The sequence below is a fragment of the Neofelis nebulosa genome, chromosome 3 (genome assembly GCF_028018385.1).
Source record: "Neofelis nebulosa isolate mNeoNeb1 chromosome 3, mNeoNeb1.pri, whole genome shotgun sequence".
In the NCBI taxonomy this organism is placed as follows: domain Eukaryota; kingdom Metazoa; phylum Chordata; class Mammalia; order Carnivora; family Felidae; genus Neofelis; species Neofelis nebulosa.
This window is the reverse complement of record NC_080784.1, coordinates 18,455,017-18,743,374: the sequence shown is the minus strand read 5'-3', so window position 1 is coordinate 18,743,374 and position 288,358 is coordinate 18,455,017. Positions and strand designations below refer to the sequence as shown.

Sequence of the window (288,358 nt, the reverse complement as noted above, 5' to 3'; positions counted from 1 at the left end):
AGTGCCCTCCTTAATACCCATCACCCATCTAGCCTATCTCTCACCCACCTCCTCCCTCCATCAACACTCAGTTTGTTCTCTATTGTTAAGAGTCTCTTATGGTTTGCTTCCCTCTTATTTTTCTCTTTCCCCTATGTTCATCTGTTTTCTTTCTTAAATTCCACATATGGGTGAAATCATAGGGCGTTTGTCTTTCTCTGATTGACGTATTTCACTTAGCATGATCCACTCTAGCTCCATCCGTGTCATTGCAAATGGCAAGATTTCATTCTTTTTGATGGCTGAACAATATTCCATTCCACTATACATACATATATATAGCACATCTTTATGCATTCATCAGTGGATGGACATTTGGGCTCTGTCCATAATTTGGCTATTGTTGATAATGCTGCTATAAACATTGACGTGCGTGGGTCCCTTCGAGTCAGTATTTTTGTATCCTTTGGGTATGTACCAAGTAGTGCAATGGCTGAGTTGTAAGGTGGTTCTATTTTTAACTTTTTGAGGAACCCCCGTACTCTTTTCCAAAAGAATTATTCACAATCAAGCGGGATTTAGTCTTGGACTCCAAGTGTTGTTCAATAATTGCAAACCAACCAATGTGATACACCACACTAATGAAAGAAAGGATAAGAACCATATGATCCCCTCAACAGATGCAGAAAAGGCATTTTACAGAGCACAGCATCCATTCTTGATAAAAACCCTCAACAAAGTAGGGACAGAGGGAACATACCTCAACATATATGAAACATACCTCAACATATACAAAAGCCATATATGAAAGATCCACACTAAAAAAAAAAAAAAAGAAAAAGCAATTTTAGGATAGTGCTATAGAAAGATAATCCAGAGAGGGCAATACCTCAGAAGGTGAAAGAACCAAAGACACAAGTATACAAAGACCGGGGGGGAAAAAGGATCTCTTTTCTGAAAACAAGCAGAGCTGAGTGCCTGGAAGAGGAACAAAAAACAACTGCTGTAACTTGGGCAGCCTGAGGCCACAGTGTGGTTGGTGTAGATGAAGTTGGAGAAGTTTGCCCAAGTACCACAGCAAGTGACAAAGTCTGTCAGTTTTCCAGGTTGTGCGCAGCCTGAAAGTCACATCTTCCTGTCCCAAGACAACAGGCCTACATAGAAAGTCACTGCTGGTGGCACTGGAGAGTGAAAATGCTCAGAGCAGAGGACTGAGGGTGGCAGAATCTTCCCGGGTTAGAGAGAGAAATCCGTCACCACTAGGGCAACCAGAAGCGGGGCCCACACTTGCAGGCGCACTTAAAGAACAACTTCTTGATGGCACTTTAGAGACGGTATTAGCAACTGTTACTAGAAACAGCCCTAGAGATACTGAGGAAGCATCTGTGCTTAAGTGTGAGTCACTACAAACAGGGAGGCTGAAAATGCCACACAGGCATGAGAAAGGCCCTGAAGTAAGTGTAATGTGAGGCCATCTGTACGCATGGTCCCTTCCCTTTAATGTACTGCGACTAAAGGTCTACCCTACATGTTACAGAATGTTTGTTTCACTTCTCTTTGGTGGAGCCTCTTCCTCCAGGACTTGAAAATAGGATTGGTTTTCTATTATCCGCTTGAGAGTCCACCTTCACCTGTCTTCCCACTCTTACCTGGGCAGTGACCACTGCCCTGGGCTCACCCTTGGGCCTCTGCTGGCTTGGCTATTGATCAGTCCGACTCCGGAGTCCTGCCCGCTTCCTCCTTTCCCCAAAGTCCTGGAAACACAAGGCAAGTGTGTCTCCTTTTGTGTTTTACTGAGAATGTTTAGAACAAAATAAAAGACTACTTTTCTGGGGTGCCTGGGTGGCTCAGTTGGTTGAGCGTCTGGCTTCGGCTCAGGTCATGATCTCATGGTTTGTGAGTTCGAGCCCCTCATCGGGCTCTGTGCTGACAGCTCAGAGCCTGGAGCCTGTTTCGGATTCTGTGTCTCCCTCTCTCTCTGCTCCTTTCCTGCTCGTGCTCTGTCTCTCTCTGTCTCTCTCAAAAATAAATAAACATTAAAAAAAATTTTTTAATAAAAAAAAGACTACTTTTCCTATATATGTAGTAACCAGTCTCTACTAAAGGATGTTTTGTTACCAGTGGTCAGGGATCCTGCCATCCTGCCCAGCCTGTCTTTCCTTCCTTCCACCTGCTGTTCCACAGTTCTACCAACCACACATTCCCACCTTCATTAGCAAACTCCAAAATTCCTGGTAGTGTATTTGGCAACACAAGTTGATTCTTCATCTGAAATATTCCCACTCAGAGGGCACCTGGATGGCTCAGTCAGTTAAGTGTCTGACTTTGGCTCAAGTCATGATCTTGTAGCTCATGAGGTTGAGCCTGGTGTTGGGCTCTGTGCTGACAGCTCAGAGCCTGAAGCCTGACTCAGATGCTGTGTCTCCCTCTCTCTCTCTATCCCTCCCTGGCTCATGTGCTAGGTCTCTTGCTCTCCCTCTCTCTCTCAAACATAAATAAACATTAAAAATAAAATAAAATAAAATATTCCCACTTAGGTCATCCTACGAGCGATTACACAAAAACAAGTGATCGCACCAATATGTTGCCATGATCCATATTTAAGCCATTTAAAGATTAAAGTGTGTATCTGGATCCTTGGGAAGATGGCGGCGTAGGAGGACGCTGGGCTCACCGCGCGTCCTGCTAATCACTTAGATTCCACCTACACCTGCCTAAAGAACCCAGAAAACCGCCAGAGGATTAGCAGAACGGAGTCTCCGGAGCCAAGCGCAGACGAGAGGCCCACGGAAGAGGGTAGGAAGGGCGGCGAGGCGGTGCGCGCTCCACGGACTGGGGGGAGGGAGCCGGGGCGGAGGGGCGGCTCGCCGGCCAAGCAGAGCCTCCGAGTCCGGCTGGCAAAAGCGGAGGGGCCGGACGGACTGTGTTCCGACAGCAAGCGCGACTTAGCGTCTGGGAGGTCATAAGTTAACAGCTCTGCTCAGAAAGCGGAAAGGCTGGAGGACAAAGGGAGGGAGAGCTGCTGAGCCCCCGGACGGACGGCAGAGCTCAGCTTGGCGGGGAACAAAGGCGCTCGCCAGCGCCATCTCCCCCGCCCATCCCCCAGCCAAAATCCCAAAGAGAACCAGTTCCTGCCAGGGAACTTGCTCGCTCCGCGCAAACACCCAACTCTGTGCTTCTGTGGAGCCAAACCTCCGGCAGCGGATCTGACTCCCTCCCGCTGCCACAGGGCCCCTCCTGAAGTGGATCACCTAAGGAGAAGCGAGCTAAGCCTGCCCCTCCTGCCCCCGTGCACCTTGCCTACCCACCCCAGCTAATACGCCAGCTCCCCAGCACCACAAGCCTGGCAGTGTGCAAGTAGCCCAGACGGGCCACGCCACCCCACAGTGAATCCCGCCCCTAGGAGAGGGGAAGAGAAGGCACTCACCAGTCTGACTGTGGCCCCAGCGGTGGGCTGGGGGCAGACATCAGGTTGGACTGCGGCCCCGCCCACCAACTCCAGTTATACACCACAGCACGGGGGAAGTGCCCTGCAGGTCCTCACCGCTCCAGGGACTGTCCAAAATGACCAAACGGAAGAATTCCCCTCAGAAGAATCTCCAGGAAATAACAACAGCTAATGAACTGATCAAAAAGGATTTAAATAATATAACAGAAAGTGAATTTAGAATAATAGTCATAAAATTAATCGCTGGGCTTGAAAACAGTATACAGGACAGCAGAGAATCTCTTGCTACAGAGATCAAGGGACTAAGGAACAGTCACGAGGAGCTGAAAAACGCTTTAAACGAAATGCAAAACAAAATGGAAACCACGACGGCTCGGATTGAAGAGGCAGAGGAGAGAATAGGTGAACTAGAAGATAAAGTTATGGAGAAAGAGGAAGCTGAAAGAAAGAGAGATAAAAAAATCCAGGAGTATGAGGGGAAAATTAGAGAACTAAGTGATACACTAAAAAGAAATAATATACGCATAATTGGTATCCCAGAGGAGGAAGAGAGAGGGAAAGGTGCTGAAGGGGTACTTGAAGAAATTATAGCTGAGAACTTCCCTGAACTGGGGAAGGAAAAAGGCATTGAAATCCAAGAGGCACAGAGAACTCCCTTCAGACGTAACTTGAATCGATCTTCTGCACGACATATCATAGTGAAACTGGCAAAATACAAGGATAAAGAGAAAATTCTGAAAGCAGCAAGGGATAAACGTGCCCTCACATAAAAAGGGAGACCTATAAGACTCGTGACTGATCTCTCCTTTGAAACTTGGCAGGCCAGAAAGGCTTGGCACGATATCTTCAGTGTGCTAAACAGAAAAAATATGCAGCCGAGAATCCTTTATCCAGCAAGTCTGTCATTTAGAATAGAAGGAGAGATAAAGGTCTTCCCAAACAAACAAAAACTGAAGGAATTTGTCACCACGAAACCAGCCCTACAAGAGATCCTAAGGGGGATCCTGTGAGACAAAGTACCAGAGACATCACTACAAGCATAAAACATACAGACATCACAATGACTCTAAACCCGTATCTTTCTATAATAACACTGAATGTAAATGGATTAAATGCGCCAACCAAAAGACATAGGCTATCAGAATGGATAAAAAAACAAGACCCATCTATTTGCTGTCTACAAGAGACTCATTTTAGATCTGAGGACACCTTTAGATTGAGAGTGAGGGGATGGAGAACTATTTATCATGCTACTGGAAGCCAAAAGAAAGCTGGAGTAGCCATACTTATATCAGACAAACTAGACTTTAAATTAAAGGCTGTAACAAGAGATGAAGAAGGGCATTATATAATAATTACAGGGTCTATCCATCAGGAAGAGCTAACAATTATAAATGTCTATGCGCCAAATACCGGAGCCCCCAGATATATAAAACAGTTACTCATAAACATAAGCAACCTTATTGATAAGAATGTGGTCATTGCAGGGGACTTTAACACCCCACTTACAGAAATGGATAGATCATCTAGACACACAGTCAATAAAGAAACAAGGGCCCTGAATGATACATTGGATCAGATGGACTTGACAGATATATTTAGAACTCTGCATCCCAAAGCAACAGAATATACTTTCTTCTCGAGTGCACATGGAACATTCTCCAAGATAGATCATATACTGGGTCACAAAACAGCCCTTCATAAGTTTACAAGAATTGAAATTATACCATGCATACTTTCAGACCACAATGCTATGAAGCTTGAAATCAACCACAGGAAAAAGTCTGGAAAACCTCCAAAAGCATGGAGGTTAAAGAACACCCTACTAACGAATGAGTGGGTCAACCAGGCAATTAGAGAAGAAATTAAAAAATATATGGAAACAAACGAAAATGAAAATACAACAATCCAAACGCTTTGGGACGCAGCGAAGGCAGTCCTGAGAGGAAAATACATTGCAATCCAGGCCTATCTCAAGAAACAAGAAAAATCCCAAATACAAAATCTAACAGCACACCTAAAGGAAATAGAAGCAGAACAGCAAAGGCAGCCTAAACCCAGCAGAAGAAGAGAAATAATAAAGATCAGAGCAGAAATAAACAATATAGAATCTAAAAAAACGGTAGAGCAGATCAACGAAACCAAGAGTTGGTTTTTTGAAAAAATAAACAAAATTGACAAACCTCTAGCCAGGCTTCTCAAAAAGAAAAGGGAGATGACCCAAATAGATAAAATCATGAATGAAAATGGAATTATTACAACCAATCCCTCAGAGATACAAACAATTATCAGGGAATACTATGAAAAATTATATGCCAACAAATTGGACAACCTGGGAGAAATGGACAAGTTCCTAAACACCCACACTCTTCCAAAACTCAATCAGAAGGAAGTAGAAAGCTTGAACAGACCCATAACCAGTGAAGAAATTGAATCGGTTATCAAAAATCTCCCAACAAATAAGAGTCCAGGACCAGATGGCTTCCCAGGGGAGTTCTACCAGACGTTTAAAGCAGAGATAATACCTATCCTTCTCAAGCTATTCCAAGAAATAGAAAGGGAAGGAAAACTTCCAGACTCATTCTATGAAGCCAGTATTACTTTGATTCCTAAACCAGACAGAGACCCAGTAAAAAAAGAGAACTACAGGCCAATATCCCTGATGAATATGGATGCAAAAATTCTCAATAAGATACTAGCAAATCGAATTCAACAGCATATAAAAAGAATTATTCACCATGATCAAGTGGGATTCATTCCTGGGATGCAGGGCTGGTTCAACATTCGCAAATCGATCAACGTGATACATCACATTAACAAAAAAAAAGAAAAGAACCATATGATCCTGTCAATCGATGCAGAAAAGGCCTTTGACAAAATCCAGCACCCTTTCTTAATAAAAACCCTTGAGAAAGTCGGGATAGAAGGAACATACTTAAAGATCATAAAAGCCATTTATGAAAAGCCCACAGCTAACATCATCCTCAATGGGGAAAAACTGAGAGCTTTTTCCCTGAGATCAGGAACACGACAGGGATGCCCACTCTCACCGCTGTTGTTTAATATAGTGCTGGAAGTTCTAGCATCAGCAATCAGACAACAAAAGGAAATCAAAGGCATCAAAATTGGCAAAGATGAAGTCAAGCTTTCGCTTTTTGCAGATGACATGATATTATACATGGAAAATCCGATAGACTCCACCAAAAGTCTGCTAGAACTGATACATGAATTCAGCAAAGTTGCAGGATACAAAATCAATGTACAGAAATCAGTTGCATTCTTATACACTAACAATGAAGCAACAGAAAGACAAATAAACTGATCCCATTCACAATTGCACCAAGAAGCATAAAATACCTAGGAATAAATCTAACCAAAGATGTAAAAGATCTGTATGCTGAAAACTATAGAAAGCTTATGCAGGTAATTGAAGAAGATATAAAGAAATGGAAAGATATTCCCTGCTCATGGATTGGAAGAATAAATATTGTCAAAATGTCAATACTACCCAAAGCTATCTACACATTCAATGCAATCCCAATCAAAATTGCACCAGCATTCTTCTTGAAACTAGAACAAGCAATCCTAAAATTCATATGGAACCACAAAAGGCCCCGAATAGCCAAAGTAATTTTGAAGAAGAAGACCAAAGCAGGAGGCATCACAATCCCAGACTTTAGCCTCTACTACAAAGCTGTCATCATCAAGACAGCATGGTATTGGCATAAAAACAGACACATAGACCAATGGAATCGAATAGAAACCCCAGAACTAGACCCACAAACGTATGGCCAACTCATTTTTGACAAAGCAGGAAAGAACATCCAATGGAAAAAAGACAGTCTCTTTAACAAATGGTGCTGGGAGAACTGGACAGCAACATGCAGAAGGTTGAAACTAGACCACTTTCTCACACCATTCACAAAAATAAACTCAAAATGGATAAAGGACCTGAATGTGAGACAGGAAACCATCAAAACCTTAGAGGAGAAAGCAGGAAAAGACCTCTCTGACCTCAGCCGTAGCAATCTCTTACTCGGCACATCCCCAAAGGCAAGGGAATTAAAAGCAAAAGTGAATTACTGGGACCTTATGAAGATAAAAAGCTTCTGCACAGCAAAGGAAACAACCAACAAAACTAAAAGGCAACCAACGGAATGGGAAAAGATATTTGCAAATGTCACATCGGACAAAGGGCTAGTATCCAAAATCTATAAAGAGCTCATCAAACTCCACACCCGAAAAACAAATAACCCAGTGAAGAAATGGGCAGAAAACATGAATAGACACTTCTCTAAAGAAGACATCCGGATGGCCAACAGGCACATGAAAAGATGTTCAACGTCGCTCCTCATCAGGGAAATACAAATCAAAACCACACTCAGATACCACCTCACGCCAGTCAGAGTGGCCAAAATGAAGAAATCAGGAGACTATAGATGCTGGAGAGGATGTGGAGAGACGGGAACCCTCTTGCACTGTTGGTGGGAATGCAAATTGGTGCAGCCGCTCTGGAAAGCAGTGTGGAGGTTCCTCAGAAAATTAAAAATAGACCTACCCTATGACCCAGCAATAGCACTGCTAGGAATTTATCCAAGGGATACAGGAGTACTGATGCATAGGGGCACTTGTACCCCAATGTTTATAGCAGCACTCTCAACAATAGCCAAATTATGGAAAGAGCCTAAATGTCCATCAACTGATGAATGGATAAAGAAATTGTGGTTTATATACACAATGGAATACTACATGGCAATGAGAAAAAATGAAATATGGCCTTTTGTAGCAACGTGGATGGAACTGGAGAGTGTGATGCTAAGTGAAATAAGCCATACAGAGAAAGACAGATACCATATGGTTTCACTCTTATGTGGATCCTGAGAAACGTAACAGAAACCCATGGGGGAGGGGAAGGGAAAAAAAAAAAAAAAAAAGAGGTTAGAGTGGGAGAGAGCCAAAGCATAAGAGACTGTTAAAAACTGAGAACAAACTGAGGGTTGATGGGGGGTGGGAGGGAGGGCAGGGTGGGTGATGGGTATTGAGGAGGGCACCTTTTGGGATGAGCACTGGGTGTTGTATGGAAACCAATTTGACAGTAAATTTCATATATTAAAAAAAATAATAATAATAAATAAATAAATAAATAAATAAATAAATAAATAAAAATAAAGTGTGTATCTGTTAAATTTTCTCATTTTAAGAAATATTTTTCATGAGCCATATTTGATGGTCTATTGTAACTGCTTTATCCTTATACCCTCAATTTAATGGAATATCAAAGAAAACCAATGTTTGGATAGCATTTTGTTTTGTTTTCAAAAAGCCTTCAAACATGTCATTACATCAACTCTGGGAAACACACAGAGATGACTGCTCATGGCTTGAGGATACTAAAGATCCAAGAAGTTTGAAAAATAGCCTGAGTCCTCCTACCTCCCCATGGAGTTAAAGATGAAGAGAAATGAACAGACTAGTGCACGTACTTTTACCCCCAAGGTCAGTAAGCTCAGCAAGAGTCACCCCAGTCCCCAAAGATATCCTAGTCTAAAGCAAGTAGACCACTAGGACTATGTGCTGGAGAAAGGGGACTGTGTAGTCTTTACCCAGCTGCGTCTCATCCTCTCTTAGGGGAAAAATTTCCCTGCAATCAAAAATACAAGGCCTGGGGCTTTGTAATATTGTGATTCATAACAAAGATATATATTTGGTCTTTGATTCCTTTTCTGGCACAGAACTCCTAAAGTGTTTGGAATTTCTTAAGTGATAAGAGCAGTAAAGGGCATTTGTTACGTTAATGAAGTAACTTTTGGACACACCTAAGGTTGGGGGCTGGTGACCAGGAGGACCAACCTTGTGATTGGAGGGTTGGAACTTTCAGTCCCACCTCCTGAGTTCCAGGGATGGGAGAGGACAGCAGGTAGAATCAGTTGCCAATGGCCAGTGATTTAATCAACAGTGCCCATGTAATGAAGCCTCCATAAAAACTCAAAAAGGATAGAATTTGTAGAGATTCTGGGTTAGGGAACACATGGAGACTTGTGGAGAGTGGTACTTTAAGAGAGCATTTTACTCTATGACCTTGCTCCATTCCTTGCCCTGTGCGTCTTTTCTACTTGGCTGTTCCTGAGTTATATTCTTTTATGATGAACCAGTTGCCTAGTCAGTAAACTGCACTTCTGAGTTCTGTAAGCAACTCTGGCTAATTAACCAAACCCATGGAGGAGGTTGTGGGAAACTCCAACCTATAGCCTAGTCATCAGAATCACAGGTGACAATGTGGATTTGCAGTTGGCATTTGCAGGGGTGGGAGGCAGTCTTGTAGGACTGAGCCCTTAACCTGTGGGGTCTGACACTGTCTCCAGGTAATGAGTGTCAGAACTGAGTTGAATTGTAGGACACTAAGCGGGTGTCAGAGATTTGCTTGGTATGGCAAAAACACAAACAAAACAAAAAAACCCAAGCATGGGTACAAATTGGGTACAAAATCTTAGGCTTCTTTCTGGGCTATCATTATATAACTGTTGCTCTCAAAAAGATTCTCATCTTCAGCTTAAAATAAGCTCAAGGATAAGGCTTACTTTTGTCTTGGAGGCAAAATAGAATAGTGACGTAAGGCTTTAGCTTTGGAGTCAGAAGGTCCAGGTGTGAATTCTGGATCTGCCAAAATTCTATGACTTTAGGCAATTTAAACCCTCTAAACTTTAGTCTTCTCCTCATAAAATGGTGATGATAATTGTATTTATTTCCTATGATTTCCGTGATGATTAAATGAGATGATTCATGCAGAGAGTTTGGCACATTGCAGGATACGGAGTCAGAATCAATAAATATTTAGAATAATGTATAAGGATCTTGTAGCACTCTTTAATTTTCTTTGGGAAGTCTCTGGGTTGTTTATGTTTCACTTTGTTTAAAAAAAAAAGAATTGTGTTCTAACAAACTGAATTAATGACTGAGCGGGAAAATACAAATTGGCTTCAATTAAAAGTTAAAACAGTTGGAACACATTTCCTGTCTTCAGAGTATAGATTATATAAAGGTAACAGGAGGTGTTTTAACTATAAGCTTCCAAGTCAGTGTCCATTTTTCTTTCCAAACACACATTTGTCCTTTAAGATTTTTAAAAATTCCACAAAGTTATATCGTCTTGAAGAGATAAAGACCTCTTCTCTTAGTTTTTTTTTTTTTTGCATGAAATAAACGGTCCTAAAAGTTAACTCTCATGATCATTAAAGTAGAATTATTAATAAACTCTTGAAAATACACGTAAGGAAAAATAAGACCATGTTCATATTTCTCCTCTGGCCTCAAAGAGAGATCATTTGGTCACAGCTTGGAATCAGCCAGCAGCTCCACCATGGAAAGAAATGACCTATTTCACTTTGGTATTTCTCACTGGAGATTAAGATATATAAAAGTTTAACGGGTGATGTCTGCTGGAGAGATCTATTCAAGAAATCTGTATAAATATAGAGACATACAGTATATGCTTAACTTTATAAAACTATAAAAAATTACAATAAATGCATTTCAAATGAATGCATTTGACTTACAGTTTAATATATTAAAATTCTATAAACATTTTATTATAGCTTTTGGTCTGCCAATTCCAGGAAGAAAATACAATTAAAAAAAAAAAAAGTAATCTTAGATTTGTATTTCATGAATTTTTGCTTTTTTTTTTTTTTTCCTCCCAATCTGGGTTGAAAATAAGTGCCAGACTTAATTCCATTCAACTATATTTTAAAAATAACTCCTTGAGTGATGAGATTATAACAACGGAAAGTCCTGAGTTGATTATAGATTGCTGTTCCTCTCTTTACTTTCTCAGCCCTTATTTCCCAGCCAGGGTCACAGCAGCAGAAACTGCCTCTCAGTTGGGTTGACAGCTGCAGGATCTGTAGGAGCTATTGGTGAGGGAGGGGCTGCTCTTACTATCCTTGTTGGCAAGCAGCTGGTTCTAGAGTTACTCTCGCTCTTAAGCATCCCGCCCCACTTGGTGTCTGACCCAGAAAATGGCATTTGATTGCTTTTGCACTTCATTATTTAGTTGTTTTGTGCCTCCAGAACAGTTGAAAGAAGTAGAGTGAGGCATAGAAAATAATTAAATAGCATCATGCTACAAATGGATGTAGTGTATACCTAGGTACCAAATTCAGTGCTAAATTAGGGTGTTGAGTGTGCCAGGACCTAGATATTCAAGAGAGTAATCTTTGGATTGAGAGAGTTGCCTCAAGATTGGTTAAGGTTAGCATAGATGAAGAGAAGGAGGGCTTAACTGCAGTGTGTACATGGGAAACTCAAGAGTATATTTTCTGGTGGATTGGATGGTGCCCGATTGGGGAAGGCATTGACTGACCCCCAGATAGAGGAATCTGGGTTTGGTAATATAGAAAACGGGAAAAACTCAAGTGTTTTCGAGTAAGGGGAAAGCCTGGTGAAAAGCCACATGGCACCTTTAATTCTAAAACCTCAATTTTCCAACGTGTAAACATTGAAGTTCTTGTGCGCTCACATATTACAAATAGATCCTGTAAGGAAGAATTTGTTTGGGGGAAGGTAGAAATCAACAAATGTGTTATTGACATTCTGCCGTGAGAAGCTCATAATCTCTCAATTTGTGTTAACATTAACATTAACAGTATAGGTTCTTCTTTTCAGAGCTTGTTTATAATCCTTCCAGTCACTTGTTAATTCTAGCAATGGCTGTGACAGCTTCGTCTCCAGAATGACAATGACAAAGGTAAATAGCCTGACATCTATCGTGTCTGTGGGCGTTTAGGTAGTATAGCCACTGGTAGTACTTTATTTTGGGGTATGAAATTATATTCTTATTTCTGAGGTCCTGAAACACAGATTCTAAGGAAATCTAAAAGTGACTACAATGTAATGGAATCTGAGAGGAACCTTGGAAAAACTAGCCATTCGTGTCAGCTGGGACGGGTGTGGGTTTCCAAGACGGAAGCAACAGCAAATCACATGTGTGGATGCTGGACCAAACCCAGGACTGTGGCCAGCAGGGGACCAGGAGTACCAAGTGCTCTGTGAGCCAGGAACAAAGGCATCAGCATCACAGTGTGAGCCCCGGTTCACCCTTGTATTTGCTGAAAGAGGACTTTGGCCAAAAGTACAAAATTAAAGGTGGCTTTCTGAAAACCTGGCTTTAAATTCACGTTACTACATTTCTTAGGGTTTCCACAAGGCTCAGTAAGTTGTTTATAAATGAATACTTCAAAAAATTATAATTGGACGGCATATTATAAAACAACATGCGAATATGTATTTTTTCCTGATTTTTAGGACAGTTTTACACTATCAGTTCAAAATTTCCAGTTTAATTGCTTAATGTGCCGAAGACTAATATTTCTCCGAACAAGACAAACACTAACAGACGTCCTGTACTTAGAGTGCTTTCTGTTATTTCCATATTCCAGGGGATGACTGGAATTCATGTTCTCAAATCTAGGAAAAAGTATCTTTGAGACCATAATGGATTTTATGTAGGTTTTCCCTTTTGGCGCTCCTTTTAAAAGGCACTGCACTTCATCTTCAAAATTTAAAGGCCACTGACATGCAGAATGATAATAAAATAGATGTCTCGTGGTTAGTGTGGAAAGTTTTACAGCTGGGTTTTAATTAAGTTATTTTAAATGGATATTTCAAAACCTGAGTGGGTGTTTTAATAATGTGTTAATGTATGCAGCTGATAATGTCTTTTCTCCCATTGGATTATCAGTGAATTTAGACTTTTATAGGGATTTGTCACTGTCATTTCTTCCTCGACACCCTCTTTTTGTTCCCTGGATAGACATTCTGGTGGCAACCTTGAAAATATGAATAACCAGGAAACAAAACTGCGAAGCCATATTATATGGCCTCACCTCAAATCCACTGTACGTCTGTACCTCTTGTGTCCACGTGGCTGAAGATGCCAAACAACGTTTCTGGTTCATAAAGAAGTATGTCATCTGAAGATCAAGCACAAGGGAAATTGTTCTGAACCCAGATCCTGTTGTTTAAGATACACTGGGGCCTGCTTGACATATTGGAGGAGAAGAATGAGCGGGTAGACCCAGAGCAGTCTGTGGTCTAGCAACAAGTCCAGTCTCTCAATCATTTCATTTTTTATTACCAGGAACTCTGAGTTCTAACTGGTGCTGGAATCCACTTGAGATCTCTGAAGATGAGATTTAGACTGACAAGACTCCCTGGGCCCTGCTGCAAGCCCAGAGCTGATAACACCACTCTCTCCTGAGAGTATCCCACAGCTGGCCCACCGACCAGAACTTCTGACTCCAGACTACGTTTGCAGTTCGTGTAATAGGCACGACAGACTTCCATTCGAAGAGTTGCCTTCTTACAATCTCTGGTAGCTAAAGCAAGCTTCCACCCAGATGTCTACTATGACCCTGGGCTTCTCGTTCTTGGTGTACATCTCACATACACGTCTGCTTTCCCACACTTGCAGCCCTCTCCTAATGGTTGCCCAGTAGCGTCATTTTGCTTATATGCATTCTAGCCAATGTTGAGGATTAAAGAGCCTTCAAGAAAAGTTAAGACAATCTGTGAGTTGGACCTATGCCAACACTGACATCATCTTATACCATAAAGTACTGTGCTAGAGTGTCAAAAGAGAAAGGAGAGGGGCACCTGGGTGGCTCAGTCAATTAAGTGTCCGACTCTTGATTTCAGCTCAGGTCATGATCTCACCATGCGTGAGATCGAGCCCCATGTTGGGCTCTGCCCTGACAGTGTGAAACCTACTTGGGATTCTCTCTCTACTTCTCTCTCTGCTCCTCCCCACCCTCATTCTCTGTCAAATAAATAAATATTTTAAAAAAAGAAAAGAAAAGAAAAAGGCGAAATAGCTGTACTACTGTTCTACTCACTAGCCAAATTTGAGTGGTCCAAGGTAGTACATTCAGTTTTCATGCCTCGATGCTGCAATGACATTATTTATTGTAGGAATGCACTGATGTATAGAAATGATTAGATGGCTAAAAATTCAGAATATAAGAAAAAATAAATGTGGCATCCTGAATGGAAGTTGCAAATTCTAGGATACCCTGTACAGTTTCAATGGGCAATGCTAGTTGTTTTGATAAAGTAGCGAAGAGGAAGCAATCTGGACTTGGGCTATCCACATTCACATCCTGGTTCTACTACTCTTACTACTTGTGTCTGACGTTGGGCAAGTTCCTTAACTTCTCCAAGGTTCAGTGTCCCTGACTGTGAAATGGTAATGCAGACCTTCTGTGATTGTTGTAAGGATTTCAGGAATTAGTATACAATTAGAAAGGCACTCAAGCAATCCTATGTATTAACCGTTACTGGATCAAACAGTAAAAACCGAGTGGATCAGTTTGAATCAGTGCTAGAAAAATAACTCAGTTAAAGGCAAGTAAAAATGCATGCTTGAAGAAAAGCACGTTCACTCTACAGCAGGTAAGAATCTGGCAAATATTTTCAGTATACAAATCACAAACAGAAGATGCAGATTGAGTCATCCCAAATCAGTTTTTTCAGTAAGTTGTGTTCTACTCAGTTTGTAGTGACAGAATGTTTTAAACAATCCCTTTTAAGCTCTTTGATTGCTAACATCCCAAAGGTAGTTTTACAAATTTGTTCATTTGTCCCTTATTCTCAAACTTCTCACATGCCCCAAGTCTACAATGCCTACCAGCCCTTCTATCATTCACCTGGGCTGTCCCCATTTTCCTCCTATGTCTTTACTAAGAGGGAGCTTTAGAAATGAATACCTCCAGATTTTAATTCAAAACAAATATTTCACTCTTCTCCGAAAAGTGCCTATCTGTATTAACATGACGCTTGTTTGGCCCCAGCATAGAACCCCGGATGGAAAAAGGAATTGAAAGATGTATTATGTAAGGTGGCCCCAGAATTCAGCGGGAGGAAACTACCAATAAACAATTACCACAAAATTAGATTGAGTTTCTGATATATTTAGCCGAAGATGTAGACACAGTCCACAGCAGGTGGGGTGGAGTCTTGTAGACCGGAGCACGTCAGTTTCTCCCTGTTTGACAGTCTTGCATATTCATTCAGGAAAAAGGAGTATGCTAAAAATTGATACATGGATGGGCAGACACGGTGCCCCTCTTGATTCCTGATGGGAACCAGCGACCAGCAAGACTCCATGTGCATCTAGAAGGAGGAGGAAGAGCCGTCAGCCTGGTGCTCCTGTTTTCTATCTCTAATTTCACAGTGTTCCCATTTCCCAAGCTCCAGCCTCTACTCATCTCTTACTCTGCCATGGTACAGGCAGTTTGGCTCTGACCTTTGATCAAAAATCCAATTATCCACAAAATACTATACTCGTCCAAAAAGAAAATTATAGTAGGTGAGATCTTTACCGCAAATAGAAGCATTTGGTCAGGGTAATTTCATAGCCTAAAGAAAAATTAGGTAAACTTATATGTATGTGCAGTCATGATTATGGCTATATGTATCGGTCTTCTTGGGCTGCTATAACAAAATGCCATAGACTGGGTGGCTTAACCAACAGAAATTTACTTTCCCATAGTTGTAGAAGCTGAGAAGTTCCAGATCAAGGTCCTGCAGGGTTGGTGTCTGGTGGGGCCCGTCTTCCTGGCTTACAAATAGCTGTGTCCTTATATGGCCTTTCTTCTGTGCATGCACATGGAAATGTCTCTCTTCTTATAAAGCCACCAATCTGCTGAGCTTAGAGCTCCACCCTTATGACCTCATTTCATCTTCATTACTTCCTAAAAGCTCCATCTCCAAATATAGTCACATTGAAGGTTAGGGCTTCAGTGTAGGAATTTGGAGACAGGGGCACAATTCCATCCATATCCTATAACGGTCATATGGACATCACTCATAAAAATTTATTCAGGAAATTAATATATTGTAATCAATTGTGAAGTCATCCTATTTACTCTATAGCCCATACCAGTCGCTCCGTCTTTTGCTTCTAGGCCTCTCTCAATAATAGGATAGCTTTTCTTATCACCTTTTTTTTTTTTAATTTTTTTTTTTCAACATTTTTTATTTATTTTTGGGACAGAGAGAGACAGAGCATGAACGGGGGAGGGGCAGAGAGAGAGGGAGACACAGAATCGGAAACAGGCTCCAGGCTCCGAGCCATCGGCCCAGAGCCCGACGCGGGGCTCGAACTCACGGACCGCGAGATCGTGACCTGGCTGAAGTCGGACGCTTCACCGACTGCGCCACCCAGGCGCCCCTCTTATCACCTTTTATTCCTGATGAGTTCAGTCAACACATCCCGCATTATTTCAGCAGTTGGTACATAAAATCAACAACGCTGCTTTTCGCACACCAGCCAATTTCTTACGTCATACCGGCCAGTTCTATCTTCTGACATTTGAACCTGTGGCACTTTTCCTCTTCGGGCTTCTCTAGTAGCTCATTGCACACTACATACCTAATGTCTCTGAGATGTGGAAGCTGTACCGGAAGTAGTGGCCGCCTCACATCCATATGAGTTGGCGTGTCGTGTCTGAAGCTCAGCTCCCCACACTTCTGAGGCCTCACTCTTTGTCAAGAAAAGGAGACCTTAATTGTGGCCATTGTATTTTCACCCTGTCTCCCTGAGGTTTTTCAGAGTCCAACCCCAGTATATCACTCTTGATTTCCCTCTACTTACCATTAAAGTCTTCTGAGTATTCTTCCCGTCATGCCCGTGAACCATGCGCTATTCCCACCACCACTTTACCTCCAAGCACATAAACACTGTCCTTTCAGGGTCCGTTTGTCCATTATTGCCACGCAATGACCCTTTTCAGCAGAGAGCTTGTATCTCACAGGCCCTATAGATCACTTGCCCTGCGTATATTGAGAAAACGTCACAGAACTCAAGCCGTCAGACCAAAGCCTAGCCTGTTGTCCTAATTACAGGCAATACAGCTTGGAGTTTTCTTGAATATTTTCCAAGAAAGTAAGCATACACTCCCCTGACAGTCCCGGCAGGTGCTACTGTGATAAAAGAACACTAAAATTGACACTTTATGACATAGATCATACGTGTCTGGCAAATCTAAACCTAGAAGCTATTTTAGATGGCTCTGAGGTATTTGGGGAATCGTTTTAAAAACTTCAGTGGTTTCTCAATCAACAGTGGAAATAGTATAAAAACTTCTTATTTACTAATAATCTTCAGTTTATTATGACTTTATTCAATGCTTTTCCTGTCCAAGACCTCACTTACCTGATCTTTCTCCTGACTGTAGCTGAAGAGATTCGTGATAGAGGCTTGAACTAAACTGGATCATGAGGTTATTGTGGTTTTTGTTTTGTTTTTTATGGTAGGAATTTAGAATGGAGACTGAGAAGTTAATCACTCTCTATGGGCCCCTTGAGCTAAAGGCATATGAGTCCAAGACCTGCAGGATATTCTTCTGCCATAGAGAGAGCCAGGCTACAGAGAATGATGCTTGAAGCTCAGGTACAAGGAGAAGAAGAATTAGGATCCAGGCAGCCACAGAGGGAGAGGGACAATGACTGACAGAACGAGTTTCCCAGTTGCTGTTTCCACTGGCTTCTGAGGCCTGGCAGCTGCCCCTTCACTTGAGTTCCATGACCTCCCCTACGTGGTGGGGTGAATGGCATTATGGACTGAGTGTCTCTGTCCCTTCAAAAGCCCTAGGTTGAAAGCCCAATCTGCAATGTGATGCTATCAGGAGGTGGTAATTAAGTCATGAGGGTGGAGCCTCAGGAATGGGGCTGGTGCCTTTATAAGAGCCATTTCACAGCTTGCTTCCGGTCTCTGCTCTCTGCCACCTGAGGAGGGAACAATAAGATGGCCATCAGTAAGCCAGGAAGTGCGTTCTCACCAGACCCTGGATCTGTCGACAGCTTGATCCTGGACTTCCAGCCTCCAAAACTGTGAGAACTAAATGTTGGTTGTTGACGCCATTCAGTCTGTGGTAATTTGCTCTAAGAGCCCAAACTTACAAAGATACATGGTGCCCCCCAAAAGTTATGTCCATCTGAGATCTCAGAATGTGGCCTTATTTAAAATCAGGGCCTTTGCATATGAGTAAGGTAAAGATCTCAAGATGAGATCATTCTGGATTAGGGTGAACTGTAAATCCAATGATGGGTGTCCTGTTAAGAGACCAGAAAAGGGAAGACAGAGACAGAGATTGTAGTAATGCTTAGACAAGCCAAGAGAGGTGAGGACTGTACGACAAGTACTGGAAACTAGGAGAGAGTCAAGCAAGGAATCTCTCCAAACATCCTCAGAGGCAGGGCGGCTCTGCTGACAGTATCGAACTTCTGGCCTCCAGAACTGTGAGGAGATAAATTTCTCTCATTTTATATCAGCTGGTTTGTGGCAATTTGTTACAGCAGCCCTGAGAAACTAACATACCCTGTAAATCTGGTAATTCATCCTAACATGAGCACAGCTTAATTTTACTAAAAAACAGACGTTATGCATAAATAATTTTCCAAAGGCAATAGAATTATTGTAGAACAATTAAAATGTTATTTAAAATCTTAAAATATGCAACAGGGGCGCCTGGGTGGCTCAGTCGGTTAAGCGCCCAACCTCGGCATGGTTCGTGAGTTCGAGCCCAATGTTGGGCTCTGTGCTGACAGCTCAGAGCCGGAGCCTGCTTCAGATTCTGTTTTTCTCTCTCTGTTCCTCCCCTGTTTGCACTCTGTGTGTCTCTCTCTCAAAAATAAACAAACACTAAAAAAAAATTAAAATATTCAACAAACTCGAATCATAACAAGGAGATCATTTATAACAGGGATAGTAACCTGTTACTTTATTGTATAGTAATTGTATATAATTGTATATTCAGCCATTTGACATAAGCTCAACATCCAATATGAATATTTTCCTTCCCAAGATGTGAAGATTCTTGCATGAGTATCCTTTTTCATAATTTTGTTTCTTAATCATCCCTGGGAATGATAATTGCTTTTCTCTATGTGCACCAACGTGCAGTGCAAATATATAGAATATGAAACTGAAAACAGGAAAGGGAAAAGGGGCAGGGGTTCTAAGGACTCTTGACTGCATTCGCCATGCACGCTCGCCTCCACACACGGATGGGAACACTCTCTTTGCCTGTGACCCATTCTGTAGTATTTTGGGCTACAGTAAGATATTCCACCCCCTCACCAGGGGGTGGGGGAGGTGGTGGGCATCCAAACATCAAATCCACATAGACCCAGAAAATCGACTCAAACACTGTAACAGGAAAAGATTTAATCGAACTCCCTCAGTTTACAGAGAAAAAGCTAAGGCCCAGCCAGGTGATGTGAATTCCCTACAGCTGCATAGCTACTTAATGTATCTTTGCCGCTACTAAATGCAGGAATAAGGAGGTAGTGGGGGTGGGCTACGTAGAAATTCACAAGCCTGCAAAGGAAAAGGAAAAAACAAAAAAAACAAAAACAAAAAAACCCCCCAAAACAGCAAAAGCAAAACACTACAAGATTTTAGAATGCTATTTTGTGGTCACTGGAGGAAACTCTGAATTCTGCCTTATCCGATTTCTCTGTCCCCGAAGTGGATACGAAAGAGAAGTTCGTGTTTCTTTTGAAATCTATGTTGTCTGTTCAATAAACACTGAACGGTAAGAAAATTAGGTTCTGCCCTGCCCTTGTCTGTGTTTTTCAGCTAGGTGTGTATTCCCAAGTCGCGTCACACATCTGCAAGAAAATTAATCCAAAAGAGGAAAATAGGGTTTTTATTTAAAGTTTGAGGCATTTCTTAAAACATAAGTATTTGGTCCAATGGGTCACTGATTCCATTTTCAGCACACTGATAACAAAATCCATATATTTAAACATCAAAAAAAAAATCATGATAATGTAAACCTTTTACTTGTTTTTTGCTTCTTCTCCATGACATTTCTTGAGGGCTTAGGCATTTGGCCCCTAATTTTATTTTCACTTCACTGCTCTGACAGCTAAGCTGCATAGCTTGACATGGAGGAAAAAAAAATCAGTACCAGTGGTTGAAATATGTAATTTCCTTGGTTTGGGACAGCTTGCAGTGACTGGTCACTTACTTCCCAGCCATCTTGGTTGGTTTTACTGACAGGATGGGTCACACGGCTTTGCCATGAAAGATGAATGGGAAAGAAAAGGGGGAATATAATCATCTGGTCCCAGAGGCCAGTGCAGGGAAGATGCACTGGATAGCTTAGCACTAACTTGAATCCCTGCCCCCTTCCACCCACCAGGACAGGAATGTCAGCGTGGTCGATGCTCCTGATTTAATATTCTTGGCATTACTCAGGCAGGAAAGTAGTGGTGTTTTTTTGGGTTTCGTTTGTTTGTTTCAAGCAGAGTCCCTGTATTGTCCGTAATCCTTATAATCATTTGCTTCTGCTCTCAAATCCTGGCAAGTTAGTCTTCAGATTTACCAGTAAGAGCCTCATTCTTATCAGACAGGAATTCTCTCAGGCTGTCCCTCGTGACTGCTGCTATCTCGGTAGGTAGGTCGGTTGCTACCTCAGGCCTTTGGCAAATCAATTGTCACCTTGATTCCAGCCCCTTTGTAGGCAACTTTCAGGTGAGACTGTTAGATTCCAAGGAAACAGAAGCCTCCATCCAGCCTTCCTCTAGGTGTATCTATGATTTCCATTATTTCTCACTCGGAAACAGCAAATTGCACTGAAATCACTCACTTCTTGGGAATAGGCTATTGAATAGTCTCAAAATCTTCAGTTGTTGTATACTGTTTGGGGACAAAGATCCTGCTGCCTTTCAAGCCTAACCAGAAGCCACAGAGAGTCATTTTCTTAGCCAGATTTGAAAGAAGTGCCTGTATTTGCTGAGTTGATAAATTGTAAATGAACTCTGTATATTCTGCACTGTCATGGAAAAGGAAAACCTAACATTTAAATATCTACTCCTCAAAAATAAGCAAGAAAAAATAAAGAGTGAAAGTTGAAGGAATTTTTTCTTTAAGTTTATTTTGAGAGACAGAGAGAGAGAGCGAGAGCTCACAGGCGCGTGCAAGTGGGGCAGGGGTGGGGAGAGATTCCCAAGCAGGTTCCACGCCGTCAGCGAGGAGCCCAATGCTGGGCTCGAACTCACGAACCGTGAGATCATGACCTGACTGAGCCACCCAGGCGCCCCTGTCTTTTCTTTTTCTTTTTTTTTTCAACGTTTTTTTTTTAATTTTTTTTTTTATTTTGGGGACAGAGAGAGACAGAGCATGAACGGGGGAGGGGCAGAGAGAGAGGGAGACACAGAATCGGAAACAGGCTCCAGGCTCCGAGCCATCAGCCCAGAGCCTGACGCGGGGCTCGAACTCACGGACCGCGAGATCGTGACCTGGCTGAAGTCGGACGCTTAACTGACTGCGCCACCCAGGCGCCCCTGTCTTTTCTTTTTCTACAAGACCTAATGCAGGGCTGCACCATAACTAGGGGGCTGTGAGCACAGGGCTGCTGCTTCTCACCCAAGTCGGTCAATGCAGTGACCTTACCTTAGGGACAGGCTTGGGGAAGAGCTGCCAGAGGTATAGTCAGGCAGGGGACAGATACCTTGTCACCTTAAGTTTGCCCGCAGCACAATTAATTTAGGGCCCTGCCGGCACACTCTGAGAGAAGCCTCAGGTCTGGGAATACCTCTCCCGCCCTAGTGAATTGAAGGGTTTGAGGCTGACATGTGTTTTTTTCTGGTCACTCTGTGTGTTCTGCTTGGAATTGGGTTTACCTAACATTGAATGCCCCCTTGCCCTTTAATGTAACAGAACATATATACGTTATTTATCTCTTTTCTCTATTCTTGTATATTCCAGCCTTTCCAGCTTATCACCGTTATTTATGGCTCTACTAAAATGTAAAACTGGCTTCAGAAATGTCAAACAGAATAATGGGAATGGAGAAATCAGAGACAGAAGTCAGCTCTAACCGGTCCCATAGCTCCTGCTTCTACATGGCACATGTGAATTATTTTCTTATATAGAGTGCTTTTGTGGCAACGTGAAAATGCCATTCTTTAAAAACACACACACAGGCACAAACTTGTCTACAGAGGTAAAAAGACTATTTGCTGAGATGTCAGTTGACTGAATTAAGTATACATTTAGTCCTACCTCCATTTCATATTTTTTGGTAGGCTCTTTTTGGTAACAATGAGCTATGTAAGCTCATTTTAATGGGCTATATTTAAATCAAAAGAGAAAATTAGACAGGAAAAAGAAAGAAAGCTGAATTATTCAAAATGGAAAGAATGGAATAATTTCTTATGAAACAGCAAATACTGGTAGGTAGGGATGAAAGTCAAACGTAACTTGAGCAGGGGCACCTGGGTGGCTCAGTCGGTTAAGCCTCTGACTTCGGCTCAGGTCATGATCTCGCGGTCTGTGGGTTTGAGCCCACATCTGGCTCTATGCTGACAGCTCAGAGCCTGGAGCCTGCTTCAGATTCTGTGTCTCCCTCTCTCTCTGTTCCTCCCCTGCTCGCACTCTTTCTTTCTCGCGAAAATAAACATTTAAAAAATACAAAAAGTAACGAGCAAATTTCTATCATTCTCATAAATTAAAAATTACCCATTACGCACTAAGAAAATGGGGAGCCCTAGGTACTAGTTATGGATCTTTTTCTAGGCATGCAATAGATAAACTTCTCAGCCGTACGGTACCTCCATTTCCTCATGCGGGAAAAGGAGAATTAGAACAGACAGTGTCTAAAGTCTGAAGGTATGTACATTTAAGTCAATTTTGAAAATTCATATGAAAAAAATCAGGGGGTTAATGAGGGTATGATTTTGAAAACTTCACTGATTATTTTTAATAATGGTATTTTTCTTTTAAAAATAGGATTATGTTTATAAATGAGAACCTATTTCTAATTTACAAATTTGTTTGTATGCAGCTAATCTCATTTGGAACATCATCAGATATCTGGAGGGTAGATGCAATTAAACTGACTTTTAAGTGTAGACGCTGAGCCACAGAAAAACTCAAATACTGAAAAAAATACAAGGCCCAGACCCAAAATCCAAGTTTTCTGAGTCCTGGAGCCATACTTACTCATTTAAGCCTAGCCTAGCTACTTTTTTGAAGGTACAAGAAATATAAATAACTTCTTAAAGAAACATTGAATACATCCCTAAAATACTGAGATTAATTCCAGTAAATTTGAGGGATATCATAGAAAACAGAAACGACACGGAGTTCTGAAAGGCTTAGAACATCACACATACAAATCTCTCTCCATGCCAGAGCAAGAGTGAGGAGAGGCTATTATTAATGCCTGTTATGCATATAGGCTGTCTTAGCTTGGTTCCCTGGAAACACAGTGTAAATTGGAGATCTAAGTGCTCCCTATTTATTGGGGACTGGTCTTGGGGATTATACATGTGAGGCAGTAAACGAATCAGGGGCAAGCAGGGGACAAGTCTGAACCACGATGTACTTGCAATGCAGACCTCAAGTGATTCTTCAGGGACCCCTAGAGCTGAGCTCCCTTATGGAGCTGCCTCTTCCTGAGACCAGGGGACAGTCCTTTGTATCCCTACATTGATCCGCATTTAGATGCAGGCTTTCCCTTGGATGGAGACATAACATTGGACGGAGTGATTTCCTTCCACACAGGGAGATTTTCACATCAGGACTCCGCTGTCAGATGTTAGCACCCAGTGTCCCAGCAGCTAAGGTAATCAGGTCTCTCCATCCTAGAGGGGCATCTGGGTGGTCACCACAGCATCTGCCCCACAGTCCATCTCTTGGTTAGGTGGCTCCCTTAATACCTAGCCACTAGGAGCTCAGTCATAAACAAATGTATTCGGAAAATCTGAAGGGAGGAAGAAAGAGACATCTCCTGAAAGTCAACCATCCGTCTAAGATTGCCAAGTCACTAAATCCTCAAATGAGATTCTTTTTATGTATATCACACACATTAGGCAGTTCTGTTTGTAAAACACCAGGGACTGACAAAGAAATCTCTACTCGTATAAGTATTTGAGAAAAAAAAGAAAGGAATCTAGGAGGTGACTTCTGACAGCAGTGTTTTTCTTTGTGGAGGTTAGTATGGAACAGTATCAAAGACATGAGTTTCTAAGGCAGATTTAATTTAATTACATTAACCTTTCTGATCATGTTTATTTATCCTTCTCATCAAAAGCATTTTGCATATGAATCATCTCATTAACCAAGAAACAATTATTGATAAACTACAGTCTCTAAAATGTTGCTTGTCTAGGCAATGCAGGGGAGACAGAGAAACATAAAACCCAATCTTGCCTTCCACTTGTATAAAAGAAGGAAACATGACACCGAGTAGAAGACACAATAAGGTAATTACAATGTAGAGTTAGAAATATACAGAACATATTTTCAGGTAGGAGTTACATGAAATACATAAATAACCATGAGTAAATTAGTCATAACATAGGGATTACGTTCCTAATATAATGGGTAGTGGGAGAAATAGACCTAAGGTTAGATATGGCAAGATTGTAGAAGGCCTTGAATACTGAGCTAATAGATGAGGACTCTAGTAAATAGGTTTGGAGAAAAGGATATAAGCAAATTGGCCTTTTAAGGGGCATGTAAGAAACATGCAAATGGATTGGATTGATAGGACAACTTAAGGGTTTGAAAACAGTCTGTGGCATTTAAGGGCATGTTGGTTTTCCCATCCATTAACCTGACCGGCGTAGACAATCAGCTCATTACAGAAATAGCATAAGAGATAAAAATAATAAAAATCAAAATGTCTATACATTTTTCTCTCTATATGATATGACTATTGTATGGCTGATCAAAATATTTGATTAATTTTTTTTTCTAAAAAATAGAGCACCTAGCAATTATGTTTTGTCTAAGCCCACAATATTCATTAATTTTCCCAAAAGCTAACCTTTCTTTCTCTAGAGTTTTGATTAACAGTAAAACACCTTGACTCTATTTGCCTCGGCTATTTGAAGGCTTTCCTAATATTTTCCAAGATGTGTTACCTTTGTTTCTCTATATGTTTAACTTCTATCTTCTCTGACAATTTTATGTGTAGCTGGAAATCTAAACATGTCTTTCCTCTCAAGAAATGTATTGAACTGCAAAAACATGAAATCCAGGGTTTGAACAAGACAAAACAAACCAACCTCAAGATATTCATGAACTTCCAATCATTCAAAATTCACAAATCTGTATACGTTAAGCTGCAGGAATTTTAGCAATACGTGTAATGTGACATGCTGTCTGCTTTACAACTAGACTAAATAAAAATGGCAGTGGTTTTGTGGAAATCTCACGAACATTATAAGATACATTAGGTAGGAAGTCTGTTATGAACGTTAAAACAGCATTTCCTACGTGACTTTTGCATTAAAGAACCTGACCCAAAGATCTGGTGGGGACACATGGTTACATCTCTTTTATTTTCTCAAGCATCCACAGTTGAGACGATTTCTGGAGAGAGAAAAATTTCACCGATTTGAATCCATTTTTTCCAGTCACTGCCAGGTGGATATAGACTCTGCGTAAAGCCTTTTCCTCTACTTACCTTTTGCATACTGAGGTCTCCCCAGCTAGATTCTAAGCACTCTTTTCTTACTCATATGCACTCTTTCCTAGTTGATCTCAAGCATTCCCATGTGTAGGTGCCATCTAGAATATAAATGCTACTCCAACCCAAACTTCTCTCCTAGGTCCAGGCTTACATTGAATGACTTTTACACATCTCAAATGATAGCTTAATTTTTCCCAATATGTTATTTTACCCTCCCAGACACTTTCTTGGCATAGTCAACCACATTTCAGTAAATGGTGCCATCATACACTTAGTTACCAGCCAAGAACCTAAGATTCACCTTTGATCCCTCCCTTCTCTTACCCCTCACGTCCACCAACCAGCCTGCCTTGGGGCTTCTGTATAGATCCTTACCTGCTTTTTTCTGTCTCTGCTCTCTTTACCAGGATCCAAGCCACAGTGATGTCTTGTCTGGATTATTCATTACATTGGTCTCCCAGTTTCAACTTTTACCCTTTCAACCTACTCTCCCAAGAAACCACAAAAATGATCTGAAAATGAAACTCCTATCATAGGAGCAAGATACTGCAAGACGCTTCCCACTTAAAACCTTTGGCTTTCCATGACTGACAGGGTTCTGCATGGCTTGGCCCTTGCTTTCCTTTCCAATCCTTAATTTTTCCAGCCACTGGACCATTGCACTAGTCATACACTAAACTCTCCCATATCAGGGCCTTCAAATTTACTCTTTTCCTGTCCTTTGATGTGAGTGGATTTTCCTTTAAGTCTTCATTTAAACTTCAAATCCATAAAGAGTTCCCCACCCTAAACCATCTTAAAGTAGGTTTTCTAATCTTTTCTCTGTTTTAAAGATTCAATTATTAACACATAAAGACCCAGAAACCCCACTTTTGTTTTTTTATAACACTTTTCACAGTCAGGATTTTATTTATCTGATTACTTAGGTCTCCCCCACAAGAATGTGAGTCGCAAGTTAGGATCTGTTGAGGTTTGATTCCTCATACTAAACACAGTGCCTGTCATCTAGAAGATAAGCCAAAAATACTCTGGGGTGAATGAGTAAATGCATGGATGAATAAAATTTGGAAGTTGAATTTAAAATGTCAACAGTACTAACATTACAAATTCCTTTCTAGAAATTATTTTCTGAGAGCTTGGTGGTTAAGGGTATTGGTAGAACTGACAAACAGCCACCATCGTGGAACAAAATTCTTCTCAAAGTCATAGTATGGAAAAATATAGGAAGTAAAATATTTCCATGAGGAAAAAAAATAGACCATTTGTAATAAGATTGCCACAAATTTCTGGCTGTTTCAAAAGGAATTGGCAGTCTCCAGTTGAAATCAAGCCAAGGACAGTAAATAGGATGTGGTAATATATCTCAGGAATCATTGGCAAAGTTGGAGGAAGACAATTTTTCAACCGCTGCTTCTATATTTGGGCATGAGATAGTACCATTAGTCTTTTTCTTCTTTTTAACAGTGACACAATTTACAATTTCAGGAAAACTACTTCTTTATTCCTAAAAATGAGTCTAATTTCATAATCTTCACATTTAATAGGGTGTGAATTCATAGTGCCTTAACATGATGTCATAATTTGGGAATTTATGAAACACTCCAGTTTTATTTAAATTTGCTACAAAATCACTATTATAATTAAAGCACTTGGGTTTTGCTTACACTGGCATTGCAAAAGAGGCAAACCAGTAAGACATATTTCTAATGCTAAAATACATGAACAATCTTTGGTGGTTCATTTCATAATTTTGGAACCAAGACTGAGTTTCTTCTTAAAGGGAGGAATTTTTGCAGACCTCTTACATTATGTCTATTCCCCAGAGTTTCATTGTCACTCTCAAAACTCTAGTCCCCACTTGTGATTTCGATGATGATGTATTTTGCTTGCTGGGGCAGAGACAAAGCTATGTGTTCACCAGACCTGCTTTTATTTTCCTCCTGGGCTTAGGGAGACTGTTTCTCAGCCCTGCTTAAAGTTAGGGTGGGGCCATAGGACTGAATTCTGGTCAGTGTAATGTGTGTGGAAGTGATTTATATTGCTTCCATATCTGACCCCTAAAGATCTTACAAGGTCTTCTTTGATTCCTCTTTGCTTTACTATTGGGACAAAGGTAGAACCTTCTGGTGTGGAAGTTCCAAGATTTCACAATCACTGAACAGAAGGAACCGAGGTCACTGAGTAACTCTGTGGGATAGAGCCACGACTTCATCTTCGCCTACTGGTTAACATTGGACTACAACGTATGCCAGAATTAAACCTTTACTTTGTTAAATAACTGACATTTTTGATCATTTTTATACTAGTCAGTCTCTCCTAACTAATACATCAGTAAACCCAGATTTTCTAACTATTCAGCTAAACCTTGGGACCACATTTTGTTTTAATTAAATTATGTTAGCTATTGAGCACTTTATGAGAATTACCTTATTGAAATAAACGAGGATAATTATTTAAGTATCTTATTGGCCAGTTACATGTATCATTTTATTTTATTTTTTTTGTAGTCAAAAGATTTCAAGAAGACTTTGAAGTCAAAAAATAAAACTCGTGATACAATTTTCTGAATGCTGAAGTCAGGTCAGCAAGTATATAATCAGTAATTTAGCTGTGTAAGATTAAAGGTCCACTACTTTTTAAAAAATAAAATATATTTTAGTCTGAAAGTTTATTCTGTAATGTATCTATTTTCCTATAAATTCCCTACATATACACTGGAGATATAAAAAAATACCTGTTTTATTTGCAAGAATACAGTTTTTGAAGTCAGGCTAACATAGTTTTACTTTTGGTTCTGTTTTGTGGAGAGGCAAGTAGTCAAAATGCCTTTCTCGGATTTCATTTTTTCATCTGTAATATGGACCTATCAATACTTAATATTCTTGGTTCTTGTGAGAATCAATAAAATATTCTATGCAAAGAACATAATATAGCACCTGATGGATGGCAGGTACTGAATAGTGACTTAGAAATAGGTGGAGGTATATACGGTAAAATAATGCTTTTTCCTTTTTGTGATATTTATCAACCATGATGAGAAAATATATGAATAAGGACAAAATGTGCCAGGTGACTCTCTTAAACATGCTTTTGATCAGTTTATCACTATAAAACCAGAATCTATTCGACCCAAAGAGCCTTTCAGACCAATTAATATGGAGAGCCCCGATATGTAAACAAGTATTACAATGTTTAAATCCTGCTATTGTCTATGGTTGTGTCATGAATATACCAGACAACGAGGGATCTTCAAGAGTAGGACTTTTGATTTTACAGAGAATTTTCTCTTGTTGATGATTATGTGGCCTAAAAGAGGATCCCAATAATTAAGGACACATTAGGAGAAAACAAGCAAGGAGATTGACAAATTACATGAATGAAATAAAGTTAAATGTCAGTACACAGTAGGAAAAAATAGTTTCTCTTAAGAATCATAGATATGATTTTTGTGTTTCAGTTGATTTTCTAATGATTCAAGCAATCAAATTATACAAAATTCTAACATTTTAGAAGTACAAAAAATTCCTTAAATTTATAAAATCTATTGGTATAAAAATCAAACATTCTGGGGCACCTGGGTGGTTCAGTCAGTTAAGTGTGCAACTCTTGATTTTGGTTCAGGTCATGATTTCTCATTTGGTGAGTTCGAGCCCCATGTTGGGCTCCACTTGAAATTCTCTCTCCCCTTCTCTCTCTGTCCTTCCCCTACTTGTGCTCTGTCTCTTTCTCAAAATAAATAAATAAACTTAAAAAATCAAACATTCTTCCACAGTAAAGAAATTATTCACACTGTAAATGCATGCAGGGCACTGGATATTTGCTTCTAAGTATTGGAATATCTTTCAGAACTCTTGAGAAGTATGCTGTTGCATATATTTTATTTTACCCATTAGTCCAGAACATTTATCTTCCATATTTTCATTGAATTCTTCTTTGAGAAATTCATCTGAAAAGCACTAAAGTTTCCCTTTCATCTTATAAAAAAGCACATGTACATTTCAAAATTAAATTTTAATATTATCATTAGTTCTATAATAATCAGGGATCAGAAGTAACCTCTTTCTCCCTGTCTCTTCCCCTTCTTGTCTCCTTTTCTCTATACAATTAAGACCATCTTGGAAATGTCCTATGGATGTATCCTATTAGACATTACCTTATTAGATACTCTCAAGATGATCTCAAATGTACCTGTAATCAAGAATAATTCTGCTTTTCATCAAGTTCTCACTAGGTACTTTAGGAACTCTGAATCCAGCAGAGTCATTATCCCTGTCATTAATTGCATTCATAAACTGGACCTGAAATTTCTCATTTTATTATAGTGGTAGGTGAAGCCTGGCAAAAAGTCTTTCAACAACACAAACAGGAGAAGCTGTTCCGTAAAGTCAGCATTAGTACCTCCCCCGGAAGCCGGGGTGCCCTCCCTCAGCCATAATTACTGTGAACAGCCACTCTGTGAATCCCGGGAAGCAATCTCAGTGCAGGATTTAGGAGTTATGTGGTGGGTAGTACGAGTTCTTCCATGTTATGTCAGAGTCTCAAAGGACCTCTTATCAACTCCTGTCTCTTCAGGGCCTTAGGGAATATCCTTTCTACTGACTGAAAAATTTTCCCAAAAGAAAACTATACCTTTAAAAAGCAGACACCTTATACGGATACCTTGTGCCCTCAATTCCCCACCCAATGACATTTCCATTGAAAACTTTCCCAAGAAGCCCTACTGACTCATGTGTATCACGTAATCACTTCTTTTAAATTTGAATTTGTGAGGCACCTGAACCAAATGTAGCGACCACATGGTAAATCAATTTCAGATTATTTATTAAAAATATTCTGGGAGACAGATACCATATAAACAGTTAAACAGTTATCAAAACAGCATCAACACAAAGCTCTATATGTCAAAATTATTTTGCCTATGATGACTCTCAATTAGATATTGAGAGAATAAATTTCTAGTATAACTAAGAGATTTTTACAGTCTCTTAATAGAATTGAAGATATTTGATTTGTGTTTAGAAATGGAGTGTTTCTCAAAGACTTTTATTATCCATAACACAATATTTGCCAAAACATATCGTTTTAGAGAGGATTTTAAGGATGATTCTCAAGAGAATTTCCAGCTGCCTGCCATAAAGCCACTGAGCTTTAACATAATTACTTAAATATCTGATATATTTGATATATAATATTTAAAATTTTTTAGATGTTCATTTTTGAGAGAGAGAGGAAGAGAGAGAGAGAGCATGAGGGGTGAGGGGCAGAGAGAGAGAGAGAGAGAGAGACAAAGAACGTGTAGTAGGCTCCAGGCTCTGAGCTGTCAGCACATAGCCTGACACGGGGCTCGAACTCAGGAACTTTTTATATAATATTTAATATATATATTATACAAGTATCTTAGTTCGTTTGGGCCGCTGTAACAAAAATACCACAAGCTGGGTGGGTTCTAAATAATGAACACTTGCTTCTCACCATTCTGGAAGCTGGAAAGTCCGAAATAAAGGTACTGGCAGAGTTGATCTCTTCCAGTAACGGGGCCACTTACTGGTTCATAAAGAGCCATCTTCTCACTGTACCCTCACATGGCAGAAGGATAAAAGAATTCTCTCGCAAAAGTGAATTACTGGGACCTTATGAAGATAAAAAGCTTCTGCACAGCAAAGGAAACAACCAACAAAACTAAAAGGCAACCAACGGAATGGGAAAAGATATTTACAAATGACACATCGGACAAAGGGCTAGTATCCAAAATCTATAAAGAGCTCACCAAACTCCACACCCGAAAAACAAATAACCCAGTGAAGAAATGGGCAGAAAACATGAATAGACACTTCTCTGAAGAAGACATCCGAATGGCCAACAGGCACATGAAAAGATGTTCAACGTCGCTCCTCATCAGGGAAATACAAATCAAAACCAAACTCAGATACCAACTCACGCCAGTCAGAGTGGCCAAAATGAAGAAATCAGGAGACTATAGATGCTGGAGAGGATGTGGAGAAACAGGAACCCTCTTGCACTGTTGGTGGGAATGCAAGCTGGTGCAGCCGCTCTGGAAAACAGTGTGGAGGTTCCTCAAAAAATTAAAAATAGACCTACCCTAGGACCCAGCAATAGCACTGCTAGGAATTTATCCAAGGGATACAGGAGTACTGATGCATAGGGGCACTTGTACCCCAATGTTTATAGCAGCACTCTCAACAATAGCCAAATTATGGAAAGAGCCTAAATGTCCATCAACTGATGAATGGATAAAGAAATTGTGGTTTATATACACAATGGAATACTACGTGGCAATGAGAAAAAATGAAATATGGCCTTTTGTAGCAACGTGGATGGAACTGGAGAGTGTGATGCTAAGTGAAGTAAGCCATACAGAGAAAGACAGATACCATATGGTTTCACTCTTATGTGGATCCTGAGAAATGTAACAGAAACCCATGGGGGAGGGGAAGGAAAAAAAAAAAAAAAGAGGTTAGAGTGGGAGAGAGCCAAAGCATAAGAGACTGTTAAAAACTGAGAACAAACTGAGGGTTGATGGGGGGTGGGAGGGAGGGCAGGGTGGGTGATGGGTATTGAGGAGGGCACCTTTTGGGATGAGCACTGGGTGTTGTATGGAAACCAATTTGACAGTAAATTTCATATATTAAAAAATAAAATAAAATAAAAAAGAATTCTCTCTAGCTTTTTAATTATTTTTTTTAAGTTTTTAAAAACTTATTTTGAGAGAGCGAGAGAAAGAGGATCTCAAACAGGCTCAGCACCATCTGCACAGAGGTCCGACTTGGGGCTTGAACTCACAGACCATGAGATCATGATCTGAGCTGAAATCAAGAGGCGCTCAATCGACTGAGCCACGACGTGCCCCTCTCTCGCTTTTTAATAAGGATACTAATCCCATTTGTGAAAGCTCTACCCTCATGACCTATTCACCTCCCAAGGCCCCACCTCTTAATATCATCGCGTTGGGGGGTTAGGATTTCAATACGTGAATTTGGGGGGGAGGATATGAACAGTCCTTGCAACCAGGTTATAGATTGGGTCAGATGCAACATTTGAAATGTAACCTGAATGATACACAGTTGGGATCTAAATATATTAAAATGGGAATTGATATAAACCGCAAGAAGAGCGGACTCAGGAAGGGAAGTTTTTTCCGGACATTAGAAGCTTCCTTGGAGGGGTGCCTGGGTGGCTCAGTCGGTTAAGCGGCCGACTTGGGCTCAGGTTATGATCTCAAGGTCCGTGAGTTCGAGCCCCGCTTCGGCTCTGTGCTGCCAGCTCAGAGCCTGGAGCCTGTTTCAGATTCTGTGTCTCCCTGTTTCTGACCCTCCCCCGTTCATGCTCTGTCTCTCTCTGTCTCAAAAATAAATAAACGTTAAAAAAAAAAAATTAAAAAAAAAAAAAAGAAGCTTCCTTGGAGCCCTACAGGTGTCTCACCTTCCAAACCCATGGGTGTCGCCTGACGTCACTTCCGCCAAGCCAGCCCTTAGCTGCTTTGAACCGTCATCGCGGACACGATTGTGACCATCACCTGCCACTTCAAATCCCTTCTCCTGGGCAGTTGCCTGCAGGCCCAAAAGAAGACGGTGGTGCACACACACAGGGCATGAGCAAGGGTGGAAGGCATGTAAGCGCAGTGTGTTTAAGGAGATGGGAAGGGTTATCCATTCAACAAGGGCCTTTGAATGTCTTGCGTGTGCTGCGCTCTGTGCCGGGGGCCGGGTACGGTGGGAACCAATCAGACACAGGTTCTGTCCCCATTGAGTTTCCTCCCATTGAGTTTCCTCTCTGGCGGAGAAGACCCGTATAAACAAACTCAGTCGGTATGTGAAATTCCAAGTAGGAATAGTGGTATGACAAAAAGATACACGAGGGAGGAACCATCTAGTCAGGGTGGTCAGAGAAGGGTTCTTGGAGGAGAAGATATCTTAGCTGAGAGCAAACGAGTAAGCAGCAACAAACGAGGTGACAGAAGGAGAGTGGTGTCTTCCAAGCATATAAAACATTATGTGCAAAGAGCCTGTGGCAGATCTTTGTCAAAGAGAGCCCGGGTAGCTAAGTGAAGAGGGAGAGGCAGTGTGGTCTGGGATGAAGCTGCGATGGCAAATCCACAGACTACAGGGAGGGGATTTCTTTTCGTCCTGCTCTCAGTACAAATCCACGGAAGCGTGTCAACAGGGGAGTTGCACAGTCAAATGTTTTCATTTAGAAATTATCACACCGGATACTGACTAGAGAGTGCTTAGAAGCTTCGATTAAATAATACCTGGCAAACGTTGATAGATACGTAATTTGAAAAGCCACATGTAATGACTAACCAATGCATTTTCTGAGACTGTAACCTGAGTTCAACCGCTTTGGCCTAGAAGAATCGGATTTTACTTTTTAATGCTAGCTTTTGCATGCCAGAAACTCTGATGGTATATTCATGGTTTTTTTTTATAAATATGATACTTGGTAAGATTCATTCATAACACTTAAAAATAAAAGATTACAGAAAGTGTATACATATCATTATCAGAAATGACAGTCATTATTTTAACTTACAGAATTTACACTTTGAAGAAACCAGGCATAAAATCTATATGTACAAAATTAATAGTTTATGGCTAAATTCAAGAAAAACCTATCACATTGATTACCTTCTCTCCCATAAATATATTTGTAACTCCCTGAAGAAATGGAGTTAGGCTCCTATTGACAATTTCCTTAAGTGACCAACCCTGTACTTTTCAAGCTGTAGGAGCTCAATGAATACTTTCTGACTTAATGAGTTTTCTAAGTACTAACACATTCTACCTTAGAAGAACATTTTGATTTAGTGCTTAGGGTAATGGCCAGGCACTAGATGTTTTATGTTTTAGAGAATGGAAATGTCTAAACTATGATGTCCAAGTTTAGTAAGATAAAAAGAATTTCCTTCCTAGTGAAAAACATTTTTCCCTATAAAATAAGTGACACTCACTGAAATTCATATTCAATGAACTAAGAAGCAGAGGGCCCGTCATAAGACTGGTATGGATTAAAAAGAGGCTGTTGAAAGCACAATTGATTTATAGGGCTTGGACTCAAGGTGGAAGTTTATGGACAAGGCATTTTTTGTCATGTATTTTCCCTGTGACAGGGCATTTACAGACTAGCCAAGTGTTACTGAGCGGATGAATTTATTAAACTAACCTGCTGCCATCCTAGGGAATTCTGATGGGGGGGGGGGGCAGGAGGCACTAGACGGCTTGGCCATGAGACCTTTAGTTACCTTCGCCTGCTCTCCTGGAAGCAAAAGCGCACACCAAGACAGTCAGTGTTTTTACTTTGGCTTAGGAATATCTGGGCTGAGAGGTGAGATCTCAGACATGTGCTGACCTGGAGGACTTTTACAAGGACAGCCTGGCCCCAAAAAAGGCTTAGGGAAAGGGTCGTAGATTGATTTGGGGGCATCCCACTGCCCCCAGAGAATTTCTAGATTTAAGAATCCTCCAGGATATTCTAAATTCCTAACGATACACGTTGAAGCAATTCCAGACTGTCTGTTTCACAGGTAACCTTTCCAGAGTTTGCAACAGTGGAGTTCCCTTTAGAACTACTGATTTCCCCAAATTAATTTCTTATCTCTCTGAACTTCAATCATGGAAGCAAAGTATTTGAGTCTCTTATGCGAAAGCCCTGAGGGAATAGAGCTAGTACACCTTTTATTGTACTTTCTGGGCCTTTAAGATTACATATATTCATAAGAAAATGAATAAAGTAAAAATTTTAAAACATATAGAAAAATAGAAAGAACACTACAAAAAAGACATAAACTCACCATCCACATTAAACTATGGTTAATGGTTTGCATTTTAGGCCAGTCGAGATCTGTACTCTATGTAAATCTGTACTTATATCATTATTTATGTCTATCTGGCTAATCATTTAAAATATTTTTTATAAAGATTATGACACCTTCCTCTAAATTCTCCAGTATGAAAAGCAATGTTCTCCTGTTACCCACCTCCAGGTCCTTTGACTCTTCTGTCATGGGGGAGAACAGCCTTCGTAACGGGGTGCCGGGCTCCTCCCTGAACAGTGGCTAAGGAAAGGTTTTGAAGGGGCTGAGGCAGGAAAGGAGTGATGTCTAAGCAGGTAGGGGCAGAAAACACAAGAAGCTGGGCACACAGGCATTATTGACAGAACATGCTTCTTCAGACCTTGTGTGTTTTATTTGCATTCGTTAAGTCTTCACCCCTGGTGTGATTTTTGGCATTACAATGATGGGGAAAATCAGTGAAAAGTCGGGGCTGGGGTCCATGTTGGCTCTCACTGGTCTGGTCTTTGCAGGAACAAACCATTTGTAAGGTGGACCCTAGAGTTTGCTTCACGCTAGTGAATATCTTTGGGTTTCCTGATTGTATCTAGCACCTGCTACGTGAGCTAGAGAAATGGGTCTATGAGAGGTCCTGAGGTTTTCTGCAAGTTCTTATTTTGTAAAAGAAATGCCTCAGAAGAGAGGACTACAAATGGACAGGTATTTAAAGAGCTTTCATTTTGAAACAGGCTGGAATTGCAAGATTAGGGAGGGCATAAAGCAACTTTATCCCAAGATATGCTTTTCCAGGCAGGCACCTCAGAATCCCTCACCATCTCACTCCCATATGATCACACGAGCATTATCACACCTAAGGAAGTGAATAGCCATGTCTTCATAATATCAGATAGTCTATATTCAAATTTTCCCAAATGTTTAACTTTTTTTTTCTAAATCAGGATTCAATCAAAAAGTACTCAATACATTTATGTCTCTTAAGTCTTTTTAAATCAAGTATAGCTTCCTCCTTTTTTTTTCCTCCGCAAGCTATTAACTTTTTAAAGACATCACACCAGATGCCGTGTAGAATGTCTTACATTCTGCATTTGTCTGATGGTGTTTTCATGATGTAATCTGCGTGTTTCTCCATCCTCTGTATTTTTTGTAAACTAAAAGTTAAAACCAGCATCATGATTAGATACAAGTAAAACACTTTTGGCAAGAATAGTTCATGGAGAAAATTGGTATTTCTTGTTGCATTTCATTTACAGAATATCTGAGTGGTTCACTAGTAAGTGGTGCTAAAGGATTAGAATCCTTTCTGTTACAGTCAGAATTTTCCACCAGAAATGTACGTTTCCTCCTTTGCAATTAACAAGTGATCTGTGGAGAGATACTCAGCATTACGTGAATGCTCTGTTTCCTAACATTTCACCAGAAAGTGTCCACATCCATTGAAGTTTCTTCTCTTAGATGTGTTGTTAAAATTAACAAAATGATGATTTTTCTAATTCTATTGCTTTTACATTAATATGCTTCTGTAAATAAATAAAAGGTTTTCTTTATCAACTAGAGTGACTTTTTTACCTTAAAATTACAGTTCTTATTAGAAAAAAAAAAAAACAGGATAAATGGGGCACCTGAATGGCTCAGTCGGTTACGTGTCCAACTCTTGATCCTAGCTCAGGTCTTGATCTCAGGGTCATGAGTTCAAGCCCTGTGTTGGACTCCACACTAGGCATGAAACCTACTTTTAAAAAAATTAAATAAAAACCCTAAAAATAGGATCCTAAAAATGGGATAAATGTTTTGTTCTCATCTTTTTAAAAATTTTTAAAATGTTTGTTCATTTTTGAGAGAGAGAGAAAGAGAGAATGGCAGGGGAGGGAGACACAGAATCCAAAGCAGACTCCAGGCTCTGAGCTGTCAGCACAGAGCCTAATGCGGGGCTTGTACTCATGAACCATGAGATCATGACCAGGGCCAAAGTCCGACGCTTAATTGACTGAGCCACGTAGGTACCCCTAGTTCACATCTTTTAATTACCAGTTATCTAAGTAAGAATATTATTCATGTCTGATGATGACAAATGAGTTTATTTGATTTATTCTCTTTGCTGTATCTTATTGTCTACTCAGTAGTATATATTTATGGATTTCAATGCTTTATAGTTACTGTTATTAACGTTTAACTGTCCCAATTTGGAGTGGGAGGAGACACTTCAGACTGGTTACTGTGTCCTTTTGACATTGCCCCATTAGTCCTTCATACTTTGTTTCTTAGAATTTGTAAGACACATGTGCTGTAAAAGTCGCGGCTGCTCTCTCCCAACCTCCTTGCTTCCCCCTCTAGAATCAGCCACTTTGTAAGGGTCCCTGATTCCTTCGGTGTGAATGACAATTAGATTATGATATTTTGGTGTGAGAAGTGCTGATTTTGTGGGGTTTTTTTTTAAAGTAGACTTCACATCCAGTGCAGCCCAATGTAGGGCTTGAACTCTCAATGCTGAGATCAAGACCTGAGCTGAGATCAAAATTCTGATACTTAACTGACTGAGCCACCCAGGTACTCTTGAGGAGTGCTGGTTTCTACAAGGAGTATTACTGCTTTTGAAGTTTCCCAATGGAGAGAGCTAGAAATTTTACTTTTTAAAATTATAACTTCATGATTTTACTTTTTGAGAGAGAGAGAGAAGCAGAGTGTGAGCAGGGGAGGGACAGAGAGAGAGAGGGAGACACAGGATCTGAAGCAGGCTCCAGGCTCCGAGCTGTCAGCACAGAGCCCAATGCAGGGCTCAAACCCGTGAACCATGAGGTCATGACCTGAGCTCAAGTCGGACGCTTAACTGACTGAGCCACCCAGATGCCCCAATAATTATATCACTTGTCTATTTCATTGCAACTCTTGGTTCTTAAACAAAACAACAGTTACCATTAGAAGTAAACAACTGAGATAATTTTAAGATTATTCTACCATGGGACTTCTGGGTGGCTCAGTTGGTTAAGTGTATGACTTTTGATTTCAGATCTTGATTTTGGCTCAGGTCATTCTCTCCTGGTCATGAGATGGATCATGATATCGGTCATGAGACTGAGCCCCACCTGGGGCTCCACGTTGGCTGTGGAGCCTGGAGACTGCTTTGGATTCTCTCTCTGCCTCTCCCCACCCCTGCTCCCATGCACTCATCCTCTCTCTCTCTCTCTCTCTCTCTCTCAAAAAAAAAAATTCCTCTGCATTTCATAATCTTAGAATCTATCTCTAAGAACAGAGTAGTATGTTTTACAGTCACTCTGATATGAGTACTTATATTGTGATGGGGTTCTAAGTGCTACACATTTTTTGTCTTCTAAAAATCATTTCTTTATATCCCCCTTTCTATTGTTTTAGTATAGATCTTCTAGTAGTTTCCAGTTACCTTTAGTATGAAATCTAGTTGAATTTGGTTTTCCCAACCTTATGCTACATTTCTACAATCTCTCGTGTTACTTTTAAGCTAAAACTTCTTCCTCCAAATGTAGAAAAAGTTCATTCTCCGACACTCCAACCCCAGTGCTGAGTTCCTGGATTTCTTCCTCACTTTCACAACTAATCCAAAGTCTGTCTTCAATGTTAACAGGGCCTTCTTTAGTAATACCTGCAAGTACATATTTTTAAAGACACTTGATTATATTTTTTATGCTGTTTGTCATGGTTATTGGGAATAGAAAGGAAAAAAGTCATTTTAAACCAATCACAACATGGCACTGTGATACTCAGAAGTTACACTCTTGGAATGAATCCACCGTTGAACTGGAGAGAGAAAGCCTTGGGTTGAAACAATTATTCTGACAACTGAGATGGGAAAAGAACTTAACTGAAGAATAGTACTACTGTGGAAAAAATGAGAAATTTGGCTAAAATTATCGCAATTGAGTGTCTAGTTTGATCAAATCCTCAAAATAATGGCCAGGGGTTCTAGGTTGTTTTGTTTGTTTTTTTTTTTTCTTCCTACTTGATACCATGGGCTCTTTCCCAGTCCTTGGAGTTGTGGAAAATAATCGCAAAATACATTCTTGCCCATTATCAGAGTTGTGCTGTTTTTCACTGTGGCTTTCAGTGTTTTTTGTGAGTGATGACTTTGACTCTCTCCCCAGCATTTTGCATTTACTTAGTAAATGATATATTTCTCAGACAAATAATTTTGAGGGAAATTTTATGAAACAGAAAATTTGGTGCTCCATATGAAAGTCTGCCATTTCCATGAACTTCACTAATAGCCTGCCCCCATTCTTGTGGCAAATATGAGTTAGTTTTTACCTCATTCTAAGACTCCAGGACAACTAAAAGATGTTAAAAAGGATTTTAATTTATTTGAGAATGTCATCAAAGTATGCTAGCTGTCCATATAGATATCCATTCAAACAGAGTTGATTACACTTATTAGACAAGAATAGTTCATGAAATTTCTATTTGTATAGATCCATCTATATCTTGGGCAACATATTATAAAATATTAATATAGTATCTTTTATGTGATATTTTGACTGCATTCTGTTTTAATCTCAGAATGCATACTTTCGATGACAAGAACTCTCAGAATAAATAATATTAACTACAGGAAAAAACTGAACTAAAGTACTTTTAAAAGGAAATATAGGCACATAGAATCTAACTGCATCCAAAGCTTTTAATCCTATGAATTTTGAAATGCGTACCATTGTGTTTTGTTCTATGCAATATTTTACTCTCTGTGTGCTTTTTAAGGACATCTAATTTTGAAGAAAATGAGCAGAACAACATAGAGAAGAACTTGTAGAAATATTTACTGCTTCATATTTTGGGAGCCTGAGTAATGACCTTGAAGACATATTAGTAATATCAAAAAGGATCAGCATTATTGGTGGGTTCACACTAGAAATACCAAAATCTAAAGAGTAAATTGCAAAGCGTAGATTCATCCCTCACAATCTGAAATTTAATTTTTCTTTTGGATAAATACTAACAGTAGACACAGAAACAACATGGAAGAGACGGAAAGCATCTACTTTGGTATGTTTGGGAGATAATAAAACATTAGACATGAAGCAAAAGAGAAGAAATGAATTAAATCCACCAAATAATATGATAACGTTCTTCAGCCACTGAAGAACATAAACAATAATATTTCCAGCCATAGGACATCTTAAATAAGAGCATTTGGATGTGTGACAGCTGTGGCAGTCAGATAAGGGGAGCTTTGTGAAACAGTAGAGAAGCAATTTTCCTGCAAATCATTTATAGTCGCCAGGGCTATAAAGGTAGTCGGAGAGGGTGTGGGTGGCATAGAAAAATCAATCCCAGCATTCAAGAGAAAAAACTCAATACTTATTTGGTAAACGTTATACATTGGAGCAGTGATACTGTTATTCCACTTCATTTCCCACACTTTTTAGATACAAATCGGCCCAATGAAGAATACTCACCGGTGCCAAGATGCGTCTCTTGGTAGTTGTCAAATGTTGTAAGACAGCTGTAAAGCTGCTAAGAGTAATTCAATTTTAGCAGATCCTAATGACGTTTGTGTTGACAGAATAATGCTCATGGCATGTAGTGGGACGGAGCCTCATGGAGATCTAATAACCTTCTGGCCCAATGTGAATGCCCATCTCCCTAAAGAAGCCAACAAGAGTTATTTGAAACAACCTGCGGAGACACACTGTCCTCTGTTCCTGAAATTTCCACTGGGCATTGAGCCAAGATACCAGTTCAATTACACAATCTACCCCCCTTTAAATGGGGGAGGGAAGAGATCTAATTATTGATCAGCCAATTGTTAGAGTGTCTTTAAACTCTTTCCTTGGACTTCCTAGTACAGTTATAAGAACAAGAAGAAGGAGAGAAACAGAGAAACTTTTTTTTCTTCCCTTCCAAGGGGGAGAGGCTATGAAATCATAGGAAAAAAAATCTTCTGACAAAATACGGTGTGTAATCTCTTAAAAATACCCTGTATGCCTCTTTACCCTGAGTGCTTCTACTGTGAAAATAATATGCCTTAAAAATTGTAAAATGCATCTTTTAAGAATTAGACCTTTAAAGTAGATTACTTAGAACACTGTGGCTATTGTCTCCCTAGCATCTCCAAGAGGATTGACTTACTTTCTCCCAGAAAGAGAAATGCTGGGTATTACTCCTCGAAAGACCTGAACGGACTCTTGAAATAGCCATGCAGTATTCCAAAAATAAAAGTGTTAGGGATATGGGAATCCCGGGGTCAAAAATCCAGCCACTAGGCACCATAGTCCCACGTCAGCTTACACCCTCTCTGTTGGGGGAAATCACAGACTTTGATGCTATTTAAATGCCAGTCTTCTTCAGAGGTGACCCAGGGGCCTTGTGGGTCAGATATGACCAAGGGGCTGTTTGTACAGGGCAGCAGGAATGGAAAGAATAGAGAATAAAATCAAAGAGAAAGTTAAAAGAAAATCTCTTCATTCTGGAGCATGCAGGATGAAATCTAGAAAAACTGAGAAAACCTAGTTTCTCTATATAGCTATTGCTGTGAAATCAGAATAATTTTTTTTTACTAATTCTTTTAAAGGGTCTTTTAAATCAGCTGGCCTTAGAAATCTCTCTTTATCATTTACTTTTTCCCCATGACATACAAGTGTAGTGCTTGGGATGTAACAGAAGTGAAAATAAATTCAGTAAGACTCAGTCTCTGTTGCCTGAGGCATACATTTCATTTGCCCTGTTCACATGGCTGTTGCACTGCCTTACGTCCTGACTTTATAGATTTATCTGTGTCTGTCTTATTTCCCTTAATAAGGTGTAAAATTCTTGAGCACGGGGACCTTGTCTTATTCAACTTGTCTCCTTCAAAGTGTGAAAGATCCTTAAGGAGGGCCAAACTTGGCAAGATATACTGGATCCACGAAAGCACACCTAGCATAAAGCAAAACTTCGTCACACAGACGTGCCCTTTGTCTCCTTTTCCCTCAATTCTAATGACCGTAATGACAGAGCATGCATACTGTGACAGAAAATGTAACGCAAATGCCAATAATGCTGGATTCCATTTTTAGAAAAGGGCACATTGGTGTGCCTGGGTGACTCAGTCGGTTAAGTGTCTGGCTTTTAGTCAGGATCTCATGGTTCATGAGTTTGAGCCCCGCATCAGGCTCTGTGCTGGCGGGAGGGAACCTGTTTGGGATTCCTTCTCTCTCCCTCCCTCTGTCTGTCCCTCCCCGACTTGTGCTGTGTCTCTCTTTCTCAAAATAAATAAACTTAAAAAAATACTTAGGGAAAAAAAGAGCACATTTAAAAATTTCAATATAGTTTTACTCTTCTTTCCCAAATAAAATTATGTATTGAATCTAAGAGTAGCACACGAGTAGAGTGACAGCCACAATTATATGTGTTTGGAAATAAAATGTTGGGGTTTGAAACATTTTCTATAGTAGGTCTAATCTTTGTCTATACCATCCAGCTGAGAAGGAGAAAAACAAAAATACTTTCATTTGTCCATTGATAGTATAGGTCATTCTTCTCGTGTTTAAACAGTAATAGTCTATTAACTTCCGCTATTTCAGATGAAAGCTATCTGTTGGATTGCAGCTAATACCACCCTCTTGCATGCATTTCCATAGCACACATGCGTGCACACACGCGTGAACGATAAGTGTATGTGGACAACACACAACTCCTGTACAAGATGGCATCTAGGTGAATGAAGGGGAAAGCAGATACCCTGCTAGCAAGAGGGAAAGAGGGACTTAAATTAATGAGGTTTTATTTGCATCTTTGCTTGCCTTTACTCCAAAGTGTTGGGTGAAATTGTTGCCTGTTGTAATTACTGTTAAGGACTGTGGCCATTCCTTGCTCACGGTGCTGTCGATGCCCGTGGATCTCAGCTTCATCCACAGTGTGGCACCTTACAGGGCCATCCACCCAGCGCGGGATCTCTCAGCGTGGTGGTTCTAAGCAGGCTTGTTCACCCTTACCTCAAGGAACTTTTGCCTCTGGATTCTTTCCATGACACACAGAAGCTTGAAAAGAATAACCCAGGCCACTTTCTGCCTAATTGCACCATGCCACTTCTTAGAGCCCCATGGCGCAGCGGTCCTGCTATGGCTGTGCCACAGCTATTGAGCCCCGAGGTTCCATGCTTTCCCTGACGGTGCTGGCGGTTCCCCTGCAGTCTCCCTTGTTAATATGAGACTTCCCAGTGAGCAGCCTTCTCTCAAAGTTCCAGATGGAAAAAGGAGTATTAGCCCCCTCTGATCTTAGTGTTTTTTTTTCTCATGATCTAATCCGCACCCCGCACCCCCGCCCCACCTCCATTCTCCCTGAGTTTTTATCCACAAGAGTGAACTGAATGATCATTGTGGCTGTCTACTTTTCTTACTCTTTCTCTTCTCTCCATCATCTCAGATATGTGGGGTGATATCTCATTGCATAAACGTGCATGAAACTGGGGGTCATTACACTAAGTGAAGTGAGTCAAATAGAGAAAGACAAATACTGTAGGATCTCACTTATAGGTGGAATCTAAAAAAACCAAACTCATACAGTGAATAGATTCTTGGGGGTGGGGAGGATAATAATGTTGGAAGGTGGTCAAAGGATACAAACTTTTAATTATTAGGTAAATAAATTCTAGGGATGTAATGCACAGCATGGAGACTACAGTTAAACAATACTGTACCATACATAGTACTGAACTTTATATATACTGCATTTTTTCTTATATATACATACCTATGATAAAATTTAATTTATCAGTGTGGCATAGTAGAGCAGATCTTAAAATGCCTTACCGGGATAAAAAAACATTATAATTATGTGATCATGTGTTAAGTTACCCTACTGTGGTAATCATTTTGCAATTTATACATGTATAAAGTTATTAGGTTGTACACCTTAAACTTGCACAATGTTATATGTCAATCCTATAACAATAAATTTGGGAAATAGAAACTCATCGAATTGCATACATTAAATATGTGCGGTTTATTATGCTCCGATTATATCTCTATAAAGGTGTTTAAAATAAATAAAATATTAAATGGGTTGGGAAGACCGTGTTGGGAAAAAAGGAAAGAATGTACAAAGCCATGGAATCCATGGGGCGCCTGAGTGGCTCAGCTGAGTATTCAACTCTTGATTTCGACTCGGGTCATGATCTCATAGTTTCTGGGTTCAAGTCCTGCATCAGGCTCTGTGCTGATGCTGTGGAGCCTGCTGGGAACTCTGTGTCTCCCTCTCTCTCTGCCTTTCTCCTGCTTGTGCTCTCTCACTCTCTCTCTCTTTCTCTCTCTCTCTTTCAAAAGTAAATAAATAAACTTAAAAAAAAAAAAAGCCATGGAATCCTGAGAGAGGAGTTCTGAGTTTCTCAAGCAGCACAAATTTCAGTGTTACATCAGAGTAGGTTTGAACAGAGCAAGTAGATGAATCCCACATCTTTGGTTCACCTACTGGGTGAAATCCTTTATCTGTTTATTTCTATTCCACTTTGCTCTACAGAGGAATTCTGGCAAATGAATGGTTTGCAATAACATGATTCTGTGGACCTTTCAATAAGCCTGTTGGATGAGCTTCCCGGCAGTAACTACCATAATTTCTTTGGAGTGTGTGAACCTGGGAACCAAAAAGCAAACAAAGTTATTAGATGTAATTTTAACACAATCCAGTTGGGAAAAATACACGATAAGAAACAAAACAGAGATTAAAAATAGTCATCTCCAAACTAGGGAATTCTGGACAGACGTGAGTATTAGAAGAGGAAAGTTGATGTCACATACATTACTCTTAATGTTGTGGTAAAACGAGGCCAAACGATAAGAAAAGCTGTAGACGGTAGTTTGGCGTGAGTCCGAGGAAAGTCTCGATCATTCAGGAAGATTTTTCCAGCTCTAATTTATCTAATTCTGTGAATATTGACAGATTTGTTTAAAGAAACACAACAATACAGGAAAAGAAGCTACATGGAACTTGCCAATAAACAAAGTATGTCAATTTCTGTGCCAAGTCATCTTTAAAAATAAGGCCCAGAATTACTATTAAGTGATAATTAAAAGGCAAACATATGCTCAGCACTGGCTTGATGTATTGGGGGATGGCAAATTTTGAAAGCCTTGTAATTTAGAAATGTGTGAGTAATTTCTGATATATAGTGAATGTACACAGGGTAAGATATATGTTTTCAGTGATGAAAAATACCAGTATATATGTGACCAATGTACTATTTCTCTTGCCATCAATTTAATCGTTAATTCATCATGAGTTAATATAAAAAAATTTTAAACTTTATTTGATTAACTTAAATCCGTATTTTGACAGAAAACTAAATCCAGCCAAGTCCCAGCAGACAAAAGAGGGAAAGGAATAAATAGACTTTTAAAAATGATCTCTTCAGGGGCGCCTGGATGGTTCAGGCAGTTCAGCATCAGACTCTTGATTTTGGCTCAGGTCATGATCTCACAGTTCATGAGTTTGAGCCCAATGTCGAGTTCTGTGCTGACAGCACAGAGCCTGCTCCTGGAGTCAGTCAGTCTCTCTCTCTCTCTCTCTCTCTCTCTCTCTCTCTCTGCCTCTCCCCCACGTGCACATGCGCTCTCTTCTCTCTCTCTCTCTCTCAAAATAAATAAACATTAAAAAATATACATCCCTCTGAAAAGTTTAAACCAGATTAGAATAATTGTAGAGCATTTTCTTGATCTAAAATTAATGGCAATCTGCACAGCAAATAAATTACGTCATAAACCAGCGTGGCTTGTTCATTTATGGTAAATCTAGAGATAATGGGAAAGCCACCAAGTTAGGCCCATTCTCTCTGGAAACTTTTGACTCCTACAATACTTTGTCTGCTTATAGACACTTATTACTAACCTATCTGCCATTTTGTCATATGCCATTTTTATGGAAGTGTTCAATACTAGGATACCTTCGTTTCATGGGTTGTGTGAGCTCTCTTTCAACTGTACCATGAGGCCAGCCCACAAAAGCAGACACAAGAAAGAGCTCTAATTTCTTGCTTTTAATTCTCAGAGCCCATTAGAGTCACTCCAGGGCCTGGTGTTCCAGAGTAAAATAAAATGTTACTTTTTGTTTCAGATGGTGGTAGAACATAATTATGGAAAATCTCCACTATGGGGGAAAAAGTCAGAATGCTATGATCTGGATGTTGCCGCAAACAGCCCGGTTCTAAGATTTATGTTTTGTTTTACAGATAAAAGCTTATTTTGTGGAAAATAATGTAGCTCTACTTAGGCTGTCTAAAGAACAGCACATTTCACAGGGGCTAAAGAAAGGTTGATGCAGAAATCAGAGCCTAGGTTATTTACCTAAAAGGATCTGGAGAAATAACAAAGCTGCTTTCATAGACGTCTTTCTAGAGATCAGACCTCTGTGATTAGGATGTGAAAATCAAGGGGTTTGCTTTCTAATATATCCCTTTCCATGCTCCCTTCTGGGTCATGACAATTAATTGGCCTACTTGGGGCTAAGTGCAGCTAGGTCTGTGATATTTGCTAAAACACCCATCTTGGAGTCAAAATAACTCCTTGGGAATTTCACTTTGCAGTCAGTGAGAGACGCGGGGACAAATGCTCCCTAGTCACCTTTACGGAATGAATGAAGCCGGAACAGTTAGCTGTCGCTTTTGCAAAGCTTACCCACGAATGATCGTATGCAGTTTGAAAGTTATATTGTTAAATAGTAGGCTGGAGAAATCTTTTTAGAGCTACGGTATTGAGTGTTGCTGACTTTCATCTAGTTTGCTCATGACTAAAGTGATCCACATGGATTAAGGAAATAATTCAATCTGAAAGTTTGCTTTGTATTTTAAAAACAAATGAAATGTTAAACAGTTGTCAGGTGTTAGCTTGATCTTTATTGTAACTCTTTGCTAAGATTACAAGGATTACACTGAGCACTTGAAGCAAGATTTCAATAGTGACAAATACCAGGTTACTATTATCTTGTTTTAGCATCAATCAAGGAAGTATTAAATAATCAGATAATGTCTCCAAGCCCTCAAAAAATGAAATCCCTCTTTGCTAGTCCACGCATGCTACTAATCATAAGGCAACCACAGGAACTACACAAGAAACAGCATATATGATTCTATTCACAGATCCTGCCTCCAGTGTAAACTAAGAATTAAGGTATCCTGTTCTGACTCATCTACACGTCATAGACCTATAGACGAGGAAAAATATCTGTGGGTTTGCAGGATTTCTTCTAACCAGAGAAACGCATCGCGGGATCTCCATGCTTCCTTCTGGTGATTCCTTCCTATATTTCACTGAACTTTGGACCCACCTTCAAAAATGGAAATCTATAGGGGCGCCTGGATGGCTCAGTCTGTTGAACGTCCGACTTCGGCAAAGGTCCTGATCTCACGGGTCACGAGTTCGAGCCTCGCGGCAGGCTCTGTGCTGATAGCTCAGAGCCTGGAGCCTGCTTCAGGTTTTGTGTCTCCCTCTCTCTCTGCCCCTCCCCTGCTTGTACTCTGTCTCTCTCTCTCAAAAATAAATAAAAACATTAAAAAAAATTTTTAATGGAAATATATATTATATGTCTTATCTATAAAGTGGATGCATTAGACCTCCACTTCGAAGGTCTAACTCAGACCTTCATAGATAAGACTTTATAGATAAGACAACTGAAACCTACAGGGTTACAGTTCACTTGTAGTACAACTCAAAACTTCTGACCTACAGCTCAATTCTGTTATTATTACATCAAATTACTCTGTTTTTGGAATTTTATTGTCTGTCTACTCTCTAAGTCATCATTCTTTATGAACAGGAACACGTGTAGAGTTTTTTAACTTAACTCTAGAGCACTTTGTTTTTTAATTTTCATTTGATGATGTGGGTGCCTTTGTAAACATTTTCAATGAGAAGCAAGTATTCTAAGTATACCATAAAGTCATCATGTTTACTTTGGTAGGTTCTTGTTTGGTGATAATGATTGATTGACTGCTCCCCCTCCTTTCTACCATCTCATTTCTCTCCTACATATGGTGCCTCCATTTCTTTGAACAGATGATTTTCTCCCACTCACCATCCACTTTTCTCTGCAATTTGGTCTCCATGTTTCCTAAGTTCACTGAAACCTGTGATTTTTCCTAGATCAAAGTCAACAGCCTTTCTCCTGCCGTCTGCACACTGCACTGGACAACATTGCTGACCCTCTTTCCCATTAACCCAGTCTTACTCTGCATAATTCCTCCTTTAACTTCTATGTCTGTGGGTATTTTCTAAGACTGAATCTTTGATCTCAAATTTTTAAGTGAAAATTACGGAGCTGGACAACAATTTCTGAGGCACTGAGAAGTCTCAATATAATAGGTTTTAAAAAGACTTTATACTTGTAAGGAAAAAATTAGGTCAACTCACCTCGTAGCTTTTATTGCCTTCATACATTTTCAGATTGGTACAGTTACTCTTTCTGAGGCCCTCAAACTTAAATGGTAGACCTGTTTTTTCCCTTCTTGGTCACTGTCCTATTCAAGGAGTCATTTAACATTGGATGATTTATAGCTCTCCCACCTTAAAAATAAGAGAATCCTTCTCCAAATCCTACTTCGGTTACTGCCTCATTTCTCTGCTTCCACTCAGAACAAAATACAGTAAAACCTTAGATTATGAGGAACTTGTTCTGCAAATGCTCTGCAAGACGAGGAAACATTTCTCATAAATTTTAACTCTATAAACGAGTGATGTCTTTGCAATACGAGTAGTATGTGACACCAAAAGTCACATAATCACATCTGAGCCAATAGTTCTTGAAATTCACTTCGATATACAAGGGCTTTGGATTACAAGCATGTTTCCAGGACAACTTAGGCTCGCAAACCAAGGTTTTACTGTGTACCACAATTCTTGTCTATGCCTGCTTTCTGCTGTCTCTCTTCTCAGTCTCCACCTGGTTGGGGTCTGTCCTCTCCACTCCATGGAAATGGCTCATGTCAGGATCACTGATGATCTTCACGTTGCCTCTGGCAGTGGTCACTTCTCTGCCCCTATTTCACCTACTCACCAGCATTTGGTTCAAGGTGTTATTTCTTTCTTCTTAAAATCTTTTCTCCTCTCGGATTCTCAGACCTAACCCTCTTCCAGTGAGAGTTCAGTTCTGGACTCTCCTTTCTTTTTATCTTTTATTCTTAGCCATAGCTAAGCCTAACTATCTTTAAATGCCCAGGTAGGTCTAGGTTAATGATTCTCTAGTTATAACCTCTCCTTTGACTTCTGGATTTATAGATCCTTTATTGAATGTCATCTCTTTTTCAGTCTAAATTCAAATTTAACAAAGCCCCTTGTCTATCATCCTTAGTTTTCACCATCTCAGGAAATTGCATGCCATCGTCCCTGGATAGCCCAAACCCAAATCCTAGAAGCATCGATTACTCTCTTTCTCTCTCCACCTACTTCCAATCCATCAGTAAGTCTGTAGTATTTCCAGAATCTGAATTTGTCTCCTTCTTTACTGCTACATCTCTATTTCGAGCTACCACTCTCTCTCACTTGTGTTAATGCCTCGACCTCCTGTTGGTCTCCCACCTTCCATTATTGCCTTGGCATCCTCCAGTGCATTCCCCACACAGCTAAATACAAATCAGATTGTCACCAACAGTTTAATACCGCCTAATGCCTTTCCAGAATAGGTAATTAAAAATCCACATTCTGGGGTAACATGTCCTGTCTGATCTGGGTACTATCTCCTTCTTCAACCTCATCTTCATTCTCCAGCTCATTTAGTACTTTCCAGGCACACTGGGCTCTGTCTGTCCTTCAGATCTGAACAAAACATTACTATGTCAGGATCTATGCATTTCTCTATTTCTGATGTTGGCTTGCCTGGCTCCATCTGTCCTTTATATTGCAACCCTAATCTGGTATAAATGCTTATTTATTTTTCACATTTATTTTCAGAATCCTTCACAAAAATGTAAGCTTCATGAAAGCAGGTAACTTTGGGACACCTGGGTGTGGCTCAGTCAGTTGAGTGTCCAGCTTCGGCTCAGGTCATGATCTCACAGTTTGTGGGTTCGAGCCTGGTATCAGGCTCTGTGCTGACAGCTCAGAGCCTGGAGCCTGCTTTGGATTCTGTGTCTCCCTCTTTCTCTGCTCCTCCCCTGCTCATGCTCTGTCTCTCTCTCTCCTTCAAAAATAAATAAAAACATTCAAAAAATTTTAAAAAAAAGAAAGCAGGTAACTTATGGGTGAGTTTTTTTTAATTTTGCTTTATTTTTTCTATTGTTTCTCCACTGCCTAGCAGAACGTCTAGCTTGCACAATTGTTTTTCTGTGAAGTGCCTATCCAAATTCTTTGACATTTTTATACTTGGTTTACATGGATTTGTAAGGGGTTTTGTATTTTAAAAATGTGTTACTGTGCTGGGGTGCCTGGCTGGCTCAGTCAGTTTAGTGTCTGACTCTTGATTTAAGCTTAAGTCACGATCTTACATGGGTTCAAGCCCTGCAACAGACTCTGGGCTGACAGTGCAGAGCCTACTTGGGATTCTCTCTCTCCCTCTCTTTCTGCCCCTCCCCAGATTGTGCTCTCTCTCAAAATAAATAAACTTAAAAAAAAAGTATTCCTTGCCAATAAGTTCTTAGCCTTAAATGAAATTTGTAATTTCCTTAATAAGATAAAGAAAAATTATTTATAAACATATAGAAACCTTAAAAAGGCTGATAATCATGATATAATTATTTAATAGAATAATCAAAATCTAAATATTATTGAGTCCAGATTATTTTATAGAAAGATTTATGTTAATCTTCAAATAATGAACAGGTTTTACACTTTAAAAACTACAAAAGGGGCGCCTGGGTGGCTCAGTCGGTTAAGCGTCCGACTTCGGCTCAGGTCATGATCTCGCAGTCTGTGAGTTCGAGCCCCGTGTCGGGCTCTGTGCTGACCGCTCAGAGCCTGGAGCCTGTTTCCGATTCTGTGTCTCCCTCTCTCTCTGACCCTCCCCCGTTCATGCTCTGTCTCTCTCTGTCTCAAAAATAAATAAACATTAAAAAAATAAATAAATAAATAAATAATAAAAACTACAAAAAAAAACCACCCAAGAAACAAACAAAAAAAACACTGTTTAAGAAATGGGGGGGTGAAGTAGGTGAAGGGGATTATGAGTACACTTATCTTGATGAGCACTGAGTAAAACATAGAATTGTTGAATCACTATATTGTGCACCTAAAATTAATATTGCACTAGTATGTTAACTGTACTGGAATTAAAAATTTTTAAATAATAAAATTAAGTGAGATTCTTACGGATGGCATATAGTTAGTTGGGCCATGAGTTTTAATCCACTGTGCCACTCTGCTTTTATTTGATATATTTAGACTATTTATATTTCACATAATAATTGATAGGTTAGAGCTTCTGCCATTTTATCATTTGCTTTTGTTTATTTTTCTATATTTCTCATTCTTCTGTTTCTCACTGGGAGCCTTTCCGTAAGTTACTTGAACATTTTAAAGTTTTTATCTTGATATATTTAATTTATCATTACTCCAAAGAAAATGAAGTACTTCGCTATAAATCTAACAAAACATATACAGCATTCATATCCCGAAAAGTACAAAATGTTGATGAGAGAAACTGAAGAAGAACTAAAGAAAAGGAGTGACATATTGTGTTCATGGGTTGGAAGACTTGACATAGTAAAAACGGGCATTCTCCCTCAATTGATCTATAGATTAATACAATATTTATCAAAGTTCCAGCAGGGATTTTTACAGACATAGAGAAGCATATTCTAAGTTTATATAGAATGACACAGACCCTGGAATAACTAAATTAATCTTGGAAAGAATAAAAGTGCATAGAACTGCTCTACTCCATGCTAAGGCTTTATGATAGTCAAGACAGTGTAGTTTTGGCAGAGGAACAGATACGGGTCAATGGAACCAAACAGAGAAACCAGAGAGAGATCAATGCAAATATTCCCAACTTTATGTAATAAAGTATCTGAATAATATAATAACAAAACTATTTCTTGAAATAGAAAGGGAGAAAGTACACTTCAACTCTATTCAGGCAAGCCTAGCCTTATTATCAAAACAAGGGAATTTCCAAATTTCCACTTCTAGTTATGACTGGGTAACTCATACTATACTTGCCTTCTACTGTAAACATTGGAAAGCAGAAAAAAGAATACAAGGGAACTTTTTTTCCAACTTTGGACAAGAGGCAGTGTAGGATTCATCCTTGAATAAAGGCAAATGCGTAAGGTTCATCCAATATTAATCCAAGCTTTCTCCAAGTAGACACTTTCTAAACCACAGTGCATGGAGGATGAGCAGAGAGCCCAGTGGTTTGGCAGAGCTGAAGAGGCACAAATTGAAATTCAGAGATGCAGAAATGGCTGGAATTTGTTGTAAGGACTCTGGAGAGGGGCCAGCTGAATATAGAGGAGTCTTAGATGTCTGAATGAACGTTCTGCCTAGGTTCTTACTTGAGAACTATCATGTAAATCAGAGGCAAGTCTCTGGCAGGCCTACCAGGGAGCAATTGTTGTGAGACTGGGAGTTGAATGGAGATACGGTCTCTTGGAGATTGAAGTTCCAGTCTGCTCAGAATGGAGAGACCTTGCTGAGATTGTTGGCCATTCAGCGGAGACCTTGGAAAGGCCACACCTTAGGAGGGAGAGCTACAGTCCAGAATGATGGGCACATGCTATGAGTTAGGGCTAAGGAGATCAGCTCTAATAAGGAGAAAAGCTAAATCTAACAATATCAAAAGGATATAATGGTAATTAACTGTCCAAGAAAGAAAGTGTAGTGGCCTTTAAAGAACAGAATATTAGCCAGAGTCCTGATGACATATCATTCCAAGATGTTTAATACGCAAAACCCTATAATTATGAGTGAAACTCAAATGATTAGGAAGAAGTAATAGTTACTAGAAACACAATCCAATATAATCCAGATATTGATATTACCAGATGATATTTTTAAAACTATAGTAAATATGTTCAAGGATTTAAAGGAATAAGTGGCATAATAAGTGAGAGTAATCTCAGCGTGCAAATTGTCAGTGGTCACAAAAAATGTGACAGAGTAAATGGGGGTGGGGAAAATAACATAAGCCATTCCCAAAAGATTATATCACAATGCCACCTTTTTACCTTTCTGTATGGACTGTAGTCACAGGAAATACCTATACTTCCTAGCTTCTTACCTACATATTAATATTGGGAATAAATTAAGTCTGTTTTAAAATTCTGAAATATGGCCAGTACAAAAATATCTGTATAAAGACAGAAGGGGTTAGCTCTAAAATTAATCATTGGACATTTCATGATACTAATATTTATTGATTTTATTATGTACAAAACACTGTTTTAGGAGCTTTCATATATTGATATACACCATCATCGATATTTTATTATTTCCATATTACTTAGAAAAGTTTACTGGGCACCTGAGTGGCTCAGTCAGTGAAGTGTCTGACTCTTGGTTCTGACTCAGGTCTGGATCTCACAGTTCATGGGATTGAGCCCCGCGTCAGGCTCTGCACTGACAGCATGAGCCCGCTTGGGATTCTCTTCCCTCTCTCTGTCTCTGTCTTTCTTTCTGCCCCTCCCCTGCTTGCATGCTCTCTCTCTGTCTCTGTCTCTCTGTGTCAAACTTAAAAAAAAAAAGAAGTTAACTATATTTCTCAATGTAACAGAGCTGTAAGGGGTTGAGAACTTCTTCAAAGCCAGGGTTGTTCATTCCCCAGCCTATTCTTTAATCAATAACCTATAATGTTATTTTCAATCAATTAAAACATAGCCTGTGTTCAGTACATACATTTTTTGAGATATACACAGTGATTAAGAGTGAGATTCAAAATTCTAATGAAGCTAAGTTTAAGTTCTGAACCTAAATTGAAATGTTCATAAAATAGTTTCAATGTCTGAAATCATTTCGGTTTCAAATCTCTTTATCCTATCTTCATACAGTCTATCTCTTTGATGAATAAAGTCATTAGCAAGTAAACATTAGTACTATTACAGAACTGTGAAACATCATAATTTAAATGCCTAGTGAACGCCTAACAAAGTTTGCTTTACTATGTTAAGGATGAGTATATAAGTTATCAAATGTTAAGTACAGACTCAAGCACTTCGAGTAAGGCAACTACTGGGGTGCCTGGGTGGCTCAGTTGATTAAGTGTCTGACTTTGGCTCTGTCATGATCTCATGTCACGGTTAGTGGGTTCAAGTCCCATGTCGGGCTGTCTATTGTCAGCTTGAAGCCTGCTTCAGATCCTCTGTCTCCTTCTCTCTCTGCCCCTCCCCCCCCTCAAAAAAAAAAAAAAAAAGAATAAGAGAACTACGTTCTACAGGTTGGCTTCTATTCTGCCTTTCATTCTCAGGCAATCAAGTAATTAGGTGTGTATGCGTATTTGTGTGATGGTAATGTGTGTAGGTGGATGTGGATGTGCACGCACACGTGGGAGTTCCACAGGTAATGTGGGCTAATACGACAGTGCTCCAGTAGCCAAGACACTTCTAGGGCAAAGAAACTGGAACTTTAGTATCTAGGTGCCCCTGGGTAACCACCTTGGATTATAGGAATTGATCTAGTAGGCTTTTTGGCCAGAGTCCAAAAAGCCCATCCATCAGTGGGATGTCACATTTTTCAGAAGTGAGTTTGTAGTTTTGTATGTTTATTTATTTATTTTGTAACACCACTGAGGCTCTTCAGAATTGAAACTCTTACTACTTTTTAAATGTATTCTGGGAAGTGTATTTAGATGTTCTTTTTCATGTATAGCTTCAAATTGGGTTCAGAAACCTAAGGCAAGGATATTCTGTGTCCTGACCCTTAAAGTTAATGACTTCTAATTAGCCCAGCAAGAAGCTAATGACTTGTAATCACTTGCCAATTGATTCTGAGTATTTGCTTTGTGAAATTAGTCTAGGTGAAACTGGGAAGGCTCTGGCTGGTAGAGAAAAGGCAGAGGGGGATCAGGGTTTAAGAAGTCATTCACAAGGTGAGTTCTGGAAGATATTCAGGGTGATGGGAACCATACATGTGGTCTTTTGCCAATTATTGTAACATCTACGAATGGTGTTATAAAACAGGGTTGCACATATTGGAAACTGTATAATCGAAACCCTGAGAAAATTGTTACCTAATGCCAGTTCTGTGACATTAGTGTTTATCATTTGCATCCATTCAGCTACAAAAAGAAAAATAAGCACACAAAATTATGTATCAGATCATTGATCTGATGAGACACTTTAGTTATGGAGACAGACTTCCTTTGCTTTATTCAAGTTCTTCTATAAGAGGAGAGATGGAACACGTGCAGTGATGAATCGTATGAACCTGTATTAAGAATCTGCTCGTGGCTCAAGCTCTGACTATGCATTGGCCATTGAAAGATGAATGATCAGCAACCCCTTTCTCTAAGAGTTTTTGTTCATGGCTGAGTTTACCCGGTCCCAGATTAACAAATGATCTCTGAGAGTGAGAAACTCTATGACAAAGAAACACTCTACAAGGATATCGGATTCGAAAACGCACATCTAGTCTTTTCAGGTCCTTCATACAAAGCATACGTATATTTTTGTGCCTCTTAAAATTTGCCCGTTAGTAGGCACATTGACTTTCAGACGGGTGACAAAAGACAAAAGAATCTCCATATGAGGAAGATTTGAGGGAACAATGTTGGCTAGCCTCATTTGAATTGCAAGAAATGTTTCAGAGAATATTCAGGAACAGTCCCTACAGCTCCCGCTATGGAATAAGATATCAGGTTTAAGACGAACGCTCTTCAAAACCATTATGCATTAAAGAGAGTGTCTTATGATTAGGGATAATTGGTTGCAGTAGGGTGATAGGTAGCAACTGGAAAAAAATGTCATTATTGGTTACTATTCTTCAAGGTAAGAAAAACAGAAAAGCATGGCATTATAGAATAATTTTTACAACCATGATGTAAAGGGCTGTAACAATAAGGAGAATTTTAAAAATAAAAGAAAGCCAAAAATGCAGTGTTTCAAACGCTAGCCTTTTCTTTTCCCCTTAGTAAATGGTTAAAGAGCAATTGAGCTCTATAGTTTTTTTTTCCAGCAGAGAAAAAAGAAGGTCAGAGTTATCAGCAACACTGGGTATTCATTAAGCCATGGCCCTCTCTGCCTTTGGACGTGGCCAATACCTAATTTCTCCTCAGTCCCACAGCAGAATTGCCCACCGGCTCGTTTACATTTATCTGGCACTCCTCTTTCTAAATGCCTGCCAAAATATCCTACTTAACTACTGTGGCAAGAAAAAATAATCAAATTAGGAGAGTAAGAAAGAATAAGGCCATGTGCAGGTACCTTCTATGCTGGCCTGTCATATTCCCCGGGAGGAAACCCTGAACTGAATTGACAGCCCTGGTCTCAGATCAACCACTATGACTCTGTATGACCTCAGTCAAGCCTTTTGACCTCACCCCTCTCTTTAGGGGTTGAATATGAGTGCTTGTGCTTGAGTGTGTATGTGCAAGCATCTGGATATGGCTAATCAGATGCCTGACACCTCTTAACTTTGACTTTTTGGAGGGAGTATCACTAATTTTTTTCTGTTTTATTTGGTAGTTTTAGTTGATTTTGGTAATTCTGATATAAATATGTATATACATGTACATATCTATGTGTGTATATAAAATGTATACATATTATGTTATATATAATACATTATATATATACATATATATGAATGTGTGTATATATATGCATATATATACACACACACATATATATATATATATATATGTATATATGCACAGCCTTATAGTCACATTTTTTATTGTACTTTTACCAAGTACAAAAGCCAATTTGAGAACCCTTGGAACAATAATCAGAAATGTCTATTTTTTAAGGATTCATGCATCTGTGTGCTCTTAAGGACAGAAATGAAAATAGCAATTCAGCATGGTAACACAGATATATTGGAAAATAAACTCATTGCTTTTCCTTACAAAACAAAACCTGAAATACGACAGAGTTTTACTGTTGTTTTAGACCAGAGGCTGGCACTTCTGGTTTCTCTTCTCATCCCAAAAGCTATCCATCCCCCACCCTGACCCCCCCACCCCCGACCCGCTTTCTATGTGATACTCTATATGATACTATATATGATAGTGTACTCTCTATATGATACTCTATGATACTCTATATGATACTCTCAGCACTGGTAATTCCAAGAGAAGATCTAGTTTCTTTTTTCTTTCTTTAAATGTTTTTATTTAAAATGACAGAGCATGAGCGGGAGAGGAACAGAGAGAGAGGGAGACACAGAATCCAAAGCAGGCTCCAGGCTCTGAGCTGTCAGCACAGAGCCCGATGCAGGGCTCAAACCCACAAACTGTGAGATCATGACCTGAGCCAAAGTCAGACAACTAACCCACTGAGCCACCCAGGTGCCCTGAGAAGGTCTAGTTTCAAGAACACAGGAGAGTTCAACCCCAACAGCTACTTGCACCAGTAAAATACAGTATGTTATCCTGGCAGATAAATATAGAGAATGATCATCAATTGATCTTTCCTCCAAACTGTACAACCCTCCAAGTAAAATGAATAAGGACAAACACTCTTATGCCCCATTAGCATGGGTAAAATGTTTATGTAAAGAATAGCTAGGTAAATGTAAATGGCGGCAAATCACAGACGTAGAATCTTTGCCTTGCTGTTTCCTCTGTCTGGAAGGAAATTTTCTAAGATCTTGGCATGGTTTCTTCTCTCTTATTATTGAGGATTCAGCTCAAATGTCACCTACTAACAATGGCCATTCTTAACTATGCCATCTCACAAAGCACCCCAAGCTCCCTTTCCGCATTACCTTGTTTAGTTTTTTGGCATTTGGATCTTTATTTATTGTGTTTTTTTTGTTGTTGTTATTGTTGTTAGTTGGCTGGCTGTCTCTCCCATTAGCCTCCAAGCTCCATGAGAGCTGAGATCTTGCCTCTGTGATTCACTACAGTATTTCCAATGCCCAGGATAATGCTTGCCATATAGCATCTTCAGATGAATATCTGATCAGTGAATGAATTAAATAAATAAAATGTGTTTACTGTAAAAAATCAGTAAAGAAAAGGATTGCACAAAAATAAAAGGGTGACCAATTGCTAGTCAAGTTCAAGACTAGCATTACATGGAAATATTTGCGTAGTTTACCAGACAATGCTTACTGGCACACTTGAATTTTCAGACCTCAGTATATTAATCTTCCTGAAATTTCACATATAATAGCCATCACATATAAGTGTGGAGAACATGCAAAAAGAACACACAAATAGCAATGACAAATGGGAAGTAGTGAAGTAAAATCAACAAATCTGTGCTTCTCAATGTGACAATGGGCTTACAGTTGATTTCCTAAGTAATTGAACAAGAATCAAGTTGCCCTTTTTTTAACAAATTTGCATATTGAGGCACACTAACTCTATCTTCATTGTAAACTCATGCAAGATAGCAATTATAAATTAAAGTAGATTGCAGCAATAAAAATAAAAATTATAACTCCGTTCCCTCCTGGGCCACCTATGGACAACCAATCAACATAATACAAAACAACAGAAATCATTTCTTTCAGTATGTGTTCTTATTGTGTTACATGCTGTTGCACAATTTGATTTTGAATTCTCATGAAAAGCAAACCCTAAAAAAAGAATGCTTTTTCTTACCCATAAAATCAAAATATGGGTTGTATGTCTCGTAGAGTACTTTTTATGCCTTATCTTTTTGCTATAAAAATGTCATAAATTATATCATTCAAAAACATACTATAATTAAAGGAAATGACTGTTTGGAAAGATTTCAATCAAATCATGTTTCAAGAATATTTGTATGAAACACCTTTTCCCCCTATTTTTAAGTGTCAAATCTGCTGTAAGGCAGAGATTTCCAGAGTAGTTGTGAATGAGAAAAATTCATTTGCAGACTCACAGTGGCTATTCTCACTGTATATAGGATAGAACAAAATCATCTCAATTCATTCTGTATTGTATTAATAAAAACATAGCATATAAAATTATGTTTTTTAACTTGTATATCTTTCCTCGATCTTGCCATTTGGGAAAATTTTTGTTTTAGGTTAGACCCCAGTAGTGAAGATATATGTGATTCATTTTAATATCTGTACCCAAAATATGAAAATTAGATTAAAATATAATAAAATTTTAGGATCAGGATTTCCTTTACCCTGAAAGGTAGTCATATGTGGATAAATGTGGATTTACTAAACTAGATTTTTTTAATGATAACTGAGTCTCTTTTTATAATGTAATATCTTTCAAGTCAGACCATCAAGAAAAATTGATTCTGAAAATCTGACATACTTACGCTGGAAATACATATGATTGCATTGAAGATTTATCATGAAGAACATGTCCTTACATGGTTGAAGGTTGGGGAAAATATTAAACCTGTAGAAGTTAAGTGTCAATTTGTTAAAATCAGTGATACAAATTATGAACTCAATAGAAGAATTCATCGTGAAACAATGTGGAGACACGTTGGTGTACATCCAGGACAAGCCTCCTGGAGCCTCCTAATAAATATTCGGTAATCACGGTGTAACAGCATTTTGAAACATTTTTATAATCCAAAGTTGTTAGAACAATTCCTGAGCCTCTATTTCACTGCACAAAGGAAAATTTCAATTATTTACTCCAAGATGCTTGCAAGCACTAATACCCTGGGGGGTGATCTCTAACCGCTAGTGATTGATTGACTGGTGTCTCAGTTCTGGACAGAAGCGTTTCTAAGTCACGCATTTTACAGCGTTTTGATCTTTATTTATTGTTCTTTTGTTAATTGTCTGTCTGGCTGTCTCTCCCATTAGCCTCCAAGCCCCATGAGAGCTGAGATCTTGCCTCCCTGATTTGCTACAGTATTTCCAATGCCCAGGAAAATGCTTGGCATTCTTGCACAATGAAGATTTAGGTGCGGAATTGTACATATTATAAAATCACCCCTTTGAACTTGTGGGTAATTCACACCATCCGTGTAAATTCGGAAAATTTTATATAAAACAGATAGGACCATGGTGAAATTCAATGTCTGTTGTGTAACAAAATATTATTTGATTGTTTTTAGTTGAGAAATATCCCATTAGTTTTATAGTTTTATTTTTAGTTCAAGTTATTTTGGGGTAAAACTAGATTTTCTAAGTTCTCTTGTGTTTTTCTCAGAATCACTGCTGAGCATAATTTTGCCCCTCTTAATGGAATTGCTGCTAAGGACGTAGTTATTTGAATGATTTATACTTTAAAAAATCAAATCCAGGGGCGCCTGGGTGGCGCAGTCGGTAAAGCGTCCGACTTCAGCCAGGTCACGATCTCGCGGTCCGTGAGTTCGAGCCCCGCGTCGGGCTCTGGGCTGATGGCCCGGAGCCTGGAGCCTGTTTCCGATTCTGTGTCTCCCTCTCTCTCTGCCCCTCCCCCGTTCATGCTCTGTCTCTCTCTGTCCCAAAAATAAAAAAAATAAAATAAAATAAAATAAAAAATCAAATCCAGAAATATTACAATATCACTTTCTCAGGGAACCTTGGTCAAATCCTGAGGAAATATTGACAAAATTATTATTTTTAGATATTAAGGACCAGTAATATGTGTGGAAATCATGCTAAATAATATATGAAAACCCACCCTGTTAAGAATGCTGTGAAAAATTAGTTCGTGGAAAGCCTGGAATAATTTTTATTTATCAAGCTGTTTCCTAACCTCAATCTTTCTTCTCTCCTCTAGTGTTTTGCATATTTTAGGAAAATCCTGATGAGATAAAGCTTAATGAAAACCAGCTCATACTAGAACACAGTCTTCAGTCTATTGGAAAAGACATATGTAAATGATAATTAAGATACAAGCTGTGTAGAAACTATAACCCTCATAGGTTGTTGGCAAGAATAGAAAATGGTGCAGCCAGATCAGAAAAGATTTGGGCAGTTTCTCAAAATGCTAAACATAGAATTATCACATTATCCAGCAATTCCACTCCCAGGTATTTACCCAAGAGAAATGAAAATACACAGCCACACAAACACTTGTAGACAAACACTTATGGCAGCTTTATTCGTAATAATCAAAAGTGAAAACAACCCAAATGTCCATCCACCAATAAGTGAATAAATAAAATGTGATATCCATGCAGTGGAATATTATTCAACAAGCTCAAGAAAATGAATTACTGACGCATACTATAACATGGATCAACCTCTAAAATATTCCAAGGGAAAGAAGCAAGTCACAAAAGACCACATACATTTATCTATTTATACGAAACAATCCAAAATAGCCAAATCTAGAGAGAAAGAAAGTAGATGACTAGTCCCTAGAGCTGTAGGAGAGGAGTAGGTGGGGGTGGGGAAGGAAGATGGAGAATCACTGCTAACGAGTCCAAAGGTTGTGGAATAATTAATAAAAATGTTGTAAAACTAGGTGATATGGTTGCACAACTCTGTGAATATACTAAAAACAAGTGAACTACAGGTTTAAGTAAATGTTACAGCACATAGATTACACATCAATAAAACTATTAAAATACAAGGAGATGTGTCATAATAGAACAATAAAAAGTGGAGTGCTCCTGAAGGATGAAAAGTTGACTGAGTAAGTCCTTGTGAGGAAGGATGAGGGAGGAAATGAAATGTTCAAGTTTTCCTAGAAGAGTAAAGTTTTATGCTGGATCTTGAAGAATAGGTAGAAGTTCTCTGAGTTGAGAAGCTCATGTTAGAGGGACAGAAGCAGAAACCCAGGAAAGAACATAGCTTATCTGAAGGATGATTGAGTAATGAGAGGCTAGACTTATGGGATGGAAGGTAGTTGGATTGGTAGAGAATGCCAGGTAAGGAGACTAAAAAGACGGGTGGAAAACAAGACTGAGAACTCTTTAGGCCATGTTAGGGAATGATATATTTCCTTGTAGATGACAGAAAGCTACTAGAATTTTTGTTAAAGAAAATTAGCATACTTCTTTTTGTTGTATAGAGATAAAATACATCTCTTGAAGGTAAGATTTCCGTCCCTGATCAAAATTGCCTATGGAATCTAGGAATTGGCAAGACACTTCATGGTTTTTACTGCCCAGCAATGGAATCAATGGGAAGAGCAGAACTCTTCCCCTTTTTGCAAAATGACTTAAGTCTGTGGTTTAAGAGGAAACTGACATATTAGAAACATACCTCCCTGGCCACAGATATATCCAATGATAACCCTGAAGCCAAGTAAGGTCAGTAGTAGCCTATCATGATTCTGCCCAAAGTCTCTGACCCCTTGTCATCATTTATTTTTTTCTCTAATTGAGTCTAAGAAATCAGAGTCCCTTTCTGCTTGATGCTAAATCCAAAACAGTAAGTTAACTCAAAAGCTGCGGGTATCTTTACTACCAGCATCACACAAAATATGTGTCTATCAGAACTAAGCAGAGAAACAAAAACTGGTAGCAATGAGGGACCTGGCCATCCATCAGGGCATCCTGATGGCATTCAAATTCATGGCTTTAGCAAGCTCTGAGGCCACACCCCTGCCCTTTTTGTAATTTGGTAACATGAGCTATTAATTTTCCCCTTTGGCTTAAGCTGGTTAAAGTTGAGTTTCTTTCACTTGTAGAAAAATATTTTTAACAATAGCAGAGTTAGCCAGGTTGCCCAGTCACTAGTAGATCCTTGATGACTTATTTGGTGCCAGAATTTATTAGTCATCTGATATCTGTGACCTTCTGATTGAACCTGGGCACTCAACTCAGAAGCAAGAACCAGAAGCATCAGTTCCTGGCCATAGATGTTGTGATATTCTAAATGGACACAGTTACTTTTAGAAAGCCATTTGCAACTAATAATGTAGATCAGAGATACCAAATATCCAGCATGTGTGTATCGACTTTCCCTTGGTACTTTGGCAGCCATGGCTAACTGACCCCAGAGCTATTTCCCTATGCCCTAGAATTCTTCGTGAAAAGCCCACTAGGAAGCCGCTGACAATTAAGTAGAGTTTGCATGAGAAGTAAAATCTACCTGCCAGCCCCGGATTAGGTTAGTGATAGTTATCTTAAATAACAAAATCATTGTGATACCGTTTCCCTCTTCTGCATAAAGGTATGTCCTACTACCCATTTAAGACTGAAGACCTGCTTTCAGGAAATCTATTATTCATATATGCCACAGAGTCAGTTTAAGCGAGGAGTCACCTTTCTCAGTGTATATGCATTTTAATCCTTTACTACAAACATTGGATGAAAGGATTTCCTTTTGGTGATAAAGAATTCCAGGCATCTGAGAGCAAATGGAAGAGTTATTTCAGGAAGACTTTTTCCCAGAGCCCCTGAAAGCCCACCATGTGTTTGGAGCTAATCCTCCTTTGTCAGAAGTCACACTGTGTATATTCCGCTCACCAGGCCCACTCTAGGCAAAGAGAGAAAGTCTGACCTGGTTCATTAACATAAAATACATAAAGGCAAAGGCTGCACACACTTCATTTTATAGATTAGTTCAGAAGTCTGTCAAACCTTATTTGAATATATTTCAATACTCTGTAGACCCAAAGTTAAACAGTGGTATATAGTTTTCTATCTGCTATATTGTCTCATTCCTCTTAGCCAAGGTAGTGGTGGGGGAAAATCAGCCAGCTGTTTCTAAAATCTAAGCTCCTGAATCCTTGCAACAACTGTTTAGGGGGCTGTTCCCTTGTAAAAACAAACACACAACACACACGTATGCATGCATAAGCCCCCCTCCCCACATATCCACAAACAAAGGAGATTATGACAAACTAAAGAAACCGTACTAATATAATACACCTACACATGTAATGCCAAGGGCAGAAATTCAGAAAGCGTGCATGGAGGGAAAACCTTGTCTCCTTCCTCCCCTCTTGAAGTAGTCCCACTGTTCTTTGTTTCTTTTCAAGATGTTCAGAACAATGAGCGGTCTGAGGTTCAATCCAAACTAGAAGTGAACTAGAAGTTAGAAGTTTGCTTCTAGCAAACTAGAAGCACACCACAGTTTCACATATTCTGTCAAAAGCCGTGAGACCCATAGACGGAGACAAAGGACTTTATTACTCAAGAAATATCAGTAGCCAAAATATCAGCATTGCCTTCCTCCAGTTCTATGAACAAAACTCCCAAAGGGCAACTCTAAGTGGGTCAGGTGATATTTGTACCTGCAATGGGTTGTGTTAAAGAAGATCCCTGAGCCTAGGGAACTCAAATCTTTTATAATGGATAGCAAACCTGTCTGCTCATGTGTTCTAGAGGAATTACATTATATTATATCACATATCATGTGCTATCATTATTAGGAAACCCTGCCTCTGCTTTAGAGAGAGACACTGTATCTCCCAAGGTTGTTAGCTATAAAAAAAAATTCCTTGAAAAAAATAGCACAGAAAAACAGCAGTCACTGCCTCTGATCACAAGACATGTAAAAACAAGAGACACATGGAAATTGATCTCCCAGCAGATGGGTACAACAAATTATTTGTTGGTCAATAAGGTTTTGTTCCTATTAAAAGTAATATAAGTGAAATTAAACTAATAGTGATGAATAGATTTCATGATAAAACTTTTCACTGAGATTTTTTTGAGAGTAATATTAATAACTGTCATATAACTTGGAGAAACACTGTCAATATATACATTCAGAAAACACTCAAATTTCAAAAGGAAATAGTTGCCATTTTATCCTCATTTTATTTGAAAAGTGGTACGCACATTGAAAACAGGAAAATTTTATGTCTAGAAGAACAGCTTCATCTATCTAAAATCAATCATTTAAAGATGGTGTAGTTCACATTGGACATTGGTTTGCCTTTGTAACAAATGTGCAAAACATATGAAAATTAATTGCGTGTGACCCAGGACATCAGTTTTTACTTTAGATAAAATATAAAATTGACTAAAATAAACATCATCTATATGCCAAAAATGATCTCACTTCAGATTTTATAATCAAAATCTGTAATCAAGTAGTAGTTTAAAACTATGGTATTGCTAACTAGAAATAAGATTTGACACACACTCCCCTGTAATGTTTAATCAAGTGATTGAAGTAATTCCGATGTTTTGACTGTAAATTTGCTAGATTTGTAAAATGCCACTACCCACACACACGACTCACATAGACGCTTTGCTCACAGTTCTGGCGCAAGCCGTGATCCCATTTCCAGGCTAATTTCTGCTTATGAAGGACCTTTAGCTCTTACCCTGCGCACAAATTGAGCCTTGCCTACCCTGATGGTTGTAAGATTATATCCTTTTTAGTTTGCCACTTCATGTAGGGGACCCCAAACAAGACAGGCATTTTGAGGAGTTGCCACAGAATTAATACACATCATTTGAGTTGTATGCCAACCATTGATCCAGCATGAACTTGATCCAAGATCACACCTGATGGGCTTGAGACTGGATCGAACCTCTTGCACCACCTGAGTTCCATGCGATTATGACAGTATCCATGGTTCCAGGGCTCTAAATATACCACACACTAGTATTTTCCTATGGTTCCAGTGCTCTTGATTTGTCTATTATTTTCTAAACATAAGTTTGAAGGACCGTATATCAGGTTATTATAGTTCAGTTGAAGGCTTTTGCAGTAGCAAAGTTGCCTTCCTTGAGAGTGAGCCTATATAAGTAGATGTTCAAATATTTCCTCTCTGCCATTCTCCTTGCTTGTATATTGCATGGTACGCCTGAATGTTACGCATTAATGTTTCACTTGTCATCAGGCTGGCCTGTGCCTTGTACTAACATTTCCTTTATTCTTCCATCACTGCACATAAATCTTCACCCTGTCCGTTTCAAGTTATTCTCTGGGAGCGTGGCTCCCTGATCAGCATGCCCTCCACCCTTTAGTAAGGGTTGGTTCAATGGTATCTTTAACATGTTAAAAACACTGTTACAGCATGCAGCATAATGACCACTTGTGTTTTTTCTCTATTTCATGTCTGAGCGGCAGAGTGTACAATGAAGCCTGTAAATATGATACAAGTTTGTATTTTTCTTCAGTGTAAAGCCATAATTAGCTTGTTTCTTTTATAAAGTGTAAAATGAACAAGATGGATTAGAGTGCTTGCTTCAAGTAATTATGTAATTAAGATGTGTGTGCGCCGCTAAGTGAATTCATAAGATTTAGGAAATTCGTTTCAAGTATAACTAATGCACAGTAAGAAATGCTTTAATTTTTAAAATCGCAACAAACTTTTTTCCTTAACCTGCCAAATTAGACTTTATCACCATGTTGACCTACAAATTTTCCTGTTTATATTTAAAATTCAGGTGGCATAGAAATGAACCAGAAAGGTTCATGATCAAGTCTGAAAATCTGAATTACCTAAAGGGCACTTGTTAAAAATTACCTCAATGCACTTACTGGAACTAATAGTCAACAGCTTGGATTTTATGTACTTCTCACTTTTAAGAGCTTGCTATGAATTAAATCTGTATAACCTGACAATAACATTATCTGATCATTCAAAATTAATTACACTGCTGCACATATTCTGCAGAAAGCTAAATCAATATGAAATTCAAAAGTGCACAACAGGCTTATTTGCTTCATAATGCATCTATTTACTTTTTTAAATTATAGCATTGTGAGTTTTGAAATTAACCATCACTCCATCCTAATTTGTCTTACATTAACACCTAGACAGAATCAATCGGAAATGAACAGAGAATTTGTTCATTCAACATTTATAACCACCATTCAATAATTCATATCTAATGAACCAGACAATATTCTAACTTGTGTTATAATTATATTTGTACCTGCTTTATATTATCTCTGGACTCTATCTTATCATCATCAGCCAAACCACCTAGTACAGTACATTGAACATGGATATACACATATTTACTGAAGGAAGGGATGGGAAGGAGACATGAAAAGGTAAAAAAATGAGTGGAAAGGGGGAAGGGAAGACAGCCTTTGGATTTTTATTATTTTACATATATTCAGAAGTTAAATATAAGCATAATTACAATGGGCGAGGCTATTATGAAAGATCCCAATGAACACAGCATTTTGACTTTTGCAGTGAGATCATTAAAATTATTTTGACCCTTCCGGGTAAAATTTACTTTTAGAAGAAGTTGAGACTATGATGGTTAGTACTTTAATGTCGGGAATAAAATTAGTAGAATATTTTCTGGTTTTAACTCTGTAATATTTTGCAAAGGTATTTTATTTTCTGTAAAATAAATATCTTTAAATATGCTTATGGTTTATAAACACTATAACTAAATCATACTTTCCACAAATATGAAACCATTCTAACACCATTTTCAAATACTTTTACCCAGATTTGACTTTTAAAAAGTAATACAAAGACCAGTATTTTTACTGATATGATCAAGGTCTTTAGTAATTATGGATTTTCACAAGATATTTTTTTATTTTTGACTCCTAAGATTTCAGGTCATCAAAATAGGAACACGTTCTTCCTTTCTCTTAACTTCGAAGCTCTCCATCTTTCTCTTTCACTTTAACTCCAGTTTGGAAATGGTATCTTGTGGTTAGCCTCAAGGTGAGCAATGTCCTCGTAGCTTCACCTTGAATTTACCTTATGCTGACCTTATTTAATACACTGTCATCTCCTCCACACTTCAAATGGCCCCATCTGTCTCATTAACATTACAGTTCAAAAGTAGCATTAATTTCACCTAAAACTTAACTTAAACTCCCCAACACTAGTTCCCCTTTATCTGCTGATTCCCTTGACGCAGTTTCAATGACCCGAGATCAACCGCGGTCTGAAAGCGGAAGACCCTCCGTCTGACGAATCCTCAGAAGGTGAATAGTAACCTAACTTTACGCAGCAAAGGCCTACGTCACTCGCCTCACTTCCTCTCCTCAGTCGTGGGCGTTTTGTCGTTCGCATCCTCACAAGGGTGAGTCCATGCAATACACTGTAATATTTTGAGAGAGGGAGGGAATATGTTCACATAACTTTTATTACAATATATTTTCATAATTCTATTTTATTGTTAGTCGTTTTTTTTTTTTTTTTTTTTTTTTTTTTTTTACCGTGCCTCATTCATAAGTTAAACTTTATCATAGGTAAATATGGATGGGAAAAACCAGTATACCTAGGGTTTAGTACTGTCCACAGTTTCAGGCATCCCTGTGGCGTCCTGGAATGAAGGTGTCCCCCACGGGAAGGGGGGGCGTCTACTGTATACTTATCCCTCATCTTCCTCTTTGGGTCTATGGCATCTATACCCCTAGTAACAGATGCTTGAAAGAATCCTTGACCCTGCTTAATCCCTCTGAGCGGTGACAGCCAACTTGTTCTCTGAATTCTTGTGGCGTTAGCCTTTTCTTAGAAATGAATGGGAACCACACACTGGGAGTCTTGTGATGCTTTAAGGTAAGAACATATTCACTCACGAATTGCTTCCGGTTTTAAGATTGTTAGATGGATTTTTGGCAAGAAGGAGCGATGCCAAAAGGAGAGAGATGCCAGAAGGAGAGATTTAAAAGCAAAGCCCCGGAGGGGCGCACCCGGTGGCTCAGCCAGGTAAGTCTTCGACTTCGGCTCAGGTCATGATCTCACGGTTCGTGGGTTCAGGTCCAGCCTCAGGATCTGTGCTGACAGCTCAGACGGTGGAGCCTGTTTCAGATTCTGTGTCTCCTTCTCTCAGACCCTCCCCTGCTCGCGCTTTGTCGCTGTGTCTCTCTAAATAAATAAGCAAACAAACATGAAACAAAATGTTTAATAAGTAAATAAAAGCGAAGTCCAGGAATTGTGATATGACCTGGGACCTTGTATATCAAGTGACTTCACTGGTCAGGTAAATACAGTTTTGAGAAGTAGTATCATACTCCAGAGTCAGCAGCAGGAAGCCACAAAGCCCTCTTGCGTCTCCACCAGGATTTACACATGTTCCTGACGAGAGAGAAAACTTGATACCCTTTTGAGGTACACCATAAACTAGTGAAAATGTCAGCCATAACGTTACACGTTTTTCTCGGCCGTCTTTCAGGCCTCACTCGTGAGCTGTTGATTCTTGACCAATGTGTTACAGATGATAAATATTTATCCCTAAAAGGAGTCTCTTCCAAATAGTTCGGATTTTCTATCCTTTTCCAGCATCTTATGGGGAAACTAGATTTCTAGGATTCTGGTTGTGGCCAAATTTCATGAGGTCATCTGTAACTAGTACAGTGCACAAACCTGATGTGTGGGATGCTTATCACAAAGCAAACTTGTTTGAATTCTTATGTTCATTGAGTTTTCCAGGAATCTATTTTACCTTACTCTTGGGTTAAGCAAAAAATAAAAATAAAAAACAGTTCCTTTATTTTCTGAGCATTTTTAGAGTCCAATGGTGACCTAAGACACAAAATACACAGTAATTTTTTTTAATAGAATGTTTGGTTCTATGAAGTAATCAACACTTTGATCTTCATTCAAAGATAATCCTTCTCTGTCATGCAGCTGAGGAAAAAGAAATCAGTTTCTTTCCTTCTCCCCTCCTTTTATTTTTAAGTTTATTTATTTATTTTGACAGAGAAAGCATGAGCAGGGGAGGGGCAGAGAGAAGGGGAGACACAGAATCCGAAGCAGACTCCAGGCTCTGAGCTGTCAGCACAGAGCCCCGACGCAGGGTTTGAACTCACAAACCGCAAGATCATGACCTTAGCTGAGATCAAGAGTCAGACCTTAACTGACTGAGCCACCCATGTGCCCCTCCCCTCCTTTCCTTTTTTTTTAAACTTTTTATAACGCTTATTAATTTTTGAGAGACAGAAACAGAGAATGAGCGGGGGAGGGTCAGAGGGAGAGGAAGACTCAGGATCTGAAACAGGCTCCACGCTCTGAGAGCACAGAGCCCGAGGTGGGACTCAAAGTCAGATGCTTAACCGACTGAGCCACCCACGTGCCCCTTCCCTCCTTTCTTAATAGCTGCTGCTTCTATGCCTCCAGGTGTGGGGCAGCAGGGACTGAAGGTAGGAAGAAGGAGCAGGAAAATCCTTAATGAACAGGTCCAGTGCTAAATACGTTTCATTCTCTGAGTCTGGAAATTGTTCGAAGAGGTCTCTCTCCTCTTTGCATGTTACTAGGTTATTTGAAGACTCCCAGCTTTTTTTCTTTTTTTTTTAAATTAAAAAAAAAATTTTTTTTTAATGTAACGTTTTATTTATTTTTGAGACAGGGAGAGACAGAGAATGGGGGAGGGTCAGAGAGAGAGGGAGACACAGAATCGGAAACAGGCCCCTGGCTCTGAGCTGTCAGCACAGAGCCCGACGCGGGGCTCAAACTCACGGACCGCGAGATCATGACCTGAGCCGAAGTCGGCCACTTAACCGACTGAACCACCCAGGCGCCCCTCCCAGCTCTTTTTCAACGTTTTTTTTTTTTTTTTTTTTTTTTATTTATTTTTGGGACAGAGAGAGACAGAGCATGAACGGGGGAGGGGCAGAGAGAGAGGGAGACACAGAATCGGAAGCAGGCTCCAGGCTCTGAGCCATCAGCCCAGAGCCTGACGCGGGGCTCGAACTCACGGACCGCGAGATCGTGACCTGGCTGAAGTCGGACGCTTAACCGACTGCGCCACCCAGGCGCCCCTCCCAGCTCTTTTTCTATTTCTCCCTCCATCTATCAGTGAGGATCTCTGACTTACAGTTCTTCTCTATTCTGGCCACTTAGTTCTTTGGTAGCTTTTTGGAAGTTTGGGGTCTAGCTCCAGCATTTCTCTCCATGAGTAGCTCCATAGGGCTGTGGGGAGTGGGGACAGAGCAGGAGGAAAGTAATTAAACCATACACAATCTAATCACTTTTTTCCCATCTTGTTCTTGTTATCAGCCAACTCAGGCTTTGGGTAGGAAGGGGACTGTAAAAACACATGCTCAGATGAGACATTGAGAAAGCAAGAAGCATAAAGGAAGGTTAGATTGTCCCTGTAGAAGAATTATTTCCACTCAGCCTATGAAAAAGAAATAATGTGGTTTAAGTTTTAGATGCACGAATTAATTAAACATCCATTGTATTTCCTAAAGACTCTGAGAATCCGAGTCTATTAAAAAAAATTCTAGAATAATTTTCCCTCTAGCAGTAGAAAGTTAGTTTCCGCCTTTTTTTTTTTTTCTTTTTCAGTCTGTCTTATAAAGCAGTAGCAAAGCGAAAAGCCGAAATGTTTTGGTTCTATCCATATTCGTCCATGGCTGTGTAGAACTGACCTAACTTACTTACTGGTAGAATTCAGTCTCGCCTCCATTCTGTCTGTTACATGGCATTTTAAAGCTGAAATTGCCTAAGACCTTTAATTTGACTTCCAAGCAACAGTTGGGAAAATCCCACAATGGCAAAACATTTTGGCAGCAAGAATGGAAAAGTGAGCTTTGTCAGGACAAAAGGACAGACCTCACCCCTGAAAGTAATCAGACACTTTTCAAAGAAGGTTTCATAAAGTCAAAGCATGTACTAGCTGGATAGAAACTCCACACCAACCAATTCTCTTAGAAGGTTAAAATTACACCAATTCAATATGAGAGCTTTCAGTGCAGTTTTGATATTGAAGTGTGATACTTAATTCAGTGGGAAAGAATTCTCTAGTATAATTAAATCCAAAGCTCTGGTGAATGTGAAATGTAAAAAGGACATGTGGTTACCCAAGCATTGTGACACAGAGAATATGTTTGTTCATCAAAATTGTTCAAGATATTCAGGAGTAAATTGATGATAAGTGATTTGTCCACCAAAGTAAGGGGCAGGGAAGGAGGTAGAAAGAAGACCGGGAAAGGTGAAAGGAGTACAAGAAAACTAAAGCATTTAATCTCCTTCTATAATTTTTTCTTTGCTTTTAATATAAATATTCAAAAGCCTGACACTGCTTTTCCATGGTGTTCCCAGAAACAAATACTTAAAAAGAAAAACAAATCCAATTGATTTTAAATTGCTGAACACTAAATTGTCAATTCAGAACAACTTCTAGGGGAAAAATAAAATTAGACGCTAACGTGAGCATGCATGGCCTCTGTGTCTTGTGAAGCTGCAACCAGCCAAGGCCACTGAACCCTCGTTAACCAGGGATAAGATGTAGCCCATCAAGGCCATTAAGCAGCATGACACAGGTCCAGAAGACTGCAGGCCTGGATGGGAACTACTTATGCTCCATCTGATGGTAGATATTATTTGATTACTGCTGTGAAATTTGAATTTATATGTCCTCTCCTCTGTCTTCACGTCATCGATTTCTTTATACCCATGCCTATTTCTCTGTATCATACAGTATCTATACTGTCAGCTTACAACAGCCTATACTCATGCAAAGTCAACGATATTATTAGTTAATATAATAATTGCTAATTATTTTTATCAGGCTCACAACACAACCTAAAATCTTTATGTTTTAATAGGGAAAAATAGGAGCCCTAGCATGTTCCATTAACTCACCCAAGGCCATTGTTTATCCAGCTAGAAAGTGTCAAAGTCAGAAATTGAATATAGGTCTTACTTAATCAGAGCCCAGGCTCAAAACACCACTGCTTTTTACCTTTCCCCCTGTAGGGTCGGCCTTCATTTGCAATGCTCCTCCAGCCTACCTGTCGAAAGTGAAGTGTTCTCTCATTTTTTTTTAAAGCTTATTAGTTTATTTACTCTGAGATAGACAAGACAGCACAAGTGGGGGAGGGGCAGAGAGAGAAAGAGTGAGAGAGAATCCCAAGCAGGCTCCATGATGCCAGCACAGAGGGCCAGCACAACGCAGGGCTCAAACCCAGGAACCAGTGAGATCATGACCTGGCCCGATACCAAGAGTGGATGCTTAACCAGCTGAGCCACCCAGGAGCTCCCTAAAGTGCTCTCATAAATCAATACTTACTATAGTATTTATTCCTGAATCATTTGGCCAACTTTCATTGTCCACCTAATGAAAGGCATTTAAAAAAATTTTTTTTAATGTTTATTTTTGAGAGAGAGAGCGAAAGACAGAGCATGAGTGGGGAAGGGGCAGAGAGGGAGAGAGAGAGAGAGAGGGAGACAGAATCCAAAGCAGGCTCCAGGCTTCGAGCTGTCAGCACTGAACCTGATGTGGGGTCGAACTCACCCACTGCAAGATCACCACCTGAGCCAAAGTCAGACACTTAACCGACTGAGCCTCCCAGGCACACCAGAACAGCATTTTTAAAGATCTACCCAAATATCTAGAAAGGCAAGCCCTTGTCCCTCAACTTTCCATCTGGCTGCATTGGGGGCAGCTGGACAGGTGAAATACTGAAGACTAGATTTTCTCTCATGTTACACAGTGTGAACAACTTTTAACTCCACCCAAGTGAATAGAAAGACCAGCTTCTCTTGTAGTTTCTTTCCTGTTTTGGAACTGTGACGTGCACACAAATACATACCCTGGGAAGATGGCAATGACAATGCTAAGTAACAAGACAGAATAGAAAGCTCTTGTATACAATTGATGTACATTTATTTTTTAATTTAAATTCCCTATTTGTATGCCAGATCTAACTCAAATCCCTCTTTGATAATTATATGGAGAATAACATATATGTCTGCACCGGCAACATCTATTAACGAATTTAATTTCCAGCAATCAAATAAGCAATCTTCCTCAAAATATCATAAAAAAAAAATCTAGTTGTCTTGCCTTAGGCATTTCATTAACTGATATCCACAAATAAACTCACATTTTTTTAAATGTTTTATTTATTTTTGAGACAGAGAGAGACAGAGCATGAACAGGAGAGGGGCAGAGAGAGAGGGAGACACAGAATCCGAAACAGGCTCCAGGCTCTGAGCGGTCAGCCCAGAGCCCGATGCGGGGCTCGAACTCACAGACCACGAGATCATGACCTGAGCCGAAGTCGGACGCTCAACTGACTGAGCCACCCAGGCGCCCCTAAACTCACATCTTTAGAATTTTTATAAACTTTATTTGCAATATATGTTTGAGTCATTTTTCTTCGAGACCTAAAATAATCTTAAGTACTTGTTGTCTTTCTGCCTATAGTGCCGATTGCCCTCCTGTCAAAATCAGAAAGTCCTTTTACTCTGTGTTAGGCTGCCACCCAACTCTTGTAACCAAAATCCTGGGGTTCCTAAAACATCAGGGGAGTGGCGTGAAGTTGCCCTTTGAGGTAATGCGCACACACTTTGGAGTCATCTGTCTCTGATCTTCCCTCCCCTCTGCGCCCCCACCCTCTGCTTTCCTCCCGCTGTAGTTGCAGTTAAATATCACCTGGCATTTGTATGACGTTACCAAGGTTGCAATATTGTGAATGCCATCTAAGGAGTTTCCATATTTCGCAGCTCCCCTGTGGATTAGCTCCCATCCCTGGGAAGTGTGGCCACCTGGCTCTGTTCCCTGTGTCACTAATAGGTGACCCTCATCGCAGTGGAGGAAGTCAGGGCTGCCTGGAGAAAGTGACTCTGTCTAGGATGGGATAAAATAACAATCATGACCTGTGATACTGATAATTACATGCAGTACTCGTTGAGAACTTACTGCATGTCAAACAGTGTGCTAAATTCATTGCTTCCTCACAGGAACCCTGTAAGATTATTGCCCTTAGATTTTTGAGAAGCAAGAAGCCAAGGCACAGAGAAATGCAGGCATTTGCCCAACATCGCACATGAACACATAGCATAGGGGAGATTTTACGCCCAGCAGCCCAACTACAGAGCCTGCTTTCCCGGCAGTATTGCAAACTGCCCATGGTAGTTCGGGTGGACAATACTGAGAAGGCAGAGTGGTGGGCTATGAAGCAAACGAGGACGGATGAGCTTTCTAAATGAACACCGTTCAGTATGTCCCGGATTCCACCGTTGTTTGAAACGAATAAAAGTCAGCGTGAAGGGGACATCAGGGATGGATGCTTTCAAGACTGTACATTCATTTTACTCAATCTAGGTGCATAAGAATACAGATGGCTGCATAATTTAAGCCAGTCTATGTAAATGACTGGCAAAATAGCTAGAGCCCTTGGCCTTTGGGAAAATTGCCAGTGTGGTTCCAGATGCTTAGAAGATGTGCTCCCTGGACTAAGCCAGGCAGGGTCCCTTAGGTGAATTAGCACCATTCTGTGAATCATGCCCCAAACATGTAGGCTGTGTACTGTATTTTTATTTATTAAGCAACCATGAAAGACAAAGCTGCAGAGAATTCCCAAAGCCCCGATAAACAATGGAAGACAGCCCAACTGTTGTTTTGTTCACGCTTCAGTTTTCCCACATGCCCCTCTTCTTCTCAAACTGCAGAATTACTATTCATCCCCAAGTTGACTTTAACGAAATGTGGTAATCTGTAGGGATCGTTTTCTTTTAGGAGCAAATAGCAATGAAGCTTGCTATTTAAATCTCCTTTCCATTGATGCACTTGAGTATTTAAATTGCACAGTTAAAAGTAATGAGCACTTAGTATCGTTTTCTGCCTGCATCAAACTGCTCTCTTCCATTATGTAAGAGAAGGTATTTCATTCTGAGCTTCTCAAATGAAATGGAGAGAATAGGAGAAAATTTTTACCTGTTTTTCTTCTGTATTCTCTTGATTCCTTGGTTCTCCCAAGTCTTAGCCCAACCTCTTTTTGATACTCGCATGCTTTCTTTAAATAATAAATAGCTCTTTGAAGCTGTCTCAGCAATAATGTCTTCTGCCTGCTTTTAAAAGAGCTGTCAAAAATTAGTAAATCCACGACATAAGTGTTTTATCTATCATACCTTCTTATTAGCTTCTTCTGCTGTGAAATTCTTTATAAAACGGTAAAGATGTAATTAGCATATTTCACTTGTAGCGCAATGTGTGACTTGATGTTTTGCCAAGGCACTGATCCCCAGTCGAAGGTGTCACAATGAAAAATAAGGCTTTAAAAATAAACTTGCTGATGTTCAGTGACCCAGGTTTTGGGGTCTAACCGTCACCCAACAGTTACTTCTCAGTGCTATCAAAGATTTATCATCAGAAATCTCCATTGACATACAATGTCTATTTTTCAATTAGATTGTGCTTTTTCCTCCCTCCTTGGGCTGTCTTAATTGAAACACAAGGCAGTCAAACGGCTCATCCAGAGTCATGCCCTGAGCCAGTGGCTCAGTTTGTAATGAACGGTGTCCATCTGGCTGGCAGTCTGTTTTCCGTCCTGCTCCCCACCACCCGAGCCTCCCTCAGCTGGTCTTCCTCACTCTGTCAGTGACCAACGGGAGGCAACACACTTCATGTTACTTTGCCTATGAAAAATGATATCTACATTTAGAATACGAAAAATGATATCTACATTTAGAATACGCCAGATCTCTTCATACCCAAGGGAATCCAACCTTTCACCTACCACCCTCCTCGTACCTGTCTCTGGTGACTTGATGCTGCACTAGACTGTTTTTCTTATAAGAATGTACTTTTTTTCTTAAAAAAGAAAAACCAAATATAAATCCAACAGTAACTCACTGTTTTTTGAAATAAACTCGTTTATGGAAATTGAAATGACAGCACAAGTAAATATTTGTGAGTTATTTTTTAACAAGAAAGTATGAAATCTTGTTGAAAATGATGTTCAAGTAATTTACCAAAACTGGGTGTCTAATTTTAACATCTGAGAGGGTACTTTCAGATGCAGGGAGGAGAAAGTCTCTCAACTTTTCCTTTGTAACTTGTTAAAAAATAAATTCACGTTGTAACTTAATTATTTCATCACATTATTTTATATTATATCAAAATACATGCCAAACGTGTACAATATATAATATTTAAAGAATGATAAGACAGATACTCATTTAGCCACCATTGTATATTATCAATAACTTTGCTTTTCCATTATGTTGAATTTATTAATAATAACGTAAACATATTAGTATTCCTAAGTGATATGTTATTTAGTTTGGCCTGATTTCCCTCTTATAATACCACATATGTATGTAGATTTGTGTGCATGTGATATTCTTTTGTTGCTCAATATTATCCTTTTGACTTGAATGCATGTTTAAATATTTGACTCTCTTTTGTTCTTAATTTTTTTTTATGTTTAATTATCTTGAGAGAAAGCACAAGCAGGGGCAGGGCACAGAGAAGGAGAGAGAGAAACCCAAGCAGGCTCCACACCCCCAGAGCAGAGTCCCACACGGGGCTCGAATTCACAAACTGAGATCGTGACCTGGGCCTGGGCCGAGATTGAGTCTGGCACTTAACCGACTGAGCCACCCAGGCGCCCCCGACTCTCATTTGTTGTTACAAGACATTGATTTGCTTCCAGGTTATTGCTCTTGTGAAAACATAGCTATGAACATTTTATTGTGCATTTTCTTGCTGCATATAGGCAAGAGATTCTTTAGAGTACATTCTCAAGAGTGGAATTGCAGTGTTTTTAGGTAATGTGTGTGTTTACCTTTACTAAGTAGAGCCAAATTGTATCCCAGAGAACCACTGATTAATGAGAATCCCAATCTTTAGAACAATTCTAGTTTTAGACTTTAAAATTTCTCCTAGTAGGTTGAGTGTCAAATGGCAACTAATTGTGATAATACCTTTATACCTATGATTTTTTAATTTTTTTTAAAGTTTTTATTTTATTTCCATTTAGTTCACGTACAGTGCTACATCAGTTTCAGGTGTAAATACAGTGATTGAACAACTCCATACATCACCCGGTGCTCATCTCGGCAAGTGCACTCCTTAATCCCGTTACCTAATTAACCCATCTCCCACCCACCTCCCCTCTGCTAACCATCCATTTGTTCTCTATAGTTAAGAGTCTGTTTTTTGGTTTGTCTCTCTCTCTCTCTCTCTCTCTCTCTTTTTCTTTTGTCCCTTTACTTGTTTCTTTGTTTCTTAAATTCCACATATGGGTGAAATCATATGTATTTGTCGTTCTCTGACTGAGTTATTTTATTTAGCATTATACTCTCCAGCTCCATCCATGCTGTTGCAAATGGCAAAATCTCATTCTTTTTTATGGCTGAATAATATTCCATTATATATGTATATATACCACTTCTTTTTCCATTTCCTAATTGATGGACACTTGGGCTGCTTCCATATCTTGGCTATTGTAAATAATGCTGCTATAAGCATAGGGGTGCAGGTATCCCTTTGAATTAATGTTTTTGTATTATTTGGATATATACCCAGTAGTGTAATTGCTGGATCATAGGGTAGTTCTAATTTTAATTTCTGAGGAACCTCCATACTGTTTTCCACAGTGGCTGAACCATTTTACATTTCCACCAACAGTGGAAGAAGGTTCCTTTTTCTCTACACACTTGCCAATACTTGTTGTATCTTGGGTTGATTGTAACCATTCTGACAGGTGTGAGGTGATATCTCATTATAGTTTTTATTTGCATCTCCCTAATGGTAAGTGGTGATGAATCATGGTCTGTTGGCCATCTATGGGTCTTCTTTGGAGAGATGTCTATTCATGTCTTCTGTCCACTTTTTAATTGGATTATTTGTATTTTGGGTGTTGAGTTTTATAAGTTCTTTATATACTTTGGATACTAATCCTTTATTGGATATGTCATTTGTGAATATCTTCTCCCATTCCATTGGTTGCCTTTTAGTTTTCTTGATTATTTCCTTCACCATGTAGAAGCTTTTTATTTTGATGTATTCCCAATAGTTTATTTCTGCTTTTGTTTCCTTTGCTTCAAGGGACCTATGTAGAAAAATGTTACTATGGTCAATGTCAAAGAACTTACTGCCTGTGTTCTCTTCCAGCATTTGTATGGTTTCAGGTCTTACATTTAGGTCTTTAATCCCTTTTGAGTTTATTTTTTCTATGATGCAAGAAAATGGTCCCGTTTTATTCTTTTGCATGTAGCTGCCCAGTTTTCCCAACACCAGTGGTCAAAGAGACTTTTACCCATTGCATGTTCTTGCCTTCTTTGTCATTTAATTGACATATAATCATGTATTTATTTCTGCACTCTTTGTTCTGTTCCACTGATTTATGTGTCTATTTTTGTGTCATTGCCATACTATTTAGATTGCTACAGCTCTGTAGTATATCTTGAAATCTGGGATTGTGATACTTTCAGTTTTGTTTTTCTTTTTCAGGATTGCTTTGGCTCTTCAGGGTCTTTTGTGGTTCCGTATAAATTGTAGGATAGTTTGTTCTAGTTCTGTGAAAAATGCTGTTGGTATTTTGATAAGGATTAAATCTGTAGGTTGCTTTGGCTAGTATGGATATTTAGGCTCATCCATGAGCCTGAAATACCTTTCTATTTGTTTGTGTCATCTTCAATTTGTTTCATTGATGTTTCATAGTACAGGTTTTTCATGTCTTTGGTTTATTCCTTTATACTTTACTATTTTGGTGCAATTGTAAATGGGATTTTTCTTAATTTCTCTTTCTGCTGCTTCATTATTAGCACATAGAAATGCAGCAAATTTCTGTACATTGATTTTGTATCATGCAACCTTACTGAATCCATTTGTCAGTTCTGGTAGTTTTTAGGTGGAGTCTTCAGGGTTCTCTATATATTGTATCATGTCATCTGCAAATAGTGAAAGTTTTACTTCTTCTTTGCCAGTTTGGATGCCATTTATGTATGTATGTATGTATGTATGTATGTATGTATGTTGTCTGATTGCTGTGGCTAGGACTTCCAGTACTATGTTGAATAAAAATGGTGAGAATGGACATCCCTGTTTTGTTCCTCATCTTAGGGAGAAAGCTCTCAGTTTCTCACCATTGAGAATGATGTTTGCTGTGTTTATTTTTCATAGAAGACCTTTATTATGTTGTAGTATGTTTCCTCTAATCGCCCTTTGTGGATGATTTTTATCATGAATGGGTGTTTTACTTTGTTAAGTGGTTTTCCTGCATTGATTGAAATGATCATGTTTTTCATCCAATCCTTTGTTGATATGATGTAAACATTGATTGATTTGCAAATATTGAACCACATTTGCAACCCAGGAATAAATCCCACTTGATTGTGGTGAATAATTTGTTAATGTACTGTTGGAATTGGTTGCCTAATTTTGCTGAGGATTTTTGCATCTATGTTCATCAGCATTATTAGCCTCTGGTTTTTTGTTTTGTTTTGTTTTGTTTTGTTTTTGTAGTGTCTTTATCTGGTTTTGATATCAAGATAATGCTGGTCTCACAGAATTAATGTGGAAGCATTCCTTTCTTCCTCTTCTATTTTTTGGAATAGTTTGGGAAGAATGGATGTTATGTTTTCTTCAAATGTTTGGTAGAATTCACCTGTGAAGCTGTCTGGTCTTGGACTTTTGTTTGTTGGGAGTTTTTTTATTATTGATTCAATTTCATTGCTGTTAATCAGTCTGTTCAAATTTTCTTCCTGCTTTAGTTTTGGGAGGTTATATTATTCAAGGAATTTATCCATTCCTGTAATTTGTCCAATTTGTGGGCATATAATCTTTCATAATATTCTCTTATAATCCTTTGTATTTCTGTAGTGTTGGTTGTTATTTCTCCTCTTTCATTTCCGATTTTGAGTCTTCTCTTTATATTCTTTTATAATTTTGTTATGATTCTGGCTAATGATATATAAATTTTAATCATTTATAATCATTTCTCTTTATATTCTTTTATAATTTTGTTATGATTCTGGCTAATGATATATCAATTTTAATCATTTCAAAGAACCAGCTTCTGGCTTCTATTGTGAGTTTTTTGTTTTTTGGTTGTTTTTTTTTTAGTTTCTATTTCATTTATTTCTTCCTGAATCCTTATTTTATCCTTCCTTCTGCTGGTTTTCAGTTTTGTTTGTTCTTCTCTTTCTAGCTCCTTTAGGTGTAAATGTAGGTTGTTTATTTGACATTTTTGCTTGTTTCTTAAGGTAGCCCTGTATTGCTATAAACTTCCTTCTTAGAACAACTTTGCTGCATCCCAAAGATTTTGGACAGTTGTGTTTTCATTTTCATTTTTCTTCATGTAGTTTTTAATTTGTGTTCTTTCTAGATTTTTTTCTTGAGGTTGCTACCTAGTTTTATAGTGTTGAGGTCAGAAAAGATGCATGGTATGATTTCAATCTTTTTAAAATTGTCAAGACTTATTGTGTGACATAACATGTAATCTGTTCTGCAGGATGTGCCATGTGACCTTGAAAAGAATGTGTATTCTGGTGTTTTAGGACAGAATGTTCTGATATATCATTTGATCCATCTGGTCCATTGTGTCATACAATGCCACTGTTTTTTTTCTTGATTTTCTCTTTGGGTGATCTAGCCATTGATGTAAGTGGGATGTTAAAGTCCATTACTATTATTGTATCACTGCCAATACCTCTTTTATATTTATTTTTTATTTAAAAAAAAATTTTTTTTTAACGTTTATTTATTTTTGAGACAGAGAGAGACAGAGCATGAACGGGGGAGGGTCAGAGAGAGAGGGAGACACAGAATCTGAAACGGGCTCCAGGCTCTGAGCAGTCAGCACAGAGCCCGACGCGGGGCTCGAACTCACGGACCGCAAGATCATGACCTGAGCCGAAGTCGGACGCTCAACCGACTGAGGCACCCAGGCGCCCCCCTCTTTTATATATTTTTTTTTTTTAATTTTTTTTTCAACGTTTTTAATTTATTTTTGGGACAGAGAGAGACAGAGCATGAACGGGGGAGGGGCAGAGAGAGAGGGAGACACAGAATCGGAAACAGGCTCCAGACTCCGAGCCATCGGCCCAGAGCCCGACGCGGGGCTCGAACTCACGGAGCGCGAGATCGTGACCTGGCTGAAGTCGGACGCTTAACCGACTGCGCCACCCAGGCGCCCCTATATTTTTTAATAGATGCTTTGTATATTTGTGTGTGCTCATGTTAGGTGCACAAATATTTACAATTGTTATATTTTTTTTGTTGTATTTTTCCCTTCATGGTCATATTGTGTCCATTTTTGGCTCTTGTTACAGTCTTTGTTTTAAAGTCTATTTTGTCCAATGTAAGTATTGCTACCCCAGCTTTCTTTCACATCTATTTGAATGATAAATTCTCTCCAGCTCTCCACTTTCAATTTGTATGTCTTTAGGTCTGAAATGAGTCTTTTGTAGGAAGCACATAAATGGGTCTTGGGTTTTTTAATTTGTTTTTTAAAGATAATTTCAGATTTATTTATTGATTGATTGATTGATTGATTGCTTGCTTGCCTGCCTGCCTGCCTGCCTGACTGACTGCCTGAGTCGGGGAGAAGAACAGAGAGGGACTCTCTATGTTTATCTGTGGAGAGTCTGTTCTGCCAGTCCTCAGGTTAATTTCTGAGTTATTTACACTGATCTGGGTGTTATCTGGGTGTATCCATGGGACAACGTGGCCTAGGATCTTCCTATTCCACCATCTTCCCCAGAAGTCTAATAATTTCTTTATATATTCAACTTTATATGTTCTGGCTAACTTTTATCAGTTGGAAGTGTTAAATGTGGCTGATATTGTGTCCTAAGTTTGCTTATTTTCTCATTCTGTTGTCTTTTATTAAGAACAGAAGTTCTTAATTTTAATGTGGTACAATTTAGCCATTTTTACTTACTCAGCTATAATTGTTTTTATTAGACAACTGTGTTGCTACCACTAAGAAATAGATTTATTTTCCTATTTTATCTTCAACATTTTAAGACATTTATCACAGAATTTTTTGATCAATCTGGAAATTATCTTAAATTAACCCAAAACAAATCCACTGATCTATAATTTTATTTCTATCATATTTCCATCTACATATGATTCTGTTTCTGGATTCTTTATTCGTTGTATTGATTTATCTGTTTTTTTTCTGTAATATTGACTATCTTAACTACTATAGCTATTTACTAAGAATTCCATATATTAGAGCACCTTATCCTGACCTAATTTTTTTCTTCAGGAATAACTGGCCATTTATGGTGCTTTGTTCTGCATATATGATTTTAAATCTGCTTGTCTAGTTCCATGAAAAAAAAATTTTTTTTTTGGAAATCTGATTGAAAATACCAAGAAACTCTGGACCAGTTTGGGGGAAAACTGACACATTTATGATACTGACTTCCCCCAATCACTATACATGATCATGTGACTTCACTTTTCATTTATTTAGGTCATCTTGGATATTTTTCCATTATTATGTGAGTCTTCATAAGAGACTTGTGTATTGCTTCTGGACTAATTCCTATGCCACATTTTTGCTGTCATTGTCCATAGTATCCTTTATTTAATAATTTCTAAGCACTATTTGCTTAGAGGTACTAAAGTACTAAAAGTGACTTTAGTACCTTAAGTTTTTTATTCAGCAACCTTGTTAAACCACTTTATTAATCCCCACTTTGTAGATTTCCCTGGGTTTTCTGTTTACTTTAAGATAAAGATGGTGTAGTAGCACACCCTGGAAAGGGTTGGGAGAAATGTACAACCAGTTTAGATCTGAGATGTATGTGATAAGCAGTATAACAATAATATAGAAAAGTATGAGAACAGTGCACAGGCCACCCAGGCCTCCTCAAACTGGGGTGTCTCTGAAGGTGCTTGTGTAGAACACATCTCAGTGATTTCTTTCAAGTTGTCCATTTCATTGTTCAGTTTTGAATCAAATGATCCAAGAGCTTTTTCCATAGGTTTGTTACTCTCTGCTATTTTCTGGTTCAGATATTAATGTTGAATAATTAATTAAAAACATATTTTTACCTTATAAAGAGTAAATTAAATATAATAGAACATTAAACAAACATTATACAATAGATATATGATGGCATTTTACATGAATACAAAATGTTTTGGAACCATCCCTACATTAAATTCATTTTTCTGCCACAAATATTTATTGAGGGCCTTGTATATGCAAGACACTGACCCATTAAGAAAAGTATTTGTTTGGTCATCCCTGTCCTAGGAAAATTAAGAAGATAGTAAGTTCAACTAATTTAAGCCATCAATCTTAGAAACAGAAACAACCCCCACCCCTATCTTTATTCTGTAATAGGTTTTTCACCCTGATTTATTGGATAATTGCCTAATCCATCTTGAATATGTAGACAAGAATTCATCAACCTGAAGTACTTAAATGTATTCATCTTTGAAGGAAAATTCCAACTAGCTAACGATTATGTCCTAATTCATTAGTTATGGTCATCACTCAACACTTTCTAAGGCAAAGCCATACAAAGAAAATACTCATGAGAATTCTTTTTCTTACTCAGTGAGCATTCTCTATTTTTCAGTTCATATATAAAACATGAAAATACTATAGTAATGTGTAGTCAACCCAGAACCAGAGAGTTCTTGGGATATAATTTCTGACTCTACCTCTTACAGTATGTGAATTCTGTAAGCCTAAGAAACCCCTGTATGTAGTATGGATCTTCAATAATTGTTATCTTCTCACTTTCCCTCTCCTTTCTTCCTTTTAGTTGAGGGTGCAGGTGGGGAAATAGTTTTCAGAGGAGGTAATACTTTGAAGACTCAATTAGATGTTAGGTATTAAAAGATCTGAAACGTTAAATATCCTTCCATTTAGTTCCATATTTATTTGAGTTATTCAAGTCTTTTATACTTGTTACCTTTACTAGTAATACAGGAATATGCTTATATATAATAAATGCAAACAGGGGGCGCCTGGGTGGCTTGGTCGGTTAAGCGTCTGACTTCAGCTCAGGTCATGATCTCATGGTCCGTGAGTTCAAGCCCCACATCGGGCTCTGTGCTGACAGCTCAGAGCCTGGAGCCTGTTTCGGATTCTGTGTCTCCCTCTCTCTCTGCCCCTCCCCTGTTCATGCTCTGTCTGTCTCTGTCTCAATAAATAAACGTTAAAAAAAATTAAAAAAAATAAATGCAAACAGTATTATTTGTGGAAAGTTTGAATTATTTTGCCATGTTAGAATTTTGTAGATATCTTTCTCTAATATTTCAGTGCCAGTTATCAAGAAACTATTCTTATATTGCTTGTTACTTTCCCTATTTTTACCTACATTTTAAACTCATTCTTAGGCAATTATGCCCACTCTTTCATTTTTGATAGAGAAATATTAGAGTAACTCAAATGTCAAACTAAAGTGGTGAGAGAAAGAAAGAAAGAAAGAGAGGGAGGACAGGGAGGGAAGGAGGGAAAGAAAGGAAGACAGGAAGAAAATGAAGGAAGGAAGAAAGGAAGAGAGAGAGAGAGAGGGGAAAGAAAGAAAGAGGAAAGAAAAGAAAGAAAGAATTAAGCATACGACTCTTGATCTTGGCTCAGGTCATGAACTTGTGGTTTGTGAGACTGAGCCTAGAGTCAGGCTTTGTGCTTACAGCACAGGGCCTGCTTAGGATTCTCTCTCTCCCTCTCTCTCTTCCCCTCCCCTGTTAATTCACATGTGTACTCTCTCTCTCTGTCAAATAAATGAACTTTAAAAAAAGAAATAAAAAAGAAAGCAAGCCATGTTCCATTTTACCCTTGCACAAAAAGGAAATATACCCAGATAAGCAGAATAGGCATAATAGTTTTTGAATTGACATTTTTAAAGTAGAAAAATCCCATCCTTCAAAGTTTCAGTTCTTTTTTAAATTAATGATTATTTGCTTCTCTTTCTACTTTTCCATGTTGGAAGAGATATTTGTTTTATTTTAAACATAAAAAATATGATTAATAAAATAGGAGCAGGAAAAAAACTAGAATTATACCTTTCTAAACTTTCCATTAACTTTTTTATTATCTCAACTTATACTTTCTAAAGTGTAAAGTATGGTTAGTATATGTTATATAAATCTATGTATCTTACTTGTCAGCAGAAGTGAGATCACATCATTATTTTGTAACTTAAGATAATTTATTTAGGCACCTTATTAAATGTTAGGTATTTATTTTATTCCAACATCTTTTTTTCAACATTTTTTTTTTTTTTTTTTTTTTTTTTTAATTTTTGGGACAGAGAGAGACAGAGCATGAACGGGGGAGGGGCAGAGAGAGAGGGAGACACAGAATCGGAAACAGGCTCCAGGCTCCGAGCCATCAGCCCAGAGCCTGACGCGGGGCTCGAACTCACGGACCGCGAGATCGTGACCTGGCTGAAGTCGGACGCTTAACCGACTGCGCCACCCAGGCGCCCTATTCCAACATCTTTATGAGTGTGCAGGAATAATTTCTATATCAATTATAAATGTAAAAACAACAAGGTAAGAATAAAAGAAATAATTGGTGAAACATGAAAAGAACATGACTGAACATTCTATTAGGTATTAGGCAAAAGTAGAAAAATACCTCTATATTGGAAAAGAATATGTAATGATGTATGAAGGTCTTCAAAGTGCCCCATGGTCTACCAAAGATGACTAATACTAGAAAAACCAGTGTCTAGGAATTTTCATTTAAACCCCATCATCACTTCAGCCAAAATGACCTGTTGACCAACTTGCTTTCAACTAAATTGCTTTCAGCAAATTATGTTCTATGAAATTGCATTTGTTCAAATTGTTTTTCTAAGGTTATTTTTAAGTGGTTATCAAATCATATGCTGCTATCAAGGACAGAACTAGAAATCTAGAAGCAGTTTTTGTCTCATGCTTAGTTCCTTTTTCTAGCTCAGTCTCTGTTGGTATTCTCTCTCTCTCTCTCTCTCTCTCTCTCTCTCTCTCTCTCTCTCTCTCTTTCCCTTTCTCTGGTCATCTTTATCCTATATTTCATGATGAATCAATCCCTATCCAGGGCCATGTGGTTATTTTTGTGAATGTGGAGACCCTTTGGAAGATGACCTTCTTCACACCGTATCTTCAGAAATACTGTAGAGTATTTTGGCTTTTTGACCATTCTATGTCTAAGTCCAACCTTCACTTTATCTTCTGGTTTGGAGGCATTCCTTTCAGTAATATCAAACTAAATTTCATGTATCATATTTTTGCCTCTCCTTATCAGATAAAGACTAAAATTTCCAGTAAACTCTCGAATACAACTTCTGGTGCTATATAACCAGTGAACAAAATCAATGGACTATTCCATTGTGCATTGCAAAATTTTATGATAGCACGCTCTTTCCACATGTACCCAGATTTCTCCATTGTTATAGCTTCATCCTCTCGTTCCCAAAGCTATCTGTGCAATGTGATTCTCATGATAGCAATGTAATAGAAAAAAAACAAGTCATTCACAGCTTTTCTCCCCTGAATTCCAGGGATTCGTGTTTGAAAGGTCATTTATTGGCTTCTTCACTGTGATCCCAGATCCAAATAGCAGGCCCCAAATCTCAGTAGTGTCTGAGACTGCACTGTCCAGTGGTTGCACAGGGCAAGGCAGTGGTGTAGTACGATAGTCTGGAAGAGATGTATTGGACATTGTTCATGAGAATGTGTTGAGTGAGGGTTAAGAAAGAAGTAGGAACAGGGGCGCCTGGGTGGCTCAGTCGGTTGAGCATCTGACTTTGGCTCAGGTCATGATCTCACGGTCTGTGGGTTCGAGCCCCACGTCGGGCCCTGTGCTGACAGCTCAGAGCCTGGAGCCTGCTTCCGATCCAGTGTCTCCCTCTCTCTCTGCCCCTCCCCTGCTCTCACTTTGTCTCACTCTGTCTCCCAAAAATAAATAAATGTAAAAAAAAAAAAAGAAAGAAGTAGGAACAAGTGAAAAAGTATTGAATGGCATGAAGGAATAGGAAAATATTTTATTATATGTGTGCATGATGTTCTTGAATGTATGATACAAAAAGAGGACATTTTGTCTAGAAAGCAGGTAATGTGAAACTTCCTGTGTCATACACAGAGCAAAATGCCTGGGCTAGAATTCTTCAGAAGGTGGAAAGCAAAGATGATGCCTCACAGCTTCTGGAGTCAGACCTGTGTTTCCTTTTAATGTGACTCTGCAGAGACTGGGTGTCTGTGGGGACATAGCTTGTATATATGATCACCTGGTCAAGAGCTGAATAACATGTCCTGACCACTTTCACACAAGTGAAATTAGAATAAAAACCACCCTCAGGGCATCTGGGTATCTCAGTTGGTTAAGTGTCCAACTTCAGCTCAGGTCATGATCTTATGGTCGGTGAGTTTGAGCCCCGCATCAGGCTCTGTGCTGACAGCCCAGAGCCTGGAGCCTGCTTCAAATTCTGTGTCTCCTCTCTCTTTGCCCCTCCCCAACTCACACTTTGTCTCTCTCCAAAATCAAGTTAAATAATAAAATAAAATAAAATAAAATAAAATAAAATAAAATAAAATAAAATAAAATAAAATAAAATAAAATAAAATAAAATAAAATAAAATAAAATAAAATAAAATAAAATAAAATAAAATAAAATAAAATAAAATAAAATAAAATAAAATAAAATAAAATAAAATAAAATAAAATAAAATAAAATAAAATAAAATAAAATAAAATAAAATAAAATAAAATAAAATAAAATAAAATAAAATAAAATAAAAATCAACCACTCTGACCTGATGACAAGCTCCCAGGGAACACTCCAGTACTAAGGGGCAAGTCTGGCTCCCTTGCCATAAGTTTTGCTCCATCCATCTAACTAAAATTTGCATAGCAAACACCAACTATATTCTATCTCAAATTCCTCTTAACTCTAATGTAATCCCATATCATATTTTGCATTGATCCATTTTAGCCTGACCACAGCACCCTCAGCATCTCATTCGACTATGGTACATAAGTCTGTCATCTGAGCAATATTAAAGTCTTGTCACAACAATGCTGGTTACAGTATTTATGAAATTGCATGGTTCTTAAGAGAAAGCCTGAGAAAACATGATCCGTCTATAAACTCCTCTATATCTCATGGCATCCTTTTACCACCACCATGCCAAGAGCACCAGAACTCACCCTGGCAGGAGAATGAAGGGGGTAACCCTGGAAATATAGCAGATGTTTAATTCAAATGCTATGACAGTGGCAGCAAGATTTGCACATATTTTCAAAAGAAACCCAGGGGTAATGGGTTATATAGGTGATTGAGGGGATTGAGGAGGGCACTGGTGATGAGCACCAGGTGATGTGTGGAAATGTTGAATCACTAAAATGTACACCTGAAACATATTACACTGTATGTTAGCTAACTGGGATTTAACTAAAAACTTCGAGAAAGAAGGCTATTTTCAAGAATTCCCCTGGACTGCTATGTAATCTCCTTGTGTTTCTCACTTTCCTTGACAGCCTTGTCTGCTTTTATCCCTCAGAAGGATATCCTCATGTTGACACTTAATTTCATTTGCTGTTTCCTATCTTGTGAAGATTGGACTGGTCCCTAACTTTGTGCTTCCCCTAAGTGTGCCTGTTTTGTTCACTGTTGCATTCCTGGCACCTAGAACAATGTTTGGTATATAGCAGGTGTCCACATGTGGCCTTCTGTATCTTTCTGACTTCTGTCTCTGTCCCAATAGCTCAAACTGTGCATCTTAAGGAGGCATAAAGAATCTGCACTGACTTGAATCATCAGAGGAGAAAAATGTGTTCATAGTAGTCGAGTTAAAGATAGGAAAGATAACATCTTTGGAAAGAGCAGAGAATCGTTTTACGAAAAATGGCTAAGACCAAATGATGTTTTGTAATTGTTTGCAGTGTTCTAGGAGCCAGGGTTTAGGAAGAACCCAAAATTGTGTGTTTTTTGAAAATACAAGTATTTTATTTATTTGTTTGACAGTTCTGATTATGTACCTGGCCATGTTCCAAGCACTGGATACCGTGGTGAAATGAAGAGATTGAGTGTCTTTCATACAGCACATTATTTAAAAAGCAGAAGACAGAAAATAGATACGTAACAAATAAATAAGACCATTTCTCATGGTAGTAATTGCTATGAAGTGATGAAAAGAGTAACTTTCTAAGAAGGAGGTTGCCTGTGTGTGGTCAGGAAAGGCCTGTCTGAGGGTATTTTGGTTGAGAACCAGATAGTGAGAAGCAGAGAGCCATGTGCAAACCTGAGAGATCATTCCAGGCACAGGAAAGGGAGTGAGTTCAGAGGCCCTGAGGCAGGAAGGAGCCCAGCATGTTCTAGGGGTAGGCCCAGGAGATGAAGTGACAGTAGAAGGTAAGGGCACCAAGTAGGCAAAAGTCTGACAGATAATGTAGGGGAGTGTATGTTGTAGAAAGCAACGTTTTCATCCTAACTTCAAAAAGAAGTCGTTAGAAGGTTTTTAAGCGAAGAATGTTATGCTCTGATTTACACTTTTAAAGATCAGCAAAGTCACTTTTGAAAAGACTCAGTGGGCCCTGTCTGTCTGCAACCCAAAGTCTATGCCCAATAGTGTGGGATTCCCTAATAGATATCCAGCTGTACGGGAGAGTTACGATGAATGAGAGAGACTCTCATTTTAGATAGCTAATATTTTAAAAACTCATGCAGAAATGTAAGGAAAAGGCAGACAACTCAACAGAAAAATTTGATAGCACATTTCCAATAAATGGATGGCACTTCACAGAAATGGATATCCGCATGACCAATAAATTTATGGAAAAATGCTGTACATATCTGTTGTCGGATAAATCCAAATTATAACCGTAATAAGTATCACTATATACTCACCAGAATTGCTAAAACAAACAGAACAACAAAAACAACAGTAAAAGCCCTTGTCAAGTGTGGAAGTAATCAAAATTTTCATACAGTGCTGTGCACTTCTTTGAAAAATTTGGCGGTATCTGTAAGGTATGCTGAAGCAGACTTAACTGGCTTGTGAGACCCACCACTGATTGACTGAAACTGACAAAGGTGATAATATTTGCACCACAGAAGTTGACAAATGCCACAAATCAGAGTTTGCCTGTTTCCCTCACCCCAGAGACCTAGTTGTTTAATATTCAGCACATCATTGACTGAAGTTAAGCATACCTTTTACTGGCTGGGAAACTCATACTCATATTCTTGGTCCAGGAATTTCTATCTATGATAAAGTGTGGAATATTCATAAAATGGTATGCTATATAGCGATAAGAATAGCACGAGGCAATGACATGGATGGATCTTACAAAGATAAGACTGAAGAAACTAAGCCAGAAAAAGAAGAGCATATAATGTATGATCAATGTATATAAAATTCAAATTTAGCCTGAACTATTCTGTGGTATTCTGTCTATAGTATTCAGAAAGGGAGATGGCAGTGACTGATAGCGGGAGAAAGTGTTCCAACTACATTTTCTTTTTGATATGTGTGCTGATTACATGGATATGCTCACTTTTGAAAATGTATTGAGCTTACTCTTGGGCCTTGGGTACTGCTGTATATGTATGCTATCCTTCAGTATGTGTTTTAAAATATCAAATTAAAGAAACTCACATATCGAGTCATGCTCACTTATATATTATTATAGGTAAAGGAACTAAGTTTCTTTATTTCAAATCTCGGGGCAGAATATTTAACAACCTTCATTATTGGTGTAGAAAAATAATTTCTAATTCATCCTTAAATATTTCTTATTTTAAAAATATCCTCTAATTTGGGTAATACAACTCTTAGTATATTTGGTGTTATTGAGATTAGAGAAGGAAAATATCTAGAATCTTGGTTTTCACTTTTTATTGTATATGAGAGTCCCCAGGGGGACTTGTTATGAATTCAGATACCTGAGGCTCCACCACAGAAACTAATTCACGAGGTTTGTTGGACCCACATATCTGCATTTTAATAACCATCTCATGTGATCTGAAGCAGGTAGATGCATGGGGAGAAACTTCGAAAAAACTGATCTAGATGGTTAATGTTTACCCCAGGACTATCTAGAGAGGGAGAGATGGAGAGAAAAAGAGAGAGATGGAGAATACTCTATTTTGTTCTGGTGGGTAGTTGCCAGTGAAATGGAGTCCCAATATTAAGATAAATGATCAAAAAATTATAAGTTCTCACACTTGAAAAGTTGTACACTTAAGTGTTTATGCAGTTGAAATTACCCTGGTATAAAAATAATTTTTAAAATATATTTTCATGTAAATTTTGAAAGATACATTATAATGGAAGGAATAGTACAGGAATTGCCAAGTATAAATACAAACAGAAACATATAAATTAGTAGGGATATTTATTTATAAATTTCCGATTAAAAAAAAACTTGCTTTAACTCATTTTTATTGGACAAAATACACCCTAGAAAATGGCAAATTAAGCCTAGAGACGTCAGGATTATTTGTAACCATGGTGGGAAAATATGTTACTTCAGTTTATTTTTCTCTGTAGATGACTTTCTCATGTTACATGGAGTTGCCCACACTTCTGTTTTGATAAAGGCCTGTGTGAATGAGGAAATAAGTGCGGTATTATTAAGAAAAGTATCATCAAAGGAAATATAGCCAATGAATGTTTACATATATAAAAATGGAACTAATTCTGATAAATTATAATAGGGTAATGACACCTGTAAATGACAGGATATATGTGAAATAGAGCTGATAAAAGCTTGATCTCAAACACATACGCACACACACAAATATATAAAGTTACCAGGCACAATCTGTTGAATAAGTAGTCGTGATAGTTAAAAACAAAACAAAACAAAACAAAACTTACCCATAAGGAAATAGAAATCACAAGCACTACCAAATAAAATGGACAAAAACATAAAAACAATTTTGTTACCATTTCAAATTGCAGTAAGAGTTTAAAAATAAATTGCAGTGCTGCCTAACCCTATAGTGCTCTGTACTGGCTCATTCCTCCCTCAGAAAAACCTGTTTACATGTAATAATACTGTTGAGGATCAGACTACATGAATAATATAATATTTATATTAAAATGCTTTATAGAATTATGCTAGTATTTGGAAGCATAAATATTTTGTGAATTGCAGAAGTCACAATGAGATAAGAAATAACAAGGAAACAAAATAATTTTAACAAATTATAAGTGTGTAAAATGAATATTAGCAAGAATTGAAATAGAAATTAATATTTTTGCTTTTCATGTTCATAAGTGTTTTGTTTTTTTAAAGTTTCTTAAGCATCTTAGGCAATAGATATTTTAAATTCCCTGACACACTTTTATCAATAGTAAAAGGAGGCTTATCTTAGGTAAGGAAGGGTTATTTTTGTTTCTCTCTGTTGATGAGCCCAGAATCAGCTTCTTATGACAGTTTATTTCTCTGTGAATGATACAGTCTCTCAGAATAACTTTTACTTCTTGTCTTCCTGGCATCTCAACCTAAAATCTAAGGTGATAAGATCACATTACAGCATTTCTCTTACTAAGGATTGTATTTAAATATTTATTTACTTTGAGGGAGAGAGAGAAGAGAAGAGAGGAGGGGAGAGGAGGGCAGGGCAGGGCAGAGAGAGAGAGGGAGAGAAAGAATGCCAGGCAGGCTCCGTGCTGTCAGCACAGAGCCCAACACGGGCCTGACCCCACAAACTGTGAGATCGTGACCTGAGCCGAAATCAAGAGTCAGATGCTTAACCAACAGAGCCACCCAGGCGCACCAGGATTTTTTATTAGTCAAGGCGCTTGCTGTTTTCAGAACAACTAATGACACTCAGCATGGAATGCTGTCCACCATTTTCTGGATTTGGGAGTCCCATTCTGCTAGCTCCACCAGAAGCTGTGCTCTTGCCTTCACTGGACTTACAGACGTATCCCCTTACCTGTTGATTACTCTTAAGTTCCCAAAGGAGAGGATAAAAAATATGCCCCTACAAATACAACTATTTGTTCCTGGCTGGGCTCCTGCCACAATCCTGTTTGCCAAATGTTCGTTCAGCTGGCCAGCTGTGGAAGCCTTAAGAACTGCACCTGTTCTTTTCCTTAAAGCCTAAAGCAGAGCTAACAAATCTAGGCTTTTCCTTCACAGTACTTCTACTCCAACCTGACTTGTCTAAATTTTCCGTAAGGAAAGAGGCCTCAAAAGCAAAGGAAAAAAAATTTTAAATGTATGATCTCAGGGATGCCTGGTTGGCTCAGTTGGTTAATGGTCCAACTCTTGTTTTTTGCTCAGGTCATGATCCCATGGTTCTTGAGTTTGAGTCACGCGTCAGGCTCTGCATTGACAGCTTGCACCCTGCTTGTGATTCTGTCTCTGTTTCTGTCTCTCTCTCTCTCAACCCCTTGCTTCCTCTCTCTCTCTCTCTATCTCAAAAATAAGTAAAATCAACTTTTAAAAATTAAAAAAAAAACAAATAAAATGTATGATGTCAGATAATCTTTCAAATTCTTTCATTGTTGCCTGATGACCTGGGGCTCTCCAAGGGCAGGGTCGAAATAGGACATTGTTCAATGACCAGACTACCTAATATTAGCATTTTAAGTCACCCTGAAGATATACATGTGGGAGAAAGTATGGTCAACATTTGAAGTCTGAAAAATATTTTCTGAACATATGTGTGAAAATGCCTGTTAACTAACTGAGCCGCATCTCTAAGTTTTTGTCCAGTATTTTGCTTTCCCCCTTTTCTTGAAAAAACAATTAAAGATATTCAAATAGTTTCTTTTTTTAATGTTTATTTTTGAGAGAGAGAGAGAGAGAAAGAGAGCGAGCGAGCACACAAGCTGGGGAGAGAGAGGGGGCAACACAGAATCTGAAGCAGGCTCCAGGCTCTGAATGGTCAGCACAGAGGCCGATGTGGGGCTTGAACCCACGAACCATGAGATCATGACCTGAGCCAAAGTTGGACTCCCAACCGACTGAACCACCCTGGTGTCCCAACATTTAAATAGTTTCTTAGTGTGCTCTAGTTTATTAAGAAACATTTAGACTTGAGTAAGGGGAAAGGAGGTAAAACACAATATTGTAAAATACCTGATTGGGAAAGTCACCTAGAGAAAAAAATTTAAAGTACATGTGCAGATAACATTTATTTGAAAATTTAAAAAGACTTTCATCATTTTTCCAGACCATTTTATTGCTCAGATACATAATTTCTATTGGAACATAAGGAAGTGGACAAGCAGAGCAAAAACTTGAAACTTGAAAGGTAACTTATAACTTTGCACTGATAGTTTTCAAGAGGAAATTAATTATGTCTCTCTTAACAGAGGGATAATAAGGGGAAATAGAAGTCTACAGAAGATAGAGAAAAAGGCTATAAAATTTTTGATACTTGAATAAGGTATTTTAACTCCCACATGAGGAGCCAGTGATAAGTACCATAAAATCAGTATGACCGAGTAAAGACTAGGGATGAGCTAATTTTCCTCAAGAATGAGAGAAAACCTGCATGAATAATAATTGAAGATTAGGGAAAAATGTATTTAATCACACTTAACGTAAAAAAAAAATCTGACCTAAATTATATATTATTCATTTAAATGCACATTATTTAAATGCACTAGATAATAATTCTAGTAGACACTAAGTATAGCTCTTTAAGCACTCTTGGTGTTTTAAAAGACTAGAAAAGGAGCATTGCTTTAAATCTCTCAGTTAATCGTTCTTACAGGAAGTCTAGAGGTTAATATGAGGTCTTAGCCCAGCTATCTCCATACACCTGGTAGACAAATGTAGACATTTGAAATATACTTCCCATAAGATAGTTTTTTTTAAATTCTTGAGTTGCAGCCTACAAAATACATAAAGATATAGCTTTTTAAAAATATTAGTAAAGGGGCGCCTGGGTGGCTCAGTCAGTTAAGTGTCCAACTCTCAATTGCAGCTCAGGTCATGATCCACGAGCCCACATCAAGCTCTGTGCTGGGCAAGGAGCTTGCTTAAGATTCTCTCCCTCCCTCTGCCTCCCCCCCATTTGCACTCTCTCTCTCTCTCTCTCAAAATAAATAAAAAATATATAAAATAAAATATCAGTGTAAGTATATCCAAGCTGTTCTTTCAGTTTTTAGCTAGGTCAGTTTTGCCAACTGGTAACTTTGGAAAACTTAGAGAAGACTACCTAATATTTGCTATTATTATGTGTCTTCATCTTTGAAGGATATTTTTCAGTGAATAATATACTAAGCTTTATGTCAGATTGGGAGAAGAAAGATGATTGCATTCTTGAACCTTCCTGCATAGATTCAGATGTTACAATCTTTTTGTTTTTCTTCATTGTTGGGACAAGAGAAAATCAGAAATATGTTCTCTGTGAGCAATTTATATCTTTCCAATTTCTATTTTTAATAATGTTATTAATACTAAATAATAATTGGCCTTCCAGTATGCTCCCACATACGTATATGCAATTTTTCTCCACTTTGCAGCCATTTTTCATCTAGAGTGTACCCCATGCTTCGCTCTGCAAATGATGTTTCTATGCACTACAGCTGAAGTTCTAGTCATAGAGCAGAAGCCTTGTTTTCAGAGAAAGGACAACCAGCAGTGAGTTTATTTGCCTTGTGGTGTGATTTTTTTTTATAGAAGAATCTATCTTCCCTTAGAGAATATATCCTATGCATACAACACTAAACATTTGCTAATTTCAGAGGATAAAATCTTCTTAGATAATCCACATACTCTCCCCTACATCTTGTGTCCATTCTTCTACTCGAAAACCTGTGCTTTCATATTTACTGTTAACTGTTCGGTTATAAATTGTAATTTCTGCCATGAAAATACCAAAGACAGAATTTCTCCTGCACTTTGGACTCCATTTAGGGTGTTACTACTCTCCTTTTAGCTGAATTGTGAAAGTGTTATTAGCAGGTTTATATTGAACTTTGAGTACTCTGGGATCTTAGTAATCAAAATTATGTACCCCCGTGGCCTGACCAGAGAATTTAGTTTCGTTCTTTTATTTTTTTTTTAATTTTAAATCCACGTAATAAAAAATGTGCATTTGTTAGTTTCCGTTAATAACAGTGATTGAGTATATTTGGAATCTTTCTTTTAGATTTTTTTTTAAGCAAGATTTTCTTCCAACTGTAAAACCAGACAAAATTCTAATCCAATTCCATTTCTTGTATTTACTAACAGTTGACTCTTAAGCAGTATTTGAACTCTCTCACTTTATTTTCTTTTTTAAAGTTTTTATTTAAATTCCTCACTTCTGTCTTAAAAATAAATAAAACATTTAAAAAAATTTAAAAAAAGGGGGGGGCATCCAGGTAGCTCAGTCGGTTAACCATCAGACTTCAGCTCAGGTCATGATCTCACAGTTCGTGAGTTCGAGCCCCGCGTCGGGCTCTGTGCTGACAGCTCAGAGCCTGGAAGCTGCTTCAGATTCTGTGTCTCCCTCTCTCTCTGCCCCATCCCCACTCATGCTCTGTCTCTCTGTCTTACAAATAAATAAAACATTAAAAAAATGAAAATAAATAAATTCCTCACTTTATTTTCTTAATCTGTGTAATGAATACAATACCAATGTCATGGCTGTTACAAAGATTGAACGAGAGGCTATGCTCAGTAAATACTACTTCCCCTTAATCTAATTTTCTCATAATTAAAAATTTTGAGATAATTGTAGATTCCCATGGGGTTGTTAAAAAAAAAAGGATAAGAAATTTCCACATAACCTTTAACCAATTTCCCTCAGTGGAAACATTTTGCTAAACTATAGTACAATATTACAGCCGGTTTATAATGTTGATACAATTTATTGCTCTTCTTCAGATTTCCCCAATTTTATCCATACTTCTGTGGGTATATTTAAATTTTTATTTAAAAATAATTCAAAACTTACAAAAAGTTGACAGAAAAGTACCAAGAGCTTTTTTATTTTTCTTTTTCCTAAATCCTTTTATGTTAAGATTCTGACTTGATGCCCTGTCACCTCCTACATATGAATTTCTCACAACGACATCATTCTACCTAACTAAAATATAGCCATCAAAATTAGGAATTTAAAATAGATACATTTCTACCACTTAATCCATAGACTTCATTAAACTTTCACCGTTTTCCAATGATATCCCTTATAGAAAAGGATCCAGTTCTATTCAGTTGACGCGTAGTCTCTTTAGTCCGGTTCACCTTGGATCCATTCCTTCATCTTTACTTGGTTTGCATGACTTAACTTTTAAAAATTACAGGCCAGTTGTTTTGTAGTATGCTTCTCAATTTAGGTTTGTCTGATTTTTCTTCATGTCTAGATTTAATTTAAATATTGTCAGGAATATCAGAAAACAAAGATATAGCAATATTCTCATTGTACCTCAGCAAATTATAAGCAAGTTATAAGCAAATTCAGTTTGTGACATTCCTGGTGATATTAAACATAACTACTTGATTAAGGTAGTTTCCTCCAGGTTTCCCCATTGTAAAGATTCTCTCTTTTATCTTTCTAATTAAGTGTTTTGTGCAGACGTTCACCAAATCTATGTAAAATTCCTGTATATCATCTAACTTTCACCCGAATGTTTGACATGCATTGATATTTTTGCCAAGGTTACTATTACTGTGATGGTAGTTCTTTCTGTATTTATTAATTGGCATTTGACTATTAAAATCTTTCACTTCTCATTCATTCATTCATTCATATTTGCATGTACTTGTGGATTTCTTTTATTCAATTGGTTATAATCAGTTACTATTTATTTTGATGTTTAAATATCCCAGATTAGACTAGAAGGAGTCTCACGCTGGTTCATGTATCCTTTTGACATTTGGTTTCATCATTTATGGAACATTTCCTTATTTTATGGTACAACAAAATATTCCTTCTCTTTCTTCTCTTCCCCAGCCGAAGAATCAGAAATTTCTCCAAGGTACCCTGGTTTCTTTTAGTGGAGAATGGTATTTATAAAGCAAGAGCTGAGTGAAAGATATGCTTATTGCCAGTGGGGTATTTCTGCTTTCAGACTGTCTCAGGACAGAGCTAGGATATATATATAATTAAATTACATATAATTATATTATCTGTCTATATATCTATATCCATATCTATCTATGATCTATCAGTTGAAAACTATGAATTCACATTAATATTTCCATTTCCAGTCCAACATTGCAGAGTCTATTCTAGTTTTCCCTTTTTCCACATTTGTAACTTCCTTCTCCCCCAGCAAAAATCTGACCCAGTTATTCTCAGTGTATATAATTGACTATTTCCTTTCATAATGTACCCAACTCTTATTACAGCCATCATCATTCTCCTTTCCACCCTCCTCATCCTCCATGACTGCTGTAGACAAACTCCTCAATCTGCTAGGTTCCTCAGTACCTTGTAACAGCAAATGATTTTGTCATTCTCTCACATGGAAGACATCCTCACCCAACCCGGTCTCTAATATTCCACACCAGATTGCCACTACCCATTTCCCCTGTCAGATATCTTCCCCAGATTGGGCATGCTCCACTGCTCAGTGCCAGGCTGCCACCAGTGCACCAACTCTCCCAGACACACTCCTTACCCCACTCAAATTCTGGAAGCCCCTGCCGGGTTGCTGTTCCTATAATTGTGAGGATGATAGTTTTTCATATCTTTATCTAATGGTTTGTCTACTAAATTAGGAAGAAAGGAAAGAAGGAATGGAGGGAAGAAAGAAATGGAGGAAAGGTTGGAGGGAAGGATGGAAATGAAGGAAAGAAGCAAAGAAAGGAGGAAAGGAAGGATTTTGTTGTTTTAAATCAAGGAATTTATGGACCCTTCTTTTACACTACACACAAAAATCAACTCAAATGGATTAAAGACTTAAACATAGGACCTTAAGCCATAAAAATATAATGAAAAAAACGTAGGGAAAAGCCTCCCTGCGATTGAGCTTGGCAATGATTTTTTGGACATGACACCAAAAGCTCAGGCAAGCAAAGCATAAATAAACAAGTGGGATTATGTCAAATTAAAAATTATCTGCAAAGCAGAGGAAACTATCACAAAATGAAAAGGCTTTCTATGGCATGGCAACCTATGGGATGGAAGAAAATATTTGAAAACCATATATTTGATAAGGTGTTAATATCTAAAATAAATCAGGAACTCATACAACTCAATAGTAAAACAGACAACCCATTTAAAAATGGACAAAGAATCTGAATAGGTATTTTTCCAAAGAAGGTATACAAAGGGCCAACAGGTATATAAAAAAGTTGTCAACATCACTAATCATCAGAGAAATGCAAACCAAAACTTAATGAGATATCACCTCATACCTGTTAAAATGACTATTATCAAAAAGACAAAAGATAACAAATGTTGGTGAGGATGTAGAGAAAAGGGAACATTTATACACTATTGAGAAGTTTGTAAATTGGAAAACAGTATTCAGCTTCCTCAAAACATTAGAAATAGATCTGCCGGGGTGCTGTGGTGGCTCAGCCAGTTAAGTGTCCAACTCTTGGTTTCAACTCAAGTCATGATCTCACAGTTCATGAGGTCAAGCTCCTCATTGGGCTATACCCCGAGCCTGCTTGGGATTCTCTCTTTCCGCCCCTCCCCTACTCATGCACGCTCTCTCTGTCTCTCTCTCTCTGTATGTGTGTGTATGTCTCTCAAAATAAATAAATAAACATTAAAAAAAGAGAACTATCATATGATCTAGCAGTCTGTCTTCAGGTTATATACCTGAAGGAAATAAAATCAGTACTTTGAAAAGATACCTTTACTCCAATATTCATTATAGCAGCCTTCACAGAAACAGTCTGTCCATTGGCAGATGAATAAACGAATAAGAAATTTGGGTATATACATACAGTGGGATGTTACTCAGCTTTTAAAAAGAAGGCACTGCTGCCATTTGTGACAACATGGATGAAAATGGAGAACATTATGTTGAGTGAAATAAGCCAGGCACAGAAAGAAGAATACTGCATGATCTCGTTTTTTTTTTTAATGTGGAAATCTAAAAAAAAAAAAAATTGTTTGAATACCTAGAAGCAGAGAGCAGAATACTGTTTACCAAGGGCAATAAGGTGGAAGAATGGGGACACGTTGGTCAAACCTGACTGTAGTAACCATTTTACTGTATATGGGTATCAAAACATCATGTCACACACCTTATGTATATACAATCTTTGTGGAAAAAATGAAATAAAAATAAAACTGCCATGTGAAGTAGTAATCCTGCTTTTGAATATTTACGCAAAAGAATCAAAATCAAGCTCTCGAAGAGATATTAGTGCCCCTGTGTTCACTGCAGCACTAATCACAACGGCTGTGGGAACAACTTAAAAATCCATCAGCAGATGAAAGGACAAAGAAACTATGGGATATACATATAGTGGAATACTACTCAGCCTTACAAAGTCAGAAATTCTGCAATATGTGACAGTATTGATGAACTGAGGACGTTATGCTGAGTCGAATAAGCCAGTCACAGAAAGACAGATCCTGAGCGATGTCACTTGTATGAGATACCTAAAATTGCCAAATTCGTAGAATCAGACTGGAATGGTGGTTGCCAGAGGCTGGGCAATGAGGTGGAAACTGGGAGATAACTAAGCAATGGGTATAAAGTTTCAGTTAAGCAAGATGAATACGCTCTAGAGATCAGCTGTACAACATCATGTTTATAGTCAGCAATAATATATTGTACATTTAATAAAATTTTTAAGAGGTAGATCTCATGTTGTTTCCACAGTAAAATTTAAAAATTGAATTTTAAGAGTAAGTCAGTTCTAAGCTTAGTGTCTTGCACAGGCCTGCATGAATTGAAGACAAGTTTACAAATATTTGATGAATAAGAAAAAATTAAAAAATAAACCAAGGGATTTATTTATCACCCCTCCCAGTAGAGATATGACAGAGAAATTGCTCCCCATTTAACTGGCAGTGTGCCTGTATCAAGAAGAAAATGTGGTAAAGGAAAATGCCAATTTGGGATATTTAAAATAGGCCACAAGTCATTCCCTGAAAAGTTTACAGAATGGTTAAAATTTGGCCTTCATGCCCATGTCCTCCTCATTTTGTGTTTTTCTTCTTTTCTCACATATTGTGGGCACCCAGTACTGTCATAGACTCTCGTCACCTCACATCCAGCAAGGATCTGGAACTCCTTCACATACCGTAAACAAACAAAAGACAGTTTCTTCTTTGGTAATCAGTCCCCAGAGACTAGGTGCTAAGTATTCTTCATTTACTTCAGATCCTTTTCTAAACAAATGGCTTCCCTAGGCACTCAGTAATTCAGCCTTGTCGTGCTTGCTTCCTCATTGTGCTTAAAGCCCAGGTCATGACTCAGCTCTTGACCTATTTAATCCCATATCTAATTCCTCCTTGTCTTGACCAGACCATGGGCTTGCTCTAGATAGTTTCCATAACTAGTTCTTGCTTCTCTGTAAACAAGAAGATAGAAAGAAATGGCTTCTCACTTGCTGATTGGAAAACCTGATTGATTGTAGATGAGATGAGAGATGTATGGAAAACCGAATCAACCATAGGGCCATTTGTACTCCTTCTTTCTGACATTGAAGAGGTGGGCAGACTATAGAAGCCGAATGCAAGTAAGACGGTTTGTGTGACAAGGAATCAGAGTTGCAAAAGGCAGCCGAGTTTTTACACAGAGACTAAGGGGAGACCCTAGAGAAGTGTTTTTCAGAAACCTGAGTATATGCGCCTGCCTGCCTTCGCTGATCATTGTGGTGAGCAGACGCTCAGAACTTCTGTCAGACTTTCTTTAGATTTTCCTTCCCTCATGCTTCCTACGTGGTGAGGTGTTTTATTGAATGTCTGGAGTAGCAGCATAGGAAAGTGTCATAAAAACGGAGGAAATTAAACGAAACATGCCCAGTAGGAGCCGAGCACGAAAGCGCCAGCTCCTGTTCTTCATTGCTGTTCTTTCCAGATGTGCAGAATTTTCTTGAAATGGAAGAAAAGAAAAAAAAAAAAGAATGGTTAGTAGTGTCTAAAAATATATAATTGGATTCGATGACTATTGTGCTGGAAAGGTGTTTTTCACAAGAACTTCCTGGAGGGAAAAGTCAGAGGAGAAATTATATTTTGGCTTGCCCAGCGACATTATTTTCCATCTGAGGGTTGTGACTGTTTTATCTGGCCATCATCCGCTTTGCTTCACTGAGTATTAACCCTCGGAACACATATTAAGAACTCGGTTCCAAGGTAGCTGTTCAACATCTCCACCTCCACTTCTAGGTGGCTGGCAATGGGCTACATGTTAAAAAAAAAAAAAAAAAAAAAAAAGAAAGATATATTGCTGTGGAATAAGGGAGAATATTTCCCTTGTGGATAGAGCTTAAGTGGAAATGTGGAAAAGAGTCACTAATGTTTTCAAAAGCTTTTTCTTTGTGTTTGAGTTGCTTGAAATCTTCTTACCTTCCCCACACTTGGTGTGTTGACTGAGGTTTACCTCATGCTGTTGACAGGGTTTGCCGTTCTGAAGGAAAGTCATTTTCCCAGTACCTTTCTCAGTGGTCTTGTTTTATTGCCTTTTGTGGTGAGTGACTGAACTTCACTTGGCCTTTTCCCTCTTTCCAATGCCACTCACACACTGTGCTCCTTATCTGAAAGGGGAAAAAATTGTAAGTTGATCTTTGAAACTGATATTTCATGAAGTTACATATGCCCCTGACAAACTTCCCAGCTCTGTACCCCTCGTATTTTCTCAATTCTGTTGTTTTGCAGCACAAAGTCTGAAATAAAAGAGCATGTAGGGGAGATCTTAGGAATGGGATGGAGGTGTCTGCAGCAAGAAGTCAACTTTGCCATTTTCCCTCTATACAGAACATCCTGTTCATTAACCCATTCGTTTAATATCTTTTGAGATTTACTAGGTTTAAGGTAGGGAATTACACACATTAGGTGATATAAGGATCGATTAGACACAGTCTTTGTCCTCAAAAATTTAGATTCTAGTAGGTGAGGGAAGATACTTTTAGAATAGAAGTAATAAGTACCTGCTAAGCGCTAAAACCAAATAGAGGAAAAGACATATGGGAAGCCTGTAAGAGGAGATTATGGTGTTTATTTTATTTTATGAATCAGTAAATTACTCTATGGGGAAGTCCCATGTGACTTAGGACAGGAAAACATGAATTTTCATGGGTAGAGAGAGGGTGGGAGGAAAAGAATTCAAACGAGGAAGAACGATAAACACAATCCCTGACAAAGTCCTTATGGGGACCGTTGTTTGTTGTTTGTGCCACGTGTTTTTCTCATGCAGGGAAGACTGCAAGAGTTTCCCACACCAGTGATGCTCACTGAAACATTTATGCCTTTTATTTTTCCTCCTTGTTCCAACCCTGACTCCTTGAGAATGCTCTATGGAGTCAAAGAGCATACGAGAGCCTCCACTTGTCCCCCTCAACTTGTCTGCGTCAAGTGAAATGTAAAACCAGTTCATTGACCCTTGAGGCTGGAGAATCACATGCATGACAAGGATGTATACAACTTTAGTCCCCAAATGAATTTTCAGAAATATAGACTCTTAGTACTGGAAAGTCACTGAGGCCTTATGAATGCTTTTACAATGTTTGTTTGTTTACAACTACCCAACCCCTGCCTGAATACCTCTAGTGACATGGAACTCACTATTTCTGAAGAGTCCACACTTCCTTCTGAAAATCCTCACTACTAGAATTTTATTTTCACATGTTAAGTAGAAATGTTATCTTCTGCTGCCTTCTGACTTTTCTATCCAAGAGGACTGCTCCCCATAGCAGTGAGGCAAGGTGAAAATCCTCTTCTGCTACAGTGGCAAACTCTATTCTCCTTATATAAATTGGCTTCAGGTTTCTCTCTATAGGGTGACACACGTACAAAATGCTTCCTACTCTCCAGCTCATTATTTAGAATATTGGATGGATTATTTTCTGTATTTGCTACTAAATTCCAGTAATCTCAAAAATATTTTCTGGAAATAAAACTCTTACCATTTAGAATGAATCATGAGGAAAGAAAAGAATACATTCAATTATCTTGGCCAAAAAAAAATAATGCCTTTATAAACCTTTTCTTTTTTAATGACATGTTCCCTTATGGAAGCCAATAGCTTGGGTTTATAGAGTCTTCATTTCAGAATGTTTACAACATGAGCTGGGAAGATGGCAAAGCAGTAATTGAGGAGGCAAGAGTGGCAGTGGTTATTACGCTTTCAGGAATTGTTTACCACAGGCTGGCTGCAGGAGCCTGGTTTGCGAAGGGAGATAATGTTAGCTAGGACTTGGGGGAAAACCACTGATTGTCAAAAGTACTGTTGACTCTTTTATTAAACACAAAAGTAAACCTAAGCTCAGAGACCAAAATCCAGAATGGTTCCAAGTTTTGCTTTGGCTACAGGAACATGTCTGCATCTCCAAATAAAATTAAAATAAACAGCATTTTTGTTTTTCTCAATGGCTTGACGAGAAAAGCTTGTTTGTTGCCAAATGTTTGGTGAAGGTGAGTCCACACCTATAGTATGTCCAAAATGCTCTGGGTGCTTTTAAGAGTATGCCCCCAGCTGGCTAGTGAAATTCCTTTCTCTAAACTTACAAACAAATTACTGGATACCAAATCTAATGGCCTCTTCGAACCTATTCTCTTTACTTTTATAGGTTTGGACACTCTCTCTTTGAAGATCTAGCCTCTTCTTGAATGTAAACATGCTAAACAGAGCTAGAATAATACAATTCAGAGTTTGAGGATTTATGACACTATTGGATAATGATATTTTTAGAAATCTTTTTATAAAAATTGGTAGATATATGGGGCGCCTGGGTGGCTCAGTCGGTTAAGCGTCCGACTTCGGCTCAGGTCACGATCTCGTGGTCCATGAGTTCGAGCCCCGCGTCGGGCTCTGTGCTGACTGCTCAGAGCCTGGAGCCTGTTTCAGATTCTGTGTCTCCCTCTCTCTCTGACCCTCCCCCGTTCATGCTCTGTCTCTCTCTGTCTCAAAAATAAATAAACGTTAAAAATTGGTAGATATAAAGGCATTATCGCTCATTAGCATTGTAGATTTGTTTGTAATATATATCTCAACAGACCATCAGGACTTTATTTTGTAATATGATGTGAGGTAGGCTCATTATTCTCTACATAATGAAACCATTTCTTCTAATATGATTTAACAAATATTCTATTCTTTATGAATGATTTTTTTAATGCCAGCTCAATTCTATATCAAAGTCTCATATATAAAGCACTGGCTGCATACACTCCTTTTTTTTCTTCTTCTTCTTTTCAAAATTTTAAATTTTAAATTCTAGTTACTTAATATACAGTGCAATATTGGTTTCAGGAGTAGAATTCAAGGATTCATCACTCACTTAAAATACCCAGGGCTCATCATAACAAGTACCCTCCTTTTTTTTAATTATTTTTTTTGTTGAGAGAGAGAGAGAGAGAGACAGAGAGAGAGAGAGAGAGAGAGAGAGAGAGGAAAGGACAGAGGGAGAGGAAGACACAGAATCCAAAGCAGGCTCCAGGCTCTGAGCTGTCAGCACAGAACCCGATGTGGGGCTCAAACTCACAAACTGTGAGATCATGACCTGAGCCTAAGTCAGACACTTAACTGACTGAACCACCCAGGTTCCCCAAGTGCCATCCTTTTAAAAAAAATTATTTTTGAGATAGATAAAGTGTGTGTGGAGGAGGGACAGAGGGGGGGGGGGAGACAGAAGATCCAAAGCAGGCTCTGTACTGTCAGTACACAGCCCACCACAGGGCTTGAACTCATGAACCATGAGACTGTAACCTGAACCAAAGTCTGACGCTTCACTGACAGAGCCATCCCGGCTCCCCAACAAGTGCCCTCCTAATACCCATCACCATCTAGCCCATCCCCCGACCACCTCCCCTCCAACAACCTTGTTTGTTCTTTAAGAGTCTCTTATGGTTTGTTTCCCTGTCTCTTTTTTCTTTTTTTTCCCCCTCCCATAACTTTGACTGCTTTGTTTCTTAAATTCCACTTATGAGTGAAATCATATTGTATTTTCCTTTCTTTGACTGACTTATTTTGCTTAGCATAATGTACCCTAGCTCCCTCCACGTCTTTGCCAATAGCAAAATTTCATTCTTACTCTTGGCTGAGTAATATTCCAGTGTGTGTGTGTGTGTGTGTGTGTGTGTGTGTGTGTATTCCATTATACACACACACACACACACACACATATATATGTGTATATATGATTTATGTGTATATATGATATATATGTATATATCATATATATCACCTCTTCTTTATCCATTCAACAGTCGATGGACATTAGGACTCTTTCCATAGTTTGGCTGTTGTTAATAATGCTGCTCTAAACATTGGGGTCATGTGCCCCTTCAAATCTGTATTTTTGTATCCTTTGTGTAAATGCCAAGTGCAATTGCTAGATCGTAGGATCGTTCTATTTGCAACTTTTTGAGAAACCTCCTTACTGTTTTCCAGAGTGGCTGCACCAGTTTGCATTCCCACCAGCACTACAACATGGTTCCCCTTTCTCCACATTCTCACCAACACCTGTTGTTTCCTGTATTGTTCATTTTAGGCATTCTGACAGGTGTGAGGTGGTATCTTATGGTGGTTTTGATTTGTATTTCCCTATTGATGAGTGATGTTGAGCATCTTTTCGTGTGTCTGTTAGCCTCTGGATGTCTTCTTTGGAAAAAAGTGTCTGTTCATGTCTTCTGTCCATTTCTTAACTGGATTGTTTGTTTATTGGGTGTTGAGTTTGATTAGTTCTTTATAGATTTTGGATGCTAACCCTTTATAAGATATGCTGTTTGCAAATATCTTCTCCCAGTCCATAGGCTGATTTTCATTTTGTTGATTGTTTTCTTTGCTGTGCAAAAGTTTTTATCTTGATGAAATCCCAATAGTTCATATTTGCTTTTACTTCCCTTGCCTTCAGCGACATGTCTAGTAAGAAGCTGCTCTGGCCAAGGTCAAAGAGGTAGTTTCCTGTTTTCTCCTCTAGGATTTTGACGGTTTCCTGTCTCACAGTTAGGTCTTTCATTCATTTTGAATTTATTTTTGTGTATGGTGTAAGGAAGTGTTCTTCTGCATGTTGCTGTCCAGTTTTCCTAACATCACTTGTTGAAGAGACTGTCTTTTTTTTCCATTAGGTATTCTTTCCTGCTTTGTCAAAGATGAGTTGACCATAGAGTTGTGGGTCCATTTCTGGGTTTTCTATTCTGTTCTGTTGATCTATGTGTCCACTTTTTTGTGGCATACCATACTGTCTTGATAACCACAGAGTTGCAGTCTAGCTTGAAATCCAGAATTGTGATGCCTCCAGTTTTGTTGTTCTTTTTCAGAACTCCTTTGACTATTTGGGGTCTTTTGTGGTTCCATACAAACTTTAGGATTCTTTGATCTACCTCTGTGAAGGATGCTGGGTGTATTTTGATAGGAATGGTATTAAATGTGTAGGTTGCTTTGGGTAGTATAGACATTTTAACAATGCTTGTTTTTCTGATCCATGAGCATGGAATGCTTTTCCATTTCTTTGTGTCCTCTTTAATTCTTTTCATAAGTTTTCTATAGTTTTCAGAGTACAGTTCTTTTACATCTGTGGTTAGGTTTATTCCCAGGTGTCTTATGGGTTTTGGTGCAGTTGTAAATGGGGTTGATTCGCTTATTTATTCTTCTGCTGTTTCATTATTGGTGTATAGAAGTGCAACAGATTTATGTACATTGACTGTATATCCTGCAACTTTGCTGAATTAATGTGTTAGTTCTAGCAATTTTTTTTGGCAAAATCTTTTGGATTTCCTAATTGGAATAGCCTGTCATCCACAAATAGTGAAAGTTTGACTTCTTCCTTGCCAATTTGGATGTCTTTTATTTCTTTTTGTTGTCTGATTGTTGAGGCTAGGACTTCCAGTAGTATGTTAAATAGCAATGGTAAGAGTGGACATTCCTGTCTTGTTCCTGACCATAGGAAAAGCTCTCAATTTTCCCCATTGTGGATGATCTCAGCTGTGGGTCTTTCATATATGGCCTTTATGATGTTGAGTTAGGTTCCATCGATGCCCACTTTCTTGAGGGTTTTTATCAAGAAATGATGCGTTTTGTCAAATGTTTTTTCTGCATCTATTGAAAGGATCATGTGGTTCTTATCCTTTCTTTTATTAATGTGATGTAGCATGTTGATTGATTTGTGGATATTGAACCAGCCCTGCACCCAAGGATAAATCCCACTTGATCGTGGTGAATAATTCTTCTAATGTATTGTTGGATCTGGTTTGCTAGTATCTTGTTGAGAATTTTTGCATCCATGTTCATCAGGGAAATTGGCATGTAGTTCTCCTTTTTAGTGGAGTCTTTGGTTTTGGAATCAAGGTAATGCTGGCCTTGTAGAATGAGTTTGGAAGTTTTCCTTCCATTTCTATTTTTTGGAGCAGCTTCAAAAGAATAGGTATTCACTCTTCTTTAAATGTCTGGTAGAATTCCCCTGGGAAGCTGTCTGGCCCTGAACTTTTGTTTATTGGAAGATTTTTGATTACAGATTCAATTTCTTTACTGGTTATGGGCCTGTTCAAATTTTCTGTCTCTTCCTGTTTCAGTTTTGGAAGTTTATATGTTTCTAGAAATTTTTCCATTTCTTCCAGATTTCCCAGTTTGTTGGCATATAATTTTTCATAATATTCTCTTATGATTGTGTTTCTGTTGTGTTGGTTGTGACCTAACCTCTTTTGTTCAGGACTTTGAGTCCATTTTCTTTTCTTCTTGATCATTCTGGCTATGGGTATATCAATTTTATTAATTATTTCAAAGAAATATCTCTTGGTTTCATTGGTATGTTCTACTGTTTTGCTGTTGTTGTTTCTCTATCATTTATTTCTGCTCTAGTCCTTATTATTTTCCTTCTTCTTCTGGCTTTAGGCTTTATTTGCTGTTCCTTTTCTGTCTCATTTAGGTTTAATGTTAGGTTGTATATTTGAGACTTTTCTTGCTTCTTCAGTTAGGACTGTATTGCAATATATTTCCCTCTTAGGACTGCCTTTACTGAATCCCAAAAGGTTTAGACTGTCATGTTTTCATTTTCAATTGCTTCCATGTACTTTTTAATTTCTTTTTTAATTTCCTGGTTAACCCATTCATTCTTTTGTAGGATGTTATTCAACCTCCATGTATTTGTGGTCTTTCCAAATTTTTTCTTGTGGCTCAGTTCAAGTCTCATAAGCTTGTGGTCTGAACAAATATATGGAATTATCTCATTCTTTTTGTACTTGCTGAGAGCTGATTTGTTACCTCATATGTGATCTGTTTTGGAGAATGTTCCTTGTGCACTTGAAAAGAATGTGTATTCTGTTGCTCTAAGATGAAGCGTTTTGAATATATCTGTTATGTCCATCTTGTTCAGTGTGTCGTTCAAAGCTATTGTTTGCCTTGTTGATTTTCTGCTTAGATGATCTGCGCATTGCTGTAAATGGGGTGTGAAAGTACCCTATGATTATTTTATTATTATCAATGGGTGGGTTTCTTTATGTTTGTTATTAGTTGATATATATATTTGGGTTCTTTCAAGTTGGGGACATAAATATTTAAAATTGTTACATCTTGATGGGTAGACCCCTTAATTATGATATAATGTTCTTCATTTCTTACAGTCTTTGTTTTAAAAATCTAGTTTTTCTGATATAAGTATGGCTATTTTGGCTTTCTTTTGATGTCCATTAACATGATAAATGAATCTCTGTTCCCTCACTTTCAATCTGCAGGTGTCTTTAGGTCTTAAAATGAGTTTCTTGTAGGCAACATATAGATGGTTCTTAGTTTTTAAACATTCTATTACCCTATGTCTTTTGATTGGGGCATTTAGTCCATTTACATTCACAGTAATTATTGAAAGATATAAATTTACTGCCCCTGTATTACCTAAAAAAGCTGTTGTTTCTGATGATGTTCTCTGTTACTTTCTAGCCTTTGTTGCTTTTGGTCTTTTTTCACCACTCAAATAATCCCCTTTAATATTTCTTGTAGTGCTCATTTAGTGGTCATGAACTCCTTTAATTTTTGTTTTAGAAAATCTTTCTCTCTCCTTATATTCTGAATGATAGCTTTGCTGGAATGAGTGTTCTTGGCTACAGATTTTTTTCCTTTTAGCACTTTGAATATATGATGCCACTCCCCTCTGCCTTTCAGAATTTCTGCTGAAATATCAGTTGATAGCCTTATGGGGTTTCCCTATAACTGTTTTCTTTTTCTTGCTGCTTTTTTTCCTTAAGTTTATTTATCTTTGAGGAGAGAGAGAGAGGGAGGGAGGGAGAATGAATGAGAATGAGCTGGGGAGGGGCAGAGACAGAGGGAGAAAGGGAGAATCCCAACACGCTCCACATGGCCAGCACAGAGCCCAATGCAGGGCTCAAACCCACAAATGTGAGATCATGACCTGAGCTGAAATCAAGAGCTGGATGCAGAACTAACTGGGCCATTCAGGTGCCCTTTCTTGTTACTTTTAAAATTCTCTCCTTATCACTACTTTTATCCATTTTAATTACTGTGTGTCTTGGTGTGGACCTCCTTGGGTTGTTTGTGTTAGGGGCTCTCTGTGCCTCCTAGACCTGAATTTCTGTTTCCTTCCCCAGATTCAGGAAGTTCTCAGTTATTATTTCTTCAAATAAGTTTTCATTTCCCCCTTTTCTCTCAATCTTCTCCTTCTGGGATCTCTGTAATGTGACTATTATTATTCTTAATGGAGTCACTGAGTTCCCTGTGTCTATTCTCATTTTGTGTATTGTTTTTCTCCCACCTGCTCAGCTGTTTACTTTTCATTACTGTCTTCTCCAGGTCACTGATTTGTTCTTCTGCTTCCTCTAGTTTGCTATTTATTCTGTCTAGTCTATTTTTTATTTCAATCGTTTTTCATCTCGTTCGTGTTCTTCATTTCTGATTGGTTCTTTTTTTATCTCTTTGGTAAGGGTCTCACTGCAACCACTCTCTTCTCAAGTCAAATGAGTAGCTTTATGATCATTAGTTTTAAAAAAAAGGAGGTTAGAGTGAAAGAGAGCAAAAGCATAAGAGACTCTTAAAAACTGAGAACAAACTGAGGGTTGATGGGGGGTGGGAGGGAGGGGAGGGTGGGTAATGGGTATTAAGGAGAGCACCTTTTGGGATGAGCACTGGGTGTTGTATGGAAACCAATTTGACAATAAACTTCATATATTGAAAAAAAAATTCTCTATTGGATATATTACTTGTCTCTGTTTTGCTTAGGTCTCTTGCTGTAATTTTGTCCTGTTCTTTCATCTGGGACACATTCCTCTGTCTCCTCGCTGTGTCTAGCTAGCTCTCTGTTAGGAAAGTCAACCATGTCTCCTGTTTTTGAAATAATGGGGTACACACTTTTAACAAGGTGGTACTGTTCGTCTGCCCAAGAGGAGGCAGAGGCCACTCCACAAAGTGTGAGAGGGTAAGGCATGTGGTTTTGAAAAGGTATGCATGTCCTCCAGCAGGAGGTGACCAGCCACTATCATCACCAAGGAGACCAAGCACTGCAAGTGCACAGTTGGAGGATGCAGTGTTGGTAAGGTTCATGCCAGTCTTCTGGGGAAAGGGACCTGCATTGCTGGGGCTGAGACAGGTCAGACTGGAGGGTGCAGAGTGCAGCATAAGCAAGTGAAGTACTGAATGCCTGAACTACACTGGATCCCACAGATGGTCAGATGTTTATGTTGGAGACAGGGGAGGGTATTGGCACTTGCCATCTCCTTTGTTTTTGGAAGAGTTTCCCAGGGATCTGTGTCCTGGTGGGACATGCTCTGTGATTAGTATATAACTCTCCCTCCAGTATGCTCCAGGCATCTTTCAAACTGCTGCCTTTATGCTGTGGGCTGATTTTTGTGCTGTCTTTTTGGAGATGGGGATTCCATTTCCTATCACCCTCCCAGCTGTCCCAGGGCCAAGTCCACTGATTTTTAAAGTTCCAGGCTATAAGTTCCGTTGGTTATAAGAACTTACAAAATTCAGCCCCTCTGTTTTTCAAAGCCAAATGTTATGGGATTTGTCTTCTCTATGTAGGCTTCCTGGCATGATAGGCTGTTTCTCTCACCTCCCTTGGCCTCTGGGTCTCTCCTTCCAATAGACAGACTCGCAGGTCCATTTAGCTTCCCCCACCTCCACCCTTTCTACCCTCTGTGATATGATTTCTTTTCTATATTTAATTGTTGGAGTTGGTTCTGCCAGTCTTTGGGTTTTTTTTTTCCCCTTGGGTCATTTATACTGATATGAATGTTATCTAGTTGTATCCATGGGAGGATATGACCTTAGGGTCCTCCCATTCCACCATCTTTCTCCAGAAGTTCACAACATTCTACAATTTGAGATCACTAGTAAGCACATCCAGTCTTCAAGAAATTTAAATAGGCCAGCAATTTAAAAAGTTAGCTTATAAAATTGAAACAATGCAGAGAGGATTAATGTGGCCCCTGACAAGGATGACACGGAAATTGGTGAAGCATTAAGAAAAAAGTTTAATATAGTACTAAGAATTTAAAAAATCTAAGACATTTCTTATTTTTAGTAAACTTCATATAATTTTTCTGAATATGCAAAGATGACATGACTGGGAACTAACCCATTTTATGTAACCTTGGATTTCATTTTCCAGAGTCACATATTTTTGTTTTTGATGGAGGGGAATTGGAGCAATCAGCTCCTCACATAACCCCTAATGGTTTCTACCCACTGATATTCATACCTTCATGTAATCTCTTTCATTGAGTCTGGGTAGGATATGACTTGCTTCTAATGAATAAAATATGGCAAAGGTGATGGATATCACTTCCACAGTTATGTTGTATTATATGAGACTCTGTCTTTGCAGACTGGACTGAAGTCCATCTTTGTGGGCTTGATGAATTAATGACTATTTAGGAGAAGCCACATGGCAAGGAACTGTAAGCAACATCTAGGGCTTGAGGGTACCCTTCACCTGACAACCAGTGAAAAGCCAAGGAATGCCATCCAGTCATAGAGCCTCAAGAAAATTATGCCAATAATCTGAATGACCCTGGAAGCAAATCTTCCCCAGCCAAGCCTCCAGATGACAATAAAGCCCAGCCAAGTCCTTGGACCTCTGAGCAGGGGACTCATATAATCTCTGCCCAGACTTCTGACCCACAGAAACAGATAATGAATGTGTGCTCTTCTAAGTTGCTAATTTTGTGATGATTTCTTATGCAATGATAGAAATTGCATATATACAGATGTGGTAAATGAATGAGACAAAAGCTGAGGTATTTATTCAATTTTTTTAGCATAGAGAGTCCTAAACACAGAAGACAGTCTTATGATATGTTGAAATGAATATGATAATAGGGAATGTAGAGAATTATGCAATTTGCTGATCCAAAATGAAAGTGAATTGCTTGACTTCGATGGACTTCAAAATTGGAATGCATTGAAAGCTGTTCACACATAAAGATGACTCTTGATCACTGGTATTTGATAAAAGCCTTTTAAAGTACATCCATATAAAAGAGACACATAGTACAATAAATATTGGAGGGTGGGGTAGGCCAAGGCTTTACTGAAATTTCCTCCAAAAAGTCAGTGAATTGTAGGGGAGCTTGGGTCACTCAGTTAAGCGTCCGACTTGGGCTCAGGTCATTGTCTCATGGTTTGTGGATTCAAGCCCCATGTCGGGCTCTCTGCTCACAGCTCAGAACCTGGAGCCTGCTTCGGATTCTGTGTCTCCCTCTCTCTCTGAAAAATTATAAAATAAGTTTGTTTCATTTTTAATAAAAATTAAGTTAAATTGTGTTCTAAGAATAAAAATTAATCAAATAATAGTTAACAGATTGGACTTTTATTTTTCCTCATGATATTTATTATATTCTAGAGGTATCGGATTTCCTACTTCCCATTTGAGTTTTTTTGTTTTGTTTTGTGTTTTTTTTAAATATGAAATTTCTTGTCAAATTGGTTTCCATACAACACCCAGTGCTCATCCCAAAATGTGCCCTCCTCAGTACCCATCACCCACCCTCCCCTCCTTTCCACCCCCTATCAACCCTCAGTTTGTTCTCAGTTTTTAAGAGTCTCTTATGGTTTGCCTCCCTCCCTTTTTTTCCCCCTTCCCCTCCCCCATGGTCTTCTGTTAAGTTTCTCAGGATCCACATGAGAGCGAAAATATATGGTATCTGTCTTTCTCTGTGTGACTTATTTCACTTAGCATCACACTTTCCAGTTCCATCCACATTGCTTCAAAGGGCCATATTTCATTCTTTCTCATTGCCACGTAGTATTGCATTGTGTATATAAACCACAATTTCTTTATCCATTCATCAGTTGATGGACATTTAGGCTCTTTCCATAATTTGGCTCTTGTTGAAAGTGCTGCTATAAACATTGGGGTGCAAGTGCCCTTATGCATCAGCACTCCTGCATCCCTGAGGTAAATTCGTAGCAGTGCTATTGCTGGGTCATAGGGTAGATCTATTTTTAACTTTTTGAGGAACCTCCACCCTGTTTTCCAGAGCAGCTGCACCAATTTGCATTCCCACCAACAGTGCAAGAGGGTTCCCATTTCTCCCCATCCTCGCCAGCATTTATAGTCTCCTGATGTGTTCACTTTAGCCACTCTGACTGGCATGAGGTGATATCTGAGTGTGGTTTTGATGTGTATTTCCCTGATGAGGAGTGACGTTGAGCATCTTTTCATGTGGCTGTTGGCCATCCGGATGTCTTCTTTAGAGAAGTGTCTATTCATGTTTTCTGCCCATTTATTCACTGGAATCTTTGTTTTTCAGGTGTGGAGTTTGGTAAGCTCTTTATAGATTTTGGATACTAGCCCTTTGTCCGATATGTCATTTGCAAATATCTTTTCTCATTCCGTTGGTTGCCTTTTAGTTTTGTTGTTTCCTTTGCTGTGCAGAAGCTTTTTATCTTCATAAGGTCCCAGTAGTTCATTTTTGCTTTTAATTCCCTTGCCTTTGGGGATGTGTCAAGTAAGAAATTGCTGCGGCTGAGGTCAGAGAGGTTTTTTCCCTGCTTTCTCCTCTAGGGTTTTGATGGTTTCCTGTCTCACATTCAGGTCCTTTATCCATTTTGAGTTTGTTTTTGTGAATGGTGTGAGAAAGTGGTCTAGTTTCATCCTTCTGCATGTTGTTGTCCAGTTCTCCCAGCACCATTTGTTGAAGAGACTGTCTTTTTTCCATTGGATATTCTTTCCTGCTCTGTCAAAGATTAGTTGGCCATACTTTTGTGGGTCTAATTCTGGGGTTTCTATTCTATTCCATTGGTCTATGTGTCAGTTTTTGTGCCAATACCATACTGTCTTGATGATTACAGCTTAGTAATAGAGGCTAAAGTCTGGGATTGTGATGCCTCCTGCTTTGGTCTTCTTCTTCAAAATTACTTTGGCTATTTGGGGCCTTTTATGGTTCCATACAAATTTTAGGATTGCTTGTTCTAGCTTCGAGAAGAATGCTGGTGCAATTTTGATTGGGATTGCATTGAATGTGTAGATAGCTTTGGGTAGTATTGACATTTTAACAATATTTATTCTTCCAAACTATTGACATGGAATGTTTTTCCATTTCTTTATATTTTCTTCCATTTCTTTCATAAGCTTTCTATAGTTTTCATCATACAGATCTTTTACATCTTTGGTTAGGTTTATTCCTAGGTATTTTATGCTTCTTGGTGCAATGTGAATGGGATCAGTTTATTTGTCTTTCTGTTGTTTCATTATTAGTGTATAAGAATGCAACTGATTTCTGTACATTGATTTTGTATCCTGCGACTTTGCTGAATTCATGTATCAGTTCTAGCAGACTTTTGGTGGAGTCTATCGGATTTTCCATGTATAATATCATGTCATGTGCAAAAAGTGAAAGCTTGACTTCATCTTTGCCAATTTGGATGCCTTTGATTTCCTTTTGTTGTCTGAATGCTGATGCTAGAACTTCCAACACTATGTTAAACAACAACGGTGAGAGTGGGCATCCCTGTCGTGTTCCTGATCTCAGGTAGAAAGCTCTCAGTTTTTCCCCATTGAGGATGATATTAGCTGTGGGCTTTTCATAAATGGCTTTCATGACGTTTAAGTATGTTCCTTCTATCCCGACTTTCTCGAGGGTTTTTATTAAGAAAGGATGCTGGATTTTGTCAAATGCTTTTTCTGCATCAATAGACAGGATCATATGGTTATCTTTTCTTTTATTAATGTGCTGTATCACATTGATTGATTTGCAAATGTTGAACCAACCCTGCAGCCCAGGAATGAATCCCACTTGATCATGGTGAATAATTCTTTTTATATGCTGTTGAATTCGATTTGCTAGTATCTTATTGAGAATTTTTACATCCATATTCATCAAGGATATTGGCCTTTAGTTCTCTTTTTTTTTTTTACTGGGTCTCTGTCTGGTTTAGGAATCAAAGTAATACTTGCTTCATAGAATGAGTCTGGAAGTTTTCCTTCCCTTTCTATTTTTTGGACTAGCTTGAGAAAGATAGGTATGATCTCTGCTTCAAATGTCTGGTAGAATTCCCCAGGGAAGGCAACTGGTCCTGGACTCTTCATTTGTTGGGAGATTTTTGATAACTGACTCAATTTCTTTGCTGGTTATGGGTCTGTTCAAGTTTTCTATTTCTTCCTATTTGAGTTTTGGAAGTGTGTGGGTGCTTAGGAATTTGCCCATTTCTTCCAGGTTGTCCAGTTTTGGCATATAATTTTTCATAGTATTCCCTGATAATTGCTTGTATTTCTGAGGGATTGGTTGTAATAATTCCATTTTCATTTCTCATTTTATCTATTTGGGTCATTTCCCTTTTCTCCCAGGCTTCTTGAGAAGCCTGGCTAGAGGTTTATCAATATTGTTTATTCAAAAAACCAACTCTTGGTTTCACTGATTTGCTCTACAGTTTTTTTATATTCTATATTGTTTATTTCTGCTCTGATCTTTATTATTTGTCTTATGATGGGTTTGGGGTGTCTTTGCTGTTCTGCTTCTATTTCCTTTAGGTGTGCTGTTAGATTTTGTATTTGGAATTTTTCTTGTTTCTTGAGATAGGCCTGGATTGCAGTGTATTTTCCTCTCAGGACTGCCTTCGCTGCATCCCAAAGCATTTGGATTGTTGTATTTTTATTTTCATTTGTTTCCATGTATTTTTAAATTTCTTCTCTAATTGCCTGGTTGACCCATTCATTCTTTAGTAGGGTGTTCTTTAACCTGCATGCTTTTGGAGGTTTTCCAGACTTTTACCTGTGGTTAATTTCAAGCTTCATAGCATTGTGGTCTGAAAGTATGCATGGTATGATCTCAATTCTTGTATACTTATGAAGGGCTATTTTGTGACCCAGTATGTTATCTATCTTGGAGAATGTTCCATGTGCACTCGAGAAGAAAGTATATTCTGTTGTTTTGGGATGCAGAGTTCTAAATATATCTGTCAAGTCCATCTGATCCAATGTATCATTCAGGGCCTTTGTTTCGTATTGATTCTGTGTCTAGATGATCTATCCATTGTTGTAAGTGGAGTATTAAAGTCTCCTGCAATTACTACATTCTTATCAATAAGGTTGCTTATATTTGTGATTAATTGTTTTATATATTTGGGAGCTCCCATGTTCGGTGCATAGATATTTATTATTGTTAGATCTTCCTGATGGATAGACCCTGTAATTATTATATAATGCCCTTCTTCATCTCTTGTTACAGCCTTTAATTTAAAGTCTAGTTTGTCTGGTATAAGTATGGCTACTCCAGCTTTCTTTTGAGTTCCAGTAGCATGATAGATAGTTCTCCATCCCCTCACTTTCAATCTGAAGGTGTCCTCAGGTCTAAAATGCGTCTCTTGTAGACAGCAAATAGATGGGTCTTGTTTTTTTATCCATTCTGATACCCTGTGTCTTTTGGTTGGAGCATTTAGTCCATTTACATTCAGTGTTATTATAGAAAGATATGGGTTTAGAGTCATTGTGATGTCTGTAGTTTTCATGCTTGTAGTGATGTCTGTGGTACTTTGTGGTCCTTGCAACATTTCACTCACAGAATCCCCCTTAGGATCTCTTGTAGGGCTGGTTTAGTGGTGACGAATTCCTTCAGTTTTTGCTTGTTTGGGAAGACCTTTACCTCTCCTTCTGTTCTGAATGACAGACTTGCTGGATAAAGGATTCTCAGCTGCATATTTTTTTCTGTTCATCACATTGGAGATTTCCTACCATTCCTTTCTGGCCTGCCAAGTTTCAGTAGATAGATCCGTCACTAGTCTTATCAGTATCCCTTTATATGTTAGAGCGTGTTTATCCCTAGCTGCTTTCAGAATTTTCTCTTTATCCTTGTATTTTGCCAGTTTCACTGTGATATGTCGTGCAGAAGATCGATTCAAGTTCTGTCTGAAGGAAGTTCTCTGTGCCTCTTGGATTTCAGTGCCTTTTTCCTTCCCCGGATCAGGAAAGCTCTCAGCTATGATTTGTTCAAGTATACCTTCATCCCCTTTTACTCTCTCTTCCTCCTCTGGAATCCCTATTATACGGATATTGTTCCGTTTCATTGTGTCACTTAGTTCTCTAATTCCCCCCTCATACTCCTGGATTTTTTTATCTCTCTTTTTCTCAGCTTCCTCTTTTTCCATAATTTTATCTTCTAATTCACCTATTCTCTCCTCTGCCTCTTCAATCTGAGCTGTAGTCGCCTCCATTTTATTTTGCACCTCATTTATAGCCTTTTTTAGTTCCTCTTGACTGTTTCTTAGTCCCTTGATCTCTGTAGCAATAGATTCTCTGCTGTCGTCTATACTTTTTTCAAGTGCAGTGATTAATTTTATGACTATTATTTTAAATTCATGTTCCGTTATATTGCTTAAATCGTTTTTGATCAATTCGTTAGCTGTCGCTACTTCCTGGAATTTCTTTTGAGGAGAATTCTTCCGTTTCGTCATTTTGGATAGTCCGTGGAGTGGTGCGGAACTGCAGGGCTCTTCCCCTATTATGTCTGGAGTAACTTGTGTTGGTGGGCGGGGCTGCAGTCAGACCTGCCCCCAGCCCACTGCTGGGGCCAAAGTCAGACTGGTGTGTATCTTATCTTCCCCTCTCCCAGGGGCAGGACTCACTGTGGAGTGGTGTGGCCCCTGCCTGGGCTACTTGCACACTGCCAGGCTTGTGGTACTGCTTCTGTGGGATCTGGCGTATTAGCTGGGGTGGATCTGCAAGGTGCACAGGGCAAGAGGAGCAGGCTTAGCTCACTTTGCCTTTGGTGGTCCACTGCGGGAGGGGCCCTGCAGCACTAGGAGGGAGGCAGGCAGACCCGTCAGAGGGATGGATCCACAGGAGCACAGCGTTGGGTGTTTGCACGGTGCAAGCAAGTTCCATGATGGGAACTGGTTCCCTTTGGGATTTTGGCTGGGGGATGGGCAAGGGAGATGGTGCTTCCCAGCACCTTTGTTCCCCAGCCCAGCTGAGCTCTATCTTCCGGGGCTCAACAACTCTCCCTCCCATTGTCCTCTAGCTCTCCCGCTTTGGGAGCAGAGCTGTTGACTTATAACATTCCAGATGTTAATTCCCACTGGCTGTCAGAACTCATGGAGTCTGGAGCTTCCGCCTTTGCAAGTCAGACTCGTGGGCTCTGCCTTGCTGGATGGGCTGCCTGCCCCTCCACCACCCCGGCTCCCTCCTGCCAGTCCGTGAAGCGCCCACCACCTCTCCGCCCTTCCTACCCTCTTCCGTGGGCCTCTCATCTACGCTTGGCTCCGGAGAGTCTGTTCTGCTAGTCTTCTGGCGGTTTTCTGGGTTATTTAGGCAGATGTGGGTGGAATCTAAGTGATTAGCAGGATGTGGAGAGCCCAGCATCCTCCTACACAGCCCTCTTCTCTCTTTAGTCCCCATTTGAGTTTAAAGCAAAATTTAAATATTTATAATTTTTAAAATAATTTTTAGGTTTTATCTACTTTCCCCATAATCTTTCTTAATTTTTTAGTGGTTAAGTCATTCTATTTTATTTACTATTATTTGTTAACTTTGTTTCCTTTCCTTTTCTTTCATTGTTAGCTCATCTAGACTGCTAGTCTTTCATTTGTCATTGAGTTTGTCGTGACCTGAGCAATCCTTTCACTGTTATTGGCCACATGAAATATTGCATCTTTTATAATATTCACCTTCATTTTACAGAAGTTTTATATTATTTTTCCATTGTATTGTTGAATATCGAACAATTTTCAAAACGACTCCCTGTCTCATGGCAAAGACAGATTGTAATATTAAATCTTAAATGTGAAATCTGCAAGTGCAAAGATTTGTCTGCTTTGTCTATAATAGTCTCTTCCGAGGTCTTAATGCAAAAACTTTGATTTTTACTGCGAAATCTGATTTGCCTTCTATTTCTAGCCTCATTTGGCCCACAGTTTCCTCTTCTTTTTATCTCTAAGATAACTCTAGTCTAAATGCACAGATAAAAGTCCATGAACTAGACTTTCCTTTTTTTTTTTTTAATTTTTTTTTAAATTTATTTTTGAGACAGAGAGAGACAGAGCATGAATCGGGGAGGGTCAGAGATAGAGGGAGACACAGAATCGGAAGCAGGCTCCAAGCTCTGAGCCATGAGCCCAGAGCCCGACGCAGGGCTCGAACTCACAGACCGCGAGATCATGACCTGAGCTGAAGTCGGACATTCAACCGACTGAGCCACCCAGGCGCCCCGAACTAGACTTTCTTGTAGGAACTCATAATTGGGGGAGATTACTTGGTACCTTCTTGTACTTTCAACCCATCTTATGGAGTGGCTTCTGTGAACCAAGAGAGAAGGAAAAGCTTCAATACTTTATTTTCAAGTGCTAACTAATTAAAACCAACAAATGTGCATATGTATCTATTTGTTGTCTCTTGATGTTATAGTTCAGATGTATTATACCTATAAATCCATCAAGGTAAATTAATACATGGTGAATACAAGTTATTCATCTTTCCTTTGCAGTCTTTCCCTTTGTCTCATTTCCACATGTACTGTCTTATCTACTCTTATCTGCACAGTGTCTGGTACAGAATAGCTTCATAATAAATGGCCATTGAGTAGAAGAGTCACATCCCCAAGCAAGAAACCTAGTAATACTTTTTTAAGTTTTAAAATACAAAATAATGTGTAAATGTGGGTAGTACTAAACTTCATGCTATCTTGATCAAATGCAAATGTAAGTATAAGAAAGACAAGGACTTTAGGGAAAATTTTCACTTTACACTGTGTTGAAGCAGGTCAATGTGGCATAACTGTGGGATCCATTAGCATTTAGCAGGCAAATGACTGGCATACACATGGAATCAAAGACCCTTTGTTTTCCTGACATAGACATGATTTTCTGATGATCAAGTATGAGCAATGACAAGGCAAAGTTGGTTGCCATTTGAAATGTTTGGCTATAGCTCTGGGAGAAATCCAAGGCTTTCTAATAGATAAACTTACAATATATACAGTTGATTAGTTTCCCTGATTAGAACACTGATTAGTGAGGCTCAAATTAGAATCTGAATTCCTGTGGAGATCAAATTATCTTCACTCTATACCATGGCCAACTCTTAACTCCAAACAGCAGTTCGGAGTTGTTGGTCTCACAGTAATCTGAGTGAGAAGGAGCAGTTTTAAATTAAACCTGTCATTACGACTGGAGCAACAATTACAGTTGTAACAGTTGTCATTCTGGACTATGAAGACTTCTTTTCTGCAATTACAGCTAATCCAAAAGAACAAAGCAAAACATTAAATAATCTTTTAAGCAGGTAAGGTATTGAGATAGGATTTTTCTTTGTTGTAGTTGAACTGAAAATTCATCCACCAAGGCAGACTGACATCTTTGTTAGAATCTAATTCTAACCCATGAGATTTGCTGCTATGGTAAATAAAATAGATTCTGGTGTCATGTGCAAAATGAAAGTGGCTACTATCAGACAGAATAAATTGCAGAATTGGATCCTAAGCCCAATCTATATAGAAAATTTCAGTGTAAAAAGAGAGTTACAATATAATGACTCTTTCTTTTTTTGCTTCTATGTAACAATATAATTATGGTCAAATATGTTTCCTTTGTTTTTGTGTTGTTTCTTTGCTTTGTTTTTAGTTCAACTACAAATGAAGTTTTTTCTTCAAATAATCTGAAATCATTAAATTCTAGTTTTAAATTTTTTAATGTTTTATTCGTTTTTGAGAGAGAGCAAATGGGGGAGGGGCAGAGAGAGAGGGAGACACAGAATCCGAAGCAGGCTCCAGGCTCTGAGCTGTCAGCACAGAGCGTGACGTGGGGCTTGAACCCACAAACTATGAGATCATGACCTGAGCTGAAGGCAGATGCTTAACCTAGACTGAGCCACCCAGGCACCCCAAATTTTAGTTTTTTAGAACAAAGAATATCCCTTGATTTCTTAAGGGCTAATTTTTATTAAGAAAAAAGAATATCCCTTTTTGTCATTGTAAGTTTAATTATTAAAAATTTAGTTTCACTAAGCCAAGAAAAAAAGCAATATAATGACCAAGTACTTGTCCTTGTTAGACTACTGATATTTTGTCTTTTCCTGGAATATTGACAGGGATATCAAAGATAATTAAACTTTCTAAAAAATATAAGCAACATAGAAAAGCAACTTCAAGAAATTTTTATTATAAAATATTGGAAAGGCAAATGAAAAATATAAGACTTTTAAAGAAAATTCAAATTTTTATAATAAAAGTCAATAAAATACTCACTGAAATTTAAAGCTTTACTTTTTTATCACTGATATTTACATATTGTATTTAAATATTGAATTTTTTCTGTAAAATAAGTATGTGATTATTTATTGAATTATTTTCCTCATGAATGTTTTGTGGTAAGTGGTCGTAGGCTAAAATTGCAATCATTTTTATTAAGAATGAGTTTTCTTTGAAGTTAGCAAATGTATACCAGTCCTAATAGGATCTATTATAAATTTTTTTCTAGCCCAGGATCACACATTGCTTTTAGTTTTAAATGTCTCTTTAGTTTCTTTAATCCAGAATGGGGCATCATTTTGTGTGTGTGTGTGTGTGTGTGTGTGTCTTTCATGGGTTTGAAAGTTTTGAAGAGTAGAGGCCAGTTATTTTAGAGACTGGCCCTCATCTTGGCTTTGTCAGATGTTTCCTCATGATCAGATCTACTTCATGCGTTTTTCACAGGGGTATTTGTATAACTGATGCCGTATTCTCAGAGCATCATATCAGGAGACACACAAACAAAGAAATAATATAACCATTCTGCTATCTTAATGACTAGTTTCTTTTTTCAATAAATGTACATTTTCCTAAATTTTAATACTTATAAACAAAAGTATATGATTTTTATCTGCTTCCTTTTCCATTTCCAATATTATAGCATTTTTATATCTCTTTATAACTCATAATTTACTTAACCAGTCTCTCATTGGGGATTCAGGTTGTTTCAAATGCTTCACTACACTTCTTATTAAATAAATAAAAACATTATATGCTACATACTGTTGATGGAGTCATTAGGTTCAACTGGACAAAACGTTATGGTAATGTAAGTCAAGTTCTTTTCTATTCTCAGATATTTGGCAACCGCTCCCCTATTCTCAACCAATAGACTTACAGAGGGAAGCTTTGCAGCAAACGGGATCTGGCAGGGAATGAAGGTGGGACCAACATACATTCATTCCCAATCCTAGAAGATAATTTTAAATGTAAGCCTGTTGACAGTGACCCAGCCATGTCATTTTTGTTCATGGGCCATAGAATGCTTTTGTATATAAATCTGCTTGAGCGAAAATAGAATGTACGTTACCTTAACTATGCTTAAAATCATCACTTAAAAATCATTTATTATAGAAAGCTTAAGTATGTATATCCAGAAGTTTTACTCATGCCTTCTCCAACTTTTGCACTAGAAAACACCTAAAGGGAACTTTTTGCACACTTACACAAATGGAGAGAGAACAGTGTTTTATATAAGGAAGCTGTGGTGAATGTAACCAAAATACTGTCAAGTGACGAGAAATAGTGTTTTGATGTCCTGCAGTGAAGCCTGACAGGTGCTCCATACAATATGAGATTTTTCTATTTGCGCCAGCAGTGGATCATTTGGAATATCTCAGAAATTAGAACTTGAATCAGAATGCCAGGTATCTTAACATGATGCCAAACTCTCCAGACAAAAAGATAGAGGGAAAGAAGAAGAAGAAGAAAGAAAGAGGGGAGGATATCCGTGATCTCTACAGAGGCTAAGTTGTTGCCTAGGTTCACGGCCATTAATTGTGACTGCGTTTCTAAAACTTTCCAACCATCAGCCTGGTAAAGAGCCTATCTGAGAATCACCTGCTGTGTGGGATGGAAAGGATTAGCGTGGCTCTCACTGGTTACATCACCGCTTAATTTGGCTCTTCCCTATATCAAGTCAACTCATAATTATCTGCTCTAATGGGCCTCAGAGGGAGGGGTGGGAATGGGGAGCTGTGACACAGATAATACTGAATAGCAAAGCCAGCAAAATATTTTCGATTAGGCTTATGCATATATCATATGCTTAAGAAGGAAGTATGTTTATCTTTCTAATTATGTTTTGCTTAGAGTAATTTTTTTAATTCCCATGCCAGTGAAAAAGCTATTTCATATTACACAGATAGAAGAGAAAGCAGCCTAGGTTTTAAAATCTTCAAGATAAAATTCATGAAATTTGTAAACTACAAATCTGAAACCTATTTTTCTGAAAATGTGGCCTCTCTGGTGTCCCTGTGTTCTGGTTCAGGCCTCCATTACATCTTAACCAGACTCCCCATGGCTTTCCCCCTCTCCAGTCTTCCTCCTTTTCAACCCTGTAGCCCAAAAAGAACCCAGTGGCCGTGGAGGGAGTGGGTGCTGGGTTCCTTCCACTGTCCCGACTTCCCATAGTGAGTCAGGTGCTAGGGGAGCAAGAGTGTTCCCTTCCATATCACCAATAGTCCCTCAAAAATTCCACACTTTGTGTCAAAAGGCCTATGAATATTTCACCTCATTGGAAGAATAGTTTCAGGTAGTCAGTGAAAATGGCAATGGAAGGGTGGGTGAGCTTCAAAAAACAATGTTGCAGAAAAAGAAACATCTACTTGGTTTTTTTGTTGTTGTTGTTTTCTTTCCTTCCCCCTCTCCCCCACTCTGCCTTTCTGATGTAGTAATCTGAACTCTCCTGTGGCAGGCAATTGACTAGCTCTGTTCATCCAGGAGATAGGGAGTCACTGACAACAAACTTTAAAAAAGCATGGATATAAATACTACATCTGTTACTTTAGTGGAGGGATTGCTCTACAACACGGCTACGCACATGTTTAAACCTAGCATCCCTGGCATATAGACTGCATGTCTCATAGCCCCGAAATTACCACTGGCCTTTCCATTTTAGTCTGTGCCTCTCCCTAACTGCACCAAACACAACAAACTATTTTCCATTCACCAAAGATGGCATGCTTTCTAGTTAATATATTTTAAGTGTTAAAAGAATATGGACTTGTAAGCCTGAATATAGGCTCCAGGCCCATGTCAACCAATGCAATACCTTGGTCAAGGAATCAAAACTTTATTACCCTTGGAAATAGGCAGAACTGCTTGTCACCACTCACCCTGACCTTTCAGTCTGTTTCACTGTGAATTAAGGACAGTGCTGTCCCTGGAAATTGCGTAATAATGAAGTACTGCCCCTAAGTTTTTTTTGTATGCACAGTTTACTGGGTCTGTGGTCATAGCTAACATGGAGGAAAAAGATGACTACATTTCTCTCCCCGTGCCCCTTCCCTAGGACGAAGAAAAGAAATGTTTTATTACCAGACCAATTCATATTTTTTCTTTTGTTTTCATTCTAATTCAACAAAACCACTGAATCATCTACAATGTGCTGTGCTCTGAGAGGCATACTGGGTCAGGTGCTTTCAAATTTTTTGACCTAAATCCATAGTAAGAATTACTTTTAATCCTGATCTATTAAATGCAAACACTGCTTCCTTTATATAGATATAGATATAGATATAGATATAGATATAGATATATAGATATTTAAGTGCATACAAGTATATAAATATGCATATTTTCTTTATTATATGTGATGTTCTCTGATACCTTATATTCTGTTTCCATTCTATTCTTTTTGTTTTTGATGCTTGTTGCAAACCATTACATATCATGCCCCAGGCTCTCTGCCTCCACATGATCACTGGGTATAATTTCCTAAAAGGTGCCTGACTATAGCTACTCTGGCTGGTTCTACACGGCTAGTTTGCCTGGTACAGACGAAGAGATCCTGTTCCCAAAATTACCACGGTCCCAGTTAGGGCAAAACTAAGTTGGACTTCTTTTTACCTGTCACCCCTCACATATTAGAACATCCTATTGGCTTCTCTCCAAATTATTTTCCAGCTGACCACCCCTCACCATCTCCCTGACCATCGCCCCAGTCCAAGCCACAATTGGCTCAAAGCCCCGAAGTCCTCCCTTTTACTCCATTGCCCCCTTAGAGTCTTCCTCACAAAGAAGACAAAGTTCTCCAGCGAAAATGTCAGTTACATTCCATCACTTTCCAGCGGGCACCCTCCAGTAGCTCTCTCCCACGGCACTCTACATAAACCAAACCAGATCCTGGCCCATATCTCACCCTGCACTGTGTGGCTTGATCCATCCTGGCACCTCTTCAGTCCCATCTTGTATTTCATTTCCTGCTACTTGCACCTGCCCCCGCCCTTAGACCAGTCACTTTATTTTTCCTCAAAACACCAAGTCCTGCCATGGGGCATTTTCAGTTGTCTGGAGTCTCCCTCCAAACTTATACAGTGATTTACTTATTTGTCCTGCTTGTTGTTTATTGTTCATTTTCCATCTGTTAGAAGTGAGCTTCCCAAGGGCACAGATCTTTGTTTTACTCACTGTGGTATATCCAAAGTATCTAGAAGAGTGCTTGACACATTTTGGGTGCTTCTTTTTTTCTTTCTTTTCTTTGAGAGAGAGAGAAACTCTTAAGCAGTCTCCACTCTCAGTGCGGAACCCCACCCGACATGGGCTCCTTCTTGGGACTGCGGGATCAGGACCTGAGCCGAAATCAAGAATCATATGCTTAACCGACTGAGCCATCCAGGCACTCTAGATTTTGGGTGCTTCTTAAATATTGATGGTTGAATGCAAAAAGTGCTAGCTATCATATTAATACTGTCAATAACATAAGCTACTCTTGCCTGAACACATGTACAACAATCACACTGCTCCATTTTTTTTTTTTTTTTTTTTTTTTTTTTTAAATTTTTTTTTTTTTCAACGTTTTTTTATTTACTTTTGGGACAGAGAGAGACAGAGCATGAACGGGGGAGGGGCAGAGAGAGAGGGAGACACAGAATCGGAAGCAGGCTCCAGGCTCTGAGCCATCAGCCCAGAGCCTGACGCGGGGCTCGAACTCACGGACCGCGAGATCGTGACCTGGCTGAAGTCGGACGCTTAACCGACTGCGCCACCCAGGCGCCCCTGCTCCATTTTTTTTTTAGCAGCAAACAAACCACACCAGTCATAGATTTAACATTTTGAATACCAACCATATAAAGTAAGAGTGAGAGAAAAAAAATGACAATCAACTTTAGTATCTTTGTATTGGGTTAGTTACTAATCTTTTGTAATAAATGTTTCTCAAAAAAACGCTTAGTAAGTCATGAAGTCTACTATCTATGTTTCAGGCTGTTTCCAACATAATCCAACTGAATATTTATAAGAGGTATTCAGTGCATGTTTTCTAGAAAAGAAATTTTTAAAAATGCCTACTTCAACATTTCAGAAAGTCATTTCTATACCTCTGAAGGTACAGGATGGAATAAATTTGATTCATCTAACACTGGTGCCAGAGAACCGGTTTGCAATGTGGGGTCTTTTTGTGCCCTCCTGGATTGTCATTTTTCATTCAGAATATTCAGATGAGCCCCTTCAAAATCATGTAGGTTATGTATTTGATTATTAAACTTGCAGACCGGGTAAGCGCAAGAGTTGACAACCTTTAATGATAATTCTCTGCCCATATTAGCCATTGTTTTCCTATTCCTGCAACAGTCTTCAATTGTGGAATCAGTTAGGAGTTAATTCAGTTCAGGATTAACCTCTAAGCCCAGCCTGAGCATTTCTCTAGTGTGACACCACTGGGGATTAGCCAATGCTGGATTCTGAGTTCAGAGATCAGGAGCAACGAGGAAAGAAAGAGGGTAAAAGAAGATTGCCAAAATAAAGGTTGGGTCGCTTGGGTATGTCTGCTTCATCCCCTTCACATCTATAAAATCTGGAAGACTAGTTTATTTTGGAAATTAATCTTTCCTTTAGTATACATTTCATTTTGCACAAAAAAATGGTTTATATAAAAGTGTCTATACAAAAGTTGCCATGGTGTACGTTATAGGTACATATATGTTATATAAGGCATAAGGGGTAAAATACAGTCTGGTTCACATTTCTTCCCTTGGGCAGATGCCAGCATCCACCCTGCCAAGCAATAGGCCATCAATCTCTTCTTTGTTTAGCTCCTTTTGGAAGCAGTAAAATTTGTATGATTGACACTTAGAGAAGTCTTCAGGTGGTCATGTGTGAAAGCATTTCAAGTCCCATTATTATATGCTAGTTAGCTCTTCCTATGAGTGCTATTTAATTAAGTGGGAAGCCATCTTTACCGTAAACCAGAGAAGAATGTCACTGTAACCCGGTTAAGAGCATGACCCTGAGTTAGTTTGCCTGGGTTCAAACCCCAACTCTGCCACAACAGAATACTACAGACTCAGTGGTTGCAACAGCAGACTTTACCCCAGGAGTGTAAAATCGATGTGCCGGCAGTGTTGGTTCCTGGTGAGGGCTTTCTTCCTGGCTGGCAGACAAGCAGGCTTCTTGTGACCTCTGTTCTGGGCACACACACTCCTGGTGTGCATTTTTCTTAGAAGGACACAAGTCCTATTGAATTAGGGCTCCACCCTTATGACCTTATTTAACCTTAACTACTTTACGGGTCCTGTTTCCAAATACAGTCACACCAGGGATTAGGGCTTCAACACATGAATTTGGCAGGGGCCGGGGGGACGCACAATTCAGTCCGTAACAAGTCACATATATGTTGCCCGGAGCACATTTGCAATAAACGCCAGCTCTTATTTGTGATACAGTTTTACTTTTCTCCCCGATGTGTATAGGAGTCCTAGTTTTGCCATTTATTGTTTGGGTTGGTTAAAATTCCCATTTATAAGCAGAGGCATATTAACATGAGTAAACCCCAATTAGTGCATTTATTTAAAATGATAGTAAATGAAGTTTCGATTCTAGTGAGGTGACTTAAATGCAGACGTCAACACTTCACCCATTATTTTATGTAAGGGGTTTTAAAAGGCGCTTAACTTGAATCCTGTACAGGACATCACTGTCAGCAAAGTATGGCCTGTGGGCTAAATCCAATCTGTGGTTTGCTCCTGTACAGCATGTAAATTAAGAACTTTTTTTCTTTACATTTTTAAAGTGTGGCAAAACAAACATACACACGTGAAAGAAATATCTGTAACTGAGGCCTTCTGTGGCTCACAAAGCTGAAAATACTTACTATTTGGCCCTTTACTGAAAGACTGCTAACCTCTGCTCCATGGATAGAGTTAACCCAAGCTCTTCAGGTATATCCATTTCTTGTAAGGTGGCACCTCCCCTTTCCTCTACCCTGAGCAAAGTTTCCCAGCCCCAACATTTTCTACCTTATTTATTTTGGAGAGAAGTAGTCTACAGTCCCTGTCCTGTCTCACCAACTTCTGAGAAAGATACTGAATATAATTTCACCTTTTCTTGGTTACTGTGACCCAGTGATGGCCTTGGAAGTGAAGAAGGATCCTGGTGGTTTTGAGTTATTTTTCCACATAATATCCTTTCTGGTCAGGTTAGGCCTGTTATTTCTTGTTACTGTTATCTGTCCATCTTTGAAACCTCCTTGACTTCTGCTTCCAGTCTGCCTTGGTCTTGGAAAAGGAGAAAAAAGAAGTCACTATTAAATACATTTTTATCTATAAGATTTCATTAAATTCTTTTCATATGTTAGCTCCTTTAATTCTCATAGTATGACTTTGTGGTTAAATGTCATTATTTCTACCTTGCAGATTAAGAAAAGGGTTAAATTTATTTGAATCGAGCCCAAGTCCTTCTGGCTCCAAAATTCAAGGCCTTTCACCAAAGAAACCCAAAAACCTGGCTGACTTGAACTGTAAGTAACATATAAACAGACTAAAATGATGCCTTTGTTGATAGTGCCCAGTTGTAAAGTGTTCTAAGACATCTGTTTTGTTTTCTTCTCAGTTCTTAGCTATGTTCTATGGTTCCGTTGTGTGATAGACAACTTCCAAATTAGCGAGGTGCTGTGATGACACTTTGTTTGTTCAAATATATCCTTGGCCACCATTCATTCAATGAATATTGAGTGTTTTTCAATAGCAGCTCACATCTGAAAGTATGTGAAAGGATATTTATTGAGATGGAGATTTACTTAAGCTCGCTTTGTGTATTTCTTCCCCAGTGAGGAGCAAGTGGGCCTCATTGTTCCCTCTTGTCATACTTAGGGAAGGATGGGATTCCAGGAGGAAAGCAGAGCTCTTTTAGTGTCCTTTGCTAGGATAAACCAGTGGGATGGGAGCGGGGGTGGGGGGGGGGGTGGGGGGGGGGGACGGGACAGTCCCAGCAGCTAAGAGGAAAGAGAGAAGATTCCCTACTGTGTTTCGGGAAAGGGAATTAGTAGTTTTTGTTTGCACATGTTATTTAAAAGATCTGGACGGGGTGCCCGGGTGGCTCAGTCAGTTATGTGTCTGACTATTGATTTTAGCTCAGGTCATGATCTCCTGGTTCATGAGTTGAAGCACCGTGTCAGACTCTGCGCTGGGAGTGCAGAGACTGCTTCCACTTCTCTCTCTCCCTCTCTCTCTGCCCCTTCTCCACTTGTTTTCTCTCATGCTCTCTCAAAATGAATAAATATTAAAAAAAAAAAAAAAGACCAGGAAAAGCCAGACATTCATTCATGTGTGTGTGTGTGTGTCTGTGTGTGTGTGTGTGTGTGTGTGTGAATTTAGAGTGAAGGGCTGAAGGCCACACCAAAGGATCCTCTTGGTAGACACATTGAAGCTCTAACGGGAATTAGAAAGCTCACAGAGATGGTGGTGTTTTGTTTCGCTGGGCAGAAGAGATGGCTGCAGATTGGGGGCCACCCTGAGAAGTGAACCGCATCATTCAGGCAGTGGTGACCTTCTCTGGCATAAATCATGGCAGGTCCACAGCAGCACTGGCCCCATCAGAGGTTGGAAGTGTCGTTTGATTTGAGCATGGGCGGGCACTCTCCCCAGCAATGTGTTTGTGTGGAATTTTGGCCCAGAAACCCAGAGTGACAAGACAGAACATAGTCCTTTATTACTTTTAAATCAACATATTTTGTCTTTAAAACTCCATCTCACTTATTACTGGGAGCCTCTCTCCTTCCCTGGGTTCCACAAGATTATGAGAATTTTTTGTGGTATCTAGCAATTGGGAAAAGGACTCTTATCTTTAGGTTACCATGCTGATATACAGTCTCCTCTTCATCCCAACCAGTGGGTCCTTTCAAGGAGCCAGTTTAGGAGCCTTCTGTTACTTTGAAGGCCAAAGATACTTTTGTAAATATCAGGAGTTAAGAATTCAGATTCAACCATAATCACAAGATCAATTCTAAAAAGTATTATGTATTGGTCTTTATTTTTCCTATTTATGAACATATAATTGATCAAAGCGGATGAGTAGAAAAATCCAGAAAAGTACAAAGCGAATAAATATTAACATCTGCAATACATATTCTTCCAAAAATTCTTCCCTACTGAGATTTTTTTTTAATATGCAGAGGTAATATTCAAAACATTGAACTACCTGCACAGCTTAGACACCAACCAATCAGAATAAAGCCCTGGCTGGCAGTGGAGAAGGATCTTGAACCTTCCTTCCAAACTCCCCTTTCAGGCTTTACTTAATAGCTGCTTTATCTTGAGGAAGTCCAGATTTGCCATATTTGGGAGAAGCCATGGGTGGCAGTGGCAGTGGCATTGGTGGGCTTGTCAGTGCATGGGCTATTTACCAGCAGATACAGAATTCCTTTAATGGTTTGACAACTGGTATGGGTTTATGGCTACCTGTACCAATATGTACTGATGGAGTTGTTAGCCTGGAATGTATTACGATTCCTTATAGTTGGCATTGTCTTCATTTAGCAAAATCTAGTGAACGTTTGCCTGTAGCATAATATGTTCCTACAAATGAGTACTTTGTAACTAATCTTTGGGGATGCGCTACAGACATGTCAAGATAATGATTCCATCACCTCTTGCAGTGGCTGGCTGGACATGTGCCACCAGCTTCCAGAACCAGTATTCTCCAGCCCCCTTGACTGTTTGCCCTCGTGTGATATAAAAATACTGTCATTTTCTTCACCTGTCATGATGTGAAAAGGGTTGGAAAGAATCGCTTTACAACAAGGTTTTTAATGGGAACATATCATCCCATCATATGATTATAACATGGTTAACTTAACCAACCCCCTATTAGTGGACTTTCATCTTGTTTCCCATTTTTTCAATATTTTATTTTACTCCTAATGGACATAAGTAAACATATATCTGATCATTTTCTTAAGACAAGTTCCCAAAAGAGGAATTTTGATATTCTGGGTCTTCTTTAAGACCTGGACACACAATATCAAGTTTCCCTACCTTGCTGTGAGTACCAAAGGACACAGGCTCTAGATCTAGAATACTGGTATGTGCATCCCTGTACCATTTCTTTATTAGTTGTGTGATTCAATGCCTCTGTGCCTTAGTCTCTTTGCTGGAAATGGGGATAATCACAATATTTATCTCACTTAACTGTCATGAGGATCAAATGAGTTAGGAGTACTTAGAACAGTTTCTTAGTTAGGAGTTAGGAGTACTTAGAACTGTCTCATCGTTACCACTCATTAAATGTTAGGTATTTTCTTTAGTAGTTGTAGTTTTTGTTATTTTAAAGTTTGCCAATTTTCACTCCTCCGGGAATATATGAGAATGTCTTCCCTCTCATAATCCCAAGGGCACTGGGAATTAAGTTCTTTGCAATCATTGCTATAATATAATAGGTACTTAAAGATTTTTCTTTTAGGAAAAGCATTTCAGTTACTTATGAAATTGAATATGAGGTTACAATCTTTGATAGACATACATGTTTTGTCTTGTGCTCACTGTTAGGCTGTTTGTCCACTTCAGGGATATTTTTACAAATGGAGAATGTTCTGGGAGTCCTAGGCAGCCTCTTACCCCATTCTGTATAAAATAAAAAGTAGAAATGCTAAGGTAATCAGAACCTCATGGATGTATCTAGATAGGGAGCTGCGGTTTTATAACCTTGGCTGCCCATTGTAATCACCTGGGAAACTTTAAAAGCTGCTCACGACTGGATCACACCCCCAGAGATGGTAATTTAATTGGTCTGATTTAATTACCTGGCATAGGGATTGTTAAAAGGTCCCCAGGTGATTCTAATGTGCAGCCAAGACTGGTGTAGGTGGGTACTGATTAATCCAGGGTCAGCTGGGCGTGTCTGTGAGGCGGGTGCTGGAGAGAATGACGTTCATAATCAGTCAGCTCTCCACCCCAACTGAGTCAATTGCCGCCATGTAAATTGGCTAAGACTGAAAACAAAACATCCAATTCTGCTAGACTTTGCAGTATCTTAAAATTTTTGCTCTGGATAGTTACTTTCACTTTCAAATTTTTTCTTTTTCTTAAAAATCAACCCAAATGTCACACTTACATTTTGGTGGTGGAAATGATCACTACATAGCAGATAACTTCACGCTCTTGACTCTTCCTACTATGTTGTGTTTGCTGTTGATGAAGCAAACAATCACGAAAGGACTACATACAAAACAGACTGGATAATATGCACCCTGTGTACAACAGCTTTGATCTTTTGTCTTACTTGGGGGTATAAGTGACTTGAAATTCGGCATTTTAAGAAGACTTCCTTTAGACTAAAAACTACAAACTGAAATTGTCCTTGAACTGGGAATATTCGGTTACAATGTGTTTTTAAGGGAAAGCTTTAAGAGTAGCTTCAAAGAAGTCAGAAACTTAAGAGAAGGACAAGAAGATGCTGATGTGTTAGTAAAGTCTACATTATTTGCTTCTGTGGTTTGGAGATGTAAATAGAAACAGCTACGGCAAAGAAGTTCTATAATTAGCTTGCATCCTGATTCCAAAAGTTGCTTATTTTAGAGCTATTAATAGTATATAACAACCACTGTTTAAAACTCTGGGTTTGAATTTTCTGGCACTTTAATGAAAAAATTAGTATTTTCAAGCGTTGTGGTTTCTCTAAAGTCATGTGCTAAACAAGTCAAAGTCCTCTGTTACTGAAAGGTTTTTGGGAATGGTGAATGCTCTGGTAATTTTCTTCTTCCTGGGCATAGTTTTCTCTGAGAGTCAGAGCATGAGTTTAAATCAGAAATTAAATAAATTACTGATCTAAACTGTGGGTCTAGTTATAGACAGACACTGGAATTTAGACACAACAAATATGCTCTTTAAACACAGTGACCTTACCCAGTTGTTCTTCCAAAACCACAACAGAGAACAATCTTGCTCAGTTAATCATGTCTCCTTAAAGAAACCACCACCTAGAAGGGTGTCTTTCAGAATATATTTGGCAGCAGGATGAGGCAACCACATCCTACCCTGAAAAGCGAATCCTCAATATTTCCCTTCAATCCAAACCGCCAGTCAGCATCAAATCCCTTCCCTGAGCTCGCCAAATGTGTTGTTTCATTATTTGTTTTTATACTTGGGTGAATTTCTTGTAGTTCTAAATCCTATAGGATACAAATTGAATCTGGAGAAAGACTTCGAATAACCGCCAACCATCCGCAACCAAATTTTACCCAGATGCAAAGTAGACCAAGTGGGCATAAGAGACACTAAGCCGCGTCTATAGAAGAAAGAATAGAGTATTAATAGAGTCACAGACCATTTATGGAATCCTTGAATTCCCATTTAACATGTTGCTAAGTTTCAGGAAAGAAATGTTAAGCAGTGGTGACTGATAAAAGCAAGTCAGGTTACAGTTATGTTACTCTTTACATACCAGGAAAAAAAAAAAAGTTCTGGATTAGCCTCCTGGACACTATAGGGGAAATCTAGCCTGGTATACCCCCTAATAGGCAGAGATGGCAGTGAGCTTTGGGTAATATCTTATAGAAATCAGTCAAATAAAATTAGTTCTGGGTTCCTCCAAGAATTCAGGATGCTGTTTGATGATCACTGTGTGATCCCCCTGGATTCACTAGAACCCACCCAATAGAGACTGAAAACTTCCCAGTGGTGGTTCTCAATCTTTATTTCTCAGGATTATATGTAGGGAATTAAAAAAAAAATACCCATTCCTATAGCCTATCACAGAATGTCTGAATCATAATCCCTGGTGGTATATATTTTAAAGAAATGTCCATAAGTGTTCCTGATGCACAGCAAAGATGAACACCTCTGAACACAGGCAAATAGATGGGGTCAGGTTTCCCACAAGAAAATTGCTTTTCTGAGGACTAGAGATTTTTGAAGATTGGTTTAGATCATCTCAGCATCCTCTTCAGGGGATCTTCGAGATAGTCTAATGAACAAGATGATCACAGAAAGGACCCTCTTTAATTGTAAGGGGTCTTTGAACATCAAAGTGCTGTGCACTTGAAAGCATTGTTACAACCAACTTTTTATGTAAGAATTAATTTAGGAAGTGACTTTTGTTTGTACTGTTTGCAATTCTACTTTTAAAAAAGTATGATAATTCCTGTAGTTAACCTAGACAAGCTTCTATTTTCTATAAATATACATTTCATGTAAATATTTTCATATTTTTACATTCTATTATAGTTACTCCCAAGAATGTTTCCATTAGGAATTAATTGCCAACATAGCATACAGTTCATAAATAAATTTCATACAATTTATTTGGTGAAAAGGAGTGTATATAGGAAGAGAAAGTTAGATCAGTATTTGTTAAGCTTCTCATATGCACTCTTTTAATAACAGATTGGTTATCATACTTCTTTTTGCTGTTGAAAAAACTAAAGTTCAGATTAAGAGATATCTCCAACACCATACAGTTAGTAAGTAATAGCATCAAGATTTAAAATCAAGTCTGCTGATATATTTTCTAAATTGCATTATACTAGGACAATCAGTAGAGAAGCAAATGTCCTTACTTGGTCCTTGAAAACATTTCATTTAATAAGTTATATCCTGGAGGACTATTCTGTATTCACAGTATGGCCATAAAGATTACACAATTGGGTATCTAAGAAGACTTTTTCATCTCTCCAATTTTCCATGAAGGAGGATGTAGACATTTTAATGAATCTTTAAAGGGGTCCAATATTTTAAAATATCTACTATCTTCTTAAGCAACTAAGAAATAAGGTCAAAGGGTGAGGTAGATGAGAACCTAATTATTGCTTTTATTATGGATGAACTTTAGACCGATGTGTTAGGCTTAAATCTGAAGCAAAGTAGGCATCCTAAATTTAAATCCCAGTTTTAAACAGACTTACCTATCCAGGCTACAGGCAGTTCCCGTAACACCTGAAGCTTGAAGGACTAGAGATATATGTGTTCCTTCTCTACCCAAGCTTCCTGTTAAGAGAAAATAAAGAGAAAAAGTCTAGATCTCTCCAGACTCACCTATCAGATGGGTCACTCCACCAGCAGTGGAGAAAGTCCAGCATTGCTGCAACTCAGGATCTGCCTGCACCTGGGAAAAAAACATCAGAAGTAAAAAAAATTGTGCTTCTCCTGGACAGAAAACTATGCCAGGAAGTTTTTCATATACCTAACAAAAACGTGTAAGGACAGACACAGCTAAAGTTAGAGTTTGTTCGCTGAGTGTGAGGAAGAAACAAAAGGGTACCATTTAATGTCATTGTTTCTAGGATACACAGATAAAACAAATATTGAAATTGAGGGTTTGAAACAATAGTGTTCAGTGTCAGAGAAGTTAATAATTAGGACATTGTTACTTAAAAAAAAATCGCATGCTTGCTTTTTATTTCCTTCGTCTCTTCTGTAGACTTTGCTTTAAATAAGTATCTTTGAAGAAACATACTTCACAACAGAAACTGAAATTCCTTTTCACCCTAAACCCTCAGTTCTGTGTGAAGACTGAGACCCTGCAGAACCGACAGCATTGTCTGCTTACCTTTAGATGTTTTTTTGATTCTTCCTTCCGTGGTGTGTTTGAAGGCATTAGTTCCATTTAATATTTATAAGCATGTGGAGTGTTTCTTCGGCTGATAGTCCACAAAAATAATTCATCATTAATATGCACTTAATTTGTTTCTCAAATTTAATTTCTAACAACATCTTACTCTTCATGAGTTTTTAGCTTACACTTTAAAAATGATGTATAATATTAAGGCAGATTTCTTTTTTTAATGTGTATTTTTATTTTTGAAAGCACACACAGAGGAACAGGGAGGGGGGGAGGGGAGAGGAGAAGATGGAGGGGGGAGGCGGGAAACAGGATCTCAAGCAGGCTCTGCACTGACAGCAGCAAGCCCAATGCAGGGCTCCATCTCACAAACCTAAGCCTCAAGTCGGACGCTCAACCAGCTGAGTCATCCAGGTGCCCCAAAGCAGATTTCTAAATTATTTAGGTCAACCTCCGTGCTGCCTCCTCCTAAAACATTTTGTATCAGTTTGCCTAAATTTGAGCCAACATTTTTGTCTGATTTAACATTTCAAAAATTATAGCAAAAACTAGAGCTGGAACACAGTAGATCCAGGGCCCTCATTTCATAGGTAAGAAACAAAGAAACAAAAACTTGGACTTAAAAAGATTAAGTAATATGACACAAACTGTGAAATAACTTACTTAGTAGAGCTGGAAGTAGAAATACATTCTTCTCACCCCTGAAAGGGTTTTTCAACGGGAGTTGCCTTGTTTTCCAGTTTACTTCTGTATTACTAATTTCCAGTTTAAAAACTCCAACTCCCAGGACAATATTTCTCAATCCTGGTGGCTTTGTTTAGTTTGATAGTACAGTTTTTATTTTTTAAAAAAATCTAGTGAGATTCTACAGAAGGAAAGGAATGGATTTGTGTTGTCTTTATTGCTGTCTTTATAGCCACACACACACACACACACAGAAATCACATGGTATCAAAAATCTCGCAAAGCACTGGGTGTGGCTCCACTGGCTCTGATTTCCATACGCATTCTAACTTTCCTGAAAGATGTGCGCGAGCACTTTCCACTCACTGAATGTCTTGATGCTTGGGTTTCTTTTCCCAGACTTGCTGCTTTGTTCGGGTTTGACTCTCATTACCCACATTTTGCGGGGGTCCCTTTGCCATTTCCAAAGGTACACTTCCGACTGGGAGAATCAGCTCAGCTTACAGAGTTGGGTATGGTTATGTTTATTTACTGTTCTTTGGTAAAAAGCTAAAGTGTCCCTGCCTGTTTATTACATTAGAAGATGTTTAAGTGCATTTCCTAAATAAGAAGCCCTTGTTTTCCACTTGGCTTCAGGTAACTTCGAAATCCCCGGGGGTGATCATGTCTGTTCTTGGAGGTTCTCCTTGCAGTCCGATGATGTAAAACAAATCTGCTTCTTCTCCAGCCCCATTTGGGTGTCTCTCCCTTCTCTCTTGTTCCCACTTGATTAAAAAAAATCCCCACTAAGCTGCTCCAGATCAGAAGGAAAACATCACTTTCCTAGCCAGAGATTTTTGCATTGACCAAGGCTATTTAGATAGTCAGATTTATCTTTCCAGATTTGAAATCAGGTTTCGTCCATCTCAGCAACGATGTCCATCAGTATGATGCAGCCATTATTCTTTTCCAATAGATAAACCCGTGAATAAGGGTACCCATGTTCAAAACTATCTTGATGCAAAATGCAACATAACATAGCATATGTCAACGCAGTGGGAAACCACTGCCTCTGAGAGAAATAAATGAGCCTGATTTTCTGAACCACTGGCGTGAGAGTAAGTGGACTTGGATGAAGTGCAAAAGAAGCCATTAGAGGAAAGGGATGTTCTAATAATCCTACCCTCCCCAAGAGCACATCTGCTTTGATATGAGAGCACAGAGGAGTGCTGGAAACGGACTGTCACTTTCCCATCACTCCTTAAATGGCTGGAGCACCAAAGCCCTGTGTACAGAGCAAGTGGAGGCTCAGTCCACAACCTCCAGGCTCAGGGCAAGGAAAAGTTGGAGTCATCATCTGTGAGCCTACTCTGGCTAAAATAATCATGTAATTGAAGTGAGATTACATTGTTAACATGGAATTACTGATTCATGGCTCCCTTCCTTCCACATGTATGGTCCCAGCGTAGCCATCTGAATTGGCAATCTAGATGCAGTTTCTAAATGTCCTCCCCAACCTTTCTTTCTTTTGTATTTTTTTATTTTTGGCTTTTCACGACCTTCAGCCAAAAAAAATAGAGTGGAATTTTTCAGGAACTGTTAGGGAGCCAAAATGTGTGCTAGATGCATTAGGTTTATGCCGGATCTAGGATCTAAGGGAAACAAGAAATCCAGGAAAAGCTTAAAAATCAGACTGCGTCTAAGAGGAAGCCGTCTTTGGCTTCGTGCCTTAATGGACAGCAGGAATGATGCAGAGAGGATTATAAGTCACTCATTCCCCAATTAGATCTCATTTTCCCTGACGGCACAATAAAACCATGTCTCCACACAGCAGTAAAATTCGTATTCCACTGATCAGTCAGGTTCTTTATTGCTGAATAGGTTTCCTGAGTAAAGAAGGTTCAGTAGTGGCCCTAATGAAAAAGCTTCAAATGTGATAGATGGAGAGAGTTGAGCCTCGCTTAATAGTACTATTTCAGTTAAGGTCTTTAAGACTGTTGCCAAATTGAACTTGAAATAGAGTTTTAGCATATGCAACCTGGCCATTTTCGCAGCACACCAGCTCTTGCTCCTGAAGCTCCACGCACGGAGCAGAGTCATACGCAGAAGGTCACTGGCGGCCTGGCGTGCGAGAACAGTCGACAGGTCTGGACCATGGCCCTGATCTGTCCAGAACCATTCACGTCATTCCATGGTGGGGAGTTTCCCTCTCTGTCCAGTGGGAAGGTGAACTCACGTTCTTTTCCAGGTGAAAACTGCTATGCCTGTATGAACGCGACAAACCAGATACTCTAATCACACGGAATCTGGCTTCTCTCCTGGGGGCACTTGAGCCAAAGCGACAACAAACGAGCATTTTGGGTGCCGCCTCTCATCACGCATCCCTCCTCTCCTCACTGCCAGCAGGTCCCGAGGTTTCGCTGTTCCCATGGCTGCAGTGTCATAGAGGCCAGGTGAGGAAGACACTGGACCAGTTACCTTCTGCTTAGACCCATAATAGCACTCTCCTGAGAACAAGAGAAGGGATAAAGAGTTTTTCAGGAGAGCAAAGGTAAAAGAGCCACAAGAATTTAATGTCAGATTTCTTCAAGTTCCTCTGCCTATTTTCCTGGAAAAAGCTGTGTTTCCAGTAGAAGAGATTGAGATTCCAAAGCTTCAGATACTTGTTTCCCGTGTGTGTGTATTGGGAAAAGATGAGATAACCCTGTTCCTCCTAACGGATGTGTGTGGTGGGGAGGAGAGGACCCTCAGTGGTTCTGCACATAAGCATCAAGGAAGCGGGGATTCTCGTCAGTCTTAGAAAAATGACTTGGAGTCAAGTTCCTAGAATCCAGGCCAACTGCAGGATGACCACTACCCACATATAAAGCCTGCCGGGCCAAGAAAGACCCACCAGCCATTCCAGCCAGGCGCTGGCTGCGGTGCGGAGAGGGGGACCCAAGGGCGGCCTGCACAGGTGTGAGTGGTGCTGGTGGCACCCCAGCCTCGGACACGCGCAGTGGGGCAGAGCTCCTTCCTGGTCCCTCCAGCTTCCATAGGAAATCTACCCTCTCGCTCACTCAGTGCAAAACACCCAGATGCCAGTTCCAAGAAAATCTGCTTCCCCTGTCACCAGGACCTCAGGCTGCCAGCTACCACCCCCCTCCTTTTTCATTATAAAACATTCCATTTGGAGATCCTATGCCAGTTATGGGTTCATGTCATAAAAATAATTTGCCCATGGGAATGTGAAAAATAACCTCTAGTCAGCGGATGTTTGTATCCTACAGGACATCTGGTGTTCAACTCAGGAGGTATTCTCATTTGTAGTTTGCGGGGGTGGTACCGTGGAGCGTTGGATTTTATGGCACCAGAGTCTCCCGTTCCCCCAAACTCTGGTAGGGAATGAAACATAATAAAATAAACCGGCTTTATTTATCTCATTTCATCTTTGCAAAGTGATGAGGTAGACTTCATTCTATTTTTATAATAAACTAAAATTCAGAGACGCTAACTGACTTGCCCAGACCTCAGTAACTCTAGGTTCCAAATGCTCTATATGTTTTTTTTACTTCATCACACCATAATCTTTTTTTTCCTTTTCTTTTCTTTTCTTTTCTTTTCTTTTCTTTTCTTTTCTTTTCTTTTCTTTTCTTTTCTTTCTTCTTTTTCTTTTTCTTTTTTTTTTTTTGAGAGAGAGAGAGAGAGAGAGAGAGAGAGAGACATGAGTAAGGGAGGTACAGAGAGGGAGAGAGAGACAGAATCCTAAGCAGGATCCACACACAGCACAGAGCCCAATGCAGGGCTCAATCTCATAACCATGAGACCACGACCTGAGCCAAAATCAGGAGTCGGACACCCAACTGACTGAGCCATTCAGGTGCCCCAAGGATGTAAGACTCATACCTAAAATACCAGGTGCTTTTAAGCTAAAAAGAGAGGAGTTTGAATCCCACCTACCCAGTTCTGAGACTAAGGGAAAAGGCCTTCAAAGGTCCTGAGAATCGTTCTCACCTGTCCAGTGAAGGGTAATGGACATTTAAATGAATTGCTGTATTTAAAAGCCTGGCGAAAGTAGACATAATCCTTATTTAATGTTTCATACTTTTGAGAAGTGGAAAAATATCCCATCTTTGAAAAATAATCCAGGTATCAAAAAGTGATAAAAAGGTGTTCACAACTATTATTATAAGGACCTGCTTATCACACCTTCATTTTAAGAATATGTACCACTTGCATCAGAGTAATTTTTATAATTCCTTTTGGAAACCTACAACACATAAGAATAGTGTGAAAAAAAATAAATGTCTTGCTCTATAATTGAGAATGCTCTCCTAAATAAGAATAGTAATTGTATCAGGATTCAAATACAGTTCAAACCCAGAGGCAACGTGAAGGAAGTGTCGAGCCCTTTGGGTTGACATGAAGTCTTACCTTTCAGTCACTGAAACTGTGCCTAAAATTTTACTTCCTTCCTACGGTTCCCCACAAATGGCATCAATTGTCTGATACATAGAGCTACCTAATGGGTTTAACTGTTTAATGAAAGATCATAATTCCAGGGCACCTGTTGGCTCAGTCAGGTAAGCATCCAGCTTCAGCTCAAGTCGTGAACTCCCAGTTTGTGAGTTGAAGCCCCGCATCGGGCTCTGTGCTGACAGCTCAGAGCTGGAGCCTGCTTCAAATTCTCTCTCTCTGCCCCTCCCCTGCTCACACTCTGTCTCTCTTTCTCTCTCAAAAATAAACAAACAATTAAAAAAAAATTAAGATCATAATTCCCTCCCAGATAATTCCTAAATTTGGAAATCCACCCCACTAAGCAGATATTCCTCAGCTCCTTCTGTGCTTACAATCTTTGCTAGGTATCAGAGAAGATGCAAGAATGATTACGTTAAGGTAACATCAGGGAATTAAAGTGTGATGGGAAAGTTAGCCTAGCAATAGCAAGCCATCAACCTGGAATGGATGGTGAAAGTCAAGTGGTGTAGGAGGATAGAGGAAGAAGCTTTGGTTCTGCCTGGGCACTTGAAACAGGCTTTGGGGAAAATAACAGTTGAGTTGAGACTTTAAGGATATATAGAGAAGGGGAGGAAAGTGTTCAGACCTAGAGACAGCGTGAGCAGCGTGGAAGTGTAAATGTGAATGATTCTTCCAGTAACAGCAAGTTCTCTGGTTTGACTGGAGCATAAAGCAGGTGGTAGCAAGAGGCACCATCGTGGTAGGCAGAGTATTGCCCCGCAGTGACGTCAACGGCCGAATACCGGAACCTGTGAATATGGTACAATTCATGGCAAAGAATTAAAGTAGCTAATCCACTGACCATAATGGAGAGAGACTATCGTGCGTTATCTGGGCGGGCCTCATGTAATCAGAAGGATCCTTACAAGCGGAAGGGGAAGAAGACGTCAGTGATACGATGTAAGAAGCACGTGACCAGCATGGCTGCCTTTGAAGACAGAGGAAGGTACCACAAGCCAAGCAATGCAGGAAGCCTCCAGAAGCTGAACGAGACTGGGAAATGGACTCTTTCTCCAGCCTTGAGAATGTGATGCAGTTCTGATGACACCTCAATTTTAGCTGAGTGTGATCCATAGCCCGCTTTCAACCTACCTGACTGCGAGATAGGAAATCTGTGTGGAAGCCTCTGAGTCTATGGTAGTTTGTTACAGCAGCAATAGGAAACTAATGCAGAGGTGAGGAGTGGACAGCTGAATTTGGAGGCAGTGTAGACGGTACAATGGAGGAGAGTGAGGTCAGGGGAAGGGGACCATTTAGGGGGTGTTGCAATAACAGAATGGTGAGTTAGGGCCATAAATCTGGAGATGGAGATAGATCAGAGGGGGTCAGAATAACCAGGACACTGAATGAGTGCCACAGACCTAGGGTGCCATACATCTAGAGAAGGAGGTAAAATCTTGGTAGCCAGTTTGATGGCTGGTTTAAGCCAATTTCTCAAAGTTCAGGAATTGAATTCAGGGAACCAATTAGAGTCTCCTCTCTCAGGTTTTATCAATGATCGCTTTCACATGACGTTTGTCATTGAGTTGTTAACGTTTTGTTTTATTTCTCCCAAGGGGAAAAATCATGCTGAAGGGCAGGTTAAGAAAAGATTGGTTTGTAACAGGCAGTTTGGTGTGACTGAGGCCCTGGGTAGAAAACTCACAGCAGAGGACTGGATTCCGAAACCTCGTGGTCCAGTGGTTGTGCCGAGAACTCAGAAGGTATTAGAGATTTTCCCAGTGTGATGACTTCCTCAGGCACTGCCCACCTGGATTTGTGTCAGTGCAGTGATTCATCTAATCTATCTGAATAAGTGATAAACTCGGTTCCTTCAAGAAATTTTGGAGTAAGTAGATGACATACTTCCATTTATTCCCGCCTCCAAAATAAAATAACAATAAGACCCACTAACGTCAGGTATTCGCTGTGGCTTTGGAGATAGCATGTCCCTACCCTGGAGTTGCTTAGAGTCCTCAAGGAGGGCAGTCAGAGTTCATGACTGCAGAATGACATAACAGGGGCATGCACCGAGTGCAGTGGGAACACAAAACCAAATTACGACTAGCAAATCAGCAAAGGCTTCGTAGAGAATTTTTGAGAGTTGTATAGGCACTACCAAGATAAAAGGGAAGGCAGTAGAGATAGAACATGGGCAAAGAAAGGAAGAGTGAGACAATGTGGCATTTGAAAAAAATAGCAGTGTTCCCTGGGGAATATGAGAACTATCTGTATGTATCTCTCTCATATGTATATGTTCCTCCACTCTGGACTCTATCTGGAGGAAACAAAACCAATGGGATATATATATAGAGAGAGAGAGGAAAAAAACTTTCTTCTTTTTTCAACTTTATTGAGATATATATAATTAACATACAAAATTGTAAGATATTTAAAGTATACATCATGGTGATTTGATATATGTATACGTTGTAAAATAATTCCTCCCATGTCAAACACATCCGTGACTTCTCATATTTACCTTTTTTTTTTTTTTTTTGGTGAGAACATTTAAGTTCTACTTTCTTACCAAATTTCAATGATACAATACAGTGTTATCAACTCTATTTAGCACATTTTATATTAGATCCTCAGACCTTATTCATCTTGTAGCTGAAAGTTTGTACCCTTTTATCAACCTCTCCCTATCTCTCTCACCATCCCCCTCCTGAAAACCACTTTTCTACAATTTATATGATTTTGACTTTTTTTTTTTTTAGATTCTTTGTATAAGTGATACCATGAAGTGTTTGTCTTTCTCGTTTTGGCTTATTTCACTTAGCATAATGCTGTCAAGTTCTATTTATGTTGACACAAATGTCAAGATTTCTTTCTAGTGGCCGAATGATACTCCATTGTATATATTTATGAGATTGTCTTTATCCATTCACCAACACTAAGGTTGTTTCCATATCTTAGCTATTGTTAATAATGCTGAAATTAACACAGAAGTGCAGATATCTCTTTGATATCCTGTTCATATTTCCTTTGGATATATACCCAGAAGAGAGATTACTAGATTACAAGGTAATTCTATTTTTGCAGGAGCTTCCATACTGTGTTCCATAGTGGCTGCACGACTAACTGCACAGTTTCCCTGAACAAACAGCACCCTTAATAATATTCCATCAGAGATCATACTGTGTCTGAAACTAGTCACCTCTTGAATGACCCACTTGAAGAGCCAATACATTTCTTTTTTAAGAAAAGCAACATTAGTTTTATTTCTGCTACTTGCAGTTGAGGGATTCTTGATTGATACATCTGTAACCCAAGCAAAAAAAAAAAATTGCCAATGGTTTATTCTTTCATAAAATTCTTTAAAAGCACTGAAGGTGTTAAAGTCAGAAAACCATGCATAAGGGCAGAAACAATACTCATACACACATACACCTATATAAACACTACTTCTAGATTAGAAGCTGCCCAAAATTCTAACCAAATAGGACAGGTACTTGATTAGAAGCTGCCCAAAATTCTAACCAAATAGGACAGGTACCCCTAGGCCTTATGCACCAGAATTGTTTCAATTTGTTGCTTTTCATAAGAAAGGTTTTATTTCCCCAGTTGATCAGAGAGCACACTTGGTTAAAAAAAAAAAAAAAAAAAAAAAAGTCTGTTGATATTCCCCTCGCTGAGTTTTAAATAGCCTGAGTATGTGTGATATATCTTTTGTAGTGAGTACTTTAGAGAAAAAGCATTGCTTTTAAATCTCATGCATGCCCCAAATGTAATGTGAAATAAATTCCACCCTGAATGAGCTCCTGCCATGTCTGAAAACTGAATTGTAATATGCAAGGTTTCTCTGAGACAGGCCATTTTTTTTTTGTGTGGTCTTAAAAGCAGCAAAGCTAAGAGGATTGATAAATTTTAAATCTCTCTAGCAGATTTCATGTAAAACAGGAAGTTTATATCTCATGCAACTCTAGTAGCAAAAGCACGAGTAATTCATTCCAAGGTTTCCCAGGAATTAAATTCCGTTCAATTAACAGGGTGCACTGTATTCAACATGGTAAAGTTGTTTATAATAATAGTTATTAATAATAATAAAACCAACAACCTTGGGTCTGGCCTCCAGGAACTTGTACTTAATCTCTGAGATAAACATAGTTTCAGAAAGTGGTGTCTGAATTTTTCCATTGTTTTCAGCATGCTTCTGAAACTATCAGGTTAAAATTAAAAGCTCCAAATTAATCAAATCCCTGTTCAGCTACTCACTTCTATAGGGAGTAAAGATGCAACATTTTCTTTGTGATTCTCTCTTCTCTCAAGGGTGAGGAGTCCTTTCTGAATTCTGAAAGAATATCTTACCTTCCCGAGACATCCTTCTCAAAATTAGTAGGAATAGAATTAAAATGGCAATACCAGCCATCATTTATTGAACACATACTACATGCCAGGCATTTCAGTAGCTTTTAATACATCATCTTCTTTAATTGATGCCATAATCTCATAAGCAGAAGTCTTATTATTTCCAACTTAAAGATAAAGAGCCTGAACATCAGCGAGGTTAATTGACTGAACTAAAGGTCATAAAGTTCTTAAACTAGGAGCCAAATTCAAAACTCATGGTGTCATTCACCAAAGCCTCTATTCTTTCCACTGTGCTATGCTTGCCTGAAAAAAGTGCCTCCAGGGTCTCATACTGAAGCTGTGAAGCGGCACATTAGAATAAATACAGTTATAGAGGCTCTGGCTTGCTTTCTTCTTACACACCTCAGATCATTTCACAAAATACTAAAGCTTGCTCTGTAACCTGAGAAAAAACTTCCCAGAGGCACTTCACCTGCCATCATTGAAGATAAGAAAGCATTCCATACACCACACCAGTCTTAACTAAACCCACAGAGCCTACCTACCCCCTTCACTGTTACCAGGGTTTCCTAGCTGAGCAGAATGGTAACCAGTGGGCCACGGGGACATTCATGTTAATAGATGAGACTTGCAAATGTCAGCACCTGAGTAACAGTTACATGCCATGAACCTCTGCTGTGCATGCCCAGTCTGAACTGAAATATGCAAAACAAATAGTTGAACAGTTTTTTGTTTCTTTTTTTTTTTTTAGAAAAAGTCATTTGCAAATGCAAATCAAGGCTGAGCAGGCTTGAACTGTGCAAAGAAAGTGTTAGGACATTCATGTCATCTTTTCAAGTTCCAAGAATTTTACAGCTGCTCTTAACGTGTGTGTGAATATTTTATGCATGTGTTTTGAAGGAAGTAGTGTATTACCTTAAAATTCCCTATGAATGGCAGATTTCGTAGGAATTTTTTCTCAAACACTTGTTTTCCTGAATCATTGAATCTTATTCTCAGAATCCATTGTGCTAGTAATGAGGTAACTCAGTGTCATTTAAGTTTTTGTTTTTCCTTTAATGTAATTTATTGGCTTCTGAAAAACATTTATGTCAGACATTAGATTTTATAGTTTTTATTCTAGTTTTCTTTTCATGCTCTTATTGGTTACATGCTTATTGTATGTATTGTCTTATTGGTTAAAACTGACCAGGAGGTTTTATAGGTTAAATTGACACAGGAGAAGAATGTTATCATAATGTTAAATTCCACTGTGGTAAGCCACGTATTTTTTTTTAATTATGGCAAAATACACATAACAAAATCTGTCATCTCAACCATTATTAACTGTACAGTTAAGTAGTATCTAGTACATTCACATTGTACTTAGTCACTCCTATCCATCTCCAGAACACTTTTCGTCCTTCAGAACTGAAACTGTATCCATTAAACCATGACTCCCCATCTCCCCCGCCCCCCACCATGACTCCTCATTCCTCAACCCCTGGAAGCCACCAGGCTACTTTCTGTCCCTGTGACTACTGTAGGCACTCAGTGTAATGTTGGGTTTTTGTGATGGTTTATTTCACCTAGCATAATGTCCTTAAGGTGCATCCATTTTGGAACATGTCAGACTTTGTTTTTAAGGCTGAACAACAATCCGTGGCATGTATTTATCACATTTGATTAATTCATAGTTGGATTGCTTCCTCACTTTGGCTGTTGTGTATAATGCTGCTGTAAACATGGGTGTACAAATACCTCTTTGAGATCCTGCTTTCAGTTCTTTTCGGCATATATCCAGAAGTAGAACTGCTGGGTCATACGGTAATTCTGTGCTTAATTTTTGGAGGAACTGCCATACTGGTTTCCATTTTACATTCCCATCAACAGTAAACAAGTATTCAGATATCTCTGTATCTTCATAAGCACTTACTGTTTTCTGTTATTTGTAATTATTAGCATAAGCATCCTAACGGGCATGTGGTGGTGTGTTACTGAGCTTTTGGTTGCATTTCCCTTATGGTTGGGAATGTTGGGCATCTCTTCACGTGCCAATTGGTCATCTGTATATCTGTTTTCTAAGGAATGTCTATCCAAGTGTTTTGCCCATTTTTTGGGTGTTTCACTTTTAGTTGTTGAGTTGTAGGAATTCCTCCTATCTTCTGGATATGAAGCCTTTATCAAATATGTGACTTGCATCTGTTTCTTCCATCCTATGGGTCGCCTTTTCATTCTCTTGATTCTGTTCTTTGTTACACAAAAGTTTTTAAATTTAAAATTTTAATTGTCCAATTATCAGTTTTTTTTCTTTTGTTGCCTGTACATTTGGCATCTTATCCAAGAAATCATTGCCAAATCCAGTGTCATGAAGCTTTTTTCCTAAGTTTTCTTTGAAGAGTTTTATAGTTTTAGCTAATCCATTCATGTTTTTGATCCATTTTGAATAAAATTTTGTGTACGGTATGAGGTAAGGGTCCAACTTCATTGTTTCATATGTGGATATATATAGAATATGTATATACAGGGAACATATATAAGGTATATATATAAGGTGTGTATATATATATATATATATATATATATATTTAAGGTATATTTAAAGTACATATATATATACATACACACACACACGCACATATATATATATATATATATATATATATATATATACACACACACACACACCACTGATTCTCATTATTCATGGTAGTTGTGTTCTATACAGCCATTGTGAACACTGAATTAGGGAATACTGAATCATTGCTCTAGAAGGAATATAGTCTGTTGCAAACCTCTGGTCCATTTATGTCAACCATTCAATACATAACCTTATTTTATGCGTGTTTGTGTTTAAAGAAATCCTATTCAAGGTGCATTATTGATTTATTAACATTGAGCTCACAGCCAACAGCACTATAAGTCATGCCAGAACAAAGCTTATCGAGCATACTTACTTTCTCTGTAAGATAGCACAACCTTACACTTAGGAACACTGGACAGTCCTCGGCATCCCCTGTTTAGGGGCCATTTTAAACAGCAAAATCACCAACCAGAAGCATAAAAGTGGCACTAAGTACACCGTCTAAAGGACACATGTTTATAGTATGAGAGGAGAAACAGGAAGGCAGAGAATCTCCTTGTTCCACTTCAGGTGGGAACATGTGCAGAGATCAGCTCACATGTTTGGCTGTTCTGCACAGGTCTCCACAGATGGCCATGAAAACTGCACAGGTATTGATTTGGGGAGTACAACTACATTTTAGTGAGTAGGCAGATTCACAAATGTTGAACCTATGAGTAATTAGAATTGATTGTTCAAATGTATAAATACATACATACATACATACGTACATATTCTACTTGCTTCAGGGATCCTTGTCCCTCTGGCATCCACGGAAGGAACAATGCGTGAGCGTAATAAGCTGCAGAGAATAAAGATGCATGTGTTTGGTCTTAGTCCCCTGTCAGGGCCTTCAAAATAATTTATTTATCCCTGCCCTCCAAACTAACCTACTCTCTCTCACCCATAGATATAATTTCAGAAATCACTTAGAAAAATGTTTATTCTAATTCTGAAATTACATTCTCCATGGTTAGTTTGGTCCAAATCATTGAATTTTCCAAAGATAGGTCAGGCTGACTCAAGTATCTAGACCACTTAACACATACCTACTTATTGCGTAGACGCATCTGATGAGCAAACCCCAGTGTCCTTAAATATTTGCAACACGTGTAGCTGGCTGCTGCGTAACTTGCTGTAGGGTGAGACTGCCTGAACAATGACAGTGAGTTCTGGTCAGCCTGGCTGTGAGATGTGTTGTTGGAAATTAACAGGGATGCTATACTGCTATGTTCACTTCTTCCAAACTGTGCTAATCTGAGAGCACACAGGGAGGGAGGCTGGCAATTCTGCAGTACCAGTAAGATCCCAGTCTTGGAGAATTCAAGGCTGGGTGCAGAGATGAGTCTATGGTCAGTCCAAGTTTAAGATAATTTTGTGAAGGCTCTTGAGTTCTCCCAAGTTCATTTCTCCTGTTGAGACTTTCTTCACACCTTCAAACAAATGAGTTGATTTTATTTAAAACTAAAACAGAGTTATCTCTTTGTTTTACTTCATATTTATTGCATTCATAACAAATGCTAGTTTATGTCTGTGTCTACGTGCAGACTTTTGTGTCAAAAAATATACAAAATATTGGGGCACCGGGGTGGCTCAGTCACCTAAGTGTCCAACTTTGGCTCAGGTCATAAACTCACGGTTTGTGGGTTTTGAGCCCCGCAGTGGGCTCTGTGCTGACCGCTTGAAGCCTGGAACTTGCTTCGGATTCTGTGTCTCCCTCTCTCTCTGCCCCTCTACCACTTGTTCTCTCTCTCCCTCCCTCCCTCCCTCTTCCTCTCCCCCTCTCTCTCTCTCTCTCTCTCTCACTCTCAAAAATAAACATTAAAAAAAAAAAAATATATATATATATATATACACAAGATATATTAAGACTGTGTGTCTGTTTTGCATTCTTCTATGTCTATAGAAGGACTATATCAATATCTTGGAGACTTGTGGCTCCTTCAACAGAAATAGACTGTGCCTTCAGGTGTCCTTGTGGGTTGAATTGTGTCTCATTTGCAAATAGGATTCTTGTAGATGTGATCAGTTTAAAGTGAGGTCATAATGGATTAGGGTGTTATCCTTATAAGAAGAGGGAGATTTGGACGTAGAGGAACTGATACACAGGGGAAGAGATCACATGAAGACAGAAACAGGTTGGAGGGATGTATTGATAAGCCAAGAAAAACAGTGAGGATTTCTGCCAGCCATCAGGGGTTAGGGAGCAGCAAGAAAGGATCTTTTCCCAAAACCTTCGGAAAAGGCATGGCCCTGCCTGTACCTTTATTTCCAACTTTCAGCCTTTGGAACTATGTGAGAGGATGAATTTTTGTTGTTGTAAGCCACCCAGTTTGTGGTAATTTATTACAGCAGCCCTACAAAGCTAATACAGATGCCTTTTCCGAAAACGTCACTACTTGTACAATGTTTTGTCTTTTCTATTCCAGAGAATGTTTTCTTTTAATTGAATGTGTCATAGAGAACATCTATATTATTTGCTCATTTTATGGATATAGAAACAGAGATCCAATGACGTTATCTGTTTTAGATCACAGAGATGTAAAGAAGAGTCAGAAAAATAATACAGTCTCCTAACTACTTGTTTTGTGCTACTTTTTCAATGCACACTCTTGCAAAGGAATTTAAAATTAATGGTTGAAAGAACACATAATTCTTTATCATCCTTTTAAACTCTAGTTATAGACTTAGCTGCAGTCACAAAATCTATTCCAAGCTACAGGAGCTAGCATCTTCACTATTCCAAATGTAGATGCTGCCTGGTCTAATAAATATTTTCTAAGAACAGCCTGTTATGTTGTCTTGGGTTTTGCTCATTATTATAAGACTGCCTGTAACTAGATTCAGGCCTGCATCATTTAACTCCTGACTCTACCAAATTAAAAATTTTCTATCTCCCTTTCCCCAAATGTACCCCTTACACACATACACATTTAAAACCACAGTAATACTTGGACCTTGATTGGTGTATCAGGTATGTGTGAAAAATCCATACATTGATATATTGGTCAGTGAATAAGGTCGGTTTTCCCCAAAATTAATATGTGTCCAAGGAGAAAATATTAATATTGGAAAGCTCAGCATCAAAGAAGAAAAGTCGGGGGGAGGGGGGGGGGAAGGCAGGTGATGGCAAGAAATGCCACCTGCGATCACAGCAAAGACAGGAACTTCAGAGCTTATTAGTCATTTTATTTTCTTAAAACCAAACAATAAATCTTATTTCACAAGGCTAATTGAAGATGAAATTTGAGTTATTGTATTAATATCTGAGATTAAAATATACAGCTACCGTTATTAAAAGTCCTAGAGTTATTACTCTTGTTTACCTGCTTATAGTTATGTAATAACAATCAATGATATGTTCACTTTGCTGAGTGCAAGACCACAGCATTTAATGTTCTTCAAAATCACTACTTTATGTATACTTACTGTTGCTTTTTGATGGATTGTATTCATGAATTATGGTTGTCTGAAGAAGAATTTAATCAAATTTATTTTACATGGCCTTTTTAGTTAGGGAGATTCATTGAAACGTAGTCCCACCTGTACTTTTTTGGTATTGCATGGGACTTATTTGAAAGTAAATCTGTTGTGTTTTATTGCTACATATGTACCAGTATTCACTGACCACATGTTTTTTAGCCATGTTGCTTTATAGCACCATTTTTAGTTTTTATATAATATTACTATATAACCAAGTCTCGGGAACTTTTTCCAAGCGCGCGCGCGTGCACACACACATATTTTTTTCAAAAAATTATTTTTTTTGTAATTAAGAAATATCTTACACTTTAAGTAGTCTTAAACACTGGCAAATTGATACTTTGAATAGTCTCTTACTACACTAATGGGGTAGCTGTTAACCACATGTGGCTATTAAATGTAAATGAATTAAAGCTCAATAGAATTGAAAATTCACTTCCTCAGTCACACTAGCCGCATTTCTAATGTTTAATAACCACATGTGGCTAGTGGTTGCCTTATTAGTGCAGATATAAAAGATGTCTGTCATTACAGGAAGTTCTGTTGGACAGTGCTATCTATAGCATTAAATGTTAGAATTTAAATTTGAGAAAAAAAATAGATTCTTTAAGCAGAAAATGAATGTGGCCCACTCACATATTCCAAAGATGATATTTTAGGACTCTGTACAACAAAGGCCAAAATACTAAATATCCAGGTGTCCTACACTAAATTCCTTATGTTTCTTCAGTTCTAATTAACTAAACTCTCAAATCAAGTTTGTTTGCACCCCGTAGCTGTACTTTCCGTTGCCTTTTCCACTTACTTAATAATTGGCTTGCTTTCTATCACATGCCCTGTCTATGTGCCATAGAGTGATAGTCTTTAGTTACATTGTTAATAGAGTGTTCATTTCAGTTCAGATTTAGCTAGCCTGCAAATATCCAGATCTAATTTTAAATTGCCTGGTACATAACATAGTGACATGTGAATATTACATATAGTCTCTTTTCACTCATGTTATAGATGAATGCTAGGCAGATGGATAGAAGGATAAAACATATGTAATTCTGGGGTGCCTGGGTGGCTCAGTCGGTTAAGCGTCCAACTTCAACTCAGATTATGATCTCATGGTGGTGGGTTCAAGCCCCGCAGCAGGCTGTGTGCGGACAGCTCAGAGCCTGGAGCCTGCTTCAGATTCTGTGTGTGTCTCTCTCTCTGACCCTCTCTCGCTCTGCTCTCTCTGTCTCTCAAAAATAAATAAAAGTGTTAAAAAATTTTAAAAATATATATACATAATTATGTATAAAAATTAATTAATGTTTATCTTCATTGCATGTTAATTTAAGGTATACATTCATTTTTATACAAAATTTGAATTTGTACTCTGGAAAAAGGAAGACTATGAAAATTAATGCAAAATAATCTCTGCTAATGGAAAATAAAGTATTGAAACAGTTGGAAAGGGGTAAATTTTGACCCTAATTTGAATTCCCCCTTGCTGTCATTCATAATTTCTAGCTTTTACTTTCCAAATGGGTGTTAGATAAGAAACATGACCAAAGCATGCCTTTAATGATTCTTAAATAATATGTCATAAAAACTGCTCAGGGCCAGGGTTCCAGCACCAGAGGGGAAAGCTACTGGCTCTCCAGGAAGCTTCTGACTAACAAACAAAATACTAGTTTCAAGGATGCAGTGGTGCCTCCAGCCAAAACAAGAAGAAGGGTTTCCCTACAGAGATTATTGCCATAATAGTATGTGCTACCAGGAGAGAGCTCGACTTTAATAATGCAACAGTCTGTCAGAAACCTACGGCCATGTCCTGTGGTGCCCGGCCAGAGAGATATACTCTGTCTAACCAAGGAGATAACTACTCCCTCCCTTCTCTTTTCCTAGTCCTCATGATGGAAAAAGTTTTACTTCACTTTGTCAGCAGAATCTTCTTGTTTATAAAAGTAAATTAAAAAAAAACCAGTACCTAGAACATGTTCAAATTGTAGACCTCATTTAAGTTATGTTAATTTAACAGGGCACACCATGAAATTGTCTAAATATCATAAGAATGCTCATTCAACTATCACATACCAATCGACTGTTGAGTGCTAATGTTCATTGTTGCACAAATAAAGATAAACACAATTCATGAACATAATAAGGAAGAGGAGAGGGACCAACTGGGAATCAAATTTAAACCTTTTAAAATTCTGTTCCCGCTTTGTTTTAAATCTCTTCTGATTTGTTTGACTTCTTTACCCATTTCCTCTGGAAGATTCGGAAAAGGAAAAAAAAAAAAAAAGATGAGCAAGATAATTACAAAGAAAGTGTGTGTGGGAAAGAGACAGAGGACTCAGTTGTAGGATAAATTCTATGTAATCAGTAAATTGTACATCCTTGACTGATATTTTGCTGTATTTCCAGCACCATGCTGTAATCTGAAAGAGGCACTGATTTTAGCCAATTAATTCGAATTAATTCGAATTACAGTGAAGATATATGTGGCATGCCTTAAACAACTTCTAGAATAAGGTAGGGCGTTAATTAGTTAGACCATACAAATAATTACACAATAAAAGTATCTTTAGTGTGACATTGTCTTTTATAGAAACATGTCTTTTTCATGTGATAATAGTTAATTACAGTTCAAAGAAGGGGAAGCCACAATTAGCTAGATCACCTTGATGAAGGAAATAGGAATTCACTTGGCCTTGATGGGTTATTCGTAAACATAGAGGAGCAAAGGGGGAAGAAGGGTCCTCCAGAGCCCCAAAGAAACTGAGTCAAAGATGGGCACTTCCGAAGGCAGTTCAGGCTTGATTAGAGAAACATGAGTTTGCACACGTGCAGTGTAACACATCGCATCAAGTTATGAGGGTCAGATAGAGGCCTTCTGTTGCGGTAGGGCTCAATGAAATAAAGGCCCGTAAGTACACTGAGGAATAAAATTAAATTATGAAAGACAATGATGCAGGTGAAGTTTCAACACCAGTGTGTGACCTTGACAGATTTCTGAAAGGGATTGAGGGATAGGGGTGCGCACAGCCTTCTCTACTGCTATGCTGCGGAGATGCTCTAGACCAGGTCTGTCGAGGCTGTGGGGGGCACCAGGCTCCAGTCAGCAGGTGCTGCTGAGGGCTGAGGTTGTGGCATGCAGCCAGACAGAGATTATTTGAATCAGCACTTACATCCCTCAATCCCTATCCCGGGTGAAAAACAAATATGGCTGATGCTACCCAGCTGCCAAACCCCAGAAGTTCTTCTCCAACGAAATTGAAGCAAACATTTGGGGAAATCTGATGCTCCCAACATGGATGTTGATACTCCAGAATAAATCTTCCTTTGTTCTACTCTCTGGGGAATCTGTGGTCTGAGAGCTTGCTCTTTGTCCACTCACTGAAAAGAGGATCTACTAATTAGCACAGCATGCCTCTCTTCATGTACCTCCACATCATTTTTTTTTTTTTTTTTAGCCAGGTTGGAGACCTAGCCAGAAACAAGTCATACGTATAAAGGCAGTAAATGATAACATTAACATGAGATTCCTACTCTTCTCTTTGAGTATGAGTTACTCAGCTGTTGCACAGAATTGCCTGTTAGCATCTCAGCAACATTTCTGCTTCTCTTTATGCATACACGAGAATCCCAGAAACTACATCGACCTGGAATGGGTAGTGTAAGCCAAGTGGTGTAGGAGGATAGAGGAAGAAGCTTTGGTTCTGCCTGGGCACTTGAAACAGGCTTTGGGGAAAATAACAGTTGAGTTGAGACTTTAAGGATATATAGAGAAGGGGAGGAAAGTGTTCAGACCTAGAGACAGCGTGAGCAGCGTGGAAGTGTAAATGTGAATGATTCTTCCAGTAACAGCAAGTTCTCTGGTTTGACTGGAGCATAAAGCAGGTGGTAGCAAGAGGCACCATCGTGGTAGGCAGAGTATTGCCCCGCAGTGACGTCAACGGCCGAATACCGGAACCTGTGAATATGGTACAATTCATGGCAAAGAATTAAAGTAGCTAATCCACTGACCATAATGGAGAGAGACTATCGTGCGTTATCTGGGCGGGCCTCATGTAATCAGAAGGATCCTTACAAGCGGAAGGGGAAGAAGACGTCAGTGATACGATGTAAGAAGCACGTGACCAGCATGGCTGCCTTTGAAGACAGAGGAAGGTACCACAAGCCAAGCAATGCAGGAAGCCTCCAGAAGCTGAACGAGACTGGGAAATGGACTCTTTCTCCAGCCTTGAGAATGTGATGCAGTTCTGATGACACCTCAATTTTAGCTGAGTGTGATCCATAGCCCGCTTTCAACCTACCTGACTGCGAGATAGGAAATCTGTGTGGAAGCCTCTGAGTCTATGGTAGTTTGTTACAGCAGCAATAGGAAACTAATGCAGAGGTGAGGAGTGGACAGCTGAATTTGGAGGCAGTGTAGACGGTACAATGGAGGAGAGTGAGGTCAGGGGAAGGGGACCATTTAGGGGGTGTTGCAATAACAGAATGGTGAGTTAGGGCCATAAATCTGGAGATGGAGATAGATCAGAGGGGGTCAGAATAACCAGGACACTGAATGAGTGCCACAGACCTAGGGTGCCATACATCTAGAGAAGGAGGTAAAATCTTGGTAGCCAGTTTGATGGCTGGTTTAAGCCAATTTCTCAAAGTTCAGGAATTGAATTCAGGGAACCAATTAGAGTCTCCTCTTTCAGGTTTTATCAGTGACTCAATGTGTCATTGATATCAATGAGTTCAAGTGACCCAACCCCTCTGTGCCTCAGTTTCTTCACCTGGAAAAGGGGAAATATAGTCCTACTTATCTTGGCTGCAGAGTTGATGCAGCTAAAGGGCTGGACAGGTGGCATGCACATAGCAAACGGCAAGTATTAGCTCCCTACTCTGAACTTTACTTCTCGTCACCTCGCTGCCTCACTCATTCAGACCATCTGAGATCCTCACGTTTCTGAATCTAGTGCATAAGCTTCAGTCTTTATGTTGTCATACTTTCCTGGAGCATGTGACACTCTCTACCAGCTGCCCCACAACCTTGGAATGACCCCTGTCTTTGGCTTCTATGCCCGGCCATCCTCATTTTCTCCCCACTCGTGTAGTATCTGTTCCTTTTTCTGAACTGCCGATGTATCTGATTAGGCTGTGTTCTTCCTTGACTCCGGGTTCCTTGAAAATGTTGTAAGTCAGGGTGCCTGGGGTGGCTCAGTCAGTTGAGCATCTGACTCTTGGTTCCGGCTCAGGTCATGATCTCATGGTTTGTGGGATCGAGTCCCATGTCAGGCTCTGTGTTGACACACAGAGACTGGGATTCTCTCTCACGCTCTGTCTCTGCCCTTCCCCTGCGCATGCACTCTCTCTTTCTCTCTTTCAATCAATCAATCAATCAATCAATCAATAAACAAACAAACTAACTAACTAAAAAAAAAAAAAGTGTTCTGGGACGCCTGGGTGGCTCAGTCCATTGAGTGGCAGACTTTTCGCTTAGGTCATGATCTTGCAGTTCATGAGTTCGAGACCTGCATCGGACTCTGTGTTGACAACTCAGAGCCTGGAGCCTGCCTCAGATTTTGTGTCTTTCTCTCTCTCTGCCCCTCCCCTGCTCATTTCTCTCTCTCTCTCTGTCTGTCTCTCTCAAAAAATAAACATTAAAAAAAAGTTTAAAAAAATGTTCTAGGTCGATTGGTTCACAAAATATGTTGGAGCTTTATTGTTATTATTATTACTGTTGCTGTTATTAATAATAGGTATTGCCAGTAGAGATTGGTGAGTGAGACAACAGGCTGAGAGCACCCTCACTGTGCATCGGTGTCAGCTAAGCTTCAGCCCCAGCTCCCCATCCTGCCTGCTGTTATCATATCTCTTAGGAGAGGTTCACTCAAGGCAAAGAAACCACATGTTACAGCTAAGATCCAGCCCATATTATAGTTGGCATCCTCTTAAATAATAATTGGACACAGAATCATTAATAGGTCAGGCCTCAGGCACCATCCTGGAGGGATGAGGTCATGTGGATTGTGTCATATTTTCGCCATGTTCTTACAAGGATGGGAATGTCTCCAAAGGTTTTTGCCAATCCACATGTTCTTTTTTTTTAAACCTCAATAATTATCTTTTCAAAAATTTATTTAATTTAATTTTGTTCTTTTAATTTACATCTAAATTAGCAGATAGTACAACAATGATTTCAGGAACAGATTCCTTAATATTCCTTACCCATTTAGCCCATCCCCCCTCCCACAACCCCTCCAGTAACCCTCTGTTTGTTCTCCATATTGAAGAGTCTCTCATGTTTTGTCCCCCTCCCTGTGTTTATATTATTTTTGCTTCCCTTCTCTTGTGTTCATCTGTTCTGTGTCTTACAGTCCTCATATGAGTGAAGTCATATGATATTTGTCTTTCTCTGACTAATTTCACTTAGCATAATACCCTCCAGTTCCATCCACGTAGCTGCAAAGGGCAAGATTTCATTCTTTTTGATTGCTGAGTGCCACATCTTCCTTATCCATTCATCCATCAATGGACATTTGGGCTGTTTCCATACTTTGGCTATTGTTGATAGTGTTGCTATAAACATGGGGGTGCATGTGTCCCTTCAAAACAGCATACCTGTATCCCTTGGATAAATACCTAGTAGTACAATTGCTGGGTCGTAGGGTAGTTCTATTTTTTATTTTTTGAGGAGCCTCCATCCTGTTTTCCAGAGCGGCTGCACCAGTTTGCATTCCCACCAGCAGTACAAAAGAGATCCTCTTTCTCTGCATCCTCTCCTATATCTGTTGTTGCCTGAGTTGTTAACGTTAGCCATTCTGACCGGTGTGAGGTGGTATCTCAGTGTGGTTTTGATTTGTATTTCCCTGATGATGAGTGATGTTGAGCAGTTTTTCATGTGTCGGTTGGCCATCTGGATGTCTTCTTTGGAGAAGTATCTATTCACGTATTCACGTCTTTTGCCCATTTCTTCACTGGATTATTTGTTGTTTGGGTGTTAAGTTTGTTAAGTTCTTTATAGATTTTGGATACTAACCCTTTATCTGATATGTCATTTGCACATATCTTCTCCCATTCTGTCTGTTGCCTTTTAGTTTTGCTGATTGTTTTCTTTGCTGTGCAGAAACTTTTTATTTTAAAGAGGTCCCAGTAGTTCATTTTTGCTTTTGTTTCCCTTGCCTCCAGAGACGTGTTGAGTAAGAAGGTGAAGCGGCCAAGATCAAAGAGGTTTTTGCCTGCTTTCTCCTGGAGGATTTTGATGTCTTCCTGTCTTACACTGAGGTCTTTCATCCACTTTGAGTTTATTTTTGTGTATGTGTAAGAAAGTGGTCCAGGTTCCTTCTTCTGCATGTCACTGTCCAGTTTTCCCAGTGCCACTTGCTGAAGAGACTGCCTTTATTCCATTGGATTTTCTTTCCTGCTTTGTCAAAGATGAGTTGGCCATATGTCTGTGGGTCCATTTCTGGGTTCTCTGTTCTGTACCATTGGCCAGTCCACATGTTTTGAACAGCATTGTCTCACCAGTGCAAAGCCTTTTTCTAACATCCATCATGTTAACCTGCAAACCCCTAATGTCACCAATGCAAACGCATTTCTAAGGTTAACTATGCTAAGTAACAAACCCCTCTGGTGTTGATAGAAGATAATAAAGGTGAAACACTTTTAGGAGCTGACTCTGTAGAATTATGTTCCTCATTATACATGAACTGAATACCCCAAAGGTGTGTGTTCCTGATTAGAGCAATGGACACTGGAATTCAACCCCAGCTGCCTAGATCCAGGGCTGCCACAGGACACACAATGAATAGAGAGGTGTCTTTCAGAATGATTGGCTTGGCCCTAAAGAAAAGAAAGAGTATAATGGAAGGATACAGAGATGTGTGTTCCTGACCACCCCCATGGAACATACATAAAATCACACTGTATCCAGTGATACTGTGTGAAGTAAATTGGAGACATCATAACATGTCTTATCATAGCCATCTCCAAAGTGAACCATTCTTTTTCCTGCCCCTGCCCATGTGCCGCCTCTCATTGTGAACTTCCACAAGTGTTCCAGATCTCTACTTAGGTGTGACTTCCTCTCGAATGCCTCCTCATCTCCAAGAAAAGTCTAGCAAGTGCCTCACTACAGCTCTGCTGTAGTGTTGTTGCATTTTTTTTTGAAATTATTTATATACTCATCTTAGTCTCTCTTCTAAGACTATAAATTCATTAAGAGCAGGGACTGGATCATTGTTCACCTGTTTATTCCCAGGCATCACATACACTCTAAATGAGTGACATTAGAATCCATGAAATGGAACATGCCTAATAGCAGCTTATATCAGAAAACTCCTTTTTGGTTCATATTGAACAAAATTTTGAGTGGCTGTGATATGAAAGGAAATGTGCTGTGACCTGGAAATATGAAGGGAAATAAGTCAGAGGCCTTGATCTTAGGAATTTACATGATAGATAGATAGATAGATAGATAGATAGATAGATACACAAAACTGGCAGTTGTAACAGAACATGGGGAAGGATGTACACTCCCACTTTCAGGGGTAAAAATTGACTGCTCAAACCAAACCAGGATAATGCCACCCTCTTGTTCTAAAAACGGATTCCATTTTCCAGGCCTAAGTCAGTCAGTTTAGACATTATCCTGGTCAGACCTTGTTTTAGAAAATGGCACATGACATTTAAGGGCCAGTGAGATGCATGGGCAATTTTTCAGTGATTTCTGGAAAAGAAACTTTCACATTCTTTTAGATACACCAAAAGAAACACTTTCTCTTCTAATCTGTGTGATGTGCTAATCAAACCCCGGAACAATAGTGTTTTGCTATCATGGATAGGCAGCCAATCTTAGGAAAACACATATACTGTGGATGGGAACATGAGAAGGACCAGTTCTTTCACGCACAAGGATGAGTTGTCAAATCAAACCAACCCTGAAGCTGTGCCTTCTACAGGCTTTCCATTATAGTCGACCTTTCCCTGATCTTGGTCTCCTCCCTTTTTCCCATCATTTATATATAAAGCAATTAAGTGTGAAAATAGGACCCTGAATCCAGAGTCCGAGATTTGTATTTCGTTTATTCCTCTGAATGCACTGGCTAAAAGCTGCCATTTTGACCACTATGACCAGTCACTTAAATTAAATTCATTATAGTAAGTACACTCAGATGTTAGAGTTATCTAGTGGAATTAACCAAGCCACCAGTAATCTGAGCATCAGGTAAACACTCAATCTGGTTGGAACTACCAGGCATTCCTTTGTAGGATATTTAGTTGTAGAAGAAGGAATCAAGGGGGAAGGAAAATATCACACGAGTCTTGAGAAGAAAACTGAAATGGAATGACCAACCTCACAGGTAGAATGTAAAAAAGAATTTCTATACAATTTATAGAATTTAGCAGAAAAAATCAATACAAACTGTAAAATCACTATAAAATGATTAGGAGCCAAATCTTTTTAAGGCCGGATTTAAACATATCTACTATAGGTTGACCTATCCTCAAGTGAATGAGATTTTGCTGAACTCCTTAAACGACTTGAAGTCAAACAAAATATATTTTTCAAGTGCTTTGAGAAGTTTGAGCACAAATCCTCATACTTGTTTGGAAAATTGAGCATAGCAGCAGCATTCAGAAGTAAATCCCAGCCCTACAACCTGCATAGAAAGAGGGGATAAACTGAATCTCATTACTTCTGCTGCTTCTCTGTTTTCCACATAATCCAAGGTAACTGAAAAGAATTAGCGTAACTCTTACAGATAATCAATTTATTTCAACAAATTTCCAGAACATTTTGTATGTGGTTATCTTAGAATACTAATGCTTGGCAATTATTCCATACCTAGTGAATGCCTGATTGTACAGTCTCAGTTCAAAGTTCTGAAAGGATTATTCTTATGCCTTAAATCCCATTGCCAACCACACTTCACCTGTTACCCTAGCAAGTAGAATAGGCACAGTGTGAAATAAGCACAGTGTATACCGTAAAAAGCCAGTGAGTTACAGTGAAGAAGAAATGATGGGCTCACATAAAAAAGACTGAGAATAGTCTTAAAGCAGGGTTCTTCAGTCTCCACCCTATTAACATTTTGGGTTAGATAATTTTGGTTGTGGTTGTGGCGAGTGTTCTGTGCCTTGTAGGATGTTTTGCAGCATCCTTGGCCTTCATCCACTAGATGCCAGTAGGCCCGTTATGACAAGTCTCCAGGCATTGCTAAACGGCTTGTGTCCTGGTTGAGAAACACTGGTCTAAAGTAAAATAATTTCCAAATGAAACAATGATAAATTGGTGCCTAGGGAACATTAATTTTTAGAGTACCTTGCAAAATAGATACCATTAGTTGATCTTAAGGGAAAATGGCAGTAGTGTAAGCAGGAGCCAACAATGGCCAAAGGCCCAACAACAGTTCTGGATTCAAATGCTTAAGTGTATCTAGCACTGTGCTAGGCTCCAGACATTCAGCCGTGTCCAAGGCATCATTTCTATCCTGAGGAATCTTCCTTCTTTGGTATCTGGCTGAGGGGTGGTACAAAGAAAGACAGACAGTGTCATGACTCTTCATGCAGACCATCTGGGAGGCACAGTGGTCAGAGGAGACTTTATAGAGAAAGACTGAGGGTGATATTGGAATTAATGAGACTAATGGGGTGTCAGGGGGAGACGGAGTTTGGAGGTGAGAGAAGAGATGAAGAGCGTTCCAAGAAACAGGGAGAGGATTTATAAATGCCAAGAGTTATGACAGAACATGGGACAGCTCAGCATGGCTGGAGAAGAGAATGGACAAGAACTGACTGCACCCCTGAATGTGTCTTAGAGCAAAATGATGAGCTGGAAATAAGATCAGTATTTTTCTAAGCCCCTCATTACATGTTGGAAAAGGCCATAGCCTGTCTCCAAAAAGTTGGTTATGGTCTACATTCCTTGTGCTTCCAAGGAAATCCAGGTCTCCGTACGTGTACCAGCCAAGGTATTCATTTGATAAGAGGATTAATGCTGTGTCAAGAGACTGTGCATTAAAAATGGACTAATAGTAAAACACTAAGTTGAGATGGTCTTAACCTGTTGAAAATAGAAAATAGTAGGTACTCAATAAGTATTAACAGTATTTATTTAATTGTATTCATGTTATTACTTACTTCTGTATAGCTCAGCTTTATTTTTCCAGAATATTCCTACATACACACAAATGTAGTGAAAAAATATCCAATGTCACCCAACTGCAAAGGCTCTCTCCACTCTTTGTTGCTTTTATTATTAAACAAGAGGCACAGGGTTCTCAGAACAAGAAGCATAGGGTTCTGAGAGGTTTTTCAGAGCTTAAGGAACTCGGTTCTCTGAGAGCTTCTGTCCCCAGGGTTGGTTCAGGTGAACTGTACTGAGAAGGCAGACCTTTGAAAAAGTACAAAGGCAGGCAGTTATTGACTATATACTGCAATTCACGTGGAAGACATCGTGGGTTTCATGAGCATACTTTATGTTTGGTGTTTGAAGTAGTTCCCTTCAGATAAGAGTAAAGAAAACAGCTCACTGGATCTCAAGATGTAAATGAGCCAGACCTTCTCTTTGGTGTTGTCTTCACTGTCTTCAACTTATATCTTTAAGCTATGAATTTCATGATTGTACTTAATGGATTTTGAAGCCAGGGGGGATGTAGTGTACTTTTTAAAAAATGCACTGGCATGACAGTCAAGAGATCTGGGGCACTTGATACTTTATAAATAGCAAGATTGACATTGGGTTGCTATAGATAAGTCACATGAATTGATTGGCGTGTGTCCTGACAACCTCACCAGGTTGTCGTGGGGATAAAAATAATGAATTCATATAAAAGTGCTTTAAGGGGCGCCTGGGTGGCGCAGTCGGTTAAGCGTCCGACTTCAGCCAGGTCACGATCTCGCGGTCCGTGAGTTCGAGCCCCGCGTCAGGCTCTGGGCTGATGGCTCGGAGCCTGGAGCCTGTTTCCGATTCTGTGTCTCCCTCTCTCTCTGCCCCTCCCCCGTTCATGCTCTGTCTCTCTCTGTCCCAAAAATAAATTAAAAACGTTGAAAAAAAAAAAAAATTAAAAGTGCTTTAAAAAGTGAAATGAGTAAGGAAAAATATCTTTGGGCATGATGTTTGCATTTCATGGCTCCCCAATTCTAAGCATCTACACTTTTTAAACATTTTAAAGGTTCCCTTTGTTTGCGTGAAAGAGAGCGATGGACTGCAGGAATAGGACTTTCAACAGGTCTTAAAGGAGACTCCTTCTTTTCTAAACTTGTGTGGGTTCTTTCCCCATCCTCCTCAGGGAACGCCCACTGTCAGCCAACCTCCTTTCTCTCTACAAAATCACAGTCATTGTATGTCAATAATTATAGTCTCTTCCATATTTAAAAAAGAAAGGAAATCCAAAACCCTTTCTTGGCTTTACTTTTCAGCTACCAACTTACTCCTTTTTTTTTCTTGTTTATAATCGCGTATCTTTTGTCTTTCTAAAAAATATTTTCTTTTTGAGAGAGCATCAGCCGGGGAGGAGCAGAGAGACAGGGTCGGAGGATCCAAAATGGGTTCTGCACTGACAGCAGAGAGCCCAAGGTGGGGCTCAAACTCATGAACCATGAGATCAGGACCTGAGTCGAAGTCAGACACTCAACCAACTGAGCCACTCAGGCACCCCTTTTGGTTTTTTTTAAATGTTTATTTCAAATATCTTTTCTTTCTTTTGTTTTTCTTTTTTTTTTTAACGTTTATTTATTTTTAAATTTTTTTTTTCAACGTTTTTTATTTATTTTTGGGACAGAGAGAGACAGAGCATGAACGGGGGAGGGGCAGAGAGAGAGGGAGACACAGAATCGGAAACAGGCTCCAGGCTCCGAGCCATCAGCCCAGAGCCTGACGCGGGGCTCGAACTCACGGACCGCGAGATCGTGACCTGGCTGAAGTCAGACGCTTAACCGACTGCGCCGCCCAGGCGCCCCTAACGTTTATTTATTTTTGAGACAGAGACAGAGCATGAACGGGGGAGGAGCAGAGAGAGAGGGAGACACAGAATCTGAAGCAGGCTTCAGGCTCCGAGCTGTCAGCACAGAGCCCGACGCGGGGCTCAAACTCAGGACCGTGAGATCGTGACCTGAGCTGAAGTCGGACACTCAACCGACTGAGCCACCCAGGCGCCCCTCAAATATCTTTTAAAAGTTATTTACACATGTGGTCTCTGTTTCCTTTTCTTCCATTAATTTGTCAGTCCCCTCCAATCTACAAAGGCTGTCCTTAGGCTTACTAATACCCAGGTCACTAAATACTGAGGTATTTTTCATTCTTAGTCCACCTGACCTTTCACCTCATTCAACACTATTGCCCACTGCCCTCCCCTTCATCTGGAAAAGCCTTCTTCCACTGATGTGTACTTGACCTTCCTTCTACCTAGCTGCTCCCCTCAGGGAACCTTGCAGCTCATTCCCTGTACTTGACCGTTAATTTTTTGAGATTTGTCAAGGTGCTTACCTTAACCTGATTCTCTGTTTTGTTATATAATCTTTCCCACATGGATGGCATTTGTGACTGCAATTTTAGTAACCTCCGTGGCAGACTGCACGGCCGACCACCCATAGATGTTTTCTTCTCTCAAAGCAGCCCATGCATTTTCCTCCTAGGACTTGTCACAGTTCACAATTCTGTATCTCAGTCATCCTCTGATTAACACTGTGTTCCCCATTCTGTTCTAAAAATAATGGTAGAAGATACGGTATCTAGTTTTCTCACTCTTAAATTCCCAGTGCCTAGCAAAGTGCTTGCCACATAGTAGACACTCAGTAAAATTAGATTAACTGGATGACTAAAGAACTGGATGTAGAAAGGAAAGAATAGTAAAATTTTCATGGATCGTAGGCTCCATGGGACACCCAAGTTCTAGTTTTTGTCTGTGTTTCTCTGATTATAAAAACAGCACATGCTTCCTCAACTTTTTTAAGTTCGTTTATTTATTTTGAGAGACAGAGGGAGAGAAAGAGCACAAGCGTGAAAGGGCAGAGAGAAGGAGAGACAGAAATCCCAAGCAGGCTCTGTGCTGTTGGCCTGGAATGAGGCCCTGATGAGGGCCTGGAACTCTCTCAAACTGTGAGATCATGACCTGGGCTGAGATCAAGAGTTGGACACTTAACCGGCTGCACCACCCAGGCACCCCATAAGAGACTGCTTCCTCAGTTTATTCAGCTCTTCATTTATATGTCATTGCCCTAGTTAAAAAGTACTCCTTCCCATCATGTACTATCTCCTAGACTCTGCTTTTTTTTTTGTAGAATTTAGTACTAACATAGTTTTATTTATATATAAATAAATATTTTTTATATATTTTATGCATATATAAACATGCATATAAACGTGTGTGTGTGTGCACGTGTGTGCATGTGCACGTGCATATGTCTGTGTTTCTATCTCCCCAGACTAATCAAATGGTGAAGGGGAAGAATGCTGGGAATAGTATGCTCCAGGAGGAAAGACTGTTTTACCCCTGAATTTGTCTAAAATTGAGTAATATTTAAAAGATGACTGACATTTGGCGGGTTTATTATTTTCTTTTAGTTCTCTACAGACAATATGCCCTTTATCGTCTGCATTAAGGGTGGACCACTCCGTCTGCCACACCCTTGGTGCACTAGTATATGCTCCATGAGAACAGGATATCTTCTATTTGGCTCATGGCTTCTTCCCATAGTAGATAAAGGAAAAGTCAGTTTATTTTGGAAAATAAATATGAACATACAAAGAAATAGAAAAAGGTATCCATCCATAATCTTTCCACACAAAGATTTAAATGTTTTTAACATTTTAACATATTTTCTTCCACCTTTTTCTGTGTATTTTTTAACACGACTAGGGTCCTGAAATGCGTTCACATATCTACACTTCACTTTTCCCTTATTTTCCAAGTGGTTAAGTGGACACAATCTGAGAGCAGATGGCCACAGTTCCAATACCTGATCAACCACTTATTATCCTGTGAGCTCTTAAGCCAGATGCTTAACATCTTTGAGTCTCAGCTTCATGATTTTAAAAATAGGATAATCACATAACTGTCTCACTGGGCAGTTACGAAGATTAAATGTGATAATGTATGTGTATGCCTTGTGGTAAATGTTAGTTTGGGGGATGTGCAGCCTCTAAAAGATCCTAGCCTTCTTACATTCACACCCTTATGCAAACTCCTCCCTCTGAGAGTGGACTGGACTTGGTGACTCATTTCTAGAGAATAGAATATGGCAAAACTAATAAGGATGCCACTTCTGAGAACTGGTTACAAACAGACCATGTGTGCCTTCTGTCTTGCACAATATCTCTTGTTCCCTTACTGTGAGGAGCTACTATGTTGTCAGCTGTCCTGTGAAAGGGCTCACATGGCAAGGAGCTGAGGGATGCCTCATGCCAACAGCCAGCAACAAAATGAATTCTGACAACATGAATGGGCTTGGAAATAAATTCTCCCCATTCAAGCCATCAGATAAGACCACAGCCCTCACCCAAATGCTCTTGCAACCATGTGAGAGAACTTGAGGCAGCAGCACCCAGCCAAGCCATGCCTAGATTTCTGATCCACAGAAACTGTGAAATAAAATATACTTATTGATTTAAAATCGCTTCCACATTTTGGAGGAAGTTGTTATGGAGCTTTTATTAATGGGCAGTTTCAAATATTGGCATGTCTGGAGAGACTTCTAGAATATAACACTTTTCTTTACCACCAGGTTTTTGAAAAAGAGATGGGAAATCAATATACCACTTTTATTAATAAAGGCTAAGCTTGCCTAATTGGCTTAATGTGATAGTCACATAAGCTCTCTAACTGAATCTCAGAAGTAGGTAGACATAGAGCGCTATCTTGGGCAACACCAGATAGAACAACAGGCTTTCTTATGTGGGTAGAAAGAATATGGCTCTGGAGAAAGATTATGTTGCTGAGGAGAAACAGAGAGCAAAAGGTTTCCCAAAGGAAAAAAAAAGTATATAGCAGTTCATGTCCAGTTTTCTATCCTGAATTTACCAGTCATGTCAGGGGATGAGTGATGGGGCAGCATAAGACTAGGAGAACATGCTCACGGAGTTCCCCGCACATAGAAGAAACTAAATCAGCAGTAATCCAGTAGCACTCCCTGTCCAATATAAGTCATTAGAAATTACTTATGAGTATCACTATTATCCCTCTTTTTTGCAATATCCATCTGTGAAGTTGTATTCTAGTTTATTAAACTAATCACCTCTTGTTGGAAGTTAGATTATTTCAAAATTTTAGTGCTATAAATATTGCTGCCATGAACATTTCTTTATTTCCTTGGCATAACTCCCCCAAAAGAGAGTTAGTAATTTACATGTAATTTACATGTTTTCTCTGTATGTAGCTAAATTGCTTTCAAAAGGGTTGACTAATTTCCATTCCCATCTGCAGTGTGTAAAAATGTGCTTCTGACCCTGGAAGCCTTAGGTTTTCACCTTTATTTGATAATCTTTGCTAATTTGATAAGTGAACCACATCTTATACTTAATTTACAATTCCTTGATTATTAGTAAGGTTGGAAATTTTTCACTGCTAATTAGTCATTTGTATTTTCTTTTCTATAAATTATCTGTGTGTCCAGTGCTCACAGATCTGCTGGCTGGCATCATTCACCTCTGTCTTTTTAAGCCAAACATTCAATTTCCCTCTTATCTAGAGAGTAATTCCAGGGAGAAAAGGGCCTGGGGGAAATACTAGTGGATATTTTGGGTTTTATTTTTTAAATATTTTTTTTACTTTCTGTCTTTTAACTTATTTTTTCTACAATGTTTCATATTCTATTAATGGCTCATAATACACCTAATATAGCATTATAAGAGTGCTGACTATGTCAGGTATCATGCTAAAAGCTCTGTGTATGTAGATTAACACGTTGGATGCACACGACAACCCTATAAGCTAGCTACTATTTTTACAGCCATTTCCATAAGAGGAGGCTGAAGAAAAAAGACATTATCTATTTTGCCCAAGGTAAACAGATAACAAACAATGGAGCTGGAATCTCAACTCTACCCCTTCCATGCCAGCATTTATGAGCTTATCCACTAATCCACTCAATACAATATTGTAGTTAACCCTAGAGGATCATGGAGTTAATTTTTTTAACAAATCATCCTTAGTGAATAATGTGTCTACAACATTAAAAATGGCAAGGATTCTCCCTTATTCTGATAAGGTTTTGATAATAAAATGATTATTTAAAAAATAAAACAGCCTTATTTTTTTCTGATTATAAAGTATGTATTTTGATGTTTAAAAAATTCAGGGAGTGCAAATAAAATAAAGTAAAACAAAATAAAAATTAGATAATTTCATCCTCCAGAGGTAGAAAAAACACAGTGTAAAAATATGAGAGTAATTTAAAATTCTGTTTTTACATCGTTAGAAATAAATCTGATGGGATGAGGGAGGGGACTAAAAGCATACAGTTCTACTTCTTTTAGAAGACTTAATACCATCCTTTGACTGTACATGTTACACTATAACATTTACATGTTACCAAAGAAACATGTATGGGGGAAATTTAATTATTTAGATACAACCATTTTAATTCAGTTATAGACTGGAGATATAACCTAATTAAAGAGAAGAAACAAAGCATTTAAAAACAGCCCAGATAATCTAGAATATTTGTGTTGTTTCTTCTACTCTATTTCCTCTTCTGTTGAAAACACTAATGTTCCATTTACATTAACAAGAAAGAACTTACCGCACACTTAAATTAATCAAACTTATGTAGTAAGTTACGGGTGAATATAATTTAGGCGTATACTGTATCCCCAAAGCTATGCTATTAAAACCTGATGACTTCCATTTTTTTCAGAGTTCTTAAAATTATGGCAAATATTTACTATCAATTAAGATTGATTTTTAGTTAATGGGGCCGTTCAAAGAATACAGTCCAAAAACTAAAGGGAAAACAGCCCTCTTTTTAAATGTCACATTTATTTAATTTTTAAAAGTTTAAAATTTTAAAGCCTAAAATAATCTTTATTTCAAAACTTTTTAAAACTAAACATTGATCATTCCTCAGAAGTCATTAATTATCTCATGCTTTAATTGTCAGTGGTACAAAGTAAGAATTGATCCTAATAATTTTTTCTGGTCTTAAATTAATACCTATTTTAGCGGCTTCAAACTACTATGAACAATTATACCTCACAATGTAGGGGCATAATATATTCAAGTAAAGACAAGCACCATATCTTTATCTTCATGTGTAAGGATGCACCTTGCTTCTAGTAGACGTGCAACCAAGAATTGTTGTGTTTTCTATTTAATGGTAAATATATTAGGTAAGGGACATTTTCTGTTTTCATCTCAGTGTGTCACTAATTTCTCTTTCACTGAGTGTTTAAAATGCACAGCCTTAAGAAAAACAAACAAAAAGATCAATTACTCTGACAACAAATGATTCCTCTGTACTTGATCAATGTAGACTCCCTTGATTAAAAAATCAAAAATTTGATTGAATTTAAACTGTAGTCTTTTTTCTTTCTTTCTCTGTTTCTAATTTCTCTACCCCCTACCCAGTGTGGTAAGCACTGAGCTACAGTAGAGATGAATGAACAAAGGGAAGAACTAAGTTATATCTTAATTTCACCACTCACTAGCATGTAACTCTGAGCAAACTACCAACTTGCAAAATTAATGCCTCGTAACACCACCTAACAAAATCATAGTATTGTCTAACATAATAATATTTAATAACTGTCAGTCCTTGTCTATTCATAGGTCTCTGTAATTTTTTCAATATTATTTTTATTTTTAATTATTCAAGGTAATCAAAGATGTGTCTTTCAAAAATAGACTTCTACCAAAAATAGGAAAATTCTAAAAATGTCAGTTGGAGAAACCCAAAAAGATAAAAATTTTGGAAAAGGTTGAAGACGAGTTGAAATGCTTCAAAATAGATGACATGATGATGAGATACTATGTGACAGTGAGCAAATCCCACCTTTTCTATTTCTGGTTTTGTTCCAGCCCAGCCAGGGAATACAAGGGAATCAATAGCTAATGTGATCTCATACTCCCTAGCTCTGTTCCTGGGCCTGAGGTTTCTTTGTTATGCCTTTTGTTTCTGAGAGAAACTAAGTGGGCCCTAGCCAGTTTTAGGCTAGCCTATAACATGGTGTGGGGAGAGGCTCATCCCAGCCCTGAGTATTCTGGATCAGCCGTGGGAGCACTCTCTATGCCAGAGCCTGAGCCATGATGATAGCAACCATGCCCAGCCTATACTATAGAATAATCAAAGATGGGGTTGCATACTTTTTCTTTCTCTGCCCATTTGTTCTCTGTTACATGTACACTGTGTGTTGCTTAGTGGTGATATTGGAATCAAGTAGCACAAATCCTACGAATCATTGTTGAATGTGTGTGTGTGTGTGTGTGTGTGTGTGTGTGTGTGTGTGTTTTACTAATTGACAAACTAAATTAATGAATTTTTCTTTAAAAATAATAAAACCAGAAAATGTAAGCAGAAGCATATGTTCTGAAACTATTAAAGCCAGTTACCAAACTAAATCTATGCTTCATTTGGTCTAAGTCCTAAATAACCCACAGATGATATGCTTGGAGAGCTTTGGGAGAGAAGGAAAACCTGGAGTCTTGAGTAAAAACTCCAGATATTCACATATCTCATTTGCTCTCCTCCTAGTTACACTGAAGCTTGAACCATTACTATCACCATGGGAAAGCATTTGGTCCCTCAAAATGGAATTCTGTCACATGCCCTTTCCAGCCTTTCCATGCTCAAAGACTGAAAACCCATCAAAGTCCAATGGGATTGATCTCTCCTCCATGAAGTCTTCCATAATTTTCTCAACTGGAATTTTCTCTTCCATCTGGGAACTTATCAAAACATATTACCAATATCTGTTGTGGTATACTTCATACTCTACTAAAGTAACATTAACCTTTCATGGTGCATTAACAGTCTCTCAATCCCTACTAGGTATGGAGTTCAGCTGAAAATATGAGAATACCCTACCAACAGTTCTGAAACAAGAAGGGCTTCTTCCCACCAAATAGTAATTTCAGAAGTAGGTGGTTGCTGGGATCTCTCCTGATCTTCCTTGCTTTCTCAGCCACTAGATGGGGGAGCAACCCTAAAGCACCACGTTCTCTTGCAATTGTGTGCATAAGTGAAAAGCAGGCGACAGCATGAAGAGAGTCTCCTTGACTCCTTCCCTCCTTCTTATATCTCATTGGCCAGTGGAGGTCATATCTACCTCTAGAACAGGTTCTGGGTCTTCTTACCTTCAGATCAAACTATCTGAACCAAATCAGGGTTCTGGTGGAAAAGAAGAGGGTCAGGGGTAGGATACTTTGGGGTAGGCAATATACTGTGTTTAATTTAAATGAACATATATAGTACTTAGATGATAATTTTGACCATTTGACCAAAACTGAGATTCAAATATAATAAGTAACTTGCCTTAGACCATACAACTGGGTAGGAGTAGAGAAAGATTAAATCCAAGTCTCTCTTTACATAGTTTAACTCTTAATACTAAGTACTAAGAGTTTATTATTTCCCCTTTTGAGTGTTAAATAATTTAACCGAAGTGGGTATGTTTGCTTCAGCTTTGTATGTGTGCATATTTATTGTATAAATTAACAATACGTCCCTGAACTCTAGTCAGTAATGTATTAATTTCCATAAATATGTTGAAAGACTTAAGCAGAATTTACAATAGAAACAGGAGTGGAACATCAGGAAATAGAATTGTTTATGAGGTAGATAAGGAGCAGTGGGACTTAACTGTATTTTAAAATACAAGGCCAGCTACTAGTTCCATGGCAAGAAAATTATTACTATTAATAATGAATGACAATACACTAGCAATTCCTGCAATTCACACAAATAGTATTCTCTATTAGCCTAATGATGTAGGAAATGGGATATTATTTATTTTAATTTTGCCGTTGTTGACTTCTACATTTTACTAGAAATGTATTTCACAGGTTTTATGATCACTCATGATAACTAAAAGATAGCAATGTATATGTAAAGCAGAGGGGGACAGAGACCTTTCACAGTAGAATATTTTTGAGGTACACTTGTTTTGCTTATGCTAATGTTAAAATGAGTTTGCTCTCCCTAAGCACATTCCAGTTGGTCTAAATACAGTAGAGTCCCTGAAGGGGACTAGTAGTAGTCCCTGAAGGAAAATAGTTTTTTTTTTTTTAATGTTTATTTATTTTTGAGAGAGTGTGAGCAGGGCAGGGGCAGAGAGGGACAGGGGATCCAACGTGGAATCTGTGCCTATAGCACCAAGCGGGGCTCAGATTCACGAACCATGAGATTACAACCTGACCCGAAGTTGATCTCTCAACCTACTGAGCCAACCTGGTGCCCCAGGAAGCCAGTATTAAACGGACTATCCTTTGTATAGTTTTAGACTTCTTGCATCGACTGTTTAATTTTGCAAGTTTTAGGCGAGGACAAGCAATTCTGTGCATTAAAATATTATGTTCAAAACTGGCACTTTTTTAGTAACTGCAGGCATTCACCCAATAATTATTTGTGCAGTTTTTATATTTTCTAAATAAGATGTCTCTCTGTTGAATGTACGCTTACGACATAGACTGCCATCATTAGAATTAATTAAATATCAAGAAAAAACACTGTGTATTCACAAAGAACCACTGTTATTTTGGACTGCCATAAGGTCTCATGTTGAAAGCTAGGATTTATGTAGAATTTCATTTAGAAATATATCTATAATCACTGTTATCCTACCTTCAGACTGAGCATAAGGCTTCAGACTGCAATATCTTACACCCGCACATTACAGCTGCCGTAGTTCTCCCATCTCTTTTTTATTCTCTTCTTACCTTTAATTAAAATGCATTAAAGAAAGAAAAAAGAAACAAATGGTTGTAGAAAGTAGCATTTAAATGGAAACGATTGCTCTAAATGTTGCTGTTTAGGAAATATATGGCATGGTGTGCAGTTTTGCAAGGCGTCAAAGAGTATACATGAGATAACATAAGTATTATTTATGAGGATGTTGGATGGAGCAAAAACACCATTCCTGTGCTCTGATTTCCAGATGGAACTCCTCAGACTAAGTACTGAAGCATCTCCTGAATTTTTCACTTTTCAACATTAGTTGTGTTTTCATAAAATTTAAAAACGCATGTAACTATGTTAGTTTTCTGTTGCTGCTGTAAGCAGTTGCCACCCATTTAGTAGTTTGAACAATATGGATTTGCTGTCTTACACTTCTAGACATCCAAAGTCTGAGCTGGGTCCCTGTGAGCTAAAGTCAAGGTGTCAGAGAATTTCATTCCTTTCTGGAGACTCCAGGGAAGAAAACATTCCCTTGACTTTTCCAGCTTCTAGAAGCTTTCCTTATTCCTTGGCTCATAGGTTCCTGACGTCTTCAAAGCCAGCAATGGCCAATCGTGTCTTTCTCATATCCTGTGACTCACATTGACTCTTCTGCCTTCCTCCTCTGCATTTAAGGAAGGACCTTGGGGGTTAACAACAGGCCCACCTGGATAATCCGGGGTGCTCTATTTTAAAATCAGCAGACTAATTTAATTTCATCTGCTACCTTAATTCCCATTACCATGTAATTTAATATATTCAAAGTTTGTAAGGATTAGGGATTCGAAGTTTGTAGGGACATATTTAAAAACATTTTTTTAATGTTTTTTTATTTTTGAGAGAGAGAAAGAGACAAAGCACCAGCAGGGGAGGGGCAGAGAGAGAGGGAGACACAGAATTTGAAGCAGGCTCCAGGTTCTGAGCTGTCAGCACAGAGCCTGACACGGGGCTCAAACTCACAAACCATGAGATCGTGACCTGAGCCGAAGTCGGGCACTTAACCGACCGAGCCATTCAGGTGCCCCTAGGACAGGGACATATTTTAGAGGTGATTGTTCTGCCAACTACAAACACATACAGATAAACCCCACTCTGATACATTTAGAAATGGAAGTATTCAGTAATCAAACATTTTTACTCCTAGATTGGAAGTATTCAGTAATCCTAGATGTAGACATATTTACAGATCTATAGATGATGAATTTTTGAGCATATATGTGACCTATGGTATACAAAGGAATCTCACTTTGTATTATAGATGTATCGTGATGCTATAGATATCCCTAAATAAAACAAATCACATGCTACATGCACAAGAATAAATGTAAGCTCTTCGGCCTCACTGCCCTCGATCTTGCCTTATTCCAACCTACTTTTTATAATGAGAGGTTGATCAGAAACCTGTGTTCCAAAAAGCACAGGCGTACTACCACATTTGCACACACGCAAACCCACTTGCAGATACACATCCACACGCCTCATCAGGTTTCTGAATCAATCCTGTCCAAGGGAGGGAAAGCATTTTCATCCTGATTTCCAGGGGTTAAAGCTTTGAGTTGCTATGGCTAAATCCACTCCCATGTTGTTTCCCAGATTGAAGCCATTTTAATCCCAGCGATGCCTGATTCTGATAAGGTTATGGTTATACCGACACATCAAAGTCTAAGAACCCTATCTCCTTTCCCTGTAGGCAGACACCATGGATCCTGGTTCAGATTCAAGTGCAGGCTCACAATCTGAGGATCTCGTACTTGTGTCAAACTCTGTACCATGGGATCCGACGGACTCTTCTGGACTTGAAGATTTCTTGCCTCTCTGAGAGCTAGACTCATGTGCTCCTGCCCCTAAGCTCAGAAACTGGGTCTCTGTTCCCTGTGAATATAATTCTCTAATGTTAATGCCCAGTTTGAACTATAAAATATCACCAAGGGGTGCTATTTCCTGATCTTCCTTCGGAGGACAATTGGTGAGAATTTCTACTCAAAGGGGCTTGGAAATGGCAGGCTCAGAAAAGGGGGCTTAGGGACCTGCTTTAATGCTGAATTTGTCTTAACAAGCACATTTTTTTTCCATTTCCATTATTTGAGTTGACTTGGGAATGAGGCTAAAGCCAAAGGAACCTCCTTCCCTGTTACTGTCTCTGCCTGCTTACACCAGGTGCCAGCCATTGGACTACACTGCTTCTTGCCTCTTTTGATTCATGGGGAGCATCTTATCTCTTAGACTTCAGGGCATTCTAAAAATATTGAGAATCTACTTACTATTATTCAGATATAATTGACATGTAACATGTTTGTTTCAGGTGTACAACATAATGACTCAATATTTGTATATATTGTGAAATGATCATCACATGTCTACTTAACGCCTATATTGTTCATCCTATCCATATTGAGAATCTTGATTATAACAACAACAGTGTTTCAAATAGAACTGGTTCTGTGTGTGCTAAGAAGCTACCCTAGCAGTTGACCTATGAGGTCGCCTTTAATCCTCACAAACCCCGTGAGATATGTATTGTTTTTACTTCAACGTTATAAGAGATTTAGAAAGATTAATCTCAGTGTGGTTTTGATTTGTGTTTCCCTGATGAGGAGTGACATTGAGCATCTTTTCATGTTCCTGTTGGCCATCTGGATGTCTTCTTTGGAAAAGTGTCTATTCATGTCTTCTGCCCATTTCTTCACTGGATTATTTGTTTTTCGGGTGTGGAGTTTTGTGAGTTCTTTATAGATTTTGGATACTAGCCCTTTGTCCGATAGGTCATTTGCAAATATCTTTTCCCATTCTGCCTTTTAGTTTTATTGATTGTTTCCTGTCTCACATTCAGGTCCTTTATCCATTTTGAGTTTATTCTTGTGAATGGTGTAAGAAAGTGGTCTAGTTTCATTCTTTTGCATGTTGCTGTCCAGTATCACCCCACGCCAGTCAGAGTGGGTAAAATGAACAAATCAGGAGACTATAGATGCTGGAGAGGATGTGGAGAAACGGGAACCCACTTGCACTGTTGGTGGGAATGTAAACAGGTGCAGCCACTCTGGAAAACAGTGTGGAGGTTCCTCAAAAAATTAAAAATAGATCTACCTTATGAGCCAGCAATAGCACTGCTAGGAATTTACCCAAGGGATACAGGAGTGCTGATACGTAGGGGCACTTGTACCCCAATGTTTATAGCAACACTTTCAACAATAGCCAAATTATGGAAAGAGCCTAAATGTCCATCAACTGATGAATGGATGAAGAAATTGTGGTTTATATACGCAATGGAAATACTATGTGGCAATGAGAAAGAATGAAATAATGGCCTTTTGTAGCAACGCGGATGGAACTGGAGAGTGTTATGCTAAGTGAAGTAAGTCATACAGAGAAAGACAGATACCATATGTTTTCACTCTTATGTGGATCCTGAGAAACTTAACAGAAGACCATGGGGGAGGGAAAGAAAAAAAAAGTTTAGAGAGGGAGGGAGCCAAAGCATAAGAGACTCTTAAAACCTGAGAATAAACTGAGGGTTGATGGGGGGTGGGAGGGAGGGGGCTGGGTGATGGGCATTGAGGAGGGCACCTGTTGGGATGAGCACTGGGTATTGTATGGAAACCAGTTTGACAATAAATTTCATATTAAAAAAAAGATTAAGTATTCTTTTCAAATTGCCCAATTAACTTTGCTCAGCAAATGATAGATTTGGTGTTTGAGATAGGATCATAAGATTCTAAAACCAAGTTCTAAATTGGTTACAATACTGTCTTATGTGCTAGCTCAGTGACAGTCCCTTGGGAATTAACCAGCCAACTCCTGGGAATCAACATGGGACAGTATCTGAATTATTTGAAGAAACACAATGTGTATAAGAATCCTTAAAAGGATTCATCTAAAACCCAGGTATGGGTACTAGCTTAGTCATTTCATTTCTCTGGACTTTTCTTTGGGGGCAGGAGGATTGAACCTCTTGATATTTGAAGTTTTCTTGAGTATTAATATTTTATAATGTAATAAATCTTTTTGATCAACACATAGTGCTAAATTTTTCCCTTCTATAAAGGTAGTACTTATATTTTTAGAGCGTAAGGTTTAAAAGAGACACTCCTGTGCCCCCAGGGTAGCTGTGACCATGAAGCATTAAGCCTCTAGCCGTCCCTGTATTGTGTTGGAGGTACGTTATGTGTAGCTCCCACAGATCCTTGTAGAACTAAGCAGACCAAGGAAATCTGTATTTATGTGAGACTGATTGCTTCTTTGGCCCATGGATGTCTGCTTTAGTATCTTGTAACCATGTCGCGTATTTTGTTTCTAGGAGGATTCTAGAATCTTCACTGAATGTTTCATATATTCCATTTAGAGTGTAAGATCTCACATACTCAACTTAATGTCAGGTCTGGCTACTGAGAAGAAAGTCACATTTATTACACAATGAGTTTTGTTCTCCTCGATAATGGAAAAGGAGTTACACTGGCAGAATTCACTCTGGTTTAACACGCTCGCCTTAAAATAGCTGAAGAATGTTTAACCGCTAAGGCAGCTAACTTCGCCAAAGTTTTATTCTTCTGAGAATCTAAGTCACTGCAGTAAATATTTACTAAACACATATTATATGCCAGGCGAAACTCGTATCAAATGGGATACATGATGTATGTACAAAAGAGAAAAAGGTCCCCGCCTAACAGGCTTCAAGTCCGAGGGCAGTGCTGTGCACCGAGGCAGGCTCAGCTAAAGGTTGTTACAAGGTTTAGTGATGGGTGACTGATGATAAAAACACACAAAAAGGTGAGTTAGGAAATCCAGTAGAACTTGAAGGAGAAGCAGGTAGAAAGAAGAGAAAAGACCTTGGAATTGATTCCTTCCTGTATATGCAACCCTGTAACAACCTTTAGCTGAGCCTGCCTCGGTGCACAGCACTGCCCTCGGACTCGAAGCCTGTTAGGTGGGGACCTTTTTCTCTTTTAAGCTCCAAGAAGGAAGGGAATTTTTATGTGTTAGTCACCGCTACATCTTCATAACCCAGGACAGCCCCTGGCACTTAGTAGACACTCCAGAACTATTTGTTGAATGGATGAGCAGATGAACTCTGCCTCTTCATCCACTCCTGGCTGCTTTCCTCCTTGGCTCCTGTGTCATGCTTTGGTCAGTTTCTATGGCCCAGGCCTTACTGGTCGGTGCTCAGTAAAGTTTAGGATTTTGTAACTTTAGCTCTCATACGTTTTATTTCTTCATCTGTAAAACAAAGACAATAAAAGCTTTATTATTTGTCTACTGCTGTATAATACATGACCTCACAATTTAGTGGCTTAAATGAACAAACAATAAAACAACAAAAACCTATGATTTTGCATAAATTTTATGGGTCATGAAATGTGAGAGGGTTTGCTTAGCTGGTTACTAGAACCATGGTGTAGCAGTCAAGGTCTCTCACGAGGTTGCAGTCAAGAAATCGGTTAGAGCTGCAGTCATCTGGAGGCTGGCCTGACATGCAGGTTGTGGACGGGAAGCCTCAGTTCCTCCATATGTGTTCCTCTTCGTAGAACTGCCTGAGTGTTCTAATGACATGGCAGCCAGCTTCTGTCTGGAAGTGATCCAGGAGTAGGCAAGACAGAAGCCGTGTGGCTTGTATGATCTAGCCTGGGAAGTCATACACCATCATTTCTATATCCTACTGGTTACACAGGTTGCACAAAGACACAGATACCAGGGGGTGAGGATCAATGGGTATCATCTTCTAGTTTGGCTCTCAGAGATAATTAGTAGGAAGATTGCCTGTATTTATATAAATCATAAATGTAAAGTACCTGGCATGGTGCGGAGCACACAGTAGGCAATTAGAAGATCATTAGCTCCACTTAGACACTCATGCTTTGTGGAACTGTCTTTCATAGTTCTGGAAGATTATCTCTCAGTGCTATCTCTAAAAGTCTGAATTCATCTATAGAATTCATATTGCTTTCTCATTCACTCGTTCGTTCATTCATTCATTCATTCATTCATTCAAGTTTGCTGTCTTCACATCCTGTGGAATTATCCTGATATCCGCCTAAAGTATAAATTCTTGGCACCAACCACGTAGTGATATAATGACCCCCAAGTTGCTGGCCTATTACCGGGGTGTCAGAATGCTCTATTTCTTGGTGCTGTGTGCAATGATATTATCTTCTAGATTTCCAGAGTAGCCCAGGTCCAGACAGGGTCTGTCCATGGGCTACTGTCCATGGAGAAGTTGGCCGCCTTCTCCAACCTACTCTGACAACTGTGACTCTTGCATCATTGCCTTCCATGCCTCCAACATTCTGACATACAGAAAGACATCGTGCCCTCAGCTGGGATGTAGGAGAAGCAGTGTGCTAAAGACCACACAGGTCTAGGCATGACTAATCTAAAGCTATGCAAAATAAAAGCGATAAGGAAGCCAATGACAAGAAATCTTTGACAGAGGACTGAAGACCAACGTGGGAACTTAGAAAAAGAATATCCTTCTAAAACAAACTTCCATCAAACCTGAGATCAATTCGTAGGAAAAGAAGGAACTTTGTAAACCTCACTCCTCTTGACTCTTTACATATTATAAGCTGTTTATGAGACACTTTCCTGTAAGCATTCTTTTGCACATCTGAAGAAACAAATCCTAAGCTTCCCTTGAAGCCAGCACCTGTTCAATTCTGTGTTGCCAGCATGGGTGCCACAGGAGTAAAGGCCTCACTCCAGGGAGTTAGCAGAAGATTAAACTTCAGCCAGAATGTTGGGAGAAGCTGGTATGCTGAGTCAATACCAAGTACTGGCTTTAATTTGATGTTTTCCATGCACGATCAAAATTGTGGTTTTTTTCTAACTGGAGAGCCATTGCCTCCTCTGCCATCTTTCATGGGTTCCCTGTGGAGTGTGTGTTATGCTCTGATATTTGAAATTGATCACGCGGCTTCTATTTCAAGGGTGATAATAAACCCGGTTCAAAAGCTGGGGTTAGCGAAGGTGGCTATTAGCCTTTCTTCTAATATGGTCGATTTATTTTGCCTTGTGGCACAAACTGATTCCCAGTATGATCTGCTGGTAACTTCACTTTAAATATCACCTATAGATGAAGTATGCAGAAGCGAAAGAAAAATTCTTGTCTGAATTTTTTTGTAGGAGGAACTGAAAGAAGTCATCACTCGTTCTTCCCTGATTATTATTACAAATTTTGCCATTAAGGAATTTCAGTAAGTAAATGCAGACCTTTTATTATTAGCCACGTAGGGACTAACATGTAAAACTATCTCATTTCTCATTTACTTGCGAAAGTGAAGATCAAGATGCTAAAAAACCTGAAGCCATTTTAATATCTAAATGATTCTTGCCATTGTGTGATGAAAATAACTTAAGTTTTGGAAATAGATGAGCCAGATTTACTGTCCTGTCTTGGGCAAGTAACTTAATTTCATCCTCAGTTTCTCCATCTGCAAAAAGAACTAAGAATTCCTGCCCTTTCATTCTGTAAAGTGTCAATTAATATCTCCAGCAGCTAGAAGAATCCTAGGTAGATGTGGAATAAAATACAAAACGCCTTCTCTCTCTGAGTGGTCCTTACTAACATACTTAAAGTTTTTAAAAATTCCTCTCACTTTTGGGTCTAAAGAACCTCAAGTTTTATTCTCTACAACGGATTTGCTTCAAATACTGCATTGGCAAGATGACAGATGAGTAACCTACTATCTAGTTGGGAAATCTCTGAACTTCTTATTGTCATCCAAAACTGTAGGTGTAACTTAGATTACATTTTGGCATTAATAAAAATATATACAACCATTGCCCTTTATCTGGCAGTTTTACCAGATGCTTTGTGACCAGTTGACTTATCTGAAGTGGAAGTCCAAGTCAATTTCATTTTGCAGTGAAAAAGGTTTGATTTTCAAAGTGATTACTCAGCTAGAAAAATTATGAAACACAAGACTTGGGTAAGAAAGAGATTGGATCCTTCTCATAAATTCCCTGTTGCCAACAAAATCGACATGTATGTGATATGAGAACTATGTTTTGATACATGTTACCTGTTATCAGTCATTATATACATGGTTCTCTGTCTCCAAAATTAGGATTAAAAATGTATCAAACTGGGACCCGATGGGAACATGACACCCTAGGTTAGCTTGTCCTTAGAGTTAACTAAGGGGAATTTTGGTTTTCAGGGGTTGAGAATAAGTATGCACTGAGGTAACTTAGAGCAACATTGCAGAAGTGGGCATATGCTGGATCAGTACAGTTTTGTCCAAGTAGAAGCCCAAACCTCTTATGTCTTGCTATTGTGCTCTTTTGGGGTTGGGAGGAAGAGACATGATTCTTTTAAGAATTTTAAAAATAATGTTGAAAACAACTCGAAGCTCCAGGAGACTCAGGGATGTGGTAATGGTCCCTCCAGGATGAAGCAGTGAAAGCTGAATCTTTAATGAAAACAACTGAGATGAGTAACAGTGGTAAAAAGATTCAAGCTTCTGAATGCTTAGTTAAGTTGAAAACATGCAAGACAGACCCTGATGAGGTTTTTATTGGAAAATCTCTCTTGTGATACAGAAAATAATACATATTCAGGGCTATGGCAGATGTATGTGTATTTGGAAATATCCTGATGTGTTTAATGCAAATTCCTAAAATAATATATTCCAAGCATTATATGCATCTCGTCCATGGTGGGTATTTGGATCAAGCAGTGAAACAGAAGTCCTGCTTTGTTCATTATACGAAATCTAATTTTAACAGTAAATGAGCAAAAACAGCTAATGGACATAACTCAGTAAATTGTCATTTTACGCTAATCCTTTGTCATCAGTCTCCTGAGTTTGGTGTGCTTATGGGTGGTTAGAAGGGAGTGGAAAACCATGACCCTCCTTGTGGACCTGCCTGAGGGTCCTGGCCCAGAACTGGTGCAGGTTTGACTTTCCACCATATTCACTTGCTCAGCTGAATCCATGATATTCCCTTCTCCCTAGGCTGTCTTTCAGAAAGAGTCTGAAGCACTTTTTCTTTCTACATATAAAATTTTATGACTCAGAAATAACTTTAAAGTATAGAGACAGTATGTGTGTTAAAGGGATGGCTTTAGGTGGGGGCGCTACAGGCAGATTTAGCAAAATGTTTATATATCCTAAAATATGATTTTTTGATTAGAAATTGGTTTGACACCTTAAAAGTCCGGGTATGTGGGGCACCAGCAGTGGCTCAGTTTATTAAGCGTCCGACTTTGGACTTTGGCTCAGGTCGTGATCTCACAGTTCCTGAGATTGAGCCCCGCATTGGGCTCTGTGCTGACAGTGTAGAGCCTGCTTGGGATTGTCTCTCTCTCTCCCTCTCTCTCTGCCCCTTCCCCACTTGTGTACATGTTCACTTTCTCTCTCTCTCTCTCTCTCTCTCTCTCTCTCTCTCTCTCAAAATAAACATTAAAAAAAGTCTGGGTGTTACGAACTCGTGGTTGGGACTGCTAGAGATAGGCCAATTTTGTTACCTTGGCCTTGGTTCCAGTCAGAACATAGGTAGGATTTTTTTATTGCTTAAACATTTCACCATTCTGTACAAGTTAAGAGCAGAGACTCATCAATTTTATATGAACCAGACACAACTCTGACTCTGGTTCTGCCACTTACCCTGTGACCTCTGACACCTTCCCTCTGTAAGCCTTTGGTCCCTTACCTGGCATATGAGGTTATATGAAGTTATAATAGCACCTATTCCTCAAGTTTTGGGGATTAGGTTAGACTTGTTGCTCGTGCGGTGCAGAGCACAGTGATGTGTGCATATTAAGTTTGCAAAACATATTAGCTTTTCTCCTATCATCCTCGGTAGATGTTGGTTTTATTCCTTTCTTTCCTGTGTTAAAGGGATGGCTTTAGGTGGGGGCGCTACAGGCAGATTTAGCAAAGTGTTTATATATCCTAAAATATGATTTTTTTTTTATTAGAAATCGGTTTGACACCTTAAAAGCAGTATTCTGAGCAGTATTCTGAGCAGTATTCTTGCCTTCTTGTCAATACTTTACTCTGTGCAAACTGCTCTTGCAGGTACTTGTGGGAACCCGAGACCTGAGATCTATGATTCCTGGAGCTTCCTCTCTAGTGGAGGTAGAGATGCATGAAATAATTGCGAAAAGCAATGTGGATGATAACTGTTAGAGCGGAGACATGAAACTCTTAACTTCGGGAGTATGGGAGGAAGGCCCAGGTGTGTTATTTGCAGGTCCAGTGCAAAACAAAAATGTTAAGCCCTTTGTTCAGACTTTAAGATGGCAGCAGCAGGGCGTTAAAGCAGGTGCAGGCCGTTTCTGAGCACAGAGCCCCATGTGGCTGCTAGAGGTCACGCACCCATTGGCTCGTCCAGACTGGATGGCCGTACTCACTGCACACAGGAAAATTAGGGAAGGTTTGCCGTTGGGAGATCTAGGAGCTGACGGTACCTAGAAGGATGGAAAGAACTTTGAAATAATGAGAACAGTCCAGACAAAAGAGAAAACTTGTATCAAGTACCCATAGGATTGTTGTTTTTGTTTTTAAGTGAGACTTCCTAGGGCAAAGTGATTTGGCAATCAGGGAGTGAAGGGAGATGGGGAGACAGTAGGCCTAAGTCTGAAGCGTCCACTAAAACGAAGCAAGCCAAGGGCTTTGAGAATAGAAACAAGATCAGATCAAGGTGGAAACATGGCTGGCTCTGGTGGCAGAGAGACAAAAGGACTGGATTTCATGAAGGAAGCATGGGCAGCAGGAACTTTCCTGGTGAAAGCAATGTATTCTTTGCAGGGGAGCTGCAATGCTTTTTTTCTATTTCTCTGCCATCTGATGTCTGCTTTCCTCTCCCCCCACCCCACAAGAAGCTACACTCTGTTTCTGTTTTGAAGATGTCTTCAATTATACGATGCCAGCCAAAGAGAAACATAATGGAATTTTAACCAGTTGGCTTTTTTTTCTCTGAGGACAGCATTTCAGCAACATCTCCATTCTGGTTATAGAAAGAGAGCTTGAAGACACCCAAATGTGCATTAAAAACCTATCACCTTTTCTTGGCCTTTCAAGCAGAATTGTATTCCAGAAACACCATGTCATCTTGTATTCCAGACAGTGCTTTTAAAGACAACATGGGTGAAACCCTTGCCCTATTCATCACCGAATGGAAGTGCAAGTCTGTGCACGTTCTGTGTGTCTGTCTCTCGTCCTGACAAACTGTCTTCAACGGTCGGAAAGTAAAACCTTCTTCCTTCCTTTTCTGTTTTTCTTATAATAACTCAGCCTTGAATCAGAGGTATATATGTTCAGCCTCCCAAAAGTGCTTCTGTCATGGAAAGGAGTTCCTTTTGTTCACTAATTTATCATGTCTTAAAGAAAGCTAAAATGTTCAGGATGACAAGGATAGAATCAGCCATTGTCTGAAAGTGGAGAAGGTACAGAGGGAACTGTATGTCAGTATCTGTAAGAGACAGGGAATAGCATTTTATCAGTATTGCGGATTCCAACAAGGTGGGAGAAAAGGATGAATATATTTTAATACCAATAGAAAGCATTAAAACTAAATAAAAATTTTAAGGAACTCTCCTTAAGGTAAAATTTCAAAAATATTTTTCTTTTGCTCCTCCACTAAATTTTATTATCTCTGTTACATGAGGCAAATGACTTGAGTCTCTCCAAGCCTCAGATTCCTTATCTGTGAAAAGAATGGATGCTTGCTAAGATCGCTTCACGACTACAACATCAGCATTAACATTCTCTGGCTGGGTGAATCTATTCCTCAGGTGCTTACCTGAGTTGGTAAGATGGGAGGGTCCACATTCCTGCCCAAATACGTGCCCACGAAATTCCCATACCTTTGAGTATGGCATTTACATTTCTATTATCTTTCTCCATCAAGGGTAGTTACCCTTGTTATTTTCTCCAGAATACTGTGCAGATTACAGGTGGTAATTAACATTCCTCTAACCATGTGTAACCAGTGTAGGCCTGAGTCAGAAGCTGCTGGTCAAGCTCAATCAGACAGGAAGAGGGGCACATTCAGAGACGACATGAAACGCGTGCATTTCCAGATCTCTAAGAATGGGGCTGGGCGGCCTTTTAAATTGTAGAGTTTCCTCTGTAGACCTTTTAGAGTTCTAACCAAGATTTTAATAGTTTTCTCATTTTAGTTGCTTTTTAAAAAATATGACCATTCACTTCTTGCATTTCTTATGTCACACACGCGCGCACACACACACACACACACACACACACACACACACACAGAATGTCTCATATTTGCAGTGAAATGATTTTGCCATTCGAAATACACATGGCAATAGTAGCTAAGTAGAGTGGCCCCTGGGAAATCTCTACTATCTGGAGTCTGGATTGTGAAAGGGAGCTACATCAAAACCTTATATTGTGCCAGGTAGTGAAATGAATAATGTGGCAGGGAATTTCAAATGGTCCAGGAAGCAAAACCTTCTCTGGGGACCACAGGTGGGGTAGGTGTGAGCTGTGAGAACGTGCATGAATGTGAGAGAGCTGTAGGCATTTGCTGCTTTTCTGGAGAAAGGTCATGGGGTAAGAAGTGAGTGTCTCTTTAGAGCACTTTCCATCCAGCAGTTTTTAGGAAATACCTCCAAGAAGGTATTTCCTAAACTCCCAACTCCTGTCATGGAGCTATGGGAAAGGAGCAATGAATTCATCGTTAAAGGGCAAGAATGCTATAACTAGTTGTTTAAAAATGCTAATAACCATGATGTCAATGATTCCTTTTCTTTAGATATTCTGATCATTGTATGATGGGAGTTCAGGTAGCTACTGATAAACAATAATAATAGAAGCACGTATCAGTAATGCGCTTTGCAGTCCACACTCACGTGAATTACTTCCCCTCACTTAATGTATATTCCAAGAGGTTTAGTGATTTTCCTTAAGTCAATTAGATAGAGGCAGAGCTAATAGATCCTGCGGGTTGGACTAGAAGAGTCTTACTTTTTGCAGTGTGGTGCTTTACATTTCAGATAAGTGTGGTTTTCCTAGGGGACTCGTCTTTCCATTTTCTTTAAACCCTTGCTTCGTTGTTTCTGTATTATCCTTCTTAAAAATAGTGCATGTCTCAGGGTGCCTGGGTGGCTCAGTCAGTTAAACATCTGCCTCTTAATTTCAGCTCTGGTCCTGATCTCGCAGTTCATGAGGCTGAACCCCGTGTCAGGCTCTGCACTGATAGTGCGGAGTCTGCTTGAGATTCTTTCTCTCTCTCTCTCGCTCTGAAAACAAATTAATAAACATTAAAAAATAGCACATGTCTCTTTTAATACATTTTAATAAGAAATTATGCACAAATCTGAATACAATGAAGAGAAATTTGTCTTTGGAATTTCCCTTAAAGATAATAATACATTTGAATTTGCAGTTTTTAAAATTTTGTCTCTTACTATTTCTACTATGGCTATGTAGTATCTGCCCCCCCAACAAAAAAAGAAAAAAAGAAAAAAGAAATGCAAGAATCTTTTCACTTCAAGAATTTGCAGCAGAAGGGATAAAATGGTTCAATCCAAAGAATCACTGATGTTTAATGAACTAAGGTAAATGCACAAAACATGAGTCATGAGTTTTACTTCTAACTCCATTATCGTTTCAACATGGGAATCGTATTTTTACTAGAGTCATTGGATAAATGTGAATTAAAGAAACATCAAAGTGTTTAAAGTTTGTGTTGTGTTTTTTTCTATTTTTTTCTATTTGAGTATAGTCAGCACACAATGTTACGTTAGCTTCAGGTGTGCAACTGAGTGATTTGACAAGTTTGCACTCCTGAGTTTTAAGAATCTACTATAATCTGCATCTTCCTTCCTATTTAAAATTTGTATTCATTTGATGGGGCGCCTGGGTGGCTCAGTCGGTTAAGCGTCCGACTTCGGCTCAGGTCACGATCTCGCGGTCCGTGAGTTCGAGCCCCGCGTCAGGCTCTGGGCTGATGGCTCGGAGCCTGGAGCCTGCTTCCGATTCTGTGTCTCCCTCTCTCTCTCTGCCCCTCCCCCGTTCATGCTCTGTCTCTCTCTGTCTCAAAAATAAATAAACGTTAAAAAAAAATTAAAAAAAAAAAAAATTTGTATTCATTTGAAATGCATGAGCTACCTAGGCTACTTCTCTCCGTTTACCTTTACCATCTTGCTATAAAAGGGTCACTTTCTCACAGTTTATCTCTCTCTTTTGCAATTTGTTTGCAAGACTGAGGCGAGTTCAGAGTGCTAACAAACCTCTGTGGGCACACGAGGCTGCAGGCGCCGGCCGAGCCAGAAAAGCGCCGGCTCCCTCTTTATTGGCATGTTGCAGCTAATAGATGCTCCTCGGATTTCTTGCTCCTTTTCCAATACAGCACTTTATAATCCTTTCAATTTTCTTGAACTGTTGGGGCTCATTCATTCTTGGAGTGGAGAGAGCTCAGACACAGGCGCATATTATGTTAGTGGTCAAGTCCAAGGAGGAAGTCTTAGAAGAAACCATTTTGAATCGATCTCTTTCTTTTGCGGTCACTATGGCAGTGTTACACCAAAGAGAAAAAAAAAAAAAAGAACAATTTAATCTATTAATAAATTTCAAACATGCAAAAGAACTTCGGTGATAGGAAAAGAACTCAGTCCTGGGTCTACTGTTTACGAACCCTGTGACCAGGACCAGATGTTAAAACCTCTCTGAACCACAGCTTTCTTTTGTATGAAATGGAAAGCAACAAGAATTCCTCAGCAAGATTATATAATAATTACTTAAAATAACACATGTAAAATGTGAGGGACATATTAAAGTCTTGGGATCTTATTGAAGTATCAGATTATTAGACTTTTTGAAAAAATGGCCATTAAGGGGCACCTGGGTGGCTCAGTCGGTTGTGTCTGACTTCGGCTCAGGTCATGATCTCATAGTCTGTGAGTTCGAGCCCCACGTCGGGCTTTGTGCTGACACCTCTGAGCCTGGAGCCTGCTTCGGATTCTGTGTCTCCCTCTCTCTCTGTTCCTCCCCCACTCATGCTCTCTGTCTCTTAAAATAAAAGTTAAAAAAATTTTTTAAGGAAAAAAGTGGCCATTGAGAAATTTTTTTATTATTTTACTATTATTATTTTGTTATTTTCATCTTACTGCTGTTTTAAAATATGCAGCTTTGGGGCGCCTGGGTGGCGCAGTCGGTTAAGCGTCCGACTTCAGCCAGGTCACGATCTCGCGGTCCGTGAGTTCGAGCCCCGCGTCCGGCTCTGGGCTGATGGCTCGGAGCCTGGAGCCTGTTTCCGATTCTGTGTCTCCCTCTCTCTCTGCCCCTCCCCCGTTCATGCTCTGTCTCTCTCTGTCCCAAAAATAAATAAAAAACGTTGAAAAAAAAAAAAAAAAAAAAAAAAAAAAATTTAAAATATGCAGCTTTGACATCATCTAAACAGTTTCAAAACAAAGCTATAAGAAGATACACATTCTGCAAAAATAACGTTAATGGCAGGTTGTCTTTATAAATGTCATTTCTTTCTGTCTCAGGTAGTTTCTTTTTTATGTTGCTTAAATGATTGTTTTACTCTTTTAGTAACATACATGGAAACAAGGTCAATTTTTTTTTTTTTTTTTGGTCAGTCAGGTGTGTTTAGCAGTCTTAGTTTTTGGATCCCTGCTCTTACCAGAACATAAATATAGCCCCAGGGATAGATACTCAAATTGATATGTTTGCATAGCTCCCTTTAGTGATCTGAGGCATATAGAATACACATACAATGTTTCCCTATGATCCACTCACCTCTTCATGACCCTTGCTCAACAGTGTGCAAGAAAGAGCTGGCTGCCAGGAGGGCCCAGCAATTAAGCCCCAGAGCGCATTTTGTTGAGAAGGGTAAAACGAGGTGTGGAAGTCAGGCTCTTGGTAATTTGCGACCTTGCTCCAAGACCTTAGTACTCAGGAGGCAGACAAAACACCATCCTCTCGCTCTTCTCTTAGCTTTGCAGGCACTGAGGGTAAGAACCTAGTAAGAACTGCCTTTTTATCTCAAGAAGATTAGCTAGAGTGGATCCAGAGAAGTCAGAGGTCAGAAGGATCAGACAGGGCACTGGAATGCCTCCCTCTGTTACAGGAACTACTGGGCATGTTGTGAGCCAGCCTGTGTTGGCTGTGTTTGTTCCTCATGTTGGCAGGATCTGAGGAGGGCAAATGAGGCAGAGTCAGATGAGGCAAACAAAAGGCTTGTGTCACCATTGTGGCCTGTTACTGATTGGTGCAAAAGAGCTATTGAAAACACCACCGTGATGTGCAAGAAAAAAAAACAAACAAAAGCCCAGCAAATAGGCTTGTATTGGTTTTCTACGCACAGACATCTGAAGAGAATTAATTTTCACACACTTTAAGTGCTCAAACTGAACTTTGTTTAACCCATAGAAGTCCAGCTTAGTTCCCAAGCACATTTGATCATTTGAATTGTATATACAGATTAGAGCATTTGTTTCCCACTCCTGTGAACATTAAAATAAAGAAAAAGGGGAGAGAGAGAGGGAGACGGAGAGAGAGAGAGAGAGAGAGAAAGAGAAAGAAAGAGAGAGCGAGGTGGATGGAGAGGGGAAGAAAGGCATTCTTGGAACCAAATAAAATCGTTAATGTTAATTTACCCTGGACAGGTCTCAGGTTGGGGGAGAGTGGAAGATAGAAGGAAACAAGAGGAAAAGCAGAGGCCATAAGTTAGATTGTCATTTTTCAATCAGCGTAAAACACAGTATTTGAACGCTAAAATGTGCTATCATGTGACACCACAGTCAAAGTCTTTGTGGAGCTCTCCTTACAGCCATGAAATGTTAATGTATAGAGAAAAGTAATGTAGAAAAAGGAAGGTGCTACCCAAAACCTGTCTTCCTTATAAAAACATCACTTTTAGGGAAGTCTACATGACAACCAATATATAAACATCCGGAGGCAGGGGGTTAAATGAACATTTCTTATTCTAGTCCAAATACATGGCATCCTGCAGTCATCTAAAAGTGTACATTGTTGAAAATTTTGCAGCACAGAAAGGATATTTCCTCTTTAGAAGGAAGCATATTCTTTATTTTTAGACGCCCAGGCTGCAGAACTGGTTTATGATCAGGGTTTGGAAAAGCTCATCAGGAGATGTTCTCATCAGGTTACTACGCCACGGTCTGGCACAAAGCAGTGTCAAGGCTATATCCTAAGATTAATAAGATTCTCCCAGAATTGCAGGACTGAAAACTGGAGAGACCACATTAATTGGGTGTACCCTATCCGTGAGGCATGACATCCTCACAGCTCTTCAAGTTTGGGGGATCCATCTTGGATGTCAGGGGAGACCGAGAGCACACGCTGAGCAGAGCAGAGGGGGACATTCAGGGATTCGTGTCGAATATCTGCCATGCGAGAGCACAGCCCCGCACAGGGTGTGGGATTCTTTCAGGGATTTTAAACAATGTGCAGGACTTCCTAAATGCCAAATTTACTACTGAAGAACGATTTGGCTTCTGGAAGTAATTTAGTTGGTAAATAGGGGATGATCCTCGGGATATAGGTAGTCTATAATTTGGGGCTAGACTCCATGGCCCAACATAGCAATTCCTCCGTAGTTTATAATTTTTGCTTCCAGTCTTGAACTGGATAGAGTACAAATGTAAGAAAGCAAATGACTGCTTTTTCTTTCTAACCTTCTAAATACTTCATCTGGATTTGGGTAACTTTTTGAATTTTCATTGTTTTAGGAAAGATACTATTAATCTTAAGTTATTTTTTCTTCTGTATGTCACTCATCAGATTGGCACAAAGAATTTCCATATTTTTCATATCATTTTATAAATTTGTCATATGTGTGCATGTATATGCATTCACATGAATTATGTATATTTGTTTATTAGTCACTGATTGTTGTAATATAATATTTGCACTTTAAAAAGAAACTTTCTATGTGGGCAGAATCATATTAAGTCTGAAAAAGTCATATACCCTCCATGAACAATGTTTCAATTTTTGTTAAAGAGAATACGGAAAAAAGTCAAGTGAATCTTCAATAGGTACAATAGTGTTGTACTTATAAACACAAAAAGACTTCATAAAATCAACACTGGCTCAGAGGGCAGAAGGTTGTGCTAATACTATTCATATTCTTATGCAACTTACTGAAAACTTTTTATCATGATGTTAAGTACCCATACAGTTGTAAAGTATCAAATCCTTAGAAAATGCTAAATTACAGAATAATAATAACCCACAAAAAATTATGTATTATTTGAGGTTTGGAACTGAAATGAAATGTAAAATTTTTAACAACCACCTACAAATTTTCAAAGCTGCCACACAATTGTAAAGTGAGGTGAACTGTCTGAAAAGAAATAAAAAATTAAAGACAAAACTAAGGCAGGTATGTTCTCCAAGAAAACAATTAAAGGTAAAACTGGTATTTTTTATACAAAAACTGACCTCTTATTTTCGGTACGGCATAAATGGCTTGTGGAATATAGTGACTGTCGCTCTCCTGCACCACACACACACAGACACACACACACACACACAGACACACACATTTCCTCCAGAAATGCATGGGGCTGTGAAGATTTTTCTTAATTGATGTGAAGAAGCTAAAACAACTAGAATCCACAGCCTGTCTCCATTTATGTATAAACCTTACATTTGGTGAAGTTAGCAGTTTTGTTGATCACGTCATCAGCATAATGAAACAGTTGGTTTATTGAGCACTTCAAGTAATGGGGCCATCATTAACTGTAGCAGGGAGGGTATATATAGATTACAGATTCCATTACTGTTTGTATTTGAGAACAACAAGTTTTTGTAAGTTATAGTTCTCATGGTAAATGTTAAACCAAGTATAGTCTTAAAAATATTAATATGGCATAGTATTATGGTATCGAAGGGAAACACAGAATTTCATCAAAGTAATGCTTTTTATTTCAAGAATTCTATCTCACCAAGATAACTTCTTCAAGTCTTTAATGAAGGAAGCTTAGCATTTCCCTTGATAATTATCCATAGAGTCTAACAATAGCTCTGTTCAAGAGCTTTTGTTACATGTAATAAAAGAGTTACTCGAATTTTTACCAGTTTTGCCCAGAAGAGAAGGCATTGATTCCCATTCTTCAAATGCCTTAAAAGGCCTTCAGGTAAATATTTCTCTTCTGACAAGTGTGAGGATAGTCTATGAACTTGATCTGGTGTTCACACAGGGATTCAATTCAAATGGGTTATGTTAGGTTATCGCAGTGGGGAAGGGAGGAGAATCCCACATAAATTACAAATCATGATCAAATTAGTCACATGTAACATGAAACAATTTGCCAGATGAAAAATGGACTGCCATCAGTATAGTTGTCTGGGTTATATAATTATATCAGTGTAAATAGAATTAAAACCAAGTATCTCTGTATTACTCCCCACTAACAGGGGAGCATTTACAGCTATAGGGGGTGGTTCCAAAGGCATTAAGATGTGATTTTGTCCAGAGTTCCCAGGGACACCTGAGTGTTGCCAGGGCTTCATGTCTTCTCTGATGGGACACCTAAGTGGTACAAATGGAAGCAAAGTTAAAATGCCATTCAATTATTAACTACACTAAAGCACAAAACCTAGATGTTGGTAAACTGAACTGAGCAGGTGGGTGGCTTAAATTAGACCCAAGTAAAATCTGTTCTTCCCCCAGGAATGAATCGTACCACCAGATGGCCACAAGAAACTAAGGCAAGCACTGCTCACATGTGAAGGAAAAAAGAGGACAAAAGTAGATATCTGTTGGCTTTCTTGTCTAGCCAGCTTTATGGAGTAGGAAACCAATGAGACACGCTTATTTAATAAGTAAATGTGGCCAATCAAGCATTCCCTAACTCTGAGCCAATGAGGTTAGTAATCCATCTACTTGTCGGAGAACAGAGAAAGTAGTGGATAGAGGGGCAGGAACCTTACCTCATCCCTTGAAGAACCATGGAGTGTTGGAGAATTCAGGTCCATTCTCTGTCACTAACTGTATGACACTCTGCAAAGACAGATGAAAGGGCCAGCCCCCCTGCGAGAGACCCAGGCACAGCCCAAATGTTACATGTCTTTTCTGCAACAGCTAAAGGCAGTAACAGGAAACTCCAGACAAGGACTCCCAGCCATCTCAGGAGACTCCCCAACAATGAAACACCAGGGCAATGATCTAGAGTTGGAATTCTTTGCTCTGTGTGTAGAAGTTCTACTAAATATAACAACTTCAACAGCATTTCCTGGTGCCATCTGCTAGATTGCATGTTCTTTGAAAGGAGGTTTTATTCCCTTTTTTTTCACATTTTTTCCAGCTTTATTAAGGTATAACGGACACAATTACAAGATATTTAAAGTGCGCACTGAGATGATTTGATGTACGAGTACTTTGTGAAAGGATTTCCTCCTTCTAGGAATTATCTATCACTTCCTATATTTATCTCTTTTTTAAATTATTTTTTGAGAGGAGAACATTTAAGTTCTATTCTTTTAGCACGTTTCACGTCTACAATACAATGTTACCAACTCTAGTTACTTAAGGTTTACTCTGGGTCTTCAGCAAGTGCCTGATTGCAGCTTTCAGTAAACAATCAGTCGTTGTTGAATGATTGTGTCGTGCATGCGATCTTCATAATACCTCATTTCTACTTTCTTCTCCACGCGTCTGAACCTCTACCTCCTACCTCACATGTCGTGTTTTCATAACACTAAACTGCTTGCAGTTATTGAGAAATGCTATGCTGTATCCTTTGATACGGTTTCTTCTGATCCTAGATCTACCTGGATAACCTTTTATGCTCCCCTTCCTTCTGAGCCTGGATGATTTATTAGACCTTAACTCTGGCATCCTCCTTCCAGGAAACCCTCCTGAAAATCTAGGCTATGCTAAATCTGCCTGCACTGAGCTCCATTACATTCTGGGTTCCCTCTGTAGTAACGCCTTCAGTGTTATATTGAAATGATCTGGTGTGGGCCGACTCCACAGCCCCCTATGTTCACACACCTATGTTCACATTCCTTTAGGGGAAGACCCATATTTTATTCCACATTGAATCCCATCTCCAGGTAAGGTGACTAACAGATAAATGCTTCTTGGATGAACCGATTTTTAAACTTTATCCTTCAAATAACAGAGATTTCAAGGGTATTAAACATTAAAGTGACATGGTCAATTCTGTGCTTTTAAATAACCACTTAGCAGCTTTGTGGAGGTTGGATTGTAACAGAGCCTACTAAAGCCTAATAAGAAGATGAGACTGTACTACCAAGCAAGCAAGAGATGCTGAACAAGGGCGGTGGCCAGTCTTTTTAAGAATCAGTAGGGGGTGGGGGAAATCAGGAGAAGCTGGTAAAATGGCACAAACTTTCAGCTCTAGGATGAATATGTTAGATCTGAGGATCTAATATATCACCTGATTACTACAGTTGGTACCACTGCATTGTACAGTTGAAATTCACGAAGACACCAGAGCCTCAATATTCTCACCCAAACCAAAAGGGCGTGGGATAAATATGGGGGGTGACGAATGCATTAAATAACTCATGGGGGGATTATCCTTTCACAGTGTAAATCAGATCATCACACTGTCGTTTAAAACGTCTTACAATTTTGTTTGTTAATTATGTCTCATTAAAGCTGAAAAAAAAGATCAGTAAGACAGGAAGGCCACGCTGAAATGGTTCTAACAGGGAGGTTGAACCCAAATCAGAGAGGAATCTTAAGATGGCAAAGTTTTCTGATCGATGAACTGAGTGGGCAGTAGAACCATCTACAACAAGCAAAATGATGTATGATGAGGCCATTAGTGTGGTGCAATTCAGTATGCATAAACTTTGAGTTGTGTCAACCTCCCCTCTAAGTGAAAGAATGTTCTAGTTTGTTCGTTCCTATTCCTGCATGAGCTAATGTTGATTTTACTTATTTGTGCGTTCTGGAATACTTACCAATAGTATGAAATGAGAATTTAAGTATTTTTTATTTTTTCTACCTGTATTCCTTTAGTCTTTCATATTCATTCTATGTAATTTGGAAAGCAACCAATATAGGAGAGAATATTTTTTTATATATTTTACTGTCTTAAAAGATACTATGCTCTCTTAGTAATCAATTTTGCACATTTACTTCAATTGTGGGTATTGATTTATAAATTTTATGAACCCTTATCTCAATATCTACATAATTCCACATAATTTTTAATTGCTTCAGATGCCATCATATAATTGAGCTTCATTCCATGACTAGATAATGGTTATTGAGAAAATCAGAATAAAAAACAAATATAAAATTCAAAACATTATGCTAATGTAATATGTTTTTTTCCTGTGCAGAAACTTGGATATACACCAAAGGGAAAAAAATCTAATAAAACATTTTATTTAAAGTGGAAGAAAAACTCTTAAATATTATCAGGATGATTGAAATTCTGGTCCATATTAGACCTATTCTATTTACCATTAGAATCAAATTTTGAAAGGGGTAGTTTATGAATATGAAATTTCAAGCTATAATCCATGAAGATTTCCTGAGTCTGCTGATATATGGAAATATAGTAATGAATAAGAGGATAGGACTTGAATTCAGAAATGCTTGCTCAAATATTTCCATTCTGGGGGCACCTGGTTAAGCATCCAACCCTTGATTTTGGCTCAGGTCATGATCTCACAGTTCATGAGTTCAAGCCCCATGTTAGGCTCTGTGCTGATAGCAAGGAGCCTGCTTGGGATATTCATTCTCATTCTCTCTCTCTCTCTCTCTCTCTCTCTCTCTCTCTCTCTCTCTCTCTCTCAAAATAAGCAAACATTAAAAAAAATTTCTCTCTGACAAGTTTCTTAACCTTTCTGAGCTTCATTTTCTCCAACTGTAAAATGAGAAGAAAAGTTGAATCAGTTAAGACTTCATAGGATGAGGGTTTTAGAAATGCAATTCAAATTAGTGTTAGGTGCAAAAAAGGAATTTACGATCATGAGTTATTGAAAAGTGCTAAAGATGGTAAGTGCTAACTGACTCAAATGGCATCCATGTGCTCAAACAATAGCTCTTCCTCTGTTTCTTTACACCATTCATGACTATTTTCCCTAGGTTAGCTTCATTCCCAGTCAGTAGCCAGGTCTTATGAACATGGTTACAAAGTGGCTAGCTCATTTTTTTTTTTTTTGGTACTATGAGCTATAACATCCCATAAAATTCCAGAACTGTCAGAGAAAAATATAGCAACTTCCTACTCTTAAATTCCTAGAAACAATTAGTCATGCTTTGATCATGCTTTTGATCAATTAGCCTGAGCTAATTGTGGTTTCCAGGGAGGAGGACTTTGTCCAGGTCATGGGTCCAAAGGGTCCAGCCTTTGGTCCAGGAAAGCAAGATCAATTCCACCCGATCACAGGGTTTCAGCAGAATTACTGCAGAATAAGGAAGGGATGCTCTCTCAAGGAGGGGATAATTGGAAAAAAAACCACTTTCCATTATAATACATAAGGTAAATTAGATGATATAAAGAGAAACAAAAGACATAAGCAAACTCAATAGATGTGGATTTTTATTAATTATTGGAATAAAATGTTAATATAATCATGGACTAGCCTTAGTTTCTGCCTACAGACAAGAAGTCTATTTATTCCTGACCAATTCTTGGGCCTTTATTTTACAGGTTAAAGATAAAGATGAAAGATGTATTGTTGGAGAATTAAGGAGAAGAAATAGGGCTCATGTATTATACAGATATTTATTGAGTTCCTACGTTGTGTGAGACAGTTCTAGGTCCTGGTGAAACTAAACATATGAGGCCCCACTCTTGTGTACTTGTGCAAACAAAATCATTTCAGACATGATCAGAAGTTCCTAGAAAAGTAATACAGAATAATGATGTTAAAAATTACCTGGGAATGAATTCTATTAGATTGGGTGATCTGAAGAGGCCTTGGCAAAAAGGAGATAAAACAATGATGTGAAACAGTCAGTACCTATTAGCTGGAATGTAGTGGATGAGAGGCAGAAAAATTGAGGTGAGTGGAGAGAGAATAGGGTGCGTGTAGGTTATGATGAAGGATTTCAACTTTATTAATTTGAATCTAAAGGCAGTTGAAGCCCCGGGAAGATGTTGAATAGGAACAAAATGTGATCTGCTTCAGGTTGCTAAGAAATCATGCTTTTGTTTTTTTAATGATTACTTATGGAAAATTTTTGCATCCCATGCTGTGATGAAAGTGACATGGAATATGAAGATCACAGTAGAGGTTAAAAGAAAAATGGATCAATACCAGGTATATTTTGGAGATAAAGTTGACAAAACTCAGCATGGGGTTAGATATGGAAACTGAAGCTAATTGAAGTGCCAACATTAGTTTCTAGGTTTTAGTCTTGAGCAACTGGGTGGATGGAAAGATAAGAGCAGAAATAAATTAGGTGATAAAACCAACAAGAGTTTTCTTTGGGCTCTGCTAAATTTGGGTTCCCTGTTAGAGAAGGAGGTGATGATGTCAAATAGGTGATCACATGATTCTGGAGAGGTTGGGCTGAAAATATAGATGTGAAAGTCATGAACATATAGACGGTATTAAAACCTTAATATTAGATGAGATATCCTAGGGGAGAGGTTTGGATCCTGATATGTACAGGGCATAGCACCAAACTCTGAGATCCACATATTAAGGTGCTGAGCACAGAAGGAAAAGACAGTGTAGACACTGAAATACATAGGTATCAGTGAAGTAAGAAAAAGAAAGCCATGAAATTGTGATGCTTTGGAGAACTTTTTAAAGAAAGGAGTGATGAATGATGTCACATATTTCTGAGAGAGAAAATTCAGCAGTGTTAGAGAATTGACCATTGGCTTGCATATCATGAAGGTCACTGGTGACCTGAACAAGAGTAGTTTCGGCAGATTGGTGGTAATGGAAGCCCGAATGGAGTGGGTTGTGAAGACAGTGTGGATGGAGACGAGGGGAACTAGGACAGTAGTTGTAGGGAGATACGGGTCTGTATGCCCAGAGAAGGGTTTTCTTAAGCCAGGAAATACTAAAGCAAGTGGATGGTAATAATCCAGAAGAGAATGTAACACTGAAATGCAAAACACAAAACAAAACAAAGACAAGGAGAATTATTTGCAGGATAAAATCCTCAAAGTGGAAAAAGATGAGATTCAGGACACTGGTGAAGGACCTGCCTTTGATGGGAGCTGGAGTCCTTCATCCACTATCACAGGAGAGAAGGGAAGGTGGGACATGTGGATAAAGATAGAAATGTTTCGACGGATTTAATGGTGGGAAAAAAAGTTGCCTTCCGAGAACTTCTGTTTTCTCAACTAATATGTGAAAATGTCATTCACTGAAATCTTAATGAGGGGATATTAGAGGTAGCAGAGAAAGAGGAAAAGTCATAAAACTGTTCTTTCAAAGAGTGAACAAGGAAGCTGTACAAGGGAAGGTGCTGGGATTAGGGGCAGGTGGACTGTCAGGTGGCATCATGGTCATGGATCTAGACAGAGCTCAGGAAGTCGGTGTAAGATAGTTGGGTTTAACCCAAGTCTGGGATTTTGCTGGTAAAAACAATGTTGCCAAGGAGTAACAAGGAAGTCAAGGCTGTTTTCAAGGGATTAATTAGATTTATAGTCCATGTAAATTAAAACATGAAAGGAGAAAAGGTAGACACGGTGAGGATTATGGATGATTTACAAAGTGGTGGAGTCAATGAAAACCGAAACCTGTTGGCATGAAAGGAAATAGTAGGTTCTGAAGAACTAAGGAGGAGAAGATTAGAGTCGATGTGGGCTGGATTTGGTGAGTTTGGAGAGAGGAAGAAAAGTCTAAGTGACAGCACTATATGTGAGATTGGGGAAAACAATGATAAATAAGGATTTTAGGAGGGCTTGTCTATCATGAGGAAGGAAAGGAAATCTTCCTTGACATTTTTTTTGAGGCACCTCTTCAAAGATTTACAACTGCTTTACAGGTGTGTTTTGGAGTGGGATTGGCTTTTCTTTGAACATGACCCTGCTCTGAGAGTATGCCTGTCTGAACTACACAGGGGATTCTCACTCTTTATAATTGTCAGATCTTCGTCCTATCTCCATAGCAGCGCAGGTGATCTTTTAGAAGAGAGGTCAGCAAACTATTCTGTACATGAAGTTTCACTGGAACCCAGCCATATTCATTCATTTATGTGTCACCCATGGCTACTTTCACACCACAGCTGCAGAACTGAGCAGTGACAGTGGTGCCCACGTGAGAGAGTCCACTAAACCTGAAATATCTACTGTCTAGTTCTCACAGAAAATATGAGCCTATCTCTGAGAATAGATATGCATAGATCAAATCATGTGGCTCCCTCCAGTGAGTTCCAGTAAAACCCAAATTTGTTGGCCGAGCTGTCTCTCCATACTCACCCCCCTCCTCCAACTCTCCCTCCCAGCCAGCTTATGAATCCACAGTTCCATAGCTGCCTTCTGTGCCTCAACCACAACAAGTGCCTTTCTGCCACTGTGCCTCTGCCATAACTGGTTTCTGGGGCCAAGAACTCTCCCATCCTGGATCCTGGTGTGGCTGTCTCTTCTCACCATTCAAACTTCAACCTCTCTGTCCCCTCCCAACAGAGAGAGATCTCTGGCACTGCATGTGATACTTTCCTTCAGAGTACTTACAACTGTTGCATACTTACTTGTTTGTTTGTATATTTTCTGCTTCTCTCCATGAGAATGTAGGTTCTGTTAGGATGGGGCCCGTGTTTGTTTTGTTTTTTCACTGCTTGTAAGCCCCCATAGAACCTAGAGCCTGGCACAGAGGAGGTAGTCATCAATACTGGTTAAATGAAAGAAAGCAAGAATAAAAATAATAAAGTGCTAAGCACTTCAGAATACAGTAGTATGTATCTTTTTTTCATAATACTGCTTCATCTTCTAAGGAGTTTGTCCTGACTGCCTTAACTTGGGGCTTCATATATTGTACACAGGCTTTGGAACCACCCTGAATTATAGCTCTGCCCATTCCCAGATGTCTGATCTTTGATAAAGTACTGAACCTATTTCAGTCTCTCCATTTGGAAAATATAAATAATATAGTAGCAATCCCAGAGCACTGTGAGAATTAAACAAATTTATGCATCCTAGGGCTTCAAAGTAAACCCTTTAACTAAGGGCTTATGGTGACCCCTGAACAAGTAAGTGATGGCTGTTTTCATCACTTTCTTCTCTTTCTTCTCCTTCTCCTTTTCCTTCTTCTCCTTCTCTTTCTCCCTCTTCTCCTCCCCCTCCCCATCCTCCTCTCCCTTTTCCTCCTCCCCTCCCCCTCCTTCCCCTCTCCTTTTCCTACTCCCTTCCCCCTCCTCCTCCCCCTCCTCCATCTTTCTTTCTTTCTTTCTTTCTTTCTTTCTTTCTTTCTTTCTTTCTTTCTTTCTTTCTTTCTTTCTTTCTTTCTTTCTTTCTTTCATTCATATTTTTTCCCCGCCTCCTCCTCCCCCTCCTCCTCCTCCTTCATCACCATCATCATCATCATCATCATCATCATCATCATCAACAATATCCCCAGACTGACCATCTACTGCCAGGAAGTCATTGTCACATAAGAATGTGGAAGCGTCTTCCATGTCAAACTTCACATCATAAGGCTGAAGTGGGGTTTGCTCCGAGAAGGCACAGTGGTGCGTGATTATGATTTTCAGTCTTACCTGAGTGCTAAGAAGGATAACTTCAGCAGGATTCGGGCATGCCATTTTACTTACTTTCATCTTAAGTTCTTCATTTGTAAAATAGATTATTTCTGAGGTTTTTCCAGTTTTAAAAGTTTATGATTCTTTTGTAACCACAAATCCCCAATGTAATACAAACAGAGGAAAAGGCTAAAAATTAATTTCTTACATAATTTTCAACAACTTCTAACTTTTTAAAAGGTGTAAAACATGACACAGTTTTTATTTTCATCCCGATTTATATTATCAACATTTTTGAGTGTCACAAATTTTTTTTCCTGTAAATGAAGTGCAATCCTCCTCTGTTTCATGAATTGGGAAAAGGATGTTAAATTACTTTTCCAAGGTTGTTATAAAATTTATTTAAGAAGACCTGGGATTTAAAAAAAAAAAGGCTGCTTATTCCAAGTTTCTTGTCAGTTCCCTGAGTTAGCTTTCATTCTCTCTGGCACCCACAGAACAGTTAACTTGGTAACACGCTCCTTTCAAAAAGTGTAATCCTGAATGAAATAACAATACATGACTCCGAAGAGGTTTCAAAGTACCAAGTATACTTTCTGGATTATAAACTCCTGGAAGAATTTACTTCGTATAGACCACAAAATATATTCAAGTTAGCTAATAAAGAGCCAAAAGTTTTGTTTTTTTTTTTCACACCAGGAATTAAGTATCAAGGGGGAATTATAAAATGTAACCATTGCAGAAACCTCTTACTTTGCATTCAATGGCTGTGGCTCCTTCCTGTGCAATTCATCATGTAGATAACAGTTTAAAGGGCTGTAAACACTTGTCCTAAGATAATTATTCTAGATTTTTTGGTTTTATTTTCCCATTTAGATTTCAATTAGCATCAAGAGAACAGACATTTGAAAACAGCTAGCAAGAGATCATTTTCATATGCCATAAATCACATATATAAAAGTAGCATTTATCAAACATATTTGTGCTGTTAAAAGAAACTGCATCTAAAGAACAAAAAACTTAACTTTTGTCAGTTTCTTTTCAATTGCTAAAGAAAGGACTAAGAATAACAGATTAGATACAAATAGAGATGTAGGTAGCCGATAGATGAATTTGCCTCACGGCATAACTATGTGATCATGATGATAAGGTGGATTATTTTTATGAGCTTTACTCTCTTTTAATGAATATGAAAATATTAATGTTACAAATCCAGTGAGGTGTATTAGTACCATTTCCTGGCTCTTGGTAATTTTTGTCCCTTTGAAACTTGGAGGAGGAGTGGAGAAAATAGTAAATCCTCCTTGAAATGTACATATCACTCATGTGCCTGAGATGCCAATAGTCTTAAGGCCCAGGTAACTTATAGGAGTGTCATACTTGGTGTGACAACTGTCCACCTGAATGGAATCTCTATATCATTTATTTTTTTGGAAAATCAAATGAAATCAATTTAAAACAAAACAAAAGCTATACTTTCCAATCTTGCAGCCATAATGTATCAAAGGGACATTTTCTTAGAAGAAAAGAAAAATCAATAGGCATATATTCTGCAGTATGTGAATCACAAAGCCCTGTATTTCCACAGTTTAACACCATCTCTCAATGTCCTACAATGGGTGTTTGTCATTGTCACAGTCAGGAGGCTCTTCAAATAGAGACATATTCCAGAATCCTCCAGGAGATAGATTTCAATAGCACTTTGAGCAATTTATGCAACCAGTTTCCCCACTTAGCTGGGAAAGAAGCCATCAACAGAGGGTCGCTAAAGGGGCTTCTGGGTCTTTGGTGGCCTAATTGACTTTCACTTTGCACTACTGGAGAGTAAATAATGTCCTCACAAATGTCCTACCTGTTTTCATTCCTCTCTCCTCTCTTCTTTGTCTTTTCTTTTCCTCCCTATCTTTGTAGTTCCCTTGCTTCTTACACTTACTCCTCGAACTCCCCAACCCACCTTTCTTGTTTGCAGTAGAAGATAAGAGGATATGATTTAGAAGTGGAAAATATGAATAGGCAGGCATATCACTCAGATACTTTTCTTTTCTCCAACTTCTGACTGGATCATCTCTTTGAGGGTGTAATACATTCAGCGGAAGTTGTATGGTGATGCACAGTGTTAATAGGAACATTTTTGCTCCAATCAAGTTCCGATCACGGTTTGGGGAATTTGTAAAATAAGGCTTATCTCCTGTTTGTTACTTTCCTAGAGAAAATCCACAGTTTACCTAACATGGTAAGATCAGAACTAAAAACACCAAATTATAGCTTTTGTATATAAGCTCTGTGAGCTAATACGTGAAGGCAAAAATTTGAGTTAGGCTCCATATTGGAATATAAAAATCCAAGGGAAGAGAGATCACAAGACAATACATTAGGAGCATAGGAAGAATATATTTTATTTGATAAATTTTACTTTCTGTTTTTGTATATGTTTAATGCACTTATTACACATGGAGGAATAAAATGTATAAATATATGTATAAATCGACATTGTGCAATTGAAGCTTTGGAAGACCACAGAATAAGAGTGGTCTTCTGCACCTACAAGTTATTTTTAGCCATATTAAATAAATCCTCTGATAATTTTCTCTTTTTAAGACTTTTGAACAGTAAATGGGAATTTGGGGTAAGCTTAGGCTCTTTACAGTCTTGTTATCATTAATACTTGTCCTTAATCAGTCTCCCTTCCAAAGCTATAGCTAGATCCCTATGTGTGATCATTGGTCATAGTGAGGTTAATAATAACTGAGTGCAAATGGCATTTTCATTTGTTTTAATCTAAGTTTATATCATTCTTCTCAGAGCTGGTTACCCCTGTGAGTGGCCACAACCTACTCGTCCTCACTACCTGAATTTCTGAATAATACTCATCTGGGAATCCAGGGATGACCCTCTCAAGGTATGAAGCAAGAACTGTATGGGGAAAATAGACTAAAGCATAAGGGTCTGTTTTACCTTTGTGTCAACAGGAAGACTGATACATATTTTTGTCTTAATTTCTTAATAAGATGAAAGATTTGGATTTTCAAAATTCTCTTCATATAAAGAATTACCACTGATTTCAAAACAATTTCTGCAATCACCATTATAATTCTTGGTAGAGCAGACAAAAAAATCTTAGCACAATAAATGCAATACCAAAGGGCAGTATTAGGAGAGAATATTACATATAACTAATACCAGGAAAATAGAAACTGTCAGCCAATGATGGGCAAGTTGAAAATATTAGTTTAACACCGCCACTTACTAGCTATGAGACCTGGGGTGAACTTCTTAACCACATTTTTCTCATTTGAAAAACTTGAATAATTATTACCTATTAGCAGGAGGTAGATAAAAGCCTAAAATATATGTCACAATCGATAAAGTGTCGCTGCATTATTATTATGTTGGCAATGTAGGATTTGACCAAAATGACAAGTCTTTATCTAGCTTGTTTGATTGGAGTGTAGATATATACTCCAATGTAGGCCCAGTTTTAACTCAAATATTTCACATACTCTACTTGGGCAGAAAGTGTCCATTGATACTAATATCAGAAGAATTTTTGGTGTGTACAGAAATAGTTTCCATGGAATCTGCCAAGTCTAGGGGAGATAGAGGTATATGAACTTGAATATCTCATATTCCCTGACCACCTAAAGGTACGAAGGCTATGCAGCCTCACATGACAAGGGTAACTGAGAAGGAATGCTTAAGAGATGACCAAATTTAAGCCAATTCAGGATGTGCACCAGAATGTGCTGTTTTGTCACAATGATTGTGGGCTTCAGAATTAGACCTAAGTGTGAATACCAGCTTACCCACCTGGAATGCCAGGAAAGTACTCATGTCAACAGGCCCCACACCATTTCAAAGCGATAATGGGAAGACCCAAGGAGATGATATCATTGAAGAAGGCTTAACACCTTCTTCAGTGCTGTTTAACACTGGTTAGTTTTTCCTTCTTTCCTATAGAAATGTTTGGGTACTACCGTGCAAGTTCATAAATAGCACACTTCAGAAGAGTGAGGTGAAAATACAGATTGTGAAAATAAGCAAGTGTGCCTGGGGGATATGCCCATTTAGCAAAAAAACTCCTCGATAATTAGGGAGGAAATTAAAATTCCATATTTAGCTCACAGACATTAAAGAAAGATAAAGGTAGTATTGAGCAACCCTCAAAATGTGTCGTCTTTTCCTCATTTCCTACTCAAACTAATTACCAAGGACAACAGAGCCATTTTGTTAATTCACACTAATGATGAGGAGCCTCACTGTAAATTACCAAATATCCTAGATTAGTTACTAAATAAGTAAGTCCCATAAAAAATAAAACACAGCAGTGCCGAGATAGAGAAGGCAATATGTTCATTCTGTAATTGCAGCTGAATGTTAATTATTTTGGGTAATACTTTATTCCACATATGTGAATGTTCTTCAGTACATTTGAGGTAATATCAGTTGGTCTCACCATTTCCATATCTAACTGGGATCATTATCTAAATACTGAACAAGTCAACTAAGAAATTTGGATAATGAGTGATTCAATTCACATATGCCACATTCATATTCTAAAATGGTTTTCATTATAGTTTTATTTTTCTTGTAAGTTTTGATTATTCCTTGAACACTAGAGTGCCACAATTACCAGTGGGTAAGGCCACGTGAGTTCAACAAGCTACAAAGCAGCCATGACATTATTAATTGGTTCTTGTAGACTGTGTTTTCAGTCAATCAATAATGGTTACAATAGCTGAGGCAGTCATGCGCTAATCTGCTGTGTCTATTAAAATGGCTGCAGTGAGTAGTTCAGCTGTCCTCAGACTGTTCAGGTTTATGTGAAAAGACATTTACTCTCCAGCAGTCCAAGGGTGGTTCAGAGAGGGTAGTTGGAAATGGAAGTCAAGTGTGTGCAAGAGAGCAAACCGTTATTCTAGAACTCAGAGCACTCTAACACACCTAACAAGGTTATAGTAGAAACACTTTATCCGTGTCTGATCCACTAACATGAACTTATTTGATAACAAATAACATGTTCTTGAAGAGAGGGTCCAAAAGTTAACTTATATCTCACAGTACAACTAAATAAGAAAAGACTTACAAATCTCCCTCCATAAATCCCCATGATTTCATGTTCCCTTTGGTCATATTGAGGAAAAGACAGAGCAGAAAAGATTTGCTCTTCTAATAGGCTACATAAACAGAAAGCCTATCAATTATATCAAGGAGATAGGTATGACAGAAAAAGTAATAGTTGCAGAAAATTATAGGGGTATAAGGAAAAGAGAAGTAGATTTAATAAAATCTTCTAATTGAAAAAATTATTACCTAGTTTTGTATAGCACATGAAATATGCTGTTCCTGTTATAAGGTTCCTGTTTTAAGGTCATCTGGTTTTGAAGAAAGTAAAACTTGACCTTCTGAGGGTATATATACTACTAGAGAGTGAAGGTAAGCAGATACTATCCATTTCTGAACACCTTATGTAGTTATTTCCCACTTCAAGATAAAATGGGCAGTTCCAAGGAGAGAAATGCATAACATCTGACACTATGGGGCCTGGAAAGCTTTGGTAGCCCTCCATAGTCCTCTTGTATTTCACAGACAAGATAACATGCCATAACTAGTTGGCATTGACCACAAGAGCTGAAAAAGGGTGGACTGCTCTTGCTTTTTCCTACATGAACAACTTCCTATTGCAGTGACTTGTCTATATTGAGTACTGGAAAAGCGTCAGATATTGTACTTACTTTTTGTAGAAGGACCTTGATCCTACCCTCTGCCCTATTGATTTATTTTTAATGTATGGACCTCTTTCAAAATTGCATCACAAATTATCTTTACTTTTGGTTCTTGGCTCCAATTACAACCCTGAAGTTTATGCTCTCCAATTCTTATTAAGAATAGAGCTAGGGGGCGCCTGGGTGGCTCAGGCAGTTAAGTGTCTGACTTCGGCTCAGGTGATGATCTTACAGTTCATGGGTTCCAGCCCCGTGTCAGGCTCTGTGCTGACAGCTCGGAGCCTGGAGCCTGCTTTGGATTCTGTGTCTCCCTCTCTCTCTGCCCCTCCCCAACTCGTGCTCTGTCTCTCTCACACAAGAATAAATAAACATTAAAAAATAGGGGCGCCTGGGTGGCGCAGTCGGTTAAGCGTCCGGCTTCAGCCAGGTCACGATCTCGCGGTCCGTGAGTTCGAGCCCCGCGTCAGGCTCTGGGCTGATGGCTCGGAGCCTGGAGCCTGTTTCCGATTCTGTGTCTCCCTCTCTCTCTGCCCCTCCCCCGTTCATGCTCTGTCTCTCTCTGTCCCAAAAATAAATTAAAAACGTTGAAAAAAAAAATTAAAAAAAAAAAAAAAATTAAAAAAAAATATAGAGAGCCTTAATTCATCCATACATCTGGATGTTCTAATTTTATTCTAAGGTCAAGCCTGACCATCAGAATCATGTGTTAATACTCTTTTTGTAGCCTCTCATAAAAGCACTCATAAAGCTTCAGTATTCTGTCATTGACAAATATTGAGAGATGGTAGCTATTGAGAGTGGACCTGTGGATCATTATTTATTCAGTGTAGTGATAATGTTAAAGACATAACCTAGTCTATTACCAGAGATCACCTTAAAAAGAAGAGATATTTCCTACTGGTCCTTTTAGCTTCTGGCTCCCAAATGAAGAAACGCTATGATTCTCCTAAGCAATTAAAGTTTATTTATGATCTGAACAGTGTGTTACATGTAAACCATGTCCCTCTTTGCTTTGACTCTCCATTAACTTAGAGACAGGATCTTGGCTTCTAGCAGTTGTGTATCCACCAGCTAACACAAATATATACATTTTGATGTATTTATTTTATTCCCAACTGTATTAGTTAGCTATTGCTGCATAACAAATTACCCAAAATGTTAGTGTTTAAAAGCAACAAACATTTATTTTCTCACAATTTCTGTGGATACAGCTTTGCTGGGTGCCTCTGCCCCAGGACCTCATAGTTTGTGATCAGATTTTGGCCTGGGCTGTATTCTCATCTGAAAGCTTGTCAAAAGGAAGATCTTCTTCCAAACTCACTCACATGATTGCTGACAGGATTCAGCGCATCACAGTTTGCTGGATTATATTCCATAGTTGCTGGATTGTGTTCCATAGTTTCTGACTGTTGGTCAGAGGCCCCCCCCCCCCCTTAGTACCTTGCCAAAGGGCCCTTTTCATAGGACGGCTCACTGCATGGCAGTCTGAGCAAGCAATTGAGAAAGCAATAGAGAGGGAATAGAATGTAAGTCAATGTCTTTTTGTAACCTGATCTTGGAAGTGATGTTCCATCACTGCTGGGGTATTCTTTTTTTTTTTTTTGTCTTATCAATGGTTACCTTTCTTTTTTTTTTTTTTTTTAATATATGAAATTTATTGTCAAATTGGTTTCCATACAACACCCAGTGCTCATCCCAAAAGGTGCCCTCCTCAGTACCCATCACCCACCCTCCCCTCCCTCCCACCCCCCATCAACCCTCAGTTTGTTCTCAGTTTTTAACAGTCTCTTATGCTTTGGCTCTCTCCCACTCTAACCTCTTTTTTTTTTTTCTTCCCCTCCCCCATGGGTTTCTGTTAAGTTTCTCAGGATCCACATAAGAGTGAAACCATATGGTATTCTGTTTATTTGATGGAGGTCGCTAGGTCTAGCTTATATTCTAGGGAAGAGAACTGTACAGAAGCATGAATACCAAAAGGTGAGGGATTTGGGACCATTTTAGAAGCTATCTTTTTACTTTCTTATACATAGTTCACCTTTGCCTAAGTCTTCAGTTACTTTTATTCTTTGTGTTACACATACTTCCATTACTTTACTTAAAATGCATACATATCATATGATAACATATGGTGTGTATTTTATCAATGTATATTGTATGAGATGTACACCCTTTGTCATTCACTTTAACAACCACAATAATTAGTTTATTAATCTATCTGCTATGGGTATAGATCTGTTTTGAGGACTAGGAATACAATAATTTACCAAAAAAAAGAAGAAAAAAGTCTTGCCTTTAAGAGCAGTTATGGGGATCCAGCTTAGTATACAATATTCTAACCGAAGAACATTTTTTTAAAGATAATTCCTCTTTATATATTTAGGGTAAACCCAATCTTGTCTTGGTATATTCTCTTTCCAAATATATATTGGATTTGATTTTCTAGTTTTTTAAATCTCTATTATTTTTAGGATTTTTACATATATTTTAAATAGTAAAATTGATGTGTAGTATCCTTTTACATGCCTTATTTGGCTTTTGATATAAGGATTATACTTCTCTTGTGGAGTAAGTTAGATATTCCCTCTTTTCTGACCATTAGAAAGAGTTTGTTAAATTAAAAAAAAAGATAGTCTGCATTTTGAACATTTGGTAAAATTCATCTGTAAAACTCCTGGCTCTGCTATTTTATTTCAGTATTTTTATTTTTATTTTTATTTTTATTTAGCTGTTTTATTTGAAGATTTACAGACTAACTTCTCTAATACCTACAGGATTACTTGAGCTTTTAACCATCTTGAAATAATGTCTGCATGTATATATATTCTCCCTTACATTTTTTCTGTTTCATCTCAGATTCCAAAATTATAGGAACGTAGTTATTGGTAGTGTTCTCATTATCTTTTTAGTTTCTATTTGTAGTGTGGGCCCCTTTTCATTCATAATATTATGTATTTGTATCTTCTTTTGATGAAAATTGTCAGATTCATCTATTTTGTGGGATTTTTATTTTCATGTATTCCAATTCTGGAATTCTTGGATCCCTCATCTGATTTCCATGTCTCCACAATTCTAGTCTCTGGGCTGTGAATTCCAGGGCCCTGCAAGGCTCCAAATCTCCCTTTCTCCCTGGGTTTTGATTCCCTGATTAGTTTTGAATGAGATACTCCCTGCTATTATAGTATGGTTCCCTACATAGAATATACCAGCCTCTCTTTATATGAGAAGAAGATTTGGATATCACGTGATTTAAAATGGGGGAATCTTGGGGTTCCTGGGTGGCTCAGTTAGCTAAGTGTCCAGCTCTTGGTTTGGGCTCAGGTCATAGTCTCACAGTTTGTGAGGTCGAGTCATTTGTTGGTCTCCAGGCTGACAGTGTGGAGCCTGCTCAGGATTTTCTCTCTCTCTCTCTCTCTCTCTCTCTCTCTCTCTCTCTCTGTCCCTCCCTTTCCCCCACCCTCAATAAATAAATATTTAGAAAAAATAAAGTAGCTGAATCTTTAGTGTATCCTAGTTATGATTTCTTAAGCCAATTCTGTCTCAGTCAGAAAATCTACTCTCAGAATGGAACAAAGCACGTCTCTGTGTCCTGGGAGGTATTCCCCATCTCTTCTTGATTCCTCTGCACCTTGGGCCCTAACCCTGCCTCTGGTGCTTTAGATTCTGGGTGGTACCATCCCCTGTACCTAGTAGTGGTCAGACGTTCGGTGCGTCTCCCTTGCCTTTATCCACTTAGCCAGTATCCAGGCCTGGCCATCCCTGACATTGTCCACCTTAAAAATAATCCACCTTATTTGCTTTTCTGCCCTTAACTATTTGGGTCTTCAAGAGAAAGGGAAAATGTCTAGCCACTGCAAATGGATGCCTGGAAAGAGTTCTTCTGACCAAAAATAAAAACCTGAAGCTGAACCTTAGGGATTGATTATACTTTATCCCTTTGTGTCAATTAGCTTTGAAAGATTTAGCAGCTATGATGCCTCCACTTAAAACTCAGTTGAATCTCTACAAAAAGAAAAAAAAGACCTCTTAAATTAAACTATCTTTTGAACTTTTATTAAATATTTTTTAAAGTTCATTTATTTATTTTGAGAGAGAGAGAGAGAGAGAGAAAGAGGGAGAACAAGTGGGGTAGGGGCAGAGAGAGAGAATCCCAAGCAGGCTCTGCACGGCCAGCACAGAGTCCGATGGGGACTCGAAATCTGGGCTCGAGCTCATGAACCATGAGGTCATGGCCTGAGCCAAAATCAAGAGTTGGATGTTTTACTGAGCCACCCAGGTGCCCCTTTATTAAATATATTTTAAACTGATTTTTCTTTCTACATTATCTACTTTCTGTGTAATCCATAACAATGTCTCTCACTCACATCAAAGAAATACGTGCCTAGTAGTGGATAAGCTGCTCTGGGTCTCTGTTTGCCCAGTATTCACTTACAATTTTCTAATGCCTGCACTTCATCTTGATATGGCTTGGTACCCATGTGACAACAAAAGTCAGGCTGTTTATTTCCTTGCCCTTGATGTTATTTTGCCCAATGCTGAAAATGAACCTAAAAATAAAAATTCACTAACAAAAGTGACTATGATGGTTTATTCTGTAATTTTTCCATTTTTCTTATTTTATAAATTGGCAGAGAATCTCATCAGTCAAAGCTTAGGGAAGAAAATTCTCCACTTCTTTTAAACTGTTTAATAAGGGCTGTGTAATTTTTAATCTTATAGATGGGGATCAGTGCTATAAGGAATAAGCAGATACTCTCCCTGAAGGAAATTGATATCAAATGAACCTCAAGAGTCATCTTTGGTTTGGTATTAATCATTGCTTAATTATCCCCTTCTTTGGTGCTCTTGGAATTTTTCAGAGACGGGACCACAATGCCAGAAAACATAGAAAGTGTCCTTTGTTCCTTGAATTAAGGGCTCTTCCGCTGTCTGTCTCTCCCGCTCATTTGTTACATCTAACAATCTGGAAGTGAATGTGCTTAATAGGCTTTGTCTGAGAAGAGCTTCATTTCTTTTTTGTGAAGGAAGCTATAGCCTTGGAATTGTCTCCTCATGCACTCCACCTTTTGACAGCACTGAGCCTTTATTTATGAAAGAAGTTTAATTAATGCCCTTGGATAAACTGTTAACCTTTGAAATGGTTTCCTGATGCATGGAGGCCCTTTCTCTTCTGCCAGGAATTGATTTTGGAAATGGCCCTGCCTCCTCGTGACTTATGATTCAGAGAGAGGAAGAGACCATGCAAAGTGCAACAAGGCGGGGATGAGAGCCCCGTGAGGTGTAGTGATGAAGGGTTTGCATCAGTATGTGTAAAATATAGATCATTGAAAATGTGTGGAATCAACTTCAAAGAAAGATGATGGTTTTACAAAGAGACTGTAATATCGTGCCATTGAAACAAACTGTAACACTGAAAATATAAGGCAGTTTTCTGCCTTGTAAAGCAAGGTTCTCAAATTTCGAGTAAAATCCTAAGAATTTTTTTTTTTTAAGAATGGCATAGATGATGGATAGACAGAAAGGGAAAGGAAAGACACAACTTTCAGCCTAGTAAATTTTATTGTATTTTCCTGGCACGTCGCCCAGAGACATTTGCAAAGAAAGAGATGCCAGAGTTATTCTTTAGAGGGTTAACTCATATTAATGTAGTTATTGTTCACTGTACACACAGATGTTTTTTAATTAAGTGCTATTTTAGGAAAGTAATTTCTCCAAAGCAGAAGCAATATTTGGGGGCAAAGTGCGTGAGAAGTGTTGCAGAAGTTTCCTCGTATTTGTGGTAATCTAGCCGAATAGTAACTCCTGGTAAAATTAAATTACTGTGGCCCCGCGTCCATTTCCCCGGTAGTACAGTCAGTGGAGACTTCACAGTTTTGTCATTCCAATTATGCCCTTCAGAAGAATACCATATTGGTTTGTTTGCACAGAAATTACAGAAAATACAATCTGCCACTGAGGAAAATAAATAAAACTATGTTCTCAGTTATGTTATTGCCACTTCAGTTTTAGACCCTCTCTTATAAAACCTATTTGTTTTCTGTACTAGGGATACAGATTGCTTATTAAATTAACAAGGGCCAAGCAATAAAGATCTGAGTAGAATAACAATTCGGACCCCACTGGACTATAAAATAATTCCATTTTTCTCAATCAAATTGTGAGTGTTAAGCTGCCTGTCGCCTGATTGCGCACCACCACCACCTCACCTTTCCCCTACAGTCCTGGAATTTTCCAATTAGGAGATAGGCTTGTGCTTGAGGCTATGTTATCTACACTCTTAGTCTTAGCCAGCATAGTACATTCTGTGGAGCATGCTTAGAACAGGCTAGAAGTGAAAGAACATTCTTTTGACCAGGCCAGTGCCTCCCAGCCATGTCACTGCTCACTGATCAGGAGCCACAGCAGAGCCCCCCGCTAATCCTGCCCCTCCTCCATGGTAAGGACCACTCTACCTGCTGCTTTCCTGGCACGTGTTCTCGGGGCAGGTGTGTGCAGCTGAGTGCCACCTGAGAGATGTAGGCTGGCCTTGGGTAGGTCGTAGAAGAAGAAAGAAAAGGCAGGATAAGTCATGAGTCATGAGGTCCTCCAAAGTGAGATGAGATAAAGAATGTCCAGGCTCTGGAGTTTTTCTGACTTGGTGACGGGAACCAATTTCCTGGAGGCATCTTCTCGTTTTAAAGTTCCTTCTGCCTTGTATCACCAGTGTTCAGGATCTTGGGATGACAGAGTGTCATACAGTCCAATTTCTGTTTTGCTCATGGGAAAAATTAAGGACCAGTGAGCAAAAGTAATTTTCCCAATGGTGCACAGCTTCTTAAGAAACAGCCCAGTCCCTGCAAGCATCTGATTCTCCAAATTCTTAACCTGAAGTTTTTACTAGTGTGTAAAGGGAAATACAATTTTGATGTGTAACTAAACTGAAAGAGCCAGAAATGTAATCTTATTCTCTGCTTGGTAAGAGATGGTGATAGAAAGCGTTTGCTTCTGTCCAGCTTTTATTAAGCATTGAAAAAGGGTGTCACCATTGCTGTCATCTCTAATAACCCTGCTGCTTCCCTAGAGTTTTTAGGAGATTGGGAGGGCCGGAGGAATCTAAGTATTTTCTCTTCCCTGAATTCAACAATAAGACCAGGATTAAGTTCTCTATGATCTAAATTCCATTATCATTATTCATTGACCTACCATGAAAAGTATTCATGAAAAGTATTCGAAGAGACAAGAAACATCATGTTCTGCCATCTCTGAACATTGTCTAACACTGGACTTCTGGACCAATTTTCATAATCTGTCTTCCCATCGTCACTGTGAATTCTCAAGATCCGTGGTTCTTGAACTTCAGAGCACGTCAGATTGCTAATCCCCATTGCCAGAGCTTCTGATTCAGTCGTAGGTCTGGAGTAGAGCCCATGAATGCGCATTTGTTTTTTTTATTATTTAAATTCCAGTTAGTTAACATATAGTATAGTATTGGTTTCAGAAGTAGCATTTAGTGGTTCATCACTTACATATAACACCCAGTGCTCATCCCAACAAGTGCCCTCCTTAATGCCCATCACCCATTTAGCCCATCCCCCCACATACCTCCTCTCCAGCAACCCTCAGTTTGTTCTCTGTATTTAAGAGTCTCTTATGGTTTGCCTCCCTTTCTGTTCTAATTTTATTTTTCCTTCCCTTTCCCTATGTTCAACTGTTGCGTTTCTTAAGTTCCACAGAAGAGTGAAATCATATGATATTTGTCTTTCTCTGTCTGACTTATTTCGATTAGCCTAATACACTCTAGTTCCATCCACATTGTTGCAAATGGCAAGATTGCATTCTTTTGGATTACCAAGTAATATTCCGTTGTATACAAATACCACTTCCTCTTTATCCATTCATCCGTCGATGGACATTTGGGCTCTTCCAATACTTTGGCTATTGTTGACAGGGCTGCTATAAACACTGGGGTGCATGTGCCCCTTCGAATCAGCATCTTTATGTCCTTTGGATAAATACCTATTAGTTCGGTTGCTGGGCCGTAGGATATCTCTATTTTTAATTTTTTGATGAACTTCCTTACTGTTCTCCAGAGTGGCTGCACCAGTTTGCATTCCCACCAACAGTGTAACAACCTCTCTGCATCCTCACCAACATCTGTTGTTTCCCGAGTTGTTAATTTTAGCCCCATGAATGTGCATGTGTAGCAGCCTCACATACGATGCTGCTGCTGCTGATCAGGGCACAACACTTGAAGAACCACCACAATAAAGAAACGTGAACGTAAATTATAATAAAAATATTGAGAATCAGTTTTCGTACACAGACTATAGGTCACTGAAGCACACGTATTAAATTAATAATACTTTATTATTAAGAAGAGAGAAGGAGATTGAAGTTGATTGTAGAGGAAAAAGATTTTATTTGTATTGGTCAAATGTGGTCAAAAGAGAATAGATTAATATAATATTTGTGCAATTGAAAATAAATTATGTTTTTAAAATAGAAATAATATTTACTTTATGGTAAACAGATTATTAAGTTTTTCCAATTTTGTGAGATCAATACCCTAATTTCTGTTTTTCTAGAAAATCATCCACCCTCACCCCCTCAGGAGGCTGGGTGCTCTTTTGTGGATCATTTGAACAGAATCTCTGGATGTGGGGGACACAAAACACAGTAGAGAATTGGGGTGAACAAAATAAAGTAGGGGAAAAAAAGGAAATGCAAATGGAGGATTATGGAATTCTCACCTCTTTTCTCTGGACTTACTTCAGAATGCTTGCACACAAGTTGGTCCTCCTGCACCCTGTTCACCCTGCATTGCCTGTCATAGGAGATGGATAAGGACTTCTCAGCAGATTCCTCTCCGAAAGGCCTCTAGATACTGATGTTTGGACATACCTAGTGAAAAGCTAAATTGACCTGTGCTCTAGTGGTGCCAATAACTGACAAGTCCTCTCCTCCTAAACAGAGCTTCTTGGGGTGCCCGGGTGGCTCATTCGGTGAAGCGTCCAACTCTTGGTTTCAGCTCAGGTCATGATCTCACAGTTCATGGATTCAAGCCCCTCACTGACACTGCAGAGCCTGCTTGGGATTCTCTCTCTCTCTCTCTCTCTCTCTCTCTCTCTCTCTCTTTCTGCCCCTCCCCTGCTCTCTCTTTCTCAAAATAAATTAATTAATTAAAAAAAAAACAGAGCTAATCAACAATTTTTTCAAGCCTTGCTCTTAGAAAATAAGTTTAGGGGAGCCTCGGTGGCTCAGTTGGTTGAGCGTCTGACTTCAGCTCAGGTCATGATCTCGCAGTTCACGGGTTCGAGCCCCGCATCGGGCTGTGTGCTGACAGCTCAGAACCTGAGCCTGCTTCAGATTCTGTGTCTCCCTCTCTCTCTGCCCCTCCCCTGCTGGCACTGTTTCTCTCTCAAAAATAAATAAACATTAAAAATTTAAAAAAATAAGTTTATGGACAAAAATCACAAGACATTGAAAGAAAATGCAGAATTTGAGAGATATAAAAGCAAAACAAATAACAAATATACAGACACAGAGACACATGTACACACACAAAAGGGAAATAAATCCTGTAATCCGTATCCTCAAAGAGATTAGAGAAGACAGTGCTTCCACTAAATTATAAAATCCACTACTTTTAAAGAGGCATAATTAGAGATCAAAAAATAGTGCTTGAAAGTTGATACATAAAAATTAATAAGTAGAAAAGTTCAGAAGCTAAAGAACAGAATAGTTCTAAGAATATGTAATAACAGTGATAAAAAAATTGAGAAAGAATATAGGATATTAGAGATTTAATCTGAAAAACAGTCATTCCAGAGACAGAAAACAGAATGGAGAAGAAAACTATATATTAAAAAAAAATTACAAAAGTAAGTGCTAATTTTCTGGGACATTATTTAGTTCATCAGTGACTGATAGTACATTCTGTTGACTTAGCCAAAGTTGTGAAATACTTCATATCATGCTTCTTATAATAGGATGAAAGTAATATCAGCAGTTAAAAAGTCAAGTACCAATCTACTAAGCATATTCTTTAGAGATACGGAGGTTTACCACCAGTGGACTGAGCTAAAGGAATTGAATGTCACTCTGGACAGTGAAACTAGAAAGTGGGAGAGGTGAAACAGAGAGAATACAGACTTTTCCTGTTACATGCCTTTTAGGTGTCTTTTTTTTTCCTATTTAAGTTTTTATTATATGTATGTACCACTTAAAAATTAAAATGTATTGGAAAAGAAAATCAGTAAGCACACTTTTGAGAAACACACAAAAGAACATCTGACCGATGTTGAGGCATTCATAGTGGTTAAGAAGAAATTTTGACAGGTTGTGTCTCTCATTTCAATCCCTTTTCTCACATAATCGATGACTGCATCTTTCCCATGCCTTCTTCCTGCCATAGTAGCAGACTAGGGAATTCTGCAGAGATTAGAAACATAGAGGCTACGGTTTTGGGGAATCAGGCACAAGAGGAGACCTATGCAAACAAGCCACTCTCCTGCTCACGTAGAAGAGGAGAGGTTTATTTTATTCATCAGGCTATAAAATGTACAGACTACATTGGCAATTGTTACTACATCAACAGTCTATTTTATGGGATTATTGTAACCCTAAATCAGCGAAAAAATATTCACATGAGAAGTCTTTAACCAGTAGTGCATCATGCTATTTAACAGAGCATTGCATGGTCATCAGGAGAGGGCACAGATAGTTTTGAAGGTAGACGAACCTGAGTCTCAGTGCTCTTTCAGCCAGTTACTGGGATGGGACCTTGTAAATGCTTCTTAACCTCTTACACCTCATCTATAAAATGAGGGCAGTAACAGTGGCCACCTGCTTATGCCTGTCAAGTGAAATTCAAGTTCGGCAGGTGAAATTCTTAGTTTAGTGCTTAATGCTACATGGGAAATAGTAAACACACTTTAAATCATAGACTTAAACAGCGATGGCCATAGTATTCCTCATTATTACTGAAAGAAGTAGGCTGGTAATAATGTGAAGAAAATTTACAATTATAATGGAAACAGTCTCCAAATCTAATTTTAGTGTTTGTGATAGTTTTGCCTCCCTAAAAACTGTTAGCTCCAAAATGGTAATTAGAATTAAGTACTTTAGCTTTAAGATCTGTAGTTTTTAGTTTAGTTTTAGTTTAAGGCACCTGGGATGGCTCATTAGATTAAGTGTCCTACTCTTGATTTTTGCTCAGTTTTGATCAAGGAGTTCATGAATTTGAGCCCCATGTCGGGCTCTGCGCTGACAGCCTGGAGCCTGCTTGGGATTCTCTGTCTCCCTCTTTGTCCCTTCTCCGTGCTCTCTCTCTCTCAAAAGAAAGAAATAAACATTAAAAAAAAAAGATCTTTAGTGTTAGTATTCTTCATTGGAGTGACAACACCAGATGAGAGATAAGAAAAAGAATAAAATGGGAAGGTGTTTTCAAAATTTGGACTCCATCAGTCCAATGAGTCAGGAGTTTATGTGTATTCCCTCATTCTAAATGAACAAACAACTGCAGGAGAAAGCTTCCTTGAGTTGTGCACAGTGGTGAAGACTGTGGTTCTAAGAACCTTTGAGAGCTGGGTGAGCTACACCTGAACTCTTATTTCTCTGGTGCAGCTACCAGAATAATAGAGTCCCAGAAGACAGACATTATGGACAAAACTTTGGGGTCTCAGCAAAAATAAAATTTTGGTCTTCCCTAAGTGTTCCCAGGTTTTATTTCTACAAAGAAGAAGAGATTAGGTATTTTAGGTAGGGAGATGGAAACTCTAGGGTTTTATCCTTCCTGCTGAATCAGCAGATCCTTTGCTTTCTGACCTTTAGGCAGTGGCGCAAGGCTCATCCATTTGCAAAGGTGTACAGCTGAAAAATAGGAAAGGGAGCTGTCCCTTGGGCTCTCTGCATAGGAAGGGAGTTTTTCATTGTGACCGTATCATTTGTTAATAATATGGGCTTGCTTCAATACGAACAAAGAGTTCATTATAAAAAATCAAAAAACTGAAAGACTTGCAAGACATGATGAACATAAATATTATGCCCTTTTTAACTGACAGGTGAAATGAAGTAAAGAAAGACGAAGTGCAATCCCGTAGGTGACACGGGAAGTGGCAGAAACATACTTCGAAAGTTTTGATCTTGAAATCTCTGTCCGCAGTCACCTTCCACATCCAGAACCCCGTTTTCCTGTCTGGGTGCAACGTTGTGCTAATTTGCCTCTTTCAAGAAGGAATTTCTCTAACGATGGGGGAATGGGAGTCCTCAGAGGATGCTGTCTTCCAAAACTCATGTCATGTAAGAGAAACTTCTGTGAAAGCCAGAAAGGAAATGAAACATGACTAATTAAGCATGTAACCTAACCAAGGAGATGTATAGCAGTTGTTGATGTCATGACCATCAGATCCCATTTGTGAAGCGTCAAAATTTACATCACAGGGTTACAAGTGAGGAAACAGAAATACCTCTTGTGAGGTAATTGTGATGTATTAAAGGCAGGTATATTCCCACCAAACTAGAATATAATTTAGATTTCTACCTAACATCCTGCACATGCAGAAAGCCTATGAAATGCTTTTCAAAAGAATAATTTAAATAGATATAGAAAATGAACACTTTCTCCAAAAAGCATGATGTTTATAGGTTCCAAAGGTATTCCCATAGTCTTACCATTAGAACATTTTTTAGATGACAAATTTATTTGTGTATATATATATATATATATATATATATATATATATGTATATGTTTATAATGACTATATATAATATGATTACATAAATATAGGATTATATATTATATATGCATACATATATACACATATGTGTGTGTTTCTCTGTCTAGATGCACTAAAATTAGAGACAGAACTGCATCTTCACAAAAAATTAGTTACTTTTCTAAATAAAGCTGGAATATTTCTAGGGGTAATTTCTTATATGTGAGATATTTGATCCCATCTGTCAGAATTCTACCTGTAGAATTTGCCCAGGACACCCACTTTTCAACACACTAAGATCTATAGTAATGGTCATTAGCTCTACAACTAATTCTACATTTCCTTCCCATGGTCCTTCACCTAAATATTGTATAGAATAAAATGTTGTTTGCAACAACAGGCTAAGAGAAGGCATTTTAAAGTCAAGTAAGAAGAGTATTATTGAACTGTTGTGATATACTTTGCCTAAAAACTATTTAGGAGCTACTCAATGGGTATGCAGCTTCAGATTTAATAAACTATATTAGGGAACATCTCACAGAAAGCGGATGCAAGAAGGTTGAAATGACAAGGCATCAAACGGCATCATATCTTCCTCCATCATTGGGGAAGCAACAATAATGACTGAGATTCTCAGATGGTCAACCAACTACTGACTTTAGAAATCTCTGTATAAGAATAAAAATGCTTCCCCCCCCCCCCTAAATCTCTACATAGAAACTCTTTCAAAACATTTGCCCTTTTGCCCCAGGGACCAAATTATGGTCAGATTCAACAAATACCACAGGAGTTCCTAAAAAATAAAACTCAGGAACAACCTTGAAATGTAACATCTAAAAAGAGCGTGATTGCATCTTGCTGTGGTTTATCCTGGGCTCCTGTTCTTTCTTGTACCCAGTCGACATTTCACTTCCTGCTCTGTCTGTGCCCTCAACTCCCTGCACACATCACACTACTCTTTCAGATTCCCTGATTCTATCTTACTTCCCTGGGGCGAGCTGGGAGTGGGGGAGAAATGGCAAATGGATTGTGAGCAGGACAAAAATGGCAATATGTACAAGAATAGCCACATCTAATTTAATGTTATTTATACTGAAATGCTCACCCATACACACAACTGCAAATTTTATTTTATTTAATTTATTCATTCTATGGACAGAGAATCATTTTGACCGTCAGAGGTCTGCAGGTGATGTTGATTTCAACCGCTGTGGGCTCATCCCATCTAAAAACTTCTTAACTTTATTCATAAAACTAATAATATGTATTTTTGTATTTTATAAAATGTTAATGTTTAGATGAAGCCACATCTGTGGCTATTGTAATGTTCCTAAATCTTCTGGTCCCATAACATAGTTTCTACTTCCCTGAACACTTAAGCTTTGAGTGTGTGGACTCTGTTCATTATGTATCTTCTATCACGGCCTGTCGACATACTTGCTCTTCCTTAAATATGTACTTGAAGTGTACAATTCTCAGAATTCTAGCTCCAGCTGGCAGGCAAAGGGAATTTTGTATGAATACGTACTTTGAAACTAGGCACTGTACTATCACAGTGTCTCCAGAGATTTACTTGGGAGTAACACTTAACTATGACGTAAGGTTAGAAAGGTAAGATGAATTGTTGGATGATTTATTATTTTGCTAATTTATCTCCAGTTATGTATTTTTAAGTGTCCAGCTAGCATTACTCTTGTGACTTCAAAAACCAGTGAGTGGTAAATAATATATTAGGAGCATTTGATAAATTAAAAAGATTCAAGTAGATGATAATTCTCTGAAAGCTCAATTTAATGGCTCTAGAGCACTCACTGTTGGATTCATCAGACAGCTTTAATCAGTATATTCAATATACGTTGTTTATTAACACATACTTCTTCAGGATTAACAGCACCCTTCACAGTTCATGCGTGCAACAACAGCATTTGCAGTCTTTCTGATCAATTTTATGTGTAACCTTTCCTTATAACCTATTGTCTCGTGTCAGAGTGCCAGTCCTGTCATTAATAGGAGTTAGTCAGGAATTAGAAATTAGAAAGAAATAGGTAACAATCTGCACATATTTTTACCTCGCCTTTTAACACATTTTATTAAAATTACAAATTTACATCCTATGCACTATAAAAGTATAAATGACAATCTATACTTCTCTTTCGTCCCAACACATTGGATGATATGCTCCTCAAAGGCAAGTACTATTTTTTAGCAGACGCAGAAACCAATGCCGTGTCCGCACAGCAAGAAAGCAATAATGGTTTTGTTGAACAAACTTGACGGTAAAATGTTATCTATCCATATCACAAGTAGAAGTGGCCCAGTATATAACAAACACTGTTCATCCAAACTGGTTGTTCAAAACGGCTAAATTACATTGACAAAAACATTGAAGGGCTCTTACTATACATATGAGAACTAAAACTTAAAAAAAAAAATTCACATGACAGTTTAAGGAACATCAATATGGCATTTAAAGAAGCCTATGGGCCCGAAACTAGGCAACAGGTACCCCTGTTTTGAGAAGAAACTGGGCATGATATTTTCAAAAAGATTTTTTTACATTATTTTTTTAGGTAAGCTCCATGACCAGTGTGGGGCTCGAACTCACAATCCCGAGATCAAGAGTCACATTCTCTACCAACCGAGCCAGCCAGGTATGCCCAAAAAGTTTTTAAGCAAATGTCTATCAGGAGAATTTAAAATTTTATGTGTTTTATAAATTTTTCATTTTAAATATAGATCAATAATTATTTTAATGTTTTAATTAAAAGAGGACTTCATTTTCCTTCTGCTAAGTGATCAAAATGTTTCAACTGTAAAATTTGGACTTCATTGGTTTTAAGTTAGGTCCACCACACATTAGTGAAGATGAAAGAATTATAGAGCAAATTTTTCAGAAAGACAGCTGCACACTACATTTAAGATATTTTACACCACAACAGAGCATTCAGCATAAACGTTTTTCTCTTCCCATTGTGAGTCAAAGCGATCTTTTTGTCCAGCCCTGCACCAGTAGGAACTGCTGGGCAAGCTATGTCTCCGTGTGCATTTGGCAGTCAGGGGGGGAAGAGAGAGGAGTGGTCAAAGCAAATGACGAGCCAGATCCTGATTAAATTGCGTTATACAAATCCTGCTCATTCATCCCTGCCTGGAAACGCATGCAGAAATTGTCAGCACAGTCCAGATTTCTTCTCAATGGTCTTGTGTACTGAGGAGCAGGACAGTGGCCCATTTTTATGCCCCAGAAACAATTTTAAGCATAAACCTGAAGTGTTATAACAAAATATCCAAAGCCAAATTAAGCTGAGTTATATACATAGTTGGGGAAAAAAGCAGTACTTTAAGGTTGAACTTTGCAGACTAGGAGAGCTGGGTAATTAACTTAGCAACCATGATGCAGGAATACGGCAATATGAATGGACATGATCATAGAACTCATTCAAGGACAGCCTCACATATAATCGTGTCAACAGAGAAGACCAGAATCATGAGATTTCCTTATCTATACTACCTTTAGGTTTCACCAAAACTTTAAAGAAAAGGTAGAAAATAAATAGGATGTCTGGGCAACTCACTCGTACACCTGTTCATCATTGTGTGCTTATATGTATATGTCTCCTTGACATTAAACATACACTCCCTAAGTGTGAAACTCTGTGAAGCGGGGGCGCCTGGGTGGCTCAGTTGGTTAAGTGTCTGATTTCAGCTCAGGTCATGATCTCGCGGTTTGTGAGTTTGAGCCCTGCGTCTGGGAGCCTGCTTCAGGTTCTGTGCTCCCTCCCTCTCTGCCCCTCCCCCATGCACACTTGGTCTCTCTCTCTCAAAAATAAATAAAACATTTAAAAAAAATTAAAAACAAAACTCTGTGGAGCAGAAGATTTTTATTTTTTTTAGTATTTTTTTTCACTCGCATGTATCTAACACTGAAAACAGTGCCTGGCACATAGAAGGTGTTTAATAAATATTCACTGGATGAATGGATAAATGAATGAGTGAATTATATAAGCAGTTTTATTTTTGCTTCCCTCCATCCCTTTAAGCCCATTCAGTATTTGCAGCTCATCTCCTGCCCTTGAGTGACAATGAAGACCTTTAGAAACCTTTTGGCCACTCTGAGATAATAGAAAGGGCTATGATAACTTTACCAAATTTGCTCAAGCAATGTAAATTTCCTTTCCCAGATATTGCAAAGTTCTAACTTGATTTAAACTTAAATCTCAGTTCTGCCTCCAGCTGAAGCCTGTAGCAAGCAGTGGGGAAGAAGAAGCTTCCTTTCTGCTTCCACCAGCTAATGTTTGGGGAGCTTAGATATAAAATTGATGGAAATACCTGTACTTCCTACATGACCACCACTGTCATAGGCAGGTGTCATGCTCTCTAGACCTTGCAGGTGTTTTAAAGCTGACTTTCCTGTGTAGGTGCTTATGTGAGTTCTTTGAAGTTCCCTCTGCAGGCCCCATCAGCTGCCACTCCTGTGACATGGCAGTGTCTCTCCTTGAGCCTGTGGCTTTCAGTCCCACTTCAGCTTCTGTCCCCGATGGGACGGCTAGTTACCAACTGGATCCTCTTACCCGGGAGGGAAAACCCCGTGGGCAGGACTCATTTTTAAATGTCCTCAGTGTGATGCCCTCTGATGCTGGAGTCACACCCTATTGACGTGTGTTGGTGAGGAATGCATTTTCTTCCCAACCGTAGCATTCTTCTCTTCCACGCAAGCCAGTGCAGCTTTCTTGAGCCTGACTGGGGCACCAGTGCCCTGTGGTCCTTTAACTGCAAACTTGCCAAGTCGTCCGTAGCCTTAGGTGAAAGGGCTATACCCTTTAAGGGCACTGTGGCTCTTAATACCATTTCCTTTTTTTTTTTTTTTTTTTTTTTTTTTAATTTTTGGGACAGAGAGAGACAGAGCATGAACGGGGGAGGGGCAGAGAGAGAGGGAGACACAGAATTGGAAACAGGCTCCAGGCTCCGAGCCATCAGCCCAGAGCCCGACGCGGGGCTCGAACCCACGGACGGCGAGATCGTGACCTGGCTGAAGTCGGACGCTTAACCGACTGCGCCACCCAGGCGCCCCTCTTAATACCATTTCTACAGAGAAACTGTTCTCACAAAATCGTTTCCCAGTCTCAGTCAACCCTTACTTTTGATCTTCTTGAAGGGCTCCTGGAAAGAGACCCCAAATCATGTAACCAGTCCCCCAATAAAAAGTTCAAACTTGAATTAATAATTTTCATCATGGTAGTCTAGGGCAAATTTTATTTTGGTTCTTGTTATCTATTGTGCCTGGGTCTCTAGATAGAAACATCTAATTTAACAGCCTGCTATGTATACATGTAAATATACAGTCAGGAATGGCAAATAGGTTTTGATTCCCATGCCATTCTTGGTCCAGTCAAAGAGCCCTGCCAAAGAGCCCCGACCTGAGGAGATCCAGGCTCAGGGGCACGGACGTCTTTGTGCCATGCCTGCCGAGGGAGAAGTTAGGGGCACTCTTGTGCCTGACAGGATCTAGGAGAATGGATGCCAGGTTTGTCTTGTTCATGCTGTATTTCCTGTCTTAGCCACGTGCCTGGAATCAAGTAAGTGCTCAATTAATAGGTACTAACTATATGGGCAGGAGTATGTATACATAAATGAGTGGCCATATACATATAGCGTTATATTAAACACACATATAATGTTTATACATTAATTTTATATACATGAGTTAACTAATAAGGCAAACATTGTTTAGTATTCTCTAAGTTCAATTCTCTTCAAGTAACTCCTTTTTATTTTTATAGGAGTAATTTATAAAATCCTGAGGCAATATAATTGCATGAGGCATTGTTCAGGATATAAACTTGAATCTAATGCAAATGAGAATTAATGACAATTTCAATATCCTTTTTTTTTTTTTTTGAGAAAGAGCACATTTGGTGAGCAAGGGAGGGGCAGAGGAAGAGGGAGAGAGGAAATCTTAAGCAGGCTCCATACCCAGCTTGGAGCCCAACACAGGGTTCAATTTTACTACCCTGGGGTCATGACCTGAGCCAAAATCCAAACCAACTGAGCCAACCAGGCACCCTTCTATATCCCTTTCAAAGAAGTGCCTGAACAAGGCCAATTGCTGCCTGTATTGCCATGCAAAATATGATTTTAAATACAGTTAACCTGAGCTTTCAGAATATTTGAGTATGTTTATGCAACGTCATCTATAAAGAAAAAAAAGGCAGATACAGAGAGATACATAAATTCGTGACCCAGAGTACATATTAATTGATAATGCTTGGCAAATATTTACTTTCTATTTGCTGGTATTATATTAATTATGGGCTTAATGTTCACGTTGATGATGATACAGATCAGAAGATACCATCAAGAACACAATACCCATATAAACGTAAATGTAGTTACATTGTAATAGATGAGGTAATATGAAAGATGGATTTAAAAACATTAAGTTGGTATTTCTGCAGAGGCAACATTAGTCTTTCAGTTTCTTACACAGAACAACATGGATAGACTGAGGAAATATCCACATGGAAGACATTTTTGTTTGAAGGTTAAGGTTTATAGATATTTATCTGGAGACTTTCTCCACAGAATGCCATAAATATGGGAATTCGTTTTATTATTTTTATTTTTTTAATGCTTATTTTTGAGAGAGCGCAAGCAGAAGAGGGGCGGTGGGGGGGGGGGGGGCGGGGGGAAGGATCCAAAGTGAGCTCTGTGCTGATAGCAGCGAGCCTGATGTAAGGTTCAAAGTCACAAACCGCAAGATCACGACCTGAGCCCAGTAAGTCGGGTGTTCAACCAACCTGAGCGACCCAGGTGTCCCTAAACATGGGAATTTAGAAAACATTTGGATATTTGGCTACTTTAAAAAATGTTTTCCTGGTTTTTTTTTCTTTTTAAAAAATTTTAAAAAAATATTTATTTTTGAGAGAAAGAGGGAGAGAGAGAGAGAGAGACAGTATGAGCAGGGAAGGGTCAGAGAGAGAGAGAGACAAAGAAACTAAGGCAGGCTCCAGGATCCCAGCTGTCAGCACAGAGCCTGATGCAGGACACGGAGCTCGAACCCACAAACCATGAGATCATGACCTGAGCTGAAGTTGGACCCTCAACTGACTGAGCCACCCAGGTGCCCTAAAAATTTTTTTTTCATATGAGTATTGCCCTTCATGAGAACACAAAGACTTGTTACAGAGTATTTCAGATATCTAGATGTTGTCATGTGGCTTGACAATGGAGTTAATTAGAGAACAGTAGACAGTACTCAAAAAGGGGAGAAGCCTGCAATAGGGATCATACAAATCCACTGGTTATAGATGGTGATAAAAAATAATCAAATAAGTACTTCATCAGTGGTTTTCAAATTTGAGATAGATGATATTTAAAAATGAATAGTTTGGAAAATAGGATATCTGGATGTAGGCATTAGCAACTGTTGGGCCACAGGCAAAAAGTTATGTGAACTCTCTGAGTTTTGGTCTCGTATATGGAAAAAAAGAGCATGTTGAACTTAGTAATTACCAAGGAAATTTCAGCAAGCACAATTTTATAAGGAAACAGAGCCCCTAGGCAGGAAAAATAATGGAATACAATGGAAAATATACATGCTTTGTTACACTGGATTGTGAATTGCTGTATGGGGGCGGGGGGAGGAAATATACTACCCCTGAGGACAAAACGTATGAGAGATGTAAGTCTGTGCAACATTCCTAAGGCAAATAAGTTGAGGGAATGTGAATGACATAGGACAAATCCCCCCTGTTAATGTTCAAGTGGCACTTCCTCTAATTGTTTTCAGAAGCGTCATTTATATATATGAAAAATATCCTGCTTTAATAATGACAGCAATGTCTTAACTCTGAAGTTGGCAGAAATATCGTCTCCGTAATGTTAATTTTTCAATGTGGCAAGCCTCACCACAATTGCATTCTTAATAACTGATCTAGAGGTATAAAGAAATGAGTATGAGGTTTAATTCCATTTTTAAAAAGGCTAATATTTTAACTTAGTTTAGTAAGTGAAACACTAAAAGGAAATATTTTTAAATATCATTCTCATAAATAGGAAAATAAACTAGATCTTTCATCTGAATATATCCTAGAATCATTCTAAGCAGATCTAGACATGCAAATCTTGACATGGATGTAACTATTTACTTAATATCCTTTGGGAACCAGACTGCACAATTCACAAATATCAACTCAGCACCTACTCTGAGCATCCGCCTTGTGCCAGGCTTTGGGAACTGAGATAGAAACAGACATAAGCATCTTCAAAAATTTTATAATCTATTGGTTCCTGACCGCTGAAATCTTCCCTAATACTGTTGATCCTGTATCTGAAAAATTTAGCCTCACTAAGCACCTGAACAAATCCTAACTGGCAATGAACCCCAGGACTACCAACAAAGAAAAATGGAATTTATTTTTCTGACCCAACCCAGTATCCATAATCCAGTCACCAGCTTAGACTAAGGCCTGGTCACAGTCTGAATTTATCTTGAAGACCCTTTGCATTCCGGAGAGAGCCTACTATTTCTGCCACCGGGGCTGGGGTTCTGCCCTGAAATTTAGCCCTTTTGGTTAGGCTCAAATGCATTAAGACTTTACCAACAAACTTCTAACCTCAGGGACTAGGCATACTCCCTCCACCCTTAAATTTCTGGCTGTGACCTTCCTTAAAGCTAGAACTCCCTGAAACTGAGGTGATCACATCTTTGTAACTGCATCTTTACCCCTGTCTGGTGACTTCCTGTGTCCATGTCCTATTCAACTGATTAGATCCCTGGGACAGCAACCCTACCTGGATTGTCACCAAGGTCACCACTGTTCCCTGGGCACTGTTATATAAAACACCAGCCTTCCCCGTGTACAGACCACCAGCTCTCCACAGGAGAATTCCTTTAGCCTGATCCTGTGTATATCTTTAATTCCCCCCCTCTCTGTTGAGGCCCCAGCATGTCTCCCAAACTGAACAGAAACAGTACTTATATACATGAACCAACCAGAAAGTAAAGCAAGCATTATATAATAAATCAATTAAATGCAACCAATGGTTAATTCATATTATGGCCTGTATTTGTCACAGGATAACAGCAAAAGGAAAATATCTATTCAACCATAAAAAAAAAGAAGGAAATTTTGTCATTTTTAACAACATGGATGGACCTTGAGAGCATTATGCTAAGTGACATAAGATAAAGACAAATACTTCATGATCTCACTCACATCTAGAATCTGGAAAAAAAAAAAAAAAGTCAGATTTGTGGTTACCAGAGGCAAGGAGTGGGGGAGATGGGGGAAGGTGGTCAAAGGGTAGAAACATCTAGTTATAATATAAGCAAGTCCTGGGAATGGAATGTATAACATGGTGACTATAGTTAACACAACTATACAGCATATTTGAAAGTTTCTGGGAGAGGAAGTCCCCAAAGTTCTTATCACAAGGAAAAAAAGCCTTTTTTTTTTTTTGTATTTATATGAGATATTGGATGTTAACTAAACCTACTGTGGGAATCATTTCACAACATGTGTAAGTCAAGTCATTATGCTGTACACCTTAACCTTATAGAGTGCTGTATATCAATTACATCTCAGTGAAGCTGAAAAAAAGAAAGTAAAACGAGGAAAAGGTATAAATTTCAGACAAAATGAATAAAAATTTCTCCAATGTAGACAACTTGTTATCTCAAGAGAATTGACAGAAATACTATTAAAAATAATATCAGATACAAAGAAAGGAATGCATTACATATCAAGAATTAATGGCGTAACTCTCTTCACGATATATATACACTAGTCACTGTTCAAGAGTTCTGGGGGGATAGCGCTCAAGGGTTCCTCTTCTCTAGCATGTACAAAATAATATTGCTTCTGACAAGGAACTTCTTTGGATTACTGCTTAAATAATTTGGATTCTGAGACATTTTCACATTACAATTCCTCCTCTCAGAATGCAAAATAGGCTTTCATTAGGCTTCGTGATGAACAGGATAAAACTTTTCTAAAAACCTAAAAGTAACATTATTCAAAACTCCCAGTTGAAGATGTTTGTGGCACGCACTTCTGTATGGCTCATTTAAGGCCTCTGCTGCCACTCGGTTGAGATGAACGAGCACTGAGAACAGGAGTGAACTCCCAGATTTGCTGCTATAATTCACCTGAAGACAGATGCCCAGAAGGCTGGATGAGCAGAGCACAACCTGTCAGGTTCTGCTTTGAAGGCTGAATCTTCACAGTGAAAAGAAACAAACATCAGAGGAATAAAATGCAAGACTAGTTTGCTCCAAATTGCAGAATCCAAAGATTACCATATTCCTTTAAGTTTAAAGTGTAACCTCTCTCCTCCCATGCCAGCTCCTCTTCTAAGCACCCTTGTAGATAATTTTTCTAAAGGCTTTGAGCATTCACCATTTTCACCCCAAAGTGTCTTTGTCTAAGTGACCGTGCCTTATAGTTTTATGAACGTGAAAAGAAAATTTCATGACTTTATTCCTGAGTATCTTCCAAAATACTTACAGCTCCCTAAACTCAAAATGAAGTCTTATCCTGCCTCAAGCTGATCTAGCATCTTTCCTGAGACACCATTCCTAGAAGAGTCGCGCTCAGAAAAGCTCGGAGAAGGTGTGCTCAGTATCAGTCTTCCGATTTTAATCTCAGTTCTCCTCATGATGAATTGGATGTTATTTCCTATAAGATAAACAGATTTATATGCATTAAAAAATATATTTAAAGACCCAATTTGCTACATATACTCGATCTTATTGCTCTAAAAGTCTTCAAAATCAATGACCAGATAAATCACTGATAACCATTTACAATCATTATGACAGGCCAAATCACAACGATCAGGGTTCTGGAAGTAATCCGATCAGCAAAGTTTCAATTTGTCTAATTCACTAATAATAATCCAACCATGGTTTGAGCTCCTTTGGACATTTTTGTTCCAAACTAAACTTGCAAAAGTAGACAGAAAGAAGAAAAAGAAAACATGAAACATCCAAACTGAGTTCACATAAGATTATTTGAGGCACTATAAAGTGGTAAAGGTAGGAGACCACTTGGCAAAGCCTGATTTTGACTCCTTGGTCTGTTACCTACTGTGTGACCTCGGGCAAGTTACTTAACCATTCTTGTGCCTCAGAATAATCTTCTTGCCTATGAGCTGGAAGAAACCAATGAGCTGGACATGATCTGGGCCACATCTTACCTCATCCAGTGGGGGGGGGGGGGGGGATGAGAATGGAGCTACTCTTCACAATCAATCACTGGACACTTGTCACCAATATGTTTCATCTGTGGGGCTGCAGACTTATAAAATGAGATGGTTTAACATCCTGTTTTATTAGACTAGCTATTATAATTATCTTGCAGGCAATTATCCTTGCATTCCTGTAACATTTTATCACACATTACTTTTTCTAGCTATTATGTTCAGAAAAGATTTAAGAATCATAAAGCAATACCCAGAGTACCTGGGTGGCTCAGTCCATTGAGCATCTGGCTCTTGATTTCGGCTCAAGTCATGATCCCAGGGTCATGGGATCAAGCTCCGCATCAGGCTTCACACTGAGCGTGGAGCCTGCTTGAGGTTCTCTCTCTCTCTCCCTCTGCCCCTCCGCTCCCCTCTTGCTGTCTCTCTCTCAAAAAAAAGAGGGGTGGGGAATATCCATATACTACTTTCACCGATTGTGAACATTCTGCTGTGTTTGCTTTCAGCCTCTCTCATACATATGTATAAGCGTGTGTGTATAAATATACATTTTACTGAATCATTTGGGACTGGGTTGCAGATATCATGACCCAAAATATGTCAGCATGTCTCTCCTAAGAACCAGGATATTCTCTCAAATAACCACAATACAATTATCTCCCTCAGGAAATTTGATATTAATTCAGTATAATTTTTCCAACAAATGTTCACTATACCAATATTTATTTTCTGTTTGAGCATCAAATCTGGGATCGTGCATTATTACATTTAGTTATATTATGGGACTTGTTATAATATCACCGCCCTAAATTTATCATTAGTCTGCCAGTATTAGGCTAAATTATACACTCCTGATAACACATGCTACACGTATTAATCCTACACTTTTGGTATAGACACTGTTCTCAGAACATAAAAGGGACTTGGTATCTATCTGATGAAAAATTACTTGGAAGTTATTTGTCAGTTTTTTCCATATTAAGTGCTGTAACAAGCGAGAAATTTAACATAGTGATATTTCATATTAAAAGCACTGGAAGGGACTCAGAAAATATTTTGTCCTAATCCTCTCTCCTTAGATAAGATCCCAAAGAGTAACGTGCCAATATCATAGTCAGAGAGAGCCAGAGCAGGACCAGAACCACGTTCCCAACTCCCAGTACATCCTGCACTCAACCATGCTGCGTTGGCTTTCTCAGCCACCCTCAGAATCCATTATAAATATGTAACATGCAGCTTCCTTGCTCCCCGTCTATTCATCCGAGCGACTTCACTGATGAAAGGAATAAGCATAATTTAGTATCTTGTGTTACCGTTCTCTTGTCTGAGCCATTCACATTTAGAAAAACAAGGCCCTGAAACAACCTTTCACAACTGAGATAGACGTGGACATGCCAAGCACTGTGCATCAAACAGCAAGCTCTTCTCCATCATCACATGGGGCATTGTGCAGTGTTCAACTGGAGTGCCAGAACATGAATATCACAATCAATTTAACAATTAGCATTTTCCAAAACAATAGACACATTATGGGTTGGAACCGTAGTGTTCGCTTTAAACAGAGAGCCATTGAACCTCCACTTAATGGTTGCTTTGGTCCCTTTTATGTGGGCTTAATGAACAAGGATGAACATTAGGGGAAATTTTATTTGGAAAATTCATTTTAAAAACATATTTTATTCAAGCACTATAATTTTCTGTCTTTTCCAAAACGACTGATAAAGAAAATAATATGGATTTTGTGGATTAAGTCCCTTACTGATTTTCAGTGGCATACGTACAAATTCCCTGACGTTACAATATAATGCACAGTACGGTGTTATAACAATATTATATAAATTAATGCATATTATTATTTTACCAGCTTAAAAAGATGGCTTATATTAAGAGGAACCCAATTCACATTGTATTTTATTTCACAATTTTACCCTAATAAAATTAATCATTTCATGTATCAATTGTTAAATTGCAGTTTTTCCTGTGGTAGGAAAAGGGAAGCAGAGTTTCTCTGAGGTTTAAAAATCAAAGAGATAAATTCCATTTTATTCCTAGAGGCATTAAGCAGATAGTCTGTAGAGTACTGCTCACTTGACCAAGGCTTATTTTTTTCCTGATAAAACATGCAGCTATCAATGCCACATGTCACCTAGTCTATAAAACAGTCAAATAAGGGGAAAGAATGCTTTGGGGGAGGGGAGGGAGAATGATTGTTGAACAAGAAAGAGGCTAATTCAATTCTGAACCTCAGAGTGGCAAACTTGGTGTAGTTTAAGCAGAGTTTGGGGGGGATTTTGGTGTTGTGGTTGCTGTTGCTTTATCTGTGTGTTTCCTCTTCTACCAGACTGAAGACAATTTGAGAGCAGAAACTACCCTTTCTGCCTCTACCCTCCACAGTATTTCACCCAGTGCCTTGAATGTGGGAACTGCTTAATAACTGCTAGAGGGAGGAAGGAAGGTGGGATGAAGAGAGGGAGGGGAATCAAAAGCCTTTCAGCAAAAGGAGAAGATCTTGTCTCTTCCTGTTGTGTAACTTCTGCTCAGACTGTTTGCCTGAGCACTTTCCTTGCCTGCACAATCCCTCTTCCTCTTTCTGGCACACAGCGAATCTCCACTCTCACAAAATGCAACCAGGATGACTCCTCTTCCAGAGCTTTGTACCACTTACCCCTTCTTGCCTAACCCCTAAGTACAATGTTCCTGATTGACACCTGAGAACCTGATGGTATTAGATCTCTAAAGAGATTTGAGGTGCTTTAGTCCGGCTCCCTTATTTAAGAGGTGAAGAAATAGAAACATAAAGAGTTGAAGTGATTTGTGCTCCTCCCTCAAACAGCCAGGTCATAACACAGGCAGCTCTGGAAAACAGACTGTTTTAGACTCCTGATATCTTTTTTTTTCAATGAAATGATTTGAAATGATGTCAAACATTCAGAATAGTTTTGCTGCCTCTGTGTCCTGTTACCTTCAGTTATTTTAGAATGTACTTCCTACAAGTAATATCTTCTCCTGCAAAGTCCCAATATAATAATCAAAATAAAGAACCTAGGGGATGTCTGGGTGGCTCGGTCAGTTAAGCGTCCAGCTTCAGCTCAGGTCATGATCTCACAGCTCATGCGTTCGAGGCCAGAGGCGGGCTCTGTGCAAGAACTCGGAGCCTGGAGCCTGCTTTAGATTCTGTGTCTTCCTCTCTCTCTGCCCCTTCCTTGCTCACACTCTGTCTCTTTCCCTCTCTCTCTCTCTCTTTCTCTCAAAAATAAACATTAAATTTTTTTTTAATAAATAAACAAAATAAAGAACTTAATATTAATTTATTACCACCATTTAATCCACATACAAGCTTCCCCAACTGGGCAAGAGTATGTGTTTTAGCAAAAGGTTCCAATTGAGGACCCTATCTGGTGACCATGTTTCTTGAATCTGCTGCAATCTCAAACGGTTCCTTGGGGTTTCCTTGGCTTTCATGACGTTGGTAACTTCGAAAATTACGTGCCAGTTGTTCAGATAAATATCTTCCACTCTGGCTGTCTGATGTTTCCTCATGATTATGTTTGGGTTATCTGTTTTTGGCAGAGATATCGCGAATGTGATGCTATGGTCTCATTGCATCCTATCAAGCGCTATGTAATTTTGCTTTGTCCTGTGTGTTAATGTTCACCTTGATCACTTGGTTAAGTTTTGTGTGGCAGATTTCTTTACCGAAGAAATTACTCTTCATCCCTTTGTGAAGGTAATTTAAGAGCCTATTCTACTCTTCATCAAATTTTCTACCACTTCATTGCATCCATTGATGTTTCTTGCCTGAATTATTATTACGATGGTTGCCACATGGTTTTCCTCTTACTTTTTATACCTTAAGCAGTTGGTAGTCTACTGTAAGGAACATGTTTACTATTATTATTTGTTTTGATGCTAAACCTGTCTCTTGTTTGGCCATCTGGATTTCTATGTCTTTTTGAAATGTCCTCTTCTTTCTTTTGAGTACTTCCTTATCTTCCATCATACTGAGATACCTCACATTTATTATGTAATTATCCTGATCCGTCCTAGAATCCGCCATTTCTCCAAGGCATCCCAGTTCTTGTACTGGAGCATGGATTTTAGGTTTCAGCATCTGGGTGACACAAGAATATCATTGCTCTTAAGCTCTCTCTTTGGATACAGGTAGTAAATATATGTGTGTGTGTGTGTGTGTGCATGCACATATGATATAGATATACACACACACGTACATCCTGATCAATATTTATTTATATAGGTATATATCTATCTATACTTATATACTGAAAACCATGAGTTCAAACCAATACCATAATTCCAAATTAACCCCATGGGTTTGTTCCCTTTTTTTTTTTTTTTTATCTTTCTCAGTTTCTTACGATGAGAAACTTGTCTCCCTTTATCTTCATTATACTCTCTTATTCACTCAGTCACCGCAGGGTGACCAGTGCCCCCAGCAAACCACCCCACCACTAATCCCATGTGGATGCTCTCTTACCACCCCCTCCACAGTCGCCTCGCCCCTGCACAGGCGCCGTCTGCATGCAGGGCTCCAATCCGCACACAGATGCTGCTGCCATCACCTTTGTCTCCCACCAGGGTGCCCTCCTCACCTTGTTCTCAGCCCTCATATCCCGTGGTGGCTCACACCACCGGTGCCCGCACACAGGGAGCCTCCTCCTCCCTCTTGGGCTCTGTATTCCTTGGCAGGCTATGCACATGCCCTTTGCACCCTCCACAGCCCCAACGCCACAGGCCAGGCCATAATCATCCCACAGGTGGACTCTTCACCCAGTCGGTCTTCTCCACCCATTGCTGGGGCTTCTGTAAGCATTCCACCTGTCCTTCCCTGTGCAGGAAAACTGCTTATCCCAACCCCTCTCAGTGGGGCTTCAACTCCCCACCCCAGTCAGTGCAGACACCATCCTCGACCTGCTCAAGCAACACCTGTCCTGTGTCACTGCCTTTGCCACCTACTTACAGCTGCCCGCTTTGCTCAGCCCCACCTAAGAGCTTTTAGACTGATAAGAGAGGGAGGAAGGGAGAACAGACTCTGAACTTAAAGAATCAATGTCCTACCTAGCTATTATTTGTATCTCTAAATATCTTATTGAATACACATTAGCAGTGTGTCTCTATTAAAAATCTAAGAAAGATAAGTATCCTATCTATTCACCAGATCACATATATTCTTTGAAAAAGATACCAACGCACAGGACAGAATACTGCATCTTCTGGGGTTCTCAACAAACATTCATTGGCTGAGAAAAAAACATTTCTGTTATCAAATGCATAGCAGTGCAATTGAAATTGAACTTCATATCATCTTTTGTGATAGCCATCAATTATATATTGTGAATTATAATTGATGAATTAGATACAGATAACGAAGTGAATTAATAAACTTAATCCAAGTATATTTTGGCAGTCGTTCCCTCCACCTTTTTGTATTCTAGCCATAAGCACCAAAGAAAATTCTCTTCTTTTAGTAGATATTTTTAATGAAAACTCTATAGTGAAGAATGTTGGTTTATTTTGAACTAAATCATCTCAGTAGACCACGGTGACACAATTATGGCTGAAATCTATGCCATCAAATTAACAATAAAAATGTCTATTTTTTTAAATGATTTGATTTGAAATGGCCACAACCTTCTGTCATAAGACGAGCCACTTAAAATGAATTTCTTCTTATGTCTCAGCATTTGCAACACCGAAGGAAAATCTATTCTTATAATAAACCCATACTGAAGGAATAAACACTTAAAATAGTTGATACCAAATATTAGAAGCCTAAGTCAATATAAACCAGGCCATTTTATTTAATATATAATTGAATATCTTCTAAAAACTTTGGTTATGATTTGTTTGAAAAGTGAAGTTCTGTCACGGTTTCTGTTGGTGCATGACTATCTAAATATTACGAGAGCCTCATGCACGATGCCGCATATGCACATAGAAAAGAATGGAGACACGTGACCTGTTTTAGCATTCGGCTTTGAGGTGATTGGAAGCTTTACAAACCAGAAAATAGGGGGAGAACTGGGAATTGCTGGAAGGGAAATGGACAGTTTCCATCTACCTACACTCATAAACTAAAATTAATTTGATAGAAGTTAGATCAAGAAACTGAACATTGGAGAGGATTTACATGGTAATTTAATGTTGTGATTTGTACTGCATTGAATTTAACATTTCTCTCAACACACAGGATACTTGGATATTCTTTGTCTAAATGTCTCGAATGGACACTGCTTTCATTGTGTGGGTGTGAACTAAGAAAGTATGGACAACTTAACCACCTTCTGACTCTCCAGACTTTTCATAAGTTTGAAGTTTTGAGAGGCTGGGTGAAATCTTGCTCAGCTAGTGAGGGTTCTGAAGTTTAATTTTAGCTCCCTTCACTGCGGGTGGTCATGGATTTTATAGGCTTTCTCCCAGAAAGAAGGCTTTTATCAATTCACCAGTGCCCACGCTTCTCACAGTGTTTTTCTGGCATAATCCCCCCCCCCCCCGCCCCCCAAATGATTTAGCAATCCAACAGGCAGCTCCAGGCTTGGGTGCAAAGTACCCTTTCCCTCCAAGTGGGTTCCTGCATCTGGCCAGACTCCGCTGGGGAGTCTCTACCATCAACTAGCCTGTAACAACGCACATTGTGATTCTAATCAGATTAGTCTGCTTTAATCACTATCTTTATTTCTGTGGCTTATTTTATACTAATTAAAGCTTGTAAATTTTCCACTGCTAATTTAATTAACAAAGCCACTCGTCTTTGTCAGGCATCATCTTTCTTGTTTCATCCACATATTTAAACAGAGTCTGAAGCCCGCAGGTGATTCAATTAAACCTCCATTCTACAAGGCAGCAACTACACCTATCTCTGACGAAGGACAAGCCTTCACTTCCTCAGAAGCTTCTTTATACAATGACAGCCAGGACAACCAACATTAAGAAACTAGTCCTGGGGTGCCTGGGTGGCTCAGTTAGTTAAGCATCCAACTCTTGGTTTCGGCTGAGGTCATATCTCACAGTCTGTGGGTTTGAGCCCTGTATCAGAGCTTGCTTGGGATTCTCTTTCTCCCTCTTTCTCTGCCCCTCCCCAACTCATGCTGTCTCTCTCTCAGAATGAATAAATAAACCTTAAAAAACAAACAAACAAACAAACAAACAAACACAAAAACAGCAACTAGTCTTACTAGGCACCTGAAGTGATCTGGACTGGCAATGACTTAAATTTGTAGGGTCCAGTTCCACATCTGCAATCCCACCATAAAATACTAAAATAATCATTTTAATCAACAAACTTGCCTGAGGAGGAGAAAATCAACTTTACTTATATTGCCTGGATGGAATTGATTTAATTGGTTAGGTTAGCCAGAAAAGTCTTTCCAAATTCTCATATTGATCCAGCTTTTATCTATAATGTTCTGAAATAAAGACAACTCAGATTTACCCCAGTTTTCAAAGAGATTATATTTGCAAAGCTATTTGCTAAATTATTGTTTTCAATATAATATCACAGGTGGTGAGTTTTCCTGGTTGACCCAAAGAATATACTTAGGGGCATCTAGGTAGCTCAGTTGTTAAGCATCCAACTTCGGCTCAGGTCCTGATCTCACGGTTTGTGGGTTTGAGCCCCATGTTGGGCTCTGTGCTATCAGCTCAGAGCCTGGAGACTGTTTTGGATTCTCTGTCTTTCTCTTTCTCTGTCCCTCCCCCACTCATTCTCTCTCTCTCTCTCTCTCTCCCTCCCTCTCTCTCTCTCTCTCTCTCTCTCAAAAATAAATAAACATTAAAATTTTTTTTCAAGAATATATTTAATCCATAGCTACTGTTCTAACATACTGAAACTATTCACCAAATACTTACAGCTTGAAGCAGGTAATCTTAACTCACCAATCTGAGCCCAGACCGTGCAGCTTCCTGCCTCTCATCTACTTCCAAGCCCATGCATTTGCTAAAATATTCCAAATGTTTTCATAACAGTGATGGCAGCAGAGAGTCTAACATAGATAGTGAGAAAAAAGATAAAAATGAATTAATTTTGACTATTATGAATTAGGAATTAAAGCTTCATCTCCTACCAAAACGCTGATAGCTGCTTGTGATGTTTTTTTCCAGAAAAAATACAGGAAAACACTTGTGTGGTTTGATTATTTATACAGGAGTGGTGAATCCTAATGTCAGGATGCCCTGGTGCTTAGACTTAGTCAGGTAAAGAGCACTACCCTTTCAATGAAGCTCTAAGGTACAACCTTCAGGTTTGGTCTTTATGATCCTGAAGATCTCTAAGATTATTCTGTTCTAAAAGTAAATCATGTTAAGATAGGAAGGGTTGGAATTGAAGGTCCCTAAATGTTCTAATTGAGGAAATATTTTGGACTCTTTTAGTTTCCCCAATCTAAAAGTTTTGTGATCCTAAGGAAAATTATAAGGAACCATTTTCTTTCCCTATGTCCTTAGTCTTTGGTGTTAGCTACTGGATGAGATGTGGGCTCTATGGATTGGAAATCTGTGGAAGAATAAGTCCCAATGACCCCAAACTGTTATTTTGAAATAACTGGTTTGCTAAATTTTGATTGGTTCATACTCAGAAACTTGGTTCTCTTCATATTTGAAGCAGGTAATTTCACCATGTTGCCAAAAACTGTGGTAGATTGACCCCAGCAGTACCTTCGATTAGTTCATACATCCTTGTATTCACTTTTGGCAAAACTCTTCCAAATTATTGTTAGTCTTGGCTTTGTTACTGGTTTTGGCCAATGGGACAGAGGATACGCTAGCAGAGAATTGAAAAGTTTTCCTTCTAGAGTTGTTGGTACTCTGCCACCATGGAAACAAGCTTAGGCTACCCTGGTGGATGGTGAGAAACACATGACCCAGTTACCCACCACTGCCCCAGCTGCCATCCAGTCAACCTCCGGAAGGAGAACTACCAAAGGGGCTGGCAGCTGACCACAGACACATGAAAAAGAGCCAGAGAAAAACAAATTGCTCAGCTGAGCACATCCCAAATTGCTGACTCCTGGGGTTGTGGGCTAAATAAATGTGTGTTCTATTAAGCCACTAGTTCTGAGGTGGTATGTTATGTTGCAAAAACTGATTTACATAAGAGCCAGTAAGAAGATCCTAACACATGAGAGAAGTGTAAAGGAGAAGATGATCTCTTCTTTCATAATCTTCTAGGATTAGAAATTAAACCATTGCCTACAGTGGAAGAAGTAGTACAGGGATAATGACTTACAAAAGAACAAAGGGGAACTTCACAACTTATTATAAACTTCAGAACTTATTATAAAGCTACAATAATGAAGGCAGTATGACCAGCATAAAAATTGACATATAGGTCAATGGAACAGTATAGAAAGTTCAGAAATAAACCTAATATTTATGGTCATTGATTTTTGACAGAGCCAAAGAAATTCAATGGGGAAAGGACATTTTTTTCAACAAATGGCAATGGAATTATTGGATATTCATATGCAAAGAAAGCAATAATAATAATCTTAAATCTTTACAGGACACCATACACAGAAATCAACGAAAAACGGATCATAAACCTAAATGTAAGAGATAAATCTGTAAAAATTCTAGTGGAAATGTGAGCTAAAATATTTTTGAAATTGTGTTAGGCAATGATTTCTTAGATGTAACATTAAAATCATGATCTATAAAAGAAGAACTGATAAATTGGACTGCATCAAAATGTTAAAACTTTTGTTTTTCAGTAGATACCATTAAAGTTAAAAGACAAGCCCTAGCCTGATAGGAAATATTTTCAAATCATGTATCTTACAAAGGATTTGTATCCATAATCTATGAAGAACATTGTACACTAAAACTGTAGTAGGTGACTGATGTCAGCCTTTTGTGACCTTTCCATGCCCCGTGCCTTCTGTGACTCCTTGATACCTGAAGGAGATACCAATAACAGGAAGGACTGGCTTATAGGAGAGGGGAGATGATGGTGGAGTAGAAGGACCTGAGGCTTGTCTCATCCCATGAATACAACTAGATAATTATTAAATCATCCTAAATACCCCAGAAATAGACCTGAAGCCTGGCAGAACAACCTCCTTGACTAACGGGAGAGAAGAGGCCACATGAAGGATGATAGGAAGTGCAGAGATGTAGTTTAGGGGAGAAATGGATCGTGGGTACTGTGGAGAGGAGGGAGCCATGGACACAGAGAAGAGTGACAGAGAGAGGAGCATGCAGGGGAATGCACAAGGAGAAAGTTTCCCCAAAGCCATTGGCTTGGAAATGAGAGGGGCTAAATTTCGTGAGTTCTTGCAACTAGTGGGGCTTAAAGTCTAGAGTTTTAAAAGTCAGCAGTTTGACTGAGATAGAGCACGGAGGGCACTGTGCTGCTCCTGGAAAGTAGGCAGGCAAAAAACCCCGGAAGCAGACAGCATGGAAACAATGATGTGAAAAACGCCTGGGGTACACAGCTGGGAAATTATTTGATTTCTTGGAGCATGTCTCTGAGAGGCAGTGTTCATGGAGACACCTCTTAAGGGAAAAAAGGAGCTGACTGGAGCCATTTCCCTCTCCTACCCCTCAGCATAAAGTAGAGCCACCTGCAGGAAGCAGGCCAGCACCTACACTGGCTGCCTGACTTGCTTATACCAAGCCCCAACCCCATGTGCTGTGGTGAAACTACCCCTCTCTGCCAAGTTTGCCTTTATCCCAATGGGGCGGGCCCTTCCCCCAGAAAACCAGCACAAACCCCTGCCCACACCACATCTCCCAACCAGAGAGTTCTGCAGGGCCTTAGTTCTCCTGAAAGTAGTATCAGATATCACTTCACAAGCAGACCAGAGCACACCTAGTTAAAGCTCACCACACTCAGGCCAAGGACCAAACACTGCCCACAACAGGCGAGGAGAGCCTCTGCAGACGACCAGCCTGAAGGACAGAGAAGCCACAACACAACAGCAGAGTGCAGGCAGCACACACCAGAGACACTCCCTGAAGTGCCAGGCTGTGGACACTACGTGAGCTCTTCTTCATAAAGACATTATGTTGAACAGCAGAAAACATAACTGTCTTTTCTAATACACAGATGAAGGCAGAGACCTAGACAAAATGCCAAGATGGAGGAATTTATCCCAAATGAGAGGATAAGATTAGGCCATGGCCAGAGATCTAAGCAAAATAGATATGGTAACATGCCTGATGGAGAATTTAAAGCAACAATCATAAGGATACTCACTGGGCTTGAGAAAGGATAGAAATCAGGGATACCCTTACCACAGAAATAAAAGAGTTTAAAAAATGAGATTGGAAACAGGCTTGATACAATGAAGAGCAGGCTGGAAGAAGCAGAGGAACAAATTAGTGACCTAGCAGACAAAATAATGGAGAATAATGAAGTTGAACAAAGGAGAGAAAGAATTATGGAACATGAGAATAGACTTAGGGAAGTCAGTGACTCTATCAAACGTAATGACAATCCCAGAAGAAGAAGAGAGAATAAAAGGGGGCAGAAAATTACTTAAGGATGTAATAGCTGAACACTTCTCTAATGTGGGGAAGGAAACAGATATCCAGATCCAGGAGGCACAGAGAACTCCCATCAAAATCAACAAAAGCAGGTCAACACCAAGACATATTATAAGTAAATTTGCAAAATATAGTGAAAAAGAAAAAAATCTTAAAAGCACCAAGGCAAAAGCCATCCTTAACTTACAGGGGAAGACCCATAAGGCTTACTGGAGATTTCTCAACAGAAACATGGCAAGCCAGAAGGGGATGTCTTGATATATTTACAGTGCTGAATAGGAAAAATCTGAATCTGCTGAATAGAAAAAACACAAGCATACTCTGTCCAGCAAAGCCATCATTCAGAGTAGAAGGAGAGATAAAGAGTTTCCTAGATAAACAAAAACTAAAGGAGTTCATGACCACTAAACCAGCCCCGCAAGAAATATTAAAGGGAACTCACTGAGTGCAAAGGAGAGACTAAAACTAACAAAGACAAGAAAGGATTACAGAAAATGTTCAGAAACAACAAGTAATAAAATGACAGTAAATATAAATCAGTAATTACTTTGAATGTAAGTGGACTAAATGCTCTAATCAAAAGACCTAGGGTGTCAGAATGGACAAAAAAGAAGACACATCTATATGCTGCCTACAAGAGGCTCATTTTGGACTGAAAGACACCTGCAGACTGAAAGTGAGGGGATGGAGAAATGTCCGTCACACTAATGAATGCAAAAGAAAGCAATACTTATATTGGACAAACTAGACTTTAAAACAAAGGTTGTAACAAGAAATAAAGGAGGGCATTACACCATAATAAAAGGGACAATCCAACAAGAAGATCTAACAACTGTAAATATTTTTTCGCCCAACATGGCAGCCCCCAAATATATAAAACAATAATAAACATAAAGGAACAAATTGATACTGATACAATAATAGTAGAGGGCTTTAACACTCCACTTGCATCAATGCACAGATCATCTAAACAGAAAACAAAGAAGGAAACAATGGCTTTTAATGACACACTGGACCTGATATATTCAAAACATTCCATCCTAAAACAACAGAATACACATTTTTCCCAAGTACTCATGGGACATTCTCCAGAATAGATCATATATTAGGTCACAAATCAGGCCTCAAAAAGAAAAGGAAGGAAAACTTCCAAATTCATTCTATGAGGCCAGCATTACCCTGATACCAAAAACTTGAAATCATACCATTCAAATTTTTCTGATCACAATGCTATAAATGAGAAGTCACCCACAAGAAAAAATTTGGAAAGACCACAAATACATGGAGGTTAAACAACATGCTAGTAAACAATGAATAGATCAACAGGAAATCAAAGAAGAAAATTTTAAAAAATACAATGGCCCAAACCTTTGGGATGCAGAAAAAAAGTGGTCCTAAGAGGAAAGTATATAGCAACACAGAACTACCTAAAGAAGAAAGAAAAATCTCAAATAAACGCCCTAAACTTATACCTAAGGAAACAAGAAAAGAACAATAAACGAAGCCTAAAGCCAGCAGAAGGAAGGAAATAATAAATATTAGAGCAGAAATAAATCATATTGGAACTAAAACAAAAAAAACAAACAAAAAATAGAACAGATCAATGAAACCAGGAGATGGTTCTTTGAAAAAAATAATAAATTTAATAAACCTCTAGCCATACTTATCGAAAAAGAGACAATACCCAAATAAATAAAATTACAAATGAAAGAGGAAAAATAACAACCAACACTCACAGAAATACAATTATAAGTGAATACTTTGAAAAACTAGATACCAACAAATTGGACAACTTGGAAGAAATGTATAAATTACTAGAAACATATGAATTATGAAACTTAAACAGGAAGAAATAGAAAACCTGAACAGACCATAAACCAGCAGATAAATTGAATGAGTAATCAAAAAACCTCTAAACAAACAAAATTCCAGGGCCAGATGGCTTAAGAGGCGAATTCTACCAAACATTTAAAGAAGAGTTAATACCTATTTTTCTCAAACTATTCCAAAAAGAAAAGGAAGAAAAACTTCCAAATTCATTCTATGAGGCCAGCATTACCCTGATACCAAAACCAGGTACAGACTACTAACAAAGAGAACTACAGGCTATATCCCTGATGAACACGGATGCAAAAATTGTCAATAAAATACTAACAAACTGGATCCAACAATACATTAAAAAATCATTCACCATGATCAAGTGGGATTTCTTTCTGAGTTGCAAGAGCGGTTCAATATTCACAAATCAATCAACATAATACACTACATTAATACAAGAAAGGATAAGAACCATATAACCATTTCAATAGATGCAGAAAAAGCATTTGACAAAGTACAACATCGATTTGTGATTAAAAAAAAAACCCTCATCCAAGTAAGTTTAGAGGGAACATACCTCAACATATAAAGCCCATGTATGAAAAACCCATGGCTAATATCATCCTCAGTGGGGAAAAACTGAGAGCTTTCCCTCTACAGTGGGGAACAAGACAAGGATGTTTCCTCTCACCATTATTATTCAACACAGTACTGGAAGTCCTAGCAACAGCAACCAGATAACACAAAGAAATAAAAAGCATCCAGATCTGTATGGAAGAAGTAAAACTTTCACTATTTGCCGATGACATGATACTCTATATAGAAAACTTGAAATATTCCACCAAAACCTACTAGCACTGATAAAGGAATTCAATAAAGTTGCAGGATACAAAATCCACATACAGAAATCTGTTACATTTCTATACACCAATAATGAAGCAGCAGAAAGAGAAATTAAGGAATCAAACTCATTTTTAGTTGCACCAAAAACAAATCAGATACCAAGGAATAAACCTAACCGAAGAGGTGAAAGACCTGTACTCTGACAACTATAAAACACTGATGAAAGAAATTTAAGAGGACACAAAGAAATGGAAAGACATTCCATGCTCGTGGATTGGAAGAACAAATATTGTTCAAATATCTATATTTCCCAAAGAGATCTACACATTTAATGCAGTACCTATCAAAATACCAACAGCATTTTTCACAGAGCTAGAACAAACAATCCTAAAATTTGTATGGAACCCAAAAGACCCCAAATAGCCAAAGCCATCTTGAAAAAGAAAAGAAAGCAAAGCTAGAGGCATCACAATTCCCAACTTCAAGTTATATTACATAGCTGTAGTGATCAAAACAGTACGGTATTGGGGGGAAAAGGCAGCTAGATCAATAGAACAGAATAGAAAACCCAGAAATGAACCTATAGCAATAACTCTTTGACAAAGAAGGAAAGAATATCCAATGGGAAAAAGTCTTCTCAAAAAATGATGTCGGGAAAATTGGACAGTTACATGCAAAAGAATGAAACTGGGCCACTTTTTTACACCAGACACAAAAATAAATTCAAAATGGATTAAATACCTAAATGTGAGACATGAAAACATAAAAATCCTATAGGAGAACACAGGCAGCAACCTCTTTGACATCAGCCTTACCAACTTCTTTCTAGATATGTCTCCAGAGGCAAGGGAAACAAAAACGAAATAAATTATTAGGACATAATCAAGATAAAAAGCTTCTGCACAGGGAAGGAAACATCAACAAAATTAAAAGGCAGCCTACAGAATTGGAGAAGATATTTGCAAATGACATATTCAATAAAGGATTACTATCTAAAATATGTAAAGAGCTTATAAAACTCAACACCCAAAACCAAATAATCCAATTAAAAAATGTGCAGAAGTCACGAATAGACATTTTCCCAAAGAATACAGCCAAATGGCTAACAGATACATGAAAAGATGCTCAATGTCACTCATCATCTGAGAAATACAAGTCAAAACCACAATAAGATACCACCCCAACCTGTTAGAATGGCTAAAATCAACAACACAAGAAACAACAGATGTTGGTGAGGATGTGGAGAAAGGGGAACCCTATTGCACTGTTGATGGGAATGCAAACTGGTGCAGCCATTCTGGAAAACAGTGTGGAGGTTCCTCAAAAAGTTAAAAATAGAACTTCCTTGTGATACAGCCATTGCATTACCAGGTATTTACCTAAAGAATACAAAAATGCAAATTCAAAGGGATAGATATACATGTTTATAGCAGCATTATCTGCAATAGCCAAATGATGGAAACAGCCATACTTTCCATCACCTGATGAATAGGTAAAGAAGAAGTGGTGGAAATGAGATATACCACCTCATACCTGACAGAATGGCTAACACTAACAACTCAGGCAGCAACAGATGTTGACAAGGATGCAGAGAAATATGTTTTGCACAGCTGGTGGGAATGCAAACTGGTGCAGCCACTCTGGAAAGCAGTATGAAGGTTCCTCAAAAAATTAAAAACAGAAATACCCTACAACCCCGTAATTGCACTACTAGGTATTTATCCAAGGGATACAGGTGCACTGTTTCGAAGGGGCACATGCACCCCAATGTTTATAGCAGCACTATCGACAATAGCCAAAGTATGGAAAGAGCCCAAATGTCCATCGATGGATGAATGGATAAAGAAGAAGTGTATATATATATACAATGGAGTATTACTTGGGAGTCAAAAAGAATGAAATCTTGCCATTTGCAACCACGTGGATGGAACTAGAATGTATTATGCTAAGTGAAATTAGTCAGTCAGGGAAAGACAAAAATCATATGACTTCACTCATATGAGGACTTTAAGATCCAATACAGGTAAAGATAAGGGAAGGGAACCAAAAATAATATAAAAACAGGGAGGGGGACAAAACATAAGAGACCCTTAAATATGGAGAACAAACAGAGGGTTGCTAGAGGGGTTGTGAGAGGGGGGATGGGCTAAATGGGTAAGGGGCATTAAGGAATCTACTCCTGAAATCATTGTTGCACTGCATGCTAACTAACTTGGATGTAAATTAAAAAATAAATAAATTATTAAGAAAAAGGAAACTTCAACAACAACAACAACAAAAGAAGAATGCCTATCAATGCATTATATAATGCAATATAATTCAGCCATAAAGAATGAAATATTGTCATTTATAATGACACAGACCTGGAGATTATATTGCTAAACAAAATAAGTCAGTCAGAGAAAGACAGATACCATATCATTTCACTCATTTGTGGAATTTAAAAAACAAAACAAACAAGGAAAGGGGAAACAAAAAAGAGAGAGGCAAACCAAGAGACTCTTAACTGTAGAGAACAAAGGCTGACAGAAGGGAGGGAGGTGGGTGGGGGGCATGGGTGAACTAGGTGATAGGGATTAAGTAGTGCACCTGTGATGAATGCAGGGTGATGTATGGAAGGGTTAAATTAGTGTATTGTACACCTGAAGCTAATATAATACTGTGTGTTAACTAACTGAAATTAAAAATAAAAACTTAAAAACATAACAGGAAGAACTGGAAAATCAGTTAAGCAGAGGCATGCAAATGATATTTTTGAATAATCAATTATGATAGAAACATAATTTATTAAGATCACCTAGGGGTCTTACACATGTCTTTGTGGAAATCAGTAAACCTTAATTTTATCAACCAAACCGTATGCCTTGTGACACACAAATATTTGGACAAGTGTTTGCAGGCGTGTAAACCCCATTCCCCTGTTGACATATAATCCCCTATAACTCCAGAGCTATTCTTCAGAGCAATGCGAAGGACTGTTTCCTGGGCTGTGTTCTTACTAAGGCAATGAATAAAGCATTTACTAACCTACCCTGAGTGCCTTCCTTTCAGTTGACAACATCTACAACTCATAATAAAAAAACCAAACAACCCTGTGGTGGCTGGGTGGCTCAGTCTGTCAAGCATCCAACTCGGTCTTGGCTCAGGTCATGATCTCACGGTTCCATGGGTTCAAGCCCCACATCAAGCTCTGAGTCAGCAGCACAGAGCCTGCTTGGGATTCCCTTTCTCCCTCTCTCTCTGCCCCTCCCCGCTCATACTGCTTCTGTCCCTCTCAAATAAAAAATAAAACTTTAAAACAAACAACCCAATTTAAAAATGGGTAAAGGATATGAATAGACATTTGCCCAAAGAAAATATAAAAAATATCCAGTAAGCATTTGGAAAGATGCTTAACATCATAAATCTTTAGGTAAATGCAAAGCAAAATCATAGTAAGACATAACTTCACGCACTCTAGAATGGCTCTAATCAAAATTCAGATAATAACAAGTGTTGACAAGGAACAATTGGAATCCTCATACATTGCGGAAGGGAATGTAAAATGATGCAATCACTTTGGAAAGCAATGTTTCTTTTAAAAAGTTAAATATAAACTTAGCATCTGGAATAAAAATTCCACTCTTGGCTATCTACCCAAGAACAGTGTAAACTTAAATCTACACAAAGGCTTGCATCTGAATGTTCGCAGCAGCGTATTCATGGTAATCCAAAATCAGAAACCCAAATGTCTACCAACTAGTGAACTGATAACAAAAGCAATGCTGTACATCTATACATTGGCATACTGTTCATACTGTTCAGCAATAAAAAGGCATCAGCTACTGACACATATACAACACAGGTGAACATCAAAATCATCTAAGTGAAAGAAGCATTCAAAAAAAGACCCCCTGTTGTATTATTTGATTTGTGTAAAATTTTTACACATGATCTTAGCCAAAAGGCCGAGAAACAATTTTGTATAAAATTTTTAGAACAAGCATATCTGTAGAGCTGAAAGCAGTCAGTGCTTGGCCTGGGGCTGGGGATCGGAGAGGCGATTGACTACAAATGGACATGAGGAACTTATTGAAGTGCAGGAAAACATTTTAAAACTGGGGTGTAGTGATGATTACACAGTTTTATAAATTCACTAAAAAACATTGATCTCCACACATACAACGGGTGTATTTTCAGATAAGTAAATAATACCTAAATAAAGCTTGATGGTTAAAAACAAACTTTGGCTTCTCTCTTGAAAGAGAAAGAAAAAGAGGTGCCTGGGTGGCTCAGTTGGTTAAGCGTCTGACTGTTGATCTCTGCTCAGGTCATGATCTCATCCTTCTTGAGATCAAACCCTGAGGACAGAGCCTGCTTGGGATTCTGTCTCCCTGTCTCTCTGCCTCTCTCTCTCTCTCTCTCTCTCTCTCTCTCTCTCTCTCTCTCTCTCTCTCAAAATAAAGTTTAAAAGAGAGAGAGAGAGAGAGAGAGAAGGAATTGGTGAACACTTGAATACATTTGACTTAGAATTTGACTATAAATAATAGTTTTAAAAAAACTGACCCACTCTTAGGCCTCCGTGTGTGTATATGTGTTAATGAGCAACGTACTGACATAATAACACTATTTTTTTCCCTTGGTGTTTCTGAGGAAAGTGGAAACTTTCATTATATAATGATTCCAGGTGCAAGGGTTTGGGAGGGGGGTGCGGTTGGCCTTCTGGGGAATTTGTGGCTGTCCACAGAGTGTCTGGGCGGTCAACAGGAGGGCACATGACACACATATAACAAGGGCCTGGGCTGACACTGGTGGTTCCGTATCTGTGAAAGCACTTTCCCCAGCCCTCTCCCACTCCCCATTCCGTCAGTGCCCATCAGCACCCCTTGGCATGGTCAGTGCCTCCCCCCACCTCTGTCCAGATGCCCAGCTTCAGGTTCCTGTGAGGAATATGAAGGTGGTCTTCATGAAGCATATGGTTCCGTTTTGTTGATTTGGTCCAGTTGTTTGAAAACGTCTTGTCTTAAATAGCATGCTATTTATCATATTTCACTATCTTTCAGTAGAAGTTTGAAGAGGGGGAAAAAAATCAGACATTTTCTTGATTTAATCTTAGTTTCTCAAATTTGAGAAACTGTTTTATTACTTTACAGTGGAAAAGAAGATTGCACCCCCTTTTTTGTTTTACTACATCTGTAAGAGCATGCATTGTTGTGATAAATTAAATCTGGCAAGGATTAAAGGAAAATTCTCCCCCTAAGTGATCATGCAGCTTAAAGCAACATCAGTAGGTCAACTAAACCATCCCTCTGCCAAAGACAGACGGCGCTTAAACCACACCCAGACAAATGAAAGTTTATTCTATTTTTAAAGATTTCCAGGGGAGAGGATCATTGGAATTTTTGCCCCTTAAGGCATTTAGTCTGTCTGAGAAATTCATTTTACATAGGAACATGATAGAAGCAAAGAGAACACAATTGTCTGGCTGCCAAATCCTAGGATTTTTATTATTATTATTATCATCATTCTGAAATACAAAGGACAGAGTGGAAGATAAAATTCATGCACTGTGTCTGGTATGTTTCCGATTAATGAAACAGACTCTTATATTTTATTAAGGTTAAGTAACCGAGCCCAGCCAAGAAGTGGAGTTTTGCATTTTAATTTGGGGAATTTTGACAATAATAAGGCTGCTGAACATAAAGAAGTTAAAGCCAAGAACTGTTTTCTCTAGAATTCTATGCTTTTCTTCAGCTGTTACACTAAAGGAATTGTAGTTTAGCCAGTGAGAACCTCATAAATTTAAAGTATTTATGGGGGCATTTTCAATTATTATTCTGAGATATAGAACATCCTCTCGCATAAATGGAACAGTCAGTTCACAAGTGGTTTAAAATGAGAAAGACTGAATAACAAAAAAGTTATCTGAATATATATATATATATATATATATACACACACACACACACACACACATATATATATATATATATATATATATATATATATATATATTGCTTCTGGGCATATTTTAATTTAGAAGAAATCAATGCTTTTCTAAAATAATTTTAATTACTCAAATTGCCCATTGTCATTATGAGCTAAGCCTCATTCTTTTTCTAATTAAATGTGATCATTTGCTCAAATTGTTCTCTTCTCAGTGGGTAATAGGCACAAACTGACCTTGTGAGAAGAGCTAACTTCCCAACAATGAGTATTTCCCCTCACTCCAGTTTGTGATTAAAAAAAATAGGCGGGGGCCAACAGGCACATGAAAAGATGTTCAACGTCGCTCCTCATCAGGGAAATACAAATCAAAACCACACTCAGATACCACCTGACGCCAGTCAGAGTGGCCAAAATGAAGAAATCAGGAGACTATAGATGCTGGAGAGGATGTGGAGAGACGGGAACCCTCTTGCACTGTTGGTGGGAATGCAAATTGGTGCAGCCGCTCTGGAAAGCAGTGTGGAGGTTCCTCAAAAAATTAAAAATAGACCTACCCTATGACCCAGCAATAGCACTGCTAGGAATTTATCCAAGGGATACAGGAGTACTGATGCATAGGGGCACTTGTACCCCAATGTTTATAGCAGCACTCTCAACAATCGCCAAATTATGGAAAGAGCCTAAATGTCCATCAACTGATGAATGGATAAAGAAATTGTGGTTTATATACACAATGGAATACTACGTGGCAATGAGAAAGAATGAAATATGGCCTTTTGTAGCAACGTGGATGGAACTGGAGAGTGTGATGCTAAGTGAAATAAGCCATACAGAGAAAGACAGATACCATATGGTTTCACTCTTATGTGGATCCTGGGAAACGTAACAGAAACCCATGGGGGAGGGGAAGGGAAAAAAAAAAAAAAAAAAAGGAGGTTAGAATGGGAGAGAGCCAAAGCATAAGAGACTGTTAAAAACTGAGAACAAACTGAGGGTTGATGGGGGGTGGGAGGGAGGGCAGGGTGGGTGATGGGTATTGAGGAGGGCACCTTTTGGGATGAGCACTGGGTGTTGTATGGAAACCAATTTGACAGTAAATTTCATATATTAAAAAATAAATAAATAAATAAATAAATAAAATAATAATAAAAAAAAAAATAGGCGGGGTTGTTGGGGGCGGGGTGGGGTGTGTGGAGAACGAGCCAGTTTCGTAAATGCCCCCCCCCCCCCCGGCAGTGAGAGAAAGTGCTTACTCCACACTCTCTGATGTAAGGGCCAGAGCTGAGAAGGAGGGAGTGGAGGAGACTGTCTGTCTGAAGGAGGAGCTAGCTGGCCGCCCAGCCTAGCCCAGATCCCAGGCCTCTGAGCTCCCTCTGTTCTCCTGGCCACCAGCCCCTCCCTTCCTCTCCCTTACCTTCACCCATGTAGACAGGAGCTAATATATAAACAAATGTATGAAAATTCCAAAGTTGAGTTTTGTCCAAGGTAAATCTTTAACCCTTCTCTCTCCCATATTTGCCATCTCACTCGAAAGATATTATAGCGTACATGTTAGTCATTTGACTTCCTTGGGAGTCATAACCATTGGGATCTTTAAAGACCAGGAGCATGTTGGGAAACTGAGGCAGAAGGGAAAGAAGGGGCCAGGAAGCGGGGAGACCTGGGGACATGGTCCGGAGGGGGAAAGGTGACCCCAGTGAGGATGACTGTGTGAGTGTGACCACAACCAACTCATGCCCAGGAGCAAAAAGAAAGCAAGGCTGCCATTTGCTCACTTGGAACCCCAGGGGCTGTGACGTGGGCCCAGTGTGGGGGACAGAAGTTGCCACGGGAAGACAGGCGTGTGGACTTTGGTTTCTGGTCTTGGCGCTCACGCTTTTTGCATGCGCACAGAAACTCTATGCCCAGGTCAGTCTTCAGATACCACAAAAGAAACTACAGAGTTCTAAGAAAAGTCAAGGTATAAACTGGCTTAGAAATCTTTGAATGCCTTAAAAGTCACACAACATTCAGAGCAGAGGAAAGCCAGAGATAAATATTGGTTTTCTTTTTTTAAGTTTGTTTATTTGATTTGATTTGATTTTTATTTTTATTTTTATTTTTTGACAGAGAGGGAGAGAGAGAGAGGGAGTGAGGCAGAGACAGAGGGAGACAGAGAATCCCAAGCAGGCTCCATGCTGTCAGTTCAGAGCCCGACGGGGGGCTCGAACTCACAAACCACGATATCATGACTTGAGCCAAAATCAAGAGTCGGTTGCTTAACAAGCTGAGCCGCTCAGACGCCCCATGTATTAGTTTTCATGAGTTCCATCATAAAGCATATTTTTTTCTAGATCAGAGAAAACCCATTGAACAGAGATTAAAATATTCTTTTTGCAGTTTGGTTAATTCACTGATGATTTAAATAAAACATGGTTAATTCTAGGTTAAAGAAGATGTGCAATGGGCTAGAAGTAAGCAAACACCACTGCTGTTTGTGATATCCCGGCAGGGGCACAATTCTTATTCTAATTCTAATTCTAATTCTAATACCCGGCAGGGTAATTCTAATGGTAATAGAAAAGCAAAGCAGGAGAAAGACTCAGGTAAGGTAGGTCTTTGGAAATTATTTTCAACAAAAAACCTAAACAGAACTTGGCGTTTTCCTTCAAAGTACACAGTTGTAAAAAAGAATGGAAGCACAATTAAGCCCCCAAATGCTCTACATTCTTTTCCTGTTGTAGTATTATCAGCCTTTCTGATTTATACATATTTATTATCAAAGAAAATTGACCTTGATTTCACATCACAATTTAGCAACCCACCCACCCCCACCCCCAAAAACTGCTATCTCTTTGAAAGAAGTTATTCCATGCTAAGGCTCGGTTGCATGTACCAACAGTTTAATTTTTGTCTGGAGTTTTTAAGTGGCAGTTAGGAAACAAGAGAGGACTCACCTCTTTGAAAAGCAGAGCAGTGTCTGGCCATGTGCGTCTTCGGCTCCCTGGGAAAGTGATTTCAGATGGTCGGTTGTGGATGGCTCAGACTTCCTCAGCTCCCTCCCACACAGGCAAAGCATGCCTTTCCTGGGGCAGTAGGTTGAGAGAGGAGAGCTGTGATGTGCAAGGGTAGAGTCAGTAGTCACCTGTCCTCTCCAGGCTTCCAGTGCATTCCATCTAATCCCTAGCAGCCTAGAAGCAGGAGTTTAGAGTCACCCTTTTTTCCATCAGCGAGGAGGACAAATTTGGGAATTTTAAAATGGAAAAAGTGGTATTATGGATATTTAGACCTGAGATAAACACCTGGCATGGAGGGGAAAGGAGGAAGGGGAGACGGGAAAATGGTTTTTTTGTTTTTGTTTTTGTTTTTTTTACTAGTTTAGAACTTTGCACGAGGTTTTGACTTAATAACTTTAGAACTTCTAATAGCGTTCTAAATAAATTGTTAGTGTCAGAAGGAATTAAGTGTTATTTACCTAAGAAAAGCCTTGTTTTCACTCTGTATTATTTTCTTATTTGATTTCTATGAAACAAGTTTCTCAAGAAAGTGAAGATTTGCCAAGAGAACGAGTAACAAATACATGACCGTGCTGTCACATGGAGTGCCCTCTGTGTACAGTCACAGTTGGCCTGGTCCTTCTCTCCCACAGCAGTTATGCTCTGTTTCCCACAAGGACCGCAAAGTCTTCCGCTGCCCCACCGAGGATGGAATGGCCTTGGCTATAGTGCAAAGGTAGAAAGGAGACCATCTCATATACAGAAACAAAAATTGAACGAGACAAACCTGAATTGCAAAGCAGTCAGGCAGGCCCAGCAGAAGGGCCCAGGGTGCCGCCTTGCCACAGGAGGTACTGCAGCCGGCAGCCTCCAGCTGAAGCCAACCTCAGTAGCCTCTTAATTCCAGACACACGTTGCTGTAGTGCAGCCACACCCACAGCAAACACTCTCCCATGGGAGTTGGGCGACACCCCCACCTCCAAGAAAAGAACTGTTGGCAAATAAGTTGATTTAAATCCTGTGAGGACAATAGTAAATATTAATGTTTCCATTTGCTGGGATTCTGAAACATGTCGGCCATCGGGAAGGCCTCGATTGTCCTCGATCACAATTCTGTAAGATAAGTAACCCATTCCTTAGGAAACTACATGCCAAAAAATTAAATGACTGGACTGTATCCACATAATCACCAAGTTGCAGAGGTTGTATTTGAACCTAATATTTCTGACTCTCCCAAGTTTTCACAACATCACTATGGATCTTTTAAATAATAATGCTACAAGATACCATTTATTGAGCACCTATTGTGAACCTGGTACTCTACTACACACTTTCTGTACATCGTCATATTTAATCCCCAACAGAATCTTTACTATTAGATAATGTTACTTTCTATGTTTGACCTCATAAAGGTAAAATGTTTGATGACCTAGGTAGGTAAGGTTTGGGGACGGTTATTATCAGTGTTATAGTAACCATGATGGATCTTTGTCTCCTCATTTTGTTCAGGAAATAGATTGCATTTAATGTTGTCTATGTCTTGACAATTGTATAAGGCTTTCTTGAAATACTAGCTAACATTGTGCTCTTTGTGCATCTTTGACCCACAGGGAATAATGACTGCATTAAACTGGTGATATTGATTGAGAAAATAAGTTTTGGAATCATCCCAATCTGGTTTAGAATCTAGGCTCTGTCACATAAGCTACATGGCCTTGTAGATACTCTTTAATATTTCTAAGCTCCCATTTCCCCATTTGTAAATTATAGATAATAATACCTAACTCATAAGTATTCTCGTTGTGCAAATCAAATCAAGCAATGTCCATAAAACACTTAGCACTGTGTCTGGCATCTACTAAGTGCAAAATAATTGGTAGTTGTAGTTATTTTACAACAACGAGTAATCACATTTTATTGACTGCATCAATTAGAATTCAATATAGCTGCCTTTAACAGAAAAAAAAAATGTCATTGCCTAAAGAAGAGAGATGTGAACTTCTCTCTCATGTAAAAGCAGCACAGAACAGGCCACCAGGACATATATGGTGACTCTGTGGTATCATTAGGGAGACCCAGGATGTTGCCCTTGTTCTGTCATCTAGGCAATGGCTTCCATTCTCAACGTCAGTTCATGTCCAAGGTGATTCTCTGGCTTAAGCCAGCGCATCTGAGTCTTGGACCTAAAGGAGGAAAAAGCTTCAGTTAGCTTCCCAAAGTCCCATGCCAACTCATTTGCTTCTATTTTTTGTTTGTTTGTTTGTTTGCTTCTATTAATTGTTTTAGTTCTATGACCTTAGTTCCATGGTGTGATCTGTTACATGACCACACCATGCTACAAGAAAACTGAGAAATGTTGTCTTTTATTCCAGGACAAATTATGCCCTGTTAAAAGTATCAAGATTGGTTTCTAAGGAGGAAGGGAAAAAATGGATGTTGGAGGGAGCAGGTGACAGTCTCTGCGACACTGGTAAGAATGATAGTACCCTGATCAGAGCATGTCAGGGCTGATGGAATATTCGTGAGCCCTTAGTTCCATCATTTCATTTTAAAGATAAGTAAACTCTCATCCAGGGAGATAATGGGATATATGAGGGATTGCGTGGTGAATCCGTGGCGGTGGCCAAATAAAACTCAGATCTCTGACTTCCAGGTGGGCCAGTGTACTTTCTGCCAAATTCATTTTCATTCTAATAAATGACTTTGGGTTTTTGAAAATCCCCTTTTAGAGAGATATTACCTAAGTCTTTATATCAAGGCTTCTAGTTCTCATTTTGTCTCTTGCATTGGTTAATAGCTGGTCACTAGTCAACGTAGAACATATTTGCCATTATAAGTAGTGTTTATAATCACTAATAGCCATTTTACCAAAGGCAATAAGTATAATCCTGTCAGCTGCTCCATAAATATAATTTTAATACGCTTAATTATTTTTTTTAAATTCTCTTTGGAGTCCCTTCCATTATTCTTTCAGTCTGAAATTTATCTTCTGAAGATGTGGTTTGCCCTTCCCGAGGTTACAGCTTGTGGAAATGTTACAGATCTGCGTTTGCAAGCTTGTATTTTTATTAAAGGAAACTTAGTTAACATGGTTCTATCTCATTTAAACTAAAATCTGTGTAATACTAGAGTGCTATTTGATATCAATAGGGCCCTTTTAATAGGCTTTTAAAGAACCTTTTATTTCTAGAAATAGGAAGCTATGTATTGCCTAAAAGCACCCTAGTAGAGGAACATAAGTAGTGAAAGATTAGAATTGTTAAGTCCAGGCCACTGATTTTTATATGAACCCTAAATTAGAGTGAATTCTCTAGCTCCTAATTAAAAAGGTTTTAATCACAGACAAAGAATAAAAAGCACAAAAGAACATGTAGCATAAGGAAAGAAATTATAATTATTTAGTTGGGAGGAAGCTGTGTTGGGAAAAAAATCTGTGCAGTCACATTAACTTGTCATACCTTCCAAGCATGATTTCAAAGTGAAACATAAGAATTGTCTTGTCTCTAGAAACCGGAATTTACCTCAATCACAGATTTATTTGAAAATTATTTAGTAGAGGGGGCGCCTGGGTGGCTCAGTCGGTTGAGAGCCTGACTTCGGCTCAGGTCATGATCTCAGGGTTTGTGGGCTCGAGCCCCACATGGGGCTCTGTGCTGACAGCTCAGAGCCTGGAGCCTGCTTCTGATTCTGTGTCTCCCTCTCTTTCTGCCCCTCCCCTGCCCGTGCTCTGTCTGTCTGTCTCTCTCAAAAATAAATAAACATTAAAAAAAAATTTTTTTTTAAAGAAAATTATTTAGTAGGGAATTCCGGATTTTAACAGCATGTCTTCTCATGGAAGATGTTGATCCTAAGTTGGTAAATGAAGGAAAAAATACAACAGGCTATAAATACAACCTAGAAAAACATTTTTTTGTTTTAATAACATACATAAGCATGTATATTTAAAAGGTTCTAGAAGGATATATACCTAGATATTAATATATTAATAGTAAATATCTAGGGTGGTGTAATTGTGAGAAATTGCCCCCTTTTTCTTATCTATATCTATATTTTAAATATCTACTATTTTTCTAAGAGGAAAAAAAGAAATGTTTATGTTTTCATTTTAAATGATGCACCTGATGACAACTGGTTTTGAAAGAAAGAAACTAGTTTAATTCCCTAATGCATTCATTTTCATGAATGAACAAAATTCATCCAATGGCAGGTTTATATTGTGTGGACAGAATATCTATATGTACTTGAAAAAAATATGGCTCCATTTATCCAAAAAGCATTTAATCCTTCAAGGTGTCATAATTTGTCTATTCCTGTTTTTCCAGAATCTGAAGGGTAAAAAACAAACAACAAAAAATAACCTCTTTATTTTACAGATGTCCAGATGATGGTACTATTACTTTTATGTGGTAGGTTGAGGAACAAATGAAAAGTAGAAAAGCATTAAGTTCATTTGAATTTACTAGTGTTTAAAAATGAATTTATATTTTGTTATATTTGAAAATTAGTAGCACAATTGACGTATAGTATTTATTCAATCTATAAACAATGGTAATATTCTTGGCACGTATTTGATGATCACTGATACTAATTCCAAACACTCAGAGACCTGAGATCCACAATGGTACATCCACTCAGGTCCTCACCCTCTCCACCATGTGTTCAACCTGAATTATCTGCCTCTTAATTAAGAAAAATAATTTTTCCCAGAAACCGGTCTCATCCTTATACCGAGAGTCCCCTTCTGCCCATGCTTTCTCTCACCTGAATGCCTCTTCTCTCTGCCAAGAAGCAGGAGATAATGATCAGAGGTAGAGATCCAGAAAGAGCCAAAAATCAGGGCATTGAATGAAAGAACAGAGAGTATTAGGTGATGTCTCATGTAGTACAGATCAAACGGAAGTGCTGACATCGTGCTTCAAAGCCCTTCTCCCAGGTGTTCCACAGTGCCCCGCGTGCCCTTGAGCTGCCTCCATCATAGGCTACACAAAGTCTTCATTACAGGCACTGCACTTCAAACCCTTTTGTGCTTTGTCCTTCCTACATGTGTAATAGCAATCTGGCTTGAGCACGGACTATGTTCCCTCTGTGTCCATTTCCGGTCAAACACTACAGACTGATAGCAGAGTCCAATAGACGTCTATACTCATTGGGCTGAAAATCTTCTTGGAAAATGACTTGGTTTTTTAGGACTCAAACACGTTGTCAGGTATAGAAGATGCACAAAACTGCCTCTGTGAGGTTTATTTGAATCTGTGGTCAAGGATCCTTCTAAGACAGAACTTACCCTACAGCTTTATAAGCTGACTGGCCACACTTCTTAGGAGATTCAAAAATGAGTAATGATTGAGTGCCGTATCAGTTAAATTTATCCCCAGCCCATTTTCATAGGAAAAAGACAGCTGGGAGTCAAAGGTGAAAACCTTGAATCCTGAAGTCTCTCTAAATCGTTGGGCTACAATAGAGTTACTTCAGAAGCATCTCAAGTAGATTATGACTCAGAGGGAAACAAGGCAAAGCAGCGGGTGTGTCAAACAAAGTCAGAGTGCCCAGGGGTAAACCGATTATCACATAGAAATGTAGACTCTGTGCTTGCAGTTTAGGTTTATTGGTTTACGAAACAGCTTACCGAGTCTTAAGCCATCAAAAAAGAAGTGAGAGTTGATAAATCCACCCTAAAATGATCGAGCTCCTTTGTGGTCAGCCTGCTTGCCGAGAGAGTAGCCGGCTGATGGTCACCATTCTCTTGCCATTTCTGACTTGGCAAAAGCTAAGGATGCTGCACAGGGCGAATAAAGCATGTGTTCCCAAACCTCAGGTGTTATACTTTTTTTTTTTTTTTTTTTTTTTTTTGTATTTCTTGTATTTCTTCTCTGTTAAAATTGTACCCAAAAAACTCTCTCTTAAATTATGCTAAATTCCTTCTCTGGGCAATTCCTGGGCTTCATTATTCTGCATGTCTGTCTCCTTTGATCAGACGAGTCCAGTAATTGATCGTACTTTATAGGCATATTTTACCAGAGAATGTGACTTCTTCTCTTGGTTTATCCATCCGTGATCTGCTTGTGTGTACTGATATGTAAGTGGGCAGCACCCAGGCTGGACAATTCTCTCCCAAGGACTGGCTGTTGAACACTGGTTCAGCAAGGCAGGCTTGCCTAGAGCCCAACCAGACCCATAGATCCACAGTTACCTTCCCCTGGAATGTTTCCAGCTTTGAGTGAGACTTTCATCAAGCCCTGGGTCTATGCCTGGGCCTCTCCATATGCCTTCCTCCGTGTTATGGGATTAAAATGTCCAGGAGCAAATGTACCATGTATAATGTCTAAAAGACAGAATATAGGGATTTTATCAGGAGAGTACAAAATCCAGACTAGGCTCCACCACTGTGTTATTTTCTACTGCTACTATAACAAATTGTCACAAACTTAGTAGCTTAAAACAATGTAGTTACATTATCTTACAGTTTTGAAAGTCAAGTCCGAAAGCAGTCTCATGGGACTGAGGGCAAACTGTCAGCAGACTTGGTTCCTTCTAGAGGATCTAGGGGTCAATCCATTTCCTTACCTTTTCCCACTTCTATAAGCCAAGCACATCCCTTGGCAGGTGGCCCCTCTTCCATCTTCAAAGCCAGTAGCATAGCATCTTGCTTCCAGCATCATAGTACCTTCCTCTTCTGCAATCAAATCCCCCTTTCCCTCTTTCTTGTAAAGACCCTGTAATTACATTTAGGGCCCACCAGAATAATCTCTCCATAGGGAGATCCTTAACTTTATCATATTGGCAAAGTCCCTTTTGCTCTATGAGGTCATTCTCGAGTTTCTGGGATTAAAACATAGACATTTTTGGAGGCATTATTATTCAGTCCAGCACAGCCAGCAAATAAGGATATTTATGGTTGTGTTAGGCAGCATTCTTCAAGAAACATAACCAATAAGATATATATATATATAATATATATTATGCATTAATTAATGCCATATTAAATACCTTTAAATCTTATATTAAACCTCTTTCTAGACATATAATTATATATAACATATAATTACATCTCTTACATTAATTCTCTTTTTAGATATATAATTTATAAGTATAATGATATATTATTATGATCTATATGTAGAAAGAGATTTAATGTAGGATATTGGCTCACCTGATTATGGAGGCTTAGAAGTCTCAACAAGCTACTATCTGCGAGGTAAAGACTCAGGAGAGACAGTAGTGTGGTTTGGGAGCCCGGAAACTGGAGGGGTGATTGTGGGTCATGTAGACTCCAGTCCGAGTGTGGAAGCCTGAGAACCAGGACAGCTGAAGGCAGAAGATCTAATTCTCAGTTTAATCAGGCAGGCAGAGAGCAAATCCAAATTTCCTCTACCTTTTTGTCCTGTTCCAACCTTCAGTGAGCTGGATGACACCCACTCACAGGCCGGGGCGGGGCGGGGGGGGGGGGGTTGGGGGGGGGGTGGATATCTGCTCTACTCAGTCTCCCTGTTCAAATGCCGACCTCTTTTGGAAATACCCTCACAGAACCAAATTAGTGTTTAACCAGCTATTTGGGCTTCCCTTGGCCCAATCAAGTTGACACATAAAATTAGCCATCACAATAGTACAAGATATTTTATATTCTAATAGACATTTCATATTCCATAGATATATAGCATATGATTCTTTGGCTGCAAAAGTGCCTATATTTTACTGTTAATGGAAAGAAAATAAACAAATCCTTGTCATCTGCACATGATTTTTCCCTTGGACATACAGTGCTTACACTGATGAATGGAATCAGTAGACTTTAATTTCAGTCTTTATTTAAAATACTCCTGAGTTAACCAAATTAATTGTTTGTCTACCTTTTTCTTATTTTGCCAGGTAAGATGGAACTGTCCCACTCTAATTGTACTAAATTTGTTCTGAATTATTAAAATCCAAATGGACTTGTGGCCATTGACTTCTGTTATGCAAAAATCTAGAATTCATCAGGCATCAGCTTCTGTAGGTTAGAGGGTGGTGACAGTTGTGGGATATATAGCACAAACCCCAATGGACTATCAAATACATACAGGAATTCATACCACATCGCATATTTTAGGTTTGTTAATGAAAATGGGATGTGAAAGAAGGGAATGAGAGTGCATTGATACATTTTTCTCAATGGAGGCTATTATTCAATATTATAAAATCAACTAATCAACATTTATGTGATTGAGAATTTTTATTACATCCCGAAAGGAAAAGGGTTTTAGTCCATTAAAAATTGATAAATCCTTTAAAACATCTTCTTTGAAAGCCAAACTAAGTATAACTGTTACTTGTAGTCAATGCTAAAAATGAAAAAAAAAAAAAAGAGCAAACTCATAAGATAGTGGAATGCTGTAGAAAGAACATTAGATTTGTAGAAAAAAGTCACAGATTTTCAGCTGTAATTATGCAACTTACAAGTCATGTACATTTAGGCAAATAGTTTGATTTCTCTGAGCCTCAGTTTCCTTATTTATAAAATATGAATAATATTATCTATTTCAAAAGATTGTTACAATAAGTAAATGAAATATTATATACCAAGTGTCTTGTGAAATGCTATAGAAAAATTAAGATGTTATTGTGAAGGGCCCACCAAGAACTATATTTCCAAATAAATACATTGTTAACTAACATAGTTTAAAACATTTTAGCTGTTCTTAAAGTAAAAAGTTACAATAGCAAAACTCACTAGTAGCCCCGAGGACATCTCTAAACTCCCCATGTTTGTGAAGTCATTATTATAAAGAAATACCAACTTCTAGAAACCGTGCCAAAGTAGCTAAGGTGAATGACATCCAAGTAGGCCATTTTATTCAGGGTAAAAGTGGTCCAAAGAGTAGTTACAAAGATATTTACATGACTGGGAGTTAAAGAGGCAGAGAAACCCAAGGAGAAAACCACAATTTAAGCCATTGGAATCTACAAGTATTTTCATTTAATACATATGTAGTGTCTTAATGTAACACATACTTCATGAGCAGACCATCTAATAACAAATTCTAGAATATGAAAAACTAGTAAGGGTAAGCATTACAAACCCTGAAAAATAGGATTGTTATAAGGACATAGCCCCATGGCTCACTGAGTACCGCCCAGACCTATGCCATGTGATCCCCTAGCTGATCTCTGTCCAGCAACTAAAAGGTTAATGCTGTCATAAATGGGCTTCTAGGACTCTCCCCCAGTGTGACAGCCTGTGTCCCTTCTGATTGGCCCACACCTCTGCTGCCCCACGTGTTCCATGTTCAGAATATCTGCTCACGTGTTGACCAACTGTTGTCCCTGGGCTGTGTCCAGAGGTCTGCCTTCCAGATCATGGACAGATCCCGATTCCTAATTACACACACCTTTTCCAAGTTTCCATGAGTCTGGGATTTCTGTTCATTGCCATCCCAGTGGGGGCATTATGTGTAGTAACCACTCACAAAATGGTTATTGTGAAATCACTCCCATATGTCCTACTTTCAAATAAGTAATCTTAGCTCCTTTACTTTGTCACCCACATATTATGTTTTACATGTTGTTAATAGTTTAGCTGTAGCATCCCCTACCCCCTGGAACCTTTACATTTACTCACCATTCTCTTCAAGTGAGCAAATTAAATCTGTAAATAATTTTTATTTATTCAATAATATTTTATTTATTCAACCTGAATATACTGTAGATTGTTGTGTTCTAAGTATAAGCTACAATTGTTTGCTTATTCATAATAAAACTAATATTGGTTGTAAAAAACGCACATGTTCCATTTATCAACTTCCTCAGAGGTAAACACTATTCGTGCTTTTATCATATGCTTTCTAACAATGTTCAGCATACATAATCAAATCTTATTGTATATGTTGTTCTACAGCTTGCGTTTTTCCCTGACAACTTCATGTGGCCCTCTTTTCATGCCAGTACAACTAAAGTTCTGTTGATAGTCATTTAGATAATCCAATTACAAAAACGTTTTTAAAATGTTCTTCAATAATCATCTTTAGAGGGATTGATACACATATTTAAATTTTTCTCTAACCATGTTTTACTAGTTAGACTAGGTAATGTTTATTTTTATGCCTTACTAAAGGCTCTTGCTCTTAAGCGTCATTGTACAGAAAACATTTAATTTATTAAATTTATTTAAGTTTATTGGAAATCTAGTGATAGGCTGTACAAATTTCAAGAACTTTTCTGGAAATAAATTGCAGATATTCTTGAGTGCTAGACTTAAAACCCTAATCTACATGGTGACTTAAAAAAAATTACATAATGCACAAGGGAGTCAGCAAACATTCACCAAAAGCCTAGTTTGTGCTGAGTACTTTTCTGTCCCATTCAGATAAAATTCTGTGTCCTTGGGTATTTCACCATCTCACAAAGAACACAATCAATTGGACAGGCATTTGATCTCTGAGAGAGGGGGAGGATGCTATATTAGAGGTGTCACCCAGTGTTTAAGAACCCAGAAAAGGGGTACCTAGCCCACCCCAAGGGGGACACAGAGGATGCCTCAGACAATGAGTAGGATGAAATGTGGCCAAGGAGGAGGCCAGGAGAAAATAGGCCAGAAGAATGCAGAAATATTCAGAAGCCCAGAGATAACAAAAATTATGGCGTATTCAGGACCCTGAAAGCAGTTAGCATGAAGAGCAGAGGAAATTAAAAAAAAAAAAAAAAAAAGTCAAAGGGTGAGAACTAGAAAGGGAAGAAGGAACTACCACAATTCCCTATAAACTATAAATACAAATACTTCTTTTGGAAAGTAAACCTTATTAAAATAATATTTATGCAGTATAACATCAGTAACAATATCTTTCTCTCATACAAATACCTGGATTTTAAATGATATATTACCATAAAATTTATTAAGTTTTGAGGAATTACCATATATACCATATGTTACCATAAAATTTATTAAGGAGCAGGAAACAGGTTCTCCTAAACTGATAATGTCATCCAAAAAACTGGATCAAATTTTATGGAGAACAATCTGACTCTGTCAAGAGTGTTTAACGGTTCTCCCACCCCTTTATACAAATGTTTATTTCTAGCAGTTTGACACAAGGTATAATCATATTCTGGTATGCTTAAATTTTATGTAATTAAAAAGGAGCTAATAATATTTAAATACACAAATGTTCATCAAAGAATTATTCATAATAACAAACCCCTCATCAAAGAATTACTCATAATAACAACAAGGAAACTATATAAATGATGAAATATAGAAAGTCAGAGAAATTAATTATGTTGCTTAACATAATTAATACTTCCATTAAATGCATTATATTTAAAAGTATTAAATTATACAATAGTATGTACTGTTCAATTTTAATTTGATAATAATAAATATAAAAATCTTTAATAAAATTAAAGAACTAAATATAAAAGCCAGTATGAAAATATAATACATATATATATATAGACTATATACATATATAGACTCTGTATATAAGTCTATATAAGTCTATACATATATAGACTCAGACACTCAACCAACTGAGCCATCCAGGTGCCCTGATGGATGGCTCAGTCAGTTGAGTGTCCAACTTGGGCTCAGGTCATGATCTCTTGGTTCGTGGGTTCGAGCCCCACATGGGGCTCTGTGCTGACGGCTCAGAGCCTGGAGCCTGCTTCAGATTCTGTGTCTCCCTCTCTCTCTGACCTTCCCCCATTCACGCTCTGTCTCTCTCTGTCTCAAAAATGAATAAATGTTAGAAAAATTATATACATATATATGTATATTTTTTATTTAAAAGGATTTATGCAACAGTAAGTAATTATTTTTTAGAACTGAGTTAATTATTATCTTTCCCTTTTTTTCTGTATTTTCCTAATTTTCTACAGTGAGCATGTATTAATCTCACAATTAGAAAAAAAAAAAAAAACTCCTCTAAAATTGAAATAAAGAACACACAGATAGATTAAATATCCAGTGTACCAAAAATGAATTCCATCTTACTATAATAAATTCTGTTAGCCAGTGCTTTTATTGTGTATCAGCTCTGTGGATTGAAGAAGGTCATTACCTACGTGCCCTTCATCAAAATGAATGTTTAAAACATCTTTCTATTTAATACTGTCTCAAAGGGATTTGGCAAAATGCCTGCTTGAATGCATTATTAAATATGTCTATGAGGATGCTGGTTGATTTTATAAGTCGACTTCAGAAGACAATGCAGGCATCACAACATTCTCAAGTGAATTATAACCAAATTGCTTCCAGTCAATGGTACCTTGATGGCCCTTATATAAACTGTGTCAACGCAGTCATTCTAGTGGATCTCCATCATCAGAATTTGGCTCATGGGGAAAATATTGTCTAAATATTTTCCGTTCCTATGACCATTTTATTTGTTTAAGTAGAGATTTTTCAACCCCTGAGAAAAGAGCTCTTATGGTCTAGGGCTGTCAGTGACCACCAATGAATGCTTTGATCACCACTTCAAACATTTTAATTAATTATATAAAATTAGTGTGCTGGCCTCAGCTAAATTGGCCCTGTAACGTAACCTTTGTTAGAGAAGATACCTTGAGAAAAATAAACTTAGCAACTATGTATTGGTTGGTACCAAGTTCCAAGGACTTAGTAGGCACAATCCCTCCTCAAGAGGAACTCACACGTAAATGTTTATGTCAGATCCAGTGCGAACTCGAATACAACAGATGGCTCTTATGAAGGGCAAGGATTTGGAAATTCACTGGGGAGCCATGAAGATCCAAGGCTGGTATAACATGATACAAGGGAAACTAGGCAATCAGATGAGTTGGAAATGAATTTTAACATAGTGATAGAATTTTCAGAAACTGAAATATTACCGCATTTACCCATGAAAACGTAAAGTAAATTTCCTTATCTTTGCTCTCCTCCTCACACATCGAGATAGTCATTCGGCCTTCAACTAATTTTATCAGTGCTCCAAGAATCCCATTATTTTAGGAGCTGCTTTATCTATCTCATCTTATTTTATTGTGAAATTTTCCCTTACTATGAAAGAATTTTGTGGAGTTCTTTACTAAAATGTGAATTATTTTTGAGGTGTTTCAATAATTTCATGGATGGAGTCTAACGTGCACCCAAAGTTGTTATAAATCAAGGATGGGAGTTACCACTGTATACACCACTGCAGTCGTTAAATGGAGTGAAAATGTGATGCTTGAGTCAAGTATGCCTGCAAGGAATTGTGCCGTATTTGATTGTATGTTTTCATTTTATAGAAGAATATTGCAAGCTTCCAAATTGGGTATAAAATGACAAATTGTTACATGACTACTTTTATCTATAAGACAAGGGAGTTGAACAAAATTATTTCTAAGTTCCCTTCCATTTTTAAAATACCATGATTCTACCCTTTTTACTCACAACATGACAGTAATGGCTGCCCAATGCTGCCAGCTGTGTTCCTGAGTAAATCATTGCCACTTTGGGGATTCTTTTTTTTTTTTTTTTTTTAATGTTTATTTATTTGTGGGAGAGACAGAGACAGAGTGTGAGCAGGGGGAGGGGCACGAGAAAGGGAGACAGAATCCGAAGCAGGCTCCAGGCTGTGAGCAAGCTGTCAGCGCAGAGCCTGACACGGGGCTCGAACTCACAAACTACAAGATGATGACCTGAGCTGGAGTCGGATGCTTCACCAACCGAGCCACCCAAGTGCCCCACTTTGGGGATTCTTGAGATCACTTGAGACAAGACTGGTCCTGAGGTTCTGCCTGGCCAGGTGGGCATTTGTAGCTCATTAGAGTCGGAAGTCTATGTGAATATGATCACATTTGACTCTCAAGATAACAGAGGTCAGAATATTGATACTAAGCACTAAATGAATTTCAAAAGCAACTTAAATTAGCTTTTTACTTTACATGAGGCTGCAGATACTCTTTATATTGGTAAACGTGGAGATTAAGTTTGAGGCCAAACTAAAATTATTTTTTTAGAGTGAGTTAAGCTGAAATTTTAAAGTAGAGACATAGAAAGATTATTAATTGTGTGCAAATAGTGTTATACACTAAGGAAGTGCTATCCCTGGCCATTAACTGTGGGAACTGGACATGTCAATTCAACTCTCTGTCCTCATCTTTTTATTACAAAAAATAGAGAAATACTGTGATAATGTGATGCTCAAAACTTCCTGTAAGTTCTGTATTTCAAATATTCCATGATTCCATTAACTGCTTCTAAAAAACAAATATATATACATATATATATATATATATATATATATATGTATATATATACAGTATATATGTGTGTGTATATATACTTTATTTATATATTTATACACACAGATGCATAAATATTTCAATACACATGATTACATAAATATATGTCATCAAAAAGGGGGTTGGTGATTTGGGAGTTAAGTCCTTTGATTGCTTGGTTACTTTTACTTTTGATGTTTTGCATCAACAGTTATATTTATCAATATCCTGAGAGAACTAGTAAATTCCTATTACAGTTTGTCTGACCCCTGACTCCTCAAAAAGGATATTAATCGACATACCTTGCTGCAGACATGTTAAAAATCAATACCTTAGCATTCTGATTTTAGTCTTTAATTTTAAGTATCACCTCCATATAGACCCATGGAAGTATGCGAGGTATCCTTTTTCTAACCTGTCTTAATTTCTCAGTCTCACCCTCCGTACCATAGTCACAAATTAGGACTTGAGAAAGACTTTGTCTTCTCTATACAATCTTACAGCGAAAAGAGAAAAGGAACCCAAATGCCACTCTCCTCCAGGAGGGATGGCCCCTGAATGGACTTAGCAGATCTTTTTTTTTTTTTTTTTTTTTTTTACTTATTCACACATTCAGCACAAATCACTTCAGTAAAATTATTGTTTCTGGTCTGTGCTAGTATTGAATTGAAGCATGTAGCATTGAAGCATACGAGTCTCACTGAAAATGAAATCTTAATTTGCTTCACTAATGGAACTCATTTTATTTCCTTTAGGCCCTGCCTTTGATTATTACCTTGCGACACAGAAAAAGCAGCGATAAAACACTTTAATTGATGACACCTCCATGGTATTTGTTACACCTGCTATAAAATAATTAGTTATTCAACTATAATAACTGCTTATTAAAGTGAAATGCAATAAATACTAGAAAATCTGTAAGACAATTTAGCTACTTAGGAAAGCTATGGTCTGTTAAGCTACCAAGAGCAAAGATCTGTCTCTGTTTGTGATCTGCAGTGTAGTCCCGTGTCAGTTTTTAATACCCTGTGTTGTGATACCCTCAGTTCAGTTATTAGCAAACAGGTGTCCTCATTATACCAAAAGTGTAAATGGCCATAAACAACTCCCCAGACAGCAGAGAAGCCAAAGACTCCATTCTCATGGAGAATCACTCTGTCGTGGAGATGATCACTCAGCCCCAGCCTGAGTGGGAAAGGTCTGCTTTCCTGTACGTAATGCCTGCCTGGGGAACAGATCTCACTTTGGAGACTTCCGTCAGCATTAAGATAAATTCTGTGCACAATGAATAATTCTAAGGCTCCCACCAGCGGCATCGTCTGGCTGCCGCTGCTGATGGTACTTAGCCGGCTGTGGGCAAGAAGTGCGTGCAGGCAGAAGGTGCTGCTAGCCTTCCCTACCAGTAGCTGAGGTATAAGTGGAGGGAAGACCGTACATTTTAATAAACAAGCAAGGTAGCCAGCAGACACTTTGTCTCTGTGTTTCCAAGCAAATTGGCTTCTGAAAGGGGGAAAGGAAAGACTACTTTTGAACTTTTGGGGGGCCCATCTAGAAGGAGATTACATAATCACAAGAGAAAGCACAAAAGAGCGTCAAGAAAATTGTTTTCCCTCTGCCTCCGTCTTCTGAAGTCATGTCACACCTGCCCAGCTCACCTACTCTCTGGATCCCATACTTTCTGGTTTCTTTTATGTTCACAATTTTATTTACTTTTTATTTTTTTAATGTTTAGTTTTGACAGAGACAGAGAAAGAGAGACAGAACATGAGTGGGGGGGGGGGGGCAGAGAGAGAAGGAGACACAGAATCTGAAACAGGCTCCAGGCTCTGAGCTGTCAGCCCAGAGCCCGACGCGGGGCTTGAACTCACGGACCGCGAGATCATGACCTGAGCCAAAGTTGGATGCTCAACCAACTGAGCCACCCAGCTGACCCTGTTCACAATTTTAATGATAATAATTGCTTCATAAGTGCTGCTGTAAGTTCCGCTAGGAGAGTTTGATGACTTTGGAAGAGAGTTTTCTCACACACACACACACACACACACACACACACACACACACACAAACACACACACACACCACTTATTCATCTTGTTAGCCCAAATGCCAATTACTTATATTTTAACAAAATCTATACAGTGTTTGTGTCTAGCTGGTCACTGAGATATGCAGTAGGCTGACTATATGTTAACTTAGACATTCAACAGCAGGCCATCTCTCGCTCTATAAACATTCTGAAGTTGATTTTTATAACTTGTCTTTGTAGAATATATCAGGGAGACTAACATGGTAAAACTTCCTGAAATTCTTTATGAAAAGACTTGTGTGGGAGAAGTGTTGACTCACGTGTCTGTGAGTCTACTGATAACCCGTATGTAAGTGCTTGTGCTGTCTCTCACTAATAAAACCTCTTCCTCTACAGAAGAATTAATGAAGGACCTTTCTTGATTAACTTTGTTCAGTGAGCAGAGATTTGCCCTGTTCCTCAGCTCAAAATGAACAAGAACTAAGATTTAAAGTACATAATTGGGAAGAAAAGTATATACTTCCTAAATAAATTTGACTTTCTAGAATTGGTATTCATAAGCTCGTGACTTTTCTTCTTATATTAATGCACTGAGAAACTTTCAGACCCCTAATTTTTTTAAAAAAAATAAACTGGATGCACTTTAGAGCAGACATCCTTAACCAGCCCTTCCTGCTACTCCCCCATTTCCACAGCCCCTCAAAATCACCAACACCATTAGACTGAGAGGGGGAGGCAGAATCCGTGGATGGGCTTACGGGGGCCCGTTAAAACACTGAAATTATAGGCTGGATTTTTCCTTACCTTTATGTGTATTGGGGCTCTTGTTTGCAAACGACAGAGATCAGTTCTGGTGAATTTACCTAGAAAAGGAATTAACTGGGGGTGTGGGAATGCCTGGGTTGCTCAGTTTCTTAAGCATCAGACTTTTGGTTTCAGCTCAGGTCATGATCTTCTGGTTTTGTGAGTTCAAGCCACGTGTTGGGCTCTGTGCTGGCAGCACGGAGCCTGCTTGGGATTCTCTGTCTCTCCCACCCCCACTCACACTGTCTCTGTCTGAAAATAAATAAATTAACTTTGCTTTTTTTTTAAAAAAAGGAATTTACTTGAAGGATATTGGATACTTCACTGAATTTATTAGAAAGATATTGTAGAGTCTATAAATCATTTACAAAAACAAAGGAAGCTAAACATCCAAAGCAATAGTGAAAATCACACCACAGGAGGCATTGATTAGGACCCCACTGCCAACAGACACGATACTTCACCACTGGGTCTGGAACATTGAATGTTCAGAATAAATGCAAAGTGATCCCTGTCTCTTTGTGACACTAGCTTTACCTACAAACTCCCAGGGCTAGGTGAGATGGTTCAAGTGGCAGAGCTTAGGGTAGGTGCCAGCGTACTATCTATGCAGGCTGAGAGACTACAATGGGCCTTTGCACATTCTGAGTTCCAGGTTGGTGATGGGGCTTGATTGCCACGAATTCTTGCACGATGGCTGCTTATCCAGCAGAAGATATGAGCATCTTAAAAAAAAAAAAAAAAAAAAAAAAAAGAAGTAGTATATATATTGAGAAGGCAGGTCATGCCTTTTATCAGGTTTTTTATAAGTATTGATGATCCAACCAGGCTAAGAATGCCTATTATATAGGATTTATAAAAGGAATGATTTACCTCCAGAATGACTAGAGACCCAAAGAGATTAAGAGACCACACACTGCCACCCATTAGCAAGATCAACACAAGGGCTAGAATGTAGGGACTCAGAAAAGTGAAGCTGTTTTTGCTCAAACAAACTGAATCATATTTAGAGGTTTTCAAATTGAAATTAATATCCCCCAATAACTTTTCAGTTTATGAAAACTGTCAGGTACCTTCACTGGTCACCAGATAAAGAAAACTTGTTGGCAGACACAGAAAAGGTCTTCATCTTGGGGAAAAATATAAGCATTTTATAAACTGGATATTGTTATTTGCCTGCGGGTTACTCTTTCTTTCAAGACCGAGTTAAAACAGAACCACAGTATAAATGGCCCCCCTTATTCATGGGGGAAATACATTCCAAGACCCCCAGGGGATGCCTGAAACTGCCGATAGTTCCAAACCATATATATATACCATGCTTTTTTCCTGTACATATATTTTTTTTAATTTTTCTTTATTTTTTTTTAATATGAAATTTATTGTCAAATTGGTTTCCGTACAACACCCAGTGCTCATCCCAACAGGTGCCCTCCTCAATACCCACCTCCCACCCTCCCCTCCCTCCCACCCCCTATCAACCCTCAGTTTGTTCTCCGTTTTTAAGAGTCTTTTATGATTTGGCTCCCTCCGTCTCTAACTTTTTTTTTCCCCCTTCCCCTCCCTCCTGGTCTTCTGTTAAGTTTCTCAGGATCCACCTAAGAGTGAAAACATATGGTATCTGTCTTTCTCTGTATGACTTATGTCACTTAGCATAACACTCTCCAGTTCCATCCACGTTGCTACAAAGGGCCATATTTCATTCTTTCTCATTGCCACGTAGTACTCCATTGTACATATAAACCACAATTTCTTTATCCATTCATCAGTTGATGGGCATTTAGGCTCTTTCCATAATTTGGCTATTGTTGAAAGTGCTGCTATAAACATTGGGGTACAAGTGCTGTACATGTATATCTATGATAAAGTTTAACTTCCAAATTAAGCACAGTAAGAGATTAAGAATAATAACTACAATAAAATAAAGCAATTATAACAACATATACTATAACAAAAGTCATGTGAATGTAGTGTCTCTCTCCCCTAAGATATCTTAAGGTGAATGATGTAAGCGTTGTGATGTAGCATTAGGCAACTATTGAACTTCTGATGATACATCAGGAGGGTCATCTGTCTCTGGGCTGGGACTGACCTCTGGTAACTGAAACTGTGAAAGCAAGACCATGGATGAAGGGGGATTTCTGTATCCACTTGCTTCCAGGAGTAAAGATGCAATTAGGTTTCTGGATCATATATGCTTCTATTATAAAATATTCTATCTTTAAATCAGAGTTTAAGTAAATGAGCTCAGTGAAAACTTGCTAGCAAATTCTCAGTCATTTGCCTTAGGGAATTTCTTTTTGTTTCCCTTCCTTTTCTTATTTTCTTTATTTTTCCCTTTTTTCTTTCCTTCTTCCTTTCTTCCTTCCTTTCTTTCTTCTTTAGTATATTTAACAAATACACATAAACTTACATGTGTTTGTTTTACTCCATCTACACCACAATGGCAACTGGCCACAGTTTGACCTTTCATTTATGAATTGATGTTTAAAAGCTGAGAAAAAATAAATTTCTCACAAATAGTTGGATATAAATGACACTAATAAACAGGGAAATAAACTGACAGGCAAATGTAAAAATACAGTAAAACCTGGGATTGTGAGTAACTTGTTCTGCGAGTGTTCCACAAGATGAGCAAACATTTCTCATAAATTTTAACTTGATAAATGAGTGATGTTTTGTAATACTAGTGACACTGAATGTCACATGATCACAACTGAGCCAATGGTTTCTCCCCCCTCCCCGATGGATTGTGGGTGATCATCTCCCTCGCTTGGATGCCTGGTCTCTGGCCATGGTGTTTGGCAGAAATCAGTGATTTTTCAGAACATTGGAAAGTGCCCATAACTGGCATTAGTGCACTTTTTGTCATTTCAGAGCCCTTATGGACAGTCTTTTGCTTTTCCATACAAGAATAAGCTTAGGAATGCTTTGCTTCATTCTAACCTGCAGATATGGACCCTTTCCTCTGCTGTCTTATTGCTAGTTACATTAAATACAGTAAAGGACAAGAGGTTATTAGTATTGTACTGTAGCCAACCTCTGTGCAAGCATATACAAAGGCCCCCAAGCAGAGAAAGATTCCATTGAGCCAATGGATAGCAGTGATTCTGTTAGTGATAAGGAAAGTCATCCTACACAATAATCCTCCTCTCACTTGTCTCCCTCACACCAGCCATGAAGGTTCTCAAAGGTTAGTGCAGGTTAATTTGTTTATTTTTCTTTTATTTTTTCTTTTATTTATTATTCTATATTATATTAAAGTATTGTAATCATTTTTATATGAATATTTTTGGGTGGAATGAATTGAGTTTCCGTCATTTCTTGTGGGGAAATTTGCTTCGATATACAAGTGCTTTGGATTACAAGGATGCTTCTGGAATGAATTATGCTTGCAAACCAAGGTTTTACTGTATTTATCTTTATTAATCTTTATTCAAGAAGCTCATCAGAATGCTTTAGTTAACCTATAAAATCCCATAAAGACCTATGAAGAGAAAAAATATAATGTTCGTCATATTACGTATCAGAAAATCAGGACAAAGAAAATAAAGTCTTTCTTTGGCATAAATTGTTAAGCAAGGGGCTATAAAATAATTAACATAATAATAATGCAATTCAGGACTCTAGACAAGGCCTCTAGACAAGGAATAAAGCACAATCCTAGCTAGTGTGATTTTTTTCAACTAGATATTAAATGAAATTAATAGGTTGATATATGGGACATCATAGTCAGATTGGGCTTGAATAATTGGAGTAAGCAAGGCAAAGAGAAGGAGAGTGGTATGTAATTGGGAAGTAATCGTAGTCTGTTATTGGTTTCAAGAGATAGCAGATCTGGGAAGCAGAGAATTTTGAAGGAAAAATGATGATGTGAAAGCATATCTTTGGGTAAATATGAGGTAGTTCTTAGGCATGACATCAAGGAGTTTGACTCTGAGCAAGGAGTTTATCAAAGCGGTGTTTCACAAAGCCATGTCTGGGATTTCCGTGAATAGACGATTTAGACACTGATGGGAAAATAAAAAGGAAGAGGCAAAAATATTATAACACATGTAATACTAGTAATGCTGGTCACATTTCAAGTTGGTCACCTAAATTTTACAAGAAGTTGAACCGGGTCCCAAACTCAAGTGTTTCAACTTCAAATTATGGGCTCCTCTATCTTTAGATTGTGTTTACATGGAAGACAGACTTGAATTTGCACGTGAGTTTGAGTTTGAGGTTAATAAGAGACGATCACTTATTCAGTTATAGGGAGAACACTCTGAATAAATGTAAAACCTGGTGATAAAGATTTCAGGGCAAATTAGGAAAACAGACTTGCCAGAGATGACGTGGGTCTTTGCAGTGAAATAGGAATACAAATTACTTACTGAGGGAGGGAGACAGAGCTACTGGGTCCAATAGGTCTGGAACTTTCTCAAACCTTTTAAGCTTGGTATAAGAACAAAGGGCATTGATGGGGGAGGTGAAGTGGATATTCCAGAATTGGCTCAATGATCAACATTGAAGGTTAAGGGAAAAAGAAGTCTATGGTGTTGGTATGAGGTCTTCCATAAATTGCTCGGCCAAATGCCGAAGAGGTTGAAATGGACTGCATACTACTGGAGCTGTGTCTATAGCATTATTTGGCCCTAGACAAGGAATTCTTAGCAGGTCGCTGAGCTTCAGGATAACGCTGTCCAACTCTCAGCCACCTAGTGCACCCAGGGTCGATGCCAACTCTGAAAGCTGGGCTTCCAGCTCTGAGTCACCTAAAGATGGGTCTGTATGCACCAGGGAATCCAGAGTTCAAAGCCTCAGATAATTTTAAATCAAAAGTTTAGCCTCAGGGAGCATAAGGTTAACTGAAAGTCAGCTTTGCAAAATCCATAAAATAGAATGAATAAAATAAAATGAGAAGCATGAACACAGCAGTCACTGGAAAGGGAATTTATGTTCTCTATTATACACGATCTAGACTCTTAAAAAGGAAAGATAACATAAGACTTCACCAAAAAATATATATATTTTTTGAAGAAAGAGTTTCAAGAGATTATTCTAAGTGCATATAACTCTTTATCTCTAAAGGACATTATCAGATATGTCAGGAAAAATGGCTATTAATTTGGTCAGAATTATCCTCTTCTATTTTATTGATGACTGATACACTGATAAAAGATACTAAGAAAATATAAGCCTGCTTTGAAGCAAACATATAAAAGAAGACTTGGAATTTAGTGGCCATAATCCTTAGTCCTGGTTCTAAGCGCTGCAACCTTGCAAAAAAGCAAACATTTTTCAGTGAGGCCATAGGAAAAATTGTGGGGAGGCTCAAAATATCATTTTTAATGTAATTGTCAAGGCCCAGTAGAGCGGTGAACTTAAAAAAAAAAAAAAGGAAAGAAATAAAGATGGGGGCTCCTGGGTGGCTCAGTCAGTTAAGTGTCCAACTTCTGCTCAGGTCATGATCTCACAGTGCATGATATCGAGCCTCGTGTTAGGCTCTGTGCTGACAGCCTGGAGCCTGCTTCAGATTCTGTGTCTCCCTCTCTCTCTGCCTCCCCCCCAACTTTTGCTCTGTCTCTCTCTCAAAAAAAAAAAATATTTTTAATTTAAAAAAAAGGAAAGAAAAAGAAAGAAAGAAAGAAAGAAAGAAAGAAAGAAAGAAAGAAAGAAAGAAAGAAAGAAAAAAGAAAAGAAAAGAAAAAAGAAGAGAAAAGAAGAGAAAAGAAAAGAAAAAAGAAATCATATTGGCCAAGAATATATTTGGGAGTTCTCTCAGCAATAGTCATTTGAAATACAATCTGAGAGTTAAAGCAATGCACTTAGCCACAGTCAGTTACTGTTGAGACCTTACATCGGTGTCTGTCCAATTAATTTAATATTTCCTTTAATTATGCCCACACCATGAATTGGTGTTCATTTTATGGACTGTGGGATGATAAAAAGGATTATTTTGCCCGTATCTGTAATGGCAACTGAAGAACAGGAGCACTTAAGTTTCTCACCGGGCACAGTTCATAAATTCAAGAACAAATTCGATGTCCCAGGCCTAGCCTTCCGGTCCTGAGGTACTCAGTAAAGGAAGTCCCTAGATCAGGAGAAAAGAGCAGCTCGCTAGCTGGAAGGGCAGCAAGAGCTCTAGGAGGCTCTGTGTGATGAGGAGCAGCATCTTCAGAGGAGAAGACCGGCAGGGGTGCCGCGACAGCCCTGCTTGCCCTTCCGCTTCCACTTCCGCTTCCGGAAACAGAGGTCAGTGGAGCTGCTGTCAGGGACTGTGCGGAACTCAGCATGATCAGGGAAGGGGCGTTTCTCCTCCCTGATAAACCGCGTGTACACACAACACACACATACACACACACACACACACACACACACACACACACACCCCTTTCCTTTTTAGTCGATATAAAATGAGAAATATATTGAAAGGAAAGTGAACCCCATCCATGGGGAAATGCTCACAAGCTTGAATGGAAATAATGAGTCAGCAAAAGGCTAAAAATTATGTGTTTTTTTTAAGTAAATTAAATTTAATTTAAGTTCTGAGAGACAGAGCAGGGAAGAGGGGAAGAGAGGAAGAGGGAGAGAGAGAGAAAGAGAGAAAATATCTTAAACAGGCTTCATGTTCAGCACAGTGCCTGATGCAAGGCTCGATCCTAATGACCCTGGGATCATGAACTGAACTGAAATCAAGAGGCAGATGCTCAACCCACTGAGCCACCCAGGGACCCCCTAAAAATTGGGGTTTTTTTAGTGGAAAATTGATGCATTTTATATCATGAAGGAAGATACATGGTAAAAGTTTGTGGTTTTTTATTTCTTCTTTATTTAGTTAACAAACATTCACTGATTCTTAATGGACATACATTTGCCTGGAGATACAATCACAAACATAGTTTCTTTCCCTTAGCTTACACTGTAGAAAAAAAAAACTATACTCAAGTTAAATTTCTGGTTCTCATAAACCCAGTAAAAGTTATTTTATTCTATGTTCTCTGCATAAATGAGAAGCAGAATAGTGTTGAAGAGTTTAGCATGCATGCCTACTACTGACTTTCTAAAGAGTTTGCTAATCATCAAAGACAAGGTTCAGTCCCACAAATAACTCACAGGATGGTCCAGAAACAGACATAGAAAAGTTGCAGTATGATACATGCATAATAGAAATGTGGAAACCAGCAAATGACAAGTTCTGTTTGCAGGGACATCAGGTTGGGTTTGCCAGACTAAGATAGAGTAAGATACTGGAGCTGGTTATGCAGTGGTGGAAAGGAAGGGGGAATTTCAGGCCGGGAAGGATAGTTTCACAGGGTGGCAGGATAGGGGTCTAGGTATAATAGTTACCAGAGTGGGCATTGACAAGATACATATATTCTCTGTTTTCATACCAGAGAAGAAAGAAAACTTAAGAATGTATAAAGTTACAGACACCCGAGAGAAATCATTACCATTTACTTTAGCTCCGGACAATATCAGCCCTCATGTTGATGTATAGTAGAAGAAAAATCTTTCATTTCTATTAAAGTCCCATTTTCGATAGAAAAATGCAGCTGAATTCCCTTCAAAAAGAAGGACATGTTGGGGCATCTGGGTGGCTCAGTCGGTTAAGCATCCAACTCTTGATTTTGGCTCAGGTCATGGTCTTACAGTTTATGAGATCAAACCCCACATGGGGCTCCATGCTGACAGCAAGGAGCCTGCTTGGGATTCTCTCTCTCCCTCTCTCTGTCTCTCTCTGCCCCACTCCTGCTCTCTCTCTCTCTCTCTCAGTAAATATACATAAACATTTAAAAAAGAGGACATGAGAAGTTACATCTGCATTTGCTAACTGAAAAACAATAGTGCTATGAACAGAAAGCCGTGTGAATTTTTTTCTACAATAACAATATAATGAAAACTAGACTAAAACCATGCTCCAATTCATTAGGTTCAAAATAAGAAATATATTATGTATGTAATACTCATGTAAATCTATATATAATTAAATGGGCATCCAGTGAAAAATTTGAGATTTTCAGTTGAGTAGTATCAGAAAGTCTTCTTTGTATAGAACATAACAAACCTAATTACCTTGTATATAATATCCTATCAGACCAACAGACTGTATCATATCTTCTAGATTTTTGGCAAACTCCAGAATTCTTTAAATCTGTCTGGAATGTTTAAGGGTAGCCCTATTTTTCGAAATCTTTTGCAGACCAATGGATAAATGAAGAATATCCCCATAATCACATTGTGTAGAATTCTTTTGACCATGTGTTCAGTATCTCCATATCAAAATTATATAGTATAGATGTATTGCAGATGTTTGTATTTGGGGAGAGAGATTAATTTCCCTTTCTTCACAACTACCCAACAGCTTCTTTGACTCAAGTTGTTTTCTCATACAAGTATTTACTTTTCCTGAATTCAGCTGAACCATGAAACATGGGTGTATTCAAAGTGCTTTTAAAATTGGAAATAAATAGAACATGAGACCCTGTGACTATGGTTTTTATCAAAAACCTTAATGTAGTTTCAAAAACCATGCCTGAATTACACTCTTTTGAACAATAAATGTTTGTTTTTCTTCCCCAGTCCCACAATGGGGATAAATTTTCTGATTATCTTGCAAATAAGTAGTGCAGCAGTACCTGAAAGCCATTGGGTGCACAACAAATATCATTAATCCACTGGCCAAGTAGTATGAGTTTTGTGTTGAAGGTGGTATCAGATAGTCAGTGGTGAAGTAATAAATTTGCTAAAAGTATAGTAGAGGGACTATTTATAAGGTGAAGGCAAGATTATAGGAAACTGTAAGAGAGCAATATTCTGGAGACAGGAATGGCAGGGTACAGTTACCACACTAGGCCTTTAGGGATAACAAGAGGGAGCAAAACCCTGAGAGAGAGACCAACAAAGAGAGGACATGAAACAAACACCAGGAAGAGACAGATCTTTGTAGAAGAGATGAAGTGAGCTTACTGCGTTCCTTCCAGTGTCCCTAGAGGTTGTGCCCAACACATAGCCTGAAGACAAGAAAGACCCATTGATGGGAAACCTATAGGTCAACCTCCAGAGCCCAGAGCAGGGTGGAGAAGGGTGGAGAGTGAAGAGATGAAAAGAAGATACACGACACAGCAATTAAACTTACTATTTAGGACTTGAACTTTCAACCCCTACCCCTAACTATGCCAAAGATAGATGTTGAACACAAACTTTGTAAATCTCTGTCTGGTCATATGCTAATTATTTTCAGGAATTCATTTTTTTTTTCTTAACTCTTGGAAAGCATTGCTTTAGTAAAGTAGAAAATGAACTAGATACAAATATTCAAGCAGCTAAATCACATCTAGGGAGTGATTTAGGCAGTAGGAAGAAAATATGGCCAGTCAATGTGCTTGAATATGTACCATAAAGAGAAAGAAAATTTACTGATTCATATATTCCATAGTCAAACCTTTATAGAGAACATATCAGGCTCAATGAGCAGATGCAAGAAGCATTACATAAGCAAAATTTTTGCTTTGAGTAACACTATGTGATTCTATATTTAATTATCATATTTCTTCTAAAACTAACTGTTACCTATCTGCAAAAAGTGAGATCCAATATGCAACAGAGTTTTTTATGCCTGTTCTCTATATAGTAAAAATATCTTAATAATAAAAAAAAATAGTTCCATGAATAATCAAGTTTGTTTAGATACAGCCTATGTGTGAGAGAAGCTGAGCTGTTTCTCATTTTTTCCTCACTAAACTGAAATCTTTCAACAATTAGTTGAACCATGAACTTTTTTTTTACCTCATTTTCAAAATATTTTTTTGTTAGCCTTGGTTCTGTTTTTGAAATTACCTTCTTTATTACTTTAAGTCAATCGTGTATCTATTTCCCACCACAACAGTGAATTTTAACTGGCTCCTTGTCTAACTATGTGCCCAGCAGGGACGTCTCAAATTCAGAGTCTCTGTGGGCTAGGAAGGAGTATAGACCAGAAGCAATGGAATTGGATGCAGTGTGGTATTTTTCAAAACACAGTATCATCCACAAACCACCAAATTGCCATATCACTTGTCTTTGGAATGAGTTTCACCAGTAAATATCTATCTAGCATTAGTAACTCGTGAGACTCAGTGCTCATCCCAGCAAGTAGGTACCTTTCACGGGACTGGCTACTTAAAAGGAAGCTGAATCCAGCTGGAATCAACTATTTATATCTAAACATTTGTCTGTGTTCTCACCTGAGGTTGGACTTGAGATCATAACCAGTTCTATAGTTTAGTGAAAATAAAGCACATTATCCTAAGAACTTAAACGACATTACCAGAAGTTTCTTAAAGTTCTGAGTTTCTGTTCCCAAGTCCACCCATGTATTTATAAACATAGCTTTTGAATTTCATGGAAATAGTTAAGGTGGTAGATTTTCATAATTAAATCAGGTTCTTACATACTGCAGCTCTCAGAACCTTTGTTAAATCTTGACATATACCTCCATTGGAATTTTTATCATGTCTTTTGTGATTCGGTGGCCTCTCATTTGCATGTATCATAAGTTAATTTGTAACATGATTAGCTACCTTTATTCATCTCTAGATTATCTGCTTTTGCCAGCAGGTGCATTTTTATATCCTCCAATGATCTAGCTCTGCCCTGTACCTAACAGGAACTCATTAAGCTTTTGTCCAAGGAATCAGCATCTTTAGTGTGAATTAGTTGGCCGTAGTCTCTCATTTTATGAAATACCTATAACTTGCAAAGCCTGTTTTTATAAAACGATATTTTTCTCCATCGAAAATAGCCTTTCTTCTGATACAAAATCCAAAATGGGTATTGTTGAAAACTTTCAGGCACATCGATTCATGGCATCCTGGGTGCTGCTATATTCCCAATGCTTCCGTATCATTTTTATAACTTGTGTCATGAACACTACTACCATCATCCCCAAGAAGCTTTTCTTTGAATATATCTTTCTATGAAATCTTACGCCATTTAGAGTAAATAGGCTGGAATAATGTCTTATAATGATTGCCTATTCTAAAATAAGGTGTTTTAATATTTAATAATTATTTTATGTATGTAACTATTTTCTTGTCAGTGAAATCATAAACCCCTACAAGGTCAGTAGCATGCCAGTTTCTTCTAGGAAGTATATCCTTATCAAGGAAAATTCAGAGCAAACAGATGTGACTTCTTTTTTTCAGCAAAATTATTTTAAATCTTGGGCTGGGCCATGGAATAATGTCAGCAGAAATAGTTTCGGTCCATTGTTTGTAAAAAAAAAAAAAAAAAAAAAAAAAAGCCTACATCTCAGTTAAATGGTTGCACTGGGCATTTGGGCATTTATTATTTTACCCTTTGAAGCCTCTGCTATATCTCTTACACGAAAGATGTTTCTTTTTTTTCTTGTTCCATTTTAAATTTTTTAATTGAAATATATTGGAGATACAACGTTGTACAAATCTGAGGTGAACAACATATTAATCTGATATATATTGTGATATGATTGCCACTGTAGTCATAATTATCCCCTCTGCCTATCACATTACATAATGATCTTTTTTCTTTTTAGTGGTTAGAAGCATTAAGTTCTAGGCTCTTAGAAAGTTTGATGATTATGATACAATTTTGTTATCTATATTCACTATACTGGGTATTAGATGCCTAGTGCTAGTTTAGTATTCCATGCAAGTGTGTACTCTTAAACATCTGTCCTACCCCCCCCCCCCCCCCCGCCATCTCTCATCCTCTGGTAACCACCATGGTGCTTTCTAACAATTTGACATGTTTAGATTTCACATATAATATACAGTACCTCTCCTTCTCTGTCTGACTTATCTCACTTAGCATAATATGTTCAAGGTCCATTGAGTGAATCAGGGTGACTATTTAATATATCTTTAAGAGACAAGAAAAAATGAGTTTTCCCAACTCCAAAGGTTAAAGCCTTTAAAAGATGAAATGTACATAATTTTCTAAAGCTATCTTTTGGTTTTCTGTGTGTTTGGTATTTTTTTTTATCCTTTTCTATCATAAGCTAGATACATGAAGAAAACATGGAGTGTTGGAGACACAATAGAATAGAACAATCCCATACTATTGGAATTCTCATTTCAGAATTAGAATAAGTTCAATGTTAAAGAACATCTCCTCTTAGATTCAGTTAGGGAAATGGCCAAAAAGATGCTCTATAGAATCATAGAATAAGCAACAGGATTAGATATTTACTTTACTTCTCCTTCCAAAGTATGAAATACATTCAAAACTTAACTAGGCATTATGTGCATGTATAATTAACATTTAAAATCTTACATATTTCGGGGGCACCTGGGTGTCTCAGTTGGTTAAGCATCCGACTTCAGCTCAGGTCATGATCTCATGGTTCGTGAGTTTAAGCCCCACATTGGGCTCTGTGCTGACGGCTCAGAGCCTGTTTTGGATTCTGTGTCTCCCTCTCTGTCTGTCCCTCCCCTGCTCGCACTCTGTCTCTCACTGTCTCTCAAAAACAAGTAAATGTTAAAAAATATTTTTAAAAAAATCTTACATATTTCAAAATATTCTCATCACCTCACAACTGAGAAGAACACGTGTCACGTAACCACACCTGCTGTGTTGGAGGCAGGAAGGATTGAAACTTGAAAACACCTAAGCAGTTTGTTTACTATAACACCACTGTAATAGTAAAAAAAACTCTTAGTACTTTCATCTAAGGATGCCAAAGAATTTGAAAACATCAATTCAGTAATCTTCACAAAAGCCCTTCAATTTAAGTTAAGATAAATCTATGCCAAAGTGAACCTCCTTTCCACATTGCACATTTATTCTCATAATAGAAAAGAGGCTGACATTTGCCTCCAAATTGAAAATAATGACAGTCCAGACCTTTCAGTTCTTATTGGGGTAACAAGCCAAAAGTCTTAAGAAAAGATGTTTGTGATTTTGAGATGCACCAGAGAATAGGAACAAAAGAAATGACAGTAAGTAGTTTTTTTTTTTTTTTAAGCTACCATTTGTTTTATTCTTTAAGAGAGCACTGCCTCCGATGTTCTGATAAAAGAGGCTGACAACACACACACACAAAGTGGCCATATGTCACAGTTCTAGCAGGTTTCCTCCCTGGACTAGTGGAATCCCTGAGAAATGGGAGCTTTGCTTTAATAGGCAAGCATGTACTTTCAGAGGAACAGCTGTTACTGACATCGAAGTGGCCGTTTTCTCACTTGTTTGTGCATAGCAGGTTTCACAATGAAATCTACAGCAGATCCAACATCAGAGGATTAAACCCAGAAGCTGGCGAGTCAGAGGTCCGCATTAACTTAAGGGTCCTCTGACATCATATGCCATGAAAACAAGTTCAAGAGAATATGGCAGCTCAACTGGGTTTACTCTGTGGGGCTGGGATTCACGAAGGCCAACACCAGTCCACTGTGAGGCACATCCAAAGTGATCATTTTACTCTCAGCCATTTGCTCTTCACTTGGTCTTTCCAAAATGAGAGCCTGGTTCAGATTAAACATTTCTGAAACTGGTGACTTTAACAAAAACAAATTGACCTAATTTCAAATAGTATTACAAAGCCGTAATGATCAGAATAGTATGGTACTGGCATAAAGATAGGCACATAGACCAATGGAACAGAATCAAGAACCCAGAAATAAATCCATGCATATATGGTCAACTAATGTGTGGCAAGGGAGCCCAGAGCACACAGTGGGGAAAGGATAGTCTCTCCAATAAATGATGTTGGGAAAACCGGACAGCCACATGCAAAATATGAAAATGGACTCTATCTTACTTACATCATTCACAAAAATTAACTCCAAACAGACTAAGGACTTAAATAGAAGAGCTTCTGAAACTATAGTACTTCTAGCAGAAAACAGGAAAAAAGCTCCTTGACCTCAATCTTGGCAATGATTTTGCGGATATACCAAAAGCACAGGTAACAAAAACAAAAATCAACAATTGGCCCTGAGGATAATGGAATAGTACCTTAGGATACTGCTGCAGCCTTGGACCTTGGCAGACCCTGGATCGGGCCCTAGGATTCTGCACCAGAAGCCTGAATGCTTTGCTACCAGGTCCTTCTGGCTCCTGGAAGGCTATGGACTTGTGCCTGCTCCCGTGTGTTTTCCTCCTTGTTCTGGACTCTAGCAGTCTCTCTCACCTATGTAACATTTTGGCCAGAACTCGTTTCTTCACACCCATCCTGGCCTCTGGGGCAAGATGACTGAGGCAGGGAAGAGGTGAGGCATCCACAGTCATTGATGTTTGTGTGGTAAGTGGTGGGAGTCACATTCCTTATGGATGAGTCTGGGATAAGGGGCCTCTGGCTCCCAGGGCATCCAGGTGTTTCTACTCCCAGAACACCCCCATCCACCTGTAGAACTCCCAAGTGATGAAGCTTAGTCTAGGAAAAGTGATCACAGCTGCAGCACCTGGGGGCCCTGATTCAGCAATTCTCTGAGTCCGCCCCTAATGCTAAGTGCATCCCAGCCCATCCTCTCCCTGCCCCTCCATCAGGACTGGCCCTTATTAACGCAATACCTCCCAAAGGCTTCATGTCCAAGGGGGTTAGAATTTCAACATATAAATTTTGGAGGAACACAAACATTCAACGCAAAACATGAGTTGAATATACTTTCATGGGAGAATAGCTCTTTCATGGACTATCCCCACTCTGTTGTGGCCCTTCCATCTTAATCTTCCATAGCACAACAGCCAAGGGGCTGTGATGTGTAAGGCGATCTGCTGAAGTTTCCAAAGTAATGGGGGAAGGTAACCCAAAGGATGACTTCTGGAGAACGCACAGTCCCATTTCACCATTCCCTTCCTGCCCAGCTCCTAGACTGTCAATAAATACCTTATCTAGACAGATAACCCACACACAGGCCTTCCAAGAATAAGCAATGATGAAAATTCATAGGACAGTCTAAATCTAGACTTTAAAAACAGTTCCCAAAAGGAAGAAAAGCTGTAGAGATGACCTTTAACCAGAGAATTCAGAGCAGTTTAGTTTTCTGGAGACATAGCTTCAGACCTCTCCAATCCAGACCAGAATTTTCTCTAGCTATAGCTATAAAATGGTTTTCTAGGTTAAGAGGAAAATATCCCTCAAAGATAGATTCCTTCTTGTGATGGTTAATTTTATGTGTCAAGTTGGTTAGGCCACAGTATCCAGATATTTGGTCAAACGTTATTCTGAATTTTTCTGTGAGGGTGTTTTTGAAGGAGATTTACATTTAAATCAGAGGGACTCTGAGTAAAATAGATTGTCCTCCATAAGGAAGGTGGGTGTCTTCAAATCATTTGAAGGCCTGAATAAAACAAAAGTTTGACCTCCTCTGAGCAAGAGAGAATTCTCCAGCAGACTGCCTTTGCAT

The 288,358-nt window shown here is 38.8% G+C and overlaps 2 long non-coding RNA genes and 2 other non-coding genes across 5 annotated transcripts; 3 read left to right on the top strand and 1 right to left on the bottom strand.

Moving 5' to 3' along the window:
- Positions 1 to 68,349: 68,349 nt before the first annotated feature.
- LOC131506431 (uncharacterized) lies at positions 68,350 to 271,532 on the top strand. Of its 2 annotated transcripts, XR_009258933.1 has the most exons (7): positions 68,350 to 68,549; positions 131,215 to 131,318; positions 206,106 to 206,202; positions 224,291 to 224,371; positions 258,358 to 258,455; positions 269,025 to 269,151; positions 270,937 to 271,532. It is a non-coding gene; the product is annotated as an uncharacterized LOC131506431 (long non-coding RNA). The 2 variants fall into 2 exon arrangements; XR_009258934.1 differs by lacking the exon at positions 269,025 to 269,151.
- On the top strand, positions 87,884 to 87,968 carry TRNAQ-UUG (transfer RNA glutamine (anticodon UUG)). The gene has a single exon. It is a non-coding gene; the product is annotated as a tRNA-Gln (tRNA).
- Positions 113,514 to 113,619, top strand: LOC131508235 (U6 spliceosomal RNA). Its single transcript, XR_009259940.1, has one exon. It is a non-coding gene; the product is annotated as a U6 spliceosomal RNA (small nuclear RNA).
- LOC131506430 (uncharacterized) lies at positions 194,354 to 256,355 on the bottom strand. The gene is made up of 3 exons (XR_009258932.1): positions 255,947 to 256,355; positions 195,605 to 195,704; positions 194,354 to 195,203 (listed from the first exon to the last, which is right to left on the bottom strand). It is a non-coding gene; the product is annotated as an uncharacterized LOC131506430 (long non-coding RNA).
- Positions 271,533 to 288,358: the final 16,826 nt, after the last annotated feature.